This window comes from Phascolarctos cinereus, unplaced genomic scaffold (assembly GCF_003287225.1).
Source record: "Phascolarctos cinereus isolate Bilbo 61053 unplaced genomic scaffold, phaCin_HiC Scaffold_1;HRSCAF=81, whole genome shotgun sequence".
Lineage (NCBI taxonomy): Eukaryota > Metazoa > Chordata > Mammalia > Diprotodontia > Phascolarctidae > Phascolarctos > Phascolarctos cinereus.
In genome coordinates, this window is record NW_027555514.1 from 101,316,838 (window position 1) to 101,553,485 (window position 236,648).

At 38.3% G+C, this 236,648-nt stretch overlaps 3 protein-coding genes and 1 pseudogene across 3 annotated transcripts; all 4 read right to left on the reverse strand.

Moving 5' to 3' along the window:
- Nucleotides 1–237: 237 nt before the first annotated feature.
- On the reverse strand, nucleotides 238–9,107 carry LOC144456949 (putative maltase-glucoamylase 2). Its single transcript, XM_078153308.1, has 8 exons — nucleotides 8,911–9,107; nucleotides 7,988–8,104; nucleotides 6,161–6,315; nucleotides 5,953–6,037; nucleotides 5,265–5,321; nucleotides 4,531–4,655; nucleotides 3,836–3,924; nucleotides 238–1,747 (listed from the first exon to the last, which is right to left on the reverse strand). The coding sequence occupies exons 1-8, from the start codon at nucleotides 9,097–9,099 to the stop codon at nucleotides 1,671–1,673; spliced, it is 894 nt and encodes a 297-aa protein (XP_078009434.1). The 5' UTR covers nucleotides 9,100–9,107; the 3' UTR covers nucleotides 238–1,670.
- Nucleotides 9,108–11,644: 2,537 nt separating this feature from the next.
- LOC110216165 (putative maltase-glucoamylase 2) lies at nucleotides 11,645–38,147 on the reverse strand. Its single transcript, XM_078149872.1, has 14 exons — nucleotides 38,100–38,147; nucleotides 37,518–37,638; nucleotides 36,894–37,003; nucleotides 34,694–34,845; nucleotides 32,180–32,351; nucleotides 30,180–30,279; nucleotides 24,104–24,216; nucleotides 20,166–20,291; nucleotides 17,969–18,100; nucleotides 17,788–17,886; nucleotides 16,557–16,670; nucleotides 15,271–15,352; nucleotides 14,121–14,238; nucleotides 11,645–11,765 (listed from the first exon to the last, which is right to left on the reverse strand). Exons 1-14 carry the CDS (start codon nucleotides 38,145–38,147, stop codon nucleotides 11,645–11,647), a joined length of 1,608 nt encoding a protein of 535 aa, XP_078005998.1.
- Nucleotides 38,148–53,647: 15,500 nt separating this feature from the next.
- Nucleotides 53,648–58,415, reverse strand: LOC110216164 (protein kish-A pseudogene; annotated as a pseudogene).
- A 209-nt stretch (nucleotides 58,416–58,624) lies between these two features.
- LOC110216253 (maltase-glucoamylase) lies at nucleotides 58,625–212,691 on the reverse strand. The gene is given in 95 exon segments (XM_020998063.2): nucleotides 58,625–60,195; nucleotides 62,380–62,553; nucleotides 63,629–63,678; nucleotides 66,080–66,168; nucleotides 68,326–68,450; nucleotides 71,224–71,280; nucleotides 71,647–71,731; nucleotides 72,681–72,829; nucleotides 73,464–73,580; nucleotides 73,670–73,704; nucleotides 73,966–74,099; nucleotides 74,474–74,612; nucleotides 75,107–75,194; nucleotides 75,736–75,870; nucleotides 77,666–77,728; nucleotides 77,997–78,107; nucleotides 78,416–78,544; nucleotides 79,905–80,030; nucleotides 80,713–80,801; nucleotides 80,804–80,824; nucleotides 82,069–82,165; nucleotides 82,453–82,621; nucleotides 84,460–84,614; nucleotides 86,400–86,594; nucleotides 89,311–89,463; nucleotides 91,042–91,212; nucleotides 93,927–93,976; nucleotides 95,217–95,305; nucleotides 96,875–96,999; nucleotides 98,532–98,588; nucleotides 98,956–99,040; nucleotides 99,990–100,138; nucleotides 100,772–100,888; nucleotides 100,978–101,012; nucleotides 101,274–101,407; nucleotides 101,782–101,920; nucleotides 102,415–102,502; nucleotides 103,043–103,177; nucleotides 104,902–104,964; nucleotides 105,243–105,353; nucleotides 105,466–105,594; nucleotides 106,754–106,879; nucleotides 107,563–107,675; nucleotides 108,897–108,993; nucleotides 109,289–109,457; nucleotides 111,989–112,143; nucleotides 113,243–113,437; nucleotides 117,231–117,383; nucleotides 123,204–123,374; nucleotides 125,090–125,139; nucleotides 126,193–126,281; nucleotides 127,915–128,039; nucleotides 128,647–128,703; nucleotides 131,214–131,298; nucleotides 132,446–132,594; nucleotides 133,184–133,300; nucleotides 133,405–133,439; nucleotides 133,681–133,814; nucleotides 134,337–134,475; nucleotides 137,510–137,597; nucleotides 138,717–138,851; nucleotides 141,734–141,796; nucleotides 143,207–143,317; nucleotides 143,573–143,701; nucleotides 144,074–144,199; nucleotides 144,683–144,795; nucleotides 146,553–146,649; nucleotides 146,924–147,092; nucleotides 147,970–148,124; nucleotides 148,236–148,436; nucleotides 148,746–148,898; nucleotides 151,243–151,410; nucleotides 153,134–153,183; nucleotides 154,978–155,013; nucleotides 155,016–155,065; nucleotides 157,726–157,850; nucleotides 158,875–158,931; nucleotides 159,315–159,399; nucleotides 161,005–161,159; nucleotides 164,586–164,702; nucleotides 165,060–165,231; nucleotides 167,379–167,492; nucleotides 171,144–171,232; nucleotides 172,719–172,832; nucleotides 178,575–178,682; nucleotides 178,779–178,910; nucleotides 183,369–183,494; nucleotides 192,524–192,636; nucleotides 194,199–194,298; nucleotides 196,639–196,810; nucleotides 198,532–198,683; nucleotides 199,672–199,781; nucleotides 201,993–202,110; nucleotides 208,472–208,581; nucleotides 212,611–212,691. Coding segments are annotated over 94 exon segments (10,656 nt in total). The 5' UTR covers nucleotides 208,526–208,581; nucleotides 212,611–212,691; the 3' UTR covers nucleotides 58,625–60,117.
- Nucleotides 212,692–236,648: the final 23,957 nt, after the last annotated feature.

The following is a 236,648-nucleotide window of genomic DNA, read 5'->3' on the forward strand; positions in this document are numbered from 1 at the left end:
AATAATCATGTGACTAGGATATTAGCAAAACAGAGAATCTGGAATATTTAAAGCAGAACATGGGTTCCCTGCTTTGTGTTTGTGTGTATCAAATATCACTTAGCAAGAAAAGAGTAATGTTTTAATAGCAATGATTTCATAATAAAATATAAGAATGTTTATAATATTTTAATAATTTAATAACTTAATATTATGACATACTTGTGTAACATAAAAGATGTGATAAAAATGGTGTGAGTTAGCTATGAAGAAAGGCAATAATCTAAGACTTTCTGTATAATGTACAGAGTAGATAACATGATACTTTAGGAAAAACATTTGGTTCTAGAGTCAGAAGACCTGGGTTCAAACTCCACCTTGGAAATTTTCTGTCTTTGGTGAACCTTGCCAAATCACTTGATTTCCTTGTTCCTGTTTCTTCATCCAAAAAATGACAGGATTGACAGATTCCAAGGTTCCACCTAGCTGTGAATCCATGATTCTATGACCTCGATAAGCCTCAAGATTGCAATGGGAAAAAATCCTTATAGGGAAATCAAATCACAGCATTCCTGTTTACATACTATATCATTTCTTTTTATAATCAATACAATTTTAATTTTAAAAATTCAAGATGTGTTCCAAAGATAGAGACAAATAAGAAAGAAAAGTCCCATAACACCAACAATTTATTATTACTTTAGGAGGGTAGAAGAGGGAGGTCTCTACAAAAACTTATTGCCACAGCATGTAGACAGCAATCAGTCTGGGAAATGGGTGGGTGGGGAACTTGTTTCCGCCCAACAATCCCCCAGAGATCAGCAGGTATAGCAATATGTTGATCTAGTACAAATTTGGTCTTCAACATGGCTGTTATCAGGCTTTTGATAAATCATTAATCAAGCACATCACAAAAAGATAATGTATATAGAACTTGGCTGTAAATCTCCAGGCTAAAACATTAAATAAACCCTTCTTTGGGATTGTCTTAGAACAGAAAAAAAAGTTTATTAGATCCAGTTCTGACAGAAACAAAAGCATTGTCCCTCTCAAATAAGGAGATGCTAAAATTCACTTCTGTAGCAACCCATAGGCATGCTTGGATCCTCCATGATTTAGAACACATATATACTTCCACCTAAATGAAAGCTGGAGGATTCCCCAGTGGATGGGAAAGTCCACTATCTCACTTCCACTAATTTTTAGGTTGCTTTCTTCATTCCTCAGTCTATGTCCTGTGCATTTCTCTCTAAAACTAATCTGAAATTTTCCTGGAAACGGAGCCCAGGTCCACCATAGGATTCCATTCAGAAGCTTCAAGAATAAGTAATGAAAATGAGAAAAATGGGTGGAGTCAATGATTCCATGAGGATTACTCGAAGTACTTGGATTCAGCTGGAATTCCAACCAATGACTCTACTGTTTTTCAGACACGGATTGAAAGCCATCCATCCCTGAAGGCTTCTGCCATATACTGACTGTGACCCTGGGCAAGCAACTTCTAGTGCTATGTTGTTGTTCAGTCACATCCAACTCTTCATGACCCTATTTGGGGTTTTCTTGGCAAAGATGCTAGACTGGTTTGCCATTTCCTTCTCCAGCTCATTTTACTGATGAGGAAAGTGAGGCAAACAGGCTTAAGTGACTTACCCAGAGTCATACAGCTAGTAGCCAGCTGAGAAAAGAATATTTTAAAGAAACTCCATAAACTGCCTTACCTGAGTCACGTTAAACTCTGCCAAAAAATAAAGTTTTTTCCCATAAGTATCTGCAATAAAGAAAAAAAGAATGTATACATACGTATCAGAGAAAAATTACATTTATTTATTTATTGGGCCTGGAAAAAGGATATACTGGGTGCTATTTACATATATATTTATTTATTTAAATTAGAATCTTCCAACAATTAGCCTTTAGTTTACTGATAGCCCTTAATGAAGATAGTTAATTAACATTAATAAATATAATGACATATAAACCACTACTTAGTTCAGCCTCTGGGGCAGCGGGGGGAAATTAGTCACACTGTCTGTTTTGATGTCATATAGATAAAGTGATTAATGAGAGTTTTCACTAGCTGCTGATTTGTTGGAGCTTCAGCTTTAGTTTTTGTAGAAAAGTTTAGGAAAATCTATCAAGCCTCAAACTTGGCCTGCCTCTCTACTCACTAAGCCCTGTCAGAGTGAAAATACAATTAAAAACCAACCAGAGTACACTCTTTCAACAGAACCAGGGATGGGAGTTACATTTCTTATTTTCATTACAGTTCTTAATTTGCTAAAAGTATGACTTCTTTTAAATTTAGATCAATTTATTCCATCCCCCAAACTCTGGGCTAACCATTTTTGTAATTTTTATATATATTTTTGCACGTTTATTTTTATCGTAGCAAAGATACCCAACCGTCACGTAAGATATCATCTTATAGTTCATAAAATATCTACATAAATCAATATGCACACCAGATTTATGATTTTATTAGGTCTAAGGATTGGACAAAATTTATAATAGAAGAGGCCATCTGGTTTAATTGCTTGTGTACCTATCACATTTCCTACTCAAGGACAAGGATATTCTCTCTTTTTTTTTTTTCGGTGAGGCAATTGGCATTAAGTGACTTGCCCAGAGTCACACAGCTAGTGAGTGTAACGTGTCTGAGGTCAGATTTGAACTCAGGTCCTCCTGACTCCAAGGCCAGTGCTCTATCTACTGCACCCCCAGCTGCCTCTAGGATACTCTCTTAAAACCTCTTTGTACCTGACATAGGCCATAGCACAGTGTCTTGAATGTAGTAGATACTCAGTAGATATAATTTCTGAATAAATGAAGTTACTATACTAATCTTGTCTAGGAGTGTGCCATGATCGTAGACCATAGGTATATGAAATATTTTGGGTAAATGTGCAAATATAATAGTGTAAGCTCTCTTTCTTTTCAGGGAAAGCCAAAAAGCATTTTTCTTAGCTCACCAATAAAAGGCACTGAGTATCACTAAAATAGTACTTTTTTTTTTCCTATACTGGACCTAGAATTTCATTGGAATAGGCTAGGGAACACCTGATGAGTATGATCTCTCTAATAATATAAGTCACCATCTGTTATTCAGGGCAGCTAGGGAGCAGAGGATAGAGTGCCAGGCCTGCAGTCAAAAAGATCTCATGAGTTCAAATCTGGCCTCAGACATTTACTAGCTGTGTGACCCTGAGAAAATCACTTAACCCTGTTTGCCTCAGTTTCCTCATCTATAAAATGAGCTGGAGTATCTTTGCCACAAAAAACCCCAAAGGGGGTCACAATCAGACACAACTGAAATGACTGAACAACAACATCTCTTCAACTTATGGTCCCAGAAAGTTGTCTGGGTCACTGAAAGCTTAGGTGACTTGCCAGTAGGTGTCAGAGATAGAATTTAAACCCAGGTTCTTCTCACTCCAAGGCCAGCTATCTAGACACTGAGCTACACTGCCTGTAAACGACAATCATTACCACTAATAGATCAGAATAAAGCTTGCTCTCTTGGCAATAGTCTTGGCATTACATTTGCTACTTGGGTAAAAATCTTTTGTAACCAGGAATGTAATCTAGTTTTGGCAACAACTTAGAGAGCTTCTGGTCTCTATCCCCATAATAAATTATGCCCCATGCATTTTGTTAAACGTGGTGCCATATCATGAAGGCAATTTAGCAAAAGAGTCATTGGAGCTATTAAAATACAGCATTAATGAGGGTGGTGGAAACTTGACAATGAATTGTCCAATGGGAGTTTTCTGTGTACTGCAGCACTCACTCCTGACCGAATGATTATGAAAGAAGAGGGTAGGGGTGACATCTAAGAAGTCATCAGACATCAATTTACCTCTTGTTTCACCGTCATCCCAAAACAGCTCTCCCTTTGCTTCTTTTTTGTCATCCAGGGCAACAATGAATCCCAGGGGATTTTTACGGCTATGGGAATAGATATAAGGCTTAGACAGAGAAAGACACAGGTCAGATTGCCAGAATGAGGATCCTAAGGGCAGACGCTCCTGAGAATCCCTCTATGAACACATTTTAGATGAAAACCCTTTTATAGACCAGGAAACTGAAACTGATGGCTGGAACCTGGGAGAACTCTCAGGGTCACATAGCACTAGATGTCAAAGGTGGGCAAGGTGTGGTTGTTAAGTGCCCAGGTCTTTTGACTCCTAGTTCAACACAAATTCCACTATATGCCATGCTAATGACTAGCATGGCAAAGTTCTATGTGTATGTTAAATTCTGAATGTGAATAAATGAAAGAATATAGATAGTCTAAGATGGGAGAAGATTTATCCCCCCTCGAATGAGGAAGAGGATGCCACATGCAAACTGACTTTCCTTGGAAAATGAGGGTGGTGAGTTTTGTAGATGCGCATTTTGGATGAAAAATTTAAATAACTAGTCTGGGTCTTCCTGTTACTATCTTCCCATATCCTAAACCACAACACACCCTCCTCCGTGATACATTGCCTGACCAAGGCTCCCTGAAAACAAAATAAGTGACAAGATTGGGCTCTCACGTTCACAGCATACCTGGCCTCTGTAGTTTCAGCTGGCTCCTGTGTGGGAAAGATGGAGCCCCCTCGAAGGTGAAGTCCTATCTTGTCCCCAGGAAGCACCATCTCCACCCATTCCTTTCTCTGTGGAATCGCTACATTCTAGGTGAAAAGAAGAAAACAGCTGGCCTTAAATTCAACCAAATCATCCAACAGCAGTTAGTTAGTTAGTGGCTAGTTAGTAGTAGTTAATTAGTTATTAGTAGTAGTTAGTGGTTAGTAGTAAACGGCTCACAGACTCTCAGCGTTGGAAATCATTTCAGACATTGTCTGGCTTGATCGTAGCTCTCTTGATTTAAGGAACAGATCATAGAAACATAAACTTATGGAATATTGGATCTGAAATGGACTTTAGAAGTCATGTGCTTCTCTGTCCTACTCCCCAGCTGTGTATTCTAGCTAAATTGTCTGGAAAGAATATTTATATGAAAATGATTTTACTTTCCAAATGATTTTCAAAATAAAGTAGAAATATATTCCTCCTAAAAAGAATTAACTATTCAACAAAAGAATGGTAATAATGATCAATGTGATTAAATATGTTTTTCTTTTTCTTTTTCAGAAAAAAATAAAAACTCACACTATCCCAACCCCCTCAGATCCCAGAATGCAAATGCAGTGTAAAGCACAGGTGCCCCCCGCTGCTCCCTCCCTAGACGCAGCCCATGCAATACAGCGTATACTTAGCAGTCAGAGGCTGTCCTTACTTACTGTCTCATATCCATACCAGATGGCATCAGGGATGTATGCCATCACTCGGTCCACACCCTAGGACAACAGAGAAAAGTAACATCTAACCTCCACACTGATAGACGTCAGGCACAAGGGACAAGAGAGCATCCTCAGGCAAAGATGTCAGCTGACTGACATCTCAGTGTGACTGAACTAGTGTCATGAAGTGATACATGACATTATTATTATTGGGGCTATCACATGCATTCCAAATATGCATGTGGATTATTGCAGAAAAATTTTCATCCTGGAGGATTTCTATATCTGCCGTTACATTCCTGGTCCCACCCTCTCCGCATTAAGCCTGGGCATCATACTCCTGCCTCTTCTCCTGCAAACAATTAAGACTCAGTCTCTCTCTCTATTCACTATGCCCTACCAACTCTCAACACTTTCTGCTACTACTCTTTACCATAGTCATGCATCCTAGAATGATAGACTCATCAGATATTAGAGATGAAAGAGAGCAAGGGATGCTTCTTTTGACCCATGGCCACAGGGGTATCTGTTGTAGTCAGCACATAAAGACAGTCAAAGCCTCTACTAACGTCATATGCTTGGTACTCAATATCTACTAAAGGTCACCATGAAGGGCTAGATGGGCTGAGGGACAGTGGGGTACCCTGTCTGTACCACTTAATGTCACATACCATGCAAAGAAACTTACTGAATACAGAACTGGTGTGATAAGCAGGCCAGGCCCCCAGAGGAATTGCTGATGTATTTTCCACGTCTGTGAATCCTGGTAAAACCTGGGGATATGGAAATAAGCATGATTTGTCCTCCAATCATAATTAACCCCAGATCATATGTTCACATGATTATAAACTAAAGTCGTGATTTGGAAGGCAATAGTCACAGATGAGGGAGCTTACTCATGGACAAGAGGCCGGGCCACTGTATCCCCCCGAGTGTGAGCTCTAAAGAAGAGGGTATAGAGGTAGGGCAGAAGATTGTAGCGGATATTGAGGTAGTATCTGGCAGAATCCAAAAGAACAGAGTTTATTCCAAATGCAGCAGGATCTTGGTCCTGGTGAAAGAGAGAAAAAAACACAAAATAACTGCTTAACCAATTACATTATAGTTTAAGGCCAAATCTAGTCCAAGGATTCTTCCTAGATTAACAAACTGTCCTTTTTTCCTACAGTAAAATACTTCATTCATCTTCTTCTCCCTCAAGTATTTATACAAATTTGCAGTCTCTATTTCTCTTGCCTTTTTACTGACCTCATCTTTCTTTTCAGATTGCAAGCTTTTCCAAGGGCAACAGTTACTTTTGTTCTTTTATGTCTTCTGTTTCTCATGTACATAAAACACAGGGCATGCACACCTCACTGAGATAGGCAATGGAGACTTACTTATTTATTATTTGTATAAGAACACTAGTATCTCCCTACAGAGATACTGACTTCCCTAATGTCCTGGTTCTAGAACCCTAGTAATTCCTTAGTCAAGGCTAATGGCGATCTTGCTCACTCTTCCTCTCTTGTGAGAGCTACCACTCACTTTTCCCAAAGCCTCGCACCTTCACTTTGGATTGATTTAGAGACTAGGACCTGCTCCCTCTTCTTCATTCTCAGACTTGCCTCCTTTTTGTCAACTCTGACTGCAAGAGAGCCCATCCACTGAAAGTCATCTTTGTCTCTTCAAGTATTCCTTGAGTCTCTTGTCTGGATCTCTCCTTTTCCCCTCTTCTTTGTATCACAGTTATTTGTTTATAGGTAATATCTTTCCCATCACCACTCTTTCCCTTTAGTTAAATCATAAACTCTGTGGAGGTAGAACATGTGTCATTTTCCATTTTTGCATCCTCTAGAGTTTAATGAATGAAATATTTATTAAGCACTTACTATGTGCCAAGCACTATTCTAGGCACTGGAGATACAAAAACAAACGTAAAAAGGTCTCTGTCCTCAAGGAGCTTACCTTCTGATGGAGGAGACAACACGTAGATCTATAAGTACCTCTTCAAAATGAATAGAAGGGAGGAAGGGAGGAAAGGAAGGAAGGAAGGAAGGAAGGAAGAAAGAAAGAAAGAAAGAAAAGAAAGAAAGAAAGAAAGAAAGAAAGAAAGAAAGAAAGAAAGAAAGAAAGAAAGAAAAGGAAAGAAGGAAAGAAAGAAAAAAAAAGAAAGAAAGAAAAAGAAAGGAAGGAAGGAAGGAAGGAAGGAAGGAAGGAAGGAAGGAAGGAAGGAAGGAAGGAAGGAGGAAGATAAAGAAAAGAGAGTAGTGGGAGGTATTAGCAGGTAGGGTAAGGAAAATAAGGAGAAAATGATATGAGCTTCCAGCCTTAGTTATCTCCTTCAGCTAGCCTTTCCAAGACTTCCTGGCTCTATTCTTTATGCCCCTATCATCAATGTCCAATGCCTGTAAGTCATCCTCTTTGTTTTACTCATAGGCAAGAGATAGTAGAAGCCAATCCATTTATTATTTTCTAAGCTTGTGGCACTTATAATAGCAGAACTAGAGACACTATGATCAATGCCCTCAAACTTTGGTTAGTGGCTTTCCAGAACTCAAGTGGGTATATCTAAAAGCTCTTCCTTGTGCCCCTTTCTTTCCTTTCTTTTTATAGGGACTGGGAATTTCACCCAAGCACCAGGACATGTCACTCTGTCATTGGAGACATCTGTGAATCAACTGGCAGATTTCTGACAACCTCCCTCTGAGAGCAAAGAATGGCTCGCCATTTGGGTGTCTTACCATAAAACCTGGGCCGTTGTGATTTCTGGACAATGGATAGAAGGCTCCCAGCTGCATCCAACGCCTACACAGCTCCTCTGAGGTATTGGAGGCAAAGCCACAAATGTTCGCACCCACCTGGAAAAAAGCACAGACACCCAGCCTTTGGCTGTGTCCCCAGTATAGGGACAATTTCAGGAAGAAGATAACAATGTCCCATTTTTTGAAAGTTCTTTGGCTAATGACAAGAGACAGGATACGTGGAGATCACAAGCATAAAGACTGCCCTACTTAAGAAGCAATCAGAATATGGACTGGACCTGTGATGTCATTTACCTAGAGAACTACCTCTATCAATGCAGGATGGTGATTTGACTGCAACATACAGCCTTATGAGAGTTACTCAGAGCACTGAGAGATTAAGCGACTGGCCTTAATTCACACAATCAGCTTATGTCAAGTGACTTCCTGGCTCCAACACCAGCATTCTATTCACTCTTCTATGCTGTGATGGTATAGGAAATATGACTAAACAACAGCAAATAACTATAAAACAGGATGGAGGGGAGTAATAATGGAATGGAGATCATCTTTCTATAAAAAACTTGTTTTCAACTTCAATCCCTAATGCCTCCCTCCCCCCCTTCTTTTCCCAAGGCCTTCCTCATGGGGATTTTTGAATATTAATACATCTTACTCCTGCAGCCTCTTTACCTTTCCAGAGCTCTAAAGAAGAGCAACCTAGGCTCTAGATTTACTATTCTACTTTTAACAGGCAACTGAGCAGGAGGATGTGATTTTTTTCTCCAAGACAAAATTCCTGATGGGTCATTTGCTCTTTAGATGTCAGGTGCTCCCAGAGTTATCAAGCACAGGTGTTAAGAGACAGAAAGACTCTCCCTCTAGGAAGGTTTTTTTTTTTAATAGTAGGAAATGGACCTTACCATGGGGATACCGAAAAGGTTGAACTCAAGAATACTGGGGATGGACCATTGGAGATCATTCCAAGTGGCATCATTATCCCCTAGCCAATGAGCTGCATATTTGCCTGACCCAGCAAAGGTTGATCGGGTCAGGACGAAGCTTCTCTTTTGAGAAAAGATGCTCTCCATGGCTCTGGAAAGGAAAGACATCTAGGTTACTGAAGAGCTGTGAATTCAGAATTCTCTTACTGTTGGTGGGAGGTATCAAAGGTCCTGTGTGTCTTGCACTCTCCAACATCAAATTTGAAGAAAGCTTCCCAGAAGGGGAAGGAATTAGAGGGATGTCTGTTTCCCTAGAATAAGTATACGAGGCTGTGATGGTAAATAAGTCCACATTTATCCTAGCGTAATTATCAGAGGTGGGGCAGCTAGGTGGTGCAATGGATCAAAGGTGAGGCCAGGAGTCAGGAAGACCTGAGTTCAAATCAAGCCTCAGACACTTACTAGCTGTGTAACCTGGAGCAAGTCACTTAACCCTGTTAGCCTCAGTTTCCTCATCTGTAAAATGAGCTGGAGAAGGAAATGGCAAACCCCTCCAGTATCTTTGCCAAGAAAACCCCAAATGGGGTCATGAAAAGTTAGGCACTGACTGAAAGTGAACAACAACAACAGCAAAAATTAGGCTTACACTGAGATCTTAGAGTGCATTGTATGACAAATTCAAAATAGATATACAACCTCAATATGAAAGACCACAGTATAACAGATCAGACCATAAGCAGATCACACACTTTTCAAAGCTAGGAGTAGGAGAAATATTCTTAACCAAACAAGGGGTATAGGCAATTACAAGAGATATAACATATTATTTTGATTACATTAAACTGAAAAGCTTCTGCATAAGCAAATTTAATTCATATCGAATCTGAAGAAAAGTAGTTAAATGGGGGGAATTTTTTGTATGAAATTTCTCAGATTAGAATAGGTATCTAACACATATAGAAAATGAATAGAAATATATAAGACCAAAATATATGGTCAGAGGATATAAACAGTTTTGAAAATAATTGCAAACTATTAACAACCATATAAAAGAATACTCCAAATCATTAATAACAATAGAAATAAAAATCAAAACAAACTTGAGGTTTTATTTCATAGCCAGAAAGCTGGCAAAGATGACAAAATTAGGAATGGTCGTGATAGGAGGAATTGTCAATAGACAGGCACATGAATGCGTTGTTGGTGGAGCTATGAATTAGAAGAACCATTTTGGAAAGCAATTTGGAATTATGCAAGACGAAACTAATCAAATCCTTTGACCCAAAGATTCTGCTGCTAGGTACGTACCCCAAGATAGTCATTGATTAAAAAAAAAAGTATAGCAGTTTTGTGGGTGCATCTGTGTGTGTGTGTATGTGTGTGTGTGTGTGTTAGTAAAGAACTAGAATGAAAAAAAATGAATGGATTTGGGAGTGGCTTAAAAAACTGTGGTAAGCATTTCTTACTAAACAATAAATATGATGGATACAGTGAAGCATGGGAAAACTTTGATAAACCGATACAAAATGAAATAAGTTAGAGCCAAGTAAACAATCTCTACAATGACTAACAGCAATGTAAATTAAAAGAACAATCACCACAAAATACTGAGAAGGAATGTTGTAAAATTAGAAAGAGCAAGATTGGCCCACAAGAAAAGATTAAAAAAAATATATACTACCCCTAACCTGCTCCCCCAATACACACACACACAACACACACACACACACACACACACAGAGAGAACACAAACACACTTCTTTGCAGAGGTGTCCATGGGTATGGAATCTTGCATATAGTGTCTGATTTTTCCAATGTATTGATTAGTTTTTTCCTGTTTTTCCCCTTTTTCTTTTTTTCTTTAAAAAAAAATAAAATCTTGTTATATGGTCTAGTTCTTTGGAGGGATGGAAGGAAGGGATACAGAATTAAATCTGGTCAATCTCGAAAAGAAAATATTAAAAACAACTATTTTAAAAAAAATCTTATGATCCTTTAGGGCAGAATCTATTTACTTTTCTTTATATCACCAAATTAATACAAATTACTAGCAATGTTAGATATACAAATCAGAACAACCTTGAGGTTTTACCCCATATAAAGTAAATTGGCAAAGATGACAGAAATAGGAATAGTCAACATTGGAGGAGCTGTCAATAGATAACACAATTCCCATGTGCTCAGCACAATGCCTGGCTAATTGTGAACACTTAATAAAAGTATTTTGATTGAAAAAATTCTACCAGACCAAATAATTATAATAATAATAGCTAGCATTTATGCAGTACTTTGAACTTTGCAAAATGCTTTATGTAAGTTGTCTCATTTGACCCTCACAACAACCCTGTGAATGCCTATTTTACCAATAACTTAAGTGACTTGACCAAGGTCACACAGCTAGTAATTGTCCAGTCAGGACACGAACTCAGGACTTAAACTTTAAGTCTGGCACTTAACCTATTGTGCTCTCTAGATGCTTTACCTGATGATCAAGAAAACAGGAGATATCACCCCAAATCTTTGAATGAAATCAACCAGAAGTCCAAAGGTAATTAGAAAGAGGACCACTAGAAAAGTCAGTGCTGTGGCAGGCCAACAATATGATAACCTTTCAATGCAATCAGAGAAATGCCAGAGACACATATAAATGTAAGGCCCAGCTTCCAGAGGACAGTATGAACAGACAGTTCCCATGAGAAAGCCTCAGAGTGACTCAAAACCCAAGCAAAGACCCAACAAAGCTATTAGAAGTATTAACGTCACTGTTCATACCAGGATACTGTAGGCCCAGGGCTTCAGGGTCCTGAGACAATGCCCCATTTCCAGAATTAAGACTGGAAATAAGTAGAGACAAGATGCAGACAATTATAAAGCAACATAATAGATCCAAAGAGAATTTTAAAAATCCAACTTAGGAGGAGAGAATAATTCCATAACAACTGCTAGCAGAGAGTTAAAGAAAAAAAATTTCCACAAGGAATGCATGAATACCTAGAAAAGTAAAGTAAGAGATAACAATGAAATAAAAGCTCTAGAGGAAAGAATTAGAAGAAGAATGAATAGTTTAGAGAAGATGGTGGTAAAATTTATCCAAGTAATAGGCTCCCTGATAATTAAAATAGTTCAAACAGATATCAGTGACTGCCCAAGGTAACAAGAAATATTAGAACAATATGTTTAAAGTTGAAAATTGGAAGCAAATGTATCTTATATGAAATGTTTAAAAAATTTATATGGAAAACAGGTCAAGGAGAGCTGATTTAAGAATTATTGTACTACCTGAAAGTCATAAGCAACAAAAGAACTGGGATATTATAATTCTAGAAGTCATGAAAGAAAACTATACAGACAGAACAAGAGGGCAAAGTAAAAGATAAAGGATCTACCAAGCACCTCCTGAAAGAAACCTTAAAAGGAAAGCCCTTAGTAAAATCATAGTCAAAATCTGGAGTTTTCAGGTCCAAAAAGAATAACACAGACCATTCAGAAATAAGACGTTCAAGTACCAAGAGGACTGAAAACCTGGCAGTTTCTAAACAGAAACCAGAGGAGATCTTGAAACATAATGTTCCAAAAGACAACAGATATAGGCTTACAATCAAGAATAATTTACCTTGACAAGCTGAGTAAAATCCTACAGGGTAAAAATAAAACCTTAATGAAATAAAGGATTTTCAAGCGTACCAGATGAAAATTCCCAAACTGAAGAAGAACTTTGAAATGCAAACACAATAATCAAAAGAAACTCAGAGAGGTAAATGTATTTGATCAATTGGAAAGGGCTGTATGTGGATGAAATACTAACATTCTAAGAGAGGGGAAAGAAACATATTTCTTCAGAACCTTAATGTCTTCCAAGGCTATTAAAGGAGTTAATGAAGACAAACAGAGACATGGAGGTAGTTTGGTTCTATTACAAGAGTTTTTAAGAGGGAAAAGAAAAGGATTATAAAAGGAATATACTATTGTAGAAAGCATGAGGATTCACGTTAAGTGCATTGAGTGAAAAGTATACAACCTGAGAGGAAGGGGTGGGGACGAGATAAGAATCACTCTTATCTTAAAAAAATAAAGAAGGGTTGAACACAAATATGCACCCATATAAACACAAAGAGTTTATTGTAAAAATATACCAAACTCAACAGAGTAATAGGGAAGGATAAAGAGAGAGGGACTAAGAAGAAGGATATTACTGGGGAGGAATATATCTAATATTTCACAAGTAAAAGAAACTTCCTGAACTTGAAGGGGACTAAAAGAAAAAAGAAAAGAAAGAAAAAACAAAGAACTGGAAACTGAGGGGATACTCATAAATTGGGAAATAACTGAACAAATTGTGGTGTACAAGTGTTATGCAATATTATTGCTCCATAAAAAGTTACGAAAGACATGCTTTCAGAGAAGAGTGGGTAGTATGAAATGATGCAAACAGAAGTGAGCAGAACCAGGGGAATGAGGAATTTGAAAACTTAAGAAGTCTGATAAAAGCAATGACTAACCATGTCTCCAGAAGGCCTATGATGAAGCATTTTAACTATTTCCTAATAGAAGAAAGATGTACAGAGGGAGACATACATTTTTAGACATGGCCATTATGTGAATTTTTTCTGCTTTACCATACTTATTCATAAGGACTTTTATGATGAGGACTTTTTATTATCTTCCATTATTAAATGGGGGGCTAGTTTGGAGGAGGAGGTAATAACAGTATTAGCAAAAGAAGAGAAAAAAGAAAATTAAGAAAGAGAAGGGCCAATAAAATACTTTATTTTAAAATACAGAGAACAGAAGGAAGTTTAAAAAAAAAAGTTGGATTGTTTTGAAAGTAACATGTTGAACTTCTTATAAAAAGTGTCTTTTTTTTAAAGAAAGTGGTATAAAATAGAGATTTGTGGTTTCATGTGTAGTTTTTTAAGTATTCTACTTTGTATATGGAAAGGTATTTGTTAGTGTTTGCTAAGGTCAAGATAATTTTTTTTTTTGGCGAGGCAATTGGGTAAAGTGACTTGCCCAGGGGCACACAGCTAGTAAGTATCAAGTGTCTGAGGCCAGATTTGAACTCAGGTCTTCCTGAATCCAGGGTCGGTGCTCTATCCATCTAGCTGCCTACTAAATTAAAAAAAAAAAAAGAAAATCAAAGTGTCTTCTTTCAAATGAGAATGCAGAGGAATAAAAAATGAAGTTCTTACTTTTCTGTTGCAATTGTCATAGAGTAGCCATATAAACTATGGACATCATAGTGCAGACCCCAGTGCTGCTCTGTATCCATGCAGAGGGTCTGTGCAAACAGTTGTCTATCCAAGATTCCTGTAGGGGAAGATGCCGATAATTTAACTCCCAGGACATATCCTTCCTACATCAACTCTCTTCCAACATCTACTTTGCTTGCTTTTGAACCAAGTTCACTGTCGGCAAAGTATCAGCAAATGTATCAGCGGGGTTGGCAGGAGTGATGCCAAACCAAAAAAAAATTATAAACCAATATAATTTTTTTTAATGTACAGAAGAAAACAGGAAGAAGTTCAAAAGAGAAGCACAGACTAGTAAAACAGCTTTGAAAGTAAAGTTCGAATATAGTATAGACATATATTATATGCAGTATAAATTGCAGATTCACACTTTCATATACAGTAAAATCATCTTTCTGTGTTCTATTATAGTATGAAAATGCTCTTTTTTTAGTGTTTAGATTCAGAACAAAAATGAAGAAAAAAGAAAAAAACATAATTGTCTTCATTAAGAAAAGGATCCAGAAACAGAACAAGATATATTTGTCTAGATTTGACCCCACATGGGGTCGTGACCTTAGAAAAAGTTTAAGAAGCCCTGGTCTAGAAGGAGCTGGCTAGTAGCCTGCTCTGAGAAAAGCTATAGTCAAAGTCAAAAGAGAGGAGATAGGAGAGTGTGTGTGTGTGTGTGTGTGTGTGTGTTGTATATCTACACACACGTAAATGTATGCATGTGGGTGTGTGTACACATACATGTATGTATGTATATGTGTACATATACACATTTGTTTTTATATATTATTTTTAAATAATAAGGATTCCTAGAGGCAAAGCCCTGGGAGACATGAGCTAACCTGTTGAGGCAGGTGATTACTCATATTAAGTTTTGACCAGAAGCTTATAGGCACTAGACAGGTCTGGCAGGGAAAAAAGTAACAAGAGACCCAGCGAAAGGAAGGAGAACCTAGCCTGACCTATCTTCTGCCTCTGTAAGGAAAGCCCTCCTTATTAGCGGAACATTGTGCTTCAACTCCATCATACTGAACCTTCCAACGTTTCTTTCTTTTCTTTCGACATTTTCCACATTGACAGCAGTCATGGTAGCACTTACTGGGAACAAATGGTGGGTAGTTCAAATAGTTGGGTTCACACAGTGAGTCATTACTTAAAAAATTGGATACTTCATTCATATCCTTCAGGGATACAAAACAGAAAGGAGAAAGATTTTTAATGGACATTCAGTGTACTATAAAGATCATTAACCTAAGAGTTGAAAGACTTTGTTGAAGGCTTTTTTTTTAGTTACTATAAAACTCCTGTAGCCACTTTTCTACAGAGATCTTAAAAAGGGCACCATGGGAGTTGTTTATTTATAAAATGCACTTTAAAAACAAAACTTGAGAAACTATTTCTAGGTTAAGCTATGCTGACTTATGGAATGAAGGCAAGTAACCTGGTTCAGCTGCAAACCAGATACATGGTCTTATATAAGTCACTTGACATACCTGTGCCTCAGTTTCTCCACCTGCAAAATGTGAGGGTTGGACTAGAATAGCACTAATATCCCTTTACAATCTACCATTTCAAACCTACTTTATTAATGAGTTGATTTTTCCAATAATATACTTTGAGAAATGCTAAAGATCATATCATAGCTGCATTAGGTTTGTCTAGAGCATTTTTAAGGGGGGCAGCTAGGTGGCACAGCAGATAGAGTGCTGGGCCTGAAGCCAGAAAGAATCATCTTCAACACTTCAAATCTGACTTCAGACACTGACTAGCTCACAACAATTTCTTTTTTCCCTCTACTCAATGACTTCCTTCTCAGGAAGAGAAAATCCTAAACCATTGGCCTCAAAATAACTTAAAGAGATCCTATTTCCCATTTGTTTGGAAGCAGAACAGCACCTAGCCCAGCCTATGTGGACACATGTCTTTAAAATTTTAATCCTCTTCTAAGGAAGTAAACCTCATATACTCACTGAGTCACCTTTTCTTGGTTTTAGTCATTTGCAAAGAACATTTTGATGCTGCTGTAAGTGCCACAAGTTCCCAGTACAGTAGCTGTGGTCATAGACTGCTAGAGCTTAAGGGGGTGTTTCAGATCATCCCAGTCCATCCAGCCCCTTTACTTTCCATGTAAGGAAACAGAGGCCCAGAGGAGTAAAGCAACACACCTAAGATCACCCAAAGAACTAATCCAGATGGATCATTTGAATTCAGTTTTTGAGGCATTCTCCAAAAATTGATTGCAGCTGAGCTTAGCAACTACACGACTCATCAATCGCTCTGTTGAGTGATAACAACATCATCACCAAAAAGAAACCTAGCTGCTTCTCAAAATTCAAAATATTATTCCATTCCAAAAAGAGCTCAGACACTGGTAAGTTGACTCACAATCCAGATTCCGTCAAAATTCAGTTCTTTATGAAACTGCACCAACTCTTCAACCCACCACTGAGTGCCCTGTGGGTTAGTGTAATCAGGGAAAACAGCAGGTCCTGGCCACACCTAGAGAACAAGGAAGATATAAATGATTATCAGTATGGCAGCTAGTTCAGTGATTTGTTTCAAGTGTGAATTAATTGTCCCTTTTCCACAGAGATCCAAGCATAGAACATTGACTTTAGAACGGAGATTCTTAAGACCCTGGGGTCTGTGAAATTATTTTCCCCCGATATTTTGATAACTATTTTAATGTAATTGATTTTCCTTGTAATCTTATGTATTTTATTTCATACATTTAAGAGTGTTATTCTGAGAAGGGGTCCCTAGGTTTCATTAGACTTCCAAAGTGATAGATTCATGACACACAAAAAAAGCTTAAAAACTCTTACTTTAGACTGTCAATAATTAAACAAAATGGAGGAATGGGAACTGAATGACATAAAAAAGAAAAAGTAATCACAGAATATGGTAACCTCACAATCTTTCAAATATATATAAAACAACAATATGATGTTCTTCTTCTTTGGCAACATAAAATCTTTTCAAATAGAGCAAACATTTAACTTTTTCAGGTCAGTTGGTGTTAAAAAAAAATCAGCCTAACATACTGAAAAGTGCCCCAGTGTTTTTATCTGAATTTTTTTTCCTGTTTATGTCATATTGCCAATGATGAATCAGGTATAAAGAAGTGACAAAATATACTAATAAGGAGATATATGACCAGAAAAGGGCTCAACCAATCATTGAGAAAGAAGAAAAATGCACCTTCAGGTGAAATCCCAAAATACTTACAGAACAAAAAGCCTCCAATACAATGATACGTTATCTGTGGAGGATTCGTGGCACAGCATAGACAAGAGCGTCATTTGCTAAGAAAGTATAGACAAGTGGTGTGATCTGTGTGATAAACTTTTTTGTCTTTCTCAGTGACTTGCTTCTCAGGAAGAGAAAATCCTAAAACCAAAATAACTCAGAGAGATCTTCTATCCCATTTCCCTGGAAGCAGAACAGCACCAAGCCCATAGGGAACCATGGATTTTCATAGCATCAAAGTATTTACTGATAAAATAATTAAGAATTTTGTGTACAACTAGACTATGACTACCTTCCCTCCCCTCCAAAGCCTGAACTCCAAGCCAGCATCATGATAATTCACTCGTTTTCCACGGCAGTTTCTTACCTCCCCAACGATGGGCCCAATGGGTCCAGAAACCCAGACTCTCTTTCTGCTTCCCCTCTCGTAGGGACCATAGGTAAGGTTGTTGGAGATGCCAGGATTCTAAGAAACAAAGAAATGCAATTATGACTGAGAGGCCCTTCCAAGCTTTGGAAGGAATAGCAGGAAAAATATGTGTCCATACCAGGATAATAACATATCTCTGCCCATTTCTATGCAATTCTTCAGCAAACTGGTCAAGGCCATTAAAAATCTCTTTGTCATAAGTAAAGTCCTTCTTCTCCTCCATGTAGTCTATGTCAGAGTACTGGACATCCTGGAAACATAATCACAACATCATGAACAACATCATTGAGCCAATGGGCAACATTGACTGAGATCAGTAACACCGAAAACAACGTCTTGAATTGCCTTGCTTTTCCCAGGACCTCAGCTACTGACAGTTACTCTCTCTCAAGCTTCAAGGATCACACAATGATGGAGTCAGAGCTAGAAGGGACCTTTGAAATCGACAAGTCTAGCCCTCCCATTTTACAGATGAGAAAACTGAGAAGATAAGTGATCTTCCCAGGATCACACCCCTAGGAGGTATCTGGAGCGTATTAGAGCCATGATTCCAAGCACTAGGCTCAGAAGCAGGAAGACCTGAGTTCAGATCTGGCCTCAGATACTTACTAGCTCTGTGACACTGGGCAAGTCATTAACCCCTATTTGCCTCAATTCCTCAACTGCAGAATGGGGACACACTTGAGAAGTAAATGGCACTCCAGTAGTTTTGCCAAGAAAACCCCTTGGGTTTGGATTCACAAAGAGTCAGACATTGCTGAATAACAAGAATACTCTCCTTGATACATCCATGCAGAGCATTTGCATCATATTCCTAACCTTTAACTTCCACTTGGTACCAGGGCATTGGTCCCTCAGGCCTCAGAAGTATTAAGCCCAATATAGATTAGGAGGGAATTGAAGGATAATTTAGCCATCTCAAATAGCTGCTAACTTATAGAGAGCAATGCTTAGTAGCTTCCACAGGGACTTGGTTTGTCCTATGCACTTAGTAGCTTGTTCGGCTGAAAGAAATTAAGACTTGCCTACTATTATACTCACACCTCAGGGAAGACTTTTTCCTTTTAAGTTTCAACCCGGTTTTTTCTAGGGCTCATGGAGAACTGGGAGAGAAGTATCATGGTGTATTCGAAAGAGGGCCAGAAGACACAGTTTCAAACCCCACCTCTGTCACTGTGTGACCCTAGGCAAGTCATTTCACCACCCTGACTAGGTGTCATCATCTGTAAAATGAGGGAGTTAAAGATTATCCCACCCAGAATGCAACACAGATGTATGTTTGTACTCCCTAAAAAGGGGGAAAATCCATTGGACTGCCTTCCCTCACTGACTCTCAGCTGATAAAACAATTACTGTCTATCGAATGCCAAAGCTATCCCCTTAGCTTTGTTAATATTTTCCCACTGATTATAAAGAAGCATATGTTTGCACATGTCTTGCTTCTCAGACCGTTCCCTCGATTCCCTTCCAGAAAGTGTTTATCAGATGCAAACCAATTACTTCTTGTTTTTTGATTTACACCTGGACATTGGCCATGGTAAACATTAAGCAACACTAGAACATTTCAAGGCAAAGTTCACTTGGGGTTGGAGGCAGAGGCTGACCAGAATCCAGGAAGACCAACTGTAACTATTCTGTCTATACATGTCTCAAGTCTTTTCGGAAAATCTGAGAGCTGGAAGAGAGTTCAACAGCCAGCTAGCCCAACCCATGCCTGAATGAGATCCCTTTCTGCAATCCACCTGGCAAGCTGTTACTCAGTTTTTGCTTAAATGCCTCTAAGAATAGGGAACTTAGTCATTCCCCAGCAAGTCCATACCACTCTTACATAGCTCTAATCACCAGGAAGGGTTTCCTTATAATAAACGCAAATCTGTCTTTCTATGAAATTTATGCTCGTTGTTCCTTGTTCTGCCCAATGTCATCTTCCACATTGATCCCCGTGGCCCTTTCAATATGTGAAGACTCATAGCCCCACCTAAGTCTCCTTTTCTCTGGGATAAACATCCCCTGTTTTTTTTTGTTTTTTCAACTGACCCACACAAGGTATAGCCTTGAGGCCTTTTAACATCCTACTTTACTCCACTGTTGAACATCTAGGGTAACATTACCACGACCATTTCCTTTTTAACAAGTGCTAGCCTGAGTAGCTCCTACTGACTCTGTGTGACCTGTGAGTGCTCCAATGCAAAATATGTGCAGACAGATTGATGATGGCAAGGTCTGGAGAGCTCTTTCTGATGTCAACTGGGCTCTGGAGTCATTGGGAAGTCAAGCCTGTGGTTAGGGGCTGAGGGGGCAGAGTTCCCACTTACATAAGGTATCCCAACAGCACGTGTTCGGTTGACAACAGATGCCAGTCCTTCAATGCCTCCATAATCCCTACGACTGAGCTGGAAGCCAAGACTCCAGTATGGGGGCAAGAAAGGTCGTCCAATGAGCTGAAAGAAAAAGAAAAGGATCTAGCATTTAGAAAACCAATGTTTGACATCAGCTTATCCCCTATTGGAAACATTATCTCCATTTCACTATAAAAACCACCAAGGACTCGATGACTTCAGGGTTGTAAGGGTTTCTCCATGAAATGCTATGTTCTCCATCAGCCTTTACTTTGCAGCTATGTAGTCCTTCAGTAGCAATTATCAAAAAGTAATGGAAATGGGGCAGCTAGGTGGCACAGTGGATAGAGCCCCGGCCCTGAAGTCGGGAGGACCTGAGTTTAAATCCGGCCTCAGACCAAACACTTGACACTTACTAGCTGTGTGACCCTGGGCAAGTCACTTAACCCCAATTGCCAAAAAAAAAAAAGTAATGGGAATGTACAGAAAACACTGAGATCACATAGCAACCTCAAGTTCACATAGTTCAAAAAGCAATAACTGCTAATTCAATAAACATTTATTAATCATTTACTCTAAGTAGAACACTATGCTAGGTGTGGGAATGCATGCAAAAATTAGATAAGGAATTAGTAGTTCTTGCCCCAGTGAAACTTAGGGACTATGACACATACACAAATTCTGCATAATTATAATACAAAAAAAACCACATGACATGTATTCAGAGAGAACCAAATGGTGCTAGGTGAGGCACAAGGTTGTTATTGATTATGCAAGGAGGAAATTATTCAAGGCTTCATGACATTTGAAATAAGTTTTAGAGGATAGGGAGAAATTTAGCAGGTAGTGAGAGGATAGGTGTTGGGGGGATGTTGCAAAGGAAGTGAATTCACAGGCTAAGGGAAATAGAAGCAATAGCACAGAGGGTAATAGTGAGTAGTATAGTTTACTAGAGCGTAGAGAGAGGGTAATCCAGATTTGGTCAGGCAAAATTCTAGGGAAGTGCCCAGTTGAATAGAAATGCTAGCCCCTGACAAGTTTCTGACCTATATGCTGTCTCCTAAGGATGTGGTTCTCTCCAGCATGACAATAATGATGTCAATCACTGAGAATTTATTAAGCACCTGCTATGTGCTAGCACTGTGACAAGAATGACTTCTCTACTGAATTCCTATAGAATGTATACGTTTGTTATTGTACTTGTCTTAAACTGCTTATTCATGTCTGTTATTTGTGTATATCTTACCTCCCCCACTATTTCATATGCTATTTACCATATTCAATTTATATTTGTATAAGCACTTTTAGTTACTATAAATCTCATTTGATAAAACCATGCCTCAAGGCAGGCAGGGGAAATATCATTGTCTCCATTTTACAGATTTTACTAGAAAAACTGAGGCTCAAAAGGGTTAAGTGAATTGCCAAAGGCCACCCATTAGTTTTATACATATACATACATACATACATACATATATATATATATATATATATATATATATATATATATATATATATATATATATATATATATATATATATATATATATAGAGGTGTGTGAGAGAGAGAGAGAGAGAGCTTGCTTTGCATATATTTGTTTACATGTTGTCTCTCTCCCCCATTGGATTGTAAGCTCCATGAAGACAAAGACTGTCTTTTGCCTCTCTTTGTATCACCAGCACATAGCACAGAGCCTGACACATAGTAGGAGCTTAATGAATTTTTATTGAATTGAATTGAACCCAGCATAGTAACCGATGGACCTAGGGCAGAAATTTCTCTGACTCAATCCATTGTTTTCTCTATTTTATCATTTGGGAATTCTCCACCACCACCAGAACAATACCTTGCACCTAGTAGGTATTCAATACAATTAGCATTTCCATATACAAAGAACAGAAAAAGAAGATTGTAGAAGAAGCTACAAATCTGTATTATGTACAACTTGCTTTTCTTTTAATTATATGAGACTATATTTAGTAAATAACAATGAGCAATATTATATTAAATGTATAGTTATACATATTATAATACATAATAAATTTAACATATAACTTTCAATGCTGCCCTGCTTGTTTATGTTCCCTTCCAGCATTCTTTCTGTCCTCTTCTATGCATTTCATAATGCTTCAATGGCCCTCTTTCCCCCCCCCCTTTTCTTTCTTTGGGGAGAACCTGATATCACTAACCTCCCTCCTCTTCACAGCTCCTTAAATCCAAATTTTAAAAAAAAGTTTAACAAATATGCATAGTGAACAAAACAAATTCCCACATTGGCTGTGTCTGAAAATGTACATCTCCTTTTTCCACCTTGATGGATTCAAGGTCCTCCTAAGTTATGGTTGGCCATTGCACTGATAAGTTTTAAAGTCTTCCAAAGTCATTAGCCCTTACAATACTGTTTTTATTACATAAATTGGTCTCTCTTCACTCTACAGCAGTTCATATAAGTCTTCTCAGGTTGCTCCATACCTTTCATATTGTGTATGGTATAACAATTTTCCATTACATTCATATACCATATTTGATTCAGTTATTACCTAATTGATGGGCATTCCCTTCGTTTCTAGTTCTGTTAAAATAAATAGAGTAGCTATAAACATTTTTGGATCTGTAATAATAGGAATAATTTTTATTGTTGAGTCTTTTCAATCATGTCCAACTCTCTGTGATCTCATTTGGGGTTTTCTTGGCAAAGATATTGGAGTGGTTTGCCATTTCCTTCTCCAGCTCACTTTACAGATGAGGAACTTAGAGCTAAGTGCCAAGGGTCTTACAGCTTATAATTGCTTGAGGTCACATTTAAACTCAGATCCTCCAGACTACAAGGCCAGAATGCTATCCACTGAGCCACCTAGCTGCCCTCATAGCTATAATAGTTAACATTATATAGCACTCACTGTGACCTAGGCATTATGCTAATTACAATTACACTACAATTATTACCTCATCTGATTCTCACAACAACCCTGGGAGACAGGTACTATTAATATGGTTCTATTCTCCCTTTCTTTCTTAATTCCTTTAGAATATAGGCCTGGTGATGGTATCACCATGTCAAAAGGTATGCACAGTTTAGTGATTTCCGGAGGCATAGCTCCAAATTGTTATCCATAATAGCTGGACTAATTACAAGTCCACCAACAGTATATTAGGGTGCTTGTTTCCTTAGAGTTTCCAAAAATTGTCCTTTTCCTATTTTATGCCATCTTTTCAAATCTGAGAAATGTAAGGTGGAACCTCAGAGTTGTTTAAATTTACATCTCTCTTATTAGTAGTAATTTGGAGCATTCTTTCATATGCTGTTGATAGCTAGGATTTCTTCCTTTGAAAATTGCCTTTTCTTATCCTTTTCCCAGTTTTGTATTGGGGAATAGTTCTTATTCTTATTTATTTGAGTCAGTCCCTTATATTTCTTGGAAATGGAATCTTTATCAGAGAAACTTACTGCAAGGGTCCCCCCCCCACCACCAAGTTTTTCATTTCCTTCTAATTTTAACAGCATTGATTTTGTTTTTGAAAAAGCTTTTTCAATTTTATATTATTAAAAATATTAATTTTATCTTTTGGAATCCTTGTATCCTTTGGTCATGAACTTCTCCACTCTCCACAGTTTCAAAAATTGTTTCTTTCCTTACTGTTCTATTTTATATATTATATGACTTTGCATATCAATAGATAGATAAATATGAATGAATGGATGAACAAATGAACTTTACTGAGGTGTAATTCCCAAAGTCCTGAAATCTCAAGAACTCTTGGCCTGGTGTAGGTGAGTGATCTAATACAAATTCCTGGAGGCTTGCAAACCAAAATATATACACCATTTTTTTGTTTAGTTTTCCTCATGGTAAAAAGCAAATGATTTATCAAATAACAATCACAAGTAATCACTAATTGAATTGAGACATACCTCCAGGTATTCCTGAACAACTTGTTCTGGATTATTTCCCAAGAACACATAGAAATCAAGAATGCCACCAATTATACGGTAAGTGATTGCAGGGGCAGGCTGAAGAGCAACCTCTGGAGGAATTAAAATTAGAAAATACATCATGGAAATTAAAAGATCATCTCATCCTTTCCTTGTCTTTAGGTAAGTAAATACCACAATCCCCCAAGACAAATAATTTCAATATTATAGTAAAAGACACCTAAGGATGCGAATTACACATATTCCCTTAGTAAGAGGAACACTGACATTTATCAAAATGGAACCAAACATGAAGTAAAAAAAATTAAGATTAAGAAATAGGACTTCTTTTGATTAACTTGGGCCATTGGCCCCAAACTTGAGTCTCCTGGTTTCCCCCAATCTATTGCCTGACCCTTTAACTCTCAGCTGATGATTTTACCTAATACTTTAGTGACAAGTTTGAGGCCATGCCATGGAGGAACCTTCAACTCCCATGCTCCACACCTCCAAACTCATGTCAGAGGATAAAGTGACCTCCTTCTTGTGATAGACTGTTAAATTCAATGTAAGCATTTACACCCCAGAAATCAAGAACAAGGCTTGATTTATTGTTTCATTTATTATCTAAATTTAAGAAAAATATTGGAGAAAATATTAATGTAAATTAAATTTTAAAATGTCATGCAGTCAGCTGTTAAACATTATCAACATTAAATTCATTTACTTTTGCCCCTTTGATCCCATTCTCTCTCTCTCTCTCTCTCTCTCTCTCTCTCTCTCTCTCTCTCTCTCTCTCTCTCTCTCTCTCTCTCTCCTTCCCTCACTCCCCTTCAAACTCTCAGGATCACTTTCACTCTCCCCTCTGGCTTCTCTCTCTACTTATGAATGTGCTGATTTCTTCTTTATCCTAACACACCTGCCCCCATCCCCACTACATGTGATCTTAACACTACTGTGCCTTGTATTGCTCTCCTATCTTTGTCTTTACACTGTTACATTTCCTTACTTCTTAAAAGAATAATCTGAAGTCACTTCCCCATTGCTTTTCTACCTACAAATAAAACCTCTCTCAAAGGTCACCATTGACTTCCAAATTGCCCAATTTAATGGCTTTTACTCAGTCCTCATCCTCCTGGACTTCTCTGCTGCTTACTATACTGTTAATCAACATCTTCTTATAATCTCTTAACTCTAGGTTTCCATGATACTTTATTTACTGTTTATCTTGATTCCTCTGTCTTTGAGCTCTCTGTTTGTCTTCCTCTTTAGCCTCCAGCTACCTTAAATACCTATATTTCCTCAAAATTAAGTCCTCTGCCTTCTATATGATCTCATTTCCCTACCTAATTCTCTCCTCTGAATTTAATTGTGACTTCATTGAAGATGATTCTCCACACCTTATCTCTATCTCTAAACTATCTCTGAAACACTATAACATTTTTAGTTACCTACCAGAGATCTGTAATTAGATGCTTTTCCTATTCCTTAAGCTCAACACAGTCAAAATAGAATCCATCCTTATTCCCACAAAATCGATTTCTCCTGCTGACTTCCCTGTCACTACTATTTTCTTAGTTACCCATATTCTTGCTGTTGTTACTTTTTATTTTTATCCTGAACCTAACGAACACCAAATAGAATGATCATTTGCATAGACATAGTAGAACAGAAAGAGTATTATACATGAAACTGCAGGTCTCTATTATGTGTAGCTTGCTTTTCAAATATATAATAAAATCAGTTCATAGTTTTCAAGGCTATCTTTCTTATCTGGTCTTCCTTCTGTTCTTTTATCTCCATTCCTTAAAAAGATGCCTCAATGTCAGTCACCCATATTCAAACCTTATAGTCATCTGACTCTTTGCTCTCCCTCATCTTTCACATCAGCAAAATCACCAAGTCCCATTGGTTTTACCAATGCAATGGCTGTCCTATTGATTTCCTTCTTGGCATTCCTATTGACAACACCCTAGTTCAAGCCTTTGTTTTCAGCCAAAGACAAGGAAACAAGACAAAAGATCTCAAGGACCTCAACATTATGAAGATACAGAAGTAAGCCTTTTGAATATAGGTATAAACTCTAAGAAGTACCATGTGACAATCTTGAGTAGCAAGTACTCTAGGACACTTGAGGATAGGTGTTAGTAGTAATATGTCATTGATGTTATCTAGATTAACAAATTGCCAATGAACTGTTATAATATCATGGCTGTCATAATAATCTTCTCATTGGTTTCATGAAATTTTGGTTCTCCTTTCTCCAATCCATGCTCCTCATAATTGCCAAAATAATTTTCTGTTGGTACTAGTATGACTACGTACCTGGTAAAAACATTTTAGTGGTTCCTTCAGCCTATCTTTAGAGTATTTCCACATTCTGGCTCCTATCTACCTTTCTACCTTATTTCATGTTATTCTCCTTCACACAGTTGACATTCCAGATAACCTAAGTCACTGGCTGTTCCCTACACTTGACATTGCATTTCCTGCCCACAGGCATTCACACTAGTTCTCCTCCATGCCTGGAAAGTTCTCCTTCCTCATCTCTGTCTTTCAGAATCTTCATTTTCTTTCAAGACCTAACTCAGATGTTATTGCTCCCACGACGACTTCTCTGTCTCTCCTAGCGGACAGCACTTTCCCTGACCAAAAGATCTTGTATTTATCAGTAGGTACAACATTCTCCTCCCACCATCCTAGTAGAATGTAAGGTCTATGAGGGTAGGGATTGTTTTATCACTATCTTTGGATCCCCAGTACCTAGTATAGTCCCTTCTACAAAGTAGGCTCTCAATAAATGGTTGTTGAATTGATTAAATAGCATTCTACAGTAATAGAGTGAAATTAAATGGAATTATAGCAGAGTTGGATGGGGTTTCCAATGTAAGAGAATAAACATGGCCAAAGTAAATGAATGAATGAATGCATGAGCATTTATCAAATGTTCATTATGTGCAAAGCACTGTGGTAAGCACTGAGATAGTTTCTTCTGGTAGGGAACTCATACTGTAATTTGGGTAAATAACAGAGAAAAGAAAGTTCTGATGAAGTGTAGATGGACGGGCCTAGATTAAGACCATTCAGAGAATGGCAAGGCCCAGACGTAACTAGATTATTTCAAGAGTTAAGATGCCCTTGCTAGGGGACTGTAGGACAAGGAGGCAGGGAAGATGGTGAAACCTGGAAGATCTTAGGAGGCAGCTGCAAGGCAGAAGGTAAGGCCTGATGGTCCTTCTGCTCCTCAGAAGGATTAAAATTGTTAGTTTCAATCTCATTTAAACCCTTTCATCAACAAGCATCCCAAACAAGGGGGAAGGCAAAGGTGGGGGAAGCAGAAAGGATAGGGAAAGGTAGAAAATCCTAGCTTTGTTTTATTCTGTGTTGTCATTTGTGATTTGCTCTCTCTGTTCAGAAGATGACCCAGGGGTGTGCCGTGTGTGTGTGTGTGTGTGTGTGTGTGTGTGTGTGTGTGTGTGTGTCCCTTTTGTGTGATCATGGAAGCATTATATGACTCTCTGAAGTTTCAAAGAGAAATATGAAGTGGGATTTTGGCAGAATAGACAACAACGGGATTCTTCCGAAGGTTAGGGATTAACCAGCGATTTGGGGATGTGCTGTATGTCTTCTCTTTTATACAGAGGACCTAAGAGGTTTTGGCCATTAAGGTTCATTACCTGCGGCTTGAATAAGTCCCTCCAAACTAGTGTCCCCACACCTGGTTTCTCTCCCCACCCCCACCTCTTCTCTAATCAATCCCTTGCTTGGTGGTTAATCTTCTAATCTAATCTATCTAACTCTGATCAAGTTACTTCTCTGCCCTCGGAATTTCAATTGCTCTCTGTGGACTCTCACCCTCAGACTTCAAGGAACAGTTCTACTTTAATCTCCAACAACACCCCTTCAGATAGATTATGCTCCTGACAATTTGCACTATTCATTGCCCCAGGACAAATCCCTTGATTTCAAGCTTCCCTGCCTCCACTATCACTTGCTTTTCTTTTTATTTCTTCCTACCCTCACCGCCCCCCATCTTTTTTTAACTCTGCCTTTCTTTCAAGACCCAACCCAAATGACACCTCTTTTTAGAAGCCTTCTGATTTTCCCTATCAAATGTTCTCTGAAGTTCTCACAGAACTCTGCATAAGATGGTCAATTTTATGTTACAATGATTTATGCACTTCTTATTTCCCTCAACCTCTTAAGCTTTTCCAGAGGAGGAACTGTGTGTTCCTTTACCTTTGCATTTTCTCCAGCAGTTAACACAGTGAGTTTTATTTTTTTTATTTTAATGAATGAATGATTCTGAGTCTATACAGCCTCTGAGATAAGTTTCCAGCGTTTAGATTAGTTCCTGTATTATCAAGTTGGAGGGAAAGTACTCTGATGTAAGCAAAACACTTTACATACATTATCTCCTTAGATCCTCACAACAACCTTGGGAGGGAAACGCTAATCTTGGTTTTACTATGAATAAATGGAGGCTTATGGAGGTTATGACTTGCCCAAGATAATAATGTTTATCAGGGTCTGAGGCAGGATTTGAACCCACAGCTTTCTGTCTCCAAGTCTAGCTCTATCCACCTTGCCACAAAGTTTCCTTAGACATCTAGATAGGTAGGTAGGTAGATATTCCTTTTATCAGTAAATTTGCAAGTTCTCTTCCTTCAACTTGTTAATAAAAGAAATGATCCAAATTCTTTAAGCCTCTTTTGAGGGCTGTGCAGACTCAGTATCATATACAAATGTCAAGCTCTATTTAATAGATTTTATAGGCTATATAGATTATCACTAACAGAAAAAATGTTAATATTAAATGTAATATTACCTGCCACTCCCACTTAATGATCCTAGTAATGTCTGGTATTCCAGTAAAGCCCTAGCATTCCGGCTACTCTCAATTAGGTTGAATCGAGCCACACCTAAGTCTCTACCCTGGGACCTTGCAAACAAAGCCAGCTTCAGGCAGACCAGCTTCCTAAGTAGCTTCTGCTGTCCTTATCCCCTTCCATTGGGATTAAAGGCATGAAGGGCAAAACAGCTAGAATGAAATGGTTTTCCTTGCTTGGAATGCCAAGGTTGGCTGGCATCTCATGACCAGGCCTTGCAACTTAATATGATCCCCTCCCTCTTTTCTCCTGAAAACATAAGAACCTTTCCTATAAGTCTCCTGGTGAGACATCCCCTAGGGTGGCAGGTTTGCTAGCTACCCTGTTATCTCAGTTAAAGATGCTTTATTCCTCCACTTAAGAGTTTGATTTATTTCAGTACTTGAGATTATATGTAATAAGTGTACATAATAGGTATTATATAAATATATAACATAAAAAGTGATATGGACCGCAATGAATAGCACATAATATAAACTATGTAATATAAAATGTAATATGCACATATATGGGGGGAGTGCGATCAGGGATCCCCTGACGGATTGAGCTCAACCTACTTGATTGAAATGGTAGGACCTCAGACATTGAGTAGTTACTTGCTGGGAATAAGGGCACAGGACTAAAAAAAGAAGAAGAAAAGTCCTTTCAGACTTTTATTGATCTATTTGAATATGAAAAGATTGAGAAATCAGAATGTAGGTCTTAGCTGTCGTTGTTCAGTTGTATCTGACTCTTCATGACCCTGTTTGCAGGTCTTTTGGCAAAGATACTGGAGTGGTTCACCATTTCCTTCTCCAACTCATTTTACAGAGGAGTAAACTGAAGCAAACAGGCTAAATGATTGCCCAGGGTCACACAGCTAGAGTGTCTGAGGCTATATTTGAACTCAGAAAGACGAATCTTCCTGACTTCAGACCCAGCACTCTATCCACTGTGCTACCTACCTGCCCTATATGGGTCCTTGAATCTTCATTGAATGAGGGGAAATTTCAGACTACAGGTAAACAAGAATTGAGAAGGCTACCATTTGCATAAATTGGCTTTGTAACTAACAGACCTGTGTTCAGGAAGCAGTCTCTTCAGAAGCCCTTCAGATTTAATGTCTTCCTTCCTACATTTCTATTCATCAAAAAGAATCAGCACATAAACACCCAGCTTCTGAGCTGTATGCCTACTGCACCTCTTACCCATGGCATTACTGTTCATTAGGAAAACCCCAAATGATAAACCACTGTCGTCTTCAAGGCAGAGGAAGAATGTCTGAGCGCCATATAAGTTACTCATGTTCTGTAGAAAACACATACACATACACATAAAACAAAACAAAAGCAACAGAAAATTATAATTGAATGTTTTTTAAAAATGTTTTAAGTACCCTTGGTATAGAACCAAACAAAACACTATTTACATGGACAGTACTAGGATTCTTTGAGAAAAAAGACTCTGTTCTGGGGTTGTTTGGCCTAGAGCATGAACTCTTCTAGGAGATTAGAAGCTCATTAATTTTAATTTATTTATTTTAATTTCAGCATTTTCAATAATTGGAAGGGCTCTTAAAATCTCCTTCTTTCTATGCCACAAGATCACAGTTTATCATCTGATGCAGGGCCCAAATCACTGACAATGCTGCTACTGCTGCTTCTGAGGATGACTAATTATCTAAACAAATAACGAAAATGCTATAGAAGTAGAATTAGAAGCCGAAAGAAAGTAGATACTATCTTTGAAAAAAAAAAGTGAGCATCAAGAAATTTGAATAAAAATTGAAGCTATGATCATCAGGGCATAAAGGCTTTAGGATATTTTAGATGGTTCAGATTTAGCCCTACTGAGAAAGGGAAAACCAATTCTTCCTCCATGACGGCCAAGTCAAAACCACATGCTTGGTCTACTACTTCCAGTAAAAAAGTCTTGAGAAATACAGATTCTCAACCTAGAGAAATTTAGAGTAGAAAAACTAACATTAAGGAATGTCTAGATCCCTTGCTCATGTTTGTTTCAGGAAACATGTTCCCTTATTACTTCAGACACTGTTGGGTGTCTTTCAATCAATGTATTTCTCCCTACCTTGGTCTCTCTACCCATGTACTGTATTTTATAGCATCACATTTCTTCTTTAACCTTCAGATCAAATCAGCACCTCCCACAAATCATTAGAAAACAATGTCTGAACAACCAAATGACTTGTATTTTCCTACAGCAGATTGTTGGTGAGGGCCTGGGGTACAGAGGAAGAATAATAGATCCTGGGGATCTTTTTGGTCCAACATGGAGATAGTGTAGCCTAGTAGATGGAGTAATGGATTTGGAGTCAGGAAGATCTGCAGTCAAATCCTGTTTCTGGAACTTATTAACTATATGAACAAGGGCAATCAATTTAACCTCTATGAATGTCAGTTACCTCATCTGTAAAATAAGCATAACAATATCTGTAGAGAACTGTGAGGCTCAAATAATGTATGTAAAGGGTTTTGCAAACTTGTAGTTCTTTAAAGCAGAGGTTCTTAAACTTTTTCTACTCTTGACCCCTTTTTGTGTTTCAGCAGCATTCATTGGCATCGCATGGCATGAGGGCATGCACAGTGCAAAGTGCGAGCCCTCTGTATTTGGAATCAAGACTGCCATGAAGTTGCACAATGCAACATGGCCAAGCGCTGCCAGAAACACCTTGGATTCATTACGTGTTAGATTTTGAATTAATTTTTGATCATTGCACATTCGGAAACCCTTTACTATTGCCAAATTTTTCACAGCCCCATATGGGATCATGGCCCACAGTTTAAGAAGTGCTGCAAGCACTACATAAATATCATTTTCTTATTAACAGTAGATGTAGATAGGTATTGTGTTTTTACCTCTAGGTTTTTAATCTATTGTGTCAGGTGTAAAATTAACTCTGACTACAATACAATTATGGTTTGTGACTCAAGTAGTCTATAACTATTTCATCAGAATATAACTTTTCCTTCAAATATGTGACTCTTAAAAGTTCACTGCATCTTTAAAATTTCTATGTCCAAGTTGTTCCTTCCCTCTAAACATGTGTGTGCATATAAAACTTTATATCAAAATTAGTAGGAAGATTAGACACACTAATATATAAAAATTCACCAAATAAATAACTTTCCACATGTTGATCTGCTCCTGAAAATGAGGTATGGCAAAGATGGCATAGTAGAGTCCTCACATCATTAGGGATGGCATCCCTGGTGAAGATAGGCCAAGTTTTCCAGTCCATATTATGAAGGTACTGCTGGTGTATATGTTCCCCAAATCCATACACATAGTGACTGGGCAACTGGACAGAGAGCTGCAGGTATTGCTCAGCATATTGGAGGGGCCCAATGCTTGTGTCAAACCTGGACACACATGGAAAGAAGCAAGAAAAAGTCAAGGAACAATTTTTTTTTCCAGGAAACTTTATCTGCTCTCGTTTCCCATACTCACTACTCAGCCAGCTGTTTTTCCTATGGCTAAAGCAATATTTACCAGGATACCAGTATACCAGGGCTTGACTGCCATGTTGGCTTAGACTAGCTCTCTCTAGAAGTCAAAGAAGCTGTCTCCAAAATTTGATTGGCCCAAGGCATGTCATCATCAGTCCAGCTTCCCATTTGGCATCCTCTGCAAGGTTAATAGAATTTGAGGTGTGCTTTTACCAAGGTAAATGGAAAACAAAAATTATCCAGAGCAGTACTTTTTAAACTAGAGGGACATGCTTTGTGTTCAGAACCAAGGCTGCCATGAAGTTGTGCAATGCAACACGGCCAAGCACTGCCAGAAACAACTTGGATTCATTGCACGTTTGATTGTGAATTAATTTTTGATCATTGCATGTGTAGAAACCTTTTACTGTTGCCAAATTTTTCACAGCCCCATGTGGGGTCATGACCCACAGTTTAAGAGCACTGAAGGGATTGGGAGTGGAAAAAGTTTAAGAAGCCCTGAATTCTAGAGTTGAGACAGCAGACCTTTAAGTTTTATTCTTGTTATGAGCATCTTGTTTCTGTACGGCAGCATTCATTATTTATTGTGGACACTTACAGCACTAAGACTTTGGTGGTTATGAAATATTAAGAAATAATGTTTTAACAGTATTACAAAGACAGAAATCCTTGGTTTCACATCAATGGAAAACTTTTCCAGGCTTTCTCTACTAGAAGACAATGCCAAAGAGACAATGTCCATCTCTGAAGTTCTTGATTTCATTTGAACCAAAGTTTTATTAAATTAGTAGACACTATTCAAGTTTAGGAAGGGATCTTGGTTCTCTGAAATGAAGAGAATTAGTTTTATTTATGGTGACCAAACTAAGAGTGGAATGACAAAGTCATCACCTTTGGCCAGATTGAAAGGGGAAATCTTTAGAGAGGGCGTGGTTAAAGAGGGACAGGTGGTTTCCAGAAAATATGTCTGTAAGGTGAGCCAAAGTTTATATCAGTCCTATTCCTTTGGAACAAATCCAAAAAATTGCTAAACCTCAATGTCATACCTTTGTTTAGTTTTGCCTGTGGAATGTTTTCTTTTGTTTCATGATTACTATAAATTGTTCATGGAATTATTTGGGTTGGGGAGAATTCTAATTAGCAGGGGAAACTTTGCCAGTTTGGACCTCTCTCTCCAAGCAGAAATATACATATATTAACAAGTTGTCTCTGACAGATATTGGCTAAAATGAAGAGTAGAGAGTTCTTCTTCCTTAGTATATTTTGCTTCTTTGATCCCTAAAGGCATCCTGGTTTAGATCACTGACAATTACACAACTCAACTTTGCACTTCTCACAGAGGACCTTGTGGTCACAATTTGGGTTTGTCAGTCTTGTAGAAGACAATGTTAACAAAATTTACCAGGTTCAGAAACTTTAAGCAGGATGGTATAACCAGTGCTTTTTTCCAGGGCACCAAAATTTAGAGCACCCCATTAGCATCATCCCCAGACTCACTTCTTACCCTATCCCACGCCTCCCCACCAGTAACCAGTCCTTCAGGAACACAGACACCTCAAGCTACCCCAGGGTCTAGTTCATTCCAACCTTCTCCCTAGTGGCTGAGCTCCAGTTGAGCCCTCTCCTATCTCCACCATCTTGCTTTCGACTCCCTCCCTTGATTCAGGTGCAGAAGTACCTGGTTTCAGTTCTGCTTAGGTTAGGATTCTATTAATGAAGAGGAAAAAGATAAGATTCTATACATTCAGACACAACCCATCACCATTATGCCAGACCTGGCTAAGAACAGATTTTCTAGTTCATATGGAAAACAAATAATCAAGCAAACAAGAAAATAAAAACTGAGTGAGTTGTCAAAGGAAGAGGGGAGGGTGGGGAAAGGACCACATTGGTATCATAGGGGTCCTAGCTAAATTCACCCCTGTTGAAAGTTACATATCAACAATAGTACCAATGTGCCCCTATCTTGTAGTCTAGCATTCTTTGATCATGTCTAAACTTCTAAGTAAAAGATTGATAGTTATATGATCCAACTAGACTCTGTGGCAAAATATACCTCTTCCAGTATCCAACAGGAATTCCTCTTAGAAACTTGTTTGTAAATCTGTGTTAATTAATTCACTTCAAAGTAATAAAAATTGAATTTCTTTGAACATTTTTGGACTTTCAAACTTTTTTTTTCCAAGTCAGCCTGGTTTCTCCAATAAGAAATGGTAAGATTTGGCAATATAGTCAATGCACAAAGAAATGCTCACAGGACTCTGTTGTTTTTTGTCCTTCTTATTTTGATGCTGAAGGGATTATTGGTGACTTCTACATGGTAGTTCAAATTGGAGGCTGCCTTTTGGTCTAACGATTGAACATGTTCATGGGGGACCTCATACCGGTTCCTGTCAGGATTACTGATCTGCCAGGAGAGAAACAAAGGACAGAAAAACCAGAATTGGAAAGGAGGTCAGATACTTTCTGGTTCAATCCAAAGGACCTTAAAAAAAAAATCATTTCTACAGCATCTCCAGGAAGGACTCATCCAGCCTAGGTTATTAAAGGGAAACTCAGTACCTCAAGGAAATCTATTTCATTTGGGGGCAGCCCAAATGAAAGTGTAAGGAAAACCTTCCTTATACTGAGGTAAAATCTGCCTCCTTTAAATTCAATATGGGACAAAGGACTAACTCCAAGCTTACCCTTCAAACCATCCCCCTGAAGGTACCCTACCCCTATCCATGACAGTTTTGAGAATTCTCATGGCATTTTCTCTGGTGGCAGACAAGTTCGAGGATGCAGGGAAGATCTATATCTCTATCCATGACAGTGTTTTGAGAATTCCCATGGCAGTTTCCCTGGTGGCAGACAGGCTCGAGGACACAGGGAAGATCTATACTTCCATGTACTCATTCTCACCACTGCTGCTCTAGTATTCAGGATCTCTCCTTCGAAGAGCTTCCTTAGTTAATAGTGTGAGAATTCCAGAGGAAGCAGGGCATTTGGGGCATTTACTGGGCCAGCTTATGTCATCTTTGAATAACTGATAGTTAAATTTTCAGCTTGAGCATTTACACCTCAGAAACTCTCAAAAGCTACAAATCGGGGCTTGATTTATTGTTTTATTGATTTTCCAGACTTAAGAAAGTGACAGAAAAAATGTTAATAATGCAAATTAAACCAAAAGTATGTCATGGGTACATCTTATTTTTTTCACAGTGGCTGGTAAACATTTACCAGCAAACTGCTGAAATCTCTTGCTTCTGGGGAGTAATCTAAGGTGACCACAGTTCAGCTCTGCATCCTCTCCGTGCCTCACCACTGTGCCCTGCTACCATCACACTGGAAATAGCTCCAACTCCATAAACTCTGTCATGGTAAGTGGGGAGCAGTATGCCACAGTGGAAGTTGGCACACCTAGCCTCTACTCCCTAAGCTTTGCCGCTAACTGGCTGGATGACCTTGGGGAAGTTATTTCCCTCTCTGAGCTTTAGTTTCCTCAGCTGTGAAATGAGGGGGTTGAGTCACATGATCTCTAAGATTCCTTCTAATTCTAATATTTTTAGACTTTAAATTCTGCCTCAGAAATATTCTACTCAGTACCCTGGGGTATTGTGGATATGTTTCTAATCTGCTAAAATTCCACCTTCTACAGGAAGTCTTCCCCAACCCTTTTTAATTCCAGTGCCTTCCCTGTTATTTCCTATTAATCCTGCATGCAGTTTGCTTTGCATGTATTCATTTGCATGTTGTTTCCCTCATTAGACTGTGAGCTCCTTGAGGGCAGGAACTGTCTGTTGCCTCTTTTTTGTATCCTCAGTGCTTAGCACAGCTCCTGGCGCACAGTAGGCACTTAAATAACTGTTTATTGATGGATTGAGGCTATCTGACCATATCTCTTCCTTAAGATTAAAAGTAGGAATTTTGATTTCTTATTATAATGAATATTATGGGGTTTGGGGTGGTTTTTTATTTTGTTCTGTTTTGTTTTTTAGCAACAATGCTTTAATGTTTATGATCCCAAGTATTATTATCCCCGTTTTACAAATGAGGGAAGTGAGGCTCAGGGGTTTAAGTGACCCTTGGTCACACTCATGGGTACTAGATCCTGGATTTAAATCCAATATCAAGTCTAGGGCTCTTTCCATTATACCATGCTGTATCTCCATGTTGCTTAGGTTTATGAAATCCTAGATGGAGAGCCAGAAGGGACCTTAGAGGTTATCTAGCCCAGCCCCTCCATTTCACAGAAGGAAAAATTGAGTCTCAAAAAGTTTAAATGACTTGCCCAAGGTCACACAAAAAATGTAAGAGGTAGAATTTGAACACAGGTCTTCCCTTTGATTCCAGTGCTCTTCCCACTGTGCTACGATTCCACGTCCTTTTCCCTCTGCAGTAATGTACAGAGAGATCTGTTTAACATGTAACATTCTTAATAAATGTAGCTCCTTAGATAACTCCCAAACCAACCTTAAAACGAAAGCGATTAGTTGTCTGGTATTCTGCTGTGAGAAGAAGGTCGGTGATGTCATATCCAAACAGAGATGAGGAGGGTAATCTTCTCAAATTGGCTGTAAATCCTGAGAAGGGAAAGAGACAGAGACAGAGACAGAGAGATAGAGAGATAGAGACAGAGAGAAGGACAGAGAGAGACAAAGACAGAGAGAGACAGAGAGGGGGAGTGAGTGAGAGACAGAGAGAGAAAAAGAGAGATGGGAGGAAGGGAAGAGAGAGACAGACAAGAGAGACAGAGAGGGAGGGAGGGAGAGACAGAGACAGAGACAGAGAGATAGAGAGAGAGATAGAGACAGAGAGAGAGATAGAGACAGAGAGAAAGACAGAGAGAGACAGAGAGGGGGAGTGAGAGAGAGAGACAGAGAGAGAAAAAGAGAGATGGGAGGAAGGGAAGAGAGAGACAGAAAAAGAGGAAGGGAGGGAGAGACAGACAAGAGAGACAGAGAGGGAGGGAGGGAGGGAAGACAATCAGAAAGACAGAGAGACAGAGAGAGAGAGAGAGAGATATCCATTCTATATTATTGGCTCATCTGCGCAGTACTTATTCTATTGGCTAAGTCAGCACTGAGCAATATCTACCTTCGTCTGTATGTGTGGGACCCTCAGTGACTTGATAGCCCCCATTTTTGGGGAAGAAGCAGGAGGGGGCACTGCTGTTTTCCTGAGGCTTCCAGCAACACTGGCGGAGGTGGCAGAGTTCCTGTGATGAAGATGCATAGAGATCACAATCTGGACAGCACTGATGCTCATGTCCCAGACCAAAACTCAGTCTCCTGGGGTATATGTCTTACAAGGCTATCCTAAGTCTTCCCTCCCACCATTGCCTCCTAGCTAAGTGCGACCTATTGACCTTTGATTCCATCCACTCTACTTCAGGGGAGGAAGTTACCATTTGGCCATTTTCTCAGGTATCTCTGACCCCAGTTCCCTTTGGCAAAAAGATGGTGATGGTTTTAACAAAACAGGATTTTCTTTTAATGGCTTTATGGTTTTTTCATCTTCAGTCTCTGATCCCTTCCCCCACCCACACAAACACCCTAGCTCCATGCCCATGCTCTAAAGAGGGTGGAGAAAAGCTTCCTTCTATGTCCTGTACACTCTAGAGTCTTGAGTACTTTAATATTTACTCTGTCCTCATGCAATCAATTGAGTGGAAACCACCTTGGACGCAGGATTGGTAAAGTCCTCCTTGCGTGTCTGGATCCTCATGGTCCCCGTAATCTCTAGCCTTTCCTCCACTGCAATCAAGTAAGTGATAATGTAATGGTAACATAATGTTGGCATCACACCAACCTTCTAATTAGAATCTTGGACCCAATTTATTTTAAGAACTTCTACTTATTTGGTTGGAGTACCTTCTGTCCTATGTCTAGCAAAACCCAGTCTTCTGCTCCTCTAATTCCTGCCTTTTAGAACCACTATCTCCCTGGGTGAAAAACTCATTTCCTCTAATGCCCCTCCATCTCTTCCAATACTCGCCTGAGCCCTAGATCTCCCTGGTCATTCTCCTTCTTGACCCATCCCTTTCTGTGTGCCTTTCACAGCCCTCAATCTGTTGTGAATAAGTTTCCTTTCATCCTTGAGCTCTTATTTCTATGCTCCTTCCAACTCCCAGCACCAACTAAAACCAGTTTTTCCCCTTAAGACCCTATATCCTTTGCTATCCATGACAAGGGTTGTTTGCTTGCCACCTGATTCACAGTTGGCATTCTGTACTCCTCACTTCTCTCCCCACTGCCACTTAACAGGCCTTTGCTCTGCTCCAATCCTTCTACTGCCTGTCCCCTTGAAGGGCCATCTCACATCACTCTCTATATCACAGAATCACAGAACATCAGAACTGGAAGTGACTTTAGAAAGCATCCCACTTCCACATTTCCCAGGTGAGGAAACCACTTCTCTGAGAGTAGATGGCCTGCCATGCAGATAGCAGGCTCTTGACTTGAACTCAAATCTCCTGGCCCCTAGCTGTCTTTCCATAGCACCACACAGCCTTGTCCTGTTAGTGATAAACACACACACACACACACACACACACACACACATGCAATCTTGATTTTCTCAAGGCAAGATACGTTGCATATAAAACTATCAAGGAGAAAGCTGAGACTGTTCATGTTAAGACACTGACTAGAATTCTAACATCAAATTTCAATAGGAAACCATCCAGAGCTATTGATGCATATGCAATACCACTCTTACTGTGTACTTTGGGCACAGCAAAGCATATGATAATAAATTGTCTTGTACAATGTTAATGAAACACAGGGCTAATCACACAAATGCAGCCCTGTAAAAACTCACATTTCCTTATCAAAAATGAGAAAAGGGAATGACAAAGATTCTCAGAGAGCATAATAATAATAACAATAATGACTAATAATGATAATGATAATAACTAGCATTTACATACATTTACATGGCCCCTTCTATATGCTGGGCATTGTGTTAAGCACTTTTTACAAATATATCATTTCATCCTCATAATAACCCTGTGATGTAGGTGCTGTTATTGTTTCCATTTTACGACTGAGAAAACTGAGGCAAACAGAGGTTAAGTAACTTGCCAAGGTCACACAGCTAGTAAGTAACTATGGCTAGATTTGAATTCAGGTCTTCCTGACTTGAAGCCCACTGTTCTCTCCATTGCACTAGCTAGTTAATGGAACAAACAGCTTCCCTGAACAAAGTAAATAAAGGCTCACAATAGGCATCTCACAAGGCTGGTGAAATAGATTATCTCTAGGAAAAGTTTATGGAAAACTCAGATCCAAGAATGGAATCCAAAAGCGCTCTGTGGCTCATACCCACGTGAATTGAGTCAACAATACGTGGACAAAAATACACCCAAGAAATGACTGGGTGATGCAGACTTGTGTATAGAAATGAAAACGTTTATGACAGTGATTCAGGATTGGTCATTGCCTCCAAAAGGTATGGAAAGGTATTCCTGAAGGAGCCCAGGCTCATTAATTGAAGATTATGGAATTAGTTGGTCAAAATTGTACAATGCAACACTTCTGGAAGAAATGATTTAACATCTACTGGGTACTTAGACATGGTCGTGTTGTTAGGATTATGCAACAGAAGTTTATTATTCTGAATAAACTATAAGATTATGAATCCTTCCCCAACAAATACAAGCCCTCCCCACCAAAATCCTTCAGAACAAAGAAAGCTATGCTGGAAACAGTGCCTCACTACAGACAGGAGTGTTGCCTACAGTTGCTGGAACCCAACAATCATCCATCAAAATTGAAGAACAACGTTTTAAATAGATGTCAGTATGTTGAAAACTGATCATCTTCAAACCACATAGAATGTAAAGCCTTCAAAATATAGAAACCTAGTTGAAGACATTCAAATCATGAGAGAATAGCACACTGTGCACATCATCCCTATCATCTGTCTGCTCCTAGAATTGTCCCAACAATGCTTTCAGTCATTCTACAGAAGATGTGCTTCATCTTAATATTCTTATTCAATTTAGAAAAGGTCATTTCCTCCACCTGAGCAATAGTCTTAGAATATTAAATATACAAGAGTAATAGTAAGATAGTGACTTATCCTGAGACTGCTTCTATCAGAACTTCATCAAAATAAATTATTCTCTTCCTTATTGTTTTGGTAGGAGTCTAGGCCCTATGTAATAATTTACCACAGCAAATTCTGACTCAGCTTTTATGACTTCAGGTCTAGAGTTTGGAGATTTACCGTATGACTTCTTCATTCTCCTATTAAAATGGAGAAGCAAATATTATCACATCTTTGTCTCTCTTTCCCCCAACCTTCAGCTAGCATTTAAATCTTAAAAAAAAAAAAAAGATGTACCACCATCATCACCATCAAGGACAAGACTTAGTCCAAATTAATAAATCAGTACTGAGGAAGTTTAGGTAGGTACTCATGACCGATCCATGGGAAATTGTAGGGAAACTGATTTTTATATTCAATTATCATGTAATGTCTGATATGGAAAATTTTGCCAATTACACAACACCATCTTTCTCCCTGTCATAGGATAAAATTTGTCTAAAGTTAAGTCATCATCTTCTTCTTCCCTAAACTGGCCCTTTCCCTAATTTTTTTTGAGTATTAAGGGAGGGAGGGAGGGAGGGAGGAAGGAAGGAAGGAAGCACGAAGGAAGGAAGGAAACAAGCAGCTATTAAGTACTTACTGTGTACACATGCTTTGCCTGACTCAACAAGACTTCCTATAAAACTATAAATGGCATAAATAATAAATGCTGACTAAAAAATCTGGGATATTTCTAATCTTCCATTGTGCATTGTTTGGGGCCTCCGTTAGCACATGACTCTGACTCAACATAAAAATTCCAATTTTCCTCAGTGCTATGGTGATGTAATTCTTTTTAGTAACTTTTGATATGGAATTTTAACAAAGGCTCTTTGAAGGTGAAGCTATATCTCCTACTCTACTTCTCTTTTCTCACCCTACCTATTTATCTTTTCAAAGAACTGTAATAGGTTATTTCTCCTTAAAGAAACCATATGTCCTTTCTCCCACTTTATGGCCTCTATTTAAGTGCTCAATGAGCCTATCTTTCAAATCTAGCAACCTACATAAATATAGAAAACCTTTCTGCTCTGTACTTTCCAGGGTTTCCCCTCTTCTCTTATAAATGGGGGCCTACAGTGCAATCTGGCCAGCTCTCGGGCATAAGTTGCAGACTCAAGGTTTACAGTAAGAATCTCAAATTTCTAATTAATAGGTCATCTTTGCCTATTAATAGGATGAAGATCCAGCTCTAGAGATGGCAGAGACCTCAAAGTTCATCTAATTTAACCACCTTATCCTTCAAATGAGAACAATAAAGTCAGTGGTTGTTCATTGAATTGTTCAAGGCAATATATAGCTAATAAGAGGTGGAATTTGAACCCAAGTCCTCTGGCTCCAGTTTAGCCTCAGACATTTACTAGCTGTGTGATCCTGGAAAAGTCAGTTAACCCTATTTGCCTCAGTTTCCTCATCTGTAAAAAGAGCTGGAGTAAGAAATGGCAAGTATGGTATTGTTCAGTTGTTTGAGACAAATACTATACCTAAAGTAATCGGAATTTTATTATCTAGCTATACATGGAGACAGGCCCTATGGGCAGTAACATTTCTGTCTTCTGTCTCAATCTCTCTCCTACTCTATCATCTAGCATCAGAACCATTTCTAGCTCAGACCCTTGGACATCAAATATCTAGGAAGCATTCCAATCTCTACCCACAGGTCTGCACTAAATTGTTCCCACAAGCTAGCACTTTGGGCAGTCCCCACCAACTTCCCCATCCTCTTCCCCATACATCTCTGTAGAGAGAACTCCAATAGAATACAATATGTATAAATGGCCCCAATGATACATTCAACTCCCCATGCCCCACAACCACCACCACCAAGTACCACTTTCTACTTAATAAGGTGAAAGGAACCCATTTCTCAAACCTCTGTTGCCAACTTGTCAGGAATACAATCTATCCTTTCTGTCAGGTTGGTATCCAGGCACTCTGGAGTAAAGGAGGTGTCTGCATAGGAAGTTAAAGAGTAGAGGTGAAAAACCTCCATGGCCACTGTCACCCCCCCTCCAAAAAAAGAATGAATGACTTAGAAACAATCCACAGCCTCACTCCCTTGGAAAATCAGCAGAGGGGAAAAGATCTAAAGCTCATCTAGTCTAAACTGAGGTCCAGAGCACTGTATAGGCAGTATAGGTCATATAGGTCACATAGGTAGTAAGTTGGATCTTAGATTTGACCTTACTAGATTGTGACCTAAGACAAGTTATTTAAAACCTGTGGGCCACCATTTACTCATGCTATGCTATGCATGCAACCCATGCAACCCTTCTCAACTTCTTGAAGGCTACATTGCAGGATTTGTCCTTGTGTGGCCAATCCCAATTTTGTGTAACTGTCATTTTATTTGAAAACTGATCGTTATGAATGGCATTACAGCTGGAAGAGTTATTAGAGGTCCTGTGATCCAACCCCCCTCATTTTACAAATGAGGAAACAGTGGCCAGAAATGGTTAAGGAACTTAGCCAAAATCAATGACAAAGACAATGAGGAGTCCAGCTGGAATTGGAATACAGGTCCTTTGACTTTAAATCCAGTATTCTTTCCAGCTTATGTATAAGATCTTATTATATGTATAACAATTTATGGTTTGGCATACATTTTCATGGTGTGCCATGGGTTGAGGAGGGGTAGCATTCTGGTAGTTCTGGTCGGTAGCTGAGAAGGGAATTACCTGAAAGGAATTGATCTATGAGCAAAAAATAAAGCAATCTTAGACAATATGGATAGCAATGGATTGGCCCATTATAACTGAAGCGAATAGCTTTAGCCTATCTCAGTTACTTAGCTCTTAATTCAGTTGAAGGAAAAGAGATTGACAGTGAGAATAATGGAACCTGTGGTTCTTCCCGATAGAAACATGTCAGGGTGACAGGAAAAGAATGACAGAATCAGTGGTTAAATGGAGCACAACCACCATGCCAAGAAATGTATCTGAAAGAACAAATCTCAATTCTCCAATCATTTAAGTACCAGGCACTTCTCTAGGTAGGTTGGGTACATCTAGGCACATGGCTCAATTAAAATAATAGGCCCATTTGACTAAAGAAGTGCTAGCTATAGCAATGACAGGAGAATAAAGTTAAAACTATAAATATCAAGAAAGAAGGGATAAAATTATCCCATTTGCTAAGCAAAAAAGAAACCAAATGAAACAATTAGTAGCTTCAGAAAGATAATAAGATAAAAAACCAATGCTCCTCAAAACTCCTCAAAGAGTTTTTATTCTACTGGGTTTGGGCAGGATACAGCATGTACTTGAATAGAATAGACAGCAAATTGAGGAAGGAGAAAGCACTATCAATAGTAAGAGAAAGAAATAAGTTGCAAATGAGCTTTAATTATTAAATAGTAGAATTTAAATGTATTTGTAAATGATAGAAGAGACAACTTGGTGCAAAGTAAAGAGAATTTCAAGACAAATGTTTTCCTATACCATATTCTCACAACTGAGACCCACACAGGGATTTTTGTTTTTTTAAAAAAACCCAACAACAACCCTTCCCAACTCTGTAAGCTCCAAGTGTCATGTGAATTTTACCTTGAAGATTCTCTATCAGAAGCCTCAGCAAAATGGCCATAATGCCCAAAACGATTAGGAAGAGGACGAGCAAATGGACTGCCAAATTGAAAAGTTTCTTGGCCATCTGGGGAAATACAGACAGCTCAATTAAAGTAATCCCCCAAATTACATAGTTCTAGAAATACTAGCTATAACTATGTTACAGGAATAAAACTAAAGATGTAAAACTAGACAAAGAAGAAATAAAATAATCATTATTTTTAGATGCCATGATGGCATATTTAGAAAGTGCCTGTAAATGAGTTAAGAAACCAATGAGGCAATTAAGTCCTTCAACAATATTACAGTATGCAAATAAATAAATCCACAAAATAATCATTTCTATACATTACTTACAAAACCAAGAACTGATAAGTGGAATTCCATGAAAATAATTTTAAAAGAATAAAATGTCTGGGAGTTAACCTATCAAGACATATGCAAGATTTATAAAAATATAACCACAAAACAATATTTGTAGAGATAAAGAGTATGTGAGAAGGGGGGTGATCAGAAGAGCCCCTGATCAGAGAAATCACAGAATTTGAGAGTGGTAAGGGACCTCAGCATCCATCTAGTCCAATCTATACACAAAAGGAATGCCCATTATCAGTTTGTTAAGTTCCCCACTCAACTTGAGATTATAGGAACATAGACCTTTTGTCTGAAGGACATCTGGTTGGGCAGGGGAGTGGGAAAAGAGGGAGACACATGGACACGTACCTGGCACCTTGCTGAAAAAAAAACAGGGCCTTCTTCTGATTGGTTTCTGGTGACTGGGGCTGACTCCAAGAAGGGCAGTGACTGAGAATTAGAGAGACTTTTTGTTGATCCTTTGTGGTCTATAGAAAGACCAACATGGCAGTTCTCTTGCTCTTACGAACTCTTTTCCTTTTCAGTTTTGGCTTCTGCCATGTGCTTCTTCTCTAAATTGCCATTCTTTGCTCCACAGATGGAAAAGAGATAAATCATCAACCCTGACCTTGATGTACCCTGAAAGTAGACACAAGAGAAAAGGCAAAGAGAGAGCCCTGAAGAGGGAGAATCTAGACAAATGGGCTTAGATTGGACTCAAGGCTACATTTTATAGCCCAGAGGTGGGGCAGATCCTCAGACAAAAGTCTGTTTTGATTCTCCTATCAGTTATCAGGAGGAAGTCTCAGCTTTTGAAATCCAGTCACTGATGTACCAGTGATCACGCCTACATTGCAACTAACTGGAGAGCTATTTACTGCTAATGGTTAGAAAGTGCTAATCTAATAATAACTCACAGATTTAGTTTATGATCAAAATCAAACTGCTTACCGGATACTGAACAAAATAATTTTTTAAACATTTGGAAAAATAAATAATCTATAATCTCAAGGAAAATCATGAGGAAAAAAAGGTAAATGAAGAGATTTTAGCATTGCCAGACAACAAAATATATTTTAAAATAGTAGTTATCAAAGTGTTTTGGTACTGGTGAAAAACTAATTAACAACAGAAAAGTAGGTTAGTGGAATGGGCTAGATAAGAAAGGAATGATAACAATCAAAAACAGTAGACCAATATTTGATAAAATTTAAAACATTATTAAGAAGAGCACTCCCTTTTTGACAAAAATGATTAGGAAAACTATAAAGTAGTCTGGCAGAAATTAGACTTAGACCAGCACTTTATACTATATACTATAATAAGCAAGCTCAGATCAGAGATCAGATTCCTTTCACAACAACCAAAAGTGAAAAGGGTTGACAAATACATCACTCAGGTCTCTTCCAACTCTAAACTTGCAATGATTTTATGCTTCTACTACCAGCATAAGTCTTTGTTGGGGGGAGAGGGACAGGAAGAGTTTTGTTTTATTTTGTTTTGTTTTGTTTTGTTTTGGAAAAAGGAATGCTTTTATGGGAGTTAAAGTAGATAGGTTCATTCATTATGTACTTCAAAAAAATCAGTGATTTTGTGTTCTTCATCTATTGCCTTAGAATGATGAAGGTAGGAGTATCCTTTCTACCGGAGACTGGCACTTATTCTCTCTTTCTCCCAATGGAGAGAAAATTCCCTTATTTTCTGTGATCCTAGTTTTTAAGTAAGCATCTTGAAAAAAAAGTTAAGACATAGAGGAGTCCAAAAATTAGACTTAGATGTCATTTTTATCTCAGTGGAGGGCCAGATTAGAGTCCACATTTTATCTTTTTTCTTCCTTGAACAATTGAAGTACTTGGGGGGGGGGGAAGGCACAAGCATTTATTAAGCACCTACTATATAACGGGCACGGTGCTAAGCATTTTTACAAATAACAGCTCATTTGATATTTGGGTCTGTTTCACCGCACCCACAGCTCTTGTACACTGGATCAAACTTAAGGTTCTGGCTAGACAGAAAAGTTTAAGGTATAGGTCAGAACCACTGCAAAAGACACCAAAGCTGTCTAGAAAGTAACTAGTAATAGGTTAAATTCCTTTGTATCACCTGCTGTCCAGATCTTTAGCATCAAGTTAAGCCACTTTGAGTGTCATCAGAATAGTACCAATAAAGTGGGGTTTCTTAAACCTTTTTTTTCTTACCCTAGGCCTCTTTGGTTGTCTGATAAAGCCTATGAACCCCTTCTGAGAATGTTTTTAAATGAATAAAATCGACTACCTAAGACTATAAAGGAAGCTAATTAGATTGAAATACAACTTTCAAAATATTTTCTTTAAATTCATTGACTCCAGGTTAAGATGCCCTGCACTAAATTAAAGAAAAACAATCTTTTTTTTTAAGAAAATTGGAATTTCCTCCTTTCTCAAGTATTAACTCTTTAAAAAAAAAAGCAGAAAACATTGTCTCCATTCTTTCCTCTGCTTTCTGTTCCCTCACCCTTCCATCTTCACTTTGCTCCTTTCCTACTTTTTTCTTTCCCTTTCCCTTGGCCTCAGATATTTGTATGATCACATCTGAGATAATAAACACTATGCATAAGGTTACACAACATTTTTAACTGGAATGATATTTCCTGTGTTAATATTTAGCACGTCAGCAAGTGGAATCGTTACTGCACCAGGTAGTTCAAGGATCTATGATTTTGTCAGTGTTCTATTAATAAATGTTGTTTCTTCCCCCACTCAACAGAATGTAAGCACTTTGAAGGCAGACTACTCTCTCACATTTGTCTTTGTACCCCTAGAGTCTGGTACACAGTAGGTGCTCAATAAATGCTTATTGAAGGATAAATTGATTGTTACTGTTTTTATCAGGTATTATATAAAAAAAAATATTACCCTGAAGTCTACAGGGTGATGACGAGCCTCTTTGGACTAAATTAGCTAGGCTAAATTTTGAGTAATGGCCATACCCTTTGACATAATGTAACTCAAGCTTTCCCAGATTGGTAGGGCACACTACAGCTCCTGTTCTGTTGGCACAGACTTCAAGAACTGCTCCATATTCATGCCAGGACAAAGCATCAGAATAAGACTTTGGTAAAGAAAGTGAAGCCCCAGAATATTAAAATGAGAAGAATGGAGGGAAAAGATTCATGACCACAAATCATTTGCCAAAAGAGTCTTTTACAAAAATGCAGCTGAAGGGTAGACCTCGGCAATCTTTTTTAAAGTAACTACCTACCTCTTTCCCCCGTTGAGGGTCCTTCCTCTTCCTGGAAGCCTCTTTTTATAGGTTCTAATGTGTCCCCTTTGGGGAGGACTGTATTTTAAACTTCCCCCTCTAAGCATGTTTTTGTAAGTATTTTTAAGTTAGTTCCTTAGAGTTTCATAAAAACGCTAGGTGCTAAGGCACTCATTCTCCCGATTAGAGGCTCAGATGCTAGAGACACCTATTCACTGTTAGAGCCTGCAGCTGGTGCGTAAGGCCTCCCAATTTTCATTCTAAAATTCTTTTTACTCTGCCTACATGGAAGGTTATTTCTCCTAGGGCAGGGGTTCTTAACACAGAGTCTACAGATAGTCAAGGGATCTTTGAACTTGGAAATGCATCTTTCCTTAAGTGCTTTGTTTTCTTAAAAGGATTCAGTGAGTCTATGGTCTTCACCTATTAACCAAGGATGAGGAGGGATACGAAAAATGAGCACCGTCTCATCCAGCCTCCATCTCTGAAAACAATAGGTTTTAGGGGCCAGAGCTCTTTTCCTTGAGCTGCAGTTGAGCGTTGCCTTCAATAATGAACGTAGGCAACAAACCACAGTAGTATCAGCAGTATCTGTACCTACCAAAGGGATCCAAGACACAAAAAAAGGTTAAGAACCTCTGTCCTAGGGATATTTGCATTTTAACAGACTGCCTCAAATGTTTCAAAGTCTTGGAGCTTATCCAAAGGAATAAATCTCTAAGACTGGTTGTCATCCTTCATTCTCAGAGGACCAAAATGGCATCACTATGTCAGGGTCATCAGACCAACCTGAGCTCGAAATGTTCTACCACAGGTCGGGCACAAATAGTCCATGGGAACACTGGGGGTGGATTCTCTAAATCTGTGTATCTCATGTTTCTTTTGAGCTATTTCAATTCTGCTTTGCTCATAAAAGATAGTGCCTTCTCTGATGTGGTCCTGTGCCAGTATCTCCCATGTCACACAAACAACTCCAAAATTGTTGTTTTTTTTCCCCCGCCCCCTAGGCAATCAGGGCTAACCGACTCCTAAACATGCAAAGTTTCTCTTTCCTCAGGATCCCCAAACTCCAAGTTCTATTTTATTTATTCCAAGGGGAGTGGAATTAAGAGAGGGAAAAGATAAGTCTGCCCATTTAAAAGACCAGAAGGTTAATACACCAAACAGGGAAAGTGTAGCATCATTTAAAAAAAAAAAGCAGCACCCTACATAAAGAAAGCAAAGTTCCATACCTCCTAGCCCTGTCTGTTTCTCTTCGGGCTTCTTCTTTATTCTGGCTCCTGGGGAAGCAGTAAGCAAGAGCAGCAGCTGATGAGGCCCAACCCCAGTATTATCTTCACCTTATTGCCTCTGAAAGCGGGCAATTGGAGGAAAGTTCAGCATCATCCACCATAGGCTCTCATTTCCTGCCTTTGTGTACTCTGTTCCCAATGCTTTCATTGCCTGCTTCCTCTCTTCCTACTGAATTCCTACTTAATTTTTAAAGTCCAACTGAAATTCAAACTCAGGATCTCTCCAGTTGGTAATGACTTTTCCTTATCTCTTACCATGAACAGAATTCAGCCCCCTTTTGGCTCAATTATGCATTATTTTATATCCATATCCTCCTACTACATTGTAAACTGTATGAGGGCAAATCTAAATTTTACACTTGCTCCAGCACCTACCTGGCACAATGATTCATACAAAGCACTTATCATCATAGATCTAGAATGAGAAAAAGACCATAGAGGCTCCCCATTCATTTCCTGCTGTGATGTAAGCTCCTGGACAGCAGGGACTATTTCATTCTCGTATTTGTGTTGCCTTTGCTTAGTGTAGGGTCTGGCATATAGTAAGCTCTTAATAAATGTTTGTTTATTAATTACACATGAGGATAATGAGGCCCCAGGGGTGAATCAACTTGCCAGAAGATAAAAAGGAGTAATCAAAGTATGGTTTTGAACCCACATCTTCTGACTCCCTTCCCTGGCTAAGTCTGTTCATCTCCACATTATACATCTGGGGATCCTTTAACCAGTAATCATTTGCTATGAACTCAAGGATATTCACCATCTTCATTGCTTTTAAGAATTGCAGTATCCATTCACAAGTCCACCAATAATGTATGTGTCTAAGATTGTTCTACCAGTGCCTATTTTACCATAATCCCTGTAACATTTATCATTTCCTTTTTCTAATTATTTTTGTCAATATGACAAGTGTGAGGTAAAATCTCAAAACTATTTTAATTTGCATTTTTCTTATTAGTAATAATTTGCATTTCTCTTATTAGTAAAACTTTGGAATTTTTTTTCATATGGCTATAGATAGTCTGGGGTTTCTGACCATTTATGAATTGAGGAATAGTTCTCATTCTTATAAATTTGAATTGGTTTCCAATATATCTTGAAAATTAGATCTTATCACGGAGACTTGATACAAAGATTTTTTTCCCAGTTGTCTCCCTTTTAATCTTAGTTTTCTTAGAGTTGTTTGTGCAAAATTTTTTTAGTTTTATGTAATCAAAATTATTTATTTTATCTTCTGTAGTCCTCTACTTGCTTGGTTATAAACTTTTCTTTTATCTACAGATCTCACAGGTAACTTTTTTTCATGTTTCTCCAATTTGCTTATAATATGACCTTTAATATGTAAGCCACATATTCATTTGGAGCTTGTCTTGGTATGAAGCATGAGGTCTTGGTCTAAACTGATTTCTACCACATTTCTTCCACATTGCTGTCCAATTTTCCCAGCAGTTTTTCTTTTTTAATCAAATTCCGAGTAGCTAAAGTCTTTCTTTAAAAAAAAATTTAATTTATTTTGATTTGTCAACAATCACTTCCATAAGCTTTTGAGTTTAAAATTACAGAGCACAATCTGAAATAGGATGTATATATGCATTCCTATTAAACATATTTTCACATTAGTCATTTTGTAAGGAAGAATTAGAACCAAAAGGAGGAACCACAAGAAAGAGGAAACAAAACAAAACAGAAGAAAAAAAAGGAGTACTTGTGGTCACAGGCCAGGAAAGGAGTAAACACCTCACCCCTTATCATACCACCTTAGAAGAACTGAAATTTACAGGTCCCTAGAAGTATCTCTGAAAACAGTTGTACAAACCCCTGAGGCTTGGGACAGTACATTCTCCACACTGGAAGCAGACTTCTACATTAATAAAGAGTTTATAACTCAAGTAATTGGCTGGGATCATGAGCAAACCTCTCAAGAAGCATCAGATCATAGAACGTTTTTGGTAACAAAGAAGATCAAAACATACAACCAGAAGAAGACAACAAAGTCAAAGCACCTACATCCAAAGCCTTCAAGAAAAATATGAATCAGTCCCAGGCCTTGGAAGAGCTCAGAAAGGATTTAGAGAAGCAGGTAAGAGAAATAGAGAAAAACTGGGAAGAGAAATGAGAGTGATGCAAGAAAATCATGAAAAACAAGTCAACAGCTTGCTAAAGAGACCCAAAAAAATACCAAACAAAATAATACCTTAAAAATAGCCTAACTGAAATGGCAAAAGAGGTCCAAAAAGCCAATGAGGAGAAAAAGGCCCTAAAAAACAAAATTGGTCAAATGGAAAAGGAAGTCCAAAAGCTTACTGAAGAAAATACTTCCTTAAAAATTAGAATAGAGCAATTGGAAGATAGTGACTTTATGAGAAAACAAGATACTGTAAAACAAATCCAAAAGAACGAAAAATTAGAAAACAATGTGAAATATCTCACTGGAAAAACAACTGACCTGGAAAATAGACCCAAGAGAGATAATTTAAAAATTATTGGACTATCTGAAAGCCATGATCAAAAAAAGAGCCTAGACATCATCTTGCAAGAAATTATCAAGGAAAATTGCCCTGATATTTTAGAACCAGAGGGCAAAATAGAAATGGAAAGAATCCACCAATCTCCTCCTGAAATATATCCCCAAAGGAAAATTCCTAGGAATATTATAGCCAAATTCCAGAGTTCCCAGGTCAAGGAGAAAATATTACAAGCAGCCAGAAAGAAACAATTCAAGTATTGTGGAAACACAATCAGGATAACACAAGATCTGGCAGCTTCTACATTAAGGGACTGGAAGGCATGGAATATAATATTCTGGAGGGCAAAGGAGATAGGATTACAACCAAAAATCACCTACCCAGCAAAATTGAGTATAATCCTTCAGCGGAAAAAATGGTCATTCAGTGAAATAGAGGACTTCCTTTTTTTTAAAATTTTTTAAAAAAGATTTTATTTCCGTGACTTTCTTCCTCCTTGAAAATTAACTTAAAAAATGGAAAACAAAAGAAAATAATGTTCTACAAACGAGAAATTTTCAGACTGTTTCTGAATATAGCAAAAAGAAAAACAAAAACCCACACAAGTTTTTCCCTTTTTGTTGAGTAATGGCTGAAAAGAGTGACTAATATTTTCTACAGAGGACAATTTTTAATTTAGTAGAAGTATTCTGATATGATTCTCATCAAGATCTTTACGTCATAAATAAGAAAGTACTTTAAATGCTTTATATGGCCCTTTTCAGATTTGAGATTCATTATTTCATTGGACACAAAGTTACAGATCTAGACCAAATAATTGGGCAACAATGGTTGCAAACAGGAGAAGCCAACTGATGCCCAATGAGTCCATTTATATATTCGTTCACACCAATATTTGAGCAAGAATTTTATTAAGTCAGCCTACAATCTGCCAACACAAGGAACCCACTTAAAATAATTAAATGTTTCACAAGTTTTGAACTCTACTTTGAAAGTGACTGAATTTCAGTTGAAACAAAGAAATTTTAAGCATACTCAATCATGAAAATTTCCTTTTTTGCCTTCTCCTTGGAGACCCACAAAAGTAACTGTGCTCTTGCAGAGTACATAAATTGCACTTTTATAATTTGTTGTTTTAAAAGTTACTGATGTTATTCTTTTATTCAATCTGAAGGCGATTAGTATCAAATACGTTTAAGAATAGAGAATAGTAAATTAGTGGAGTTGATACAGCTCAATACCTGCACTGAACAGTTACATATCTTGACACATCTAAAAGACACTGGATCAAGTTGTCAAAAAAAAAAATCATTTGTTTGGATCAATTGATCTATTTTCAAGGTCTTTTTTTTTTTAATACAGTTTGAATTTCTGGCAATGAAAATAACTGTTTCATTATTAAAGACCTGAGATCCAAATCAATGAAACACAGGAACCATCATTTCACAACTGTTCTAATTAGTTCACTTCATCTTTAAAATGTTTTTTTCTTTAGCAGCAGGTATTTGAATAAAAGCTTAAGATATATGTAGATCCAGATTTCAAGGGGAAATACCCTAGTAAACTTTCCTTATAATTCTTTGCTTTAATTGAGAAAATCTATAAGAATTCATGTTTTTTATAGTGGGATCTGAAAACAATACTTTTCTTGTAACACTCTTCCATACAATCGTAGCAGTTTCTCTGTATGTGTACTACATAGACTGACTTCATAAAATTGGAAAACATAGTAAGCCACAGATAAAACTGAGTACAAATTGAGTTGTCCAGGGAAACATGTTTAAAGCATTATTAGATACAAATGCAATTTTTATGAACCCTTGCATAATATCCAACCATTTTTCTCAAATAAAAAAAATGTTCATTATAGACATGTTCTCATATAAGGATACAATTCCGCTCCCCCCCATCATATAGAATGGAACTTGAGCAATCATTTATCAAGTTTGCTTTCTACTGTATGCAACAGAAATACCTCCTGTTGATCAACAGGTGACATAAAAGAATGACATTTACAGAATGCCATTGTAATGTCAGAACTATAAATAAGGTGATCATCATGCAGATATCAATCCATTCTGGTATTAATAGTTGAGTCTTAGTTATTTATAGAGAACAACCTTGGTCCATTAATACATATAATTGAGAACAGCAACCAGGAGTCTTTCAGTCAAGGTACACAGCTGAAAGGGTCAATAATCACTCCTTCCATTGTTTTCTGTAGGCAAGTCCTTTATCAATAGAAATCTGACAGCAATTAAATTCTGGCATTTTCCTGCTACTGGATGAACAAGATGCTGGAAGCCATTACTATAAAGCATACTGCTACATAGGGACTGTTTCATTCATCGATTCTGGCACACTTCCAAAATATACCCAACAGTCCAGTCTTATTTTTGTCCAAGAGGCTAGGAGACAAGGATCGGATATATGCACAGGTATACATAAGCAGCAAGATTACTGTCAGCAGGCTCTGAAAGTTGAAAATGGCAGATATAGTGAGACCTTCACTACCCCCAGCCACATCACCCTTCCTGGGTAACGGGCAGAAGAAGAGTTTAGCCCTGCCCCCTCCTCGCCTCCCTCCCGAAATAGAGGACTTTCAAGCATTCTTGATGCAAAGACCAGAGCTAAATAGAAAATTTGACTTTCAAATACAAGACTCAAGTGAAACATGAAGAGGTAAACAGGAAAGAGAAATCATAAGAGGCTTATTAAGGTTGAACTGTTTACATTCCTGCATGGAAAGATGATATTTATAACTCATGAGACCTTTGTCAGTATTAGGGTAGTTGGAGGAAAAAAATTATATGTATGTATGTAGATAGATAGATAGATAGATAGATAGATAGATAGATAGATAGATGGATGGATGGATGGATAGATGGATAGATAGATAGGTAAAGGGCACAGGGTGAGTTGAAGATTAAGGGGTCATATCTGGAGAATAAAATTAAGGGATGAGAGAGGATTATACTGGGAGAAGGAAAAAGGGAGAGGTAGAATGGAAAATTATCTCACAAAAAAAAAACAGAAAAGAAAAGGCTCTTACAGTGAAGGGGACCACAGGGGAAGGTGAGAGGGAATGAGGGAATCTTATTCTGATCAGATTTGGCTTAAGGAGGGAATAACATACACACTCAATTGGGTATGGAAATCTGTCTTACCCTACAGGAAAATAGGGGGAGAAGGGGACAAGAGAGCAGGAGGATGATAGAGAGGAGGGCAGATTGGGAAAGGGGGTAAACAGAAGCAAACACTTCTGAGAAGGGACAGGGTCAAAAGAAAGAATAGAATAAATGGGGGGGCAGGATAGGATTAAGGGAAATAGAGTCAGTTTTTCACAACATGACTACTATGAAAGTGTTTTGTATAACTGCACATGTACAATCTATATGAGTTGATTGCCTTTTCAATGAGGGTGGGTGAGGAGGGAGGAAAGGAGAAAATTTGGAACCCAAAGTTTTAAAAACATATGTTTAAAAAAAAGTTTTCACATGCAACTGGGAAATAAGAAATGTAGGAAATGGGGTACAGAAATCTATCTTACCCTACAGGAAAATAGAAGGGGAAGGGAATAAGAGAAGGGGGAGAGAGATAGAAGGGAGGGCAGACTAGGGGAAGGGATATTCAGAATGCATGCCATCTTGGGGTGGGGAAAGGGTGAGATGGGGTGAAAATTTGGAACTCAAAATCTGGAAGTAAATGTTGAAAACTAAAAATAAATTTAAAAAAAACACATTTATTATTCACTATGGGCAAAGAACTGGAGATACAAGGACGAAAAAGAAACTGTCCCTGTTTAAATTCTATAGAGTTCATAGACTCGAGAGAAAAGAGTTCTGATCACATTCTGAAAAGTCCAACAGAACAGAATATTAATATAATCAGAGAGCCAAGAGGTGAAGAGTCTTGTGAGGATAGTTTTTTAGACATAGTGCATATTAGAGCCGATGGCAAGAATAACAATTTCTCCTTGCTTGGAGCACATGACAGCTCACCAGAGTCCCTAATGTTGTTACTAAAACCTTAGTTTTTATCTAGGGATATCTGTTAAGCACATGAATGCCCTTACTTGAAGGCTACCTGTTAGTTCTTAGCTATGCTTAGACCTGACTTGATCTGACAGTGACTGCCAGGTCATCCTCAGAATCTCAGGTAAAAAAAGTGGGGTCTGTGGTAATTTCTGAGAAAATAAAGTTCTTTCAATCACATTTTAGTGCTACTTTGCCCATCTAAAATAAGACTGAAAAAAAAAATGGAAACCGAAGGAGAAATAGTAAAATAATGTCACTATAGAACAGAGAACTGTAACTGAACATGGAAGGGTCTAATAATCAGCAAAGAATACAATTGCTAACTTAATTTGTCCATTTATTAAAATTGATTTGTACTCAGCAACCAATTCATAATTACTTAGAATCATGGTATTTTTAATTCAAGACAGTATTAGATATGAGTATTTAAAAAATATTTAATTATCTACCAAGAATTGTGAATTAGAATAACCTTGGACAAGTTTTGTGTGTGTGTGTGTGTGTGTGTGTGTGTGTGTGTGTGTGTTACATTGCCTTATATCTGTATTTTTAGACACCGTTCCAAGGCTGGATCAAGTGTGGGATCCATCTAATAGTGTATAAAGTACAAATTATGGAATGGTAAGAATATTGTGAGAGCACCTGGATGATGCAATAGATACAGTGCCAAGCCTGGAGTCAAGTTGCTAGCTGTGTGATCCTGGGCAAGTCACTGAACTTGCCTTAATTTCCTCATCTCCAAAATGAACTGGAGAAGAAAATGGAAACCACTCCAGCAAATGGGCCAAGAAAACCCCAAATGGGGCCATGAGGAGTTGAGTATGACTGAAACAACTGAGCAACAGCAACAGAAGAGTCTTAGGATGTAGATTTACACATCCTATAGCTCTTTAGAACACTGCATTTGGAATCAGAGGACCAGGGTTCGAATCCCACTTCTGTTGGTAAATATGACCTTGGGCAAGTAGCTTAACATTACTGGGCCTCAGCTTCCTTATCTGTTTCAGATGAAATTGTTGAAGAGATGTCTTCCAAGACCCATTATAACTGTAGAGCTATGTTCCTATGATCATATGATAAACAAACAATAAAATTGTGATCTGACACTGTCCATAAGGTAAAAAAAAATTTTTTTTAATTAAAAAAAATAAAAAGAGATAAAAAAATGAAAAGAAATGAGACCTTTATCAGAGACACTGGCTGTAAAGTAAGGTCTTTCTTTAACAATACCAGGCTAGTAGATTCATTTGCTTTTATGTGTTGTATACCTAATATATTCTTTTTAAACCATTACCATATTGTTTTGAGAATTACTGTTTTGTAGTACAGTTTGAAGTCTGACACTGATAGGCCTTCTTCATTCCAACTTTTTACCCATTCTTTCACTCAAAATTCTTGACCATTTTTTTTGCCTCCACATCAATTTCATTATTACATGATATATCCAAATTAACAGAACAAAAAAAGAGAAATTAAACAACCCAATTTCAGAGGAAGAAATTGAATGAGCCATAAATGAACAGCATGAATTGGATGGATGCATAAGTGAATTCTATCAAATGTTCAAAGAACAATTAATTCTAATATTACATAAACTGATTGTAAAAATAGCAAAAGGTATCCTTCCTAATTTGCTCTATGACACAGCACACCATTGACTCATACTGTGCTGAGCTTTGAAGGAAACTAGGAATTCTTCAAAATCAAACTAAGAAGTTTGAGTTACTGGGGATATCCTGAGAAAAGGAACAGGGACAGAAGACTCCATCTCCACACAGGATACTCCATATCCTGTGTGGAGAATAAGAAGGCCTATTTGCCTGGACTATTTAGCGCATGAATAGGAGTTATAAATAATAAGGCTAGAAAATTGTGTTGGGAGTTAGGTTATGAAGAGCTTTAAATATTGATCAGAGCAGTGTGTATTTGATGTTTGAGGAAACAAGGAATCAGTGGAGTTTGTTGAGCAGAGGAGTGGCATAATCGGATTTGTGGGGGAATTTTTTTTAGGGAATTACTTTTGACTGCTCTGTGGAGTGTGGGTTAGAGAGGACATGGACCTGAGACACAGAGACCAATGAGGAAACCATTGCCCTAGTCCAGGGGACAGCTGGGGGCTTAACCTGGGATGATGGCTTCATCCGTAGCGAGGAGACAGATTTGAGTTAGGTTGTGGTGGCAAAATTGATGAGACTTGGTGACTAAGTGGATGTATTGACATTCATCAATCCTTTCAGCACCAGGGGACGAAGTTCAGTTAGGCCTGATCACTTGAATTCATGAAGATCAGCTAGGGGTTTGCTGCCTATCTCCCTACTTATCTAGAGTGTTCACTCCCCATCAGACATTTTTGCTGTGTCCTTTCTAATTTCCAAATCATTCTTTTGGTAGAGCAAACAAACACGACCTCTTCTGAGACCCTTTCAGTTCTGGATCTGTGATCCTATGATCCTAAGGAGAGACCACTTCTACCTTCTCCACAGTCCATTATCATTATCCCATCTACCCTGAGAAGTGGCCTTATCTCTTCCTTGAATCTCCTCTTTTTCCCAATACAAATTTCCTTTTTATTGCGCTTTGCACCTTTTCTGTCACAGCTTATCCTGATGCCTTATGTTGCTTCTCAGTAATTGCCTCTTCAATTCCTCCATTTGAGACTGTTTTCTTTGGGCTATCTACTTTCTGTCTGGCTTAACATATTTATACTTTTTCCCAAATCTTCATCCATTTATTTTCTTATCAATTTTGTTGGATGATTCTTCCTCCTTCTTCTTCTCTTTCTTCTTTGTCTTCCTCCTCCTCCTGATCTCCCAGGCTAGAAGTACAGTAGCCACATAGCCACCACTCAGAGGCCCCAGAACCCAATCCCACTGCCAATCAACACAGAAGTTCTGTTTCCAACCTGGGTTTCTTTGTCCTTCCTTAGGCAGCCTGGTGGCTTCTCCATGTCCTGCCACTATATAAGAGAACCCTCCTTACCATAATAAAAATAGCAATGAAGAAAAAAAATATGATTGAAGATGCAAGCCTATACAGAGACTAAGAAAAAAAAACAGATATTGTTGGCTAATGGTTGAGTTAAAGAACAAATTATAGAAACAATACAAAATTATACTAAAAGACGACAGCAGAAATAAAACACCCAGAGTTAAGAAATGTGGCCAAAAATGATGCAAACTTTTATTTCTGAGTACATATTTACAAGAGAAAAAAAACCATAATTATTTAAGTTGGCAAAAAAATTAGAAAATGAGAAAGAATACAACAAAAGCTAATTGAAAAAGAAGAATCAATGGAAGTAAAGGAGAAATGACCCACAGGTTTAGACTGAGTGTGTAATATACTTTATAAAGCAATAATACAGAGGAAGAGATATATAATTTAAATACCTCTAAATACATTGCTGCAAAAATAAATCCTATATGGCATTTTTTTTTCTTTAGGCAACTGGGGTTAAGTGACTTGCCCAGGGTCACATAACTAGTAAGTGTCAAGAGTTTGATCTGAGGTTGGATTTGAACTCAAGTCCTCCTGACTTCAGGGCCAGTGCTCTATCCACTGCGTCACCTAGCTGCCCCCCATATGGCATTTATACTGACTTCCACTACCTGTCACTACATTCTATAAACCTGCTCCAATCCCTCTCTTGTAGGTAGCTTGGGACATTGCCACCAATTACATTTGTCTCTCTCCTCCTTTCAGTGACATTGTCTCCACTCTTCTCATCTTTCCATCAGGCCTCAATTACTCATCAATTCTAACTTCTCATCTTTCCCTTCCCAAACCCTCCACTATTCCTGACCTTCCTCATTAATCTTTTTTTCCCCTTTTCCCCACCCTACCATGGTCTCTATATATATATTCTCCTCCCCTTAACAAACACCAGAACTCCTTGGATCTCTCCTGGTGTCCACAGTGACCTCCTGGACCTGAAATTTTCCTGGGCCAAGATTTACATCATCATCATAATAATAACTAGCACTTATAAAATATTTTTACAAAACCAAAATGTTGTACATGTTTTGTCACTTAATCCTTACAACAACTCTGTGAGGTAGGTGCTATTATTATCACCATTTTACATATGAGGAAACTGAGGCTGGAAGAGGTTATATGACTTGCCCAAGGTCACATAGCTAATAGGTATCTGAGGCAGGATCTGAACAGTTTTTCTTAACTCCATGCCCAACATTCTATCCATTGCATCACCTAGCTGCCCATAAAGGGTGTCCCAAAAGCCTTGGTGGAGTTTTAAGCAATTAAATATTAAAACTTCACTAAGGCTCTTAGGACAAAAAGGTACATCTTTGGCCAATAAGCAGGTGTCATTTTTGGCCCTAAATAAGTCAACCCAGTGAGGCCCTTAGCCGTAGTTTGTCTTTAGAAAATGCTGAACAGCAGTAATGAGACTTCTGCTCCCACTCAATCACAAAGAAGGAAAAAGCAATCTGCCCATGCCCTCTCACTGAGGATTCAAAGCATACAGGGTTACTAACAAATACCAAATTAAATTCCATAACACTTTTTAAAAATTAGGTCGGGCTAATTAAGTGAAGCATTAGAATATATAACAGTGATCGGCAAATATATTGATTACAAGGGTCCATAAAGGTCTTCCAGTAACTGGTTCAAAGTCCAGCTCCAAATGGTTATGAGGAACTCCGCCATGTCACCACAAAGTGATACTCCAAGCTTATGCTGTATGTAATCAAGTCCACTGAAAGCACCTGCAAGGAACCAAAAGAAGAACATGGGTTCTCTTTCCACAGATCTAAGCATAGGCCAGCAGATTTCCCTCTAGAGTATTCTATGATAACCACAACATACCCAATGGAGGCAGCACAAGTATTATGATCCTTGTTAAAAGATCAGGAAACTGAAGATCAGGAAAATTAAGTCACTAGCTCAAGGTGACCCAGCCAGTAAATGGCACAGCTCAGCCATGAGGCCTGGTCTTCTGACTCAGTACCACATGACTTCCCATGTAAGTTTGTCTCTGCTGGACCACAGCCTAATTGCTTTTTTCCTCCTCCTACCTAGATGTTCTTCTTTCTCCTCTCCATCTTTTCTTCATATCTCCACCTCCCAACTCAAGAATACCAAGCATATTCTGTTTTTCCTTTTATCTATCATTTTTTTAAGCAAATAATCCTAAGGTGGTTGAAAGCTATCGGTTGTTGTTGTTCAGTCATTTTCAGTCATGTCCAACTCTTCATGGCTCCATTTGAGGTTTTCATGGCAAAGATACTGGAGTAACTGGTTTGTCATTTCCTTTCCCAGCTCCTTTTACAGAGAGGAAACTGAGGCAAACAGAGTTAAGTGACTTGTCCAAGGTCACACAGCTAGTAAGTGTCTGAGGCCAGATTTGAAATCAGAAAGGTGAGTCTTTCTGACTCCAGGCCCAACATCCTATCAATTGCGCCACCTAGCAGCCAACTGATTGTTAGCTTGTTATAATCTTGTGTCATTCTATGAGTATGAGTGTGCATACTGTGTGTGTAGTCTTCTAGCATATTTGGAGGAAGACAGGGGAAATTGCTTGTTATGAAAATTGAAATAAATGTATAAATAATAATAAACATTAGAACAAAATACAGAAGAACACCTGTGTGGAGATCAGTGTGTTCAGGAAGTACCAAGAGAGGAAGACGGGGGTACGTTTTAAAATGGACAAATAGGTGGAGGTTTTCAATTTGTAGTATGTGATTTGGATGGGAATAGTTACTAACACTAAGAGTAGGAAAGAGCGGAATAAGATATGGTTCTCTTAAACTTCAGTCCTCTGGCACTTGAAGTCCTTAACAATCTGTCCACAATTTACCTTTCCAGCCTCCTTATGCCCAACTGACTCTCACACTCTGTGGTCCAAACTAATTAGCGTTCTTACCATTCCCTATACATAACCCTTCCACTACCATCTTCATACCTTTGCAATGACTATTCCCCAGATCTAGAATACATTCCTTCCTCACTCTTAATTCTTAGAATCATTCAATTCCTTCAAGACTCAGGTCAAATACCACCTTCTACATGAAGCCTTTTCTCATGCCCAGCCATCCATCTCTAAACCACCTCATATTTATTGATTTAATATGCTAAATATGGATTAAATAAGGTAATTGTAAAAGTATTTATCATTGTGCCTGGCTCATAGTAGGTACTAAATAAATGTTTCTTCCTTTCTATTATATATGCCATATATATATATATATACACACACACACACACATATATATGCATGTATATATGTAAATATGCATATATCTACATATGCATATATCTACATCTAGTTATACCTATAACTATATCTATCTGTATCTATGTATATCCCTATATATATATACATATATATACTATATATCTTTTTATATCTATCTACATATAGATAGATATATACCTTTATATCTCTATCTCTCTATCTAGTTTCTCACAACAGAATGCAAGCTCATTGAGAGAAGGGGCATTTTATTTTTCTCTTTGTTTCCCCAGCACTTAGCACATAGCAGACTTTTAATAAATGCTTATTGAGGGTTTTGTTTTTCTTCCCTTCTCAATGTATCAGAGAGGGAAAGGTGGGAAGGAGAGAACTGAAAATAAAATTGAATTTAAAAAATAAATGTTTGTGGAATGACTGATTGATTATTTCTACTGGAAGTCAATCTTCCAGGTAGTTTTCCCTTTTTCAAAAATGGCCATCTAATGGAGACTTTGTCCAAATTTCTAGACTTAGGAATGAAATATTAGGATTAAGAGCCTCAGTCTCTCCCATATATCCCATTTTCCCTTTCCCAGTGAGCCTGAGCTAAAGTGGTAGGAGTTATGAGTAGGGCACCAGGAAGGCAAACACATGAACAGAGCTACAAGGACTCAACCCTTAGACATTTCACTAAGACCATTCATTAGTCACAAACCTGTGTTGTTTGGTTATACTTAAAGTTGGCTAAGGGGAAATTCTGGTTGTTGTAAGTAATATCGACGTGGGTAATAGAGGCAGTGCCTGCTCCCCATATGTAAATATAGCCCAGATGCAGTGGTCTTGTGGCTATGATGTATCGATTGTGAACAACGTGGTTCTCCAGTGTGTTCTGTGAAAAGAGAGAAACATTGGGGAGGGGGAGGACAGGAAATTATGAAGCCACTTTATTTCACTTCATTCCCCTTCATTCCATATCAAGTGAATGGTCTACAGTTACTCTGAATACAATCAGTCCATTTCTCCCTTTCTCAAGAATTTCTTTTTCCTTCCTACTGACACAGAAAAGTGGTATTGAATTATCTCTTTTTGCTGATGGGGAAACGAAGGCATTACTAGTTAGGTCAAATAATGAAGAAAATTTCAAGGTCACTGATTTTTCCTTACCAGGATACTATCACAGGATAACCAGGACTGTCTAGATGTCCAGCAATGAATACATCTGTATCCCCTGACAGGGGTTGAGTCTATTGACTCAAAGAACATTTAGTGAGCACCTGTTTCTCTACCTCAAACTTAACTAGGTCCTGTGAGAGACAAAGTCACTGATTTCAAATTGTGGAGACTAAAATAATAGACCTACTGGGTGGGAAAAGAATTTAGAAATAATTTAGCCCAGCCTTCTCAATTTACAGATGAGGAACCTAGGCCTCAAAGGAGCAAATTGACTACTCAAGACCATATAGATAGAACTCTGGTCTTCCAAGTTGATGAGGAGAGAAAACACACTTACAAATGGGGAAGAATCATAAGGCAGTATAGAAAAACATAGAAGGCACACTTTAAGGAAGCAGCTTAGTGCAGGGGAGAGACCATGGACACTATGAGTGAGGAAGACCTGAGTCCAAGTCAGACTATATGATCCTAGCTATATGATCACAGGCAAGTTACTTAATGACTCTCAGACTCAGCTTCCTCATTTGTAAAATGGAAATAATAATAGCACCTACCTCACATATTGTGAAGATCAAATGAAATTATATAAAGGGCTATATAAATAATAGCTGTTGTTATTAAGGAGTTGCCTGAGGCACACATTAGTTACATGACTTGTCCAGAGTTACACAGCTAGTATTAAAGGTGGGACTTGAAGTCAGGTTTTACATATTCCCAGCTTGTGCTCTATCTACTGGACCATCTCTGCAAATGGTATAATATAGGCCTTTAACATCATTAATAACACTTACCTGTCTAACAGAAAAGTTTGCCAAGTAATACCATCCCTTTTCATATGTATCTGCAAAAAACCAGTACATTCAAGAGAGTCATCACATATTCCCTGACTACTTCCCGTCTCCAAGCTTTACCTATCACCACCTCCCCCTCAAATCCACCACTAGGGTCAGGGGGTCTTTAAAGGTATATGAATAAAAACATTCTCATTCAAAGCCAACATGCTGAGTGACTGGAGGAGCATTTTCCCTCAAATACCTACATCTGCATTACTCTATTCTCTTAATTGCTCCTTACAGTGTTCCAATCTCCTCTTCTCCATTTTACACCTACACTTTGGGTATTGGTGATCATGTCTACTGGGCATGGCCATTGCCATTGCTAAATCATTATATGGTCCCGGTGTGACACAGAAGTAAGCAAAATTGCCTCTTGAAAAATTAATTCAAGTTTATTTTCCAACCAACTCACCAATGTTGTGATGCACCATGGTTGTCAATAACAGAGGGAAAGAGTGAGGAGCCTAGTCATGGGAGGAGCTACAGATTAGAAGAGGATAATGAATATGGGAGAAGAGGAGTGAAATGAATATGGGAGAGATAAGGGAACTCTGGTGGATTTCAAGGTCAAGCTGACCTGAAGATGCCATGAGAGAAAGGAGGAAAAGATAACAAGATTTATTGACTCATTAGATGAATGGGAGGAAAGCTCAAAAGAGCTCTAGAGATCATGGGCAAAAGCCCATGGGCTCTATTTAAATGCTTCAAGGATCCATGATGATTAAAAAAAATTCCAGTTATGTGTAAAAATGTTAAGGATTCATGCTAATTTTATCACTACTGATACTTCCTCCCCTGAGGCAGATCACAACACCTCCATGGTTTACTAAACTGTCTTCAGGGGTTGCTGTGGTTGAAATTATAGTAAACACCCTCCACCACCCTCAGGTTCTGGGTTTGGCTAAAGTAGTCCTGAGACAACTGACATGGGGTCACATACCCAAAGTGAGAAGGGACCTCTGAGGCTGTCTTGACCAACTCTCTCATTTTACAACTGAAGAAGCTCTTAAGAGATTACATCACATAGGTAGTAAGCATCAGAAGCAGGTTTTGAAGGCAGGTGGTTTGACTCCAGAGCCAAAACTCTTTGCCCTACTTCTCAAGTAGATAGATACATAAAATCCCTGACCTAAACTCATCATCCTTGAAGACTCTCCAGTTTGGTGGCACTCCTAGAGCATTTGTTTTGTTGCTAGCCTTTGAAAACCCAGGTGATTCTCATTACTAGCAACAAGGCAACAGGATAACTTCTTGGTGGAGCAATACACATGCAATCGGCAGAATTTTTAGTATATAATTAATAGTTCAGGGTGCTTGGGCTTACCCTCAGATCATGGTGATTTCCTATTATCAATGAGAAGGTTTCCGATGGTCAAGATATAGCCTCTTTAGAAGCTAAAAATAAAACATGACCACAGACGCTACCTGTCTGTATCCAATCAATCACTGCTTAAACTAACAATCAAGGTGTTAGTCAGGTAATGGTGGTGCTACTTTGGATTTATTCTCACTACACAAGACCACTACCACGAGCGCTCAGGAAATGTAAAGTGTGTTCTATGTACTCCAGGGAACCCCTGAGTTGCTCCTAATAGCAACAACTACTTAGGAAAGGGAACAAGTGTTTATCTCAGCTACAGTTGGGGATAAAACTACCTCCAGTACCACCAGGAACAATCATCATGCTTCCGCCAGAAAGGTTAGGTTTTTCCTGATCTGGATGGGACCATGTGTACCTCTTTCAGCGAGCCTTCCTAGAGTACGCTAGTCCATCACAGCCATGACTTATGTAAGGGGCTTATGAGCCACATGAAAACTATGTCCTAGTAACAAAGAGGGTACTTGGACTTGTTTTGCCATCTGCTTTCCTTTCTTTTTTTATTCTTTGTCACAAGCAATGGATTGATGGGAAGGGAAAGGAGATATAATCAGAAATAAATAAAAGATATTAATTTTTTTAAAAACTGTTTTTATAAAACTTCATTCTTGTTTCTTGGTGTGGTAGTAGTTTGAGTATCTGGGCCCTGGGGAGGAACTTAGGACTTACCCACCTTTAACTGGATCAAATCTCTAGACATACAAATTTTCTGTCGCTAATAGGATAAAATAGAAGGGACCTTAGAATTCATCAAGTCCAATCTTTCATTTGATAGATTAAGACACTGGGGCACAAAGAGATTAAATTACTTGCTCAGGGTCACACAGCTAAGCAGGATTTGCACCCAGAACTTCCAGACTGCACATCTAATGCCCTATCCAGTAAACCATGCTATGGCTACGCCTGGCTTTTAAAATAAAACTTTATAAGTGGTTTGAGCTTGAAGAAGAAAGGACAAAATAGTTCTGTAGCATGTACAAGTCTTCTGATGGGGGTAATTAGACTTTGCCTAGGCAGCCCCTACTCACCGATGGTCTGTCCATCATCCCAGAAGAGCCAGCCTTCAGCTTTTCCTTCATCATCCAAGGCAGCTATGAGACCCATAGAGTTTTGCCGGCTGTTAGCATAAGAAAAAATGGTTAGACTCACACCCACCGAGTACATTTTATTTATAACAATAATAGTACTAGTTAGGATTCATATAATGTATTAATGTTCACAAAGCACATCATATATATGTTACCTCATTTGATCTTTACAACTGCTCTCCCCCAGGTGCTACTATTATTCCCAATTTTCAAATAAGGAAATTGTGGCAGATAGCAGTCAAATGATTTGCCTAGGGTCATACAGGTGTTTGCCACTAGAGAAAGAAATGGCAAACCACTCCAGTATCTTTGCCAAAAAGGCCCATGGACAAAAGTCCATGAGATCACAAAGAGCTGGACACAACTGAAGCAACTGAAAAACACCATAGCCACTAAATGTTGTAGGCAAGATTTGAACTCAGGTCTTCCTGACTTCAGGCCCAAAATTCAATCCACGCTACCACCTAGCTGTCTTTAGAGCATCTGGTATTATTATACATGTTTTGCAAGGAAAGGAATTAAAATTCAAATTTGTTGTTGTTCAGTCATTTCCAACTCTTTGTGACCCCATGGACCACAGTGTGCCAATACCGTCCGTGGAGTTTTCTTGGCAAAGATACCAGAGTGGTTTGCCATTTCCTTCTCCAGTAGATTAAGGCAAATCAAGGTTAAGTGACTTGTCCAGGTTCACACAACCAGTGTCTGAGGCTGGATTTTAATTCAAGTCTTTATGACTCCAAACCCATCTCTCCATCCACTGAACCACCGAGCTGCTCAAATATTCAAGTTAAAGTGCCAATAACATCAATCTACTCCTATATGTGTTCCAATGTATCCATCTACTCGTGTGTGACCTACTATTTCAGGCTGGCTACTCCAGCCATTCTTCATCTTACTACCTAGCCAACTTCTCACAAGCAAAGCTGACAATATACATGTATCCCTCTATCCCATTCTTAATTTCAGTTCTAGAGCCATAATTAAAACAATCCAACTATATTACAACTACTACTGGAAAGGATGTATAAACCTATTCCCCTAGGCTCCACTCACCATCCTTCCATTGCTATAACTTACAAATAAAAGTACCCATCATTGTCCAGTTTTTCCCTACATGTGCTGTCTCTTTCTGTTAACAATGTAAGTGCCTTGAGGGGAAAGACTATTTTCAATTTTGTATTTGTATTCTCAAGGCTTAGCACAGTGGTTAGCCTATGTCATATCTGACGCTTCATGACCCTATTTGGGATTTTCTTGGCAAAGATTCTACAGTGGTTTGTCATTTCCTTCTCCAGCTCATTTTACAGATGAGGAAACTGAGGCAAACAGGGTTAAGTCACTTGCCCACGGTCTCACAGCTAGTAAGTGTCTGAGGCCAGATTTGAACTTGCATAAACTCATGAAGATGAGTCTTCCCAACTCCAGGCCCAGCACTACCTAGCTGCCCAGCTTGGCCAATGGTAAATGGCTTTTAATTCATCTACTCCAGCACCCTCATTTTATAGATCACAAACCAAAACCTAAGTGAAGTCTAAGGTGTAGCCCAAAGCAAGTAACTTAACCTCTGTCTAGCAGAGCTGGGATTCAAACTCAGGTACTGACTGGAAAACCAGTACTCTTTACATTGTTCCTTAAGAAGTGATAGGATCACAGGGGACTTTGAGGCCAGCTAATCTAATGCTTTCATTTTTTAGATAAGGAAGTTGAGGACCAGACAGATTAAGTGAATTTGTGCTATGGTAAAGGTAGGATTTGAACTTAGGTCCTGTGACTCTATATTCAGTTCTTTTTCTACTGTACCATGCTGTTTCTTATTATCTTTGGCCCTAGAATCCCTAAATCCTTTATTGGATATGCCTTAATGGCTTTAAAAGCATTAGCCTTCCTGGCATTCCAGAAACATAAGAAAGGACAGCAGAAGGAGAATTAACATTTTATCCAAGATTGCCATGAATCAGGTGACAGCCCTTTTCCCTGCCTTCCTGCCCCAATCTCCAAAGTCCAGCAGCCACTCCCAAATTTTACCTCTTTCCCACCAAAACTGAGGATGATTTATAATAATCAGTCAAAGAACTTGGCATAAATTGAGTCAAGGAGTTGCTACACTTCATTAGAAATTAATGTTGAAACTAATGTCTCCTAGGAAAGGTGGTATACATAGGGAAAATCTCAAGTCTCTTACTCACCTGTAGTAGGTGTTATTGGCGGGTTCTTGCCATGGAAGGATGTAGCCCCCACGGACATGAAGATTAATGTGGTTAAGGGGAGCTAATAATACTGTAAACTGTCCCCTCAGTCCTACATCTGATCCCTGTGGCAAGAAACAGGAGGGGATAATAAGAGACAGTATTTGCTTAAGGTATATTTACCTTTCTTCAGTCCTAACTTCAACTCCCCCACTGTCCCATCTCCACTGAATCTGCCTATCACCCTAAGTGAAACTACAACCATTTACTTAACTGAAATCTAAAGATATTTGAGTCAGAGAAGAGTGACTATCTAACCTGGACTTCCAGGTCAACTGTTTCATAGTTTCCCTCATCATCAAGTTAGATCTCCTACACATCTTTAAGCTTAAAGAGATCCTACATATCCTCTACCAACCCTTATTTCTTAGCTCTTGTGCCTGGATCTTTGTTCTTGTATCTTCTGGAAAAGAACAAAGAAAACACACAAATCTAGGCCATTGAAAATTCATTCCGTCCAACTCAATTGGGCCACAGCTCAGCAGTGTTTGGGACCATGAGAACATCACAGTCCAATTTGACCAGACCATAGAGTAAATCATGGAGAATATGCAGAAAGTAAGTTGGGACCAAAGTATAAATAGACGATCTTCAATGCCAGGCTATGCCAGATAAAACTAGGAAAGTTTCTGAGCCTGAGGGATAACATAATCATAAATATACATTATGAAAATTCTGGAAGAAAGATTCATAAGAAGAGAGACTAGGTGCAGGAAGAGAAGTTAGAAGGCTCTTGCAATGTACCAGTTTTAATGCAACAAGAGTCTAAACTAGTGCGGTCACAGTGGGAATGGAGAAAAGAGGATAGATAATCAAAGACAAAACAGAGATAAACTATTCAGGACTTGGAAGTTCTTGGTGGAGTGGTAAGGGAGATATAACTATCAAAGATGACTTCAAGGTTTCAAGTCCAGGTTACAGGGAGAATATGGCAGTATTGTTAATAGAAATAGAAAAATTTGGAGAAGGGAGAGTTTAGAATGAAAGATGTGGGATCTGTTATGGTCACATTTGCTGGTGCTGAAGTCAAATAGAAATTCCGTAGTGAGTGTGGGTCAGCACTACACATATAAATGCAGAAATTATTCTCTTAGAAATGATGGTTCAAGCCACATAAATGAGTAAGATCACTGAACACATATGGAAAGAAGTAGCCATGGAAAGAGCCTTGGAAACCTCCTCTGTTTTGGTATTCAGAAGAGAAGAAAGGTCATTGATAAAGACAAATAAATCTGAGTGGTAGTCAGTGTGTGAGTAAATAATGGAACAGAAGAAACCCAGGCAAAACAGACAACCAAGAAGGATCTGATGCAACGAAGGGCAGTAACCACAAGGACTGAGAAAGGGCCCTGGATTTGGCAATTATAAGATCAATAACTTTCAGTCTTCCTTTAGAGAGAAGAGATTGTCATTTCAACTTCAACTCAACATTACTTACTTGACAACTTCCCTTAACAAGCTTCACTTCACTTCCTGAGAAAGACGGATACCTCATCTTTTCAAGGACTAAGATATGTATTTGAGATTCTATCCGTACTCTAGAATCCAGAGGGACTCTACCTCAACACTTAGCCATTTTCCAACATCTTCAGTAACTCTCTGTTGTCTCTTTTCTATCTCTGAGCTTAAAGAAAAATTATCTTGACTGTGCTTAATTCCTGTAGTTATTGTCTTATTTACTTTTCTTCATGTTTTCATGGTAATACTTTTAATTTTAACACGGATTGTCTCCATTTCCTTAATGTAGCTTCCATTTCTATCATTCCACAGAAATTTCACAATTGTTGGGAACTCCACATTCTGAAAAGAAAAGGTTATTGATCCATTAACCCTGATCCTTAGGTCAGGAGGTTGGGCTCCCTTAAAAGAAGCTGGCTGCTGCAGAATAGCCCCAGTTGCATAGCAAAATAGCAGAGTCATACACAAATATTCTGACTAAAGGCAGGTGCATCCCAGCAGGAAGAGAGTGATTGTTCTGTCATTCAATCATACCCAACTCTTCCTGGTTTTCTTGGCAAAGATACTGGTTACCCTTTCCTTTTCCAGTGTGTCTGCAATATACAGAGGGGGAACAGAAGCAAAAAGGGGTTAAGTGACTTGCCCAGGGTCACACAGCAAGTAAGTGTCTGAGCCCAGGTTTAAACTCAGGTCTTCCAGACTCCATGGCTAGTACTCTATCCACTATGCCACCTAGCTGCCTGAGAGAGTGATAGTGAGTCATTAAAATGACCATAGTTCAGGACTCAGTGCTTAAGGTGAGGAGAGAAAAGAGGGGAAGCCTATGGGAAAGAACTGGGTAGAAGACACAGGAAGTCTGTTCAATGCAAGGCAGAATTCCCTAGAGTAATTAGAAGTGTATATATTAACTCATTTGGGTGAACTTAGAAACCATTTCACTAAAGCTATTTCTGGAGACTCCTGTAGCACCCTGAATATGAATCTCACCAAAACTAATTTAGAAGTTGAAGACCCTATAAGCAAAAATTGCTTTATTTGATAAAATTCCTCTTTTCTACTGGGATACAAGTGATTCACTCAGCTCACAAGGGCTAGTCACCATAGCTCCTGCCATTTTTGAAAAGTGCTTAGTAAATACTTGACTTTGGAAGACTCCTAGCTACTCACGCTTATGATCAGAAAAACTGGAAAGAGTATTGATGATAACGGTATGCCAGGAATAACTACTCAAGGACTGTGTAGGACAAACATGACATAGATCCTGACAATATTCTAGAATGAGATATCTTCATCAACCACCACCCCATTTCACACCTAGACTATACGTATCATTCTGAACATAGGGAGCATGAGGTCATGTGTACCATCACAGAGGCTTACCGTATAGAAATCATACCAGCGGGCATTGGGGAGATAGGCAGTCACACTCGAGGCATTCTACAGTAAATTACATAACATAAAAATAAGTAAATAAATACATGGACAAATTGGTCAAAATTTTCTAGAGGCATTAACATGATTAATAATCACTACATTTAAGAGTATTCAAAAGCAACATATTATGGACTTCTCATGTCTTCACTGACTCCCAATGACACCATGATTTAAGGGTAAGAGGGAGTATTATTCATTTTACAGATAAGGAAATTGAAGCCTCAAGAAAGATTTAAAGCTGCAGAACAATTCAATGCCAACACAAGGACTAGACCCTACCACTGGGAGGCCACACTCAGACCCAATTCTACTACTCAATATTATATCTCAGTTTGGATTATGAAGAGGCTCAGGAGAACCCATACTCACAGGTTCCAGGACAGGGCTGATTAAAAAGGCTGGACCCCACAAGAATTGACGGTATATGTCCCAGGTTTCTCTGTCTTCCACAAACCTGAGCAGAGAAATATGGTGTCACAATTCAATGGTAAAGACAATGTCCTCTCAGGCCATTGGATCACTGAAGTTACTGCTCAAAGGGACCTTAGAAAGGAGTGTAACTTTATGATTCTGATGAGTCTCCAGGGGGTTTGGGCTCCACCCAAGAAATGCCCAACCTCTGTTCCCTTTGTGTCCTTCCTTCTTTCCCTAGGTCTGGTTCAATCAGGCACAGGTAAGGATATTAAGCATGGAGCATTTGAAATATCAAGGTGACTGCCTTATTTCCTAGCCCCAGGGCTTTCTCCTACTATTATGTAGATGTTCAGGAAATGTTTCAAAATACTTGTAGCCTATCACACTCATAAAATAGAAAGTCAAATTGCTGACTTATAAAGAAAAATATAATTTTCTATATCACTAAATGAAAAAGAAAAGACTTTTGGATTATCAAGTGTCACTATATAATTCTCATGTTTTAAAAAAAGGAAAAATTATAACAAAAACATGTATTCATATAGTGCTTGGAGTTGTGCAAAATGCTTTCCTCACAGCAAACCTATAAGGTAGAAAGCATCATTATTATTGTCCCCACTGGACATTAAGAAAACTGAGCCTCAGAGCAACAGAACATGTGGTTCGCTCATGGTCACAACCTACTGCCATGGCTGAGATAAAAACAAGAACAACAAACACATCTTCTGACTCCAAGGTTCATGCTTGCTTCCATGTGCTTCCCCTCTACTAAGGATATACTCTATTTTAGAATGAATCAATGAATGAAAAAACACTGATCAAGTGCTCACTAGATGTAAGACAGTGGAGAAACAAATACAAAAGCAAGGCAGGCCCTGTTCTCAAGGATCTTCCATCCTAATAGGAGGAGGTAACACATTAAGGAGCTTCCTACCGCAATTCAAAATGGAATCCAACATAGCACCCTGAGACACAGAGTGGACACTTACTCATGAAGCAGGGGCCTGACAACAGTGCTGCCTTCTACATGGGCCTTGTGCATCAGGGTGTAGAGATAAGGCAACAGGGCATATCTTATCTGCAGGACATTTCTTGAAAGATCCTCAAAGGTGGAATTCCAGGCCACAGGGTCTTGTCTCTAGAGATAGAAGGAGTCAATACTCATACCAAACCCTTCACCTCACTTCACTTGGCAATACGCTAGATAACTTGAGAGCTGCCCTCTACTACACAGGGAACCTGCAGAGCCAGCCATGCTCTGCTTCCTAATTCCCCAGGCTACCATCCCCCTTGACCTTGGCTAGGGAAGACATTCTGATGCAGTGTTCCCTGCTTTGCTACACTTTACTGTACTCTAAAAATACTTAGATTCCAATAGGAAACTATATCTTGGGCAGCACAGACCAAACATATATTTGTTCTGCAGCAATCTTTCACTGCAGTGGATTAAAGCCAAAGAATGCATGTGTGAAAGATTAGAGGGACCCTGGGCATTGTAACCTCCTGCAAGAACTGTAGAAACTGCCCAGAGTCAGAACAGAAAACATCTCTGCTCTCTGCAATCTTTTTTCTTGAGTTTCTGGTAAAGGTGAGATATTCTAGAAAACTCCACCAGCTATGGGAATGTAGGTTACACAGTCTGTTGGGAAGGGAAGGACTGGTGACTACTGAGGTGGCTTCCAGGAAAGAGGGGCTCCATCAAGTCATGGGGGAGGAATTGAAGCAGGAGGTCTGGCACAAGGGCAGGCCTGAGGCACAAGCTGGTATCTCACCCTTTGCCCAATTGTATTGTGGTTCCTAGAGAAAGGGTAAAAGGCTCCCAGCTGCATCCAGCGAGCACACATCTCATATTCAGCATCTTCAAAGAACCCACAGATATCAGCTCCTGTCTGAGAACAAAAAGGGAAAACAGGAATGAGAATTTTATGAGTTTCTGAAACAATCTAAAAACGATGAAGTCAATTTGAGTGAGACTTACATAGGATATTCCAAAGAGACTGAATTCCATCATGCCTGCAATGAGAACCAAAGCTCTGTTAGATGAGGCAGGTTGGTAAACTGGACCAGGCTCTACCCTTCCCTGCTCATTGACTTAGATAGCTCAGTATGAATATAAGTCTAATGAAATACATGGAGTGATACACTTAATTAGTCAGGGACCTGAGCCCTCTGTGATCCTCTTCAAGAATCCAGAAAAATTACCGACTTACTGAGCACACAGGCTAGATTCCTCCCCACTCCAAGACAAACCTTCAGGAAAAGCCCGGCACTTACCAATGATGGATTTATAGAGCTGGTCCCATGCTGCGGTGTTGTCTCCCAGCCAATGTCCTGCCCAGCGTCCTGAGGATGGAAAGGTTGAGCGAGTGATCACGATTCCTCTCTCTCCTGTGGCCTCCTGCACAGCTCTGATCAGGGAAGAAAAATAAGAAATGACAGCTAATCTGGGAAGGGCCAGAGATCTTTCCCTCTCAGGGAGCTCTTGTTCTCAGGGAGAACAAGAGGGGAAAATGGTCCAATGAAATCAATCTGTACTTGGTGCAGGAAGGAACTAGAAGGAACTACATGCTTGTGTGGGGGACAAGAGCAACATACTTTACTTAAGCTGTTGAATACACCCACTGCCCTAATGTGTCACTTAAAATAATTCTTACCAAAATATATTTCCTAAACATAAAAAAGAGATTCAAGATAGGAACTGGACCAGCAATTTCATTCATTGGAAACTCCAATTCAGTTCACTTGCTCTGTGGGCCTCAGAGAGAGGGAAGCAGGGACTCACTCATATGTAGGCTTTGTCTGGGACCAGCCATAGAGATTGTGCACATCATAGTGCCTCACTGGGCTTCCATCAGGCAGGAACTGCTGACTTTCCATGCACAGGGTCTTACTGCTCAGACCTCTGTCTCTTGACTCCAGATCTGAGAAAAAGAGATGTAGTGATGTGAGAGCCCCCTACAATGGCAAGTACTTCACATCTGGTGACAGTGAAGGAGGCGGCTGGAGCTGAAGGGATGAGAGAGGATGCAGTATGAATTTGGGAGAGAAAAGCAGATCAGTGCCAAAGGATGTGAAGCTTTGAATGCTAGGCTACAGTGTTCAGTAGGAAATGGAAAACTGAAAATGAATTGTGAGCATATTGCACAAACCACTGGATTTAGAAATGGAAGAGACCTTAGAGATTGGGAAAGTGGAAATGCTTACCCAAGCAGGTATTGAAGCATTTGGCCTGTACTCTATGCACACCTATGATATGAACCAAGACAGCTTAGAATGCTGCTGGGATTGTCCCTCAGATGCTATCATGCCAATGCCAGGCTGCTAGTAATGAATGAAGGCAAATCCTCAGTCCAGGTATCTCTGACAATGTCATCCTGAGTGTGGATAATATTCTGCCAACTGAAAATATACTTACAGGGCATGTAAGGGGGACGGTTGAATGTGCTATTCCTGCAGCCTGGAGGGACTGCCCCATCCACAAAGCTTGAGGGTTCATTCATATCCTAAAAATGTAAAACAAATCTTTATGTTTATGTGTATTACATACATACATGAACATGTTATCATTACCTTCTGCCAGACGACAATGTACAAATGGTTACACCTGGTGCACTCATCACACATGAGGGAGAGGGACTAATCAGAAGGAGGAAGGTTAAATACTGATGGGGATCACCTGGAAAGATTATGCCTTGCTTTCTCTCAGGGTATGCTTCAGAGTCAAACATACTCAAGGGAAATAATGAATTCACCTCAGTGAAAAATGACAAATTTCCTGATGTGTAAGGTACACTAAGCATCTTCCCTGTAGGATACAGTAATGGTGGATGTATGACAGAAATGCAGATTGTTTAGTGCCTTATTAGAAAATGTCAGCCTCAGGGTAAAATTGTGCCCAGAGTGCCTTGTTTACCAACTGATTTATTCCACTGCAGAATAATTATACAGTTGTGCAGAAATCTACAAGCATACAAAATATTTTAGTACATATGTGGATGTTTATGTACCACACATTCACACACACACAAACCTACACACACTTACAATCCACATTCCATCATATTTCAAGCTCTTCTGTGGCTCGTTGGGATTGCTGTAGAGTTCTAGCAATTCCCGCTTCCACCATGTGACTGTTGAATTGCGGAAAAAGTCTGGGAAGGCAACATGAGCTCTGTACATCTGTAAAGATGAAATACAACCAACAGACAGATTGATCACGTCACTGGCAAATAACTCTAGGATACTTATTATTTCTAACTCTGCTACTGCATGCAGATAACTTCTGAAAAAGTTCAAAGCATTTCCAAAAGAATTCTCAGTATAATAGAAGAAACATCACAAGGCAATTGAATACTTATCAAAGTGGCATACTCATCAAATTCAAACTACTCCCAAGGTTGTGGATGGACTGCCCAACTGTAACAAAAGGACTCCTACCTCTATTGATTGACATCATCTGCCTCGACTGCTATGTAGAGGTTCTTTGTTCCTGTGTCTGTATAGAAATGGGCAGGTTGCTGTCGTTCAGTCATTTCAGTAACGTCTGACTCTCTGGGACTCCATTAGGGGTTTTCTTAGCAAAGATACTGGAGTGCTTTGCCATTTCCCTTTCCAGCTCATTTTACAGAAGAGGAAACTGAGGCAAGCAGGCTTAAATAACTTGCCCAGGGTTACAAAGATAGTAAAGGTCTGAGGCCAAATTTAAACTCAGGTCTTCCTGACTCCAAGCCCAGTGTGCTTATCTACTGCACCATCTAGTTTCCCTTGTGCCACCTAACTGCTTTGCACCAATGACTTTTGAAATGATACTGAGAACCAGTGGAAGTGGCCTGGCTGGTAAGGACTGAAAAATAAAGTTTGGTCCTTTGGGGAAGGATGCTTCCAAAAAAATGTCGAAGGAAAACTAGAATTTAGGGGAGGCTTACTCAGTGAAAAATTCATAGCCATATTTAGGGAAAAGATAGGACTTGGGGAAATGAAATGAGAAATAAAGGAGACTCTAAGTAACAATGAACCCATAAGCTAGCCTCTTCCAACAACTCTTGTAATTATCATTGTTTAAAGGTATACAATTTGTACTATTATGAATACTTTCACTAGCATTTCTTATTTGTATGGGCCTGAGATTCTATCACTCTAGGTAGTCTACAGTGATGCAGCTTAGCCATTTACCTACAACTAAGACTATTTGGAGTCTTAGAGAAGCACCAGGAGGGCACTGGGAAGTAAAATGAGTGGCCTGTGGTCACAAACTCACTCTATTGACCCACAGTTCTCAAGACTAGTAGCAGTCATTCAGACTCCAAGGCTGAGCAAGCATTCCCAGTGTCTCTTCACAGGTGCAGTAAAACATCAATATTGCAATTAAAGACTGCTGCCAGTACCTTACTAACAGTCAGGACAGCAGCATAAGTGAAGTCAGGGCTGCCCACAAATGTTAAAGCCTCAATACAGAGTAACTGTCCTCAAAGTTTCTTAGAGAAGAGAACAGATAAGCCAGATATGCATGTGCATGTGCATGTGTGTGTATGTGTGTGTGTGTGTGTGTGTGTGTGTGTTGTGTGTGTGTGTGTGTGTGTGTGTGTGTGTGCGCGCGCGTGTATTTGAGAGCAACAGAGATAGAGACAGAAAGGGATATTCAGGCAGAAAGAGAGAGAAAAACAGACAGAAATAGAGAAAGATTCAGAGACAGAGAGAGCTATGAAGAAGGGATACAGCATTAGAGTCTTAGAGACCCCACAAAAAGAGGATGGCCAGACGCAACAAGAAAAGTATTAGTCAGTTAACCGACAGTCAAAGAGCATTTCCAAAGCACGTATTATATGCCAGGCATTGGGCTAACTGCTGAATTAGTAAGGAAGACAGGAAGGACTATTGCTTCTCCATGAGGACAGTCCTTTAACAATCTGGACACTGTGAAAAGTTTCTCTACTACAAAAGTTTCCACAAGCTATACTTCAGAAGAATCGTTTACCTCCACTTGTGTGTCCCAGTCAAGAGATCCATCTACAGTGACGTTGGGCAAATCTGGCCAAACCTGTGGGGAAAGAAGGAAGGGGGCATTTACTTAAAATAAATCTAGGCTGTGTCTTATGTCACAACTTACAGATTTCATGAGGAGAATCATAAGGAGAATTTAAATCATCCCTGGAATCAATCTACTTCAAGGAAACACCCAATGCCCCAAATGCCATAATTCACACACACACAGAAACACTGAGAAAAAAAGTGAGCCATTAATGCATACACACCCTGATATCCCTTCACACTCATGCCTAATTAGCTCCTCCAATACTAAACTGTACCTTTCCCCAAACAATGTCGCTGTCATCTGGCCATTTGATGAACACATCATCCTGGAGTCCACGAGTGAATGCAGGATATGGCTGAGTCTCATTGCCAGAAATTGCTGGGTCCTGCAACCAATGAGTGATAATTACTAGAGTGTCAGTGACAGAATTATTCAAAGACAGGGAGAAGGTCAATACCCAACAAGAAGAAGACATTAACATCTGCAGACTTCATTTTGGACTTCAGAGCTCTTTTTGAATAGCAGGAAATAAATTTTTATTTTGCTAAGGTGCCTTATCTGGAACATTGTAATAAACCCCATTTGCCATGAACACGTGATGTTACTACACTGTCTGGGACAGAATTACTCAAAAACAAGGAGAAGCTCAATGCTCAACAAGCAAGAAGACAAAATCTTAATGCAGCCACACACCAGAATAAGGATGACTCGCATCCCAGCCTCCTTCATGCTGCTGATCAGATTGGGAAAGCCAGCAAACTTGGGGCTGAGGGTAAAGTCCAGCTGCCTCTCCATGTAATCAATGTCTGCATACTGTACATCCTGGAAGAAAAAGGAAATGGAAGTGGGGAAATATCATGTTGATGACAACAGATCCAGAGCAAGTGGATCTCTTCAGTAGGGCAGAGGGGCAGATCCACAATACACATTCTTTTGAAGAATCAAGTTAAAATTCCAGACTTCAATCAATCACAATAACTGCTAGACTACTTCTTCCTACCATTATTTGGAATACGATTGGGGTATTTGAGATAATATTATCAACCTGAAAAAGATCAACTGAACCAGTCTATAAATATAATCTTCCAGAAAAATGATATGACTCATTCGAAAATAAAAATATTCTGAATGACCTATACCAGGGGTGAATAACCTGTGGCCTTGAGACACGTGGCCTTCTAAGTCCTTGGGTGCAAGCTTTTGAGCTAGTCCAAGTTTTACAGAACAAATTCTTTTATTAAGGGAATTTATTCTGTGAAGTTGGGATTCAGTCAAAGGGCTGACTTGAGGACCTAGAGGGCCACATGCGGCCTCAATGCCACAGGTTCCCCACCCCTAATGTATATTCTTGCCCCTCTAAGTAGCAGAATGGGATAGTAGAAATCATAATATTTCTTTGAGTGAAGAGAACCTGAGTTCAAATGCTACCTCACATAATTACTAGCTGTGTGATCCTGAGCAAGTCAGTTAAACTCTCTGTGTCTCAGTTCCCTCATCTTTAAATCAGCGGGTTGGACTCCAACTACTCCAAGCTGCCTTTCAACTCTAAATCTATGATCCCCTGGGTCCTGTGCTTCTGCTCTCAATACTTCAATGAAGAGAGATGACATTTAGAATGAAATTCAATGTTTTGCCAGAAACAGGATGGCATGCTCCATTTATTTTCTATTAATATTTTCTCTCTCTCCCTCTCTCTCTTTCTCTACATATATATAGAGACTCTATATAATATATGTATATATACATATGTTTATATATAATACTCTGTATATAACACCTTCTGTAGCTAGTTTCAATATAGGTGGTTACCTCCAAATATTTCTGTTGGAAACCATTTCCATAACCATAATGTATAAGTGAAAATTAGCTAGAATCTAAGATCTCTTCAATTGGAATGGTTGTTTCCTGTTTGAACTAAAGTTGCACTAATCTTTATAATGTTTTGACCAATTCAGTTTTTCAAAAAATTAAATTCAGAAACATCACTTTTTGAGGGCTTCTGCCTAAAATGTCAAACATTTAACTTGAAATGATGTTGGAGAACTTTCAAGTTAATTAAACAAAAATAATTAAACAAGAGGAAGAGGAAATCAAAGTCATGAGAACAACAGATCAGTTACACAGGTTGGGATTGGGGAATGGAGAGAGAGGTGGGGGTGTGCTGGGTAGGGAAGGTCCATACATAGGGGATCTGAGCAGCCACCATGGCATCATAGAGTTCAGCAATTTCAGAATCGTTCTCATATCCATAGCGACACAGCTGGAAGCCTAACGCCCAGTAAGGAGTCATCACTGGCCGGCCAATCAACTGAAAACAAGGACAGTAAATGGATTATATAGATTCCATTCCTTCAGGGTAGGGAACATCGCTGGTATCAAACACAGACTCACTAAAACAATTTTCTCTCCTCCTGTGGTGGCCTCATAACTCAGGTTAACTGTAAGGCCAAACAACATGAAACTAGGGAGGTAGTATTCCTGGGATTTGCTGACATTTCCAAAGGATAATATGTATAAAGCATTTTAACAGTCTTTAGGAGCTATATAAACTTAAAGTATTACTTTTATTTGTGTACCTTTAAGAAATCTGGGATTCTTTAAGAAATAGGGATTGTCCCACAAGAGCACTATGACAATCTAATGGCAAAGAGTGCTTTGTTAAAATCTCTTTATTCCTTTCTAACATTATGATCTGGTCTGCTGAAAACAGAGTGACTATGTAAGGTCACCACCAGTAAGTCAATCAACAGGGATTTGTTAAATATTTACTATGTGCCAGGCACTGTGCTATGCACAGAGGACACAAAGAAGGCAAAAGTCTCTTCCCTCAAAGACCTCACATTCTAAAGGGAGAAACAAGCATGAAGATAACTAAGTATATACACAATTATACAGAGTAGATGAGTGAATGGGCCTTGCACAGTGCTAGGCACATTAGAGTTTCTCAGAAAACCCTTGGTTATCAACTGAAAGATTGCATGACTTCCTACCTCTGTGTACTGTTGAGTGACAAGCTCTGGGGTTGGCCCCAAAACCATGTAAAAGTCTAGAATTCCTCCCACAGTACGATATGTCAGTGCGGGGTGGGCTGGAAAGTCACATCTGCAAACAGAGAATAAGTCATCAGTGATACAGAATCATAGAATAGAAGAGTTGAAGACGATGCTAAAGATCATCTACCCTAAGCCAGATAGAAGCAGAAATCCTCTATCACCCTCACAGGAAGGAGGTCCTTTTATTTCCTTCTGAAGACTTCCAGTGATGAGAAATGACCACCTCCTGAGAAGTCCATCCCATCTTCGAACAGCTCTAATAGTTATTACAGTTTTCCTTATCCAGAACTGAAAGTTGTCTATCTCAACATCTGATGAGCTCGCAAACTTTCTATATGCATGGACTTCTCCATGAAGTTCCAGAAGCTAAATGTAAGTCCCTTCAAAAATCCACATGTGCAACCTTCCTGGATTCCAGACCTACAATTTTCCTACCTACTGGAAATTCCACACAAGGAAAACCTTCTGACACTTGAAATTCAGAACTTCCAAAGAAATCCCATCACCTTCCCCTTCCCATGTTTCTTCTTCTCCTCAGTAGTATTATTGATACCATTATTATCTCAATTACCTAGCCACAAAATCTGGACTCATCTAGTTACTAATTCACTTTATACTGTAATCAAAATGCAAAAAGGCCGACTTTTGGGTCAGAGGACCAGTTCTCAAATACTGACTATCTCTCTTCCTGCTCATGTCATTAAACATAACAACCTCAGTGAATGATACTTTTCTGTAAAAGGAGAGGATTGCATTAATGACTTCTAAAGTCTCTTTCAGGTCTAAACTGATGATTCTATGATATAACATGCAATACTTTCCCACTTCCCTGATTTTGTTCAAACTATTCTGTTTGTGTAAAAATGCCTTTTTTTCTCATGCTTCCAATACTTAGTCATCTTCAATCCTACCCCACCGTTCAAAATACCTAATTCAATTCTCTTACTCCCTTAGCTGCTCATTCCTTGGGGGCCAAGTGTTTTCTCTCTTCTCTAAATTTTTATAGCCTGTTGTTCATACCTCCTTTCTGCCCTTAGTATGAACATTTTTACACGTTATTTCTATGCATATGTTGTCTCCACTTTTAGATTAAAGACAGCTTAAGGGTACAGACAACGTATTCTATTATCTCTTTATCTTTCTTGATGATTAGTCCAATGATTTGTCCATATCAAGAGCTTAATAAATGTGCACTGAATTTTACTTAATTAGAGTTCTGCTGGGACCATCCTCTTCAGAAACTTCCCACAACTTTTAGGTTAAGTGAGATCAGAAAAGAAGCCACCATCTTACCCATGGCATTGCTGTTGAGCAGGAGCACTCCATGGGCACTGCCATCTTCTTCCAGACCCATATAATAGGGGTGCACACCATAGGAATTCTTCTTATACTAGGTCAGCAGTTGAAAAGAGATCAGTCATAATTTACATACAAAACAAATGAAAATGGATAATAAAGCTGGATCCATAATCTTCCTTGGGGGAGGTTCAAGGTGTCAAGGAAAATAAAGAATGAGAGGATGATTCAACTCAATAATATAATTGGGTTACTCAGATTCATAACCATCCTCACTAAGAAGAGCACAAAACCAGATAAATTAATCCTGGAACAAGGCCAAAGAAAACAATGTGTATGAATAGCTACAGGCCATGTGATACTCTAGTTGTGAACACTTACCCCTGGGGGCTGGTCTCGAGAAAACATTCCCCATGTGTGCCAGTTCAGGTTCCTCCGGAATGTCGTGTGCTCAGTTTCCCCAAAGCCATAGATGTACTGAGATGGCAGGCGGGTGGAGATACGTAGGAACATGTCATTGAAGGTAAAGCCAGGGACCTGGGAATCCCAACTGAAACATAAGAGCACATCGTGACTCTAAGGAGGGTTGAAGAATTCCTGTGGTGTGCATCTCTACTACAAGAATCTGTAGAATAGCCACAATTACTCCAACTTTATTTACTAGACTTCAAGATAAAGAAAGTCTCTGTTGCATCTGTTTCTTTGGCTGACAGGGCTTTGACTTTGGAGGTGGTTACAGCAAATAGCATTTAGATATGAGGGCATCGGGGCTTAGTACAAAAGAAAACCCTAGGATGATATGATTTTTTAAAAAATGAAATGAAATCGTTTCTACCCTCAGGAAGCTTACAAGCTAGATAAAGAAACAAAACTATTAGAGAACAATATAATGAATGGTACTAAGTCAATACAATCAAATGTGCTTAAGACAGCTATGTGGTGCAGTGGATTAAAAGCTAGATGGCACAGTGTATAGAGTGCTTGGCCTGGAGTCAGGAAGACTTGAGTTCAAATCTGGCCACTGACACTAACTAGCTGTGTGACCATAGGTAAGTCACTCACATGCTATTTAGCTCAGTTTCCTCATCTGTAAAATGGGGATAATAATAGCACCTACCTCCCAGGGTTGTTATAAGTATCAAATGAGATAATAGTTGTAAAGTGCTTAGCTTAGTGCCTGGCACAGTGTAAGCACTATATTATTGTTAGTTGTTATCATCATTATTAGTATAAATGGATTTATTAAATATCCTAATCTCTCAAACTAAAATCTAATTACATCTACTCATTTATCCAGCTCCTCTCTTTGGTACTTCCTTCTTTTCCCTACCCTACATCACCCCTCTCCTGCTTATTAGGGTAGACCAGCTGTTTCTCAGGGAAACTCATGTTGGTCTTTTGATAACAGATCTAATTTAACAACATGCAGTAAACCCTGGGACCTCTGGGGAAGTAATTTATCTTCTGGTAAAGTTGAGGCCCGAGAAAATGGTACCTGGGAAGAACCTGTTTATTATTATTCTTACTTTGTTGGGATAAATTGTTCCTAGTTTGGCTTTCTCTCCGGGTTATGAAAAAATTGGTCTTTTCATCCAGTTCTACTACTTCCATCTGGAAGAAAGCCCAGGAGTCTTTGGTCTAAGTCTTCCCTATATCTAGGCATGTACAATGCTTAATCTCACTCCATTCTATTCTACAGAGGACATATTAGAGTTATCTTCTCAACATCTAGTGAATGATTTTCACATTTTTATCATGAGAAATAATAATGCAAGTTGATTTTCAAGATCTTATACTTAGTAAAATGAAAACAATCTTTTTTTTTAACTTTCTCCCAATCTGAATGCATATCATACCTAGTTTAAATTTTTTTTAGTACTGAAGAAAATGACAAAAACAGAACTTGTCCATAAAAACTTAAAGTGAGTGTCCTAATATATATCCAAGTTTCTCCCTGACAGGTTCACTGGTCCTTGTAGGTCATGTATCTAAAGGGTGTTACATATTTTAACAAATTTATACACATTTTGGATATGGAAATAGAAAAAACAATGCAAGTTTCCTCCCACAGGAATATTCCATCATCATAGAATCCTTGACTGGAGTGATGTAAAAGATAAGAGATGAAAGAAAACTTACATTCTCTGATCCAATTACCTCATTGTATAGATCAGGAAAACTGAAACCAAGGTATGTCAAGTCACTTGTATAATTTCCCAGAAGTACTATATATTTGCATTTGTTCAAGATAGAAAACTTGAATCCAGCTCACTACTTTTTGACTGGTGACCAAACACAGTAGCTCATTCCACGATTCCAGAAATTAGGGTCAAGTCAAAATGTGGATTGCACACTTATCCCCATACATACAGAGCAGAAAATACTTACATCACAGTGCCTGTGTTTCTTCGACGGATCTCAATTCCAAATGGATTTTCCTTGATGGTCACCTCATAGAGAAGACTTTCAGGTTGGCTGATAGGGAAGACTGGAATATTTAAGGGCACTGGGACTTCATACCTTCTGTTGTTGGGATCATCAATCTAGGAAACAAAAACAATTGTCTCCATAAATAACATGGGACTCATACATTCGTGGTCTTAGAATCTGATTCTCCCAATTGAAAGCTGAACTGATTTCATGGTTTCTGAGGCTCAAACAGCTCTTATTCCTGAAATAAGCCATACATGATAAGAGGAGTACTATCATTCAATTTCTACTTTTCAAGTATACATTGATCCCTTCTTTTTAATGGGAAGACTGGTATGGCCACTGTGGTACCTCTACAATGAACTACAATGTATTTGTCATCCTCAAAATATTACTAGATTACATACAGTATTTAGAGCATCAAGTATTACTACACAGAGACTGTAAGGTCTCTGAGGGTAAAAACCATCTCACTTTTGTGTCTGTAGCTCCAGTGCTTGGCATATAGTAAATACTTAATAAGTATTCTTTCATTTATTCATTCATTCTTTTAAAGTTAGAAATCCTGTAATTCACACCTCACTGTACAGATGAAACTAAGGCAAAAAGATCTGTGACCTCCACAGGTAATCTCTAATGTCCTTTCTACTTCTAAATCTGTGATCCTATAACGTGTCTACACAGTAAACAAGGATATGAACTTCTCCTTACACAGATAATTTTAGTAGAATATCCCTCCAAATCAGATATTTTGCTCTGCTGCCTGCATCACTAAGATTGGCCTTTCAAAAGACTAATTTAGATGTTAAACTTTATTTTGGGGGAATGGGGGTAGGGTCACAGGGGATGTTAATTGGTCTATACAATACTAACAGATTATGAGCCCCTTGATGGACATTAAGTCACTTATGTCTCTCTTAACCAGTACCTAGCATGCCACAATGCATACAGCAGGCATTTAACATACCTCAGATAAATATTGTTTGAAAAATTAAAGGTTAAATGGTAACAAAAAATAGTAAATAATAATTATAGAGCATTTTTGAGTTTCCACAGATCTTTACATATGTTATCTCACTTGAGGCCAATCACTATCCAAACAGGGAAATATTATAAAGATTATCAACCCTGTTTTACAGATAAAGAAACTGAAATTAAGGGGCTTCACAATGGTAACACTTCTACTAAATATCAGGAAAGAGATTTAAATGGACATCTTCTTGACTCCAAGTCCAGTGTTGGATCTGTTATGGTACACTGCCTGTCAGAAGACCTATGAAGCAGAGGTGAGATTTCAGTTGTCTCTTCAATGATGTACCCATTGAGATTTAGGTAAGGAGAGAGTAAGAAGATGGCCTGATTTAAGAAAAATGGGTGATTTCTTTCTTGTTGCAGCATAAAATCATGGAATTCCGTGTCAGATTACTATATTACAAGTGTTCCATTATCTCTTCCCTACCTATCATAATATCACTTAATATTCAGTGCTGGGGAAAAAAAAAACATGTCCACCATGATAAACCATGAAACAAGTATTTTCTTTTTCCTTCAAACCTCTTATAGCCTTAACACTTTAAACCACTCCCATCATACTTAAAATTCCCTGCCTCATATCTAGTTTTCTTTTCTGATATTTCCATGCCCAGCACACACTGAAGATAGTACCTTGCACAAAGCAATTACTAAATGAGTTTATTAACAAGTTGTCTCACTCATTATATTGCAAGGTCCCAGAGCTCTGGAATTGCACTTGCCTTTCCTTCTATCCCCATAGTTTACCACACTGACTAGCACATAGTAACCACCCAGTAAATGCTAACTGATAGAGTTGCTGATTGAATACATATTGCTGATTCCTGCAGACCTCTCTGTTAACAAGCATCCTAAGGTGAACATACCTTGAACTGTAGCATGGTGTTTGTATGGAAAGTCATCTCCAAGTGAAGTTGATCTATAGCAGTTGAAGGATAGTGGCTGGCTCCTGGGATTCGGGAGATAGTTGCTGTTAGGCCTGCTGGTCCACTCTGAACATTAGAGGCAGTATAATCATATTTTGTGATGTAGCACCAAGGGACTCCAGTGGAACTGATTGGCTGAAAAATAAAAACATTTGAAACTCATCAGAATGACAAAACTGGAGGAAAAGCAGGTGATATGTAGCCCGACCTTGAAATCATTCTCCTAGATTTTGTTCCAAGTTCAATTCTCAGGAAATTCTTCCTAATACTTTTACCTATGCCGTTTGATGAGGTTTAAGCCATTGCTTTGTTCATGCTTCTGTGCCTACAGAGAACTCAAAACCTCTATCCATCGGTCATATTCTTCAGTCATTTCTTTGTTGTTCAGTGTTCAATATTGTATTGTGCATCCAGAGAGAGAAGTTGCCAAGTCTACTGATGTCTTCCTTCACCATTTTACATTTCTCTCCTAGATTCTCCCTGCTCACACAGTCACCTCTATGACAGACTCTCATCAAATCGTACTCATACTATTATAATATTCTTTTTTAAAAGTTTATTTACGTCTTTTTATACAATACCATTATTTCCCCTCTTTTCCCCACAGAACCATCTCATGTAACAAATACTATTTTTTTAAAGTAGAAAAAGAGACAGAGGAAGAGAGAAATGGGAAGTATAAAGAAAGAGAGAGAAAAAGAAATAGAGAAAGAAAAAGAGACGAGAGAACGAAAGAAAGAAAGAAAACAGGAAACTTGATGGAGGACAGAAGGGAGGAAGGGAAGAAAAGAAAAGAATAGGTAAAATCAGCAAAATTGATCAACGTATCAAAATAAGTCAGAAAAATATTCTCAAGGTACAATACTTATGAACTTTCTGCCTCTGATAAATGGATAGGGCTGAGTATCTTCTCATATTTCTTCTTTCTGAAATTTACTGTTTGTGTTCAATCATTTGAGTTATGTCTGTCTCTTCAAGTCCCCATTTAGAGGTTTCTTGGCAAAGATATTGGAATGGTTCGCTATTTCCTTCTCCAACTCATTTTACGGACAAGAAAACTGAGGCAAACACGGTTAAGTAACCTGCCAAGGGGTCACACTGCTAGTCAGGGTCTGAGGCTGCATTTGAACTCAGATCTTCCTGGCTCCAGGTCCTGTGCTGTATCTACTGTGCCATCTAGCTGTCCTGAAATATCCTTCTATTTTGTTTCCCCGCCCCAACTCTCTTTATACTCAAACACATTCTCCACTTAGGGGACAAAGTGATTTTCCTACAGCATAACTCTGTCCATGTTACCCAACTTCACTAAAATCCAGTGGTTTCCCATTACCTGTAGTATCAAATATAACATCTTCTGTTTGCTATCTAAAGGACTTCTACATCCTAGTTTTTTCCTATATTTCTAGTCTACTTATACTTCATTCCTCAAATACTCTCAGATCCAGCTATAGTGACATGACTGTGGTTCCTTTAATATCACAGTCATCTCCATCCCATCTCCATTCCTCTAATCTGGCTGTCTTCCATACTTGTAATTCTCTGTCCCTCCACCTGACTCTTGGTCTACCTTCTATGGTAGGCTTTTTCCAGGCTTTTCCTCACCTCTGCCAAGTAGTTAGAGCATTTCCCTTTTAAACTCCTTTCTACATACTCTACATTTATCTTACAGGTAACAAATTATTAATACAGTGTCCTTCAATTGGAATGTGACCATCATGAGGAAAAAGACTGTTTTCCCACAGAAACAAATTAACTACAAAAATGTGTATATTTCACTAAAGTTTTCAAATTCTTTCATTGATTAACTCCTTTAATCCACCTAACTACCCTGTGGGATAAATATAACAGGATTTCTTAGCCGCATTTTACAGATGAGGAAAATGAGGCTAAGAGGCAGCATGGGACTTTCCCATCCTAGAGCTGATAAACAACAAAGCTGGGATGCGAAGCAGGTCTTTTCTGATTCCAGGCCCAACACTTATTCAATTACGCCACAGTGACTTTCTTTCCGTGGTCTTCTTTTGGCTTCTTTCCTCCACATTTCTCACCCACTTCTCAGAGAAATCTATCCCCCCCACTTTTCTAATTCTGAACCCAAAAGGAGACTGATAGGAGTGTAAACCAAGAGCCAAAATTCTTCCTCCATTCCTGTACCACAGGGAAATTTGTGAGTAACAAGTCAATATTTTACATTTCCCTCAATGCTCTACTCAATAGTAAGATTGTCTACTCAACAGTAAGATTTAGGCTTACAATAAGTCACAGAAGCTATACAATTCACTCCCTAGCATGATTCCACAGGGAAGATAATTCAGCCAAGTCTGCAGCTATTTTATTGTGAATCTCACCATACTACTATAGTGCCATGTGTTTGATAGGCATGGAAAATAGATCCTCCAATTTCACATATGCCCAGAGATAGTGAAGCTTTCTTGACTTCATAAGTTCTTGTAAAACTAAGAAATCCAACCCTCATTTACACCCTTACATAATTGGCTAAACTTGAAGTATGTACAAACCCAAAAAAAAAAACATTAGAGAGATGCTCACTTTGTAATATCTAGTTGCCTCTTTAGTATTTCCACAGAGATAAACTTCTTTACAATTGAGACATCAGGGGTACTTAGGTAGCTTCCAGGAAGAGACTGAACTATTTTTGCCAAGGTTATTCCCTTTCCTGGTTCTCCCAGCAGAGATTTGATTCTCATCTCTGCTTAACCTTCTTTATCTTACCTAATCTCATTAAAATGGGGGAGGAGGAATTAGTATGATGAATTTGAAGTAAAGGAGAGAGGGAGAAGCTGATAGTCTTTGTAAGTGTGTATGTGTAATTATGTGTATAAAAGCTTACCTCCCAGACACAGTCACGCAAAAGACACTTTTCTTCAGTGATATCACCTTCATCTGGGTAGCAGTCAAATTTTTCTGTATCTATGAGGGGAGTATACCATTCCACTATGTATTCCCTGCCCAGTTCAAGGCGAAGGCCTGTAATGTTTGCAACCTGTCAAGTCAGAAAGGATGGTACAAGTCAGTAAGAGTCACCATTTTAATCATCACTCTTTCTTTTAACCACAAACAAAACTGGTCCTCTTCATCACCATTCTGATGGAATCTCCTGGTGCTTTTCCTTTCCTTCCTTCTCCCATCATAACTAAAAGTTGCTAAAATCATGAAACTGATATCTTATTTCATGAAAAAAAAAATAACAAGCAAACTTTCTTTGGAAAAGAGCTGGCTTTATGTTAAACAAAATTGAATCATTCACTCAATCACTACTGCATAAACAGGGGACTGGACAAAAGATCTCTAAATTCTTCTACTTTTCAAACTCTGATTCTATTACTCTAATTTTAGATATTACTTTAAAGCTAGATCATTTTAGAACACTTGATAGAAGAGTGGGAAATAACGAGCAAAATAATTGTGGCCCTTTTGTAGAATCCATTGAATAACATTTTATCTTTTCAACCAGACAGTAAGGACAGGTTTCCATTATTACCCTGCTGCTATTAGGTGGAGTCCTAATCATTCTTAGTGGAAGCCCAGCTATTCTTTTGTCTCAAATTCTTTTTTATCTGGAGAGGACCCCATTAAAAAGTTGAGAAGATCATTAAAGAAATCTCAAAGGGTCAGAAGATTTTCAAAACATTACCATTTGGGTCATCTCTGAAGAAATCTTTTCACAGTGATAAAGGATTTGCAAAGCATTGTCAGGAACAATGCTCCAAAGAACATTCCACAAATTTGTATAATGATGAGGGGTATTCTTGGTTCACATAGCTTTAACGTACAACGCAAGTTAGACAAAAGAGTGAATGGAAAAGTGAAAATGTAGGGGCAGCAAAGTGGTGAAGTGGATAGAGCACCAGCCCTGAAGTCAGGAGTACCTAAGTTCAAATCTGGCCTCAGGCTAAACACTTGATACTAGCTGTATGACCCTGGACAAGTCACTTAATCACAATTGCCTAATTAAAAAAAAAAAAAAAAAAAAAAAAAAAAGAAAAGGAAATGAACATGTAACCTCAGCTGGGGTATTGAAAACCAATAGTAACTTTAATACTGCTAATGGCAACAGGGATCATTATTAGTGAATAGTGAAGAAAAAGGATTTCTGGTAGGTCTCATGTTTCACTTCAGAAAGGCTATTTTGGCCTTTCATTCAATAATTAATGTAAAATAAAAGCAGCCATAAAAAAGGGCAAATGGAGAAAAAGTAAGCTGACATTTCCTTGTGGACATTTTTGGAGAAAAAAGCAATACTTTGATACTTGACAGAGACTTTTTTGTTTTACAAGAAGGCAGCCCAGAAGTTAATGTCCACTCAGCTCTACATCCTCCAACATCTACAGTTTTATTCCAAATCTATACTTATACCTACAGGATAAAGGGACCTTGAGGTATCAGGAAGATCATAAATTATTTATGATGAACTTCAGTAAGGTTCCCGTATAAACATCAGTTAAAACGTAAAATAAAAGGGTGATGATGCTTAAAGGTGTGAAACAGGAAAATCTAGTTATGCAGAATACTTGACTGCCTTTAATGTCCAATCAAGGAGAATGATTCAGGAAACATTTACCTCTGTTACAGGATCATACTTGATCTCAGCATTAGATGGGACTGGAACGTTATTTTCTGTCACAAAAATTATAAGTGGTTTGAGGTTCAATCCAAAGATTTTGATCTCTTCAAATGCTAGGCCATCTGGATCACTGTAGTTCATGTGCATAACCTTCACATCTAGGCGATTCTAAAAGACACCCAAAAAACAGTGCCCATGTTGTCTTGCCCTACTTCCAACTCCATAACAATCACCTTCTCCAAGATACCCAAAGGACAAAGATGCTATTAACCCATTTTACCTGCTCTGGCAGTTGGAGGAAGAGATAGTATTAGGATTGAGGCAGAATAATGGTCCTAACTCATGGGTAGTGTCTCTTGCTTCAAATCTAACTAGTAGCAGCTCCATCAGGGAGATGGCTGGAAAGACTGGAATTCCTTGCTGTGTTAGAATGGAGCTTATCATGATCCGTCTCTTCTCCAACCAATAATGAGTAAGCTCATTAGCCTGGTTGATATGAAATCAAGGACTAAGTTTCCTTCTGGTGGCTTGACACAGCCATATTTGATTTTGGTTCCTGGCATACTTTCTAGAATCTTTAGACATTGACTCTGTAGAAGTATGAGCTTTCTGAGTGATGACTTGGTTCTATTCAACTTCTCTGTCCAACCAAACCAAGAAACCAATACAATTTTATGTCATTGCAGAAAGACAAGAGCTGTGAATCTCTCTACAACATATGTATACTTTGTTTTACTCTAGGTCAGGAGCAAGGAAGGAAAGAAGACTGTGCAGTAGTGGAAATGAATGAGCCATGTGATTTCATGGGTTTAGGAAATATCAATTGTGAAAACTATACCAGGTCAGCAACTCATCTGTAACTTTCAGGCTTAAAGAGTTCCCTGGGGCACTGAACAGTGAAATAACTTTTCAATGGTCACACAATTGAAATCTGTCAGAAGCAGAGCCAAAAGTCAGATCGTTCTTATTTCACAGATGGCTCTTATCTATTACAATATGCAAGCTCTGTGCGTAAATGATACATGTTTTTATGTGTCCACACATCTTTCTATTTAGAAATGTTAGTATAAAAGTAGAAAGATAGAGCCCACAAACCATTCTCTAAATAGTCTCATTTAATAGCTCTTGTATTTAGAAATGTCATACGTGCAAATATACACATTTTAGTCACTAAATGCATAACTGGCTTTAACGATGTCACTGTCTAAAAGAAAGTCTCCATCACAATTCCATCACTTTGAACTAAAGCAAATTTTTTGACAGGGTTAGATGTTCTCTGAATTTCCTTTGGGAGTCTGAGAAGATTCTCAAATTAAAAGAAATTTTTATTTAAAGAGGAACTGACTTTTGCAAAAAAAGGAGAATGTGTTACTTTCCAAACCTCAGAGTGCTGTTACATAGGACTGCTTGAATTACAGATGTCTGTCTAAAAGAATCAGAATGCTTAGGACTTCTGACTTTAGGAAACTTTACAGGGTAGGAGCTAGAGATATAATGTCAACTGCATCTCTGAGTCACAAGTGAACACGAAAATGACACTTCCAGAAAGAACCTAAAAAGTATTGTCAATGATCATGAAGTCTTGGGAAATAAACTGAAGTTCATGAGGGCACAAGTTGTATTCTCCTCATTGTTGCCCAGTGAAGGCAGGGATTATGGAAGGGAAAAATTAATTTAGGAACTGAACAGCCAATTAAGAAGATGGTGTCTCAGAATGATATTTATATTGCACCAATGGAACTAGTTAATTAGCTGTGTGATTTTGAGCAAGAAATGTAATCTCTTCTTCCCTCAGTTTCCTCAATTCTAAAATGGGGATAATGATAGCACCTACTTCTCAAGGATATTGTCAGGAGCAAATGAGATGACACTGGTTTAAAAAGAGCTTAGCACAGTGGCTGGCATATAGATGCTATGTAAATGCCTTTTCCTGTTGACTTTCCTAAATTGTTTTCAAGAAAATCAGCCAAGGAGGGATGGAAGATGGTCAAGAAGGGAATTCTGAAGACTTAAAAGGAAATAATTCTGGTGAAAAGGAAAAACGGGATTTGTCTGAAAAGACTAATGTGGATACACAGGAAAGTAACCAATTGACTTATATTTTGAAAAGAAATGTATAGAAGATCAAAGTAAGAGAAGATGAATAAAAGAGCATAGGATGGTTCTATAAAAATAGCATCAAGAATTACAAAGCTGAGGCTGGAAAAAGAATCTGAAGACAACAAAAATGATCTTATTTGGCTTTTAAAATATGTTGAGAGAAAAGGGAGGCTCAAAAAAAGGAGAAAGCATTTGACTTACCTGGAAGTGTCAGAACACAAATGACTAACTCTGGGTTAATACCAAAGACAAGTAAAGTGACAGGTGGAAAACACGTAGCTGCCTTTAATGAATTCAAGTTACCTGGCCTAGATAAACTGTATCACTGGGGCCTCAAAGAACCAGAAGAAGTGATTACTGAGCTATTATCACTGATACATGAAAGATCATGGAAAATAGGAGAAGTACTACAAGATTGGGGCAAGGAAAATGTCTAAATTTTCTAACAAAATAAAGTATTGGAGGAAGAAAAAAGAGTCTAGAGAATGAAGAGGTAAGTGATATAATATATGACTTCACAGGGTTAGGGAAAGAGGACAGAGAGTGGAGGAATTGGGGAAGGTAATCGGTTCTTTCTCCTTCCAGGTGTACTGGATCATGTCTTCTCCTTTAGGATGAAGTGAGAAGTCCTTCCACAAAAGACTGGGTCGTGGCCCTATGTCATGGCTCACAGAAGTGTTATCATAAGGTAGACCTTACTTCATAGCATTTTTATCAGCTGTCAGTGCCACTAACTGTGCTGAGGAAATGAACAAGTAGTCAAAGGCACCACTAATACTCACCTGACTGGCAGAGAAGGTTGAGAAATAGTAATTCCCCCTTTCATAAGTATCTGCAACAAGAAAACAGAGTGAATTCTACTAGGAACTACCAAGGCCAGTCTGAAGTGCAAGACACCCACCATAGCCTTTTTTCTACCTTTGAGGCACTTGGTCTTTCTCATTTTTCAAACCGTCTGTGTTTTTAAGACACTCACATTTACAGAATACAATAGAACTACACAGCATCTCACACATTGTGCCATGAATGGTTCTCAGAATTCTAAAGCTCTTGAAATTGCATGAGATAAACCTGTGAAGATACTAGAGAACAGGCATTGATTTGAAATGAATTATTCATATTTCTAAAATGTTAAGACCATGAAGACAGGAAAAACTGATATTTCCAGTCTTTGCTCCATTCAAGTGTATCATTGCTCAGAGACAATTGGAGACACTGCAGTCAGTGACTGAAAAGAAAATTTTAATTGTTCATTTTCATATTTCTCCTTAATTTTACCATACACAGGCTCCAATTCTTATCATTAGAAATCTGAATAAGAGAGAGCAGGGTGGGACTGAGCTTCCATTAGTTTCTGGAGTTCCTTGGTAGGACCTTCCTCTATCAGTGAAGACTGCACATTCTTTTCAACTTACAGCGTTGGAGAGTTTCCTGGAATACTTAAAGGTTAAGTGATTTGCTTAGGGTCCTGCATTCAGTGGTTGTTCAAGAAAGGAACTGCACTCCAGTGCTCCTGATTCCCAAGGAAAGGTATCTAGTCAAATGCTGTATGGATAAACTGTTATTTTATAAAGCAGGCTTATTTTCTGGGGCTGTTTATTTCCAGCAACTTTTTCTATCCTCCAAATACCTTTCAGAGCTACATCATAGTCAAGAGACAATATGAAAGAGGGAGATGAAGGAGGAAGGAGCAAGGGAGGGAGAGGACAAGGGTAGTGGAGAGAGAGATATGGTATGAGGGAACAAGGGAAGGGGAGAGGGAGGAAATGAAAGAGGGAGACAGAGAAGAAGTGAAGAAGGAAGAAAGAGAAGAATAGAGGAAAAGGAGGAAATAAAAAAAGAGAAACGGGATAGAAGAGAAGGCTAGTGAAAGAGAGAGAGAAAAAGGTTTGGGGAGATGAGGAATAATGAGAGGAAAGAGGGATAAAATGAAGTAGAGGAAAAGAGGAGGGAAAGAGAGAGAATGAGTGAGAGAGAGAGAGAGAGAGAGAGGAGAGAGAGAGAGAGAGAGAGAGAGAGAGAGAGAGAGAGAGAGAGAGATTGTCTACTGAACCTAAGAAAATCGAACTTACCAATACTCTGTCCATCATCCCAGAAAAACTCTCCTTCAGCTGTCCCATTGTCAGATAAAGCCACAATAAGTCCCAGGGAATTTTTCCGGCTATAAACATCAGAAATTATGATCAGTCCTCCCCCTTCTCTTGGCAAGTTATTTGCCAAGCCTTTATTAAACAACTATTATGAATAGTCACTGTGTTAGTGCCTAGATGTTCAAAGAAAGAAAAAAAGGAAATGATTCCTTTATTCAAGGAACTTGGATCCTGATGAGTAGAGGGAATGAAAACATATATTATATTGTACTATATTTACAGATAAGTAAATATAAAATAAATATAACATTTTTGGCCTGCTGTGGGGAAGAGGTTGAAACACCAAGTATTGCAGAATTCAGGAAAGACTTTATATAAGAGGTGGATCTTCAGATGAGCCATGAGGGAAACTAAGGGTTCCAAGAAGTAAAAATAAAAAAAGAAAGCATTCCAGGCAAGTGGGACAGACTATATACTAAGTCACCACTGAGGTGTGTGATGGACTATCTGGATGTGGAGAAAAAGCTGGTCAGTTGAGTTGGTACACAGAGTGTGTGAGGTAGAATAATGTGGAAGCAGCTTGGAAAGATAAGCTAGAGCCATATTGTGAATACATGTTATACAGAGGAGTTTATACTTGATTTAAGAGGAAGCCAGTGAAGCTTTCTGAGCCCAAGATCAGGGGCTTTAGAATTATGCTTTAGTTCTCTCAATTGGACCACAAAGTAGAGAATGGTTTGGAGAGGGTGGATGCAAGAAGGACAATGAGGAAGGCGCTGTAATAGTCTGGGAGACTGGTAATAAAGATCTGAATTAGAGTAGAGGCCATGAAAGTGGAAAGATTATCCCAGATGCCTCTTAAAAAGATACTCATTTTTAAAGATTTTCCCCATGATTCTTGATACACATTCAGCAAAAATGAATATGAATCATTACCTTTCAAAATGTTCAAACTCTATTTTCAACATAGGCTCATTTTATTTCATCTGTCATGGAGTAGACAGTGAAGTATTCCCATAAAAATATATCACAATGTGCTTGCATTCACATTATATATTATCCAATGGTCAGTCAGTCAACAAATATTAAGTGCTCACTATATGTAGGCATTTGCTCAGGGCTGACGGTGCAAAGAATTTCAAAAGAAAGTCCCTGCTCCCAGGGAGCTCATAGTCCCATGGAGGCAAAAAATGCCAAGAGGCAGAGATGGGGAGGGAGAGCATTACAGGCATGGAGGACACAGCCAATGAAAATGCACAGAAAGCTCCTGTATAAATAACAAAATTAGCCTGATCCTTGTGATACTCTTGGTAAGGAGCAAGGGAAAAGACAAAAAAAACAACAACAGAAGAAATGATAATGACTCACATTTACACAACCTCTCAGGTTTTAGAGTGTTTTTGTTATTCTCAAAATAATTCCAGTGAAGTGGAAAGTTTAAGTATAAGGGGAGGACTAAAGACCTCTGAGTTTGTGGGATTTCAAAGACCCACAGCTACAAGTCAACTCAAATCCAAGTCTTTTTGACTCCAACTCCAGGACTCTATCCACTACTTCACAAGAAAAGGATGAAGAAGACAGTTATTAGGATCTGAGTAAGGCATTGGAAAAGGAAGAAGGATGTTGCTCCCCTCACTCACCTATACTGGGTGTTATTTCCAGGTTTTTGCCAAGGAAGGATGTAGCCCCCACGGACATGCAGACTGATATGGTCAAGAGGTGCTGGCAGGTACTTCCATTGTCCCCGTACTCCAATGTCTGAGCCCTATTATTGAGAAGAAGATCAGAAGAAAAATGAGTCCTTGTACTTCACCCTAGCTGAGTAACTTAGAGGAGAAGAGTTGTTTCTGCCTTTGGTCCCCCACCATGGCCTCTCACTTCATAACTGACTTTTTTTTGTTTTTGCTTTTATTGGTGAGGCAATCAGGGTTAAGTGACTTGCTCAAGGTCACACAGCTAGTAAGTATCAAGTATCTAAGGTCTGATTTGAACTCAGGTACTCCTGACTCCAAGGCTAGAGCTCTATCCACTGAGCCACCTAGCTGCCCCATCTTGACTCTCTTTATCCACTTATCCATCTTTCTGAGGCTGCTGTGCATCATTCCTTCCAACCTTTTGTTCCATTTTGAATCAAATATTGACTTTCTTCAAAGAAACCTTTTTAATTTACACCCAAGGTTCAGCAGAGCCCACTTCAGCCTTCAAAAGGACCACAGTACTTCACAGATCTTTCTTGTCTTCCTTAGTACAGGTTCATGATGGGACTAGCCCTAGCCTATCTCTCTAACTCAAACTATAGTTCCCTCTGAGCCAGGACAGTCCCTCAGACTTCTACATGGACAACCTCAGAAATCGGTATAGAGCTTTGATTGCACTGGGTACTCAAGCAATGCACTAAACTAACTGCCCAGGTAGGATAGAAGATAAAGATGGGACAAAGATATTGGATTTCTTCTTTTGAAAAGGTCACCTTGAGAAAAGCTTATAAAGACTGCATACCTAGAACAAGCCAAAGGAGACCTTAGCATCTAATCAAGATTTAACCACTTCCTCAAGGAAAACTCAGGGTTATCAAGTACATTGGGGGAGCAGAAGGTAGGAACAATTGTTCCCCCTTGCCTATGGAGATTTAAGTCTTCACAGAAATTTTAAAAAGCAGAATTAGAGAATCTTTAAATTAATTAAATTAAAATAAATTTTAATTTCAAATTGATTGAAGCATTAAAAATACCTTTGGAGTCTCTGAGAATATTCTCAGTCTGGGATGACTGAAAGGGACCTTAAAAGTCATCTCTTCTCAATTCCTCATTAATAGATGAGGCGACAAAGGTCAAATCACTCAACGAACATTTATTTGGCACCTACTATGCAATAGGTCAGAAGTGGTTACATTCAGGAAAAAAGCCCTAACCTGACCAACACTCTCTTAATACTTCTAGACCCTGCTAGGTAAAAGGGCTCTGACCATTTCCAGAGTTTCCCTTCTCAATGGGATATAATCACTGCACTCAGATCACAATATCTCCTTTGGTATTTTGCCAACTGCTTAGAAGACAGCTGCCTTTGGGTCAGTCCCAGCCACCTAAACTTAAGAACAGGAATATTTGAAAGAATATTAATGAGAGAGTGTAATAGGGTCAAAGATCCGAGAGCTGCATGAGACAAACCTTACAAAGATCCTCAAAATATTCCAGGGCAGGATACCTTAGCCACCAACATCCCATTAAACACCAACAACTTTCACAACATTTTGAACATAGGGAGCATGAGGTCATGTGTACCATCACAGAGGCTTACCGTATAGAAATCATACCAGCGGGCATTGGGGAGATAGGCAGTCACACTCGAGGCATTCTACAGTAAATTACATAACATAAAAATAAGTAAATAAATACATGGACAAATTGGTCAAAATTTTCTAGAGGCATTAACATGATTAATAATCACTACATTTAAGAGTATTCAAAAGCAGACATATTATGGACTTCTCATGTCTTCACTGACTCCCAATGACACCACGATTTAAGGGTAAGAGGGAGTATTATTCATTTTACAGATAAGGAAATTGAAGCCTCAAGAAAGATTTAAAGCTGCAGAACAATTCAATGCCAACACAAGGACTAGACCCTACCACTGGGAGGCCACACTCAGACCCAATTCTACTACTCAATATTATATCTCAGTTTGGATTATGAAGAGGCTCAGGAGAACCCATACTCACAGGTTCCAGGACAGGGCTGATTAAAAAGGCTGGACCCCACAAGAATTGACGGTATATGTCCCAGGTTTCTCTGTCTTCCACAAACCTGAGCAGAGAAATATGGTGTCACAATTCAATGGTAAAGACAATGTCCTCTCAGGCCATTGGATCACTGAAGTTACTGCTCAAAGGGACCTTAGAAAGGAGTGTAACTTTATGATTCTGATGAGTCTCCAGGGGGTTTGGGCTCCACCCAAGAAATGCCCAACCTCTGTTCCCTTTGTGTCCTTCCTTCTTTCCCTAGGTCTGGTTCAATCAGGCACAGGTAAGGATATTAAGCATGGAGCATTTGAAATATCAAGGTGACTGCCTTATTTCCTAGCCCCAGGGCTTTCTCCTACTATTATGTAGATGTTCAGGAAATGTTTCAAAATACTTGTAGCCTATCACACTCATAAAATAGAAAGTCAAATTGCTGACTTATAAAGAAAAATATAATTTTCTATATCACTAAATGAAAAAGAAAAGACTTTTGGATTATCAAGTGTCACTATATAATTCTCATGTTTTAAAAAAAGGAAAAATTATAACAAAAACATGTATTCATATAGTGCTTGGAGTTGTGCAAAATGCTTTCCTCACAGCAAACCTATAAGGTAGAAAGCATCATTATTATTGTCCCCACTGGACATTAAGAAAACTGAGCCTCAGAGCAACAGAACATGTGGTTCGCTCATGGTCACAACCTACTGCCATGGCTGAGATAAAAACAAGAACAACAAACACATCTTCTGACTCCAAGGTTCATGCTTGCTTCCATGTGCTTCCCCTCTACTAAGGATATACTCTATTTTAGAATGAATCAATGAATGAAAAAACACTGATCAAGTGCTCACTAGATGTAAGACAGTGGAGAAACAAATACAAAAGCAAGGCAGGCCCTGTTCTCAAGGATCTTCCATCCTAATAGGAGGAGGTAACACATTAAGGAGCTTCCTACCGCAATTCAAAATGGAATCCAACATAGCACCCTGAGACACAGAGTGGACACTTACTCATGAAGCAGGGGCCTGACAACAGTGCTGCCTTCTACATGGGCCTTGTGCATCAGGGTGTAGAGATAAGGCAACAGGGCATATCTTATCTGCAGGACATTTCTTGAAAGATCCTCAAAGGTGGAATTCCAGGCCACAGGGTCTTGTCTCTAGAGATAGAAGGAGTCAATACTCATACCAAACCCTTCACCTCACTTCACTTGGCAATACGCTAGATAACTTGAGAGCTGCCCTCTACTACACAGGGAACCTGCAGAGCCAGCCATGCTCTGCTTCCTAATTCCCCAGGCTACCATCCCCCTTGACCTTGGCTAGGGAAGACATTCTGATGCAGTGTTCCCTGCTTTGCTACACTTTACTGTACTCTAAAAATACTTAGATTCCAATAGGAAACTATATCTTGGGCAGCACAGACCAAACATATATTTGTTCTGCAGCAATCTTTCACTGCAGTGGATTAAAGCCAAAGAATGCATGTGTGAAAGATTAGAGGGACCCTGGGCATTGTAACTCCTGCAAGAACTGTAGAAACTGCCCAGAGTCAGAACAGAAAACATCTCTGCTCTCTGCAATCTTTTTTCTTGAGTTTCTGGTAAAGGTGAGATATTCTAGAAAACTCCACCAGCTATGGGAATGTAGGTTACACAGTCTGTTGGGAAGGGAAGGACTGGTGACTACTGAGGTGGCTTCCAGGAAAGAGGGGCTCCATCAAGTCATGGGGGAGGAATTGAAGCAGGAGGTCTGGCACAAGGGCAGGCCTGAGGCACAAGCTGGTATCTCACCCTTTGCCCAATTGTATTGTGGTTCCTAGAGAAAGGGTAAAAGGCTCCCAGCTGCATCCAGCGAGCACACATCTCATATTCAGCATCTTCAAAGAACCCACAGATATCAGCTCCTGTCTGAGAACAAAAAGGGAAAACAGGAATGAGAATTTTATGAGTTTCTGAAACAATCTAAAAACGATGAAGTCAATTTGAGTGAGACTTACATAGGATATTCCAAAGAGACTGAATTCCATCATGCCTGCAATGAGAACCAAAGCTCTGTTAGATGAGGCAGGTTGGTAAACTGGACCAGGCTCTACCCTTCCCTGCTCATTGACTTAGATAGCTCAGTATGAATATAAGTCTAATGAAATACATGGAGTGATACACTTAATTAGTCAGGGACCTGAGCCCTCTGTGATCCTCTTCAAGAATCCAGAAAAATTACCGACTTACTGAGCACACAGGCTAGATTCCTCCCCACTCCAAGACAAACCTTCAGGAAAAGCCCGGCACTTACCAATGATGGATTTATAGAGCTGGTCCCATGCTGCGGTGTTGTCTCCCAGCCAATGTCCTGCCCAGCGTCCTGAGGATGGAAAGGTTGAGCGAGTGATCACGATTCCTCTCTCTCCTGTGGCCTCCTGCACAGCTCTGATCAGGGAAGAAAAATAAGAAATGACAGCTTATCTGGGAAGGGCCAGAGATCTTTCCCTCTCAGGGAGCTCTTGTTCTCAGGGAGAACAAGAGGGGAAAATGGTCCAATGAAATCAATCTGTACTTGGTGCAGGAAGGAACTAGAAGGAACTACATGCTTGTGTGGGGGACAAGAGCAACATACTTTACTTAAGCTGTTGAATACACCCACTGCCCTAATGTGTCACTTAAAATAATTCTTACCAAAATATATTTCCTAAACATAAAAAAGAGATTCAAGATAGGAATTGGACCAGCAATTTCATTCATTGGAAACTCCAATTCAGTTCACTTGCTCTGTGGGCCTCAGAGAGAGGGAAGCAGGGACTCACTCATATGTAGGCTTTGTCTGGGACCAGCCATAGAGATTGTGCACATCATAGTGCCTCACTGGGCTTCCATCAGGCAGGAACTGCTGACTTTCCATGCACAGGGTCTTACTGCTCAGGCCTCTGTCTCTTGACTCCAGATCTGAGAAAAAGAGATGTAGTGATGTGAGAGCCCCCTACAATGGGAAGTACTTCACATCTGGTGACAGTGAAGGAGGCGGCTGGAGCTGAAGGGATGAGAGAGGATGCAGTATGAATTTGGGAGAGAAAAGCAGATCAGTGCCAAAGGATGTGAAGCTTTGAATGCTAGGCTACAGTGTTCAGTAGGAAATGGAAAACTGAAAATGAATTGTGAGCACATTGCACAAACCACTGGATTTAGAAATGGAAGAGACCTTAGAGATTGGGAAAGTGGAAATGCTTACCCAAGCAGGTATTGAGGCATTTGGCCTGTACTCTATGCACACCTATGATATGAACCAAGACAGCTTAGAATGCTGCTGGGATTGTCCCTCAGATGCTATCATGCCAATGCCAGGCTGCTAGTAATGAATGAAGGCAAATCCTCAGTCCAGGTATCTCTGACAATGTCATCCTGAGAGTGGATAATATTCTGCCAACTGAAAATATACTTACAGGGCATGTAAGGGGGACGGTTGAATGTGCTATTCCTGCAGCCTGGAGGGACTGCCCCATCCACAAAGCTTGAGGGTTCATTCATATCCTAAAAATGTAAAACAAATCTTTATGTTTATGTGTATTACATACATACATGAACATGTTATCATTACCTTCTGCCAGACGACAATGTACAAATGGTTACACCTGGTGCACTCATCACACATGAGGGAGAGGGACTAATCAGAAGGAGGAAGGTTAAATACTGATGGGGATCACCTGGAAAGATTATGCCTTGCTTTCTCTCAGGGTATGCTTCAGAGTCAAACATACTCAAGGGAAATAATGAATTCACCTCAGTGAAAAATGACAAATTTCCTGATGTGTAAGGTACACTAAGCATCTTCCCTGTAGGATACAGTAATGGTGGATGTATGACAGAAATGCAGATTGTTTAGTGCCTTATTAGAAAATGTCAGCCTCAGGGTAAAATTGTGCCCAGAGTGCCTTGTTTACCAACTGATTTATTCCACTGCAGAATAATTATACAGTTGTGCAGAAATCTACAAGCATACAAAATATTTTAGTACATATGTGGATGTTTATGTACACACATTCACACACACACAAACCTACACACACTTACAATCCACATTCCATCATATTTCAAGCTCTTCTGTGGCTCATTGGGATTGCTGTAGAGTTCTAGCAATTCCCGCTTCCACCATGTGACTGTTGAATTGCGGAAAAAGTCTGGGAAGGCAACATGAGCTCTGTACATCTGTAAAGATGAAATACAACCAACAGACAGATTGATCACGTCACTGGCAAATAACTCTAGGATACTTATTATTTCTAACTCTGCTACTGCATGCAGATAACTTCTGAAAAAGTTCAAAGCATTTCCAAAAGAATTCTCAGTATAATAGAAGAAACATCACAAGGCAATTGAATACTTATCAAAGTGGCATACTCATCAAATTCAAACTACTCCCAAGGTTGTGGATGGACTGCCCAACTGTAACAAAAGGACTCCTACCTCTATTGATTGACATCATCTGCCTCGACTGCTATGTAGAGGTTCTTTGTTCCTGTGTCTGTATAGAAATGGGCAGGTTGCTGTCGTTCAGTCATTTCAGTAACGTCTGACTCTCTGGGACTCCATTAGGGGTTTTCTTAGCAAAGATACTGGAGTGCTTTGCCATTTCCCTTTCCAGCTCATTTTGCAGAAGAGGAAACTGAGGCAAGCAGGCTTAAATAACTTGCCCAGGGTTACAAAGATAGTAAAGGTCTGAGGCCAAATTTAAACTCAGGTCTTCCTGACTCCAAGCCCAGTGTGCTTATCTACTGCACCATCTAGTTTCCCTTGTGCCACCTAACTGCTTTGCACCAATGACTTTTGAAATGATACTGAGAACCAGTGGAAGTGGCCTGGCTGGTAAGGACTGAAAAATAAAGTTTGGTCCTTTGGGGAAGGATGCTTCCAAAAAAATGTCGAAGGAAAACTAGAATTTAGGGGAGGCTTACTCAGTGAAAAATTCATAGCCATATTTAGGGAAAAGATAGGACTTGGGGAAATGAAATGAGGAATGAAGAACACTCTAAGTAACAATAAACCCATAAGCTAGCCTCTTCCAACAACTCTTGTAATTGTAATTGTTTAAAGGTATACAATTTGTACTATTATGAATACTTTCACTAGCATTTCTTATTTGTATGGGCCTGAGATTCTATCACTGTGGGTAGTCTACACTGATGCAGCTTAGCCATTTACCTATAACTAACACTACTTGAAGTCTTAGAGAAGCACCAGGAGGGCACTGTGAAGGTAAATGAGTGGCCTGTGGTCACAAACTCACTCTATTGGCCCACAGTTCTCAAGACTAGTAGCAGTCATTCAGACTCCAAGGCTGAGCAAGCATTCCCAGTGTCTCTTCACAGGTGCAGTAAAGCGTCAGTATTGCAATTAAAGACTGCTGCCAGTACCTTACTAATAGGCAGGACAGCAGCATAAGTGAAGTCAGCACTGCCCCCAAATGTTAAAGCCTCAATACAGAGTAACTGTCCTCAAAGTTTTTTAGAGAAGAGAATAGATAAGCCAGATGTATGTGTGTGCATGTGTGTGTATTTGAGAGAGAGACAGAGACAGAGACAGACGGGGATATTCAGGCAGAAAGAAAGAGAAAAAGTGACAGAAAGAGAGAAAGGTTCAGAGACAGGGAGAGCTGTGGAGAAGGGATACAGCATTAGGGTCTTAGAGACCCCACAAAAAGAGGATGGCCAGACTCAACAAGAAAAGTATTTATTAGTCAATTAGCCAACAGTTAGAGAGCATGTCCAAAGCACTTCTTATATGCCAGGCATTGGGCTAACTGCTGAATTAGTAAGGATGACAGGAAGGACTACTGCTTCTCCATGAGGACAGTCTTTTAACAATCTGGACACTGTGAAACGTTTCTCTACTACAAAAGCTTCCACAAGCTATACTTCAGAAGAATCGTTTACCTCCACTTGTGTGTCCCAGTCAAGAGATCCATCTACAGTGACGTTGGGCAAATCTGGCCAAACCTGTGGGGAAAGAAGGAAGGGGGCATTTACTTAAAATAAATCTAGGCTGTGTCTTATGTCACAACTTACAGATTTCATGAGGAGAATCATAAGGAGAATTTAAATCATCCCTGGGAGCAATCTACATCAAGGATACATACAAGGCCCTAACTGCCATAGTTTACACACACAGAAACACTGAGGAAAAAATGAGCCATTAATGCATAAACACCCCAATATCCCTTCACACTTATGCCTAATGAGCATGTCTAATTGGCATCTCTAATCCTAAATTCTACCTTTCCCCAAACAATGTCGCTGTCATCTGGCCATTTGATGAATACATTATCCTGGAGTCCACGGGTGAATGCAGGATATGGCTGGGTCTCATTGCCAGAAATTGCTGGGTCCTGCAACCAATGAGTGATAATTACTAGACTGTCTGGGACAGAATTACTCAAAAAGAAGGAGAAGCTCCATGCCCAACAAGCAAGAAGACAAAATCTTAATGCAGCCACACACCAGAATAAGGATGACTCGCATCCCAGCCTCCTTCATGCGGGTGATCAGCTTGGGAAAGCCAGAAAACTTGGGGCTGAGGGTAAAGTCCAGCTGCCTCTCCATGTAATCAATGTCTGCATACTGCACATCCTGGAAGAAAAAGGGGAAAAAATGGGGAAATATCACGTTGATTACAGTAGATGCTAAGCAAGTGAATCTCAATGTGGCAGATCCACTGGGCAGATGCTCCTTCAGAATCAAGTTAAAACTCCATAGTGAAATCTATCAGAAACCCTCTTGAGACTGCTTTTCCCTGCCATTATTTGGAATGTGACTAGAGTATTTGAGATAATATCACTAACCTGCAAAAGATAGAGCTGAACCAAATAATCTATACACATAATCTTCCAGAAAAATAATATGACACATTCCAAAATAAAGTCAAAATCCTTTGAAATATCTATTCTCTTATTCCTCTAAGTAGCAGCACGATATAGTGGGCATGACAGTGTTTTGGAGGGAAAAGGACCTAAGTTCAAATGCTAGTTCAGACAATTACTACCTGTGGGATTCTGAGCAAGTCAGTTAACCTAGATGTACCTCAGTTTCCTCATCTTTAAATAAAGGGGTTGGACTCCAAGTCCTCAAAGTTCCCTTTTAACTCTAAATCCTTCTGCTCTCAATTAATACTTCAGTGCAATGTATACCCTATATCAAATTGATTACCATGTCAGGGAGGGGAAAAAAGAAGGAGAAAATTTGGAACTCAAAATTTAAAAAAAAAATTAAAATTGTTTTTACTTGTTATTTGGAAGAATAAAATGTTATCTAAAAATACTTTAGTGCAGAGAGATGACATTTAGAAATGAAATGGAATGTTTTTGCAGAAACAGGATGGCATGCTGCATCCACTTGCCATTAATACTCCATTTGTAACTAGTTATAATGTAGGCTGTGAACCCCATCTGCTGCTGTTGGAAACCATTTTCATAATCATAATGTAGAAATGGAGATTAGCTAGAATCTAAGATCTCCTCTGCTAAAATGGTTGCTTACTGTTTCAACTAAAAGCTGCACTCATCTGAATAATGTTCTGACCAATTCAATTAAAAAGAAATTAATTCAGAAACATCACTTTTTGAGGGCCTCTGCCTAAAATGTCAAACATTTACTTGAAAAGATGTTGGAGAACTTTCAAGTTCCATAATTAAACAAGAGGAAGAGGAAATCAAAGCCAGGACAATTACACAGGCTGGGATTGGGGAATGGAGAGAGAGGTGGGGGTGTGCTGGGTAGGGAAGGTCCATACGTAGGGGATCTGAGCAGCCACCATGGCATCATAGAGTTCAGCAATTTCAGAATCGTTCTCATATCCATAGCGACACAGCTGGAAGCCTAACGCCCAGTAAGGAGTCATCACTGGCCGGCCAATCAACTGAAAACAAGGACAGTAAATGGATTATATAGATTCCATTCCTTCAGGGTAGGGAACATCGCTGGTATCAAACACAGACTCACTAAAACAATTTTCTCTCCTCCTGTGGTGGCCTCATAACTCAGGTTAACTGTAAGGCCAAACAACATGAAACTAGGGAGGTAGTATTCCTGGGATTTGCTGACATTTCCAAAGGATAATATGTATAAAGCATTTTAACAGTCTTTAGGAGCTATATAAACTTAAAGTATTACTTTTATTTGTGTACCTTTAAGAAATCTGGGATTCTTTAAGAAATAGGGATTGTCCCACAAGAGCACTATGACAATCTAATGGCAAAGAGTGCTTTGTTAAAATCTCTTTATTCCTTTCTAACATTATGATCTGGTCTGCTGAAAACAGAGTGACTATGTAAGGTCACCACCAGTAAGTCAATCAACAGGGATTTGTTAAATATTTACTATGTGCCAGGCACTGTGCTATGCACAGAGGACACAAAGAAGGCAAAAGTCTCTTCCCTCAAAGACCTCACATTTTAAAGGAGGAAACAAGCATGAAGATAACTAAGTACATACAAGATATATACAGAGCAGATGAGTGAATGGGCCTTGCACGGTGCTAGGCACATTAGAGTTTCTCAGAAAACCCTTGATTATCAACTGAAAGATTGCATGACTTCCTACCTCCGTGTACTGTTGAGTGACAAGCTCTGGGGTTGGCCCCAAAACCATGTAAAAGTCCAGAATACCTCCCACAGTACGATATGTCAGTGCGGGGGTGGGCTGGAAAGTCACATCTGCAAACAGAGAATAAATGAGCAGTGATACAGAATCATAGAATAGAAGAGTTGAAGACGATGCTAAAGATCATCTACCCCAAGCCAGACAGAAGTAGAAATCCTGTATCACCCTCACAGGAAGGAGGTCCTCTAGTTTCCTTCTGAAGACTTCAAGTGATGAGAAATGACTACCTCCCTGAGAAATCCATCCCATCTTCAAACAACTCTAATTGTTACTACAGTTATCTGCATACAGAACTGAAGGTTTTCTATCTCAACATCTGATGAGCTGGCAAGCGTTCCATCCACATTAAGTACTCCATCAAGTTCCACAAGTTAAACACAGACAGCTTCAAAATCCACATATGCAGCCTCCCACATTCCTGGATTCTGGACCTACAATTCCTCTACCTACTGGAAATTCCACACAAGGAAAACCTTCTGACACATAAAATTCAATACTTTCAAAGAAATCCCATCACCTTCCCCTTCCCATGTTTCTTTTTCTTCTAAATACTATTACTGATACCATTATTATCCCAATTAATTAGTCATGAAACCTGGACTCATCTAGTCACTAATTCACTTTAAACTGTAGCCAAAAGGCAAAGAAGCCTGAATTTTAAGTCAGAGGACCAGTGCTCAAATATTGACTACCCCACTTTCCACTCATAAGATTAAACACATGTCACTTTTCTCTTCTGTAAAATATGAGGATTGGATTAATGACCTTTAAATCCCTTTCAGGTCTAAATTGATCATTCTATGATATAGTATGCAATATTTTCCCACCTTCTTGCTTTTGTTCAAACAATATTCTTTGTCTAAAATGCCCTTTTGTCTCATGACCGTACAATATGATGATTTTGTGATTCTACCTCACCCATCAAAATAACATGACTTTTAGTATTCTGCTCTCTTTCTCCTCTTAGCCTCTCATTCCTTGGGGGCCAAGTGTCTTCTCCTTTCTCTAAATTTTTATAGCCTGGTGTTCATACCTCTGTTCTGTTCTTATTATGAACTTTATTGTATGCTATATTACATATTGTGTGAAGAATAAGGACCAGGCTTTCTTTTATCTTTTTATCTTATTTGATGACGAGTCTAGCGATTTGCCCATATCAAAAACTTAATAAATTTGTATTGAATTTTACTTAGAGTTCTGCTGTGACTGTCCTATTCAGAAACTTCCCGCAACTCTTAAGTTAAGTGAGGTCAGAAAAGAAGCCACCATCTTACCCATGGCATTGCTGTTGAGCAGGAGCACTCCATGGGCACTGCCATCCTCTTCCAGACCCATGTAATAGGGGTGCACACCATAGGAATTCATCTTATACTAGGTCAACAGTTGAAAAGAGGTCAGTCATGGTTTACACACAAAAAACACAAAGGACAATGGATAATAAAGCTGGATCCATAATGTTCCTTGGGGGAAGTTCAAGGTCTCAAGGAAAATGGAGAATGAGAGGGTGATTCAATTCAGTAAGTATTTATAATTGGGTTACTCAGATTCATAACTATCCTCACTAGAAGAGCACAAACTTGGATAAACTAATCCTGGAATAGGGCCAAAGAAAACAATATGTATGAATAGCTACAAGCCATATAATATTCCAGTTGTGAACACATACCCCTGGGGGCTGGTCTCGAGAAAACATTCCCCATGTGTGCCAGTTCAGGTTCCTCCGGAATGTCGTGTGCTCAGTTTCCCCAAAGCCATAGATGTACTGAGATGGCAGGCGGGTGGAGATCCGTAAGAACATGTCATTGAAGGTAAAGCCAGGGACCTGGGAATCCCAACTGAAACATAAGAGCATATCGTGACTTTAAGGAGGGTTGAAGAATTCCTGTGGTGTGCATCTCTACTACACGTATCTGCAGAATAGCCATAATTATTCCAACTTTATTTACTAAACTTAAAGATAAAGAAAGTCTCTGAAGGAAGTGTCTTTCTTTGGTTGAGAGGGCTTTGACCTCAGAGATGGTTACAGCAAATAGGATTTAGATATGAGGGCAATGGGGCTTGGTACAATAGAAAAACCTAGAATGATGCAATTAAAAAAAAGTAGATGAAATAGTTCCTACCTTCAGGAAGTTCACAAATTAGATAAAGAGGTAAGATATTTATAATACCAAACTATTAAACAATAATATGTATGGTACTAAGTGAATACAATCAAATGAGTTTGAGACAGCTAAGTGGTTCAGTGGATTAAATGCCAGACCTAGAGTCAGGAAACTTTGAGTTCAAATCTGGCTTATCACGCTTACTAGCTGTGCGACCATGAACATGTCATTTAACTGCTGTTTACCTCAGTTTCCTCATCTGTAAAATAGGAATAGTAACAGCACCTGTCTCCCGGGGTTGTTGTAGGGATCAAATGAGATGATAATTACAAAGTGTTTAGCACAGTGTCTGACACACAGTAAATGCTATATTAATTTTACTATTATTATTATTGGATTTTTAAAATATTCTAATCCCTCAAAATAAAATCCAAGTTCATCTACTCATCTATCTTGCTTCCTTCCTTGGCATTTCCTTCTCTTCCCTATGCTACCATTGTCTTTCTCCTAATTAACTGCAGTAGACCAGCTGTCTCTCAGGGAACTCATGTTGGTCTTTTGATAACAGATACAATGTAACATTACATGCAGTAAACCCAAGGACCTCTGGGGAAGTAATTAAAGCTTCTGGTAAAGTTGGGGCCCTGAGAAAATGGCACCTGGGAAGACCCTGCTTATTTTTGTGGTTACTTTATTAGGATAAATTGTTCTTGGTTTGGCTTCATCTCCCATTATGAAAAGATTGATCTTTTCATTAAGTCCTACAGTTCCATTTGGAAGAAAGCCCAGGAATATTTGGTCTAGGTCTTCCCTGAATCTGGGCACGTACAATACCTAATCTCTCTCTATTCTACACCACAACCTTACAGTTTGTTTTCCTTATTTATAGTGGATGGTTTTCGCATTTTTTCCGTGGGAAATTACAATGCAAATGGATTTTCCAGAACTTATAAATGGCAGAATGAAAATGTGTGTGTATATATATATACATATATGTACACACATACATATATATATACATATACATACATACATATACATATATATATAAAACTTTCTCCCAATGTATATGTATATCAGATTTAGTTTTAAAATTTCTATTACCACTGCTAAGTCTATATCCCAAAGACACTAAAAAAAAAAAAAGGAAAAGGACGTATTTGTAAAAAAAAAAAATTATAGCAGCTCTCTTTGTGTTGGCTAAGAATTGGAAATCAAACTTATGCCCATCAATTGGGGAATGGCTAAACAAGCTGTGGTATATGATTGTAATGAAATATTATTGTGCTGTAAGAAATGACAAGCAGGATGATTTCAGAAGAACCTGGGAAGATTTACATAAACTGATCCATAGTGGAGTGAGCAGAACCAAGAGAATGTTGTACACAGTGATAGCAATACTACTTGATGAAAAATTGTGAATGACTTAGCTATTCAAAGCAATACAATGATCCTAGACAATCCCAAGGGATTAATGATGAAGCATGCTATCACCTCCACAGAAAGAACTGACATTTTTTAATACAAACCGAAGCACGCTATTTTTCACTCTTCCATTTTTCTTTTAATTTGAGATTTCTTATATAAAATTACTAATATCGAATGTTTTATATAATTGCACATGTATAACCTATATTTAATTGTTTACCATCTCAGAGAGAGGGGCAGGATGGCAGGGTAGAAGGGATAGAATTTGGAACTCAAAACTTTAAGTTAAAATGTTTAAAAGTTGAAAAAAAATTATTGATGGAGAAATTGAGAAAAATAGAGATTGTCTATAGCCTTGTATAAAACTTATATGTGGATGTCTTAATATATATTCAGGTCTCTCCTTGCAGTTTCACTGGTCTTTGTGGGTCATGGATCTAACAGGCATTACCTAATTTAAAAAATGTATGGATATGGAAGTGAGAGAGACAATGCCAGTTTCCTCTCACAGTAATAGTACATCATAGTCGAATTCTTAACTGGAGTCATGTTGGACATAATATCATAGCATTGAGAGTTGAAAGGAATCTTATACATTCTCTAATTCAATTACCTCATTATATGGATTAAGAAAGCCAAGGGATGTGAAAGGATGCATAATTTTCCAAAAGTACTGTGTATTTGCACTTGTTCAAGTATTAAAGACTTGAATCCTGGTCACTAATTTTTGGTGACCAAATCTAGTGGCCCATTCCACTATTCCAGAAATCAAGGTCAAGCCAAAATTCTGATTGCCCATTTATTGTACCATATATATGGAGCACAAAACTACTTACATCACAGTGCCCGTGCTTTTTCGGCGGATCTCAATTCCAAATGGGTTTTCCTTGATGGTCACATCATAGAGAAGATTTTCAGGTTGGCTGATGGGGGCACTTGGAATATTTAAGGGCACTGGGACTTCATACCTTTTATTGCTGGCGTCATAGATCTAGAAAACAGAAAAACTTGAGGTTCATATATTCATGGTCTTAGAACCAAAGGCTTAGGGCCAGAGAACCTGGCAGGGAAAGACCTGAGTATATATTAAGACACTAACTTTAAGTTTTATATAAGGCTATAGACAACCTCTGTTTTGTCAATTTCTTCATCAATAAAAATGTTTAAAACTAAGTCTGATATGCATCCATATTGGGAGAAAGTTAAAAATGAGTTTTTTTTTTCATTCTCATGGTTGATTCTATGGTTTCTGAAGATCTATCTGCTTTTAATCCTGAAATAAGCCATACATGGCAAGAGGAGTACTTTCATTCTCTCTCTGATTCTCAAGTATACTTTGATCACTTCATTTTAATTAGAAGGCTGATAGAACCACTCTAGTAGTTCTACTTGTCAATCAACTACAATTTATTTGTCACTTTCAAAAGCTTATCCTATTTCAACTAGTATTTAGACCTCCACGTATTACTACTATTAGACTGTAAGGTCTTTGAGGGTAAGAACTGTCTTACTGTTGCATTCACAGTCCCAGTGCTCCACATATAGTAAGTACTTAACAAGTATCCTCTCATTTATTCATTTATTCATTCTTGTGAAGTTAGAAATCATGTAATCCAACTCTCACTGTACAGATGAAAATGAAATCAAAAGATCTGTGACTTCCCCAGGTAATCTCTAATGTCCTTTCTAGTTCTAAATTGCTTTTCTCAGAAAAGAAAGTTTCCTTTTGCTTTAATTTTTGGGGATGAAATTTTTAATAATTAGCCACAGATGATTCATTCTGAAAGATGAAATCATGGAAGTAGAGATAAAATCATAATTATGGTGTATGTCTTAGGCACATCCTTCCCATCTATTTCCCTTCCACTTATCCCTAAGTACCCAGGTCAAATAACACTTTCATCCTGACCACTTATGACCTATTCCTCTATATGTCCTATAGCCTTTTATCTTCCATAACAAAATCACTGCATTAACATCCACTTCTCTTTTTGTAAATAGATTGTGATCTCAGGTATTAGGTACTTACAGTACTTAATCAAATTTCTCACACATAGTAGATACTAAATTAGTATCATTGGCTAGTGTACCTTAAACTGTAGCATGTCATCTTTATGGAATGTCACATCCAATCTGAGGTGGTTAATGGGCGTGGAAGGGTAGTGGTTGGCCTCCGAATTTCGGGAGATGTCTGCTGTTAGACCCTCTGGTCTCTTCTGAATATTACTGGCCGTATAATAATATTTGGTGATATAGCAATAAGGGACTCCTGAAGAATTGGTTGGCTGAAATTAAAAAAAAACTTTAGAGAATAATCAGATGCATGAAATCTGTAAGTAAAGATGAAAAGGTATATCTAGCTCGTGTCCTCCAAACCACTATGAAGAGCTCCTCAGAGGGAGATGTCCCAGACTCTCTTTATTTTTCAATCAATAAATCTACCTTCTCTTCCTTCTACTTTCCCCCTCCCACTCATCTTAGCAAGAAAGGAAAACAAAACCCCTTTTATAAATATGTAAAGTCAAACAAAATAAACTCCCAATGGATGGATTATTAAATTGTGGGAGTAAAATTTAAAAAGACTAAAAAGACAAGAAAAAGTGAGATGGTAAAGTGCTTTAAATATGCAAGAGGAATTGATATTTGATCCTAGATATAATAGGGAGCCACTGGAATTTACTTAGTGTGTGTAAGGGAGTGGGCAGGTAAGAAAGGTAACATGGTATAGACTTGTACTTTAGGAAAATCACATTGGCAGCTTTGAAGAGGACAGACTGAAGTAGGGAGAGACTTGAAGTAGGGAGAGACTTGAAGCAGGGAGATCAATTAGTAGGCTAGAGCAACATTTCAGAAAAGAGGTGATGAGGGCTTCAACCAGGATAGTGATTATGTGAGTGGAGAGAAAGGAATACATGAGAAAGATTTATTAAAGGTAAGGAGTTGGTGACTTATGTGGTATGAGTGAGTAAGGGGTTCAAGACGAAACAGAGAATCTAGGAGACCAGAACAACAGTGGTGCCCTTGATAATAACAGGCAAGTTCAGAGGCAGGTGGGGATGCTGGGAGTAAAGATAATGAGTTCTATTTTGGACATTTTGAGTTTGAGGTCCTTATGAGATCACGAGAGAGACTATGAATGGGGACACACACACACACACACACACACACACACACACACACACACATAACTGGAATCATCTGCAGATGAAGATACAGCAAAGGACACTGAGGAGAAGTCATACAAGAGGAAACCAGGAGGAAGCAGTGTCATGAAAACCCAGAAAGGATAGAGTTCCAGTAGGAGAAGGTGATCAACAGGGTTAAACGCTACAAAAAAGCAAAGAGGCATGAAATTTGAGAACATGTCATTACATAAGGGCAAATAAGAGATCACTGATAAATTTGGAGAAGAGAGTAGTTTTAGTTGAATGACAGGGTTGGAAGTGGGACTGCAGAAGGTTTAAAAAAGAATGAGAAGAGAGGAAGTGGATACTCAAGTATAGACAGCTTTTCAATGTGGCTAAGAAGGAAAGAAATAAGACAACAGCTAGCAGAGATGGTAGAATCTAAGATATGGGCATATTTGTAAGATTCACGGAAGGAGCAATAGAAAGGAGAGAGAGGATTAGGGAGTAGAAAGTGGGGACTAGAGTTGGAGCAATCTGCTGGGGAATATAGGAGGGGATAAAATCAAAGTTGGCCTTGTCAAGGAGAAAGACCACCTCTTCCTAAGAGACTGGAGTGAAAGGGAAAATAGCAGCAGATGATGTGAGAGTGACATGAGATGAGAAGAGGAGAAGATCTAACTTTCAGCATTAGCCTCAATTATTTTTTGGTGAAATATGAAATGAGGTCCTCAGTTGAGGTGCTACATAGAAGGAGTCCTCTGATAGTCTTGAAGAAAGATAAGAGTTTAGATCAGCCACTGTGGTGAGAGGGAGAACAAATAATTTAGGGAGGAGTAGGATTGCTTTGCTGCAGTCAGGGCTCAGTTGAGAATAGATAAGTTAACATAAGTTTGTAGTGAGTGAGATGCGCATGTTTACTTCTCGAACATGACTTTCCAAAGCTTTATTAAGTAGCATGTGAAAAATGATGGAGGGAGGTGGTGGGAGTAATACAAGGCTAGATAGAGTTTGAGAAGGCATGATCTGTGAGGGGACAGAGTATTTAAGAAAAGACAATCATGGAGAGTTGGACTGGTTCATCCAAGGGGTTAGGAAGAGAAGAGAATACAGACAGTGTAGCAGTAAAGGCGTGGGAAAGTTATGGTGAACTTGGAGTTTGAGTGAGGACAAAGAATAGGGAAGGGGTCATAAGGTACATATAAGTACATACATAGGTACTAAAGGCATTATTATCTTAATTTTGTAGATAAGTTATTAAGGCTCAGATATGTTAGATAACTTGCTCATCCCAGAGCTAGTCAGCATTTTAACATTTTAACTCAACTCTTTCCAGATTTCAAGTCCAGCAGCCAGGTGGTGCAATGGATAGAGTGCCAGCCCTGGCAGACTCATCTTCCTGAGTTCAAATCCAGCCTCAGATACACTTATTAGCTATGTGACCTTCACTTCACCCTGGTTGACTCAGTTTCCTCATCTGTAAAATGATCTGGAGAAGGAAATGGCAAACCACTCCAGTATCTTTGCCAAGAAAACCCCAAATGGGGTCACAAAGAGTCAGACATGACTAAAAAACGACTGAACAACAACGTTTGTTCTACTACACTGTGCCATCTTTTGCCTCTCCTCCTTTCTTCCCCATTGGCACACTCCCTCTCAGAGGAATCCTTGGCTCTAGTTTCTTGATTTAGAAACCAAAAGTAATATGATAAGATGATAAGCCTGGAGCTAAGCTTCTTAATGAGATAATAAAGCCTATATACTGAGATAACATGAGTTACATGCAGATATCAGAAGTGAACATTTTGACCAGTGGTCTTTTCCTAGTCAATTGTGTGAATAACATCACAAAATGAATGAATCCCACAAAAAATAAAATTTACTCTCTAGCATGAGTCGAGGGAGATAATTTGGGAAGAAAAAAAAGGGCTCTTTTAGTCCATTTCAACATACCACTATAGTGGCAAATATTTGTGAATATAGAAAAGAGATTCTCTATTGACATGTGTGGAAAGAGATAGATCTGGGATGGCCTAGCCTGGGACCAGAGGCCCCTCCAAATAGAACAGCCCTTTCTCCACTGACTCTTTTACTCAGTCATCTGGATTTGAAGTTCACAGGTTTCTAGATTGGGGGAGGAGGGTGAGATAAAAACTCCCACATAAATATCCACTTGCTTTGAATTATCTCAATTCCTTCCTGGTGTCTCTACAATAGATGAGGCCATAACAGTGAAAAGGGAAGACTTTAGGGTAATTCAGCTACTTACAAGGACTAAACTGTCTCTGCTCTGGTTGCTTCTATTCATGACAGCAACTTATCTTTGTACAACTTTCTTTTCCAGTTCTGTTGTTGTTCAGCCATTTTTCAGTCATGCCCAACTTTTCATGACTCCATTTGGAGTTTTCTTGGCAAAGATACTGGAGTGGTTTGCCATTTCCTTCTCCAGATAATTTTACATTTGAGGAACTGAGGCAGAGTTAAGGGACTTGCCCAGGGTCACACAGCTATTAAATGTCTAAGGCCACATTTGAAATCATGTCTTCCTAACTCCAGGCCCAGCATTCTATCTAATGCCACCTAGCTGTTTTACCTAACCTTTATCTACATAGGATCATAGAACTCTAGGATCACAGACTTAGAGCTGGAAAGGAGCTTAGAGGTCAAAGTGCAATTCCCTAACTTACAAGTGAGGAAAATGAGCTCAGGTTTCTGGGTGAAGTGGCTTGACCAACATCATATAGTTAATGTGTCTGAAGCAGGATTTGAACCCTGGTCTTCCTGACTTCAAGTCCAACATTCTATTTACCACACTATGCTGCTTTAGAGCAGGTCAGAGGAAAGGAGAGAGAATCATCAGAAGAAAAGGATGAACTGGAAGGAAATTTGTATGGGGTGTGATAAAGTGTATGTGTTTATGCCAATGTGTGTGAGAGTGTTTCTGTGATCTTACCTCCCAGGTACAGTCACGCAAATTACAGTTTTCTTCATTAGAACCATCTGCATCAGGGTAGCAGTCAAATTTTTCTGTGTCTATGAAATCTGTGGACCACTGCACTGTATACTGCTTCCCCAGTTCAAGATAAAGGCCTGTGATGTGAAGTACCTGTAAGGATAGAAAAAATTTGTTAATAATAAGGTACCACTGAAATCAGAAATTAGAAAAATCATCCAACTAAATCAATTCTGGTACATGAATATAATGGAGTATTATGGCCATATAAGGAAAGATAAACATGAAAAATTTAAAGAAGCACAGAAAAAAATGATGCAAAGTTTAAAAAAAAAGTCCAGGACCAAGAAACAATATAGATAATTACTACAGAAATATAAATGGAAAGAACAAAAAAACAAATAAATAAAACTTAACATTGTATCATCATAACAACCAACCATGGCCCCGGAAAGGAGATGAGAAAATGCCTTTCCCTCCCATTTTTGCAAATGTGGGTCTAAAGAGGCACTAAACACTGCAAATACTGTCAGAATCAGTTGATGTGGTGCTTTTGCCAAACTGTTTTATTTCTCTTTCTTTTCTATTATTTATTAGAAGAGAAGTCTCTCTAGGTAGGGAAGTAGGAGTGACATATTCAGAAGTCAAGTGAAAAATAGAAGGCTCCTTCCCTTCAACCCAACACAATACCAACTCTCCTCATCACAAGACCAATCTCATTGCCAGTTTTAGGGTTACTTTTCCTTCCTTCTCCTGTCATAACAGGGTCTGCCGACAAATTTAATTTAATGAAAAATCAGTGATGTGCAAAGGAGACAGACAGAATCTATGGGAAAGAACTAGTTTTATTCTACACAAAGTAGAGTCATGCTTTTAATTATTCCTTCATCATGATACAGCAGAAATAGCAAAAATAGCATTGGATTTAGAACCCAAGGAACTTGCTTTCAAAGCTTGCTTCTACTACTTACTACCTAGAGAACCCTGGACAAGTTTCTTAAACTCTCTTGACCTCAGAGGATGCTTTATCCATAAAATGAGGTTCTTGGGTGGAATGATCCATTCTAGCTCTAAATTTGTGATTCCGTTGGAACCTGGAAGGATATTCTGATCTCTGACCCCAGGAATACAAGTGAAGGCTTAGGACTAACTGACCTCTAAAGTCTCTTCCAGCTCTACTCTGATTATAGGATTAATTTCAGAATGTAGTTCCAAGTAAGACCCAGTATTAGAAAGCTTGAAAGAACAGGGGGAAAGTAATGAGTAAAATATAAAACTGGAAAAAAAAACTTGTAGTCTTTGCATAGAATTCATTTATTAAAAGCATATCCTCTGAATAGTTTTACCATAGTGATATAGGGGATGACATTGTTTTATTTTGTGAAAGTCCATCCTAGCAACCTGATAATCAGATGCCATGATTTTCTAGCAATTAAGACAAGTTGACTATATTCACTTAAGGCAGCCAAGTGGTATAGTGGATAAAACAATAGATCTGGAGTCAGGAAGACCTGAATTCAAACCTGGCCTCAGACACATACTAGCTGTGTGACCCCGGGCAAGTCACTTAACCTTTGTCTGCCTCAGTTTCAATGGGGATAATAATAACACCTATCTTGAAGGGTTGTTGTGTAGATCAAATGAGACATATTTGTAAAGGCACTTAGCACAGTGCCTGGCACATAGTAGGTGCTATACAGATGCTTATTCCCTTCTTATTCCCACCTGTACTAATGTTGTCTCTCATCAGGTAGTGTTCTAATCACTTCCCTTACTCTTCTCTACTCCTTTGTAGTGAACAGATTTCATTTTTAAAAACTGAGGGTAGGAGGCAGCTAAGTGGCATAGTGGATGGAGCACTGGCCCCGAAGTCAGGAGGACCTGAGTTCAAATCCAGCCTCAGACCAAACACTTGACACTTACTAGCTGTGTGACCCTGGGCAAGTCACTTAACCCCAATTGCCTTAAAAAAAAAAAGTAACATGGGCAGACGCAGCCACGCAGAAGTCAGATATCATCCTCTACCTGAGCAAGTCACTTAACCCCAATTGCCTGAAAAAAAAACAAAAAACTGAGGGGAAAAACAGGAAGGAAGAGAAGCCCAATCAAATAAATCTTAAGTGTTCAGAGGTCATATAGAAGACTGCAGTTAGATATCATAGTGGCAAAAAATTCTCAGAAAAATGAATGATTTGTAAACTTATGGAAAAAACTATCCAGCAAAGACAGTAGCACACATTTGTATAATGATAAGGCATATTCTTGTTTCACAAATTTTTAAAAGGCAAGTCAGATAAAAAAAGTATGTTTGTGTGCTCAACTAGGTTACTGAAAAAATAACAGTGTTTTAAAAATCAAAGGAAATGGACTGAAAGAAGTCATTTAATATTCTCTGACCTCAGTTTCCTGATCCATAAAATGAAACTGCTGGAACAGATGAGCTCTGAGCTCCCTTCCAGTTGAAGATCTGTGATCCCATGATAATGAAGACAAAACATTTTTGGGCTCTTTCTTGTGAGCTCACATTAAGAGGCTATTTTAGTCCTTGATTCAATAATTAATTGAAAAGAAAGCTATGAGAAAAGAGACAAATGATCCTTCCAGCTCTAGATTCCAGAACATCTGTATAATGTATCCACATTCATACTTTTACACATAAAAATGATCTGGAATCATCAACAACAAAAAGATAAATTGTATATAATCCTCTGTCTACTGAGGATTTCTTTTTTTTTTCCAATTTCGTGTAAAAACAATTTTTAACATTTGTTTATTTTAAATTTTGAGCTCCAAATTCTCTCCCTCCTTTCCTTCCCTTCCCCCTTCCTGAGACAGCAAGCAATTTGATATAGATTATACATGTAAAGTCATGTAAACTTAAAGAAAGTTTTTTTAAAAATATGCTTTGATCTGTATTCAGACTCTATCAACTCTTTCTCTAGAGGTGGACAGCATTTTTCATCATAAATCCTTTGGAATTGTCTTGGGCTATGGTATTGCTGAGAATAGCTGACTCATACATAACTGATTATCATACAATGTTGCTGTTATTGTATACAATGTTCTCCTGGTTCTGCTCATTTCACTTAACATCGGTTTATGTAAGTCTTTCCAGGTTTTTCTGAAAATATCCCATTCTTCATTTCTTGTAGCACATTAGTATTCTCTCATGCTCATATACCACATCTTATTCAGCTATTCCCTAATTGATGGGCATCTCCTCAATTTCCAATTCTTTGCCACCACAAAAAGAGATGCTATAAATATATCTGTAGATACAGGTCTTTTTCCTTCTTTTAAAACCTCTTTGGGATACAGACCTAGTGGTGGTACTCCTGAGTCAAGGGGTATGTATAGCTTTATAAACATTTGGGCATGGTTAGACAGTGCTCTCCAGAATGGTTGGATCAGCTCACAATTCCACCAAAAAACTCAGTGTCCCAACTTTTCCACAGCTCCTCCAACATTTGTCATTTTCCTTTTTTTGTCACATTGGCCAATCTAATACATGTGAGGTGGTACCTCAAAGTTGTTTTAATTTGCATTTCTTTAATCAACAGTGATTTAGAGCATTTTTTTCATATAACTATAGATAGCTTTGACTTCTTCATCTGAAAGCTGCCTATTCATATCCTTTGACCATTTATCAGTTGGGAAATGACTTGTGTTCTTATAAATTTGACTCCATTCTTTGAGGCCTGTATCAGAGAAACTTGCTGTAAATTTTTTTCATAGTTATGATTATTAATAACTGTGAATTTCCCTCCATCCTATTTTGTTCTATTTATCCTTCTCTCCCTCTCTTTTCACCCTGTCCCTCCTCAAAAGTGTTTTGCTTCTGACCACCACTTCCCCCAGTCCACCCTCCCTTCTATCACCATCACCCCCTTCCCTTATCCTCTTCCTCTCCTATTCCCCTATAGGGTAAGATAGATTTCTATACCCAACTGAGTGTTTATGTCATTCTGTCTTTGAGCCAATTCCAATGAGAGTAAGGTTCAATTGTTGTTTACCACCTCCCTCTCTCCATCTTCCCCTCTGCTGTAAAAGCTCTTCTGTATCTCTTTTATGTGAGATAATTTACCCCAATCTACCTCCCCCTTCCCCCTTCTCCTGGTGCACTCCTCTTTCTCACCCCTTAATTTTACTTTTTTAGATATCATCCCATCATAGTCATGCCTTTTTCTCACCCTTTAATTTTATTTTTTTATATATTATCCCATCATCAACTCATTCCCACGTTCTCTACATATACTCTTTCTAATTGCCTTAATAATAATGATAAAGTTCTTAAGAGTTACAAGCATCATCTTCCATGCAGGAAAGTAAAAAGTTTAAACTTATTGAATCTCTTGTGATTTCTCTTTCTTGTTTACCTTTTTATGCTTCTTTTAAGTCTTGTCCTGTATTTGAAAATCAAATTTTCTATTCAGCTCTGGTCTCATTAGGAATGCTTGATCATTAAATATCCATTTCCCCCCCCCCCCGCCAAAGGATCATATTTGTTTTGTTAGGTATGTGATTCTTGGTTGTAATCCCAGCTCTTTTGCCTTTTGGAATATCATCTTCTAATCCTTTCATGTAGAAGTTTCTAAATCTTGTGTTATCCTGACTGTGGCTCCATGACATTCAAAATGTTTCTTTCTGGCTGCTTGCAATATTTTCTCCTTGACATGGGAGCTCTACAATTTGGCTAAAATATTCCTGGGAGAGTTTTCATTTTGGGATCTCTTTCAGGAGGTGATCAGTGGATTCTTTCCATTTCTATTTTCCCCTCTGGTTCTAGGATATCAGGATAATTTTCCTTGATAATTTCTTGAATATGTATAAGCTCTTTTTTTATCATGACTTTCAGGTAGTCCAATAATTCTTAAACTCTCTCTACTCAATCTATTTTTCAGGTCAGTTTTTGTTCCAATGAGATATTTCAAATTTTCTTCAATATTTTCATTCTTTTGATTTTGTTTTATTGTTTCTTGATGTCTCATGGAATCATTAACTTCAACTTGCCCAATTCTAATTTTTAAAGAATTTTCTTCAGTGAGCTTTCATACCACCTTTTCCATTTGGCCAATTCTACTTTTTAAAGAGTTCTTTTCTTCAGTGAATTTTTGTACATCTTTTTCCATTTGGCCAATTATATTTTTTAAAATGATATTTTCTTCTATTTTTTGTGCCTCTTTTAGCAAGTTGTTGACTCTTTTTCATGATTTTCTTGTATCACTTTCATTTCTTTTCCTAACTTTCCCTCTAACTCTCTTATTTAATTTCTAAAATCTTCTTCCTGGAATTTTTTTGGGGGCCTATGACTTATTCACATTTTTCTTTGAGGCTCTAGATTAGCTGTTTTGACTTTGTTGTCTTCTCTGAGTTTGTGTTTCAATCTTCCCTGTCACAACAGTAACTTTCTATGGTCAGGTTCTTTTTTTGTTGTTTGCTTATTTTTCTAACATATTTCTTGACTTTTAACTTTATGTTAAAGTCGGACTCTGCTGCTGGGTTACAGATGGCACTGTCCCAAGCTTCAGGCTTTTCATGCTGCTGTTTTCAGAGCTAGTTCTGGCAGTCTTTAGTTCCTCCAAGATGTGATGATCTATGGAGAGGTGTGGTCACTGTTCTCCTGGCCTGTATTCTGGTTTGTGAGCAACCATATGCACTCTTTTCCACCTTGGAACTGTGACAAGTGTTCTCACTCCCCAGTGCTGCATGTACTGGTGAGCTAGTGCTTTTTTTCACCCTGCAAATTTGGGGGAGCTCGGGTGAATTCCTGCCTTTACCCTTTCTACTAAGAATTTCTAAATGCATTTTAGATTTTCACAGCCCAAAATGAAAAAAAAAAAAAAGAACAAAAATTTGGTGTTTAAAGGTTTAAAACTTTAGGTAATGAGGATATTTAGTTACCATAGACAGTTGATTAACCCAGATGCGAGAAATAATGAGGTTAATTTAGTAACAGGTTTAAGAAAAGCTTACCTTCGTTGCAGGATCATACTTGATTTTAGCATCAGATTGGATTGGAATGTTATTCTCTTTCACAGTAACTAGAACTGGCTGGAGATTCTGCCCAAAGATTTTGATTTCCTTAAATGCTAAATTATTTGGATCTCTGTAATTCTGATGTAAAACCTTCACATCTAGTTGATTCTATGAGACACACAAAAAGAGAACCCACGTTACCTCCTCCTACAATGGCTAAATTTCCAAATGTCTAAGGTGACTACTAACTCATTTTATTGGCTTCAACAACTGGAGGAAGAAATTTAGGATTAGGCCTAATAGTAAATAGTTAAAAACAGTGGTGTTTTGTTTCCAGATTATCTGATTTAGAAAGACTAAAAAATCCCTGCTGTAATAGAATGGACTAAGTTATTGTGGGATGACATTATTTGGAATCAGAACCTGTGGGTTCAGATCTCACCTCTGACACTTTTTTCTAACTGTGACCATGAGCACATAAGTTACTTAGTCACTCTAGGCCTATTTCCTTATTTGTTGAATTAGGGAATTGAATTAAATGACTCCTAAGGTTCCTTCCAGGATTAATTTTATGATCTTATGAGGTTTTCCTTCCCTAGTCAATATTAAGCAAACTGTCCACTGGTGTTACTTGCATGTCAAAGCTGAAAGCTAGATTGCTAAAGGCAGGAAGGATTCCTCCTAGCTCCTGACATACTTTATCTTCTCCCAACACTTTCTAAATGGGGTACTGACTTTCTGAGTTATCTGTCACACTGTATACAACTTTCTCCCAATGACAGAAGAAATGAAATGTAAATTATAATTTCAAGAAGCCCATTGTCATAAACCCTGGCTTGCAGAAGGAATGTTATTATTACCAGTGCAACTTAATCAAGAATGTGCAACAGAGTCCAAATTCAAAGTCACTGCCTTAAGTTCCAAATCTTTTATCTTTTAAAATTTACTACTAATTTCCTGAAAACAGGATTAGGATACACACACACATACATATATATACTTACACTTTTTGCATATTTTATATATGCTGTGTGTTTGCACTTACCTATGTGTGATTCTAAAGCAATAAGATGCATTCTAACAGCTACACGTGAAGCAATCTCATTTTATATAAATATAACAAAGATGTCTTCCTATCTGGTAAAAATATAGTCAGAGTCTCACCTACATAAAAACATATATTTTTATGTAGGTGATTCTCTAACAATAATGAATATAACTTCATGTATGTTTACATGTATATATTATTACACTTATATTAATCATATCTATATGAAAATATGTAGATATTTATAGTGTGTATTTGTACTACACACATATATATGTATGCCATGTGAGCATCTTGCAAATACAAGCCCCTCTCCTTTACTGGCTATAAAGACAGAATATGTAATTATTGATACTAAGAGAACTGGAATTCAGTTTAGACAAAAATTTCCCAAACTTTATGGTGAAAGCTGATTTCACATCATTGACTCTGATAATTTCAGCAGTGGGAATCTACTTTGAGTACCATATTATATATCCCTACAAGATTTCTAGTAATATGACACCTATAATGAAAAGAATGAGGGAAAAAGAAAAGAAAATCAGGTTTGAGTAGAAGGGTGGACTAATTTTGACCATTCCCCCAAATACTCTGAAATCTCTTTTATTAGGATGAAATTATGGAGAATTCATTCTTCCTTCTAAATCTCAGTTGACGGCACAGACCAATGGGCTATTCAAGTAAAGATTTTATGCTCTGGACAACTGGGAAAGTTTTGGCCCTCAAAAGAATAAACAAGCAAAATCCTCCCTTAATGGCATTCTTATTTATTGCTTTTTAGTGCCATTAATTTTGCTAAGATAATAAAAAAGTAAAAATTCCCATTTACACTTACCTGACTAGCAGAAAATGTTGAGAAATAGTAATTCCCCTGTTCATAGGTATCTGCAACAAGACAATAGAATAAAATCTATCAGGTCCTATCAAGCACAGCCTAGGATACAAAAAGCTCAAACATTTCAGCCTCATCAACACCAGGACTTCTTGTTTCCCTGGTTCTTTTATTCTCTGTCTTCTTTAGAAACTTCTATTTACAGACTCCAGTAGAAATATCCAGCATCTTAGAGTAGTTCATGGATGGCTGTAAGGGTTTGAGAGTTAATTCATTGCAATGCAATGCAATGTGGTGGACTACCATGGGCAAGGGACCTTCACTCAGCTGAATCAGCTCAACATGTCCACAATGTCTTTCCTTGTTGAATATTCTTCTCCTCTTGTGGTTAACTTAATCTTATTTTTTAAACTGCTGAATGACCTATGGGTGTTCGACTTACACCAAAGTTAACCCTAAACTTCCAGGGAACTAGCTTGAGTTTAGCCCAGCCAAGAACAGGAAAAATGAGTGGGAGGTACAAAGAGGTGAATTTAGGCTCGATATAAAGAAAAACTGGAAGAATTGGAGACATTCTAAACTAGGATGGCCTGCTTTGGGGTGGGAGTGGAAGGTATTGGAGGATAGATGACAACAAGAAGAAACTTTTTCGGGTATGATTTGGATTAGATGATTTCAGAGGTCCCTTCCAACTCTGAGAGTTTATAGATTCTAATCAATCATTCCAATAAATTATTAAAATGAACTGATTTGAAAATAGGCAAGAACACAGGCAACTAGATGGCTCAGTGGAGGCAGTGCCGGACCTAGAATCAGGAAGACTCATCTTTCTGAGTTCAAATCTGGCCTCAGACACGTACTAGCTGTGTGACCCTGGGCAAGTCATTTAACCCTGTTTTCTTCAGTTTCCTCATCTGCAAAATAAGCTGGAGAAGGAAATGGCAAACCACTCTAGTATTTTTGCCAAGAAAACCCCAAATGGGGTCACAAAGTGTCAGACATGACTGAACAACAACACCAAAGACCACAGGGGTGCTGAGAGAAGCTATAGTGTAGCCTTTACACCAATGTTGATGTAAACTGAACCTTAAGGAAGCTCCACTCACCGATGCTTTGTCCATCATCCCAGAAAAACTCTCCTTCAGCCGTTCCATTGTCTGATAAAGCCACAATAAGACCCAGGGAATTTCTCCGGCTATGAAAATCAAAAATTAAAATCAGGCACCCAATAACTTGGGATTGATGTTTGATTTCTGCTCTCTAGGATTCTCCCCAAGATAAGTATCATGCAACTACCTTTGTAGCAAATATCAAGCATGAGCTTTCAACATGCTTGAAATAAAAGTTATAATTGTGACATAATTTGATTTTAATCCACGAGCCATAGAATAGATAATAAAGAAGTATTCGTGATTCATCTCTGACTTTCTACTCAAACTTATCATGCCCAGCAGCACCCTACTTTGGTGAAGCACATGATAGGTTCCATAGCATTTCTATCCACATGATGTCACTTAACACTTCATACAAAATCTCTATGTGAACAGCATAGGATAATCATGATGCTTAGATAGATGACATAAAATGTGCGGGGGGCAAACACCAGGAAAAGAATGAAATGTACCATCCATTCATCTAGGAAGATAGGAAAATGGCCAATGTGGGGGGAAGGATGTCTGTAGAAATCCCCAGTCTTTCCCTTTCCCCCATCAGATAGCTCTATCTGGTAATATCCTGTTTTTAATGGATTACTATTGTTAATTAGGTGCTAAATTCAGTTGCCTTTATGCTGATGAAGGACTGAAAGTACTATCTGCAACCCTCTAAATTTCAAATATCATATTTCCATGCAGAACATAAACAGTTCGACCTTCTTAAGTCTCTTATGATTTCTCTTTCCTGTTTACCTCTTCATGTTTCTCTTGAGTCTTGTATCTGAAAGTCAGATTTTCTATTCAGCTCTGGTCTTTTCATCAAGATTGCTTGAAAGTCCTCTGTTTCACTGAATGTCCATTTTTTTCCCTGAAGGATTATGCTCAGTTTTGCTAAGGGGGTGATTCTCGGTTGCAGTCCTATCTCCTTTGCTCTCCAGAATATTATATTCCAGGCCCTGTGGTCCCTTAGTGTAAAAGCTGCTAAATCTTGTGTTATCCTGATTGTGTTTCCACAGTACTTGAATTGTTTATTTCTGGCTGCTTGCAATATTTTCTCCTTGACCTGGAAACTCTGGAATTTGGCTACAGTATTCCTAGGAGTTTTCCTTTGGGGATCTCTTTCAGGTGATTGGTAGATTCTTTCAATTTCTATTTTGCCCTCTGGTTCTAAAATATCAGGGCAGTTTTCCTTGATAATTTCTTGAAAGCTGATGTCTAGATTTTTTTTGATCATGGCTTTCAAATAGTCCAATAATTTTTAAATTATCTCCTGGATCTATTCAATCCTCTAAATTTCAGCAAGGGACAAAGCACTGGCCATTCTATCCTGGATACAGATCTGGGTGGTATACAGGAAATAAAAGTTCCTTAGATTTTACAAAATGTTTTCCTCTCAACACCCACATTGCTATCAATACTATTTGATAGATAGTGCAAGAATTGTTATTCTGATTTTAAGGAATCAGGAAACTGAGGCTCTGTGACTTCGGCGGATTTTTCTAGAGTCTTACAGCTAGAAATCAACTCAAGCCCAGGCCTCCTGACTACAAGTCCATCACTCTGTTCACTATACTGCAGTGCCTTTCAAGAAAAGGACAGAAGCACAAAGAATTAGCATTAGGATCTGAGGTGCTCATTTGGAAAGGAAAGAAGGATGCTGCTCCCCTCACTCACCTATAGTGGGTGTTATTAGCAGGTTCTTGCCATGGAAGGATGTAGCCTCCACGGACATGGAGATTGATGTGGTCAAGGGGAGCTGGCAGGTCCTTCCACTCTCCCCTCACTCCAATATCTGAGCCCTTTGATTGAGAGGAAGGCAGGGATAAAATGAACTCAGGAACCTCATCTTAGCTGAATATTTGACAGGATAGGGAAAGTGCTTTCTCACTATGAACTCTCACCTCCAGTTATGTATCCTATTTTTTAACCACATGTAGACTGTCCAATCCAACTGGTCATACATTATTCCTCCTTCCTCTCCTTCCTTTGTATACCAAAACTTTCAAATCTGCCTTTCTTCAAAATAAACCCTGCCTAATTACTCCCACCATTCAGTGTATCTCATCAACTCTGCCTCATCGCTCTTCTTTATCCCCATTCTCAGGGTTCATCAGGGCCTTTGGAAATACTGGATGTTCAACCAGTAGGGAACTAAGTAACTGACTAGAGGAGAATCTCAGACTGTGGAGGGGGAAGGAAATAGAAATAAAGCAATCAATGATAGGCTATATAATGACAGTTCTTCAAGATGTACAAGGGGTAGAGTTGTCAGAACTTACACAGAAATCCTGAAAACATCACAGAAGAGATACCCTGGGCACCCACTATCCTTCCCCATTCCCTGACCTTACACACTTTTCTGAACTGGGTGAAGTTTCGGCTCCTATGTACATCAGAGAAACTTACCAAGTAGTAATCATACCAGGGGTCTTTGGGGAAATAGGCGGACACCTGCCTGGCATTCTGCAATAAAAATATATGAGTTGTTATAAAACTGACCCAGAAAGACTAATGATAATAACCATTAGATTTCAATCAATAAGCATTTATTAAGTGCCTAGTATGTACCAGGCAGTACCCTAAGCACTGGAATACAGAAAGAGGCAAAAGACAGTCCCTCCCCAATGGAAGTTACAATATCATGAGGGAAACAACATGAAAACAAGTACATACAAAGCAAGTTATAAACACAATAAACAGGAAATAATTAAGAGAGGGAAGGAACTGAATTAAGAGGGGTTGGGGAAGGCTTCCTATAGAATGTGGGATTTCAATAGAGACTTGAAGACAAGGAGATCAGTAGGTGGAAAGGAGGAAGGACAGCATACCAGGAACGAAGGATAACTAGAGAGAATGCCCAGAGCTGAGAGATACAGTGTCTTGTTCATGGGACAGCCAGGAGGCCAGTGTCACTGGATCAAAGTATGTGTCAGGAAGTAAGGTGTAAGAAAACTGGAAAGGTAAGAAGGGGGTTGGTTATGATGAACTTTGAATGCCAAACAGCACTTTGTATTTGCTCTTGAAGGCAAGAGAAAGCCATGGAGTTTATTGAGTAAGGGGAGGTGGGTGATCAGATCTATATTTTAGGAAAATCACTTTAGTGAAGTAGTATAGAGGGAAAAGTAAAGAGGGCCCAGGACAGAACCCTGAAGGACAGCTATGGTTAAAGGGCATGATCTAGAGGAGAATTTGGCAAAGGAAAGAGGGGGGTGGTCAGATAGGTAAGAGGATAACCAGGAAAGAATGGTGTCCTGAAAACCTAGAAGGAAGAGAGTATCAAGAGAAGGGTGTTATCAAGATTTTCAAAGGCTGAAGAGAGGTCAAAGTGAATGAGGATTGAGAGAAGACCACTGGATTTAGCAACTAAGAGATCATTAGTAACTTAGGAGAGAGTAGTCTTAGTGGAATGATAAGGTCAGAAGCCAGGTTGTAAAGGGTTAAAAAGAGAATGAGAGGAAAGAAAAGTGAAAGCACCTATATTTTCTAGGAGTTTAGCTACAAAGGGCAGAAAAGATACAGGACAATAGTTAGCAGGGATGGAGGGGTCAAGTGAGGGTTTTTTTCAGGATGGGGGAGACATGGGCATGTTTATAGGCAGTTGGAAATGAGCCAGTAGAGAGGGAGAGATTGAATATAAGTGAAAGAGTGGGGATCAAAGAAGAGGTAATCTGTTGGAGGAGATGAGATGGAATGGGATCATTTGAATAAGTAGAAGAGTTAGCCTTGGTGAGGAATAAGGCCATGTCATCATGTGAGGTAGGAGTAAGAGAGGAGAAGGTGGCAGAAGGCACCTGAGTGACAGAAGAGGAGGAAGAGGGGAGAAGAGGGAATTCATGGCAATTTTTTTCTGTAAAATATGGCACAAGGTTCTCAGCTGAGAGAATGGGGGGATGAGAAGCCGTGGGAGGCTTAAGGATGGATGAAAAGGTTTAGAAAAGCCACTATGCAGAGCACAATAGTGAGTTAATATGATAGGATTATTTAATAGCAGTGAGGGCCCAGTTGAGGTTATATAACATAAATTTGTAGTGGACCCAATCAGAAGGGTTGCATGATTTTCTCCACTTTTGTTCAGCAGCACATGTATAGGCTGAGGCTTGGCTGGGCATAATCAGTCAGATGTAAAGGAAGCTAAGGATTCAAGAGAGGAGAAAACAGTATAGGGTTGAATCGGTTCATCAAGGAGTCAAGATAGAGAGAAGACAGCAGCAAGTGCAGGGGAGATGGCCTGGGAGAGAATTGAGGGGTCAAGGGATTGGAAGCCCTTGTTGTTATGTAAGAGTAGTGTTATGTAAGGGAAGGCAAAGGGAATGGTGAAAAGTCAATAGATTATGTTTGGATAATGGGATTCCAGAACTGTTAAACATGTGGGTGATAGCAAGATCATCTTTGTGTGTGGCTGAGGTGGACAGGAGGAGTAGCTCATGGGATGTGAGTAGGTTGAGGAACTTAGTGATTAGGATATTTGAGGCAGGATCAACACTTTTGCTGAAGTCTCCTAGTATAGGGGCAGAAGTTGGCTAAGACAGAAATATTGTAAGCCAGGTATCAAACTCATTGAGGGGCAGGGGGTAGGGAGATCTATAGATAATAGCTACAAGGATTTTGATTAGGTAATAGATATGTATAGCATGAACCTCAAAGGAAAAAAATTACTGAATGAGGGAGGAAGGGAGACAATCTGGGAAGCAAAGATTATTCTAACTCCCCTGCCTCAACCAGTGATCTAAGGAGAAGTGCTCCCCCAAAAGACAAAGTCTCTAAATACATGTCACCAACTTTTTACCTTCCAATAACCCTTCAAGGGTGATTAATCATGAACTCCCAACTTTATAGATTATGCCAAGTCAGCACGAATGCAAGCACTAGAACTCAGGTTCCATAACTCTAAGAAAAAAAGCAAGGCCCACTCCACTACATCACTTTGCCTCTCATTCAGCATCTTCTATACAATCCAAGGCCTCTATACTCACAGGTTCCAGGACAGGGCTGATTAAGAAGGCTGGTCCCCACAAGAACTGACAGAATATGTCCCAGGTGTTACTGTCTTCTACAAACCTGAGCAGAGAAACAAGGTATTACAATCCGGGTTCTCCTCAAAGTCATGGACAAAGACTTTCCCAGGTCACATAAACATACAGATTTTGAGCTCTAAGGTTCTAAAGAGCCTTACAGATCAGGTCAGACCAGTGGCCCAGACTCAGCATCCTCTGGCTGCTGCATCCAAGCAATGCAGACTTTTGGTTCCTTGGCTCCTTTCCTTCTTTCTCTTGGTCTGGTTCTACCAAGCACACTCACTACCTTGTACATTGTGGGTTAATGTGAGGATATATATACTTTTCACATTTATCATATATGGATATAGACCCTTACATTTCATCACCCTTAACATAGGCATTTTGTAACCCCTCCACACCTGCTCATCAACTTATATGGGAATATCATTTCACATATCATTGTGAATTCACATATCAATGTGAATATCATTCACGTATGTGTCTGTGTGTCTATTTATGTAGATTATAGAAGGAAGGTAATAAAATTATAGCTGAATAATCCTTAGAGGAAAAAAAGTCAGGGATGCGATTTAACCTCATTACATACAATATTTTCAAACTGCCATTTAGCTTGTGAAAATACTGTTTGCTATTTGGAGTTTCTCTAAACCTGTGAGGTGGCTCTTCTGCTTCTGCAGATAGTTTAAAATGCAGTTGTGTCTCCCACATTTGGACACTTCTTAATATTTAATGCAGCTTGAAAGTATTAATCTGTAAATGTATTATGGAGGCAAAAGTCAACTGACTTGTCTAAATTCAAAAGGATAAATCAAGGTCATAAATCCTTGACCTTGAAAACATTATGCAAACTAATTATGTGACCCAAAAGAACTACCAAAGCAAAAGATTCATCCTAGTGATAATTCACTAAAAAGGATCTTAGGGTCACATTTACAAGACAAAAATATATTTGGTCAATTTATTGGAGTCTCCATAATCAAAGCAGTTCTTTAAAGTTAACATTCTTTAAATTTTTTCCTAATTAGCCAGTCATAAGCTAATAAATGTTATAGCCAAGAAAGTAAGTCAAATGTCCTAACTCCAAGGTCAATGTCTTTTCCAATAAATCATGTTGCCTCTCTCAATAATAGATATGCTTCATTCTAGAATGATTTCAAACAAAAGTCCCAGCAACATAAGGCACTTACTCATGGAGAAGGGGCCGGATAACAGTGCTGCCATTAACATGAGCCTTGTGCATGAGGGTGTAGAGATATGGCAAGAGGGTATATCTTATCTGAAGGACACTTCTTGAGAGATCCTCAAAGGCAGAATCCCAAGACACTGGATCCTGTCTCTAAATCAAAAAAAAAGGAATACTCACAGATCCCCAAACCTTTGACCCTGCTCCAATGGAAGAGAGGTAAAGTAATTGGAAGATATCTCCTACACTAGTCAGTTTGTATTCTTGCCCTTTTTCTTTCATGACTCCTGGGCTGGTACCACTGGCCTTAACCCAGGAAGAATCCCTGATGCTTCTTTTATCCCCTATGCCTGAGGGACCTTGAACAAAGTTAACTCTTACCCTGATCCAGAAATATGGCCTGGGAAAGACTGATATTCAATTCTGACCACACATTTGCATGCTCAGCAGCTATCGTACATTACAATGGAATGGGTTTGAGTTACATGCAAAGAACACATATATATGAAACGATGGAGGGAGCCTGGCATTATAACGTTCTAGCATGGCAACAACATCTCTTCTTGCAATCACCATTCTTTCTAGAATTTCTGATAGGAATGAGATACTCTATACTACTCTAGAAAATACAGAACTCATGTTATGTATTTTTCTGTGTCATGAAGGATATTATCTCATGAGGGAAGAGTGAGGCCTGAGGTCTAGCACGAGGGCAGGCCTGAGGTACAAGCTGGTATCTCACCCTGGGCCCAAGAGTATTATGGTTCCTAGAGAAAGGGTAAAAGGCTCCCAGTTGCATCCAGCGAGCACACATCTCATACTCAGCATCTTCAAAGAACCCACAGATATCAGCTCCTGTCTGAAAACAAGAAAGAAAAAAATGGAGAATGGGAAATGTGAGTTTCTGAAGCAGTCTGAAATCTGATAAAGTGGATTTTAACTGCTGACCCAAGTGAGACTTACATAGGATATTCCAAAGAGACTGAACTCCATCATGCCTGCAATAAGAATCACAGCTGTATCAGATGAGGCACTTGGAGATAATTGACCAAGCTCTAACTTTCCTCACTCATTGACTTGAATAGCTGATCAAGAAACATCCAAAGATATAAGTGGAATGACACAATAGACAAAAATCTGACACTTCTCTGTTCTATCTAACATCCAGAAAAATGATGACACTTACCGACCACAAAAGCTTCATTCTATTCCATTTATTAGAATTAGGTCCATACATACCAATAATGGATTTATAAAGCTGGTCCCATGCTGCTGTGTTGTCTCCCAGCCAATGTCCTGCCCAGCGTCCTGAGGATGGAAAGGTTGAGCGAGTGATCACGATTCCTCTCTCTCCTGTGGCCTCCTGCACTCCTCTAATAAGAGAACAGAAATGAGACACGAAGCCAATCTGGAGGTGGCCAGAGGGCTCCTCCCATCAGAAAGCTTCTGCAGCTGAGACTATAAGATAAAAATCTTCTCCCTAGCTGACAAAAATGGACAAGTCAGAAAATCAGAGTCACAGTACAATCTTTACCCAACATCCCAGGTAAAAAACTTAGAACCATGATGTATTGTATATATGAATTCCAGATAATGTAAAAATATTACATTTAGACTGAAATAAGTATATCAGGGGATGGGTTTTCATTTTCTTCAGTTCTTTGGTGAATTTACCTCCTTGATGATGTACATTATTGACTAATTCTGGGTTAATACTCATTATGTGAACACACAAAAAGACTGTGTTTAGTTTGAGGGCAAGAAAGAGAAGAGCAAAGTCTTTTTGCTTTTCATTTATTGCAACTTGGGGACCATCCATCTGTTGTCAGAAACCCCAATTCTGTCCACCCACTACCTGACATATGGGCCTCACAGAGAGGGAGGCAGGGACTCACTCATATGTGGGCTTTGTCTGGGACCAGCCATAGAGATTGTGCACATCATAGTGCCTCACTGGGCTTCCATCAGGCAGGAACTGCTGACTTTCCATGCACAGGGTCTTACTGCTCAGGCCTCTGTCTCTTGACTCCAGATCTGAGGAAAGAGATGTAGTGATGTGAGATCCCCGCTACAATGGCAAGGACTTCACATCTGGAGACAGTGAAGGAGCTAGCTAGAGCTGAAGGGAAGAGAGAGGATGGAGTATGAGTTTGGGAAAGAAAAGTAGGTCAGAGCTAGAATATATAAAGCTTCGAATACTAGACCATAGAATTTAAGCTCTAGTAGGAAATGGAAAACTGATGATGATTTCTGAGCATAGACCATAGACTATGGAACTTAGAGCTAGAAAGAACCTCAGAGACTGGGTAAGTCCAACCCCTTCATGTTACAGATGAAGAAACAAAGGCCCAGAGAGTTAAATGATAGCCACAAGATCAGAAAAGCTAATAAGAAGCAGAGCTGGGATTTGAACCCAAGTCTTCTGACTCCAAATATAATGTTCTTTCCACTATTCCATAGGACAAAATACTTATATCCATGTAACAAAAAGATTAAGCTGCTGACGCCTGAGATCAATTAGAGGGCAAGGTTTAGAGGTAGAGAGATCAATCTGTAAGCTTTTATAATAAACATGGTAAGAAAAAAGTTAATGACTGAATTGGAGCAGTGGTAGTTAGAATTATTAGAAGTACAATATTTTGGTTTGCCAGAAACAACCACGGATAAGAAGGAAGGAGACTGACGTTCTATCCTTACCTACACCATTAAGTGGGTGCATGATCATTTTACTTCCATGGTTTCCAGTTTCCTTAACAAGAGAGTTGAACTAGATAATAATAGTTTTCATTTCCATAGTGTTCTAAGTTCAACAAGGAGGCGACCTGGTGTCATGGATCGAAGGCCAGCCTAACAGCCAGGAAGATCTCAGTCCCAGTCTTGCTTCTGACACATAACTAGCTGCATGACCTTGAGTAAATCATTTAATTTATCAGTTCTTCCAGCCAACACTCTAAAACCAAAAGCTACAAATGTCAAATGACAAAAGACAATCTGCATCCAGGTAAGAAGTTTTTGTACTCAAGTTCTCTACACTGTATACACAGATACAGACCAAAGCACCTTCTTACCCCTTTCCCCATAATGATAACATAAATATCCATTTGAATCTCACACCAATACTGTGGTGCAAAGAGTACAAATACAGGGGTTTTACACATTTCAGTTCAGTTTTAAGACTTTGGAACACCCTGTATCTTATTAGCACTTAATTTATGAGGAAATCCATGGTCCTATGGATAAGTGGTAGAACCAGGGATACAAATCCAGGTCTCCTGGCTGCAATTTCAGTACTCTAGACCCTATATTAGATAGATTCTAAGATCCTTTCTTGCGCTAAGATTTTGGATTCACTATTTAGGAACAAAATTGATACAATTTAGATATGTGGGGTACAAAGAAGTCAAAAGTTTAAAGAATGAGTGAATGAAGAAAATGGGAAAACCATTGACAGAGACAAAAAAGTCAGGGACAACATGCAGAGGAACAAAAATAAGGAAACTACTTATAGATATAGAGCTTGAGGTACCAGAGGAACATCTATGTTAAATGTCTGCTAGGCAAAGGCAATTCAGGAATTCAAATCTAAAGCTCAGGGGGAAAAGGCAGCACTAAAGATATACATTTGAGAGCTCTTCAATTAGATATACATGTTGGAAGCAATGGGACTGACTGAGATTGTCAAAGGAAATAGTAGAATCAGTAAGCCTTGATTTGAGACACTGTTCTGTCAAGCAAATAACTTTTGGGCCAAGGCTATAAAACAAGTGCTTGGGGAGTAGAGTAACCCTAAAGCCCCTACTAGCTCTAAGTTCACTAGTATAGTCCTGTATAGAGAGAAAGAGAAAGGAAAAGAGAGAACATCCAGATAGAGCCTTTGACAAATCCCTATGTTAAGAAGATGGAAATAAGAACATGTCAAGAAAAGCAAAAAGACAAGAAGTTAAAGATAAGAAAGGAGATCCAAAAGAACTGGGGATAAGGGAAGCCAAAGACAGAGATTATCAAAAAAGAAGGGGTATCAACAATGCCAATGCTACAAAGAAATTAAGAAGAATAAGGAATGAGTAAAAGCCAATGCATTAGACCCCAAGGAGAAATTTGGAAGAACAGTTTTGGAATAGTAGTGGGGTTGGAAGCTAGACACAGCAAACCGCTTGATGTCTTGGCAATCTCCTCTCCCAGCCTTCCTTCTAGACACTGTAAGCCTAGATAAATTATTAAGGAATTGACTTTCAATGATTTGACTAATGAGAAAATATCAGACAAATTCTCTACATATTCTGAATAATACTACTAATCATTCTGTCCTTCAGAAGCATGTAAACAATCATCTGTCCTGGACTTTTTTTTTTAAATAAGATTCATTATTTTGAAACCTCATTTGCTGTCAACACTAGGTATATAATTACCAAAAGAATATTGTAATCAAGGCAATATGAGATGAAAGATAACCATTCTTATTCTAGGGTTATCAACGGTTATTCACAGGCAACTGGTCTCCCTGTCTTCAGTTTCCCTTCCTCCATACCCTCCCAAATAAAAACAAAAATTAAAAAACAAAAACAATTGAGCTGGATTAAATTGAAAGTAAAATTAAAATGATACCCTCACCATCACAGAAGATCCACACAACATATTTTCTAGGGGAATTTTCAGCCTAAAATTCTCCAAATGTATTTCTTCTCCTATCTGAGAAAGACATCAATCATGGCACTGCAGCCAATAGAACTGAATTGGACTAAAGTTCATTGAGGATTGATAGCAAAATTGAACCACTGAGAATCCCTTTCAAGCTTTCACTATACTTTCAAAGTTAAATAAAGCTTTTGCCTCACAAAAATCAAGATCTGCCTAATAGAGCTCGTCATTTCTTCCCAAACTCCTCTTTGCAGATGACCTCTCATTGTTGAAATCACTCTATAAGAACCTAGATAGCTTAGCATGCCAGTATACTTATTCTCAGAGCAATGACCACGCCCACGCTGGGCTGCAAGCAAGTTGTGGTCTTAAGTCTCTTCAACAAGAGCCTAAGTACTATTCTTCCAAACAGAAAGTAAAATGTACTTACAGGGCATATATGGAGGATGGTTAAGCATGGTATTTGTGCAGCCTAGAGGAACTGCTCCATTCACAAAGCTTGCTGGTTCATTCATGTCCTAAAAATTTAAAACAATACTATGTTTTATATACATACGTATTTATGTACACATATACTGGTGGTAATGTAATCATATTTTTATATCATATACATATACACAAATATGCAGTATCATGATAGTTAGCATTTATATAGTACTTGAAATTTTACATAGTTTTAAATGAGGTATTTCATATAACAGCTCTGTGAAGTAAGTGCTATTATTTTCCCTGGTTTACAAATCAGGAAATTGAGGCTGACAAGTCAAGTGACTTGCCCACAGTTACACAGAGGGTAATTGTCTAAGGCCAGATGTGAATTTAGGCTATCCTGACTCCAAGTCCAGTTCTCTGTCCACTATGCTACCTTGCTGCCTACTTAAATGTATGCATATGTTAATCATCCTGTCACCTCAAGCAATAGTAATACACTCAGAATGTGGAGGCATTAATGATGCAAGAAGGTTGATTCAAATGCTAATAGAAATCACTTGGAAGGATCAAGCTATAGTTTCTGTCAGACCATGATGGAGAATAAAATACATTCACAGGAATAATTGAGTTTGTTCCAGTAAAAGCAAGACTAAAGCTCTTGGACTTGCAGGTGCATTAGACAGATTTCAAGCCATAGAATTTAATGTGAGTTTTTGCTGGGATATAATTTGAACTGTTGTCTGGCATGATGGTGTATGACTATAATACTGGCACGGCTGATGGATTCACTGAACTCAGGAAATCTAAGTTATACTAGGGCTAAAGCTGTTTGGATTGTCTACACCCCTTCCCCCAGGAGTAGAAGCCACCAAGCTGACTAAGGAGGAATGGACCAGCCCAGGTCAGAAACAGAGCAGGTTAGTTTCTATGGCCATCAGTGGTGAGATCAGGCCCATGAAAGGCTGCTACATTTTCAGCCTAGGCAAGATCGGGACATCCCGCGAAAACAACAAGATAAACCAAAACAAAAGTATTTGTGCTTGATCAAATAAAAGAAGTCTTTAAAAAAAAAGTGCTAAAAAAATCTTTCTTGGTTCTTTAGTGCCTGAAAGCCAATTACACACATATATGGCAATGCACAATCATATGCAATCTTACAGTGTCTACACACATATATGCACACTTACTCAGACATATACACTTACAATCCACATTCCATCAAACTTCAAGCTCTTCTGTGGCTCGTTGGGATTGGTGTAGAGTTCTAGCAATTCCCGCTTCCACCACATGACTGTTGAATTACGGAAAAAGTCTGGGAAGGCAACATGAGCTCTGTATATCTGTAAAGATGAAACACAACCCCAGGGCAGATGTAGTCAGGTCAATGACAAAATTTATTTTGCAATAAATACAGATAATTTCTGAGAGAACTCAATGTGTTTTAGAATATTAAAAAGCAACTGAATACTTATAGCAGAATCACAAAATTTGAGAGTTGGAAAGGCTAGTCCAAGTAAATGTGAAAGGAATCTCTCCTATAACATATCTGAAAAGTTTTTATCCACTCTCTGCTTAAAGACCTCCAAGGAAGAATAACCTACCACCTCTAGAAGCAATCCATCCCATTAGAGCCGGACAGCTCTAATTGTTAGAAATATTTTCGTGTGACAAAAGCCTAAATTTGCCTGTTTGAAATTTGTACCCTTTGCTCCTGAATATGGCCTCTTGGGACACCTCTGATCCTTCTGCTACATGAAGAAATGATTATGTTTTGAGCTAACAGCACCCAATATTCCAATAGTCTACCATTCAAGCGCTAGTCAGGCCCTACAATTCCAAGATTGGAAGGAATTGGGTATATTCATAATGGCATGACTTTAGACTCTCAAAGAGATTGTCCCCTATTCTTAGAATGTCCTTCAAAGGAAGGATTATTTTCATAGGATTGTTTTAAGGCTCAGTGGTGTGCAAATGTTATGGTTTACAAATACTTTCCATAGAGTTACAGATTGTCTAGTACTCTGAATCACAAAGATACAAACATACATATATATCATGGATAAATGTCTGTAGATCATAAAACCTGATTTAATTCAACAAACATGTATTAAGTTCCTTGTATGTATAAGGCACTGTACAAATTAAAAATAGAATAACTGCCTATGCAAGACTTAACATTATTTTGAGAGAGATACAATATTATAGAGGTCATGCCATATTTTCCTTCTCCCAGTAGTTAATAGTACCAGTCAGATGGCTCTAATGGAGTCATAGTATTCTTACCTAGACTCCTGTCTATCTGGAATTGCAGACAAAATTTCCCAAAAGAGCTTTGTTATCAGGTACTGTCTCACTGGTCAGTCAACAGCTGTTGTTTGGAAAATGGCTGGGCAGATATGGGACCAGAGAATGAGAATTAACTAGCACATGTTGAGATAGAGAATGGGGATTAACACTGAAGAGGGTGGGAAAGAGAGTCTACAAAATTTAGTTTCCAAGGAGTGAATGGAGGGCTAACTAATATCACCTCTTTGGGGGAAGGAAAGCACGTGTTTTTGTAGAAGGAAGCAAATTCATGATAATTTAAGGAGGCTCTGAAAAGGCTCAGTAAAAGAAATGGTACCTGAGCTGAGCCTTCAGTGAAACTAAAGATTATAAGAGTTTGCTGGAAAAGGAAGGACATTCTAATGAGATGATAGGTCGAAGGGAAGTGGAATGTCAGGATTACATTACAGCTGATGTGTTAGTTTGGACAAAACACAGAGTATATATAGGGAAATAATATGACATCAATCTGTAAAGGAAGACTGTAGACAGTTTATGGAGATATTAAAATACTAGACTGAAGAGACAACATTTTATGCTAAAAGTAATAGTGAGCCATTGCCAATTTTAAAGAAAAGGGTGATATCATAGAACATGTGACTTTTTGGAGTAGTATTTTGGCAATTGTGTGAAGGATAAATTGGAGAAGAATAAGAATGGAAGGCCAAGAGGTGAAGAGGGCTTGAATGAGGATAAAATCTGTATGAACAGACAGAATGCGCCATATGAGAGAACTGCTGAGGAAGTGGAATTGACAAGACTTAGCAACTGCTTGCATCTAAGAAAAAGATAAATCAGGAAAAGGGAAACATAGAAGATAACCATAATTTTGGGGACTGATGCTACCTATCTATAATATTCCAGACCTTGTTTAATATGTTTAACCTACAAGGACTAGAGAAAGTTGTTTGTTTCTTATGCATGTGATCAATTTGTATAATGTGTCTGTAATGCCCATAGAAATGCAGGGGGAACCAGTGGAGTTGGTCTGACAGAGCACAGTTAGTTATGTTTCCAAGCCTATCTGGAAGAAGACTAGGTGAAGCATAAGCTATTCTTTTTTTTTTAATTAATTTTTAGTTTTCAACATTCACTTCCATAAGCTTTTGAGTTTTAAATTTTTTCCCCCTCCCTGCACTCCCTCCCCCCAAGATGGCATGCAATATGATACAGGCTCTACATATACATTCTTATTAAACATATTTTCACGTTAGTGATGTTGTAAGGAAGAATTAGAACCAATAGGAGGAACCAATGAGAAAGATGAAACAAAACAAAACAGAAGGGAAAAAAAGAGCAAATAGTATGCTTCAATCTGCATTCAGACTACATAGTACTTTCTCTGGATGTGGATATCATTTCCCATCATAAGACTTTTGGAGATGTCTTAGATCCTTGCATTGCTGAGAAGTGCTAAGTCTATCAAAGTCAGTCATAACATAATGTGGCTGTTACTGTGTACAATGTTCTCCTGGTTCTGCAGCATAAGCTATTCTAATTGAGTAGAGTCTGCCAATGACAACTCAGAGCTATAATCTCTCTCTTTATAAGTTATACATTAATCTTAGTTCTACCTTGTGAACCCTTCTGTAAAAGCTAAAACCAATAGAGAACCCAGGCTCATGCTCAGATTCAGAAAAATAATGTCTAGAATGTCTTTTAATCTAAATTTGGAGTTAAAATTGATCAATGGGACAGAATAACTCTACGTTCATTTATTCGTTTAATATATGTTTGTGATGTCCAGTTGGAATGCCAGGGCCAGTACAGTAGTGAAAAACAGAATTTCAACCTTTTCCATAGCTTTAGTCCTTGAATAATTGTAATAGTAGAGTTCCCCTTCCTATAAACATAAACACTATATCCCAAACTAACAACAACCAAAAAAAAGTTTTACCTCCACTTGAATGTCCCAATCAATAGATGAATTGACAATGACATTGGGCAAATCTGGCCAGACCTTTAGAGGGAGAAAGAGGAAAGGAAAAAAAAAAGTTAAAAATAATACCTTAACATGGTATTTCCCAAGAAAGAATAAATCTTGGGTCTGGGAGCACATAACTAGCACATTTCATGAGAGTCTAAGAGAAAACAAAAGAAGACCCTGGAATCAGTCTTGCTAGAGGAAACTTCCTAGTGCCCTCCACACACAGAATCTCTGTTCATTGTCCTCTCCTCCTGGATTCTCTCTTCTCCTTTGCTTTTTCTGACTGTTCTATTCTGGTTCTCCTCTTCTGGATCATCATCAATGTCCTCTCCCCCTTATTGTGAGTGTCCCCCAAACCTCTGTACTGGGCCCTCTCCTTTTCTAACTTTGGACCTTCCCAGTATTATCATCAGTCCCATGGGCTCAATTTTCATCTCTACATAAATGACTTTTCTATGTAGATAGCCCTCATATCTCCCCTGAGCCTCAGTTCCATATTACCAATTACTTGCTGGCTATCTCCCACAGGCATCTCAAATTCCACATGCACAAAATGAAACTCATTAAGGAAAAGTCTCTAAACCCATTTCTCTTCCAAACTTCTCTATTTCTGTTGAAGAGAACAATATGTTATCAACCACACTGGTCTGAAACCTCAGAGTCAAAATCAATTCTTCCCTCTCCCTCCTCAACCCACTCCTATCTCCAATTTCACTGCCAAGTCTAACCCCACAATTTTGCTAGAATCCAGTCTCTTTTCTACATTCACATGGTTACTATTCTCATCCTGGCCACCATCACCATTACCTTCGATCTAGCCTATTGTGGCAGCTTCCTAGCCGGACTCTTAGCTTCTAGTTGCTCCCCTCTTCTATTCTACCCTGGTGTCTCTTGGATAAAAATGTAAGTTCCTTTTGGCTTTTAAAACCCTTGCGCTAGACTACCTTTCCAGGCTTACTGCAAATATTTCCACAATCTCCATTCTGGTAAAATTTACTTGCTATTCCTGAAATTTGGCATTCTCTCTTCTGAATCCATACATTTTTATAGGTTGCTTCCATGCCTAGAGAAAACTCTACCTCTAACTTTCTCACTCTACCTTTGAGAATTCTTAGCTCCTTCAAAGCTCAAGTCAAATGAAATCTCCTATAGGAAGCCTTTCCTGATTCCTTAACTGTTATTGCTTTCTTCTCCTTTCTAAAATATGTTTATGTTAATCTGTTTATATGTTTTATTCTCTACCCCACTCCCAATAGAATATGAGCTCTCTCAGGGCAAGGGATATTTTATTTTTGTCATTGTATTTCCAACATCTAGCACAATTACTTAGTTGGAGCTTAATCAGTGCTTGTTGGATTAGATTACATTTATCATAAAGACACTGACATTCCTTCATGTTTGTATCCATAGGATAGAATCAGAATGTCTACTCCCCAACTCTACCTTTCCCCAAACAATGTCACTGTCATCTGGCCATTTGATGAACACGTTATCCTGGAGTCCACGAGTGAATGGAGGATATGGCTGGGTCTCGTTGCCAGAAATGGCTGGGTCCTGGAATCAAAGAATAATAGTTACTTGGGGAAATGATAGTATCAGAGATAGAATCACTCATGGATAAGGATAACAGCAATCCCTCATAGAGGAAAAAAGAGTCACTAGCAACATCTGAGAGCCTCACACTGAACTTCAGAGCCGCTATGAATTCTGGGAAACATATTTCTCTTCTGTTAAGTTTCCTTAAGTATAACATAGTGATCAATACAACACACTACAATTCCCCTGACTTCCCCAAATGCAGCCACACACCAGAATAAGGATGACTCGCATCCCAGCCTCCTTCATGCGGCTGATCAGATTGGGAAAGTCAGCAAACTGGGGGCTGAGGGTAAAGTCCAACTGCCGCTCCATGTAATCAATGTCTGCATACTGCACATCCTGAAGGAAAAGAAAAGGAAGGAGGCTGAGTGTCACTTTAAAGACATGACATGCTTAACTCTCCATTAGACCAAGTGTATATTGCATATTCTCTTCCATGATGACTTCCACACTGGCATCCCCCAACATTCCTGCATTACCTCTTCCTACTACCAGTTGGCATGCATTCAGATTATTCAAAACAATGTTAATAAACTTCAAGCAAAAACAGTAAGTAAAGCAAATCTAGCAGAAAAATATCATAACATTCCAAAATGAAAAAGAAAGTTCTTTCAGTTGTCTATGCCATTATTCTACTAAGCAAATATTATATGTTTCTGTCCTCAATTAACAAAATGAAAAAGACAATAAAAGGAAAAGGAAGAGTCATACATAAGGGATCTGGGCCGCCACCATAGCATCATAAAGTTCAGCAATTTCAGCATCATTCTGGTATCCATAGCGACAAAGTTGGAACCCTAAGGCCCAGTAAGGTGTCATCACTGGCCTCCCAACCAACTGAAAAAGCAAAAACAGAAAATAGTTCAACAAAACAGTATTCCTTGGGGAGGAAAAATGTTTGGATCAAACAAAGAACACATGAAACCTTTTTCCATAGTCTTTTCTGGTGAGGAACCATACAACCCAGGACCTCTATAAGGCTACAGAACTATAGTTCTATAGAACTATAGGCAGGCAGTACTATGTAGATTTCTAGAAGAAATTCCTTCATTTGGGCATCCTTCTTAGGAACCCTGGAAATCTCTGCCATCTCTATACTTTCTAGTGCCTCAGGAGTATACATTCAAAGTCACTGTCATCTTGCAGAGGCAAGGAATTGCTTCTGAATTCACTTCATGGCCCTCTAACACTATGAGCCAATCTTCCAGAGAGACAAAGATGGTGGCCTCACCAGCAAGCTACATATATCATTGTGCCTTTCACAAGGCTAAGTTCATACTTGTTCAGTAAATTTACTTCATGGATTGCATGACTTCCTACCTCTGTGTACTGCTGAGTGACAAGCTCTGGGGTTGGCCCCAAAACCATGTAAAAGTCCAGAATACCCCCAGTGGTACGGTATGTCAGTGCAGGGCTGGGCTGGAAAGTCACATCTGGAAAGACACAGCATGTATTCAGACATACAGAATCAAAGATTACAAGGTTGAACAGAAATCCAGGTCACCTTGTCCAGGTCATATCTAAGCAAGAGTTCCCCATCAGCATCACATAAAGATGGTCATCCAAATTCCATTTTAATACTTACGATGATGGAGGCTTCACTAGAAGCCCATTCTCTCTTTTCACAATCTCAACAAAATTCGACAAAATTGACTTTTTTTTTCCTCATGTAAAGCTGAAACATGCCTCTCTCTAATGTTAGAAGAACTGGCAAACTTTCGAGATTCCAAATCTCCAGAAAGTTCTCCAAGCTAATATCTTTGCTTTGCATCAATGCTGCTCCTCCATTCCCTTTTAACTACTTACTTTAACTTTCAACATTACTCTACCTGTCACTGAGGCCTGAAAGCTAGCTTCAGGCTTGAAAATCACCTTTGAGTCCTGCCTAATGTCCAGTAACAAAATTTTTCTGATTTTATGTGTGACATCCTTTGTAACTTTTTTCCTTACCATCTTCCCTCCCTTCACAAGCCCTTATTACCTCTCTTATTACCTTGACTCCTATAATGTACTAACTGGTTAACTCCAGTTTCACCCACTTCCAACATATCCTACTTAGTGCTTCCAATTAATCTGGCTAATACACAGTTCTTAAAATGCTGCTACCCACTGCCTAACTAATAACATTCAAGCACCTCAGTCTGGCATTCAAAGCCCTTCACAATCTGGCTCTAGCATACCTTTCCAACCATACCTCATATTATTCTCCCTCATAAGCATTATAATCCACCCAAACTGGATTCTTCATCATTCTCTAAATATGTTTACTACTTTCCCACCTCCTTACCTTTGCTCATGTTATTTACTATTTCTGAAATGCCATCTCTACTACTCCCATTATCTTTTCCTTTTGAAGTACTCCCCACTCTTCAAAGATTTCAATTCTTTTATGAGTCCTTCCTTTATACTTCTCATCTCCTTACCCCATAAAGGTCAAAACTGATTTCTCCAAATTTTTATAGCACTTTGTTCACACTTCTTTTACACAGAATCATTTTTTGTTTTGTAATTGTTATGTACATATAAAACATATTTTATTATTTATATGTAAGTATATATGATCACATATATAATTATATCTAACAATTGTTTTATATATATGAGTATATAACAGGTATATAATTATTTATATAAACTTACACATCAAATTATATATATTATATATATATGTGTGTATATATATATATATATATGTATACACACGTGTATGTGTATGTATATAAAATCTCCCATACTAGAATGTAAGCAGTTTGAAAGAAGGGAATATATCTTTATCTTTGTTGTTGTTGTTGTCATTATTGAGTCATTTTCAGTCATATACAATTTTTTGTGACCCCCATGAGTTTTCTTAGCAAAATAATGGAGTGGTTTGCCATTTCCTTCTCCAGCTTATTTTATAGATGAAGAAACTGAGGCAAACGGTTAATTGACTTGCCCAGGGTCACACAGCTAGTAAATATCTGAGGCCAGATTTGAACTCAGGTCTTCTTGACTCCAGGCTTAGTGTTCTATCCACTGCACCACCTAGGTGTCTTTTTGTTTACATCTTCCTCAATATTGCACACAAAGGAAAAGCTCAAATAATGTTTTTCAAATTTAATGTAATTGGAAACCTGCTGGGACTCTTCCATTCAGAAGTTACCCAGAACTACACAGCCCAGAAAGGCCAGTGAGGAACTTCCCATCTTACCCATGGCATTGCTGTTGAGCAGGAGGACCCCATGGGCATTTCCATCCTCCTCCAGGCCCATGTAATAAGGGTGCACACCATAGGAATTCTTCTTGTACTAGGGCAACAGAAGAAGAAAAAAAAGATCTTTAGAGACATTTTTCCCCTACCAGATACCCACATGTAAATGGATCCCAATTTTAGATCCAGATTCCTCCATGAAAGTGGTTAAAGGTGTCAGCCCCAAAGGAGAAGGAAAGAATTGGCTTCCTCTGTGTCAGAGCAGAACTCAACAGATTTGGGTGAGTTTAGATAAATGAAGCCAAGAGAGAGCACATACGAACTCATATGGATAGACAGACTAAGAAATCTCAGAACTGTTACATTCTTACCCCTGGGGGCTGGTCTCGAGCAAACATTCCCCATGTGTGCCAGGTCATATTTCTTCGGAACGTCGTGTGCTCTGTTTCCCCAAAGCCATATATGTACTGGGATGGGAGGCGGTTAGAGATGCGTAGGAACATGTCATTAAAGGTGAAGCCAGGGATCTGAGAATTCCAACTGAAACATAAAAGTAGATATTTATTCTGGGGAAGATATTCTACCATCATCAAGTATTGTAAATTCCCTTCTTTAAAATAAAATTAATTTTTTAAAATAACAGGCAATTCTATAACTCGGATAGCAATATGTCACATAATCCATCACTCATTTTTCTCCTAACATCCTCAGCTCTGTGGGACTGCCTCAAAGCATGTTTCCAAGCATAAAATTTAAATGGTCTCATGAGAATAGATCCCTCTGAAAGAACTCACTGGCCTGTTCCACACCATGCCTTCTCTACTTGGACCATCCCTTCTAACTCCTCACCATAGGTAATCTGATATCTACACCAAAACCCCTCAGTTTTGATACATGGGCTACCACCTTATCTCTCTAAGACCACTCCATGTCATACTCAAGTACTCATAACCCCTTCCTTTTCTAGTACCCTTTTATACACTGTCTTGCCCTATTTAAGCTCCTTGAGGGTAAGAACTGTCTTGCTTATGTTTATAGCCCAGTACTTAGCACAATGCTTGACACATAATAAACACTTAATAAATGTTCACTCTATCTATCTATCTATGTTCTAGAACCTGAACCCAGACTGTCACTTTAGGATAGTGTCTTCATAATAACAATTAAATTTACATAAACCTCTCAACTTTATAAAGTGCTTTCCTTGAAACTATTTCATGGAGAAGATAATGCAAGGTTTATTATTCCCATTTTGTCAATGATGAAACAGAGCGTCAGAGAGGCTCCATGATTTTTCTGGGGTAGTAATGCTATATAGGCAATGTGTATAGGAACTAGCACTCAAGCTAATCTCAGTAAAAATTAATTTTTCAGGAATCGGAATCATTTAATTTAATAGCAAACTGGTTCTACTCACATTGCTGTGCCAGTGCTCCGACGCTGGATCTCAATCCCAAAAGGACTGCTCTTTATGAAAACATCATAAAGCCGATTCTCAGAGGTGCCAGAGGGAGAGCTAGGGACGTTGAGGGGCACTGGGACCTCGTACCTTTTGCTATTGGCATCATAGATCTAGAATGAGAAAACATATTCTAGATTGAAGAAAAGACTGTTGGTCAAAGTCATTGAATCTTAAAATCTGAGTCATGGACCTGGTTCACGAAACATGAAGAAGAAATTTACCTTAAACTGCAGCATATCATTCTTATGGTAGGTGACATCCAAATGGAGATGATTCACGGGGGTAGAGGGCAGGTTGGAAGAATAGACAGCTGAATCTAACAAGAGATCAGCAGTAATCCCCATTGGGTTGTACTGAATGTTACTGACAGAGTAGAAGAAATTGGTGACATAGCAGCTAGGAACTCCTGGAGAACTGGGCAACTGAAAAACAAGGCCAGGGTCAGATAAGGATGAATACTTGCACAGACTGAAATTTGGATGGTTATTTACTTCTCCATAATTATCATTTGGTAACAATGCAAATTTATGTCTTCCTGCAACAAAAAGATTTACTAAGATGCTCAAGGCCCCTAACCCAAATACATCCTAAACATAAACCCTGTTGATTCCTTCTTTTTGTGAGTCCCCATTAATGATTGGGGGCATGTGGTTGGTAAATCTAACCTTAGGATTATTGTAATCTTGTATCATCAAGGTTTTTTTGTCATTTATAATTATTATGCCTATTACCTCCCAGGTACAGCCACGAGCTGTGCAGTTTTCTTCAGAGACTGCCTGGTCCTCAGGGTAACAGTCTATTTTGTCTACATCCCTGAATTTGAAACTCCACTCCACAGTGTATTCTTCTCCCAAGGAAAGTTCAAGTCCTGAGATGATAGCAACCTATGGAGAAATCAGGAGAGTGACCAAGAATGTCACACTTAATAGCCAAAGCCATCGTCAAGGTTCTTTCCTCTTTAAATCATTTTCTGTCATGCGGTTCCCTTAAAAGCCCCTCAAAATTCAGGACAGATGTCATAGATGCCAGGACAAAGTCTAAAAATTCAGTTAATGCCTGATTGTGAAGACCTCATAGGAAGGACTGCACAGATGTCACTATCCCCTGAAGACACTGTAGCTATGTCTTCCTACAAATTCAGTTCAAAGCTTATAGCTATGAATTGGGTGAAAGGAAATAACTGGGGATTTATAAATGAGAAAAGGTATCTGTCATAAGCAGCATGTAGCATCTCTCAAGTGTAGCCTCCTTCTAGTCACATTCTGTAGACATTTTTCTCAGTTCTAAAACCTCATTGACCTCACTTCAATATTTGAAGCTAAACAATAAACAATAGGGACTGGAACTCAATGGGAAGAACTATTTTGGTTTTATCCTTCTTTAAATTCAATCTTCTCTCAATTTTTCAAATGCTACATTCTCTTGTCCTTCACCTATTTCTCTGACCATTCCTTCTGTTTCCTTCACTGTCTCTTTTCATCTTCTTATTCCTGTGGTTCAATCTTTTCCTGAAGGTTCAGTCTTTAGCTTTCTGTTTTTATGCCCTCAACACTGGAGAGTTAATATACTCTCACTTTTTCAACTGTTTCTACACTAATGATGTTCATATTTATACCTATAGTCCTGAGCTCTATCTCTTCTTCTAATTTATTTCAAATGTTTCCATACTGGTGATTTTCAAATATATACCTATAGTACTGAGCTATACCTCCTCTTTAATCTCATATTATCAACTTACTAAGAACATTTCTATGCCTCTACATTATCCTAAGGTTCAATGTATTAAAAACCTAATTTACCATGTTCTTCCAGAAGAAAGTATCTTCCCCAATTTCTCCATTACTCTAAATAGCATCACAACTCCCATGGTCCTCTCAGACTCAAAACTTCAGTGCCTTCCTTGATTCCTCACTTTTGTCTGCACTAATCAGTCTGCAACTGGTACTTCTTTCTCCACAATTTCTCCTGGAACTGTTCCTTACTCCCCATTCTCACTACCCTATTACAAATCCCATTTAATAATTGGTTACAATAACCTGACTCACCTTCTCCAGCTCCAGGTCTCTTCCCTCTTAACTCATCCTGTACTCTACTGCCAAATCAATATTCCTAAACTGCTGGTTTTTATCATACCACATTCTTGTTTGAGAACCTCTTATTGCTCCCATTGTCTTACTGAATCAATTCCAATCCCAGAATCTAATGTCTTTCACAACCTCCATGTAAGTAGTTTTATCTCTCATTTTACAAATGAGGAAATTGAAGATCAGAGAGTTTAAATGACTTGCCCAGTTATTTCACTTTACCTATTCAATCTTTTTTCCTGATCCTCTCCAAAAATGTGAAACAAAGGAAAAACAGTCTGGATTTGAAGTTAGTGGATCTGAGTTCAAATCCCGCTTACTACCTTTGTTGATTGTTTTGTTTTGTTTTGTTTTGCTAGGCAATGGGGTTAAGTGATTTGCCCAGGGTTACACAGCTGGTAAATGTCTAAGGCCAGATTTAGACTGAGGTCCTCCTGACTCCAGCGCCAATGCTCTATCTACTGTGCCACCTAGCTGCCCCCGCTTACTGCTTTGGCAAATCACTTTATGAGCTTCAGGTTCTTGACTTATAAAATGGTCGTTGGACTGATCTAAATGATCTAAAAATCTTAGCTACAAAGGTATCACCTTCTAATTTAGCGTTTAAAGTATTAAACGCTCTCTTCAGGTCTCTGCCAATACCTTTCATTTATGCTGCAGACCACATTCTGCCTAAACCTCTATTCTTGATCCCACAGTCACTCCCAAAACTGCACCGATTTGCATCTCCATCTTTGAGGATAGAGATGGGGAGGAGAAAGAGGGGACAAGGTTTAAGCTAACTGTGAATAGGCTATACGGGTTGAGAAAGGAGCTGGATCTGTGATTTCACTGGGATAGGGAACTTACAGACGAAAAACTTCCCAATGTAGTTTGACATTTCTCTACGATGTACAGTCTTAAAGAGCTGTGAACTAAACATCTTAGACTAATGCTCCTTCAAATTCCTTAATATCCCTGTCCTTTCCTGGTCCTAGTTACCTCTGTACTTTCTTTCTTTCTCATGAGCAAAGATACCCACTCCCCCAGTAGATCTCAAAGGTTCTGGTGCTTTAGGGGCCACACTGGCTTGACAAACTGAAGCATCACCAGTCTGAGCATATTTCAGGACCTGGGACCTCACATCAAAACACTGGTCCTTTACCTTTAGATCTTCAATGTAAGTGACATTAGGAGAAGATTCAATGAGAACATTATTCTTCTTCACATTGATGTTGGTAGGTTCCTCTGTCCCAAGGATTTTAATCTCCTTAAATGCTAAATTATTTGCATCAATGTAGGACTGATGCAAAACCTTCACATCCAAATGGTTCTAGAAAAGATCCAAAAAAGTGACCTTATTATACATACTGATCCTCAAGTATTTAAAATATTAAATGCCAGGATGGCTTTTCCTTGCTGCCACCCAAAATAAGTGTTGTCTCAAAGTATATTCAAGGAATATAAACTTTCTTAATATTATCCAGAGTGAAAATTTTATTTATTTATTTATTCATTCACCCATCCCATTCCATACCAATCCATTTATTCATCAGTCCTCTGCTTAAGTGTCTAATTTGCCTTTCCTTTTGCTAGGAGCCAAAGAAAACACAAAGATAAATAAGATAGGGACCTCATGCTCTGAAGAAGTTTACATTTAAGAGAGTATATCTGTTGTCAAAATTCATAATCTATTTTCTAATATTAAAATGATTTTTGGATCAAATATTCCTGAGGTCTATTAATTTCTTAAAATAATTTGATAACTGTATTTCAATATGATTGATTTCCTTTGTAATCCTATAAATTTTGTTATATGCATTTAAAATCATTACTCTGAGAAGTTCATAGACTTTACCAGACTGCAAAAAGAGACCATGGAACAAAAAAGGTTAAGAATCTCTGATTTAATAAAAGGTCAAAGGAATGAACAGGCAATTTTTCAAATGAAGAAATCAAAACTATCTACAGTCATATGTAGATATCTAGATCATTATTGATTAGAGAAAGGCAAATTAAAGCAACTTTGAGATATTATCTCACAGCTATCAGATTAGCTAAAATCACAGAAGGGGAAAATGACAAATGTTGAAGGGATATGGAAAAATTAGGATATTAGTATACTGTTGGTAGAACTGTGAACTGATCCAATAATTTTGGAGAGCAATCTGGAATTATACCCAAAGAGTTATAAAACTGTGTATACCCTTTGACCTAGCAATACCACTATTAGGCCTGGTTCCCAACTGATCAGGGAAAAAGGAAAAGAACCTCTATGTTCTAAAATATTTATAGCATCTCTCTTTGTGGTGGCAAAGAACTGGAAATTGAGGGGATGCCCATCAACTGGGGAACAGATAATCAAGCTGCAGCATACGGTTGTGATGGAATACTACTGTGCTGTAAGAAATTAAGAGCTGGTTGATTTTAGAAAAACATGGAAAGACTTGCATGAAATAATGAAAAGTGAAGAAAGCAAACCCAAGAGAATATTGTATACAGTAACAGCAATATTGTTCAAAGAATAATTGTGAAAAACAAGTTATTCTGAGTGCTATAAATACTCAAATCAACTATAAAGGAACTATGAAGAAAGATGCTATCCACCTCCAGAGAAAGAACTGGTAAACACTGATAAAGTACATATAGTATGGTTTTATATATATTTATAAATCTGCATCAAATGGTGGCCTTCTCTAGTATGGGATGGGGAGGGAGAGAGGAAGACATTTTGGAACTTGAATTGTAACCAAAAAAAAAAAAAATAAAAGGAGAAAAATTGTTAGGAAGAAAAAAAAGAATACCTGATCTATACTAACAGTCTCTTTCAGAATTACATATTATATGTATACATATTAATGTTGTTATGTATTAATAGTAATATATAATATTACATATCATAAGTTTGAGTATTGACCATCAACAAGTACACATTCAACAATAAGCACACAAAGACACATATGCACCTATGCACACATGCTCAGGTTCACACCCAGACCTAAACATACACACATATATAACCACAGTCATGGAGCTGTTTTTTAAAAGTCACTCACTTGGGTGAACAAAAACTCATGCAAGATGTAGGCACCGCTATCTACAGTACCTGAAAGGAAGATAAATAATAGTCAGACTCTGGACATAGTAGAAATTTTGAATTATAGATAGAGAATTATCCATTCATGATGACACCTAGAAGAACATAGATGGGATGAAAAATTCATTGTACTTAAAGCCCCAGGCCCCAGACACTATGCCACTGAGTCCAGGGCTTCAGGACTATGTTATTCTTTCCAAAGATCCCCTTCCCCTTTCACCTTCACCTTGAAAGGTTAAACATAAAAATTCCCTCTCAAGTGTCTCCCATGGAGATACCCCAAGAGTTTAATCTAGAATGAAAATATTGGGTGCATCAATCCCAACACTAGATGTGAATATTTAAAAAAAAAAAACAGCTCACGTGTGCGCTCACCACACAGATGTACTTTTACTGAATGACTGTGTTCACACTACCAGCAATATTTGGCTATGAACAAGTTTGGGCTCATCTTTCATGTTATTATTGTGGGTACTCCCTTCAATATGCATATTTCAATCCATCCATGTCTACCTATCCTTTGCAGCTCTTGTCTATATTCTCCTGTGAGTCTACCGCAGGAGGTCCACCCAACATACCAAGGACCTTTCTCATATTCTCTTGACAATTCTCTTTCACTCTATGACCAGCCATCTTTTTCTCTCTATCTTTTTATTTTTTTTACTAGTCAAGGACTTCTCTGCTAAGATGAAAAGAATTTCTAGGCGCTGTCTACAACTAATTTCAGTGGAAATTTTGCAGATATTTCCATAAATGGTCTGTGAATTATTGGATGAAAACTGATAGCAAGAGAATAGATGTTAAAGGGATTGAAGAGTTTCCCTTAACACCTACTGGGAAGTTTCTGCTGTCTTCTCCATTATTATATTTAAAAATCGAGGTAAACAGAAAGACAAGATTCTGAGAATGATCAATTTATGTTAGGCTGGCAATAAGTAATAAATGAATCAACAGCCTCGCTCAATGACCAAAAGACCACATGGTAGGGCTTACTAGCCTTCATATAGTTTAGGTAAATATAAGAGAACAAAGAGCACAGTTGGGTAGGTGGGGAAGACAACACAATTGCTTACAGGGTAGACAGCATCATGGGGGTAGGTACAACGTGACTGGTTACATCAAGGAAAGTGGGCTAGCACCCATGTGGGATTAGTGACCATTTCCCTTCGTCATTAAGAAATGCTTATTAATTTATGGGATCCATCTACATATTACAGACCTTGTTAATGGATATGAGTTAGCAGACTCCCTGGTGCCTAGAAAAGTTTGTTAGGGAGATAAGACCTTCCTTAAATTGTGCAAGGACAATGCAGGGACAATCTCTTAGAGTTAGCTTCAAGACTTAAAGATTATACCAGATGTCTTGTTATTTGCCCAACAGTTAATGGTATAGAAGAATGACAATCCTTTCTTTTTAATTACAGTGACTTATGGTCAGACTGACATTTGTACTCATTCAGAGGGGAAAGCTAAATTCCTGCACTTAACTAAAGGATATACATAGGGAACTTAAGCAGATACAGAATCTATTACAATATGAAATCAATACAATATAGAATCAATTACAAAGTAGAATTAATTTTAATTTCTCACCCTTTTCCCCTCAGGATCCCATTCTTACAACATAAACCATTCATCCTTAAACGGTGAACATTAACTTTCTTAAAGAACTAAATGCCTGGAAAAGATTCTCACTCCAGTTTAGCGACCATAGGAGACTAACGGAGTTCATAGAACAAGACTATAGGTTTGGAGTGACACATCCTAGCCTATGGCTCTGTCATAGTCCAGGGAAGTGCTTACCTTTAGTTTCTCCATCATCCCAAAAAAGTTCTCCTTAGCTTCCTTATTGTCATCAAGGGCAATGATAAGACCAAGAGGATTCTTTCGGCTGCAGAAAGGAAGATCGAGTTGAAGGACTCTAAAGATCTTGCATTAATAAAGATTGGCACATTATCTGAGAATAACGCCATCAGAAATTTTTCTCCATAAGTAAAAAAAGTTGTTAGCACCAAGCAATCTGTTTTCTGTTGTATGGTAGAAAGAGGGTTAGATTTGCAGTTGGAAGTACCGATTTCTAATTCTGCATCTGCCACTTGCTGTTTGACCTTAGACAAGTCCCTTAATCTCTCTGAGACTGTTCCTCAGCTGCAAAATGGGAATTATACTTGTACTACCTATCTTAAAGAGCTATGGGGAAAGTTCTCAGTAAATCTCAAAAGTTCTAGGTCTAGGAGGAATCTAGTCCAACATACTCATTTTATAGATGAGGAAACTGAGGCTCTAAAAGATTAAGTGATTTGCAAAGGTCACACAAGTAAACAGGAAAGATGGTATTTGAACCTAGATCTTCTTACTCCAAAATTAGTTTTCATACCAAGCTACCTCTTACAGCTATAGGATTATAAATTGTAACCCCTTTCCTTGACATAGAAAATAGCAAAAAGCCTCCCATTGCAATAAATCCAGGTACCCAAGTCATTGTCATGAACAAAAATTGAACATCAGCTAATAAAAAATTCATTAGATTTGAGTATGTATACACGTGTGGTTTATTTTGAAATAAGAAATCAAATTTAATTTTTCCTCTAGTTATATTTGTGATCTCTAAGTCATTTTTGTTATATTTAGGATTTCAAAGGGAATAGAAAAAGTTATCAGAGAGGAGATGGTCAAATATTTTCCTAATTTTGATAAAGGAGAAGAAGCTGTATTCTGGAAACTGTGGATCAGAAAAAATGATGCTCATTCCTGTCTATATTTCAAAACTAATTCTTTACATTAACTCCTAAGCCATCCATTTACTTCCCATGTCTTTTTAATTCTTCAAAGTCATGGCCATTAGTCAAAAAAGATGAAAATACCAACTGTACCACACCCCAAATCCTTCCATTTCTTATCCAAAAGAAAGTTTCTTGAAAGATATTCCAGAGTTCTGCTTTCTGTTTCATTTGTAACTACATGTCTCAGCAGAAATGGTATCAACTGTCTAGTGAAGGCTTTCATGGTCTCTTTGCTCTTAGATTCATGCCCAAGAAGAGAATCCATCAGTTTTGCTTTGTTAGGTTTATACGTCTCTTGTTCCTCCCAGTAGACCAATAATATTCTCTTTCTTTGTGGAAAAGTAATAGGATCTCTCTATCTCTTCCTTTAGGAAACAGTAATAGAATTTCTCCTTTTTCCCTGGACCATAAGAATAGTGCTGCTCCTTCAAAATGATGGGAATTGCCACTAAAATAACTTTATACTTGGTATATAGTTGGAAAGCAAAGTAATTCATAAAAAATCATTTTTTTTCCTCATTTTCAAGGATGGGGGAAAAAATGATACCTTGCTGAGGGTACATCATCTAACAGGAAAAAAAGGAACATTGGTTTCCATGGAGTAATACTGTCACCTTGAGGATTTTTAGGATATTGCCACTAAAGACTTTAAAAGTTTTATCTGATTGATTACTGTTTTTCTTCCTTTTGATCTATGCTGTATATCACTTCTAGATGAATCTTCTTTGAACATGACTATCAAGTCATACTTCACCACTCAAAAATTTTCAATGGCTCCCTGCTTCCTTCATGTTCAAGTCTAAATTTCATTTGCCATACTTGAAATTTCAAGGCCCTCTTTCCTCAAATTCCAAATTAGCTCTCCAACCTATCCCCAACACACCTCTATCACCTAGACTGGCTTAACTCTCCTACCAGGAATTAAATGTCCTAATTCACAGATCATTACACTATACAATAACATCTTCTATAGGAATTGTGGACAGCAAGATGGCACAGTGAATAGAGTGTCAGGCCTGTAGTCAGAAAGACTCCTCTTCCTGAGTTCAAATTTGGCCTCAGACTCTTACTAGCTGTGTAACTCCGGGAAAGTCATTTTTACCCTGTTTTCCTCAGCTTCCTCATCTGTAAAATGAGCTGGAGAAGGAAATGACAAACTACTCCAGTATTTTTGCCAACAAAACCCCAAAGGGGTCACAAAGAGTTGGACACAATCAAAAAATAACAACAAAAATAAGAGTTGTATTTAGTGATTAGGAAGCTCAAAGATAAGAAAAGAAAGTTCATAGGAGCATAGGATCATAGAACTCAATGTGTAAAGAATGATGAGTTAATTAAGATAGAAACTAGAACCATGGCTTTAGAGGTGGGGATTTTAGAGATCACCTTGTCAAATCCCATTCATCTTACAGAATAAGAAATTGAGGCTTATAGAGATTAACTGACTTGTACACAGTTAGTAAATGACTAACCCATGGGCAGATCCTTTGACCCCAAGTCAAGCATTCCTTCCACGTGCCACATACAGTGTCTGATAGAGAACTTCAAAAACATGCTATTGGGCGAAGTATCAAACCAATAATTTTCTCAGAAAGAACCAATATTGAATGTTAAGACTGAATGACAAATCTATTGATTAGTCCCTTCCCTCCACTCATTGGGATAAAGGAGCCACAATGCCTTTTTCAAGGAGATTTATACAACTATGCAGGGAAATGGCCAGCCAAGAACCAACCCGGGAAATGAGACTTAGCCTTCAGCATAGTACCTGGCTACTGTGGTGATGGCTGGCTGCTGTGTGGGGAAAATATAGCCCCCTCGAAGATGGAGCCCAATTTTGTCTGCTGGGAGTAACATCTCAATGTTTTGTTTTCTCCACGATGTTTGGCCACCCTAATTGGTCAGAAGCAAGAGTAGGTTGCATTAGGAATAGTCACCTGTCAGTTATCTGCTTTGTAAATTATCCATGCTACACTCCCTATCCTTCTTCCATTCAGCTGAGTCTCAGGCTTTGGCATAAAGACTGCAATGCCAGTATCACTTTGCTATCACGTTGGTATTGTGGGTTTATACTATATATATATATATATATATATATATATATATATATATATATATATATATATATACATATATATATATATGGTATAATATATAACATATATACATATACACATACACATATATATACATACACACACACACCCATATGCACATACACACACACACACACACACACATATATATCATAAGGTATTGTGGATTTATGGGGGACTAAAGGTATGAAACATTGTACAAATACACTGTCAAACTTGGTTGAAATTAAGTTTTGGGGAACTGCTCTTTTTCCTCTTATTTTTTATTAGGAAATGTAGATGACGTAGAAGCAAAAGACATAAGTTTTTCAAGATATTCCTCTTCTATTACTCTTAATTTCTTAGCTGAAGCTCAATTTAATCATCATGAGAAGAGCTTAAAGTGTATAGTCACTAGGTTATCACCATCACTGGATTGTCTGCTCTAAGATCAAAGTGATACCATGCTTCTTCTGTCTCCCCTCACATTCCCAGGCTTCACTATGGAATCTCAGTGCAAACACGGTAGTGTATATTGTTTGATATAATTTGGTCTGCTGGATTTTGTTGAACCATCCCCCCTCCTCTTATTTGGTGTCATAAAACAATGTCTTGCTAGGTAGGTGAGATACATAATCAAAAATAAAGGTGATATAAAACCAAAGGATTCATATTTTTTAAAAGAAAAAATAACACTAGGAGATATCTCAAGGGCAGAGTTGGCTAAATTTCTCTCACAGTTACATTCTCCTATCCCTACCCCTATCCCTACCCTATCTCCCAGGAAGCCCTCTTTAAGAAACTGTATTTACCAGGGAATCTGGATAATCAGCTCTACTTACAGTTTCATATTCATACCAGATAGCATCAGGCATATATGCTGTCACGTTCTCAGCTCCCTGAAAGGAAAGCAAAGCCAAGCATTACCTTTCATGTCCCTGAGATGAAAAGCCTTCCCTAACATACTTCCCAACCGCCCTCTCCCTTTCACCCCACCCCCTACTGAAGCAGGAATGTTCTCTCCACTCAGTAATCCAAAGCATCTGCATATAGATTCCCCTCTATATTAAAGGCAGTCTTCTGAAGGGTGAGTTTGAGAAAGTGGAAATCCCAAGCAAACTGAAGATTTGTCATCAGAATTTGGCTCAACAGACGTTTGTAAAACACTTAGCACAGTGCCTGGCACATAGTGGGTGCTTAATAAATGTATTGATTGATTGGTTCCCACAAGAGCAGGGGGAGGAGCTGAAGATAATACTGAGTCCCTATTAAAAAAACTTACCTCATCCAGAACAGGAGTGATGAGAAGTCCAGGCCCCCAAAGAAACTGTCTATATATATCCCAGGTATAACTGTCATTATAGAACCTAAAAACCAGAGACAGGAGGGGTAATTAATATCACTTGTTATTGCTAGTAGTTCTCAAGGATCTGAATTATTGCGTGGCATCACAAGGAAGAAAAATGGGACCAACTCTAAGCAAAACACCAAAGTATATCTTTGGTACCCATTACTACCCTTTTCAGAAGTCCTATGTGCTCTCACTTTCTCCCCCAGTGTCCATGCCCTACTGCAGTACCTATCTAGGGCTAGGTTTCCTAGGAAGCGCCCCTTATTCTAAGGATCTTTTTGTTAGCATCCCCCTACACCTCCAACTCACCTTCTTATCCCCAACAACCCATAAAAATTTTCAGCTGGCTGTTAGAGCAAGTAGATGTGGTTAAACTAATTCAAACACAAAAAAAGTCAATGACTTCAAGTGTATAATTGATATCATATTGCTTGACTTCTCAATGGGTAGAGGAGGGACTGGAAGAAGGGATTAAAAATAAAAATTAAATGAAGTAAAAAATGAAATAAAAATTTCCAAAAAAATTTAAATGAATGTTAAAAATAAATAAATTTTTAAAAAAATGTCAATGACTGAGTCACCTCTCCCAAAGATATTGAATTTTAATAAGGTAGATAAGATATGGTCCTATAGGTAGCAACACCTTAACTTAAAAGGAATAAATCTCTGGGGGTATAAAACAAGTTTCCAAATCAGACTGAAAAAGGAGAAATTTTCAAGGGGGCGGGGTGTCTTTCTTAGCATACTTTATGTTAAACTGTCTCCCCATGTGGGACCAGTGAACCCAGATAAAAAAGCACTGTTCATGCATTCTATTGGCAAAGTAGCCATGGAGTACATCTATACCATGGACAGTGTGATAATTTGCACTAAAGTGCCACCCTCCATTTACATGGAATGTTGTTGTTCAATTGTTTTCCACTATGTCCAATTCTGTGTAATTCCATTTGGGGTTTTCTTGGAAGAGATATTGGAGTGGTTTGCCATTTCCTTCTCCAGCTTATTTTACAGATGATTGAGGCAAACAGGGTAAAGTGACTTGCCTAGGGTCACGCAGTTACTAAGTGTCTGAGGCCAGATTTGAACTCAGGGAGATGAGTCTTCCTGACTCAGGATCTGTATTCTATCCACTGCCACACCTAGAGGCATTTCATGGAATATTATCAACACAACGCACACAAGTGTGCCCATGTCACTGACTTGCTCAAAAATCCTTCTTTGGCTATAGGAGAGAGTAGACTATCAATTCAGGCCCTACCAATTAAATAGTATGCCTATGTGTTAGTCCAGTTAGGAAATTCCTCTGAAATCCAATTTTAAAACCACTTAGTCAATGTAAAATTTGATGTATGTTTGAAAAAAAAAAAAAGCTATATACAGTATGCTCAATACTTCACATTTATCCTCTTTTATCTGTTTTCTATATCTAGAAATATAGTTTAATTTTGATGATGACTGCCAAGTTCATAATATTCTATCCATCTATTTTGTACAAGAAATCACTTGGTAATCTCAGGAATTGCTTTCAGTTTTTACCCAAACATCTGGTACCATGTAGAACTGGTCAGAGCTAACAAAGTTTTAATATATCAGAATTCAAAATGAAGATCAGGAAACTCACTCATGTAGAAGGGGCCGGGCTACAGTGTCCCCCCGAGTGTGAGCTCGGAAAAAGAGGGTATAGAGATAGGGCAGCAAAGTATAACGGATGTTCAGATAGTGTCTGGAGGTATTCAAAAGAAGAGAATCTTCTCCAAATGCAGCAGGATCCTGGTCCTAGGAGCAAAAGGAGCAATATCTGTCATTAGAGATCACAAAACATGAAAACGTTCAGTGTACCTTCCGTGTGAAATACCAGTGTTCCAAAACACTGGTCTTCAGCAAGCCTAGAACACAAGCGGAACCTACTGATATCATGACCAATTATACACCACAAAAAAAAAAAAGTCAAAAAAGTTAAGTAAATGGCTTTAGTTAAAAAGAAGTTATTCTCTTACACTGCTATTTTTCACACAAGACACTCCATCTCTGGATTGCAGGCATTTTCAGTGGCTGTCCCCCATGCCTAGAATACTCTCTCTCCCTCCTTATATCACCTTGGCTTCCTTCAAGTCCCAACCAAAATCTCATCTCATACAAGAAGCCTTTCCAGATTTCCCTTAATTCTAGTGCCTTCCCTCTATTGTTGTTCTTTTTTTAAATTTGTAATTTTTTTTTATTTTAAACAAATGCAAAATAAGGCAAGAAAAAAGAAAAAACATGAAAATTAAAATAATATAAAAATATAAAAGAAAAAAGGTACTGTTATGTACACAGCAGAACGTGACAGAGGATTCAAAATATACAGCAATAAATTGCCATTTCAAGAAAGCCTATATAATAAATACTATGCATTATTGTATTGGGAGCTCTCCCTCTTTGCTTTCTTTTAAGTTTTCTGTTGTTCTCTTCTGTGCACTTTTTACTTTGTTCTTTTTTCTCCCTTCCTCCTCCCACTCCGGAAGGCTACAATTAAGTGCAGAGATATATGTATGTATATATGCATGCATGCATGTATGTATATATTTACACACACATATATGCACATATACATATATACACACACAAAGACATACATATATGCATAAAATCACACATACATAATATATATAATCAATAATCATAGTCATATATAGACATACACATTCATACACATCTACATAAGGCTGTACTGTACTTATTTATCCTCTATTTCTCTAAGGATAGATAACCTCTTCCTTCATAAGTCCACGTCTTTCCATATTTTTCCAAGTACACCAACTCGTCATTTCCTACACCACAGCAAATATTCCCACCTTATACTGTCTAGTTGTTTTAAATAGTCCCAAGATCATGATTACCACCACAGCTCCTTTTTCCCTAACAAATTCTACTCCTGATCTTTATTTTATGTTTGTGCGTATCTCTTATTTCCTATCTCTCCTGACTCCTCTACTTTACTTCTACCCTCTATCTTGCCCTCCTATTACTTAACCTAACCCCCTCCAAAGATCTCTCCCTTATCCTCTCATTCTCATTAATCTAAACACCCTTCTATATACCTTTAACCTATTCCCTCACCCTTCCCTCTAAAGATTCCTCCCTTATCCTCTCTCACCTCTTATCCCCTTAGTATTTTATTTCTTTCTTAATTTAGAAAACTTCTACATTCTAGATACATATATATATATATATATATATATATATATATATATGTATTGTTCACTCTTGAACCATTCCCAATGAAAGTAGGTTTCTAGAACTAACAGCCCTCCTCCCCCATCTAATTCCTTTGTCAGTTCTTCCTCTCACACTTCATTTATATAAGATCTTTACTCTTTTTAGCTGTTCCTAGACCATATTACTTTTTTAGAATCACATAATACTAAGCCTTACCTGATTCTTTCTTATGAACTACCTCTATTATTGTTCTTCAGCTGTATCAGTCCCATCTGACTCTTTATGGCCCCATCTGGTGTTTTCTTGGCAAAGATATTGGAATGGTTTGCCATTTCCTTCTCCAGCTCATTTTACAGATGAGGAAACTGAGGCAAACAAGGTTAAGTGACTTGCTTAGGGTCACATGGCTAGTATCAAAGGTCAGATTTGAACTCAGATCTTCCTGACAATAGGTCCAGCACTCTATTTACTGTGCCATCCAGCTTCCCCCTTCCCTTTATTGGTTATCTCTAATTTATCCTGCACAGTTGTTTTCCTATTATCTCCCCCTCCTTAGACTTCAAGCTCCTTGATAGCAGGTACTGTTTTCTGCCTTTGTGTCCCCAGTGCCTGGCACATAGCAGGTGCTTAATAATATTTATTGCCCAATTTTCCCTCCTCCTCCATTGTCTCCTTTTTTGTTATGTTTTATTCTGTTTCTCCCTGTTTGAGTACATTGCCTTTTCACAGAATCCCAAAAACTTGTAGCTGGATGGCACCACGGAAATCATTATCAAGTCAAATCCTCTCATTTTACAGATTAGGAAACTGAGGCCTCTAGGGGTGAAGTGAGTTGCCCACCCTCTTCCTATCCTTGTGCCTTTGATCAAGAAGAAAACACCCATTGCTTCAAATTCTTCATCACCCATTCGCTTTTCAGCTTCCTGATATTTCATTTCTAGCTTCACTTCTCTTCCCAAACTATCCTCTCCAAAGGCTCCAAGGACCAAACCAATGACCTTTCTCAGTCTTCATTCTCTTGCAGCAATTGTCGTTGACGTATTAAAGCAGATGCTATGTTACAGGCAGCATTTCTGAATGAGGTAGGAGATACAGCTAAATGACCTTTACAGTACCAACTCTGAAATTCTATGGTTGAATTTCTTAATTCCATTAGAAATGGAATTAGAACAATGGCAATAAATAAAACTAGTAATAAAGCCAATTTATCCACTCATGAATTAGTAATAATATTTATGTACTTTAAGATTTTCAAAGTATTTTACAGATATTATCTGGGAAAATCACTTTGGTAGCTGTGTGGAGTTTGAAATGGAGGTGGTGGTGGTGGTGGTAAATTTGATGAAACGAGACCTTTTAGGACACTATTACAATAGTCCAGATCAGATCTGCTAGGAGCCTAAAGTAAGGTTGTGGTAACATGAGTACAGAAAAGATGGATATGAGAGATGATGTAGAGTTAGAAACGAAGATTTGCTTGGATATGTGGGGGTGAGTGAGTGAAGAATGGAGGATAACACTAAGGTCGTAAGCATGGGTGACTAGAAGGATGATAATGTCTTTGACAGAAATAGGGAAATTTGGAAGAAGAGGAAAGAAAATGGAATAAGCATTTCTATACCATCTACTATGTGTCAGGCACTAAGTACTTCACAAATATTATCTCATTTGAACCTCACATAACCCTGAGAGACAGGTGTTATCATTATCCCTGTTTTTCACTTGAGGAAAATGAGTCATACGTCTACAGATTAAGTGATTGCCCAGGGTCCCACAGATAGGAAGTATCTAACGCCAGATTTTAATTCAGGCCTTCCTGACTCCGGGTCCCGGGCTCTGTTGCCCGGACCTTGATTGGGATTACTCTAAGCCTGTCTATAGGGTCATTTTGTTTTTTAAGTTAGCCCAAATGTAACAGACCATAGAGGAGCTTCAGTGAACAAACACCATGGTGGGGAAATTAGACTTTCCTAATTCATCCCAAGTATCTCTTGAGAAGTTTACCTTGTAGCCTTGACCATTGTGATTCCTTGAAAATGGATAAAATGCCCCAAGCTGCATCCACCGCCTGCACAGTTCTTCTGAGACATCATTAGCATAACCACAGATGTCAGGGCCCACCTGGAATCATGACAAATTATGGACATAGGTCTTTTTTGGTGCATAAGTTTTTTGTTTTGTTTTAGATGGGTTTTTTTAGCATTCTCACCACACTTTTATCATCCTGTTACTGCCTAATGGTGATCCTTGTGATGTAAGCATATTTCACTCATAGCATTTCTTTCCTGACTCCCATTATGATATAAAGATGATATCTCACCACTTGAACTTTGCTAGACTCCTTCTAGAAAGCAACTCAGACTAGAAATAAAGAAAGATCCTGGCCAACATTTCTTCCCAGTAGAGAAACTTGGGGGTTTCTGGAGGGGATGCTCTCTATAGTCTATGCCTGGTAGAAAGGTGGAAGCGAGGGCTTACCATAGGGATACCAAACAGGTTGAATTCAAGCATGCCAGGTATAGACCAACGAAGGTCATTCCACGTAGCTGCGTTGTCCCCCAGCCAATGGGCTGCAAATTTGCCCGACCCAGCAAAGGTAGAACGTGTTACAATAAAGCTTCTTTTATTAGGGAAGATAGTTTTTACAGCCCTGCAAAGGAAAAATGAAGAGATAGGCAGTTGAATAGTTTTGCTCACCTTCAGGGATTCATCCTGATTTTATTAATTTCAATTAATTTCAAAAACAAAAACTCCACATGCCTACACAGACACAAGTATAAATTTTTGGTTTTGTCCAGGCATATGATTTCATTGTTTTAAAGAATCTTTGGTGAAGATACTTCCTCTACAAAGCAGATTGGCAATTGATCTATAACTTCTCATTTTAGACAGCTGTCTATAGCACCAAATGGTTAAGGGACTTGTTGTTAAGTCATTTTTCAGTTGTGTCCAAGTCTTTGTTGACCCCATTTAGCATTTTCTCAGCAAAGATACTGGAGTGCTTTTGCCATTTCCTTTTGTAGCTCATTTTATAGATGAGGAAACTGAGGCAAACAGGGTTCAGTGACTTGCCCAGGGTCACACAGCTGGTAAAGTGACTGAAGCCAGATTTGAACACAAGAAGATGGGTCTTCCTGACTCTAGGCCCAGCACACTGTGCACTATGGTGCCACCTAACTGCTCTTTTAAAGGACTTGCCCAGGGTCATATGAAAGGAAAGAAGGAACCAAACTACAGTCTCCAGAATCACATTGCTAATATCTCAGGTCACATTTGAACTGAGGTTTTCCTGACCCCAGACCCAGAATTCTATCTCCTGCGCCACCCAGATGCCTCACTTTTTAGCTGCAGGGCTAGCATGTGTCAAAATTCATTTTGACTCTGAAACCACCTTTGTAGCACTTATAATTTGCTGCCTCTCAGAGATAGAAACAGAAATACAGGTCAGAGTTCAGAGTTAGAGCCAGAAAAAAGAATCTTATATGGAATATTGTTTTAAAGAAACAGGCCACCAGCCAGGATCTAGAAATAATTTTGTCAAATAGGACTTTTGCTTGTAATGACATCAGCTATATGAACCACATAAGATATACTGTCTATGCTCCCATTGGTTTTATATAGACCCCAGACATAGTCCTTGAATTCCTGTGGCTTATGACCTTAGGAAACAGAAGAGATTTTTTTAATGACTAAATATTAAATACTCATTCTGAATGAATGAAACACTCCAGGAATTAGGAGAAAGAGTGTCTTCAACTGGGTCTTACCATCTATTCCCAAGATTCACACAGGGAAACAGAACATTGCTACTGATAACACTCACTTCTCTGATTCATTTCCATGTTGTTGGGAGTTTCAGGGAAAAGAAAAAGACAAATGTGAGGACCATTTTCTTTAGGCGAGGATTTCTTGCAATTGATTCATTTCCAAAGTCTGAAAATTTTTTCAGGGCGTTGAGCCTAAGCTAGTACCACAAAGACCTTGGACAAAGTGAACCAAAGTGTCCTTCTCTGAGTCCACAGTTCTATCTCATTGCCCACTTCAAAGACTTGATTAAAAAGTAAAACAAAATAAAAAGCCCTGCTTGACAATATTATTTCCAAATCCTGGCTGATTTCCTATCTCTTTAAAACACCATTCTGCCCAAGAATCTTGTCTTTTACCACTGGTTGCCATGGGATCTGACCTGTACAACAGTTATACCACTGAGACGCCAGAGACCAGAACTATGGATCTTGGCGGCCTTTTAAAATTCTGCCCCTTGATGATGCTCTTTCCCCTAGGTCTTTCTTGACTATTATATTTATTCAGACTGAATGTGTAAGCATTCAGAAAGTCACTGACAAGGTACTAGATCAAAGGTTATTTACAATTTAAATAATTCAATACCAAATGGGAAAATAATTTATCATAGAAGAGGAAATGATAAGAGAAAGAGATCAAAGATCAGTGATAAGGAGCAGTTTTTCCCCAGTAGAAATGTTTCTGTATCCTTAACCTTAGCTCCCTCTCTCTAACCATCCATGCCCTTCTTGATGCAAAACATTCCTCTGTTCCATAACAAATTATTTAAATTAATGAATACTCAGCATATACTAGGTTCTTAACATTTTTCCGTTCTTTCCAACAGCTCCTCTGCCCCTCAAACTGTATTGCTAAAAAAATGAAAGTCTTCTGCTCTCCATACACCCCAAGTCTCTGGTGCCACACACTACAGATGAGGGCACATTAGCAAACAACTGCAAGCTGAAACCACAGATGTTTTGATGAACACAATTTGGTGAATGCTGCTCTTACTCTTCTGTTGCAATTGCCATGGAGTAGCCATACAGGTTGTGGACATCATAGTGTTTGCCCCAGTGCTGAAGTGCATCCATGCAAAGGGTCTTGGCAGGCAGAAGTGGTCCAGTACTCCTAAGCAGGAAAGATGAAGCAATCAATGAAAGCCTACGTCTTTGTGACATTGGTCAGTTTCCAAACCATAATAAAAAATTCAAGTCCTCAGGAAAGTTTGTGCTATATAATTTTAAAAGAATTTTTGTATTTGTAGCAAAAATAGCACTGGGTTTAGAGTCATAAGAGGTAAGTTTCTCTGAGTCTCATCTTTGGTATTTAATGTCATAGATCATAGGATTACAGAGTTTAAAGTTGGAACAGACCCTAGAGACCAGCCAATCTAATCCACTAATTTACAGATGAAGAAAATGATGGGCCCAGGACACATAACTTGGGTAAATTACCTAATCTTTCTGATGCTCAGTATCTTTACCTGTAAACTAAGAGCACCTGCACTCCTCAGCCCACACAATGGTTGTAAGGATATAATGTACTGAATGTACACAATGTTCTTCATAAGCAACAAAGCAGCATAAAACTATGAATTGCTGTTAGTGTTATTATTATCATTATTCCCCCGATGTTAATTTTGCATATCTCTGCAGTAGTGGAGAGCTACACTGAGACATCCACACTCTCCCACATGGACTGCTTCTGTTTGTTGAATCAGGAGTCTAGGTTGGAGTTATAGTCTATGTTTGTGGGACTAAGCAAAACTGACTAGTCCCAGAAAGGAACCTATAATATGATCAAGTGGCTCAGTATGCAAAGTGCTCTGATTGGTGTCAGGAGGACCTGAGTTCAAATCCATCCTCAGGCATTTATTAACTGTATAACCCTAGACAAATCATTTATCCTCTGTCTGCCTCAGTTTCATCAACTGTAAGGTGAGTATCATAATAGCACCATTTCTCAGGGTTTCTGTGAGGATCAAATGAGATTACATTTGTAAAGTGCTGAGCACAGTAACAAATATTTAATAAATACTTGTTCCCTTCTTCCCCCTCCAACCCCTCCCCCCCAGCCCAGCTTTATCCTTATTACAACCATTCTCATATCAATGAGAGAAGTGCAGTTCAAGGCATCTAGATGTCTCAGTGGAAAAAGCATTGGACCTCGCATCAGGAAGATCTGAGTTTAGATCTGGTCTCATTCATTTACTAGCTGTGTGACCCTGGGCAAGTCATTTAACCTGTTTGCCTTAATCCACTGGAGAAAGAAATGGCAAACCACTCCAGCTTCTTAGCCAAGAATAAGTCAACATAACTGAATGACTGAACAACAACAGCACAGTCATGGTCAGATAAATAAAAACTCGGAAAAAGCTGAATTATCCATTCCATTGGTGATTTATAAGGCATCATACCTTCTCCAAATTATTATCTATCTGACTAGCACATATTATTAGAATTAGAGATGACTTTCTAGGCAAAGGAAACAAGAGGGGTATAGCAGGAAATGTAGGTGGGGTAAAAACAAAAGATAGCAATAAAATTTTATTCAAAAAACAAATCTATACCAGTCATTTGGCACTTTACATATGGTTCCCTGCACTGTAATTAGTCTTTTTATATCTGGGTTCTGGCTCCTATAAGAACAGTCACTATATCTTATACCTCTCTTTATGTTCCCAGAACTCACCATGACACCTCAAACATAAGTGCTCAATTCAGCACGCCTGGATGATCTTTTAATTGCTAAATTCAATGGCCTTTGCCCAGTATTCATCCTCCTTTGCCACAACAACTCTTCCTCACTGTTCTTATCATTTGTTAGTGAAGATGATAATAATAATAGTAATAACTAGCAAACTCGCTACTTGACACTACATTCTCCTAGGTCTTTTCTAGCTTCTCACTAACTGTTCATTTCTAGTATCTTCTCTGGTTCCATCTTCCCCATCCAGACTTCTAAATAGAGGCATTGATTAAAGTTCTACCCTTGACCCTCTTTTTTCCTCTCTATACTTCTTTTCCTCAGCAGCAGGAGTAGTAGAAAAGGTCCTTGGCCTAAGTCAGATCTGGGTTCAAGTCTTGGTTGAAATGCTCATTTACTGTGTAACTTTGGACAAACCACTTCACCAACTTGGACCTTTTCTTGTTTATAAAATAAGAAAGTCAGGGAAGCTAGGTGGCGCAGTGGATAGAGCACCAGCCCTGAAGTCAGGGGGACCTGAGTTTAAATCCGGCCTCAGACCAAACACTTGACATGTACTAGCTGTGTGACCCTGGGCAAGTCACTTAGCCCCAATTGCCTAAAAAAAAATTAAAATAAAATAAAATAAAATAAGAAAGTCCCTTCTAGGTTTATTATCACTTTCACAATTCAACTATCATCTCCATGTAGATAATGCCCAAGTCTATATCTCTACTAGTGACTTCTCTCCTGAGCTCCATTTCACATCTCCCACTGCTTGAAGAATAACTTCACCTGTAGGTTTGGCTATTACCTCAAATTCAATATATACAAAACTGAGATCACCTTATCCCCCAAGTCATATTCACCTTCTGGCTTCCCTGTTTCTCTTTAAGTACATCACAATCTCCCCTTTACTCATCTTTCTTGTTCTTCTCTATCCCCCTTATAATAATAACAATTAGTAGTAGTAGTAGTAGTAGTAGTAGTAGTTAGTAGTAGTAGTAGTAAAAGCAGCTAGTATTTATATAGCACTCTTAAGAGCTGCAAATTGCTTTGCAAGTATTATCTCATTTCATCCTCACAACAACCCTGAGAGGTAAATGTTTTTATTATCCCTATTTTACATAAGAGGCAACTGACGTATAAAGCCATTAACTGACTTGTCTAGGGTTACATAGCTAGTATAAGTCTGAGGCCAGATTTAAACTCAAGTCTTCCTAACTCCAGGTTGAGTGCTCTATCTGCCAATCAGTCATTAAATATTTATCTACTGATCTCTCTCCACTGATCTTCTATCCATTTCCTCCTTCCTATTGCTTCCACCCTAATCTAAGCCATCATTCCCTCTTGCCTAAATTATTGCCTATTTCCATCCTTTCCCCTTCAATCTGTCTTATACATCATGAACAAATTCATTTTCCTAAAAATTTATTTGAACATGTCATTGCCAGATACAACAAAAATCAATGACTCCCCATTGTCTGAAGAATACAACTCCAGATTGTTTATCCTGACATTCAAGGCCCTATCTAATCTTGCTCCAATAGTACTTAGTTTTCCTGATTAATTTCCCACAATTCTCCCGAATGACAGATTCACATGCAAGTGGCCTATCACCTCTTTTTGGCTAGAGAGCATGATATATTGGCAAGAGTATTTGGTTTAGACTCAAAACATCTGGAGTTAGTCTGAATGCCCATCACTCACTAACAGCTTTGGGTAAGTCACTTAACCTATCTCTTCCTCTGTTCCTTCATCTGTAAAATGGGCTCAAAAACACACTCCTACAACCTATCTCGGACAAAACTGCTTTATAAATTATAAAGTATTACCTATGTTAATGTTAGCTATGATAATAACAATGATTACAATCACATCATTAATTTACAATTTTTTAATTCTCTGGGTTAGGGCTGCCTGCACCTAGTAAAGGATGAAAACTAGCCCACATTCTCCTTTCTTTGTGCACATTTATGCCTGAATCCATTAAAAGAAGGGGTCCCCATCTGTCCTTTGTACAATTTGGAAGAACAAGCACATTTGGCTTGTTAACAGTCAACATCCCATCCAAAGGACCAGCCCTATGACTTACTAGGAGTAAATGGGGGATAGTTCAGGTTAGTATATAAGCATTCTGTAGGTGAATCATCATCAAAGTTGGAGGGTTCATTCATATCCTAGAGAGACAAAAAGGGAGAAATATAAAGCATAAGGTGTGACTAGTGAAATCTCTATTTTGTACTTATTTGCTTTTTTTTTTTTTTAGAAATCAGGGAAACTACCCAGTTAAATTGTACCCTTTAATTATGGCCTGTGGGTCTCATGGATCTAATATGAAACGGATTTCCAACTACCCTCTCTACCTATCTAGGTAATAGCTTGCTTTGTTCTTCTGAACACAACATCTGCTGTATTTTCCCTTAGTGCTGTTCAGTCATTTCAGTCATGTCTGACTCTTCATGACCCCTTTAAGGGTTTTCTTAACAAAGATACTGGAGTGGTTTCACCATTTCCTTCTCCAAATCATTTCATAGATGAGGAAACTGAGGAAAACAGGGGTAAGTGACTAACACAGCTAGTAAGTGTCTGAGGCTCCTCCCATTGGTGAGTTCTTGTCCATTTTGGGGAAAGGATCACAAACCAGCCTTTTCTTATTCTCCCTTAAGTATCTGCTCCCATGTTTTCCTCTACTCCCTGCTCTATACCTGACTTTTAGCTGGTCTTTTGTATACTGTTTTCCTCCATCAGAATATAAGGTTCTTAAGGGCAGAAACCATCTTCTTTTTTGCTTGTATTACCATCCCCACTGCCTAGCACACGGTAAGTGCATAATAAATGCTTCTTGAGTGACTGTTGCTCATATACAACATCCAATCTCCCATCTCCCATCTCTAATCTGTCCATTATGCCAGGAATGTACTCTCCTCTGCCTCTTAGAATACTTAGATTCCTTCAAAGCTCAATCTCAAATATTTCCTTCTATGTGAGGCTTTCCCTGATCTTCTCCACCATGTTCTAATACCTCCCCCCCTTAAATACTTTACATTTACTTAGTACATATTCTGTATGTATCTGCTTGTGCCCCCATTCTTTCACACAATAGAAAAACGAGCTTCTTGATTGCAGAAACTGGCTCATTTTTTGTCTTTGAACCTCCTACATCCAGTACAGTGGCACAGTGGATAGAGGGTCAGGAGTCAGGAAGACCTAAGTTCAAATACAGCGTTAGACCCTTCCTAGCTGTGTCACCCTGTTGGCCTCAGTTTCCTCATCTGTAAAATGAGCTGGAAAAGGAAATGGCAAACCACCCCAGTATCTTTGCCAAGAAAACCCCAAAAGAGGTCATAAAGAGCCAAACACTACTGAAAAACAACTAAACTTAAAAACTGTCTAGAACAAGGGGTCTAGCAACTCAGGGCTTAATAAAATACGTTCTGATTTTTGGTTCTCGGGGCTCTTTCAGTTCTGATTCCGCCTAAGCTATTTATCCAGACAACATTATTTGAATATTAAATTACTAAAAGATATGCAATCCACTCTTCTTCTCCACCTATCCTTTCCTCCTCTCTTCTCTACCATTTGAGATATAAGAATATAAAAGGGGAAAATATTTCAACATTCTTAATATTGGTTCCCCCAACAGCCCCCACCCTGATGACTCACAATCCAGATTCCATCAAACTTTATCTCCTCATAGAAAAGTCTGAATTCCTCTGCCCACCACTGGGCACACTTCGGGTTGGTATAGTCCGGAAAGACTGTTTGGCCTGGCCATACCTGCAGCAGAGAAAGGAATTCCAAGACAATGAATAAAAACATAGTGGAAAGAAACACAGCAGCACTCCAAAGAGGACTAGAGAAACTAAATGTTGATTATACTCTTGTCTGGGCACAAGGTCTCTTCAGGTTGGAGCACAAAGCATTCTACAGAACTTTTACAATATTATTTGGAAGTAGCTGAATAGCCCTACAAAACACATTTCATGGCAGAGGAAGGAAAGAGAGAAGTGGGTAGGTTTGCTGCACAAGTCAGACAAAGGAACTATTTCAGTATGTAACAGCTGAATTAAATCAAATTTCCTCATATTCCAACACAGATTGCATAAAAGGAGATGTTAAAAAAAGGCATAATACCTTCGAAGGCATGGATTATTTCATGTTCATGTTTTTATCTCTAACACCCAACACAATATTTGGCACATAGTAGGTACTCATTTGTTAAGTAATTAATTGATTGAGGACCACTAATAAGAATCATAAGACTCTCACCCAGAGATGCAGTACTAAGTTTTTCCAGTGTTCATTTAATAACTGATACTGATTCATTTAATGCATTAATACTAGAAAAACCATTTATTCATTCTTTGTTGTCTCCCTATTATGTCCCTTCCAGGAATAATAATAACAGCTAATAATTTACATAGTGCTTATGAGGTATCACACATTGTGCTAAGCACTTTACAATTACTATCTCATTTGATCGTCACAACAACCCTGGGAGGTAGATACTATCATTATTCCCATTTTACAGATAAGGAAACGAAAACGCAGGTTAAGTAACTTGCCCAGGGTCACACAGCTAGTAAGTAACAGGCTGAATCTGGACTCGCTTCTTCTTGACTGCAGGTCCAGCATGTTATCCATCGAGCCACCTAGCTGCCTCAAACCTCATAAAATGCTTCTAATTTTCCCAAACTCGCCCTCTCAGCAAAAGACTTAATCTCTTGCTTTCCAGACCTGGTTGAGTATGAACAACTGGTGTGACTGCCCCTTGTACCTTTTCAACTCAAAATATCATTCAATAAATATTCACTAAGTGCCTATGGGAGGGGGGAGAGAGAACAAGCATTTATTAAGCACCTGCTATGTGCCAGGCATTGTACTAAGTGCTTTTCAAATATTATCATATTTGATCCTTTCAACAACTCTGAGAGATAGGTGCTATTATTATCTACAATTTTACAATTGAGGAAACTGAGGCAGAGGTTAAATGACTTTCCCAAGGTCATATAGCTAGTAAGTATCTAAGGACAGATCTGAACTCAGGTCTTTCTGACTTCAGGCCCAGCATTATATCCACTGTACTATGTAGCTACCCCCAAGAGACACCATGCTAAGCACTATGTATACAAAAATGAAGGACATCACGGTCCCTGACCTCAAAGGGGATGGCCTATGCAAATGAACAATGGTGGAGGAATACAAGATGGAAACAAGAAAGAGTTCAATTTCTCAAGTATATTAAATGGAGTGGAGTGAAATTAGGTTAGAATGGAAAACCAGAGTCATGGTATGGATGGCTTTAAATACCAACCTATAGAGATATACTTTATCCTAAAGGCAACAGGAAAACTAGCTAATGTGTTTTGCCAGCAATGACATAATCAGGCTTCAACATTATGAAGACTACTTTGGCAGCTATGTGAAGGATGAATTGGAAAGCAAAGAGATTAAATTCACTATTCAATAAAAACTGCTCAGAAAACTGGAAAACAGTCTGGAAGAAATTAGGTTTCAACTAACATCTCATACTATGTACCAAGAAACTCCAGATGTAAATACCTAGATGTAAAAAGTCACATCCTGTACCAATTAGAGGAGCAAGGAAGACAATATCTTTAGAACAATGACCAAACAAGGGATAGAGAGGATCACAGAAGATGAAAGGAGCAATTTCATAAGAGCTTAGCATAGTGCCAGATACATAGTAGGCACTTAATAAACGCCTAATCTTATCTTCCTTTCTTTTGTTTACATACAATTAAAAAGCATTTTCTTCATCAATAACATCAATGCAATTTAAAATTAGAAGAGAGTTAAGTGGGAAGAAATCTATGCAGAAAATTTAAAGGTCTGATACCCAAGATATATAGAAAGTTGATTCAAATATATAACAAGAGCCATTCCCCAATAAGTAGTCAAAGGATAGCAATGAAAGTAAAACTCCGGGGCAGCTAGGTGGCACAGTGGATAGAGCACCGGCCTTGAAGTCAGGAGGACCTGCATTCAAATCCGGCCTCAGACAAATACTTGACACTTACTAGCTGTGTGACCCTGGGCAAGTCATTTAACCCCAACTGCCTAAAATAAAATTAAAAAAAAAAAAGAAAGTAAAAATCCAAGCTATCATTAGCCATATTAAAAAATGTTCCAATCACTAATAATAAGAAAAGTATATATTAAAGCAACTCTGGGGTCCTTATATTCATCATATGGGCAACAATCATTTAAAAAACAGGAAAATGACCACTGTTAGAGAGGCTTTAATAAGAAAAGTATATTAATAGTGGAGCTGTGAATTCCAGAATAACCATTCTGGGAAATAATTTGAAACTGTAACCAAAAAATCGCTAAAGGCTTTACCTCAAAGAAATCAAAGAAAGAAGAAAAGGATCTATATGTACAAAAATATGTACATAAACTCTATTTGTACTAGACAAGGAACAATAAATTGAAGGGATGTTCACCAATTGATGAATGACAACAAACTGTGATATATTAACATAATAGAATATTATTGCATCATAATAAATGATGAAAGGGACCATTTCAGAGAAACCCAGAACTAATAAGGATCGAAGTAAGCAGAACTAAGGAGAACAATTTATAACACAACAACATTTAAAGCAAAATAATTTTGAAAGACTTAAAACTCTGGCCAATGCAATAACCACTACTCTATAAGACTGAGGATGAAGCAAGGTATCCACTTCATGACATGAAGGTGAAGGAAGCAAATGCAGAAAGCAACATAAATTTTTAGACAGGGCCAACATAAAGAAAAGTTTTGTATAACTATGCTTATTTGTTAAAAAGGATTTTGTTTCTCTTTTTTTCAATAGGAGGAGGGGAAATTTGAGATGAAAAGCAGGACTAGAATAAATGTTGGCAAAAAAAAGAAAGAAAAAAGAGTTATTAAAACTTTTTTTTTAAGCATAGAAGAGAACAGAAGGAAATTCAAAAGGAAACACAGGATAGGTTTGAAAGTACCATGTTGAATTTGGCATATACCTTTTTAAAAAAGGGGGGTGGAAGCTGTATCAACTAGATATTCACAGATTCCTATACAATCATCCTTCTCCCCATTTTATTGTGTTCATGAAAATACTGGTGGGTGGGTGTGTGTGTGTGTGTGTGTGTGTGTGTGTGTGTGTGTTTATTAAGTGCAGAATGTTTAAAATTTTTAAAAAAAGAGAGACTGAAAGCAGATCAGTTAGGGGTCAGAAATTCATCACTTCAAAATTTCTGGGTAGTTTCATTCATTCTTCTATAAAGCAGAATTAATCAGAGGCAGCTAGATGGAGAGAGCAGCAGACCTGTAGTCAGGAAGATCTGAGTTCAAATCCATTCTCAGACTTTTTAACTGTGAAATACTGAGTTAAGACACTTAACCTCTGTCTGTCTCAGCTTCCTCATCTGTAAAATGGAGATAATAATAGGCTGTGCTTCCAGAAGCTGTTGTGGAAATCAAATAAGATTATATTTGTAAAGTGTTTTTAAAACCTTAAAGCACTACATAAAATGCTACTATTTTTATTATTATCTTGGAACACAGTGGAGACAGCTGTTGAGAGAAAGATTTTATAAGACTTTGAATGTCAAGTTAAGGAATCTGTACTTTATTCTGTAAGCAGTAGGGAACAGTATAAAGTTTTAGATAGGGAAGAGTGAAAAGAGGTATTGGGGTACAGGGGAAGGAGACGTGTACACAACTGTGTTCGAGGAAATTAATCTGGTCATATTGTATTGAATGGAGAAACTAGAGGGAGTAGGCCAATTAGACGATTGTAACAATCCAGGCATGAGGTGACGAGGACCTAAAATAGAGGATGATCATAGTGATGGAAAACAAGAATGTGAGAGACGTTTATTTTGATAATTTGAAAGATTTATTACTTCATCAGTGTTAACTACGTACTCCCTTCACTGATTCATGGTCAAACATGATCAAAAAAGTCAGCACTTGGTACTCAACTTCCTGATGATGAACCTTTCAGCAATTGACTAGGGTGGTGGGTGGTCTTTGGATGACAGATACACATCTGATCATCAAGGAAGTCAGTCAGTCAGTCAATATACATTTGTTAAGTGACTACTATTGCCAGGCCCTGTGCTACAGCCGGAAGAGTCAGTATAACTGATCAATTAGATATGGAGAAAGAAGAAGAAAAGGGAATCAAGGATGACTCCCTCCTCCACAAGAGCTATCTATGGAGCTTACTTGTTCCCACATCAGTGCCCACTTCTATCTCTGTACTTTTGCTCCTGCTATCTTCTCCATTTCCCAAAATTCTCTCCTTCCTCTCAGTTTATCTAAGTCCTACCCTGCCTTCCTTACCCAGATGCAGCCTTACTCTCTTGTCCTCAGTAATTACCTCTTCCTTTGAGATCTGCAGTACTGCTATATTTACCACTTATTTAGCCCTTGGCATATACAGCCTGGCATTTCCATTCATTTCTTCATAGGCAGATTTCAACTACCATTCAAAGCTGGAACTACCATTTTGTATTTCTACAGCTACAAAATATTGATACCACAAGTCTCTTGAATTTTTATCTTTATGGATCCAGCTCCTAGAATAGTACTTGATATTAAGCACTTAATAAATGCTTATTAATTGATTGATTGAAACCATAAATGAATTTCATGATTCTAAAATTAGGCATCCTTTTATTTTATCCAAGCAAAAGTTTATTCTCTTTATACATGCACCAGACCACAAGGCTCAGGAATTTGATGCTTCTTCAATCATAAGAGTCAGGGCTAACATTAGAGCTTTCCTTAGACTTCTTGGGCTGATAGGTAGTTTTCCTAGAAAGCCTTGGAGCTCATTAGAAGTCATCCATTCTAGTCAATTATAAGGAGCCAAACACACCCAATTTTATTTTTGCACTCTTACTGTAGTTCAGCCTGTGCAAATTAATACAAGGTCAGAGGCCCACAATCAGAATGATATCAGATTGAACATTTTCCTATAGAAAGAAAATATGGTCCACAGCTCTTGTATGATATTCAGCCTCATCAAGTGAATCATCCCTGAGACACAGGATCAAAGGGAAATCTATAAGCTAGTAAAACAATGTTATAGGGTAAAAAACATATTTCATAATCACCATGCTTCTTTAATGAATCTGTCATTTCATTAGGGTGTGTACTTCCTCCTTAGATGCAGAAAGCACCACCAATGAAACAAATAAAACCTAATTCTTATTGTATCTCTGAATACAATTGCATATGACACAGTATATCATATCTCTGTATAAGACTGGGATCTGGCAGCCTATACCTTTCTTAGGCTAGGCAAGGTAAATCAGGTTTTTATAATTTGTGGTTAAGTTTCAAGAATATAGGAACACACCTTGATTCTTGAAACAGCAAAACTGGTATTACAACCTACACTGTAACAGGATTCTACTCCATAACTAAGGGTCATAGAATTTGATAACTACAGGAATGGTGTCATTGCATTAGTCTGGCCCCAGTCCCTCAGACAATCTCTGGTTCTCTCCCATTGTTACCTTCCCAATGAATGGCGTCACTCCATCTGATGCATTGACCCATATATTCATGGCTGAGCCCCGGATATAAGGGCCGTAATTGGGAGAGTCAGTGGCAATGGCTGGATCCTATAAGAGAATAAGACATAGAGTAGAAAAACCATCCTTGAGCATCCTTGGGAAAAGAAAGAAGCTTACAGGCTGGGAGGGACAGGAGCAGCATACCACAATAATGACATATTTCTGTCCATGGTTGTGTAAATCTTCAGCAAACTCAGGTAAGTCCCTAAATAGTACTTTATCATAAGTGAAGTCCTTCTTCTCATCCATGTAGTCAATATCAGAGTACTGAACATCCTGTAAGAACAACAGAGAAAGCACTATTTGTGAAACACTGATAAAATCACATAGGCTTTACAAAAAAAAAAAAGCCAAAGCCCATCTGTTTGTAATCAATCCAAAATACCCTCTCCCCCATGATTATTCTACTCCCTTTCCCCTCTTTGGACTAATATTTTGTGTCTTTTTTTTTTTTTGCTTTCCAATGCTACCTTTGAGGTTTATTTCAACCTGATTTTACATATATAAAAGCCATGAGGAGAGCGCCACATAGTGAGATCAATTCCGAGCCACAAAGCTTTAGGTAACAATCCCCAAAGAAATAAAAAATTTTCTCTTCCAAGGAAGACCTTCAGTCTTTGTACTTTAGCTTTTCATGCAGTCCCTCAAACTCACAGCTTGCTGTCCAGTACAGCATACACACGTTGCCATACTTAAAACTTAATAAGTAACTAGGGCATGGAGAAATCTTGGGACAAAAATTTATATAAAAATTAGACAGCTAGGTGGTTTAGAAGGTAGACTATTTAACCTGAAATCAGGAAGACCTGAGCTCATTTCTGGCCTCAGACATTTACTAGATGTTTGACCTTGGGCAAATCACTTAACCTCTGCCTCAGTTTCCTCATCTATAAAATGAGGATAATAATGACACTTAGCTCCTAATGTTGCTTTGAGGATAAAATGAGATAGTATTTATAAAGTGCTTTGTAAATCTTAAAGTGTTATATAAATGTTAGCTATTATTAAATTAGATAAACAACAAGAACACTTCTCCTCCATACTCACTTTATCTTGACAAAGCTGAATGCATCAATCTGGCATACAGAGTTAGAGACCTCCATTTCTGATTCTTAGTTGTGACCCCACCCACTCCCCAAGCCTTGCTCTTCAGGTCCTTGATCACTAAGGATGCTGGATATTTTCAGTGTGGGTTCCCCAAATCTTAACCTCATATCATAAAACATATCATAGAACAAGTAGTGTTTGACATTCTGAATGGATATATTCCCTTGGTCTTCTACTCACAGAAATTTCTAAACTCATTTCCTTTTGTTCATTTTCATTGCAAAATTTTTGTTCTTATTTTTCAATTGTGTCTCACTCTTCATAACCCCATTGGGGGTTTTCTTCTCAAAGACACTGGAATGGTTTGCCATTTCCTTCTCTAGTTCATTTTACAGATGACAAACTGATGCAAGCAGGGTTAAGTGACTTCCGCAAAGTCACAGAGCTAGTAAGTGTCTGAGGCCAGATTTGAACTCAGGAAGATGAATCTTCCTGATTAGAGCCCTGGCACTCTATCCACTATGCTGCCTAGTTGTTCCCCATTGCAAAATACCTTGCATATAATAGGTGCTTGATAAATATTTGCTGTAAGAAAAGAATCCCTATCTTTGTCTACCTAGGTTCTTTTTTTACTTCTCTGCTTTTGTTTTTTAGACTTTCTGAACTTTATTTTTCTAAATAAATTTCTTCTCTTCACATCTGCCACTTCCAATCCATTACTCCTCAGTCACTGATAATAATAATAATATATTTTTAAAAGAACGTGCTTATATAATGCATCAAAGTGCTTTCCTCACAATAGCCCTGTAAGGTAGCTAATTCTGATTTTACATTTGAGGAAAGTGAAGAGACATTAAGTGACTTGTCCAATGTCACATGTAAGAACTGGACCTCTAACCCAAGTCCACCATATAACACTTGGCTCTTAGGCTTTGCAAGTCTGGTTACTATATATCAACTGCAAACCCTGTCCTTCAAATGGAAAATTGAACACAGTTTTAATCATGTCTAAACCTCAATTACATTTCAGTCACTCTCATCCCTGCTAGATGGCAATTTCTGTTATTTAACATTTTCTGCATTCTCAGCATGGTGTATCATCCCTTTGGTTGTTCAGTCATTCAGTCATGTTTGACACTTCATGACCTTGTGGACCTCTGTCCATGGGGTTTTCTTGGCAAAGGTACTGGAACAGTTTGCCATTTCCTTCTCCAGTGCATTATAGATCCATAGGTAAATAAGGTTAAGTGACTTGCCCAAGGTCACACACCTAGAAAGTTTCTAAGACTCAGGTCTTCCTGAATCTTAGCCTAGCACTCTATCCACTGTGCAACCTGGCTGTCCCTATCATCTCTAATGCCAGAGAAAGAACTCTGGGGAAAAAATTAAGAAACCTGGGTGCTATTCCGGATAACTAGCTGCTTAACTATGGACGAGTTACTTTAACCTTTCTGAGCCTCAATTCCTCATCTTTAAAATGAAAGGATTTGAGTAGATCTCTCAGGGGGCTTCCCACTCTAACATTCAAGAATTTTGAAATACACAATCAGCTATGTATTTGTGCTAAGACAGGAAACAATGAAGCAGATAATTAGACAGCTCAAAAGCAATGTATGTGTTGTTTTGGATCATAGTATATGTTTTCTTTTTCCCCCCTTGTTTTTCATATTTATATTCTTAATTTTCTTAAGCTAATTCTAAAATTACTGTATGCTCCTTAAACACACATCAATTGTTAGGCATCAGACAAGAGACAGTACTAGAGACATATTGGGGTTGCAAAGGATTAATAACCCAAGTTTAAAGACTGGTTATGGATAATGCACATATAGATAAGTGAGAATTGATTATATCAGTGTACAAACATACACTGATCATGCAGAATCACAGAAAGTTAAGAGTGAAAAGCGATCTTTGCAATTCCCCTAATCACAGGGAACTCCATTCAGTAGCTGAAGACGTGACTGTCCAAAGCAATTCAACTACTAAGCAGCAGAGCTCAGGCCTTCTTATTCTTAGGCCAAGCGCTTTCCACTCAACCATCCTACTAAGGTTCCTCTTAAATAATATATCTTTTATATAAGCTAATGACAATATAGATGATATTTATTAAATCTGACATCAAAAAGTAAATACAAGGTGAGTTTCAGATCAGCTATAAGTAGATATACAAATTTTGCTTTCAAATCCATTTTCATATTGGCTTATATTATTTTTCTTAAAACATATAGACTCCTCTATTCCAAGTCCAGGAGTTGAAAGAGAAGAATGAGTATTAAATCAAAGTAATTTTATTTTGGGCAACTAGGTGGCACAGTGGATAGCACACAGGCCAGAAGTCAGGAAGACTCATCTTCTTGAGTTCAAATCTGGCCTCAGACACTTACTAGCAGTGTGACCCTGGGCAAGTCACTTAACCCTGTTTGCCTCACTTTCCTCATGTGTAAAATGAGTTGGGGAAGGAAATGGCAAATACTCCAGTATCTTTGCCAAGAAAACCCCAAATGGGGTCATGAAGAGTTGGACTTGACTAAATAAAATAAAAATGTTATTTTCTCTTCCCATAGAAAAAGTGAACTAGCAAGCTGAGAGAGCCTAGTTGCTCTGACTCAGCCAGCAAGGTGATGCATAAAACAAGAGAGTAGGATTATATAGTCTTCCCTTTGTGGAACAGCAAATTTAGGAAGTAGAACAGAGAAACAGTACAGTCAGCTTTTTAGCATCTTCACCATTGTTGTGAACTCCCAGAACATCTGTGATAACCACATTCAAACACAGTTGTAAAAACACCTTCCAAAGCCTAATAGCCCCAAATTTTACATTATAATCGTTTTGAATTCCCAAAGGTACACTCGCTTCCAAGGTTAGATAAATGAGAATCCAGGCCTAATTCTATTTATTTCATCTGTGCTGGGGCTCACAGAACAACACCAAACATTCCTTCCTGCATTTCCCTCCATCTCCCAATGCATACAAGCTGAAACATTTCTATTTTTTGTCCAGTTTCTTGATTTTCATAGGACCCTGTATCTATGTGATTAGCATATTTACAAACCAGATGAAAACCAAAAGATCCACATAAAAACAACTTGATTTTTAAACTATTTATTTGACTTGTGAACTTTGAATAACTGTGTGGGGAAGCAATGCGGAAAAGACTAAGGATTTAAAATCAGAAGACATGTGATCAAATCCCAGCTCTGTCATTTACTGCCTATGTGACCTTGGGCAGGGTCTTTCAACTCCCTGGGCCTCAGTTATCTCATCTGTAAAATGAGAGAGTTGGAGCTGATGACCTCTAAGGTCCCTTCCAACTCTATTGTCCCATCATCTCTGTTCATTTGTCAAATGAACATAAACTCATTTTCATAGGAAATAATTGCACAAAGTCTGCTGAGAAAAGAATACTTGACACTCTACCTTCTTAGAGAAAGTTGATGGTTTAAATTAAATAATAAAAATTATATTCATTAATCTGACTATTAATTTTAAGAACGATAAGATTATGAAAAAATACGAGGGCACAGTACCCTGAAAATACAAAAACTATATTTCAAAATTCAGGATAATGGATTAATTATTCTAATTATCTATTGATATTAATTAAATTGATATCCATATAATTATCTATATTACTCAAGAAAAGAAAGACCAAATTCAGTTTGTTAAAAGGAAAAGTCCTCTTACACAAGGCAGCTGAGCAGCTCGGTTTCTCTCCACGACTTCCTTCATTCCATCCAAACCTCCATACACCCAACGACTGAGATGAAATCCAAGAGTCCAATACGATGGTAAGAATGGCCTTCCAATAAGCTAAAGGTGAGAATTAGACAAATGAGGCATAGTGAATATTCTGTAACTAATCTAATCAGAGTATACCCCCTCCATAACACTGTCTTGTGGAGTTTGCTAATTTCCAAAAGGGACCATCAGCTGCTTGAACACAAAGATCACATCTCTCTCTAGTCTCCTCACAGTACCTAGCATAGTGCTAAGTACACAGTAGACATTAAAAAATCAGAGTCAATTTACTTATTATAAACTAACCCTGTTAAACCAGCCTTTTACTCAATGGAGCACTTGGGAGAACATCATGATCTGGTCTATTTATCTCAATCTGTATAATTACCAAAGTAACTTTAAGAGTTTGGGGACTAGGGGAAGTTAGGTGGCACAGTGGATAGAGCCCCGGTGCTGAAGTCAGGAGGACCTGAGTTCAAATCCGGCCTCAGACCAAACACTTGACACTTACTAGCTGTGTGACCGTGGGCAAGTCACTTATTCCTAATTGCCTAAAAATAAAAAGTTTGGGGACTTCCCAACTCATATCACCCCCTCTCCTCTGCCATAAAAAAAAATTCCTTCACCTAATTTCTATATTTCTCATTTTTAAAATTGAAGTAAAATACAATATAGAAGGAACAGAAGGGAATGCATGGCAGGCTAACATAAAATAAAAATGTTTTCTTAATCCATTCTTTTTTTTTTTATCTGAATAGTGTCATTTATTGCTATCAATTTGGTGAAGGAATTAAATTACAGTCTATACCAATGAACACTCTGCTATAAAAACATATGTACACACACACACACACACACACACACACACACACAGAGTAACACATTCAGAATTAGCTCTCCCCCCACAAAAGTCTGGTTTATCCAATATAGCTAAGTCTCATGGCTTCTCATCTTCCTTTCTCCTATGCCCATTTTTTTTTCAATCAGTAGACCCTGCTCATCATCAGGTGAAATAAACAGGAAACTTAAGCCTCTATATTTTACTTCTTGCCATAATTCTGATAAAACATGCTATGACAAGAAACTAAAGCTATAGGACAGAATGAGAGGGTTGAGGTCTTGTGCTATGCCTCTCCCTGATGGACTGACTTTACCCGAATTTTTAGAATTTTAATCTTTCAAACATCCTAGGGAAAATTGGACTATAAAAAATACAGTATATAAATAGGCAAATGACCTTGGCTTTAAGGTTAACAATTAACTATAATGATGCTTCATTAAGTCTTTCTACAGGAATACTTTCCTTTATAGAACAAATATGTTTTTGTAAAGGTTGTCTCTAAAATGCAATTTCGTATATTAAATTCTATTTTCCTGTTCATTAGCATGGTACAAATGGAAATGGAAATGCATTTCTGGTTTCCACTTCTGGGAGCCAAGATGGCGGAGTGAAAAGGTAGTTGCTCTCACTCTCCCCTATCAACCTCTGAAAACCCAGAAAATATCACCCCAGAAAAAAAAACCCTGGAACACCTGAACTAGAAGAAAGACGAGGAGCAGCAGTGCAGCAGCCCAGCAAACGGGTCTCCCAGTGCCTCAGCAAAAATAAGGGAGGCAGAACTACAAGGGGCACCAGGCGGATAAGTACCCTGAGGCATTCATCTGAAAGGAGGTGAAGAAAACAACCTAAAGGCTTCCTAAAGCCCCAGCCTTGCTGATTCCAACCCAACACCAGGTGAGCTGTAGGAGCCCTGAAGCCTCCAATTGTGAAGAAATCCTGAAGCCCAGGTGGTAGAGCAGGCAAACACCAACACCTGGACCTCCGAGTGCCTCAGTGGGGGGGGAACAGTGGAAACCAGCTCAGAAAACCACCAGGAGCCTCATCCACGCAAAGGAATCTCCCAGTGCATTAGCAGAAACGAGGGAGACAACACTGGGGGCCCCAGGCAGATAAACACCCTGCAGCACCCATCTAAAAGGAGCTGAAGAAAGCTAAAGGAAAGGAAAAGCAGGCAACCTAGAATTGCCTGAAAGTTCCAGCCTTGCTGATTCCAGCCCAACACAAGGTAAGCTGCCAGAAACCTACAGCCTCCAATTCCCAGCATAAGAGGCCCCAGCACGCAAAGCCAGTGACCAAGACCTAGGCTCCCAACACAAGAAGCTTGGGTCAGTACCCTCTGTTCCCCAGCAGGAGAGCTCAATCTCTTTAAAGGCCAGGGAATAAAGAAACACCATGAGTAAAAAGAAACGTACCATAGATTCATATTATGAGAAGAGTGAAGATCAAGACAGAAATTCTGAAGAGGACAACATTGTCAACAAACCCACATCTGCAACAACAAAAGGGAATATGAACTGGTCTGAAGCCCAAAAAGCCTTCTTAGAAGAGCTCAAGAAGGATTTTAATAGTCAAATGAGAGAGGTAAAAGAGTCCTTCAAAAATACAATTGGCCATTGGAAAAAAAATACACTGAAGAAAACAAGTCCCTAAAAAACACAATTGGCCAATTGAAGAAGGAAGGACAAAAACTAACAGAAGAGTACACTGAAGAAAACAAGTCCCTAAAAAACACAATTGGCCAGTTGAAGAAGGAAGTACAAAATCTAACAGAAGAGTACTGAAGGAAACAAGTCCCTAAAAAATACAATTGGCCAGTTGAAGAAGGAAGTACAAAAACTAACAGAAGAAAACAATCTGTTAAAAACTAGAATTGGACAAATGGAAACTAATGTCTCTATGAGAGAGCAAGAATCAGTCAAACAGAAACAAAAAAATGAAAAAATAGATGAAAATGTAAAATACCTCATCAGTAAAACAACCGACCTGGAAAATCGACTCAGGAGAGACAATTTAAAAATTATTGGACTACCTGAAAATCATGATGAAAAAAAGAGCCTGGACAGTATCTTTCAGGAAATCATAAAGGAAAACTGCCCAGAAGTCCTAGAACCAGAAGGGAAAATAACCATAGAAAGAATCCACCGATCACCACCTGAAAGAGATCCCAAATTGACAACGCCAAGAAATATAATAGCAAAATTCCAAAATTACCAGATGAAAGAGAAGGTGCTGCAAGCAGCCAGAAAGAAAGAATTTAAATATCATGGAACCACAGTCAGGATTACACAGGACCTTGCAGCTTCTACATTAAAAGACCGCAGGGCATGGAACATGATATTCTGTAAGGCAAAGGAGCTTGGAATGCAGCCAAGGATCAATTACCCAGCAAAAATGAGCATCATTTTTCAAGGGAGGTGGATATTCAACGAAATAGGAGACTTCCAAACTTTCCTGATAAAAAGACCAGAGCTCAACAAAAAATTTGATCTTCAAGTACAGGACTCAAGAAGGACTTAAAAAGGTAAATGGGACAGAAGGATACAATATGTTGTTAATAAGGGGGGGGCTGTTTAAACCCCTACAAGGGAATATGAGACTTGCAACCCTTGAGAACTGTATTGTTATTACACCTTGTTAAAGGAGTATACATAAAGAGGGTGGATATTAGTTGACTTTGATGTAATGATAAAAAAAATCTAATCAAGTGGGTTAAATGGATCCAAATAAGTGGATCAATCTGATCTTAGAAAATGTACTGAGAAAGGAGGAGGCAGACAAGGGTAAATTACATTACAGGAAAAGACACAAAATCCTATTACAGCAGAGGGAGAAGGAGGGGGGGAGCATTGTTTGAACCTTACTCTCATCAGATTTGGCTCAAGAAGGGCATAATATAATCAGTTAGGTATAGAAATCTAACTTGCCCTATAGGCAGTAGGAGGGAAAAGGGGAAAGAAAAGGGAGGGGGAAAGAAGGGAGGGAAGCAGCAGTAAGACTAAAGGGGAAGAAAAGGGAAAGGGATAATAAAAGGGGGAAGGGACTGAAGGAGGCGGTGGTCAAAAGCAAAACACTAGTGAAGGGGAGAAAGGAAAAAGGAGAAAGAAAAGCATAAATGGGGGAAAAGGATGGAGAAAAAGACACAGATAGTAATCATAACTGTGAATGTGAATGGGATGAACTCTCCCATAAAATGGAAATGGATTGCAGAATGGATTAAAAACCATAATCCTACAATATGTTGTTTACAGGAAACACATTTGAAAAAGAGTGACACATACAGGGTAAAGGTAAAAGGCTGGAGCAGAATATATTATGTGTCAGCTGAAGTAAAAAAAGCAGGGGTAGCAATCCTGATCTCAGACAAAGCAAAAGCAAAAATAGATCTAATCAAAAGAGATAAGGAAGGAAACTACATCCTGCTAAAAGGCACCATAGACAATGAAGTAATATCATTACTAAATATATGCACCAAATGGTATAGCATCCAAATTCTTACAGGAGAAGTTCAGGGAGTTACAGGAAGAAATAGACAGCAAAACTATACTAGTGGGGGACCTGAACCTCCCCCTCTCGCACTAGATAAGTCTAACCACAAAATAAACAAGAAAGAAGTTAAGGAGGTGAATAGAACATTAGAAAAGTTAGGTATGATAGACCTCTGGAGAAAACTGAATGGGGATAGAAAGGAATATACTTTTTTCTCAGCAGTACATGGCACATACACAAAAATTGACCATGTACTAGGGCATAAAAACCTCACAATCCAATGCAGAAAGGCAGAAATATTAAATGCATCCTTTTCAGATCATGATGCAATAAAAATTATATGTAATAAAGGGCCATGGAAAGATAGACTAAAAAATAATTGGAAACTAAATAATCTAATCCTAAAAAATGATTGGGTCAAACAACAAATCATAGAAACAATCAATAATTTCATTCAAGAGAATGACAATAATGAGACAACATACCAAAACCTATGGGATGCAGCGAAAGCAGTTCTTAGGGGAAGTTTTATATCTCTAAATGCTTACATAAATAAAATAGAAAAAGAGGAGATTAATGAATTGGGCATACAACTAAAAAAACTAGAAAAAGAACAAATTAAAAATCCTCAACTAAACACCAAATTAGAAATATTGAAAACCAAAGGAAAAATTAATAAAATTGAAATTAAGAAAACTATTGAACTAATAAATAAAACTAAGAGCTGGTTTTATGAAAAAACAATAAAATAGATAAGCCTTTGGTTAATTTAATTAAAAAAAAGAAAGAAGAAAACCAAATTACTAGTATCAAGAATGAAAAGGGCGAAGTAAAACAATAATTAGGAATTAAATTAAAACAATAATTAGGAATTATTTTGCCCAACTATATGCCAACAAATTTGACAATCTTAGTGAAATGGATACATATTTACAAAAATATAAATTGCCCAGATTAACCAAGAGGAAGTAAAATACTTAAATAACCCCATCTCAGAAAAAGAAATTGAACAAGCCATTGATGAACTCCCTAGGAAAAAATCTCCAGGGCCAGATGGATTTACATGCGAATTCTATCAAACATTTAAAGAACAATTAATTCCAATACTATATAGACTATTTGGGAAAATAGGTGAAGAAGGAGTCTTACCAAATTCTTTTTATGATACAAATATGGTGTTGATACCTAAACCAGGAAGAGTCAAAATAGAGAAAGAAAATTATAGACCAATTTCTCTAATGAATATAGATGCAAAAATTTTAAACAAAATACTAGCAAGTAGATTGCAGCAACTTATCACAAGAATAATACACTATGACCAGGTAGGATTTATACCAGGAATGCAGGGTTGGTTCAATATTAGGAAAACTATCAGCATCATTGAGCATATCAACACAAAACCAACAGAAACCACATGATCATCTCAATAGATGCAGAAAAAGCTTTTGATAAAATACAACACCCATTCCTATTAAAAACACTAGAAAGCATAGGTATAAATGGAGTCTTCCTTAAAATAATAAATAGCATTATCTAAAACCTTCAGCAAGCATTATATGTAATGGGGACAGGCTAGAAGCATTTCCAATAAGATCGGGGGAAACAAGGATGTCCATTATCACCACTGTTATTCAATATTGTACTGGAAACCTTAGCTTTAGCAATAAGAGAAGAAAAAGAAATTGAAGGCATTAGAATAGGCAAAGAAGAAACAAAGCTATCACTCTTTGCAGATGACATGATGATATACTTAGAGAATCCTAGAGAATCAAGTAAAAAACTACTTGAAATAATAAACAACTTTAGCAAAGTTGCAGGCTATAAAATAAACCCACATAAATCATCAGCATTTCTATATATTACCAACAAAGCCCAACAGCAAGAGATAGAAAGAGAAATCCCATTTAAACTTACTGTAGACATTATAAAATATTTAGGAGTCTACCTCCCAAACAAACCCAGGAACTCTATGAACACAATTACAAAACACTTTTCACACAAATAAAATCAGATCTAAATAATTGGAAAAACATCAGTTGCTCATGGGTAGGCCGAGCCTAATATAATAAAAATGACAATCCTACCTAAGCTAATTTACTTATTCAGTGCCATACCAATCAAACTACCAAAAAATTATTTTATAGAGTTAGAAAAAATAATAACAAGATTCATTTGGAAAAACAAAAGGTCCAGAACATCAAAGGAACTAATGAAAAGAAATGCAGGGGAAGGTGGCATAGCAATTTCAGATCTTAAATTGTATTATAAAGCAGCAATCATCAAAACTGCTTGGTACTGGCTAAGAAATAGGGAGGTGGATCAGTGGAATAGGTTAAATATGCAAGACACAGTAGTCAATGACTATGATAAACCCAAAGACCCCAGGTGCTGGGATAAGAACCCACTCTTTGAAAAAAACTGCTGGGAAAACTGGAAAAGAGTATGGCAGAAACTAGGCATAGATCCAAATCTCACACCATATACCAAAATAAAGTCAAAATGGGTTCATGACTTAGATATAAAGGCTGATACCATAAGTAAACTGGGAGAACAAGGAATAGTTTACCTATCAGATCTATGGAGAACAGAAGAATTCATGACCAAACAGGAGATAGAGAACATTATGAAAAGCAAAATGGATAATTTTGATTACATTAAATTGAAAAGTTTTTACAAACAAAGCCAATGCAACTAAGATTAGAAGGAAGGTAGAAAATTGGGAAAGAATTTTTACAACCAGTCTCTCTGATAAAGGCCTCATTTCTAAAATATATAGAGAATTAAGACAAATTTATAAGAACACAAGCCATTCCCCAATTGATAAATGGTCAAAGGATATGAACAGACAGTTCTCAGATGAAGAAATTAAAGCCATCTATAGTCATATGAAAAAATGCTCTAAATCGTTATTGATTAGAGAAATGCAAATCAAAACAACTCTGAGGTACCACATCACACCTATCAGATTGGCCAACATGACAAAACAGGAAAATGATAAATGTTGGAGAAGATGTGGGAAAATTGGAACACTAATACATTGTTGGTGGAGTTGTGAAATGATCCAACCATTTTGGAGAACAATTTGGAACTATGCCCAAAGGGCTACAAAAATGTGCATACCCTTTGATCCAGCAATAGCACTTCTAGGGCTATATCCCAAAGAGATCAAACAAATGGGAAAAGGACCCACATGTACAAAAATATTCATAGCAGCTCTTTTTGTGGTGGCAAAGAATTGGAAACTGAGAGGATGCCCATCAATTGGGGAATGGCTGAGCAAGTTGTGGTATATGAATGTAATGGAATACTATTGTGCTATAAGAAATGATGAACAGGCTGACTTTAGAAAAACCTGGAAAGACTTATATGGTCTGATGCTAAGTGAAGTGAGCAGAACCAAGAGGACTTTGTACACAATAACAGCCACGTTATACAATGACTAAGATTGTTAAACTGAACCCTTCTCAGCATTACGAGGATCTAAGACATCTCCAGAGGCCTCAGGATGGAAAATGCTATCCACATCCAAAGAAAGAACTATGGAGGTTGAATCACTGTCACTTATTTTTGCCTTCTGTTGAGTTTTGTTTCATCTTTCTGATGGTTCCTCCTATTGGTTTTAACTTTTATTTACAACTTCACTAATGTGAAAATATGTTTAATGGGTATGTAAATGTAAAACCTATATTAGATTGTGCGCCGTCTTGGGGAGGGTGGGGGGAGGAAGGGGGAAAAATTTTCAACTCAAAAGCATATGGAAGTGATTGTTGATCAATCAAAATAAATTAATAAAAAAAAGGGAAAAAAAAAGAAATGCATTTCTCTTATTTTAAAGAAAAGTTAGCCACAAGAAATAATGTTTCATTTAAAAATTCAGCAGAACCTGAAAATGCCATATTGAAAAGGGGAACATATATATATATATATATTACAGTCGGCACCACAGCTTAAAGATTTTTTAAAATTATAATACCAACTTCATTGGATACAAACTTAAACTGAAAAATCTCATCTGTTTCTAACAAATTTCTTCTGATGATACCCCTGATGACAAAAACATTCAGCCTTTTGTGCTGTATATAACTTGTTTCCTTGCACTTGGTGGAAATTGTTGCCTTCCCAATATGGAAGGAGTAGTTTCAAAGAGAGAAATAGAAAAACACAAAATCTTCAGAGGTTCAAAATACAACAAGAGAAAACAAAGAAAGGAGCACATTTCCTGAAGGAAATAGATAGAAGAGTCAGCAAAATTTGTATAGGCAACCTCCAGCTAATAATAACAAATGACAGCAATAATTCATGTCTGTTGTGCTTTACAGAGCACTTTCCAAACAATAACTTTGTGAAGTAAGTAATACAAATGTTATTTTTCCTCTTTTATAAATAAGGAAAATGAAGATCAGGGTAAGAAAAAAATGATTAGACCAAGGTCACCCAGCTGGCAAATGTCAGAGCTAGAACTCAACCTCCGGTCTTATGAGTCAAAATCCAGTTTTCTTTCCAACAAATCACATCAAGTGATGAATTCTGTAATAGCAAATTTCCATATACTACATGTCTGAATGATATTTACTAAACATATGTTATTATATTACTGAAGTAACCAGCCACTGTGATTATATTCTGACATTGCTACTTATTGCACATGACCTCTGGAAAAATCATTTCATGTCTCCCAATCTCACTTTCCTCTTCTCTGAGGTGAATGGTTTGAGTTCAGTTATGTCTAAGGCCTCTTCTAGCTTTCAATCCAATTAAGCCTATTTTAACATACCTCAAGGTATTCCCGAACAACCTCTTCTGGAGTGTTCCCTAAGAAGACATAAAAGTCCAGAATACCCCCAGTGACTCGGTAAGTGATTGCTGGGGCAGGTTGAAGGGCAACCTCTAGAAGGAATTAGAATGAAGAAAGTAAAAATTACAACTGTGCAAATAATGGAAAAATTAGTGATGTCATACATATGTTTGTGCCAGGAAATAATTGAAATATCTCACCCTTAGTAACGCTGTCCTCCTATCTTTGGTTTTGGATACAAATGAATAAATGAAAATGTTTATGACTAGTAAGGCACCAGATACCTCAGCACATGGTGTCAGTACAGATATATCAGTAATTGATAATCAGTGTCATGCATCATCAGTTTCAGAGGCAATGACCAAGACCCTTGGAGAAGAAAGTCCTTCAGAATGAGAAATTAATTAAGAAGTCTGCATGGGAGTGCATACTTCCTCCTAAGGCAATACTCATTTCTCCTACATGCCAACCTGCAAGTTCCCACCAGCACAGTGAACCTCTCTTGGGCTTTCTCACCCAAACTCTACAGGGTTAAACACTAGAATCTCTGGGGAACTAAGTCTCCTCTCCTGGCAAGCCAAACATCCCCTACCAAATAAACAGGTGGATAGATAGATAGATAGATAGATAGATAGATAGATAGATAGATGAAAAGATAGGTAGATATATGAAAAATGAATAAATAAATAAAACAAGGAATTAAAGAATGAATGGATAGATAAATGAAAAAATAAATCAGTAAATGAATGAAGGAATGAATTGATGAATAAATTAATGAATGGAGGGTGAAGGGGGGAGAGAGAGAGAGGGAGAGAGAGAAAGATATTCCCCAGATACAATCACTGCTCATTATGACTTTGTTTAATCCAACCAAACTCTCTGAGAGAATATGGCCCTGATGTTAGATATGGAGGATGAAAGCTCAGACACTAATTTAGATGATTTCCTGTTATAATGAAAAAGGGACAATTTTAACTGGCCAGCATCCCTTTAAAATAAGCATATACTATGGTGGGGGCCAGGTGGAGTGAAGTCAAATTTTACATTTATTGACTAGGGATAAAAGACTTCCTTCAAGCTTCCTTGAAGCAAAAATTCAAATGGTTCCAGGAGCCCTCTGATTAATTGACTCAGCTTCTTACCTAGTCCCTTTTTACTAGCTGGAACTCTCATGACCTTAGACCAATTGATAGTGATCTCTGCCTGGTCTCTTATTGCTACTACTGACCCTACTGACTTTAACACAGCTCATACTGATCTATTATGCAAATCTAAACTTGCCTGGCAATTTAGATCTCTTACTGCACCACCACAGAAGAACAGTACAGAAACACAAGGATGGTATGTTTCATGGAGTCTATCTCTGTGGATTTTTAAAGAAAAAGACAGCTGTATGAGTGGATGATGGAAAACTTTAAGGGTACTTGTGTTTGAACGATTTCTCTGTGTGAAATCCTGGGAACTCTTGATCAGACAAAGGCCTTACCTCACCAAAGCTATAGTTTGTCATCAGATTATCACACAACTGACTCAACGTCCCTGGGTATTTGAAGTCTATGCTTCAGGGATTCTTAAAGGGAAACATCCCCTTTAACTCACTGTGGGAATGAAAAGACTTAAACTATTCCCCATTGAAGAATATCCAGTTCTTTACCCATGGCATTGCTGTTCATCAGAAAAACTCCAAAGGATAGTCCACTTGTATTTTCAAGGCACAAGAAAAATGTCTGAGCTCCATACAAGTTAGTCATGCCCTGGGGAAAAAAATACAAAACAGCAAAAAAGTTAAAATGCACCAGACTGTATACTAGGAAGAGTGAAAGTGTCTGCCTTAATCTGTCTTGGACATTTGCATGACAAACACAGCTGCCTGATGGATGAGCTAAAGCCAAAGGAAACTCCAAATGGATTCAATAAATGTTTAGGGTCAAAATTAAGGTTTCATTTATATGAGAAAGAAGCAGCATGGTAAAGTTGATGGCAAGTTGGCCTTGGAATCAGAAAGAGGCAGGTTCAAGTCCTACCCCTGAAATATAATAACAACAATAACAACAATAATAACAACAACATTTATATCATATTTTAAGGTTTACAAAGTGCTTTACAAGTTATCTCATTTGAACTCCACAAAAACCCTGGAATGCAAGTGCTGTCATTATCCCCATTTTACTGTTGAGAAAACTGAGGCTCAGGGAGGATAAATGACTAGCCCAAGGTCACACAGCTCATAAGTATGTGAAGCAGAATTCATCTCATTGATCTTCCTGATAAGCTGTGCCAGCTATTTACCTCTACAAATGAACAAACGTTTCATTTAAAACTCAGCAGACTCAGAAGATGCCATGTTGGAAAGGAATATGTGTATATACACACACATACACACACACACATATACATTTATACATATATACACATATATGTATATATACATGCACATATATGTATATACACATACATATATTATACATGTATGCATAATATATCTGTATGTGTGTATATGCATAATATATCTGTATGTGTGTGTTTGTGTGTATATATAGTATATATTATACACATACACACACACACAGTTGGCACCACTGCTGACTTTAAGCAAGCCACCCCACTTCTCAGTAGCCCACGCAAATCTCTAAGACTACATTTTCTAATAAATTCTGTTGATCTGTATCAGTAGAAGGAGTTTCCTTTACTGATGAAATACCAAGTGAAGGCCAAAAGAAAAAAAAATAAAATGTGTCATCCCAATAATTTTGAATTTTCATTTAGGAATGAGCCAACTATAACAATAATGAGAAGCAGTGTGGCATAATGGCTAGAGAGCTGACCTCAAAGCCAGGAAGAGCAGGGTTCATGTCTCTCTTTTGACATACATTTGACTGTGTGACCCTGGGCAAGTCATTAACTTTATTGAGCTCTAGACAACTCCTGATGCTTATCAGTTGCAGAAGTACCAATTGGCACTGATAAAGTGAGCTTCCATATCTAGGAATTATTTATACAAATGAAATCCAGTCCCTACCCTACCTGTTGGGATATACTTCACCTCACTCTAGAGGTGCTAACTGGCTCTACTAACTCACTACATCTTCAAGATGGTTCATATAATTCTGAACACCTTTCTTACTGAAGAAGACAATTCCTATACTTAATTACTCATTCCCCATTAAAATGACAGGTTCCAGTTCTCATGGTTGATTATACCAAATCTAAGACCTCAAAACACACACACACACACACACACACACACACACACACACACACTGAAGGATTCTTTCACCATGCCAAACAATACAGGGCATGTGGGAGATAGCCTTTGGCTCATAGGGGTGGGTTTCCTCGCTGTTTTTCGAACTAAACATTGTCTTCAGTTCCTGGTGAGGTCAAACACAAGATTAACTAATGAACTCCCTGTTTATATACCACTAGTCTTAGAAATTAAGAGGAGCAGAGAGAAATAGACAAAGCCAGTGTTCATAAGGGAATGCATTGTAGTCACAGGACAAGTTTATGTCCCTCATTTATTTACTAATTATGTGACCCTGGGCAAGTCCTTTAATCTCTTGGTGTCTCAGTTTCCTCATTTGTAAAATGGGGATAATAATATCACCTCCCTCCCGGGGTTGTTACGAAGATAATATATTTCTAAAGTGCTTTGTAAACCTTAAGTATTATATAAATGTTAGTTATTATTCTTATAAATCTAGACATTCTAGGGACTAGTCTGTATAAGTTCTGCTATATTTTTACTATCTTCCATCCTTACATCTCAGAGGAAATATATTTTTGCAACCAATGTTTGGGCTAGTAGCCTTTTAACTGACAGAATGAGTGAGTGGTAATCTTATATATTATAAGTAATACAATATATGTAACTGCCACATTTTGAATAGTCCAACATTCCAAATATGTTAATCCCATTTCACTCAAAATTGATAAAGGCAAAGGAAAAACAAGGTAAACGCTAAAGGCTGATTTGGGGGTTTGGTGGGGTGGGGCTAACAACTCGTCCAAGATATGCTAGAAAGGAGCCTTATTCACTTATAAGTTAGACAAGACGAATTCTGGACAAAGAGGAAGATTTTCTGAAGTCTTACATCATTAGGAGTATTGTCCCGAGAAAAGATGGGCCAGGTCTTCCAGTTCATATCATGGCGGTACTGCTGGTGCACGTGCTCCCCTAGGCCATATACATTATCACTAGGTAGCTGGATGGAGAGCTGTAGGTATTGCTGAGCAAACTGGAGGGGCCCAATACCAGTGTCAAATCTGGACGCAAATGAAGAAGAGAGAAAAAGAGATTATACTGGACCAAATAACAAACAGTTATTAACTGCCTAATAGATCTGAGGGTGATATAGAGAGATAAGGGGCAAAGGCCATTGCTGCATGAGGAAACTTTTATATATATCTCAGTGACTAAAGAGTCCCTATTTTGTCCTCTTTGCCAAGCTAACTTATTGCTCCTCTAGGCAATTAATTCCCAGGACATGGACATTGTTCTTCTCCATCTACCCATGGTCCTTCAGTCCCATTCAATCATTATCATATTCTAAATGTATAGCTGTTTCATCCCCGAAAATTGCTTCCTGTCTCTGCTCACTCCAAACAAGAATTAACATTTTTTTCCCTAAACATCATTCAGACTGGTTAGCCCCTGATTAAGAAGACACAGTGGCTCCCCATTCCCTACCATTTAAAATTCTTATTTCTTACCCTAGCCTTCAAGTTCTCTCCAATAATTCTCTTCCTCATTCTCCAGTCACTATCTCACCAACCATATTTCTCATTCCTCTCTGATCATCCATTCTTTAGGAATACAATACTTGGTTTCCACTTACATTTGAATCTTTTCTTAAAATTTATTTTATTGATTATAATTTTATTGCTTGGGATCAGTAAGAAATGCACTTAATATTTCTGCCTTTCTGCAAGGGCAATTTTCACAGAAGTGCCATACCAGGATGAAAATGTGTATACTCCTCACAATTCCCATTTAGTAATCTCCATAGGTCTAGCATACATAATTTTTCTAATATTCTATTCAGATCTTTAATTATTTTTATACATGTGTCTAGGTCTGAAGGGAGCATATTGAAATCTCTCATTACTCTCCACTTAGCTCCTCTATTCTTGAAAAGCCAATCTCTTTACCCATTTCTCCCTCCCCATTCCCACCTTCATGCCCTTGCTTTTTTCTTTGCCTAAAATGTGCTAATCCTCTTTGCCCTACAAAAATCCATATTTTCCCCTTCTTTCAAATCCCAGCTAATCAGGAAGTTCTTTCTGAAAGGATGGGACCTATTTCCCTTTCTTTCTATCCAGAGCTTTCTGAAAATACAAATTATAACCAGGAAGGTCCACAGTGCAGGGTCTATCTCTTTCTTCTTCTGTCTCTGTCTCAAGACCCCAATGTAGTGTTTTGCAATATATAAGGCACAAAGTCAATGTTGGTGAGTGACATGTAAATCAGTGTAAGGGAGATATGTTATACCAGCCTAGCTCCCTCTCTTGAGAATGCATCCTATCCTCCAATTAACAAATCATCTCTGAGATATGGTAATATAACCCATCTCACACTCAGATTCCTAAAGGGCAAAGAATAACTATAATAATGATAACCAAAATAATAACCAAATAAATCTATAATAAATAAATACATATTTATAAGATATATATATATATATATTAACCAAAGAATAATCAGACACTGTCTTCTCAATCCCAAAATCAGTGTCTGTATCTCTGTTTTCTGATCAAAACAAAGGTTCAGGCCCTACCCAGTAACTAAATGAGAGAGTGGTGGGGAAGAAAAAAGGGAAAAGAGAAGAGGGACAAAAACTAAAAACCCAATATTCAGGAACCCTGACACAAAGATGCTACAGTGCATATTCCTAAGCTAAAAATTAATCAGGTCATTCTCAAGTTTTTAGAGTCCTCTACTCATACTCTCCCATGTCTCAGTCATCACATAAGCTTACAGAACTTACAAAACACGGTTGTTGTTTTTCCGGATAACTTTGATGCTAAATGGCTCTTTTTCAATGTCCACACTATAGTTCAAATTATCAGCTGCATTTCCAGTAAATGGCTGGACGTGTTCATGAGGGACTTCATATCTGGGATCACTGGGGTCACTGATCTGTCCAAAGGAAGGAACAAACAGAAAACTAAAATGAAATACATTCAGAAAATCCAACAACTTTAGGCGGAGGGCTTTTTGTTTTTGACTTTTTAGAAAGAGGCAAATGTAAGCTTATTTCAGATACAAACATCCTAATATTTAAAGTCATAAAAATGGAATGGGCTGTCTCAGGAGAACTTCACCAGAGGTCTTCAAGGAAAGATATGTTAGATTTAGATGATATGCCTTTCAGACACAATTTGAACTAGATGGCCTTTTAAAATTCTGTAACCATTTTTGGTTTTTTAAAGTAAATATCTCTCATGAAAATGAAAATCATTTCTCATTTACAAATCAACACTATGATTCTATAGAGACAGCTTTTCAATGAAATTCAATGAATTCAACATGTATCAATAGTATATAAGAGGCAGCATGAACAGTGGTTGGAGAGCCAGGTTCAGTAAGGAAAACCTGGGTTCAAGTTCTGAATTTAGCACAATGAAGCTAAGTAATTTTAAAATTATCATTTGCATAAGAACTGTTGAGCTTCATTGGTAGAGACATTTTCCCCACTGGATGTTCTCTATCCTAATAAAATCATAGATACAGACCGACTATGTGAAAAGTACCAATTCACACTTTTAAAACTCTCAACTTCTCAATGGTTTTCTCCCTATAACACTTCACTTGGCACATGTTTGCTGACACTGTTAATTTAAACAAATTCCCATTATCTTGTCTGTAATTTATAGAATAATAATATCATGATAGCTAGATTGTGAGTCATAGTTCCTCCTCTACTTCTCAATAGCTGTGTGAGCTAGGACAAGTCATTTAATCTCTGTGGGCCTCAGTTCTCTTATTTCTAAATTGAAGGCTAGGATTAGATGATTTCAAAGGTCTCATCCAGCCCTAAGATCTTTTGATCTTATTGCTACTACTAATCCCTAAGTTTCCCAAGGACATCTTCACTTTCAATTAGATGAACAAAAAAATCAAAAACCTTGAAGTGGAAACGATTGGATGTCTGGTATTCTGCTTCAAGGATGACATTGGCAATATCACTTCCAAACATTGAGCGGGTAGGCAGTCTGCTCAATTGGGCTGTGAACCCTGATGGGGAAGAAAACAGAAAGAGTTGTCATGCCCTGGACAGACCTCATTAGCATTACCCACAAACACCCAAAATGTGAAGGGGGAACAATAAGAAAGAAAGGAAGGAAGGAAGGAAGGAAGGAAGGAAGGAAGGAAGGAAGGAAGGAAGGAAGGAAGGAAGGAAGGAAGGAAGGAAGGAAGGAGAGAGAGAGAAAAAGAAAAGCTTTCTGCTTTTCAAAAGAAGTGGGAAAGAGATGGACAAACACTGTCATATATGCATACTACTACTAAGTCATAACTTGTGGGGGCAAATGGTACTGAATCTTCTGTACCCAACCCATGCTCCTCTCCTTAAAAACATGAATAAAGACTTCCTGTGGAAAGTGTTCCTCTTACTCAATTAAATTCAGTCCAATAAACAATTAATTAAAGCCTGCTATTATAAGCAAGGCAAAAAAAATTGTATGTTTTATTGATGACTTTTGTTTGTTCCACTATTATCTCCCAGTCAATGTATGGAGCCCCCACTGGACTCTCCCTTGTAACAAGGAAAAACATTTAAGCAGCACCATCCAACAAAGCCACCATATATGAAAGGACATGTGACACTATGCACCTATAGTTACTACCACCACACACACACACACACACACACACACACACACACACACACACACTCTCCTCTCTAAAGAGAAGAGGAGAAAGAGATGTGCTTCATTATCCAGAGTTAGAGGCAGTGAGATTGTACAGTGGTTAGAGTGCTGGGCACAGGGTCAGGAAGACCTGAGTTCAAATCCAACCACAGACATTTACTAGCTGTGTGTTAGGCAAGTCAACTCTACCTAGCTCAGATTTTCCATTTTTAAAATGGGAATGATAATAGCGCTTGCCTCCCAAAATGGTTGTAAAGATCAAGTGAGACAATATTTGTATAATACCAAGCACATAGTAAGTATTTAAACAACACTTGTTTTCTTCCTTCTCTAGTACCAAGACTGGTTCATACAATTAATCTGAGTACAACTACCTTTTAGTGTTAGTTCTATTTATACTACTATAATTACTGCTCTGGTTCTGAATATTTTCACTCATACTTCATGTGAGCCTCCCTATGTTTTCCCAAATTCCTTGCATTCATCATTTCTCACAGAAGTCTACTCTAATAACTTCCATATGATAATATCCATTCAGTCATTTTCCAATCCATATCATGCAAAGTCAATCGGTCAACAAGTGTTTATCATATTATGTGCTAGGGATACAAAGAAAGGCAAAACCACCATTCCTGGCCTCCAAGACCTCACATTCTAATGGGGGACATAGCATGTAAGTAACTACAACAAGTGACAGAGAAAGAGAGAAGATAGATGGCAAACTTGGAGAGCAGACACTGGGAAAAGCCATTTGCAGAAAGTGCATTAAATGCACTGGGAAGTCACTTTACCCTCACTGATTTCCTTTAATGCATATTCTCTCAGCATTTATGAATTCACTTTGAATTTTCCTCCCTTTCCTCTGCTTGTATGCTTTGTTGCTAGGATGTGTATGGGAGGCAGTTTGCTATAGTGGAAAATGAACTAGATTTGGAAATGAAGGACTCCAATTCTAATTTGGACTCTTTCACCTTCTGCTTATGGAATCTTAGGAAAATTACTTCACATCTCTGGACCTCAGTTTCCTCAACTGTAAAATGATGGGGGGGAGGGATTAGACTACTTTCTAATGTCCCTTCCATATCTATGATCCAAAGTCTTTCGTGTATGTTGGTCTTATCACCCCAACTAGATTGTAAGTTGATTTCAAGACTAGGAACTCCTTGAGAACAGGAATTACACTAAGTATTTCCAGAGGTCAGGATCCATTTATGTTCTTTCTTCTGTCTCTTCCATCCTGCCTTGCTTTAGGAGTCGGGTGGTTCTGCTTAGTCTTTGCCATTATCGATAATAAAGAAATGACCTTGCATTTGTTTAATGCTTCATAGTTCACAAAAGCCCTTGCCTGACTTATAAGTTAGGTTTTTCTTTAAAGTTGAAATTATGCCTCCAATATTATTGCCCTTCTGCATCCTGAACCTTATCCATGAGAAGTTCTATCTACCTTACATGGTGAATATGACAATGCAGGGAGACACACCACACGCTTGCAGTTCTATCTATTGGGTGGTTTTTGAGTCTAACCCCTGGGTTATTACATATACTTCTCTCCTGTGCTGGGAACTGGCTTACTTACCTGCTCCGGTGATTGCACCACCTTCTATCCGATAGCCATACTGCTTTGAGAAGTAGCACCAGGTCATATTTACTGGTCCCTCAGGGCTCCAGCAGCAACCACGCTGGTCACATGTGGCCTGGAACAAGAAGAATTTTGTCAGACTAATGGTGTCAACAGCGGCCTCCTAATATTACTCATCTCCTATCGTAGGTACCTTTCATAGAGAGTCTTGGATGAATTATAATTATGAGCATTCTTAAGAAATATGGTCACCAATTCACAGGAGTAATGAAACAAATAACACAAAATGTCATATCATCCATCATTTTACATTTCCCTTTGCCTCACATGATTCTCTGACCTGTTTTTTTCCTAGGAAAAGAATTATATTGCTAATGATATCTGGCTCAGGCTGACATTAAAATAAATGGATTTCTTTGACCATATGCTATGACAGATACTATATCGGAGCAACCCAGAACTGGGCTAAGAGATCGTACTTGAGAAGTGTTCTATCAATTCAAAATATCTTTAAAGGTTCAAAAGGAAAGAGGGGGTAAAGTCTACTTAGAAATTAATGTATACATACATGCATATGTGTATATATGTGTTTTCATGCACATATGCATATAGACACATAGACATATACACACATAACAGCTAAAGGATTCTTTACTATAGTATTATATATATATATATTTCAAAGAACAGTGAGTATATGTTCGACTATTAGATTCAAGTTTATATAGAAAATAAGGAAAGAGGCACAGTGAAATTTCTTGTCCGATCTTTCTCTTCTAGATGTAGAAGATGAAAAAGTGCAAGTACTGAGACATTTTGGAAAGATTAAGCCACATTTAAATTCCAAAGCAGTATTAGAAGAGATGAGTAGAGGTATTAATAGTCCCAATAAACAGGTAAAATAGAAATTAAACCTCATATTAATTTAAGAACATATTTCATACATTTGAGATGAGAGAAAACATCAATCTAAGCCTAAGTGAAATATTTTTTAATCTTGCTTCAATAAGAATTTTCATTGAAGTTGAATAAATAATTTTTATTTAATTAAACTGTTGTTTTAATAAAAAATTATACTTGTCTACCAAAAGAAGTACTGAATTGTTTGTGCAAAATTCTCTAAGTCATCAGCCAGTCATACCTGGGAGAACAGCTTCCTTTCTAGTGGCTGCTATACATATAGTAAGCATAGTGCTTATGAAAAGCTAGGGGGTTGTCCTATAAACTGAACTCTTTTAAATTAAGGCAGAACTAATATTAACTAGTGAATATTATGGGTAAACAGATTTCAGCTCAGGATAAGGAAAAACTTGCTAAGACTTGACTCACATAATTATAAGTACTTTCATTACACATATTCACCATGTTTTATTTTCTGTCATGGTTCTGTATTGCATGGCCAATGTGTTATAGTGGTAAAGGGCTGTCATAAGGACTAGTCAGGCCTGGGCAAGAACTAACTCAGTCATGAGAATTTAAAGTTAATAGTGCACCTGGTGGCTTAAGGAAACCTGGGAGAGTCAACCTTTGCTTGTAGGTAATGAAGCAAAAAATTAAAATCTAATTACTGATTATCTAGGAACTTAGATAGACTTAAGAAAGGAATAGAAAGAAAAGAATGTTTTTAAAGTTACCAAAAAGACAAAAAGAACTATAGCTATTGCTATTAAGTAAAAGGAAATTAGAATCCCAAGAGAAGGGGGGCTATATATAACATAGTACCTCAAAAGGTTCAGTGGACATATGTGAATTCCTCTCCCCACTCAACCCCCGGTCATATTATGACAAGATCTGCAATCAGTGGGCTTTGCAGAGGAAGTCAAATTGAAGGGAAGTCACGGGCCACATTGGGATGATGTCTATATGTATCACATGGGAGAGGAGGGTCTAAGAAATTGTATGTTGCCTCTGCTGAGTTGAGTTGGGTAGTGAACACTCATTAATACCATAACTAAGTGCAGTAATATGTACAATAACATATTTAATATATACCTATGAAAATCTTCATCTCTCCAGGTCCCTGTAGCACTAATCCTCTAATAGATGTGATAAACAGAGGCTATTGAATGGAACACAGACTCTACTAGGGCTAACATCGTAGGTGTGTTATATCCACCAAAGAGTAAACTGCAACGAAAAGCACTATGTATTATATAAATTTTCGTCTCCATCAGCACCTAACACATTGTTCTCTAATCAGTCAGTCAAAAAACTTTCATCAAGCACTTACTATATGTGCTAGACACTGCACTAACCACTTGAAATACAAAGAAATGGCAAGCAGCACTAATAAGTGATTCTTACATTAAGTTCAAGCTGTACAAAAATCAAATACAATGCCTTAGGAAGTGGTGAGCTCCCCATCACTAGAGGTCTTCAAAGAAACTAGATGACCAAGGATAAAATGAGGAAGTTGGACCAGATGATCTCTAAGATCATCTTTTCCAGATCTAAATCCTTACCCCTCCATGGTATAAAAGGAATTCATGTTTCAAATGGGAAACTTCTGTGGTTTCTTGCAAACTCTTAGATTCACGATTTTGTGTGTTGGAAGGACCACTCCTATAATCCAGATTTCACCTTCAAGCACCCCAACTTACAGCATTCTGCCTTCCTTTACAGAAAAGCACCTAACTGCCAGTTCTAACCTGCCTATTCACCCAGCTCTGTCCTAACATCAGGAGAAATACAAAGGTTTTACTGTTGGGCTACCCAACCACCTATTCTGCATCCTTCAATGCAATTCCTAGCCTCCTCTTCCAAACTCCAGTCTCCCACACTGTACTTTTGTGTGTGGCTGGAATCTTGACTTTCCTTATATTCTCTGATCATAATTAAAGTCCTCTAATGGTGATGTTCATATCAAAGGTAATAATAAATTATGCATCCAGACTTTCACACTCCGATTAAGGAAAACACCAATGGTATGTGTGCATGAATGTCAATGCTATGTACTAATTAATTTGTAGCTAAGACGATTAAAAAAAGCAAAGTTCATTTAAAGAATAATAAAGATGATCAAGTATTAACAGAATATTACTTTATTGTCCCCATATGATAGCAATAAAACAAAAAAGAAAAAGGAAGTGTTATTCAAGTAATTAGATTGATATCTGAAGTTCAGCAAGTTTTAATGTTAAAATTGGTTGGGGGTGGAGTCTTAGACTTCCTAAAGAGAAAGCGGTGACAGAAGAGACAATTTCTTTTGAAATACATTGAACTGATGGCTTTTGTCTTCACATCAGTAATTTCTGGTGAAAAAAACAAAAAACAAAAAACTCCACCCTGCCCCAATTCATTAAATCCTCCTTTGTAACAAAGAATTAAAATTAAGCAACAAATTGTGCCATAGGAATTAACTGTTATCTGATAATGTATACAACATTATGCTCCAATATTCCCCAATCTCTCTGCTTAGAAGAGAGAGACATGCTTTATTATTTGTTAATCATTCTTGGCTTTTCAACCACCCAAACTTCACCTGCTTTTTAGTAGTCTTTTCATTTTCATTGTTATCATCATTTGGATTCTACTTATTTCACTGCATAAGTTCATTTTTTAAATTTCCCATGTTTTTCTGAATGCCTCATATTCAATATTTCTTACTTCACTATAACATTATATTACATCTATATACCACAGATTTTGCAGCCATGACCCAACTGATGGGCATCTACTTTATCTCCACTTGTTTGCTACCATAAAGTTTCCAGCTATGATTATTTTGGTATAGAGAGAAAATTTGTTTTTATATAACTTCCTTTGGGTCCAATGGTGAGTTGCTGGGTCAAAGAGTATTTCCTGGGTCAAAGGGTATCCTCTTAACTTTTTAAGGAAGTTTAGGAGTTTTCACAACCTTGTTATAAACATTGGCAAGCACCCTTCTTTGCCTATAAGACTTATTACTACTATTATCATTACTACCATCAACAAACACACTACCAAATTGACTCATTTTACATAACTGTTCTTCGCGGTCTCCAATGCTCTTTTCCTTCCCAAATCTAATGGTCTTTTCTTGATCCTCACCCTTCTTAAATTCTCTATAGCCTCTGACCCTATTAATCACCTCTCCTCCCAAATGTTCTCTCCTCTCTGGGTTTTTGTAACAATTTTCTCTCTTAGCTCTCCTCTGTCTGACTGTTCCTTCTCAGTCTGCTTTGCTGGATCATCATCATCCATGTCACAGCCCCTAAAAGAGGGTGCACTCCAATACTCAGTCCAGGGCCTTCTCTCTCAACTAGACTTATTTACTTGCTAACCTTATCAGCTCCCAAGAACTTCAGTATCATCTCTACGCAGAGAAGTGATTCCTAGATCTCTCAATCCAACCCTAGTCTATCTCTCAAGCTGTAATCCCTTACCACCTAGTAGATATTTCAACCTGGATAGAGGCTCAAATGGAATCTCAAATTTAGTCTGATTAAAATGGGATTTATTGTTGTTCCCAAACTCATTTAAGTGACTCAGTGGATATGGTGCTGGTCCTGGAGTCAGGAAAACCTGAGCTCAAATCCAGCTTCAGACACTTCCTAGCTGTGTGACCCTGGGCAAGTCACTTAATCTCTGCTAGCCTAACAAAAAGATTCCATCAGATCCCCTGGAGAAGGGAATGGCAAACTACTCCAATATCTTTGCCAAGAAAACCCCATGGAAGTTGGTCCACGGGGTCACAAAAAGCTGGACACTGATCAACTGAATAACAGCGACCTCGCAGGGACGTTGGGAAGATCAAATGAATTCATACTTGTAAAGCGCTTACACACAGGGTCTGGCAGAGAGGAGATGCTCTAGAAATACTTAACTCTTTCTCTTCCCTCTTCTTCCAAATCTCCTTGTTTCTATCGAGGACAGTATTATCCTTCTTAGTCACCCAGTTTACAACCTGGGTATTGCTACAGAGTCTTCATTCTTCCTCACCCCTAGATATCCCAGCAAATCTTGTTCCTAGTACCACATCATCTCTCCCCTCCGTCTTCTCTTCTCTATTCACACTGCCCCCACCTTACTTCAGGCTCTTACGAGATCTCATCTAGACTATCACAACAGCCTCCTGATTGGTCTCCTTTACAAGCATTCATTAAGTGACTACTATGTGACTGGCACCGGGCTAAGTGCTTTACAAATATTATTTCATTTGATCCTCACAACAACCTTGAGGTTGGTGCTATTATAATCCCCATTTTACAGTTAAGGAAACTGACGAAAACAAGCTAAATGACTTGGCCAGGATCACACAGCTAGCAAATGTCTGAAGATAAATTTAAACTCAGGTCTTCCTTATTCCAGGGCCAGCACGTTGGCCATTGCATCACCTAGCTGCCTTAAAGAAGAGTCTGGAGGCAACTAGATTGTGCAGCAGATAGAGCCTTGGAGTCAGGAGGACCTGAGTTCAAATCCAGTGTCAGACACATGACACTTACTAGTTGTGTGACCCCGGGCAAGTCACTTAACCCCAATTGCCTCACCAAAAAAAAAAAAAAAGGTCTGTATTTTATCTTAGAGATGATTGGGAGTCACTGAAGCTTCTTCTTGAGCAGGGGAGTAACAGTTGAACCTGCGCTTTAGGAATATCAATTTGGTGACAATGTGGAAAACAGACTGGAGAAGGGAGAGGCTGAAAGACAGGAAACCAATTAGGAAGCTATTATGATAGTATAGACAAGACATAATGAGTACTAGAACTACAGTGGTAGTGATATGAAGGGGAAAAGGCTGTGAGGTTGAATCAAGCCAATTTGGCAACTGTTTGGCTATGGAGACTGGGCAGGGGGAATGAGGGGAAATGAGGAAGAAAGAAGAGTTGAGGAAACCTCCAAGGCTGTAAACCTGGTTTACTATGAGGATCATGGTGTCTGACAAAAATAGAGACATTAGGAAGAAGAATAGGTTTAGAGGGAGAGATAATGAGTTCCATTTTAGATGTCTTGAGTTCGAGATGCCTATGGGACATGCAGGTGAGATGCCCAATTGGCAATTAGTTGAGCTTAGGAAAGAAATGGACACTGGATATGTAAATTTAGGAGTTATTTGCATATAATAATATCTGCAGATAATAATTTATGACAAAGTTTGAAATTGACTCTTCTCACTCAGATGGTAGGCTTACTCAGAAAAAAGCATTGTGACAGTGTTACTGTGGAATTCATGTTTCACCTGCCCAAACTCAGCCTGACTTTAGTTGCTGGTCAGCCTCGTGAATCAGGGCACACTCCTTCCCACTCATCTAACCAACTTAATTATCCTGGAACCAAAGACAGAAAATTAAGCCACAAGACCAACAACCAGTATGCTGACAAAACTCTCTGAAAACTTAAGAAGAACTCTAATGCCTCCCCACCTCTTAACTTTAGAATCAGTAAAATGAGATGATCTCTAAGGTCCCTTCCACCTCTACCATCCTGTTTGCAAGAAATAAGTCTAAAAAACAAATAGTCTGAATAGTCTAAAGGATGAAATCATATATTAAAACAGACCTGTGTTGGTGTTTGATCAGGGATGCAGTTGATCCTTTCCGGCAGGTTTACCATATGGCATACTGGAGCTAAAGTTGTCTCAGGACTTGAAGTACTGTTAGCTTCTGAATCTTAAGATTTGTAAGATTGTACATGACAAATGCCAAAAGAAAGAAAACATGAAATATATGTCAAAACACTTTCAGTTCCACTCTGTTCTTAGTACTTAACCATTTTTTCAGTGGATTAATTCTGTCGATGATTTTTACTTTTACTCTGTGGTTCTCAGTACTTACACATTCCATAAATTTAAAATATCTTAGACTCAGCCTTGTGTAGTGGAATCAGGAATGTTGTTGTTTTCAGTTTTGTCTGATTCTTCATGACCCCATTTGGGGTCTTCTTGGCAAAAATACTGAAGTGGTTTTGCCATTCCTTTCTCCAGCTCAGTTTACAAAATGAGAAAGCTGAGGCAAACAGGATGAAGTGACTTGCCCAGGGTCACACTGCTGGTAAGTGTCTGAGGCCAGATTTGATGAGACTTCCTAACTTCAGTCTGGGCACTCTATTCACTGCACCATCTAACTGCCCAATCAGGTCCTGGGTTCCAATTCCAGATCTAGCATGTATCAGCTTAATATCTCTAAACCTCAGCTTCCTCAACTATGAAATGTGAATATTAAAAGCATCACTACCTTAGTCATAGGGCTAAGTATGTTCTAAACCTTAGAGTGCTAAATAAAATGTGAGGTTCTAGGATCACAGATTTAGAGCTCAAAGGAAGTTTAAAGGCTATAGAGGAGGAAATTGAAGCTGAGGGACCCTTTAAGTGACTTGCTCAAAGTCCCAGCATTAGCTAGAAGGGGACCAGACTTGTGCTTTGTTGGCAACAACATTCTCATCCTGCACAATTCTACCAGCTTTGGTACTCCACCTTGGTACTCCAACTCTATCCTTCTGGAGGTTGTAGCTCTGGACTCCAAAACCTCCATTAAAGGGGGGGATCATCTCAGAACACCTCATTTCTCTCCTAGCTGCCCTACTTTGGAATTTCTCTGACTTTTCCACCACACCCCCAAGAAGCTCATTATTGGGAAAACTATTCTAAAAACACTGACAAATCGAATCTAAACAAGGGGAACATGAATTGTGTTTGAAAAGATCCAAAAAGTGTTTCTTCTCTGGGAATCTGGTGAACATTTTTACTTACATTTTTACACGAAGTTTACACGTCACTCTAACAATATATTTATTTAATATTTCAAAAAGAAAAAGCGAGGAAAACTTCATCATTCTGAAAGAGCCCATCAGCCTTGGTGTTCCATCTCATTCTGAATCTCTAACTGGAGTGTCTCCCTCTCTGCTTTTCAGCTTCCCTTTGTGTGTTGTCCTCTCAAAAGAGACTGTAAGCTGCTTGAGGGCAAGGCCTGTCTTCCTCTTTTCTTATTTGTATACCCAGCATGGTGCCTGACTGACTGATTTTATTAATATAGAATACTTAGAATGAGGAAATTCTCTCTACCAATGCAGGTTGCCACTTCTTCGGCAATTCTTATGTACCCAGGGTCACACAGGTAGTAAATGTCTGAGGCAGGACATGATCTCAAGTATTCCTGACTAGAAGACCAACACTTCATTCACTATGCCACTTTCCACAAATTTTCATTTTCAGGTAACATCTTCTGTGTGTGTGTCTGTCTGTCTCTGTCTCCACTTATGAGTGGGCACCCTTAGGTGTCATCCCCCTCCTTGTATACCCCATCACACCAGGAGCAAGTAATTTGTCTCCCCTATTAAATTGAGAGCTTCTTGAAAATAAGAACTAAGTGAGATTATTCTCATTACTTCTCCTGCCCTTCACTGCCTAAATGATTCTGTTCTCAAGGAATGCTCAATACACGGTACCATAAATTTGGAACTGGAAAGACCTTAGAGGACATCTTATCTAGTTCCTTATTTCACATAAAAGGAAACTGAGGCCCAGAAAGGTTGTTGTTTTGCCTAAAGTCACAGAGGTAGATATATTACCTTAATTTTAACAATATAAATGATAACTCCACTCTGGCCCCTCCATAATGATTGCATAAATATATAAATGATAAGGTCCACATGCTCTGAAAATGGGTTTGTCAATCTGATGATAGAGAGACAGTATTAAACCAGGTAAAGGAAAAAGTGTGGCTTAGAAGTTAAAAACAAATTGTTGTTTAGTCATTTTTCAGACACATCTGACTCTTTGTGACTACATTTGGAGTTTTCTTGGCAAAGATGTTGGAGTGGTTTGCCATGTCCTTCTCCAGCTCATTTTACAGATGAAGAAACTGAGGCAAGTAGGGTTAAGTGACCTGTCCAGGGTCACACAGATAGTAAGTGTCTGAGGCCAGATTTGAATTCAGGAAGTTATCCTGATTCCAGGCACCCTATTCACTGCCCCACCTAGCTGCCCAAAACAAGAAAACAAACTAAATGAGTTGTAAAACAATTTTGTTAAGTTAAAAAAAAGAAATTAAAATTTTCAACTCTTTATTAGCTAAAGACAATAACTGTATACAGAATAATATTAATAAAAACAGTGAGATTTCTAAACTTGATTTTGAACTTTTCCCAACTCAAAAGTGATTGGCTTTTTAAAAAATTGATTTCAGCCACAATTATAAAGGTTTTCTCCTCAATTGTGCTGGCTTCTATATAGGTCCTTCAATTGCTGTTTTTAAATTTATAGAATCTTAGTACGTGGGAAAGACCTTAGAGGTCATTTAGTTCACATAGCACTTTGTTTTAAAGCCTATAATGTGGCATAGTGGACAGAGAGCCAGCTGATGCCTGGAGTCAGGAACACCTGGATTCAAGTCCCAGCTCTGCTGCACACTGGCTTAACATCTCAGGATCCCAGGAAACTCTAAGTATATGAGATACAGAACCAGTGCTATCTAGACTGGTGAAGGGAGATGCCTCACTGGGAGGCATTGTAGGGAACTACAATCAACGACATCACAGGCCAAGATCCCATACCACCCCAAAATGCATTTATGCAACACTGTATTAATATAACTCTTACTATAACACCATAATGTTGTATAAGTGTTGTTCCTTACTGTCACTCTTGAAGCACCTAGCACATACAAACCACACCCCATTCCCCAACCTATATTTTCAGCTCTTTGAGGGCAGATAATTTTGTCTAACCCTTACATCTCTGACACTACCTAGATCAGTGCTCTGCATACAGCAGGTATCCACTAAATGTATCTGATTTTGAATTTTATCTTCTGCCCATTGTTGTATTCTGGGGAAATCCCTTCCTAGCCACCAACTATCCCCTTTGTCCCATTCAACTATTTCACAAATACATGCCACTCGTCATAAGGGCACAGTCTGAGAGAATGTGAATAACTTAGCATAATCAACCCCAGTATTAGAAAAGTAATGCAGACCACTATTGATGGTAAATGAGTAAAATCATTTTTCTCACATATACATATATCCAAAACACAAAATATTTAGATAATTAAGGGACTCCTATTTTGTAAGTGTAAATTTTGGTTAAATATATTTATTATTTACATGATCATTTATCTTATCTTTCCTATGAAAAGTATTAATTACTATTGTCATTAATGCTATTCAATGAAATTTAACAAACAATCAACAAGCCAAAATGCCATTTTAAGTGAAGGATAGAAAAGAAATGTGATATGGAACCCCTGAGTCTGCAATGTCAAAATCTATACAATATTAATAGCAGCACTTCACAAACTAATTTAGCCATGGGACACTTTGAGGCATGTAATATGCTACCATTCAAAACGATGTATGGGGAAAGTCTGGGAACACTAAATACCCAATGGATAATAGGGAGGAAGAAAACTTTTAGTGCTAGAAAAATGAAATTAAGCCTTTTTTCATATCTCCAAAATGCCACATAAAATGTTTTTGACACATAGTTTTGTATTTAGTAAATTAGAAGAGAAAATATTTCTTAGCAATGATATTTTCACACCTGTCTTGCATTCATATTTCATGGAAGACCAAGATTCTGTGGAGCACAGTCTGGGGATCACTACCCTAGAGAATATAGGAAAGACACCTCCCCTCTAGAAAACATTGGGCCATGACAGGTGACCACAGTGCAAGAACACCATAATTCTTTGTCTTGTTACCTTTTGCACCCGAACTATTCGTAGATAAAAGCACGATCAGGACAACAGAGATGATGAAAAGTCCCAGAAGCAGAACACTAAGGATTATCTCCAATTTGCTGAAAGTTTTCTTTGCCATCTAAATAGGAAGGAGAAAGAGATTAGAGTTTTTGATGCTATAAGGATATGTAACAGATGGAGGCTAAAGAATCTTTTGTCAGGCATACGGTAGAAAGTGTTCTTGCGTAAGATATGGGATAGATTAAGTGACTTGGGAGGCCTTTTCCAATTCTGAGATTCAGCGCATCCCTATTACATGTGGGAGATAGTCAATAAAAATCTAATCACTACTTATTTGTTCTATGTTTTAAGTGTTTCTCTTTTAAAAGACAATAGACATTACCTAAAATATACAGTTATGTTTTAACTACAGCGATCAAAGTACACATTCTCATACTGAAGTATTTCTACCAAGGGCTTAGCCTAGAAGTAATGAGAAAAAGCCCCCCAAAGATCTGGCAATTAGAATAAGATCTAAATGACAGAGAAAAGATATCAGAAGTATTCGGAACACAAGAACCATCAACTTCATGGTCCTCATTGTTTCAAAATTCTAAATTCTCATTTATGATATTTTTCCAGCCAAGATTAAGGCACTTAGAAAAGATCAAGGGAGGCCTTGGTTATGTAAATATATTGTCCTTTGCATAAAAGGATGACCCCCAAAGACCAGGGCTTTGAATCATTTTCTTCAATAGTCAGGAAGAATTGTACTATTATCTGCCCACATTCTTACATTGATCTATGGCCCACATTTGTGAAGCAGCCAAATGGGCTTAAAGGGAATGTCAGTGGCTGGAGAAAAGTTTTTCCCTGGGAGAAGACAATTGACTCCCTGGAGATTGGTTCCTGCCACCTTGCCCTGAGTTATAAGCACTGAGTAGCAACCCAGAAATGGAAAACAAAAATATAGTAAATGATCAAATAAGGACATGACAAAAATATTCCAAACTGAAAAAGGCTGAGGTTGTGGCCAAAACTAACAACCTATCACATCTCGCAGTGGCACCCAAGATTATGCTATGTGTCTAGCTATGTTATACTAAAACAAGTATTTATTCTTCCTTCTTGCCCCTTACCACTCACACACACACACAAACACACACACACACACACACACACACACACACATACACACACATATACACACATTGGCTGTCCAGGAAGTCACACCCATCCATACTCTTTTTTGTTGTTCAGTCTTTTTTTTTTTGTTCAGTCATTTTGGTTGTGCTCGATTTTGTGACCCCTAATCAGGCCATTTCCTTCACCATCTCATTTCACATATGAGAAAACTGAAACAAACAGGGTTAAATGACTTGCCCAGGGTCTCACAGCTAATAAGTGTCTGAAGCCAGATTTGAATTAAGGTCTTCCTGACTCTAGGCCCAAAGTTCTATCTATTGTGACACCTACTGTCACTTACTAATCAACACAGCCTGAAAATGAGGATCATTCTCACAAGGAACCCTTTTCATTGACCATAACTCTGAAGACTATCCTTTGTTCTTCCCTAAAGAGACTCTAGACAGCTAAGTGGCTCAGTGGACAGAGCACCAGGCTTGAAGTCAGGGACCCCTGAGTTCAAATCCAGTCTCAGACACTTACTAGCTGTGTGACCCTGGGCAAGTCACTTAACCCTGTTTGCTTCAGTTTCCTTAGTGGAAATGACAAACCACTCCAATATCTTTGCCAAGAAAACCTCAAATGGGGTGACAATGAGTTAGACATATCTGAATGACAACAACAAAGAGACCTGAAGTCACTACCCATCAGCCTGCCATAGTGTCCAAGACACATTGACCTCAAGCCACTCAAAGACAGTTCTCTCCTGCCTAAGGTCTGCCCAAGTTGCTAGCACATTTAGTCAATGCTTCCCCGTTCTTGATTTTCTTCTTTTGTTCCTAGTTCTTTAAAAATGAAAAAAAAAAAAGAGTATTCTCAAGAAAGCATACTCCCGGACAATGTTTCCATGTCTTTGTCAAATATTAGCTAAAAATGTATCCTTTGGCTATTGCAGTTAAAAGATAACTATACTTTTAAGGTAATATTTGCTATCTTTTAAAAAGGAAACACTTAGAATATGAAAACTCATTATGACTTGGCTTAACCTTACTATTTTAATAGCAGCTTTCACTTCCATAATCTCATTCCATCCTCACAACAAAACTGAAAGGTCAGGAAGTATGTGCCCCACTTAGTCACAGAGAAACTGATCAAATGAGCTTTGAACTTCTGATCTCCCCAAATTCACAACAGAAACTTAATAAGAAGTTTAACAACCAGGGGCAGCTAGGTGACACAGTGCATAGAGCTCCCGCCTTGGAGTAAGGAGGAGTTCAAATCTGCCCTCAGATACTTGACACTTACTAGTTGTGTGACCCTGGCAAGTCACTTAACCTCAACTGCCTCACCAAAAAAAAAAAAAAAAAAAAAAAAGTTTAACAACCAGGTTTCTTATCTGCCAGCTCCAGGCTTAGCTCTGTTAGACCACTTTTTGCTTCTCATCTAAGCATATCTTTTTTTTTCCCCATACAAATTAGTACATGTCATTGAGCATTTCTGCAGCAATCTTTTTCACTGTATCAGTTGAGAAAAAAAAAACTCTAACAAGTCAGGAAATATGGGGAAATATTTTGAGTAAGATGAAAGTACAACAATATCCCACTTTCTCAACAATCAAACCTCCAGCAATCACAGTCTCCTCTAACAGGAACAACTCAGAAGCAATGAGAAAAAGCCTCAAAAGTAAAGAGTTGACACAAAGTCAGAGTTCTTCTTGCTCTCCAGGCCTCTAGAGAAACTGAGACCTAAACACACAATGACGTTTATTGATTTCACTGTATCTCCAGCCTCAAGCACTGATTTCTCTTACAGACTCTGGTCTTGCATCTCCAAGTGTCTATAAGGTTTGATGCTTGGGTGCTTATGTTTGGGTGCTCGTACTTGGACTCCAATTTCTCCCTAGCCTCAGAAACACTGTCCCTGACAGTTTCTCCCCAGCCCAAGGTCCCTGTGCCTAGCAATTACTCATGAGTGGGCCCCAGCAAGACCCTTATCTCTCTCCCTGGTGCAGTTCCAAACAGCACCTGAAGGATTTATTAGTTTAAACTGGCTTTGCACTGGGTCATAAAGACATTCTTACCCACTGGACTATCTCCTACCGCCCTACCTCATTATCTCCATCCTGGGCTCCTCATTAACTGTATTCTAGACTTAAGACATATGACATTGATTGGTGGCAGACTGGACAACTTTCAGTTACCCTGAACTCTGGTTGATTAGTGATGTAGCAGGCCTAAAACCACACCTCCATGTGGCCCCCGTTGTGGGCTTTTCCCAGTGAACTCTGGGTAAACCGCCTGCCCAGTAGGTACAAGAAGTGCATGTTCTTTTAAGAACTGACCACTCCTTAACCACTCCCTAATCCCACACTGAATCCCCTAGTTAGCATTTTTGGCACATGTTTTATTGTATTTTATCCTATATACACTTTAACTGTGCCTCTCTAAGGTTGCAGGATCCTTGCCCGCTTTTCAGCGTAACAATAAACTTTGCCACCTTGGCTTAAAGAATGCTTGCGTCAGTGAATTCATTCCAGACAACCAGTCCTTCCCTGCCTCCTTTGCTGGCTCCTCCTCCAGATCGTGCCCTCTCAGTAGGAGTGCCCCACAAGCTTCTGTTCTGGCCCTCTTCTTTTCCCTCTCTGTACTACTTCACTTGGCTCTAACAGCTTATAGCATAGGCCAATTAACAAGATTTTCCCTAGGAACATACATGAAACAGGAAGGCACAAAATTCGAATACCAAGGTTACGGCAGCCAAGGAATCACTGTGCTGCCTCGACCTCTTTCTCTCTTTCCTATCAATACACTCATCTTGATGGTATAAGGGCCAGTGTTATAAATAACACCCAGAAATCTGCGCTATTTTTTTTTTATTTTATAAGCTCTCCACAGCTGCAAGCGCTCCGCGACGTTAGCTCGGTGAGTAGCTGGGGAGGCGGGACTTCTTGTCCCTCCCTTTCTTCTCTTCCGCCTGGAACCGGAAGGACCCGCCCCTCCTGGACAGAGTCAGAAATTCCCTAACCGGAAGGTGACGCTATCGGGACTGTCTTGGGGAAATAGGGAGGTGAGGTCGCCTTGCTTCTGCGCCATGTTGAGCATTAGTTTTGATCTGACAAGTTGTTCTAAGGGGACGCGAGGATCGCTGAGGTAGAATGACTCCCATAGCAACCATTTCGTGTCTTTTAGAATGTGATCAGTTAATCCCAACGGATAAATCATCAGTGAATATAAATGAACAGTCCTCAAAAAGAAGATTGAAACCTTTTGTCAAACATGAAAAATTGGTCCGAATCACTGGTGATAATAGAAATACAAATTGAAACAACTCTGAGGTTTTATCTCACACCTTTGCAAATTGACAAAGATGACAGAATATAGCCGTTAGTCAATGGTTGGAGGAGTTGTGAGATGACAGGTATACTGATACATCTTTGGAGAAGTTGTGAAATGGCACAACCATTTTGGAAAGTAATTAAGCAAAGTGGAATTATGCAAGTAAAATGAATAAAATGTCCTTGCCCTCTGAAGAGACTCCAATTGCGGGCTTTTACCCCCCAAGGAAGCCACTGATAAGAAGAAAGTCCCTATATATACCAAAATATTTATAGAAACACTTTTTGTCATAGCAAAGAATTGGAAACAAAGTAGATGTCCATCATGGGGAATGACTAAACAAATTGTATGTGAATTTAATGGAATATTACTGTGCTCTAAAAAATGTAGTATGTGATTAATACAGAGAAACATGGAAAGATCTATGTGAACTGATGCAGAGTAAAGTAAGCAGAGCTAAAAAAAAAAAAAGCATGACTACAACAATGTAAATGGAAAGAACAACCAGAAACACAAAAATTAAAAGTCAATAACAAAATTTTAAAGATCAAGCATGATTCAAATGAAGAGATGTGAGAAGACACACCCAACCCAAACCTTTGTGGAGATGGAAGGGACAATGGTATTGTATATTACACATTTTTAGACTTTGTCATTGTGTTGACTGGTTAAGCTTATTTTTTCCTCCTTCATTGTTTTAAAAAGATAATTTTTTTTTGATGGCTTCTTGGGAGTGGCAGGAGGAGAGATACTGGGGAAAACTATGATGTAACAATCAGAAGACAACAATAAAAAGAAATTTAAAAACAGAAAAAAAAATTCACCATGTTTTAGGAGAAAGGCTAACCAACTGTACAATATTTCAGATTGTGGTAGCAAAGCTCTATATGATGAAAACCAATTTTTTTTTATCTTCCCCCAAAATGGCTCCTCCTGACTTTATTATTTTTGCCCATGTCATCACCATTCTCCTTGGTCTCCCATGTTTGCAACCTTGGAGTTGTCCTTGACTCTTCCCCCATGCCCCCCACCCCACACCTCTCATTGCCAATTCCTGTGGATTTGATCACTGCTGTGTCTTTTACAACTGTCCTCTCCTCTCTAATCTCACTGCCATGGATGTAGTGATGCCTTCATTGGCATCCATCTTTAGTCTTCTGAACAGTCAAGTGATGTCACTTTATTCCTATTCCTCCTAATCCATATTTGACACTTCATGCAAAGATCTTCATCCCTCTACTCAAAACCCTTAAAAGGTTCCTTGAGGCCAGCCAAGTACAATTAAGCTCTGCCCTCCTTTTCTAGCCTTATCTCATGTTAATCCCTTCCCAGGCTCCACCTTAATTTCCCCCACACGCACACCCCCCTAATACACACCCTGTATTTTCCCCACAGCTTTGACCAGGTTATCTGGAATGCCTCATTTCTGCTTGAATCATCAGCTCAAGGGCACCATGTACATGAAATCTTTCCCCATTCCTCTAGCTACAGGTGACTTCCTCTGCAAGCTACTCGTATCTATTTTACGTATGGCTACTTATGGAGTGTCTCCCTTCACTAGAATAGAAGTTCCTCAAGACCAATAACTTTCAGTTTTGGCACAGTAGGTCCTTCATGTTGTTTGACTGTTTGATTGAATTCCTACTATTCTTTTACAGGCCAACTTAAATACCAGTTCCTCTAGAAAGACTTCTCTGGTCATTAATCATCTTTATTCCTTCTGACCTTCCATACTTTACTTGCCACCTCACTGTGTTTCATTATAGAGTATTATAATTACAAATATTATAGAATAATATGCTTGTGAATGTCATCATATTCCAGATTATAAGCACCAAGAGAGTAGAGACCATATTTTATCACAACTTTTCACAAATGATCAAAGGCACTGGATAGGCAGTATTCAAAGAAATCCAAGTCAGCAACACAAATATATAAAAATGCTACAAATCACCAGTAATTGGAGAAATGAAAATTGCAAAGTAATTCTGAGTTTCCACTTCATAGGCATTACATAAACAAATATGATTTTAAAAAAGGAAGAAAAAATCCAATTATTAGAGGAATTATGGGAAAATAAGTACACTAACACTGTTAGTGTACTATTGGTGAACTATGAATGTCTCCAGCCATTCTGGAGAGCAATTTGGAATTATGTCCCAAAAGTCACTAACAATGCATATACCTTTCACCAAATATATCACTACTAGACCTATACCCTAGAAAAATCAAAGAAAGAGAAAAGGACCTATATATACTACACATGCACACACACACACACACACACACACACACACACACACACATATTTGCAAAGCTCCTTTTGTTACAGCAAAAATAAATAAATAGATAAACAAACAAATAAATAAATAACCTGAAAACTAAGGGAGTACTCATCACCTGGGGGACGACAGAATTAATTATGATATGTGAATGTAATAGAATTATGCTATAGGAAATGATGATACAGATTTTGTTGTTGTTCAGTCATTTTTCAGTCATATCTCACCCTTCATGACCCCATTTGAAGTTTTCATGGCAAAGATGCTGGAGTGGTCGCCAGAAAAGGAAAAGAAATAAAAGGTCATTGAAATATTTATTTTTAAATGCCTAAAAAAAGGACAGAAAAGACAGAAAGAATCACAGACAAGTGGGGCAGCTAGATGGTGCAGTGGATAGAGCTTGGGCTTTGGAGTGAGGAGGCCCTGAGTTCAAATCTGGCCTTAAAAACATGATACTTATTAGCTGCGTGACCCTGGGCATGTCACTTAACCCCACTGCCTAGCCAAAAAGAAAAAAAAAATCATAGACGAGCAAGAAAGCTTTGAAAGTTACATGTTGAATATTTAAATATTTCAAGAAAAAAGCAAGCTATGTGTGACAGATTAACTTTTTAATTTATAATCTTTTTCAGTTTTGCTACATATATGAAAATTTGAAACTTTTTTTTAACTTTCTATCTCATCCAACTCAGTACAGTGCTCTGTACACAGTAGACACTTAAACATTTGTTAAACTTAAGTAGCTTCAATTATCTCCTATAACCTTAGAATAATACATTAAATAGCCTAATGAAAGCACCTTTCATTCATTTAACAGTTAAGTTTACAAAGTCATTTCACATCATTTAAATTAAAGGAAATTCATTGCCCTCTTCTTTGCCACTGTACCTTAAGGGCTATGGCAGGGGGCCTTTTCGTGTGGACTTGCAGCTAAATGTGCCATCTATCTCTATTAGAATATGAGCTCATTGAAGGCAGGGACTGTGTTGCCTTTCTACTTGTTTCACCAGCTTTTCTATCTGTCTCACCAGAACTTCATTCATTTATTCATTATTTCTTTGAGGCTCATAACTCTGAAATGATATTAATAACAGAAAAAAGCACAGGAACTGGGAACAGAATCTAAATTTTTTATGTCTCAATCCAACTCTTTCCACTGTGTAGTTCAATCTCTTATGTCTCTACTGTTATAAATGTCATTTTATTGTTATTATTTAGAAGCACTGAGATGTAGAATCCAACAGGAAGAAAGAGACAACAGAGAAAGCAGGAGCATCTTTAGATTGAAGTTATTTAGTGGAGGAACAAAGAGGCCTCAGCATCTCCTAAGAACTTCACTTGATTGTGGCATAGTACAATAATTTCTATGCATAATGAATACCTGTCACATTCAAGAAAACATTAAATTATTGTCATCATCTTTTAGAAATCAAGAAGTACATAAACATATTTGAAAGGTTTCCAAAGTATAAGAATCATTACCCAAGTGTCTATGATGAAGACAGAGTCAGAGTATAGAATTATTAGAGAAATGTACCTGTTCTTCTTAGTGTAAATGGAGTTTTTTGTTCATATATAAAACAAACGGAGCTCTGGTAAATGTATAAATAAGTCTAATGATGTAAATACCAAGCACTGACTGTGCTTAAGAGTAAGAAGATCTGAGTTTGAGCCTAGATTATTCCACTCATTGGCTCAGGTACCTTTATGCTCTCTGAGTTTCAGTTTCCTCAACTATAAAATGGGAATGAGGATAGTTCTACCTATTTCACAGGGTTTGGTAAAAATCAGTTCAGATAATAGATGTGAAAGGTCTGAAAACTACAAAGCTAAATGTGAGATAATATTCTTTAAAAAGAGAGAGAGAGAGGAAGAAGAAAAAAGGAAAGGAAAGGAAAGGAAGGAAAGGAAAGGGAAGGAAGGAAGGAAGGGAAGGGAAGGAAGGAAAGGAAAGGAAGGAAAGGGAAGGGAAGGGAAGGGAAGGGAAGGGAAGGAAGGGAAGGGAAGGGAAGGGAAGGGAAGGGAAGGGAAGGGAAGGGAAGGGAAGGAAGGGAAGGAAGGGAAGGGAAGGGAAGGGAAGGGAAGGGAAGGGAAGGGAAGGGAAGGAAGGGAAGGGAAGGGAAGGGAAGGGAAGGGAAGGGAAGGGAAGGGAAGGGAAGGGAAGGGAATAGGAAAGGGAAGGGAAGGGAAGGGAAGGGAAGGGAAGGGAAGGGAAGGGAAGGAAGGGAAGGGAAGGGAAGGGAAGGGAAGGGAAGGGAAGGGAAGGGAAGGGGAAGGGAATAGGGAAGGGAAGGGAGGGAGGGAAGGGAAGGGAAGGGAAGGGAAGGGAAGGAAGGGAATAGGAAGGGAAGGGAAGGGAAGGGAAGGGAAGGGAAGGGAAGGGAAGGGAAGGGAAGGGAAGGGAAGGGAATAGGAAAGGGAAGGGAGGAAGGAAGGGAAGGGAAGGGAAGGGAAGGAAGGGAAGGGAAGGGAAGGGAAGGGAAGGGAAGGAATAGGAAGGGAAAGGGAAGGGAAGGAATAGAAAGGGAAGGGAAGGGAAGGGAAGGGAAGGGGAAGGGAAGGGAAGGGAAGGGAAGGGAGGAAGGGAAGGGAAGGGAAGGGAAGAGGAAAAGAAAAGAAAAAGCACATTACAAATTTGACTTATTTTTATTACTTGATCTTGAGCAAATCATCTATCCTATCTATATGAGCCTGTTTCTTCATCACTGATGAATGATGAGGTGAGTAATACCTGCCCCATACCTTCTAGCCTTCTTTGCAAAGTTGGGAGAGTATGGTTATGGATCATTGCAAGTCACTCTTTTTTATATGTTTAGTTAGTTTTGAGGGAGTTTTTCTTTTCTTCTCCCTTTTTGATTTTATTTTATAACAAGTAACTGAGTCTCTAGGAGATGTATACTGGTAAATGTATCTGATATAATGGTATCTGATATAAAAACAAATGATATCAATAAACGTATTTTAAAGGAAAAATGTCTGACCTATCAATTAACTCATTAAAAACACTTTGTTAATAATAAAACACAATAAAATTCACAGCATTTATTACTATATGGTACTTATGTATGTATTATTATGTATGGCATTTACTACTATATAACAACCCTGGAACCAATCCAGAATCAGAGAATGGAAGTGAAGAAGTATATCACTCTAGGTCAGAGATTGTAGATTTAGAGTGAGAAGATACCTTAAATGTTACCTAGCCCAACCTCCTCACTTTATATTATGTATAATTTTTAGAAACATAGAAATTGTTATAAGGATGAAATGAAATAATGAAACCTGCAATTTGCTCTTGGCCAGATACCTAGTAAATGCTGGGGACAGAACTTGAATCCTAATTTTTCTTACTTCCAGCCTCATCTCTTTTGATAACTCTCTGTGGAGCTACAATCCATGACCTATCCAAATCTGGGAACATAAAGCCACTCTCTTATCTTTCCTAGCTTACCTGAATAATAATAGTAATATAAGTAAAATAATAATTTGTTTAGCATTCACCAGTAGGGAAGTGCCCTTTTAGTTTCCAGTTTTTCACTACTACCAAATGAGCTACTAAGCACATTTTTATATATTTGAGTTCTTTTCTTCTTTCTTTGGTCCCTTTGTATAATTTTTTTTTTTTTGCTTTTAGGCAATTGGGGTTAAGTGACTTGCCCAGGGTCACACAGCTAGTACGTGTCAAGTGTTTGGTCTGAGGCCGGATTTGAACTCAGGTCCTCCTCACTTCAGGGCCGGTGCTCTATCCACTGCGCCACCTAGCTGCCCCCCCTTTGTATATTTTTAAAAATAAATTGCAATAATAAATAAATAAGTGAAAATATATTTATATATTGAGTCTATAGTCCTGCAGAGTTGACCATCTACTAGCAGCAACTTTTTCTGTAAAGGGCCAGAGGGTAAATATTTTAGGCTTTGTGGAACAAGAGACAAAATTATGTAGGTACTTATATAAAAAGAGAAAAAATAAATTTCCACCAAATTTTTATTCATGAAATTCAAAATATAATGATAATAGAGGATAATATTTGTAATATGTCTATAACTGAAAATAGCATTCTTTTTTTGAGTGGATAACATCAGTTATATGGGGTTCAAAATTGGTGTTCCCCATCATCAAAGTTGGTTACAAATCTGTTAATGCTGACATATAATGAGATTTTATATGTTTCATCTTTGAAAATGACTTCACACAGATGGGTACCATCAAATATAAATATCAATACCAATATACAACCATATGATTTTAATTGAGCATCTTCATCACTCGGAAAGCATTTGTAGAATTTCATTAGATTCTTCTATTGGTTGTTGCCTTTTACCATGTCATTACATTGCAGATTAATTACTTCCAGTTGAAAGTTAGGTGGAAGCTCCTCAACTACATTGTTAAATGAATTTTGAAATGTGGCAATTTATTTTGTGTTTATATCAAAGTCTGAAAAACACTGTTGGAACTGTAGTTTGAGCTTGGACAATATATCTGCTGCATATTTGTGTGGGAGTGGAGATCTTACTTCTAATTTTAACTTTTGACAGCACCGGAAGTATATAAAGCAGTTTGAAATTACTTGAGATTCAAACTTCATTAGTTGTTATGGAGTTGACTTTATTACAGTGTAAGTTTCACAAACAAGGGCTATTTTGCCTTGTAATTTTAGGTTGAATTCATTAAGAAATATTATCAAGTCTGCAGCAGAAGCTAATTTTCAAAAGCCATTCAGTGTTCAGTAAGTGGTTGAGAGTGATTCTTTTCATTCAGAAAAATTTCTGAATGGAATCCATGAGCTCAAAAAAATTGTAATAAAACTTTTTCTTCTTCTTCTTTTCTTGTTTTGACATGATGAGAATGCACTTGTAATATTTTTTTAAGTCCATCCACAGTAAAGAGCCATATACACATGGTACTCAAAACCCTGTCAAGTTAGAACTGTGTCCCTGAGATTTGTAGTGCTCCAAGAGCTAAGAGAAACTATGTGAGTGTGTCAGATTCGGTGTCTCAAAGTGCCTCTGTTGTGGCTTGAAAACATCCATAGATGTTATGTATATGAATGAGCATTGTCTTGTTCCAATAACATTTTATTTTAAAATGTAAAAACCATTCTTAGGTCACAGGGCATATAAAAACAGGCCAAATTTAGCCACTGGGCCACAGTTTGCTAACTCCTGTTGTAGGAGGACAAGACTTTAAGATACAGAGAAGGCACTGACCTTCATATAGATAAGTTTCCTTTTCTGAGTTCCCTACACATACAAAATCATAGATCCAATCCTTATCCCTTTTACAACTAAGGAAACTGAGGTATAGAGAGTTTAAGTTGTCTAAGGTCATATAGCTAGTAATTTACAAAGACAGAGCTAGAACCCTGGTGTTCTGCCTCCAAGACTAGTGCTCTCTCCAAGATGCTATCCTTTTTGCTTAGTTTTCCAGAATTGGGAGAGCTACTACAATCATCTACCTTATTCATTAATAAATGTTTGTTGATTTGGAAATAAAGGACTGGAGCTTTGGATGAAGGTCGGATTCCTAGAAGTTCTAGGGGGAGTACAGTTACTCCTTCTACTCATCTCATCCCCGGCTTATTACATCTTTTTCCTCACAAAAATGGATTAGTGGCAAACCATGCTAGGCACAGAGACAGTAAAGATAAAAATGAAACACTCCCTGTGCTCACATTCTTCCATGCTGCTTGCTGCTTTGTCTTGCAATAAAGGCAGGAGAGAGTATAAATAAAAACTAGGAATAGGGAACAGGCCTGATATTTCATTGTTGTAGGGAATTCCTGAATTTCCTAAAAATACATGGTTATTGTGAAAAAAGAAAGGTTCTTATGTAGTAGGAAAATGAGGCAAATTTAAGAGAAGCCAATTGTCCCTATACATAGATTTAGTGTTGGAAGGGACCTCAAAGGGCTTGTAGTCCAACCCCCTTATTTTACAGATGACAAAATTCATCTCAGAGGAGTTAAATGATAGTGTCTGAGGCACAGCTCAAATCCATTTCTCCTGACTGCAGATCCAGCATTCTATCTATACCAGCTATATCATGCACTCGAGTGCTCTATAAAATTCTTACCACATCTATTGCTCCACTACACCCCATCCTCCAACTTATAGCATCACTCACACATACAATCAAATGACAAATATGCATTAAGCGCCTACGACTTACCAGACACCATGTGTCTCTAGTGAAACACAAGTACAAAAAAAAATGAAATAATATCGGCTTACAAGGAGCTTCTGCACACACTTCTCCTTTCCTTTCTCCTTCTTCATGTCACAAATCTGAGACCGTCTCCCTTCCCCTTCTCACCTCCACTTCTCCCTCTTCTCTTCTAGTTTGGGCTCAGCATCAGAACATCTTTACTCCATAGGCATCTTTCTCCCTTTAAAGTGCAGACTCCAAGTACAACTTCTCCAAATCTGGAATCCTAAGGGTCCTTCATCAAACTACCCCATCCCATGTCTTATTATAGTAGCTTCTCTAAAACCTCTCACTTCGCTCCTGCAGTGTACAGTAGACTTCTTTCCTTTCTAAAGGAATCAACTAAGCCTGAAATAGACACCCCCCACTACCCCCACTACCATTTTCAACCTCTTTCAGGGTTCACTGCTTCATAGTGTCTAGCTGACCTCATCATACCCAAATGATACCTCTCTACTGGGTGGAAGGAAGCATGGGACAGGAGGAGGAACTTTTTTTTTCTAATAAACTAGTAAAGTACAATTAAAAGCAAATGTTGGGAGAACATAGCTTCTTGCACATACCTCAAGACATTTCTTCCTTCTTTCCTGAAAGCTTTCTGTTTTGTCCTGGAGTAAAGGCAAAAGAATAGCACAGAGTTTATAAACCAGCCCTGAACCCAGGATGTAGCAAACTGATTGGATGGTAAACCTTCTACTTAGGGAAATTCAAATTCAAAAAACTGAGACTGCCTCTCTCCAATCAAGGGCAAAATATCTAGTTAATTAGTAATTATTGTCCCTGATAGTAACACACACACACCCAAGCATAACTACATGCACACACACACACACACACACACACACACACACACACATACCATGCCATACCATACACAGACAATCTCCCACCCTGATCTTGAGACCAAGAAGATTCCTTAGAAATCCTGTCCTTTTTATCTTTCACTTCTAGGTTTTGGACAGCCACAAGTTACTAAGGACATCCATTATTTCTGAATTAAAGAGAAAGTTAACTGTAAACTGAGACAGTGAATTCATCTGGAAATGTGCCTGGAGATAGAGGTCTCAAATTTTCCACATGAATCCCATCCCACAAATATTAACTCATTTTATCCTCACAACATCCCTGGGAGATGGGTGCTATGATTATCATCCCCATTTTACAGATGAGGAAACTGAGACAGGGATTAAGTGATTTGTGCAGGGTTACAAAGCTACTGAGCATCTAAAGTTTTACACCACCTAAATGCCATATTATTATTATTATTAGCTAAGTGACCTTGGCTGTGTCATTTCTACCACTGGTCTCAGGATCGTTGTACAAAGAACAGGGGCCATTTTTTTTAACTTTTCTTTGTATCCTGAGGGCTTTGCATAGTGCCTGGCACACAGTAAGTATTCATTGATTAATTATTAGTCATGATGTACTCTTATAATAGCTCACATTTATATAATGCTTTAAGATTTACAAAGCATTTCTCTCACAAAAAACCCTAAGAGGTTAGGTGGGTTATCATCCCCATTTTACGGGTGAGGAAATTGACTTTAAGTGAAATTAAGCAACTTGCCTAGAACTCTCCAGCTGGCAAGCATCCAAGCAGAAATTGACCTTAGATCTCTTGACCTCAGATGTCTTTATATTTGTTTTTATATTGCCTCCAGATCTAAATTATAACTGTCATCATTATAACACTTTACACTTAGATGATACTTTATCTCATCTAATTCTCACAATCCTCTATACGTACCTAAAAATTATTACTTCTCCATTTCATGAGACTCCTAAGACACAGAAAGGTTAAAATATCATATAGTTAATATCAGAACCTAAGTCTCCAGTCCTCTAATTGATGACTCATTTTTGGTTAATCAATCAACCAGCATTTCTTAATCAATTTCTTAATCAAATGTGCTGGAGATTGTGTTAGGCACTAAGAATAGAAAACTCTTATAACAAATATGCATAGTCAAGCAAAACAAATTGTCATGTTGGCCTTTTCCAAAAATGTGTGTCCCGTTGTGCATCTCCAGTCCATCATCTCACTGTCAGGAGGTGCAGACTGAACTTTATCCTTGGCTCTCTGGAATCATGGTTGGTCACTGCATTGATCAGTTGTTTCAAAGTTGTTTTTCTGTTATCATTATAATTTGTTCTCCTGGTCCTTCACTCTATATATTTCATACAAGATATCCAATGTTTGTCTGAAAATATCCCTTTTATCAGTTTTTATGGTGTAGTATCTTCTTATGTAATATTCTCTTACATACATGAATTACATACATAATTTGTATGTAACTCATGCCCCTCCCTGCCCTTTACTTTACAGATGAGAAATCTTAGGCCCAGAAAGGTAAAATTATTTGCCCAAGATCACACAGGTATTAAACAGGGATTCAAACTTTCTGATTCCAAATCCAGTATGCTTTCTACTATACTAATCCACAGTGGCTTCTCTAACATCACAGTTGCCAAATCTCGTTGTTCCCTAATTGCTTCAAGTATCTTAGTTAGTTGCCCAATAAGATTGTAAACTTGGCCTGAAGTCAGAGACAATGTCATACTTCAATATTCCCTATGTTTCCTTGTATGCAGCGTTGAGTCTTTTCACCCACATCAGACTCTTCATGACCCCATTTGGGGTTTTCTTGGCAAAAACACTAGTATGATTTGTCATTTCTTTCTCCAACTCATTTTACAAATGAGGAAACTGAGGCAAACAGAGTTAAGTGACTTGCCCAGGGTCACACACCTAGTAAGTGTCACCTAGCTGTCCTATATATAGCTAGGAACTCAATCAAATCAGATCATTGATTTGGGTCTGTCTCTCCCCTTTCATGAACCCAAAAGTATTCCAGTCCCTAATATGAACCTAGAACTGACTACTGTACTGAGCCCAGCAAGGCTGGTTTGTTATCAGTTGGTGATCACTTTAGTTCTGATTGAAAGAGATTCCAATGATGAAATTGTATTAACTAGGTAGGTGACAGGATATCTTTTCCTAGAAGGTTCCTCTTAGAATTGAATGAATTGAATTCTCTTGAAAGGAATGTTTTCTTAAACCATAGGCCCAGCCTTCTTCTCTTCCTCTATAGTACTTGTTGCACCTTACTCTGTAACTCATACTCTTAGATCTAGTGACGATGTGGTCCTTGCTGTTCCACAAACAAGACACTCCATCTCTAGGCTCCACGCATTTTCTCCAGCTGGCCCCATGCATGGGATGCTCTCCCTCTTTACCTCCACCTATTGACTTCCTGTTAAGTCCCATCTAAAATCTCATCTTCCACAGGGAGTCTTTTTAAATCTCTCTTGATTCTGTATTCCTTTCCTAATTATTTCCTCTATGTACTATATCCTCTACACAGCTTATTTGTACATATTCGTTTGTTGTCTCCTCCATTAGATTGTGATTTCCTTGAGGGCAGGGGACATCTTTTGTCTCATTTTGTATTCCTAGGGCTTAGCCTAATGCCTTGCACAGAGTAGATATTTAATAAACGTTTATCAATTGATTAATTAATATAAATGCTAGGTACTATTATTATTAAATGACCTTTCAAACTCCCTTATATTCCCCAGATCTTAGAAAATTGAAATCACCTAGAAATTCAAATGGAGATGAAACTGTTCTTTTTCTGATTAAAAAACACACAAAGCCATTTATTAAGCACCTATTAGGTGCCAACTGGGAACACAGGTGAAATTCACAAGCATTTAGTAAGCATCTACTATGTGTCAGGTACTGTGCTAAGCACTTAGGATACAAAGAAAGGCAAAAACAGTTTCCGCCCTCAAGGAGCTCACAATCTAATGGGGAGATAACATGTGAACAGCAATGGAAAAATAAGATGTATATACAGTGTAAGCTGGAAATAACCTCAGAGGGAAGGTACAAACATTAAGGAGGACCCAGAAAGTCTTCTTGAAAAAGTGGGATTTTAGGGGCAGCTAGGTGGTGCAGTGGATAGAGCACCGGCCCTGAAGTCAGGAGAAGCTGAGTTCAAATCCACCCTCAGACCAAACACTTGACACTTACTAGTTGTGTGACCCTGGGCAAGTCACTTAACCCCAATTGCCGTAAAAAAAAAAAGTGGGATTTTAGCTGAGACTTGAAGTAAGCCAGGGAAGCCAGGAAGAGGTGAAAAGGGAAAGAATTCACTGGGAGACACCCAGTACAGATGCACTGAGTACAGATCCACAAGACATGGATTGTCTTGTGTGGGGAATTGTAATGAAGCCAGAGTCACTAGATTTTAAAGAAAGTGAATACAAGGACAAAATGAAAACTCTCCTAGTCTCAAAGAACTTAAGTTCTGTGGGGTAGATAACATAAACAAATTTAAGAACAAAAAAAAAAATAAATACAAAATAAATTCAAGGTGAGGCATTAGGAGCTAATTTTGAACTGAGATTTAAAGGAAATCAGAGATGGCAAGAGGTATAGGTGAAGAGGGGATAGATTCCTGGTTCCTAGCTCATTGATCCAATGTCTCAATAAAAAGGCCATGAGAGCACAGCAAACAGCATCATAAATTTAAATTTCAAGACTCAAAACAAAATTTTGTCGAGCATCCTCCCTCAAACTCAAAATCTCTTCAAATGCCATCACCAGGCACTCTTCATTTCATTTCCACTAAGTCCTAAGGAAGCAAGCCTAGCTTAGTTATATCAACAACAAATCCCAAATTGAACTGCTTTCTTTGGCAACTGGGAAGACAGAGAGGGTTTCAGTTTGTCTCTGCATCCCTAATATGTTGCATAGAATATATCTCTGAGATTATAGACAATTACTACATAGATCCCTTTCAACATATTTGTTCCTATGTTGTCTCTTGCATTAGGTTGTTATCTCCTTGAAGGCAGGGACTATTTTGTTTTTGCCTTTGTATTCCGAATTGTGAATTTAATAAATTTATGTTGACCTGGATTTATTTAATGGATCAAAGTCAATCTGGAGAGGGTTCTCTATGCAGCACTTCTTAAACTATGGGTCACAACCCCATATGGTGTCATGTCTGAATGTCAGGGTTGCGAAAAATTTGGCAACAGTAAAAGATTTCTGAACACACAATGACCAATAATTAATTCAAAATCAAACACATAATGAATCCAAGGCATTTCTGACAGCACTTGCCCATGTTGCATTATGCAACTTCACTGTAGCCTTGATTCTGAACATGGGACATTTGCACTTTGCACAGTGCATACCCTTCAGGCCTTGCAACACCAACAAACATCTCCATTCAGAATCAGATTATGTTATGAATTGCAGTGTTTTTACTGTACATACAAACTTTTGAGAAATTATTAGCAATATTTCTTTATATTTTAGGACAAAAATATTTTTTGGTTATGGATAAGTGGCTAAATTTAGACAGAAGAAGTACAAATACTGATGACAATGCAGCAGAATCTTCACTATCAGCTTGTAGTACATCTAAATTGACAAGAAAAAGAAAATATGTTGAATCATTTTTGCAATATGGATTTATTTCTAATAATGATGATAGTGTGGAAAAACCTCTTTGCTCAATTTGTAATGAAATTTTGGCTGCAAAAAACATGAAACCAGCCAAACTAAAACAACATCTTAATACCAAGCATCTAGCATACTGCAATAAACTAAAGGACTATTTTGAACTTTAAAAATATTCAAATAAAGAAAAACAATGTTTTGAGAAATTTATTACTGTCAACGAAAAGTATTTACTTGCAGCTTACCAAACCTCTTATTTAATTGCAAAAACTAAAAAGCCATACACAATAGAAAAAGATCTCATGTTACCTGTTGCTATTAAAATTTCAGAAATAATTAATGGGGAAAAAGTATGGGGATGAAATTTGTAAAATTCTTTTATTGAATGATACTGTTTCTAAAAGAATTTCTGAAATTAGTAGTGACCAGTTCCAGCAGCTTATTACCAGGCTTAAGGGCAGCCCAAAGTTTGCAATTCAGTTAGATGAAACGACTGATATTTCTAACATGGTACAGTTGTTACTTTACGTAAGATGTGTTTATAAAGGAAGCGTATGTGAGGAATTACTGTTTTGTCACACTTTGGAAAGGCACACAAGAGGGGAAGACGTATATCTTAAAGGCAATGAATTTTTCACAAATAAAGATTTTCAGTGGAAAAATTGCATTGGTGTCTATAAAGACGATGGTGGAACAATGATAAAAGAGAATGTTAGATTTGTAGCAAAAGTTAAAGCTGGTGGTAATAAATATATCACTTTTACTTACTGCATGATCCACTGGGAGGCACTTGTAGCCCCCAAAAAATCACCAGAGTTAGATGTTATGCTTCCCTATACTATCAAAATCATTAACTTCATTAAAAGTCATGCCATTAACAGTCATTCGTTTTCAAACCTTTGGAAAGACATGGGACTCCTATTATAAAAGCTTATTACTACATGCAGAGGCAAGGTAGCTCTCAAGAGGTCAAAGTTTAAACAGATTATTGAAATTGAAAGATGAAGTTCTATTTTTGATTTGAGCAGAAATATGATTTTGTTAATTTTTTTCATAGTGATTTTTGGCTTTCAAAACTGTTATTTGTTAGGTTATTCAAAAGACAATGATTTAAACATGTCACTTCAAGGAAAAAATTATACCACATTTATGTTAAAAGATAAAATTGAAAGTTTTACTTAAAAGGTTAACATATAGAAGAATAGGGTGGAAAATGGTTCTTTAGAAATGTTTACAGCTACGGATGATTTTATAACTGAAAATAACCTTCCCAAAGATTTAATTGTAAGAGTTATAATTGATCATCTGAAGTACTGGAGACAGCAGTTTCAGAAATACTTCCCTTCAAATTTTGATTCTAAAAAACTAAGTTACGTTCATAAAACATACTTAATTGAAATAAAAAAAAAACTCAGTCATGTGCCATTAAAAGTTCAAGAAGAATTTGCTGAGTTATCAAGAGACATAGGTTTCAAATTTGTGTTTCCTAAAAGAAAAGAAAAGAAAATTTTAAAAATCATTAAATAAATTTTGACTTGGGATTAGGGCAGAATTTCCAATAATTTCTGAAATGGCCCTAAACATAGTTCTGTCATTTTGTACTATGCATTTATGTGAAGTAGTGTTCTTAGCAATGACAATTACAAAATCAAAATAATAATCAACTCTGAAAAAATATTGAAGATGCTCTCCATCCTGCAATATCAAATATTCCACCAAGATTTACTTCTTTATGTAAAAATAAGCAAGTATATCTATCTCATTAGTATGCAAATTTGCTTTCATCTTTAATAAAAGGTAAAATTATATATATATATATATATATATATATATATGTCAAAGAATTGTTTTAAAATACATTTCTTTATGGTTTACTATCAGTAAATGTCTGATTATATACTTATTTTATATACCTATATACCAATTTCTCCAGCAAAAAGAGGTTCTGAGTGGAAAAAGTTTAAGAAGACCTGCTCTAGTAGAGTACTCCCCTCCCTCCTCTTCCCTCTCCTTCTCCTCTTCTGTTCTCTCCCCTCCACTCTATAAGAGGTGTCACACCCTTACCTGAGGGTACTCTGCCCAAAGGAAGGTAAATTTTGATGGCTGAAGCCTACCTAGATATGGGATTTTACAGGCTACATTTCTTTCTTAAAGAGCATGCCTGAAACTCAATTCACTCAAGCTGTCATTGATGGCCAACAATAGGTCCCTGCCCAAGTACCACTTAATGGTTATTTTTTTGAGTGAATTTTTTTGAGTAATTTTTTCTCTTTTGGCCAGAAACAACCCTTGAGGGTCTTCTCCTCCAGGATTGATTTTTTTTTTTTTATTAAAAGGGCCGTCTGGGGGGCAGCTAGGTGGAGCAGCAGATAGAACACCGGCCCTGAAGTCAGGAGGACCTGAGTTCAAATCCGACCTCAGACCAAACACTTGACACTTTCTAGCTGTGTTACCCTGGGCAAGTCACTTAACCCCAATTGCCTAAAAGAAGAAAAAAAAAAGAAAAAAAAGGGCCATCCCTTGGTTGACTTCTTAAACTGCCCTAATCACTGAATGGGCTTGAGAACTCAGAAAGACCTCACCTTAAAAAGGCCAAAGTCTCCCACTTCATCCTGGACCATCTCCAATTGTCCTGATCTATATCTGGTCACTGGACCCAGATGGCTCTGGAGGGGAGAGTGAGGCTAGTGACTTTGCACAGCCCTCCCTCACTGTAATCCAATTCACTTACAAGTCATGGCATCACCATGGCATCACCATCATCAAGGACAAACCACACACAAACACAACCTGTCTCTGAAGGACAGGGAGGCTATAGTTGTGCTATAGCTATTCTCTCCATTCCTCCCACACCCCATAAAATATTCTTACCTACAATTCACCTTTCCATTGTCTCCATATCCAGCAAACTTTTGATTATAATTACTTTTTACCTTGAGTTAGCCTTTTTTCTTTCTCCTGTCCCAGCAATGATCCCTTTGTTTATGCCATAGGATGTCTTCGTAGAGAAAGAAGAAAGTACCAGGTCTGGAACTGAAGTAATTTTAGGCAACCAGAACTGTTCAGTGGAACATAAGAGCAGAAGTGGCCTACACTTAATATTGCAGTTATTTCCTTTTGTTAAGTAACATCCCTCATTGAATGATTTCCAACAAACATATTTTTCCCCCACCCTTCCCCTCATATATACAGATGGGAAATTGTGAGCCCGTGGAGGGGTATAAAGTCATAGTTTTTAACTGTTGGATATGTTAGAGGTCATTAGGTAATACATATTTGAATAGAAATAAGTTCATTTTGGACTCTATTGTCTTTGGCAAGCGTTTATGTAGCTTCTACTTGACTCCCATTGATGGGTAAAGGCCCTGGAAACCCTCCCCCCACCCAACTTTCCTTGAACCTTTTCCCACATGATCAAGTCTTTGGCATTTGCCTGAGGCATCAACTCATCCTAACCAGCCTTTCACGCTGGCCCTATACCCATCCCTCCAATTCTTAGTTACCTCTCACCTAGCCCAGTCCTTCATTGTCTGAATGGCCCCAGACCACTTCCCACCCTTGTTTCCATCTAGACCCCTTCCAAGTAGCCCAGGTCCTTGGCCTTCACCCAAGGCACCTAGCCCTTCTGGGCCCTTTTCTGGTTTCTCTCAGTCATCCAAGCTATTGGCTACTCCTTGACCACTGTATACGCGTCAGTGTTGCCTCCATTAAATCACTCAGACTCCTTAAGAGTCTGGCCCATTTGTTTTCTCATTACAAAGGCGCAGATTCTTACAATCTCTCCCGCCCGACTGGTGTTCTAATAAACCTTGGCTGGCTGAAAGAAGGCTTGGGTCGAGTTCATCAGAGGCAGGACCTGCCTCTCTTGCCCTTGGATCTCAACTCCATAATTTGAAAAAATCACTGGTTTCTGAGATAGCTCTGAGATAGATACGAACATGTCTTTGTGAAACACCTAATATTGTTAGTCATCTCCCCTTATAGCAAACTGAGACCTCCTTTCTCTGCAACTTTTACCCACTTCTACTTCTACCTTCTGGGGTAAAGAAAAATAAGTCTAATCCTTCTTCAAGCACAAAAGAAATATTTGAAGACATCTCTCATATCCCTCCCTAAACCTCTGCATTTTCTTAACTTATGCTCCTTTGACCTTGTTTGCATTCTGAGAATCCTATCACCATCCTCTTCTGAATGGACAGTCCATTCTGCTATAATTCAACTTATGTGTTCCTATGTGTTATGTAAAACCAAGCAATACAATCCACACAGGAAAAATGGGGTTGGGGCACTATACTAAAAAATGTCATCAGTGGTGCATTTAAAAAAAATATATAGGACCTAACAAAAATGATAGCACAGTTTTATATATGTTAAGTTGTTAAACACATAAATATTAAAATAAATAGTGGCAGTGCCCTAAGGCCTTGGGCTACAGCTCAGCCTGCACTGTGGTTCCTACAGGGCCCAGGCTGTCAGAGTCAAGAAGTTTGGGTTGAGAGATCAGAACCTCAGTGGGCTGCAACTCCCAGAGGGGCCAAGCAGAGTGAGGGTGGTGGCAGACCATCCCTCCTCTCACTACAGCTCCCACCACATCACAAAACAGATAATAAATATGGCACTTTTCCATGAAAAAGATCTGAAGTTTGCTTGTGGAGGTGGGTGTCAAAGGGGCTACAGTTTGTGAATTGTTGTGTAGTGACGCAGTTTTCTGAGTTTACTTGATGTTTCTCAAGGATGAAAATTTGTATTATGCTCAAATTCTTCTCTAAGCATTGGAACAAAGTCACATTTTTCAAAATAAGCATATAATAAAACTGATCGTATTGAGTTTCTCAATTTTCCTCCCCAAAATGTGTGGCTCAGAGCTCAACTCAGTCCTTCAGATATGCTGTATCCAGGGCAGAATTCAGCAGGACCTTAACCTCCCTTGCTCTGAACCCTGTTCCTATTGAGGAAGCCCAGCTAATTCATAGTGAGTTTACATTCAACTCAAATCTCCCAATCTTTTTGCCAAAGTTATCTAACCATGCCTCTTCCACTATGTGGTCACCTGAACATTTGAGTGTTTTAATCTAAGTGGCAATAGCAGCAACAGCAGCTGAATCCTCCATCAGGTCAGCTAGACCAGTTCTTCTCCTAAAAGGTAAGGAAACCAAATACTTCATTCACCAAGAGGATTAAGAGCAGGTTTCCTGCTCACCTAAGAGCATAAAAGAGGGCAACCACATGGAGTCATTGCTTTTTAGACTGGACAGATATCCCATGAAAAGCAAGTATCATTGGTAAGTATTCATTCTATGCTGTGGCTAAGTAAACTTTCTTTTATTAAGTATTGAAGGACCTTCAAGTGTTACATTTCAGTCTAGTCTTAATCCTGAGCTCAGCTACTAGCCTGGAATGACTGAGTCAGATCTGGCCTTTAATAAAAGTGTAGGACTTTGCAGTTATCTCAAATAAATTTAATCTTATTAGCTATAGCCCACAATTACAAGCAGTTAATATCTTTTAGCATTCTGATTCTACCATTCAACATGTTTCCTATCCCTTACAGTTTCATATATAAGTATGGCCTTTCTGCCTTCATTCAAGTCATCAAAATGTTGAATGGAATGGGGCCAAGAAGACAAGAA

Bases quoted from the DNA above. Each gene is read 5' to 3' on its own strand.
- LOC144456949 (XM_078153308.1), bottom strand. From the start codon at position 9,099: ATGTCTTTCCTTTCCAGAGCCATGGAGAGCATCTTTTCTCAAAAGAGA. The intron at 6,038-6,160 runs GTAAGCTCCCTC...CCATATCCCCAG, and splicing joins GCCCGGCCTCTTGTCCATGA to GTTTTACCAGGATTCACAGA. The intron at 5,322-5,952 runs GTAAGTTTCTTT...CTGTTGTCCTAG, and splicing joins TCACACCAGTTCTGTATTCA to GGTGTGGACCGAGTGATGGC.
- LOC110216165 (XM_078149872.1), bottom strand. From the start codon at position 38,147: ATGAGGATCCAGACACGCAAGGAGGACTTTACCAATCCTGCGTCCAAG. The intron at 24,217-30,179 runs GTAAGAGGTGCA...TAATTCCTCCAG, and splicing joins AATGAACAGTAATGCCATGG to AGGTTGCTCTTCAGCCTGCC. The intron at 11,766-14,120 runs GTAAGAACTTCA...ACTTATTTCCAG, and splicing joins ATGACAATTGCAACAGAAAA to TCTTAATTCTGGAAATGGGG.